The 212,918-nt window shown below is 44.3% G+C and overlaps 1 protein-coding gene across 5 annotated transcripts; it reads right to left on the bottom strand.

Annotated features, from left to right (window-relative positions):
* Positions 1-46,273: 46,273 nt before the first annotated feature.
* Positions 46,274-190,900, bottom strand: ABAT (4-aminobutyrate aminotransferase). 5 transcript variants are annotated; one of them, XM_073542807.1, is made up of 17 exons: positions 189,912-190,060; positions 182,505-182,732; positions 144,300-144,418; positions 113,881-113,978; positions 112,997-113,026; positions 112,605-112,722; positions 96,119-96,168; positions 89,735-89,815; positions 89,509-89,601; positions 88,716-88,778; positions 80,739-80,802; positions 79,830-79,978; positions 79,364-79,501; positions 78,983-79,150; positions 56,502-56,648; positions 50,315-50,426; positions 46,274-49,169 (listed from the first exon to the last, which is right to left on the bottom strand). In XM_073542807.1, the coding sequence occupies exons 3-17, from the start codon at positions 144,367-144,369 to the stop codon at positions 49,048-49,050; spliced, it is 1,503 nt and encodes a 500-aa protein (XP_073398908.1). In that variant the 5' UTR covers positions 144,370-144,418; positions 182,505-182,732; positions 189,912-190,060; the 3' UTR covers positions 46,274-49,047. The 5 variants fall into 5 exon arrangements, with proteins under 5 accessions (XP_073398908.1, XP_073398910.1, XP_073398906.1 ...); XM_073542809.1 differs by lacking the exons at positions 182,505-182,732; positions 189,912-190,060 and adding an exon at positions 190,880-190,900; XM_073542805.1 differs by lacking the exon at positions 182,505-182,732 and having other exon boundaries at positions 189,912-190,068.
* Between the last annotated feature and the right edge of the window lie 22,018 nt (positions 190,901-212,918).

Raw genomic sequence — 212,918 nt, 5'->3', positions numbered from 1 at the left:
TAACGTAGTGAGGCTATAGCCAGAGGTCAGTACATGGAGCAGCACCTTAGTTGGGAGGATAAGCAGGTAATGTCATGATATAGCCAGAGGTCGGTACACGGAGCAGCAGTGTAGTTGGGAGGATAAGCAGGCAACGTAGTCAAGATATAGCCAGAGGTCAATACACGGAGTAGCAGTGCAGTTGGGAGGGTAACGTAGTCAGGATATACCCACAGGTCCGTACACGAAGCAGCAGTAGGATCTTGAGGATAAGTAGCAGGTGGAAAGAAGCTGGACTAAAGGCTGGGAGCTTAATCTCACAAAGAAGGAAGTGCAGTGCCAGGTTTAAGTAGGGTCAATCAGGAACTCGGGGTGGAGACAATCAAATCTTGATGGAGTCAATTAGGAACCACACAGGTACTAGTATCTGATTTAGCAAGGAACTGTCCAGCGAGCTGAATAGCTCTGAGGGAAGAGCAGCCGCCTTATGCACTAGACCTGCTGGGTTCAAATCCTGACATTACGGGGTCAGACCAGCTTCGGAGACACAGCAGCAGCCTGATACAAATCTACGGTCTCTGCATTCTGCACCATAGTCCTTACTTTCCAGAACCCTGTTTTGACTGAATCGGTTTTAAAGGGTTATTCCCACAATATACCAACAACTTAGTGAGACCAGCTCACTTGATATTCATAGGTCATAATCATACCCTTCTCAAAAAATATAAATAAACCACAAACAAGTCTAAATTTATAAAGACTCAAGTAAATTTAATTACACTAAATAAAGGGAAAATCTAGAACAATGGACAAATACCATAATATATCATATCATATTGAAGGGAGATAAATACACATGGGCCATACATGAATATAATGATCATATAAATTCCATAGACCTTATAAGGTGCATAAAGTGAGCAGACTAAAAGCCTGAAATAAAGTGCACAGAAAATGTACATAAATCATAAATACCTGTGATGTATGGCTCGGTGTGCCTCCAGCTCCAACGTACGTTTCGCCTACCGTGGCTTTCTCAAGGAGTGAGGTGTTGGTGAAAAGGGGGAAATATTTATATGTAACCCAGACCAATAAGAACTATTGGTTCCCATGTGATTAAATAATTAGTGAAACCAATACAAATATTAACAAGCAAATGCCAAATATGAGCGTAGTGTCACGCTAATAAATGAATACATTAAATCCAAAAGGAAAATAAATGTCCATAGAGTAATGATCATATGCATTCCAGACTGGAGCACGCGCCATCACTGAAACCGGAACCTCTGTAAGTATAGTGCTCTTGTGTGGAACGCAAGCCACCGCCAGAAAACCGGAACCGGAAATGACGTGGCTTTAACTAAACGCTCAGAATAGAGAGCAACGCAGATATGTCTCTTCCCTCTGTAAGTATAGTGCCCTTGTGTGGAACGCAAGCCATCGCTGAAAAACAGGAACCGGAAGTGACGTGGCTTTGAATGAACGCTCTGAAAAAAAGGGGAGAGCAAAACAGAGATATCTCCTCCCCTGAAGCGGAAAGTGAAGCGTCGCCATTAATGGGCTCCACCGTGAAACGCAAACAGACTGGTGTGACTAAGGAAACCGGAAAGGAAATTAGATTTGTAAATAGACTAAATAAATGAAGCATATAACTACATATACATTTAAAATGCATTGCAAAAACATATAACGACAATGTAAAGTCGCTAGCATGTAGTTTTAAAATAGAGATGGCAATGTGTATATTATACTACATACAAAAATATCAAAAATCCAATCACTGACAAATCACATCGTATTGGGAATAAACAACTATATACAATACATCCATAATATTTTTCTTATAAAAGATATTTTACTCTTCGCCACGACAGCACCCACTTGGAGAGAGGGATCCGCCCATAGGAACAGGAAACCTACAGAGATAAAAGAGGGCGGTCCACCTCTCCCCCTCAGTTGGTTTCCTGTTCCAATGGGGAACCGCAGGATACGCTACAGTCTTACCTGGGCCAAGGAACCGCCTGTGCAGTGTCTGTGAGAACGGCAGGGGTTCCGGTCCAGAAGCAGCGACGGGGGAGTGCTGGAATCCGGCTCCCTCCTCGGCTGATATGGATGATGGGCAGAAACCCCGGTACCGGGTGGCGCCGACCGCGGTTCTTCTGTGGACAACATGACACCGGGCGGGAGGATCCATTCCGGTCCATGTGGGGGCGCAGGAACCGGAGAAAACGGGCCTCCGGCGTTCCTAAACGGCTTCAGCGTCCAGGAGGACGCACAGGCAGCGCGGCAGGAAGTGGTAAGGAGGAACTTCCGGGTTACCGGAGGTTCCTCAGCTCAGAGCGCACGCGCGACTGGGCGGCGCTGCAAGCAGAGGCGCTCCCCGCCCCCTCCAGAGAAAGGGAAAAAAAAAAAAGGGAGTAATTCAATCTACAGCGCGGATGGCTAGTCTCGGCGCTGTAGCGAGGAGCCGCAGATGGGCGCACCTGGAGGGGGAGGTACCAGGATGAAGGGGCTTATAAAAGGCCTGGGGGATGGAAATATGGCGTGCAATCATGTCTTCACCAAGGCAGGACACGCATCCCCAGGCAGGCGACGCAGCAGCAGCCAAGGACCACGCAAGGCGAGGGTCCTCGGATCGTAGCCACAGAAGCCATGCCAACAAGCCTCCTTCTCAGCCTCCTGAGCCGGTACCTACAGCTTCTCTGGGTGAGTGGACGACGCTCTGCCTATCAAGCTGATAAAATGTCTCTCTCTCTCTCTCTCCCCCTCTCCTCCGTCATGATGTCTCTATCTCAGACTAAGAGGAAGGAAAAATCAAAAAATAAAGAATGTGCCCTGTGTACACGTCCGCTACCGGACTCGTACACAAAAAGACTGTGCAAAGTATGCATAAACGAAACGGCAAAGCAGGCGTCAACATCAGCAGTAGACATAAGGGCTATAATTAGAGAAGAACTACAGGCCCTAAATCAGTCTAGCAGGCCTACTAATATCGAAACATCTAGGCCAGCAGACACCGTAGACACCGATGAGGGCGAAATAGCCTCGGATAATTCTAATGCGTCTACATCGGCATCCTCCTCAGAGGCGGAGGGCCGTTGCTGTTTCCCATTAGATCATATGGATAATTTAGTTAAATCTGTGAGGAATACAATGGGTTGCACAGATACAAAAGAGCTGCAAACGGCTCAGGAAATTATGTTTGCAGGTCTAACAGACAGAGGAAAGTTTTTCCGGTTATTCCAGCAATAAAAGCTCTGGTTAAGAAGGAGTGGGAGAGACAGGACCAGAGAGGGTATCTCCCCTCAACCTCAAAGAGAAGGTACCCCTTTAACGACGAAGACTTGTCGACATGGGTTAAAGTCCCGAGGGTAGACGCGGCAGTGGCCTCCGCCTCAAAGCAAACAATCTTACCAGTGGAGGACTCGGGCGTGCTAAAAGACCCCCTGGACCGTAAAGCGGACGCCTCATTAAAGTGGACATGGGAGGCAGCTACCGGCACGTTCAAACCGGCAATAGCTAGTACTTGCACAGCTCGTTCTATGCTGGTCTGGATCGACCAACTAGACCAGCAAATAGACCAGAAGATCTCCAGAGACAAGCTACGGGCCGCCATACCTCTAATCCGCGGTGCAGCGGCATATATAGCTGATGCTTCGGCTGATTCCTTACGTTTGGCAGCCAGAACAGCAGGGTTGGCTAATAACGCTAGACGTAGCCTATGGCTAAAAAGCTGGAGAGGGGATACCCAGTCCAAAGCAAAGCTTTGTTCCATTCCTTGCGAGGGTGAGTTCTTATTTGGGAAAGCCTTAGATGAAATCCTTATGAAGGCAAAAGAAAGGAAAAAAGGATTCCCTAACCCTCCTCTCCCATATTATAGGAGGGCGTTTAGGAGAAGACCGTTTGGCCGAGGAAGACCAGCAGAAAATCAAAACCGCTGGCCCACAAAGGAAGGAAAGGGCAAAGGTGCCATGTTTAGGGGATCCTCCTTCCGCAGAGACAGGAACTGAGGAGCCAGTCCCTCCAGTAGGGGGAAGGCTAAAAATTTTTTTTCGAGAATGGGAGAAAATTACGCTTAGCCCTTGGGTCCTGGGCATTATTAAAGAAGGGTTAAAGATAGAATTTCGTCAAATACCCCATAATTCGTTAATCATAACATCCTTCAGCTCGCCAATTCAACAGCAGGCCCTGGAGGCCGAGATTTGGAGCCTTCGGGACAAAAAAGTTTTGGTCCATGTACCTAAAAGGCAGGAAGAGAGAGGATTTTACTCCCCTCTCTTTCTGATACCTAAACCAGACGGGTCATTCCGAACGATAATCAACTTGAAGAAATTAAATTCCTTTATAATAAATCATAAATTTAAGATGGAATCCATAAGATCCACGATTAAGCTCCTCTTCCCTAATTGTATGATGGCAGGCTTGGATCTGAAGGATGCTTATTATCACATTCCCATCCATTGCAGATATCAGAAATACCTCAGAGTGGCGGTCCTCCTCGATGGCACCATACAGCATTTCCAGTTCACAGCCATGCCATTCGGCATTTCCATCGCACCACGAGTATTTACAAAGGTGATGCTGGAAGTGATGGCCTTTTTACGCCAGAAGGACACACTAATAATACCCTATCTGGATGATTTTTTGATAGTAGGGAATTCAACTCGGCAGTGTTATGAACGGGTTACTGATACAATCTTGTCCCTACAGGCCCTAGGGTGGATAATAAACTTCAAAAAGTCCAGAATCGAGCCGCAGTCTGTTCAGTCCTTCCTAGGTCTCGAGCTAGACTCCATACACCAAAAATGTCTACTGTCTCAGGTAAAAATTTCAGCAATTAAAAAGAAAGTGAGGATAGCAATAGATCGGCCACACATATCTTTAAGGGAAGCAATGTCCCTCCTGGGATCCCTTACTGCCTGCATCCCCGCAGTTCGCTGGGCCCAGTTCCACACGAGGGAACTACAACACCAAATTCTCTTAGAGGAATCCCGGGATCGGGGTAATCTGACAAAGAAAATTACGCTATCCCAGGAGGTCCTAACCTCCCTTACATCGTGGCTAAGGGATGATAACTTGGCGGGAGGAGTACCTTGGGTTATAACACCCTCCCGCATAATTATCACGGACGCTAGCCCCACAGGATGGGGAGCCCATATGGGAAATAGTTTTGCCCAAGGCCTATGGAATATAGGCGAAGATCAGGATTCGTCAAATTTAAAGGAACTAAAAGCAGTCTATCATGCTTTTTGTCATTTTCTTCCACAGTTACAAGGGGAAAACGTGAGAATCCTTTCGGACAACACCACAGTAGTTGCGTATCTGAACAGACAAGGCGGAACTCGGTCAGTCACCTTAATGTCTTCCGCAAGAAGGATTTTATCCCTAGCAGAAAAACAATTTTTGTCTCTCTCAGCCCTCCACATAAGGGGAAGAGACAATTGGGAGGCAGATTTTCTAAGTCGCCATACACTGCGACAAGGAGAGTGGTGTCTGAGGCTGGTTTCACATTAGCGCTTTTTAAGCGCACGCACGGCCGGGGGTAGCTCCGCCCCCGAGCCGGCTCTCTGCCCGGCGTGCCCGCCCCTTGCTTGTAGCGCCACCTCCTAGCGCATAGCGGCGCCTGCGATCGGCGCACCCTATCTTTAGCATAGGGTGCGCAGATCGTGCGCAGGCCGTGCGCTAGTTGCGCTTTGACCTGCGCTGCGCACTTTTGACGGTGCGCCGTGCGCGCCAAAATCAAACTTTTCGGATTTTGCCGCGCACGGCGCACCGTCAAAAGTGCGCAGCGCAGGTCAAAGCGCAACTAGCGCACGGCCTGCGCACGATCTGCGCACCCTATGCTAAAGATAGGGTGCGCCGATCGCAGGCGCCGCTGTGCGCTAGGAGGCGGCGCTACAAGCAAGGGGCGGGCACGCCGGGCAGAGAACCGGCTCGGGGGCGGAGCTACCCCCGGCCGTGCGTGCGCTTAAAAAGCGCTAATGTGAAACCAGCCTAAGCCGGGAGATATTCACACGCATCGTGACACTATGGGGTCGTCCCCAAATAGATCTCTTCGCCACCAGAGAGAACAGACAGGTGCGAAGATTCGCCTCTCTAAATATGACAGACAATCCGGAAATCCTGGATGCCCTCCAGGCCCCGTGGCAATTCAAACTGGCATATGCGTTTCCCCCAATCATACTTCTACCGCAGGTGATCAGAAAAATCAGAGCAGAGGAAGCACGAATAATCTTAGTAGCACCATTCTGGCCCAGGAGGCCTTGGTTTTCTTGCCTGCAAGCAATGTCAGTGACAGACCCGTGGGTGCTTCCCTCAACCCCCAGCCTCCTCTCACAGGGGCCATTCTTCCATCCTCAAGTGGACAATCTCCACTTGACGGCTTGGAACTTGAAAGGGAAATGTTGAGATCAAGAGGTTTCTCGGAAGGATTGGTCAATACACTCCTACAAAGTCGGAAAGTGACAACGACAAAAATTTACACCAGAGTATGGAGAAAATTCCTAGAGTTCCACGCAGAGCCGGATTTCGGAGAAATTCCGATTACAGAAATCCTAGAATTCCTACAGAAAGGGAAGGAATTAGGTTTAGCTGTTAACACACTAAAAGTACAGGTGTCGGCGCTAGGGGCCCTCTATAGTTATAACGTAGCAGGCAATAGGTGGGTAAGCAGATTCATCTCGGCCTGTGAACGGAGTGAGCCGGTGCACATACCTAGAGTCCCTCTGTGGGACTTAAATTTAGTTCTGGAGGCTCTAACACGTCCTCCCTTTGAACCTTTAGATTCAACATCCCTTAAACACCTATCCTTCAAAACAGTACTACTAGTTGCACTAACCTCAGCCAGAAGAGTTAGCGACATACAAGCCCTTTCAATAGAACCCCCCTTTCTGTTGACATTTCAGGATCAGTTAATATTAAAACCAGACCCCTCATACTTACCAAAGGTAGCAGGGAAGTTTCATAGATCACAAGAGATCCACCTCCCTTCATTTTTTAGTAACCCTTCTACTCCAGAGGAACAAAAGTTCCATACACTAGACGTTAGAAGAGCTGTATTACAATACATCGAAAGGTCTAGTAGCTGGAGAAAGAGTAGGGCTCTGTTTATTTCCTTCCAGGGCCAAAAGAAGGGACATGAAGTCACAAGGGGTACTTTGTCTCGGTGGATCAGAGACGCAATTGGGCTGGCATACTCCGAGAGCAATGAAGATCCTCCGGAGGGTATCAGAGCACATTCCGCCAGGGCCATGGCTTCCTCCTGGGCAGAAAGGGGAGACGTCGCAATCGAGTCTATATGTAAGGCGGCAACCTGGTCTACACCCTCTACCTTTTATAATCACTATAGGCTTGATTTATCATGCTCATCCGACCTAGCCTTTGGTAGAGCGGTCCTCAGCACGGTGGCCCTCCCAGGTGAAAGTCTCTGAAAGTCTCTCCAAGTGGGTGCTGTCGTGGCGAAGAGTAAAAAGCCGGATTACTTACCGGTAATGCTCTTTTAATGAGTCCACGACAGCACCCGTTCACTAACCCTCCCTAGATGTTAACATAATGTATATACACCTTCTTAGTTGTAAAGTTAATAAAATTAGAATATTGGATAATATAATGGCCTAATAATTGGCGGTCCTCCTGGTACTCTGAAATCCAACTGAGGGGGAGAGGTGGACTGCCCTCTTATCTCTGTAGGTTTCCTGTTCCTATGGGCGGATCCCTCTCTCCAAGTGGGTGCTGTCGTGGACTCATTAAAAGAGCATTACCGGTAAGTAATCCGGCTTTTCCAGGTCACCACCTGACAGCACACTTGGAGGACGTCCTTCTCATCCTCAGTGGGACAGGAAACCACGAGAGTTTAAAAGGACCCTCCCCCTACCATCCCACAGTGGTTTTCCTGTCCCACTGCGGATAGGAACGACGAGAGGAAGATCCGGCCGTTCCGCACAGAGGGTCAGGATCAGGGGGCCCAGCTTTTCCCTTCCTACCTGGAAAACTCTGCAAGCTGAAACCCGGCACAGGGTCCCTCAGCCCCTCCAGTGTAGCGCTGCTCCTGGAGAAGGGGTCGCTTCCTCCCGACGGAGGCTCTCGACCCCGGACGCCACTGCCACCACCGATGTAGGTACCGGGGCCGCCTCTACGGACTCCACGTGCCCCGCAAGCGTACCCCGGCAGAGGATCGCCGCACCTCTCCCCCTTCCCGCTGTAAGGAGCTGTAGCAGTGCCATGCCTGGGACCAAAGCGCACTACTTCCGCCCATACCAGCAGGGCGCGTGCGTCATCCAGGACAAGCGGGACTTCCGACCCGGACGTCACTTCCGGTCGTGTCACCGGGCCCGGGCGTCACTTCCGGTCGCGTCATTAAAGGCGACAGCCCGGCATTCAGGAAGTGCCGGCACCATCTCTGAGAGGGGGCAGACTCTGGGCGGTGGAGTGGATCGGCAGCGCGGCAGGAGAGACACAGACAGCGGTATGCAGGGCCCTGCGGTGTAAGAACCAGATACCACCTCCCGGCCACTTACACGTTTTGGTGTCTCCGCAGGCAGACAGCCACAAGGAACCTTATCTATCAAGGATTGAGGACCAAGCGAAGACGGAGACAGGAACGGAGAGCCAGGGTCACGTGAGTAGCCTCATATGAGGTCATGGCAGGGCCCCAGTAAGACAGACCCCACAGAACACGTACTTTATGTGTTCCAGGGGGGAACCTCCACCTCTGAAAGGAAGGAGAAGGATAAGAAGTGTCCAGTCTGCACTAAGAAGCTAAAGAACACATGGCAAAAAAATCTCTGCGACGCATGTACAAAGCGCATAATGAGGGAAGAACAGGCTACTCTCATGTCGAACATGAGGGCAATAATTAGAGAGGAAGTACAGGCCTCGGTATCCGGAGCCATGTCCCAAGCCCCGCAGGTGAACCCTCAGGCATCCAGAAAGAGGCAGAGGGAGTCGGGCACGTCTTCTGAGGACATCCTGTCTGAATCAGACGCAGAGGAGGAGGAGGAGATCAGAGAGTACCCGAAAAGGGGAAGAAAGTATCTCTTTAAATCTGGCGATACGGATGAGCTATTAGGGGCAGTCCGGCAGACTATGCAAATAGAGGAACCCCCGACAACCCTCTCAATACAAGATGAGATGTTCGGGGGGCTGCGCTCCCAGACCTCAATGGTCTTCCCAGTAAATACCCATATGCGGGCCATGATATTGGATGAATGGGAGGAAGCAGAGAAAAAATTGACTATCCCCCGAGACTTCAGGCTTCGCCTGCCGTTTGACCCAGAAGAGGTCAAGGTCTGGGAAGAGGTCCCTAAAATCGATATCCCAGTAGCGAGGGTATCAAAAAAGACAGCCATTCCATTCGAAGACTCCTCAAGTTTAAAGGAGCCCCTAGATCAGAAGGCAGACGGGCTCTTGAAGAGAGACTGGGAAAGTTCAGCGGCAGTCATAAAGACAAATATAGCCACGACATCAGTGGCACGCTCCATGCATCTATGGATAGATGATTTAGAGGAGCATTTGTCAGATAGAACTCCGAGGGAAACTATTCTAAAATCCCTTCCCTTGCTAAAATTAGCCACGAGGTTTTTGGCTGACGCCTCAGCAGAGTCCGTTAGATTTACGGCCAGTACCCAATTATTGTCCAACACAGCCAGAAGAGCTATCTGTGCTCAATTCCTTTCTCGGGAGGTAGAGTCTTCGGACCTGTGCTTGACGATATCTTAGAGAAGGCGTCAGATGAAAAAAAGGGGTTCCCTGAAGAGAAACGTAAGAGGTATCAGCCCTTTCGTAGACCCCGTTATAACCAGAGAATGGACTACAGAGGGAAGGGGAAGTCAGGTCGATGGAGCTACCCCAAAGGGGGTGAGGGTAGAAATAGGAGCAGAGATACCATCTTCTCCGGCCCAGGGTCTAGCTCCCGGAAGAAATGACGCCACCAGTGTAGGGGGCCAACTGCTCAGGTTCAGGAAAGAATGGCGAGAGGTTACCACCAGCCCCTGGGTACTGCAAGTAATTTCTCAAGGATACAAGATAGAATTCAATTCCCTACCCTCGAACAGGTTCCTAGTGACCAGCTCTCGACTCTGTCCGACCTCCCCCATGTGGTTAGATATCCAGGAGCTCCTAGAAATGGAGTTAATCATACCAGTTCCCATGCAAGAAGAGGGAAGGGGACACTACTCGAGCCTCTTCGCGATAAGAAAACCGTCGGAGGAGACCAGGACCATAATAAATCTCAAGCCCTTAAACAAGTGGGTATCATACAAATGCTTCAAGATGGAATCAATAAGATCCACGATTCCGCTCCTGGGAGAAGCGGTGGTAATGTGCACGTTAGATCTAAAAAGCACATATTACCATGTTCCCATCCACCCAGACCACCAAAAATATCTCAGGTTTGCGGTAGAAAAGGAGGGCAGGGTTCACCACTACCAGTTTCGCTGTCTCCCCTTCGGCCTAGCATCAGCCCCAAGAGTTTTCACGAAGGTAATGGTAGACGTTGTGGCCTACCTAAGAGCCCAAAACATCACGGTGGTCCCGTACTTAGACGACTTCTTGATCGTAGCAGATTCAGCAGCCCAGTTCAGAGTCGACTGTCAGTCCACGATCGCCACACTGCAAAGGTTGGGTTGGATAATAAATTGGTCAAAATCAGATCTTATACCCAAGCCCAGAATAAAATTTTTAGGGGTTATGCTGGATTCAGAAAGAAGAATGTCCTATCTTCCAGAAGAAAAGCAGACCAGCATACCAAAGAAGATCCGCCAGTTCTCAAAGAACCGGGTGTCGATTAGAGACGCAATGAGGATTCTGGGGCTGATGACTTCGTGTATCTCCTGTATCAGATGGAGTCAGTTCCACTCCCGCAGACTACAACGGGCAGTCCTAGCGTCCTGGGACAGAAGGCAAGGCTCACAAGACAAGAAGATACAATTAATTCCCCAGGTCAGAAGGTCGCTGCTGTGGTGGAACGTCCCGAGAAACCTAAAAACCGGTGTCTCATGGATTCAGTCCCCAGAGATCGTAGTAACCACGGACGCAAGTCTGTATGGCTGGGCGGGGACACATCGGAGGAGAGTACTATCAGGGGCGATGGAGTCAGGAGGACAGCAACAGGTCCTCCAACTTCAGAGAGCTACTTGCGGTCTGGAAGGTACTACTCGTTGCCTGGCCTCGGGTGAAGAACAAGCACGTCAAGATATTTTCGGACAATACCACAACAGTAGCCTTTCTCCGCCATCAGGGCGGACCGAAACACCCGGCACTACAGGGCTTAGCAGAGCAGATCTTCAGATGGGCGGATAGAGAGGTAGAGGTCCTCTCAATCTCAGCAGTACATCTGGAGGGCACCAGCAATCAGGTGGCGGACTTTCTCAGCAGAAGAATAACCGCAACGGACTGGGAACTCAACGAAGAGGTGTTCAGCAGTCTGTGCGATCGCTGGGGACAACCAGAAATAGACCTGTTTGCAGACAAGGGGAATACAAAGGTCAAAGCCTTCTACTCCGTAAACCCGGCAGGAAACCCGACAGGGATAGATGCTCTATCGCAGTCCTGGAACAGGGGCCTACTGTACTCCTTCCCGCCTCTAGCTCTCATCCCAAGGGTTCTCAGGAAGATCTACGAGGACAGAGCCAGGGTCATATTGGTGGTTCCCTATTGGCCAAGAAGAAGCTGGCTTCCTCTGCTCAGGAAGATATCACGGGAAGATCCCATTCTTCTGCCAAAAAGAGAAGACCTTCTTCACCAGGGTCCGGTCTCAGAAGCCAGAAGCCCTCAAGCTATCAGCCTGGATCCTGAGCGGCAGGTCCTAAGAACAAAGGGTCTATCGGATGAAGTTATATCCACTCTACAAGCAAGTAGGAAGCCCGTAACAGCAGCAATATATAACAAAATTTGGAAAAAAATTTGCAGCTTTTGTGGAGAGGCGACAGTCGAAACTGACCAACCCCAGATCCCGAAGATCCTTGACTTCTTACAGGCAGGGTTCAAAAAGGGCCTCAGACCCAGCACCCTGAGAGTGCAGATTGCGGCCTTAAGCGTGTTCTATGATACAACCCTATCATCTCACCCCTGGATAGCCCGGTTTTCAAGGGCTGTGCAGAGACTTAAGCTAGTCCTTAACACGCTATGTAGACAGCCATACCAGCTAGGTGTAGAAATAACTATCGGTAACCTCTCTCTGAAGACAGCGTTCTTAGTGGCTGTTACGTCAGCCAAAAGATTAGGGGAACTTCAGGCCCTATCGGTTCAGGATCCCTACTTACAAATATTCGTCGACTGGTTAGTCCTAAAACTCGACCCGGCTTTTCTCCCCAAGGTGATCTCAGACTCGAACATGAATCAGGAGGTAGTGCTCCCCTCATTTTGTCAGTTTCCTAAAAATAGCAAGGAGAAAGCTTACCATATCCTGGATGTCAGGGAAACAGTGCTCAGGTACCTGGACGCAACCAGGCCTTGGAGGCATGATAGTAATCTCTTTGTCCAGTTCAGAGACCCTAATAAGGGAAAAAGGCATCGAAATCCACAATAGCAAGGTGGATTAAATCCGTTATTAGCACAACGTATAGAGCACAGGGTCAGAGCCCCCCAGGGAGCCTTAGAGCCCACTCAGCTAGGGCCATGGCCACATCATGGGTAGAGAGGGGCGGAGCCTCGGCAGAACAAATCTGCAGAGCCGCATCTTGGGCCAGTCTCAGTACATTCTCTAAACACTATAAATTAGACATGACCTCCGCACAGGTGGCTTTTGGGAGAAAGGTACTCCACGCGGTAGTCCCACCCTAGGACCAATATTCTTTGGTACTACTCCAAGTGTGCTGTCAGGTGGTGACCTGGAAAATGGTAATTAGACCTACCGGTAATTGTGTTTCCAGGAATCCATCCTGACAGCACTATTAGTTCCCTGCCGACAAAGGCATCCATGCAATTGTGATGTAACATGTGTATGGAAAATGTTGGTTTAAATAAAATTTTTTGTTTGAATCCATCCAGAGGTGTTACTTTGTGAAATCACTGTGGGATGGTAGGGGGAGGGTCCTTTTAAACTCTCGTGGTTTCCTGTCCCACTGCGGATGAGAAGGACGTCCTCCAAGTGTGCTGTCAGGATGGATTCCTGGAAACACAATTACCGGTAGGTCTCATTACCGTTTTTTTTTAGCGATACTAACAATAAATGCTACTATATAATAAATATAGATAGACAAATATTAATAAAACCACATAAAAAATACAGTGAAACAAGTGAGGTGAGAGACATGTGCGATCGAGTGCAAAAAGTGCAAAACATATCTATAGTATAAAACAATGCATATATATAGAGAGAGAGATCCTTGATATGATAAAAATATAATAAAGTACTATAGAATATGGATAATCAGATGGATGGGGATATTCCAAGGACCAGGTACAAGCTAAAAGCAAAGAGGAAACAAAGAAAGAAAAAATTAATTTAAAATATTATAAAAACGCATTAAAAGACAACTGTTCATTGAGACCCTTAGGTGCAACCGTATCCAATCTGAAAATCTATTTGGACTCTATTTGTGCAGGACGCTTCTTAATGTCACCCCCTCTAACGCCAGGTATAACATGATCAATCCCTCGAACTTTTAGCAATGATTCATTACATTGGTGAAATAATTTAAAATGATTTGGCAGTGTTTTTAGAGAATCAATATCATTTGACATTTTGTGCTGCTCTGATGTCCAAAACATGTTCCCCCACCCTACGCCTCAATTCTCTGGACGTTAGGCCAACATATTTAAGATTACAGGGACAACTTGCACAATAGATTACTTCCGTAGTAGTACATGATATATAATGCAAAATTTTATATGTTCTATTCTCATCAGCTTTGGAGAAATCCCCAATTTCTGATGCTGAGAATAATAGGGTATATAAATGGAAGCTCCCTTCTAGACAGAATAGGATGAGGAGTGCCTCGATGACTTCATCTACGTCTATGGAATCTTCTAACTCTGGTTTTAGAAGAACTTATAATACAAGGGATCGGATGCGGAAGAATTATCCTGTACGGGTGTCCACTAGTAGAAAGAAAGGTGCTCCGGGTCCCAGTGACTTGTCCCCCAACAAGGTAATCAATTTATCTAACACTGATTTGACGGTACAACAAATGGAAGTCCTTGAGTTGGGACTTAATTTTTCACTTACTGCCAAATTTGACTCATTTTCAGCAATAGAAAACCTACATCTTTTTGCTCTGAGACTTCTCAAAAAGCTTCATCGTAGGACAAATGTTGAAGTGGATAATGATTTTAATACAGAGGAGGAAATGGAGGCATTGGAAATGCTGAATGAATTACTTTTGGAACAAGGATCTACGAAAAAAAGTAAGTTTCCTAAGGCTTTGGTCCCTAAATCTAAAAAATTTCCACCTCTAACCTTGAATGTGAATATTGATTTATTCGTTAAACTGGTTAGTTCTGATTTAAAAAAAAGTATCTACTGAGATTTTTGATTACAATTGTACTTTGGCCCAGGCAAAAGCAATAAAAGAACTTTCCACTAGAACAGATGTGGTAATTAAACCATCTGATAAAGGTGGTAATATTGTAATTTGGCCATGTACTATGTATGAGAAAGAGTCAAAACTAAAGGAACACAAAAAGCGCAATAGGGTCTTATCCGGGTTAAATGCTGGAAAAGTAATTTAGATTGTACTCACCCTTTTTAAGAGAGGTTCAAGCCTGTAGGATCAGTAATCTGCTTGCTGCACGTCCAAAGGTCAGCTCTGTGACCGCTTAAACATCAGTTTTTGGAATAAATTCTCGGACTTTTGTGCGCTGCCAGATAAATTCACCAATCCAATATTTAGGAAAAAGATTAATTCATTTATTTCCCAACGCGTTTCGAAATGTATACCATTTCTTCATCAGGGGATGACAATATATGATCAAACAGAACTGTCACAGGTTATATACAGCATGATTTCAAAAAGCGGCGCCAAAAAGGTCACATGTCATCTGGTGCAAATGTCAGGGTTCAAAGTATCACAGTTGAACTAATGCACTGATTAATCTCAATTCATTAAAAGCAATGTTTTTATTATAGGAAAAAATGAAGAAAAGAAAAAAGAGAAGAAAAGGAGACCGAAAAAAGTTTTTATATGCTAAAAAAAGGTTTTTTTAAAAAACGAACTCATGACAACTAAATGAAACTTTTTGACAAAGAAATGTATATCTTAGTGCACTGAACCACAGACAGGTCATACCTGGCGGAGAAGGGCAAAAAAAGGACTAGTGGAGAGAAGATAAAATGTTATAATAAAAAGTTATAATAAAAAGTTATAGTAAAAAAATGTTATAATAAAAACTGATGTGTATAATTTAGACAATAAAGGAGACTTACTTTTGCTTTTTAAAAATTGTATGAACCATCAATTAAAAAATATATATGTATATATGTGTCCGTGGAAACTCTCACACGTCACTTGGTTTCATTCACAAATGTTCAGACTATCAGATAGCAAGAGGGGAAAGACACTGACCATGGAGAACCCGCACAGCGTTTGATGAAGGAAACCAGGATCGCTACCCGTATTAACCCTCATACAGATGGAGAGAAGGATAATGGAGGGGAAAAGAAAAGGGAAAAAACTCATTTTTTGTACAAAAATATGAAAACGTGCATATACAATATAGCAAATATAAAGGAATAAATTAATTCATTCACATAATAGAGGTAAAATAAAAAAGACATGGAATAAAAAAGTCGCACATGAAAAAGGGGATAAAACATACCAAAATGGATAAAATTGATTTTGAATAACAGGTACATGCTTCATAAAAAATTATTAAAAGAGAAAATCACATTTATTCTATTCTAAAGAAAAACTTCTGAAATTTCGTTTAAACCAAATGGTTTAAGTGTATTTAACCTATAGATCCAAAATACTTCTTTTCTATTTAATTGCTCTAACCTGTCAGGAAAATTAACAGGAATGTGTTCAATTGGGCTAATTTTTAGTTCACTGGGATCCTTATTATGTTTTATAGTGAAATGTCTAGAAAGACCATGTTGTAAAAAACCTTTTTTGATGTTACATCTATGCGAGTTAACTCTTAAATGTAGCGGTTGGGTTGTTCTTCCAACATATTGTTTTCCGCACCCACACTCAATGAGATATATCACGAATTCAGTAGTGCAACTCAAATAATTCTTTATAGGAAAAATTTCATTGGTAATAGATGATTTTACAGATTTTACTCTATGAGTAATAATATTACAACAGAGACAGTTTCTTCTTCCACATTTATAAATCCCTTTTAAAGGTGCCTGAATTAGATTCAATGTTAATTCAGTTTTTGGTCGACTAGGGGCCACCAATCCCTTAATAGTTGGTGCCCTTCTGAATGTTATTCCTGGATTCTTAGGTAGAAATTTTTGCAATATAGGATCATTTAAAAGTATATACCAATTATCACATAAAATTTTACGTATCCTTGTGTGTTCGGCACAATATTGAGTAATAAAATTTGTCATGAATTTTTTATTATCGGGTTTAACTATTTTTTGTCCATGAATAAGGGTGTCTTGTGGTATATTGACACATCTATTGTAAGCACTTTTAATCAGATTATTGGGGTATTTTTTATCTATAAATCTATTTTTTAAAATATCAGCTTGGTCTTTAAAATCCTCAAAGCTAGAACAATTTTTTCTAATCCTCTTGAACTGATTATCTGGGATATTTCTCAGCCATTTTCCATAATGTCCACTATCAAAGGGAATGTAACTATTAATATCCACATTTTTAAAAAAGGTTTTGGTTAAAATGGTGTTATCCTTGATAAAAATAGTTATATCTAAAAAATTAATACTCTCATATTCATAAACTGAGGAAAATGATAGTCCCCAGTTATTGTTATTAATGTCATGAATAAAGTTATTGATGCTACTATCAGAGTTATCCCAGATAAAGAAAAGGTCGTCAATAAATCTCTTGTACATGATTAAATTATTGCACCACTTGGTATTAAAAATGTAAAATTCTTCAAAAACCCCCATAAAAATATTTGCATATGTAGGTGCGACCTTCGAGCCCATCGCGGTCCCGAGCTTCTGGTGGTATAAATATCCATCAAATGTAAAATAATTATTTCTCAAAATAAAATCCATGCCTTTTAATAAAAACTTCTTTTGATCTTTAGACAACCTATTGTCTTTTAATAAGATCTTGTTAAAACAGGCTAACCCCAAGTTGTGTGATATATTTGAGTATAATGAGGACACATCCATAGTGAGTAAAAGATAGCCTGATTTCCATTGTATTTGTTGTAGAAATTGGATAAGATGAGTAGAATCTCTAATGTAGCTTTTTAATAGTGGAACATTAATCACCATAATTCTATCGATGTAATGGGATAGGTTACTTGTTAAAGAACCTATCCCTGAAATAATCGGTCTCCCTGGAGGGTTTACCAAACTCTTATGAATTTTTGGTAGGTGATAAAAGAAAGGAATTCGTGAATTTTGAACAGTAAGAAATTTTAATTCCTTTTTATTAAAAATATTCGTTTTTTTACCATCCTGGATTAATATATCATAGTTTAATTTTATTCTTGGGATGATGTCAAATGAGTTTTTACTATAATATTTATCATCGGATAGTATTCTCATTGCTTCATTAAAATAATCAGATCTGTTCTGAATAACTATCCCTCCTCCTTTATCTGCTGACCGAATTATAATATCAGTATTAGTCTTCAATGCCTGTAATGCCAATTTTTCGCCCCTATTTAAATTATTTTTATAATGATATTTGTCTTTAATAGATGTAATTTCTTTAAATTTCTTTTGTACAACATCATTAAATACATTCAAAAAATGACCCTTATTTTCAATGGGATAGAAGTTAGACTTGACAGGTACATCCAAATGAAATCCAGTTTCAATAATTTCATTATTTGAGAGATCACTTTCTTTAGACATATTATCGTCTTTGGAGTTTGATGTCTGATTTGATTCTTTTAATAAGAAGTGTCGTTTTAAAGTTAATTTCCTAATAAATACTTGTAAGTCTAGGAAAAGATCAAAGTCGTTGGTTTTATGCATAGGACAGAAAGTTAAACCTTTGGAGAGAACTTTCTTCTCTTCTGTTGTGAGGAGATATGAAGATAGGTTAAAAATATTATTTTCATGATTATTTTTGTTTCTTATTTCATTTTCCCTTTCTTTTTTTCTCCCCCCTCTGCTTCCTCTAAAAGACCTTTTCTCTTTCCATTTTTTGGAGAAAAAATTTTTTTTATATCTTTGATCTGTGTGCTTTTCAGTGCTCGTGGCAAAAAAGGAACAGTGGCTGTATTATTCGTGTTGGAATTGTCAATTAAAGTCAATTCACCGTTAGTTGTATTAGATAAATCATCATCATAAATAGAGAAATCCAAAAGTGATATCGGTGTGGATTCAGGAAATTCTATAAGGGACGGTGATGCAATTTCTATCGGAGTGGGTGTAATAATTTTACTCATATCTGTATTTGGATTTATTGTGTCAATAAGGTTACTATTGGTTTTGTTTACATTTAATCGTTTCATTTGTTCCTTAATGCTCTCAAGGTGGTTAATGGCTTCAACAAGCGGTGCCGTCATTTTAGTGGTCTTAATGGGTGGTGGTTTTAAAAAAATATTTTTATCTATATCTCCATTTGTCATCACTTCAATATTAGTAACAGTTTTTTTACTCATATTTTCCATATCACATTCTTTATTACCCTTCACAGTATCTCTTTTATTATTAACAGTATCTACCGTTTTAGTAGAATTTAATACTTCTATTGGATTCACTGTTGTTTTGTTTTTAGTATTATCAATATTCTCCACTGGTATAGTGATATCCATTTCAGTAGAGACAGTCTCATTTTTATTTTTATTTTTTTCATTTTTTTCATTTTTTTCATTCATTCTCCTATAATCCTCCCTATCTCTCTGTAGTTTTTTTGATTTTTTAAGAACTGTTTCATGCTCTATTTGCATAATATGTGTTGTAACATTCGAGTTAATTTCTGGATGTTTTAGAAAAGGACTCAATTTATTGGATGTATCTAATACCTTACTTGTAGCTAGTTCTGCAAGTTTAGACCGTTTTTTGTATAAAAGTAGGATCATCCTATGCATACAATTGTTTAAATTAGTGTCCCATTGCTGCGTGAATTCTGGGTCTTTGTCAAAAGGAGAGTCAAAGACTAACCTTACTCCACGTGGACAAATGTTCTCCTCTAGATAGATTGATAAAAAGCGAGCATCCAGGCTGTAATGCAGTTCTTCCTTGATGGCTTCTTTTAAGTTCAAAAAAGTTTTTCGAAAAGTCCTAGTTTCTTCTTCACTAAATAAATTAGTGTTATCCTCTGTGTGGTTCGAGAATCCAATGTTGCCAATAGTTTGCAGGATCAGTCTTTCCCTTGAAGAAAGTCTGCTTTGAAAGTATTCCATTCTGTCTCAAAGGAACGGACCCTCTGCTGCTGCACGTTCCTATACACCGGCGGTGCTATCCAGGAACCGTCAGAGAAATTCTAAAGTGTCAAAACTAAAGGAACACAAAAAGCGCAATAGGGTCTTATCCGGGTTAAATGCTGGAAAAGTAATTTAGATTGTACTCACCCTTTTTAAGAGAGGTTCAAGCCTGTAGGATCAGTAATCTGCTTGCTGCACGTCCAAAGGTCAGCTCTGTGACCGCTTAAACATCAGTTTTTGGAATAAATTCTCGGACTTTTGTGCGCTGCCAGATAAATTCACCAATCCAATATTTAGGAAAAAGATTAATTCATTTATTTCCCAACGCGTTTCGAAATGTATACCATTTCTTCATCAGGGGATGACAATATATGATCAAACAGAACTGTCACAGGTTATATACAGCATGATTTCAAAAAGCGGCGCCAAAAAGGTCACATGTCATCTGGTGCAAATGTCAGGGTTCAAAGTATCACAGTTGAACTAATGCACTGATTAATCTCAATTCATTAAAAGCAATGTTTTTATTATAGGAAAAAATGAAGAAAAGAAAAAAGAGAAGAAAAGGAGACCGAAAAAAGTTTTTATATGCTAAAAAAAGGTTTTTTTTAAAAACGAACTCATGACAACTAAATGAAACTTTTTGACAAAGAAATGTATATCTTAGTGCACTGAACCACAGACAGGTCATACCTGGCGGAGAAGGGGAAAAAAAGGACTAGTGGAGAGAAGATAAAATGTTATAATAAAAAGTTATAATAAAAAGTTATAGTAAAAAAATGTTATAATAAAAACTGATGTGTATAATTTAGACAATAAAGGAGACTTACTTTTGCTTTTTAAAAATTGTATGAACCATCAATTAAAAAATATATATGTATATATGTGTCCGTGGAAACTCTCACACGTCACTTGGTTTCATTCACAAATGTTCAGACTATCAGATAGCAAGAGGGGAAAGACACTGACCATGGAGAACCCGCACAGCGTTTGATGAAGGAAACCAGGATCGCTACCCGTATTAACCCTCATACAGATGGAGAGAAGGATAATGGAGGGGAAAAGAAAAGGGAAAAAACTCATTTTTTGTACAAAAATATGAAAACGTGCATATACAATATAGCAAATATAAAGGAATAAATTAATTCATTCACATAATAGAGGTAAAATAAAAAAGACATGGAATAAAAAAGTCGCACATGAAAAAGGGGATAAAACATACCAAAATGGATAAAATTGATTTTGAATAACAGGTACATGCTTCATAAAAAATTATTAAAAGAGAAAATCATCACATTTATTCTATTCTAAAGAAAAACTTCTGAAATTTCGTTTAAACCAAATGGTTTAAGTGTATTTAACCTATAGATCCAAAATACTTCTTTTCTATTTAATTGCTCTAACCTGTCAGGAAAATTAACAGGAATGTGTTCAATTGGGCTAATTTTTAGTTCACTGGGATCCTTATTATGTTTTATAGTGAAATGTCTAGAAAGACCATGTTGTAAAAAACCTTTTTTGATGTTACATCTATGCGAGTTAACTCTTAAATGTAGCGGTTGGGTTGTTCTTCCAACATATTGTTTTATCCCCTTTTTCATGTGCGACTTTTTTATTCCATGTCTTTTTTATTTTACCTCTATTATGTGAATGAATTAATTTATTCCTTTATATTTGCTATATTGTATATGCACGTTTTCATATTTTTGTACAAAAAATGAGTTTTTTCCCTTTTCTTTTCCCCTCCATTATCCTTCTCTCCATCTGTATGAGGGTTAATACGGGTAGCGATCCTGGTTTCCTTCATCAAACGCTGTGCGGGTTCTCCATGGTCAGTGTCTTTCCCCTCTTGCTATCTGATAGTCTGAACATTTGTGAATGAAACCAAGTGACGTGTGAGAGTTTCCACGGACACATATATACATATATATTTTTTAATTGATGGTTCATACAATTTTTAAAAAGCAAAAGTAAGTCTCCTTTATTGTCTAAATTATACACATCAGTTTTTATTATAACATTTTTTTACTATAACTTTTTATTATAACTTTTTATTATAACATTTTATCTTCTCTCCACTAGTCCTTTTTTTCCCCTTCTCCGCCAGGTATGACCTGTCTGTGGTTCAGTGCACTAAGATATACATTTCTTTGTCAAAAAGTTTCATTTAGTTGTCATGAGTTCGTTTTTAAAAAAAACCTTTTTTTAGCATATAAAAACTTTTTTCGGTCTCCTTTTCTTCTCTTTTTTCTTTTCTTCATTTTTTCCTATAATAAAAACATTGCTTTTAATGAATTGAGATTAATCAGTGCATTAGTTCAACTGTGATACTTTGAACCCTGACATTTGCACCAGATGACATGTGACCTTTTTGGCGCCGCTTTTTGAAATCATGCTGTATATAACCTGTGACAGTTCTGTTTGATCATATATTGTCATCCCCTGATGAAGAAATGGTATACATTTCGAAACGCGTTGGGAAATAAATGAATTAATCTTTTTCCTAAATATTGGATTGGTGAATTTATCTGGCAGCGCACAAAAGTCCGAGAATTTATTCCAAAAACTGATGTTTAAGCGGTCACAGAGCTGACCTTTGGACGTGCAGCAAGCAGATTACTGATCCTACAGGCTTGAACCTCTCTTAAAAAGGGTGAGTACAATCTAAATTACTTTTCCAGCATTTAACCCGGATAAGACCCTATTGCGCTTTTTGTGTTCCTTTAGTTTTGACACTTTAGAATTTCTCTGACGGTTCCTGGATAGCACCGCCGGTGTATAGGAACGTGCAGCAGCAGAGGGTCCGTTCCTTTGAGACAGAATGGAATACTTTCAAAGCAGACTTTCTTCAAGGGAAAGACTGATCCTGCAAACTATTGGCAACATTGGATTCTCGAACCACACAGAGGATAACACTAATTTATTTAGTGAAGAAGAAACTAGGACTTTTCGAAAAACTTTTTTGAACTTAAAAGAAGCCATCAAGGAAGAACTGCATTACAGCCTGGATGCTCGCTTTTTATCAATCTATCTAGAGGAGAACATTTGTCCACGTGGAGTAAGGTTAGTCTTTGACTCTCCTTTTGACAAAGACCCAGAATTCACGCAGCAATGGGACACTAATTTAAACAATTGTATGCATAGGATGATCCTACTTTTATACAAAAAACGGTCTAAACTTGCAGAACTAGCTACAAGTAAGGTATTAGATACATCCAATAAATTGAGTCCTTTTCTAAAACATCCAGAAATTAACTCGAATGTTACAACACATATTATGCAAATAGAGCATGAAACAGTTCTTAAAAAATCAAAAAAACTACAGAGAGATAGGGAGGATTATAGGAGAATGAATGAAAAAAATGAAAAAAATGAAAAAAATAAAAATAAAAATGAGACTGTCTCTACTGAAATGGATATCACTATACCAGTGGAGAATATTGATAATACTAAAAACAAAACAACAGTGAATCCAATAGAAGTATTAAATTCTACTAAAACGGTAGATACTGTTAATAATAAAAGAGATACTGTGAAGGGTAATAAAGAATGTGATATGGAAAATATGAGTAAAAAAACTGTTACTAATATTGAAGTGATGACAAATGGAGATATAGATAAAAATATTTTTTTAAAACCACCACCCATTAAGACCACTAAAATGACGGCACCGCTTGTTGAAGCCATTAACCACCTTGAGAGCATTAAGGAACAAATGAAACGATTAAATGTAAACAAAACCAATAGTAACCTTATTGACACAATAAATCCAAATACAGATATGAGTAAAATTATTACACCCACTCCGATAGAAATTGCATCACCGTCCCTTATAGAATTTCCTGAATCCACACCGATATCACTTTTGGATTTCTCTATTTATGATGATGATTTATCTAATACAACTAACGGTGAATTGACTTTAATTGACAATTCCAACACGAATAATACAGCCACTGTTCCTTTTTTGCCACGAGCACTGAAAAGCACACAGATCAAAGATATAAAAAAAATTTTTTCTCCAAAAAATGGAAAGAGAAAAGGTCTTTTAGAGGAAGCAGAGGGGGGAGAAAAAAAGAAAGGGAAAATGAAATAAGAAACAAAAATAATCATGAAAATAATATTTTTAACCTATCTTCATATCTCCTCACAACAGAAGAGAAGAAAGTTCTCTCCAAAGGTTTAACTTTCTGTCCTATGCATAAAACCAACGACTTTGATCTTTTCCTAGACTTACAAGTATTTATTAGGAAATTAACTTTAAAACGACACTTCTTATTAAAAGAATCAAATCAGACATCAAACTCCAAAGACGATAATATGTCTAAAGAAAGTGATCTCTCAAATAATGAAATTATTGAAACTGGATTTCATTTGGATGTACCTGTCAAGTCTAACTTCTATCCCATTGAAAATAAGGGTCATTTTTTGAATGTATTTAATGATGTTGTACAAAAGAAATTTAAAGAAATTACATCTATTAAAGACAAATATCATTATAAAAATAATTTAAATAGGGGCGAAAAATTGGCATTACAGGCATTGAAGACTAATACTGATATTATAATTCGGTCAGCAGATAAAGGAGGAGGGATAGTTATTCAGAACAGATCTGATTATTTTAATGAAGCAATGAGAATACTATCCGATGATAAATATTATAGTAAAAACTCATTTGACATCATCCCAAGAATAAAATTAAACTATGATATATTAATCCAGGATGGTAAAAAAACGAATATTTTTAATAAAAAGGAATTAAAATTTCTTACTGTTCAAAATTCACGAATTCCTTTCTTTTATCACCTACCAAAAATTCATAAGAGTTTGGTAAACCCTCCAGGGAGACCGATTATTTCAGGGATAGGTTCTTTAACAAGTAACCTATCCCATTACATCGATAGAATTATGGTGATTAATGTTCCACTATTAAAAAGCTACATTAGAGATTCTACTCATCTTATCCAATTTCTACAACAAATACAATGGAAATCAGGCTATCTTTTACTCACTATGGATGTGTCCTCATTATACTCAAATATATCACACAACTTGGGGTTAGCCTGTTTTAACAAGATCTTATTAAAAGACAATAGGTTGTCTAAAGATCAAAAGAAGTTTTTATTAAAAGGCATGGATTTTATTTTGAGAAATAATTATTTTACATTTGATGGATATTTATACCACCAGAAGCTCGGGACCGCGATGGGCTCGAAGGTCGCACCTACATATGCAAATATTTTTATGGGGGTTTTTGAAGAATTTTACATTTTTAATACCAAGTGGTGCAATAATTTAATCATGTACAAGAGATTTATTGACGACCTTTTCTTTATCTGGGATAACTCTGATAGTAGCATCAATAACTTTATTCATGACATTAATAACAATAACTGGGGACTATCATTTTCCTCAGTTTATGAATATGAGAGTATTAATTTTTTAGATATAACTATTTTTATCAAGGATAACACCATTTTAACCAAAACCTTTTTTAAAAATGTGGATATTAATAGTTACATTCCCTTTGATAGTGGACATTATGGAAAATGGCTGAGAAATATCCCAGATAATCAGTTCAAGAGGATTAGAAAAAATTGTTCTAGCTTTGAGGATTTTAAAGACCAAGCTGATATTTTAAAAAATAGATTTATAGATAAAAAATACCCCAATAATCTGATTAAAAGTGCTTACAATAGATGTGTCAATATACCACAAGACACCCTTATTCATGGACAAAAAATAGTTAAACCCGATAATAAAAAATTCATGACAAATTTTATTACTCAATATTGTGCCGAACACACAAGGATACGTAAAATTTTATGTGATAATTGGTATATACTTTTAAATGATCCTATATTGCAAAAATTTCTACCTAAGAATCCAGGAATAACATTCAGAAGGGCACCAACTATTAAGGGATTGGTGGCCCCTAGTCGACCAAAAACTGAATTAACATTGAATCTAATTCAGGCACCTTTAAAAGGGATTTATAAATGTGGAAGAAGAAACTGTCTCTGTTGTAATATTATTACTCATAGAGTAAAATCTGTAAAATCATCTATTACCAATGAAATTTTTCCTATAAAGAATTATTTGAGTTGCACTACTGAATTCGTGATATATCTCATTGAGTGTGGGTGCGGAAAACAATATGTTGGAAGAACAACCCAACCGCTACATTTAAGAGTTAACTCGCATAGATGTAACATCAAAAAAGGTTTTTTACAACATGGTCTTTCTAGACATTTCACTATAAAACATAATAAGGATCCCAGTGAACTAAAAATTAGCCCAATTGAACACATTCCTGTTAATTTTCCTGACAGGTTAGAGCAATTAAATAGAAAAGAAGTATTTTGGATCTATAGGTTAAATACACTTAAACCATTTGGTTTAAACGAAATTTCAGAAGTTTTTCTTTAGAATAGAATAAATGTGATGATTTTCTCTTTTAATAATTTTTTATGAAGCATGTACCTGTTATTCAAAATCAATTTTATCCATTTTGGTATGTTTTATCCCCTTTTTCATGTGCGACTTTTTTATTCCATGTCTTTTTTATTTTACCTCTATTATGTGAATGAATTAATTTATTCCTTTATATTTGCTATATTGTATATGCACGTTTTCATATTTTTGTACAAAAAATGAGTTTTTTCCCTTTTCTTTTCCCCTCCATTATCCTTCTCTCCATCTGTATGAGGGTTAATACGGGTAGCGATCCTGGTTTCCTTCATCAAACGCTGTGCGGGTTCTCCATGGTCAGTGTCTTTCCCCTCTTGCTATCTGATAGTCTGAACATTTGTGAATGAAACCAAGTGACGTGTGAGAGTTTCCACGGACACATATATACATATATATTTTTTAATTGATGGTTCATACAATTTTTAAAAAGCAAAAGTAAGTCTCCTTTATTGTCTAAATTATACACATCAGTTTTTATTATAACATTTTTTTACTATAACTTTTTATTATAACTTTTTATTATAACATTTTATCTTCTCTCCACTAGTCCTTTTTTTCCCCTTCTCCGCCAGGTATGACCTGTCTGTGGTTCAGTGCACTAAGATATACATTTCTTTGTCAAAAAGTTTCATTTAGTTGTCATGAGTTCGTTTTTAAAAAAAACCTTTTTTTAGCATATAAAAACTTTTTTCGGTCTCCTTTTCTTCTCTTTTTTCTTTTCTTCATTTTTTCCTATAATAAAAACATTGCTTTTAATGAATTGAGATTAATCAGTGCATTAGTTCAACTGTGATACTTTGAACCCTGACATTTGCACCAGATGACATGTGACCTTTTTGGCGCCGCTTTTTGAAATCATGCTGTATATAACCTGTGACAGTTCTGTTTGATCATATATTGTCATCCCCTGATGAAGAAATGGTATACATTTCGAAACGCGTTGGGAAATAAATGAATTAATCTTTTTCCTAAATATTGGATTGGTGAATTTATCTGGCAGCGCACAAAAGTCCGAGAATTTATTCCAAAAACTGATGTATGAGAAAGAGGTATACAAATTATTAAGGGATACCAAATGCTATAGGAGACTTACTTTTAATCTCTTGAACTCTTTCTGTTCACAGTTGAAGGCTATTTTGACACAGGCGGTTGACTCCTCGGTAATTAGTCAAAAACAGATGGAATATCTGACTATTGCAACATTTTATATACTTCCAAAGGTACACAAAAATGCATCTTGTCCACCAGGCCGCCCTATTGTGGCAGGCAATAACAACATTTGTGAACCAATCTGCACACTAATTGATCATGTTCTTTATCCCTTGGTAGAAACTCTACCATCTTATTTGAAGGATACAAATGATGTTTTGCGGAAAATGGATGGTCTACAGTTGGAAGATGATATGATTTTAGTGACCTGTGACATCGAATCCCTCTACACGTGTATACGACATGAGGATGGTCTGTCTGCTGTCAAACAATTTTTGAAGATGTCCAATGAAGATGGTGAGTTCATCAAGGATCTCCTCCAGTTTGCACTCACCCATAATTTTTTTTATTTTTTTCTGATCAGTTTTTCCTACAGCTTCAGGGTACAGCTATGGGGGCGGCCTTTGCGCCCTCGTATGCAAATTTGTTCCTGGGACTGTGGGAGAGAAGAATTTTTACAACTGACTCCACACCCCTGGTGGATAGAGTGCAATATTGGGGGAGATACATTGATGATATTTTGTGTATTTGGCAGGGCTCCTTGGATGAGTTACATACATTTGAGTCATCTGAATGATAATGACCTGAATCTGCATGTGACCTATAAAGCAGGAAGATCCGATTTTGAATTCTTGGACGTTTTGTTCCAAGTTGACGAGGTCGGCTTTGTACACTCTGATGTGTTTTGCAAACCCTCTTCAACGAATAGCTCTTGCATTTTTCTTCATCTCATCAACGGAGTCTCATACGTGGTATACCTGTGGAACAATTTTTACGCATGCAACGCATCTGCTCAGAGGAAGAATTGTTTGAAAAGCAGAGTAGAGATTTGAGTGGGAGATTCAAAGAGAGAGGATATCCAAATACGTGTATTAAAAAAGGTTATTGGCATGCAAAGAAAACGGAACGTCTGGAAACACTTCATAAACGTAAATCTAATGAGCAGTCTTCAAGTAAGGTACTCTATACTCAAACCTTTAATTGTAAATGGCATGAAATTAATGCTATCTTGATAAAGCACTGGCAAGTTCTACAATTGGACCCAGTTCTTACACAATATCTACCTCCTAGGCCTGCCATCACATTTAGGAGATCAAGGAACTTCCGTGATAAACTTGTACATAGTCATTACAAGAAAAAGGAAGTTAATGTTTTTGGATCAAGAGGCCCTCAATGGGGCTGTTGTCCACGCGGATCTTGTGTAGCGTGTCCCAACATAGAGAGGTGTGGGGATTTCTCCAATGCTGATGAGAATAGAACATATAAAATTTTGCATTATATATCATGTACTACTACGGCAGTAATCTATAGTTTAAGTTGTCCCTGTAATCTTAAATATGTTGGCCTAACGTCAAGAAAATTGAGGCGTAGGGTGAGGGAACATGTTTTGGACATCAGAGCAGCACAAAATGTCTCTGATAATGATTCTCTAAAAACACTGCCAAAACATCTGAAATTATTTCACCAATGTAATGAATCATTGCTAAAAGTTCGAGGGATTGATCATGTTATACTTGGCGTTAGAGGGGGTGACATTAAGAAGCGTCCTGCACAAATAGAGTCCAAATGGATTTTCAGATTGGATACGGTTGCGCCTAAGGGTCTCAATGAACAGTTGTCTTTTAATGCGTTTTTATAATATTTTAAATTAATTTTTCCTTTCTTTGTTTCCTCTTTGCTTTTAGCTTGTACCCGGTCCTTGGAATATCCCCATCCATCTGATTATCCATATTCTATAGCACTTTATTATATTTTTAGCATATCAAGGATCTATATATATACAGTTGTGGCCAAAAGTATTGACACCCCTGCAATTCTGTCAGATAATACTCAGTTTCTTCCTGAAAATGATTGCAAACACAAATTCTTTGGTATTATCTTCATTTAATTTGTCTTAAATGAAAAAACACAGAGCATGAAGCAAAACATTGATCATTTCACACAAAACTCCAAAAATGGGCCAGACAAAAGTATTGGCACCCTCAGCCTAATACTTGGTTGCACAACCTTTAGCCTAAATAACTGCGACCAACCGCTTCCGGTAACCATCAATGAGTTTCTTACAATGCTCTGCTGGAATTTTAGACCATTCTTCTTTGGCAAACTGCTCCAGGTCCCTGATATTTGAAGGGTGCCTTCTCTAAACTGCCATTTTTAGATCTCTCCACAGGTGTTCTATGGGATTCAGGTCTGGACTCATTGCTGGCCACCTTAGAAGTCTCCAGTGCTTTCTCTCAAACCATTTTCTAGTGCTTTTTGAAGTGTATTTTGGGTCATTGTCCTGCTGGAAGACCCAATGACCTCTGAGGGAGACCCAGCTTTCTCACACTGGGCCCTATATTATGCTGCAAAATTTGTTGGTAGTCTTCTGACTTCATAATGCCATGCACATGGTCAAGCAGTCCAGTGCCAGAGGCAGCAAAGCAACCCCAAAACATCAGGGAACCTCCACCATGTTTGACTGTAGGGACCGTGTTCTTTTCTTTGAATGCCTCTTTTTTTCTCCTGTAAACTCTATGTTGATGCCTTTGCCCAAAAAGCTCTACTTTTGTCTCATCTGACCAGAGAACATTCTTCCAAAACGTTATAGACTTTTTCAGGTAAGTTTTGGCAAACTCCAGCCTGGCTTTTTTATGTCTCGGGGTAAGAAGTGGGGTCTTCCTGGGTCTCCTACCATACAGTCCCTTTTCATTCAGACGCCGACGGATAGTACGGGTTGACACTGTTGTACCCTCGGACTGCAGGGCAGCTTGAACTTGTTTGGATGTTAGTCGAGGTTCTTTATCCAACATCCGCACAATCTTGCGTTGAAATCTCTTGTCAATTTTTATTTTCCGTCCACATCTAGGGAGGTTAGCCACAGTGCCATGGGCTTTAAACTTCTTGATGACACTGCGCACGGTAGATACAGGAACATTCAGGTCTTTGAAGATGGACTTGTAGCCTTGAGATTGCTCATGCTTCCTCACAATTTAGTTTCTCAAGTCCTCAGACAGTTCTTTGGTCTTCTTTCTTTTCTCCATGCTCAATGTGGTGCACACAAGGACACAGGACAGAGGTTGAGTCAACTTTAATCCATGTCAACTGGCTGCAAGTGTGATTTAGTTATTGCCAACACCTGTTAGGTGCCACAGGTAAGTTACAGGTGCTGTTAATTACATAAATTAGAGAAGCATCACATGATTTTTCGAACAGTGCCAATACTTTTGTCCACCCTCTTTTTTATGTTTGGTGTGGAATTATATCCAATTTGGCTTTGGGACAATTCTTCTTGTGTTTTTTCATTTAAGACAAATTAAATGAAGATAATAATACCAAAGAATTTGTGTTTGCAATCATTTTCAGGAAGAAACTGAGTATTATCTGACAGAATTGCAGGGGTGTCAATACTTTTGGCCACAACTGTGTATATATATATGCATTGTTTTATACTATATTATAGATATATATTTTGCACTCGATCGCACGTGTGTCTCACCTCACTTATTTCACTGTATTTTTTATGTGGTTTTATTAATATATTTGTGTATCTATATTTATTATATAATAGAATTTATTGTTAGTATCGCTAAAAAATCTCTTTTATAAGAAAAATATTATGGATGTATTGTATATAGTTGTTTATTCCCAATACGATGTGACTTCTCAGTGATTGGATTTTTGATATTTTTGTATGTAGTATAATATACACATTGCCATCTCTATTTTAAAACCACATGCTAGTGACTTTATATTGTCGTTATATGTTTTTGCAATGCATTTTAAATGTATCTGTAGTTATATGCTTCATTTATTTAGTCTATTTACAAATCTAATTTCCTTTCCGGCTTCCTTAGTCACACCAGTCTGTTTGCGTTTCACGGTGGAGCGCATTAATGGCAACGCTCCACTTTCCGCTTCAGGGGAGGAGATATCTCGGTTTTGCTCTCCCCTTTTTTTCAGAGCGTTCATTCAAAGCCACGTCACTTCCGGTTCCTGTTTTTCAGCGATGGCTTGCGTTCCACACAAGGGCGCTATACTTACAGAGGGAAGAGACATCTCTGCGTTGCTCTCTATTCTGAGCGTTTAGTTAAAGCCACGTCATTTCCGGTTCCGGTTTTCTGGCGGTGGCTTGCGTTCCACACAAGAGCACTATACTTACAGAGGTTCCAGTTTCAGTGATGGCGCGTGCTCCAGTCTGGAACGCATATGATCATTACGCTATGGACATTTATTTTCCTTTTGGATTTAATGTATTCATTTATTAGGGTGACACTACACTCATATTTGCTTGTTAATATTTGTATTGGTTTCACTAATTATTTAATCACATGGGAACCAATAGTTCTTATTGGTCTGGGTTACATATAAATATTTCCCCCTTTTCACCACCTCACTCCTTGAGAAGGCCACGGTGGGCGAAACGTACGTTGGAGCTGGAGGCACACTGAGCCATACAGTGGGGCAAAAAAGTATTTAGTCAGTCAGCAATAGTGCAAGTTCCACCACTTAAAAAGATGAGAGGCGTCTGTAATTTACTTCATAGGTAGACCTCAACTATGGGAGACAAACTGAGAAAAAAAAATCCAGAAAATCACATTGTCTGTTTTTTTTTTCCTTTTATTTGCATGTTATGGTGGAAAATAAGTATTTGGTCAGAAACAAAATTTCATCTCAATACTTTCTGATATATCCTTTGTTGGCAATGACAGAGGTCAAACGTTTTCTGTAAGTCTTCACAAGGTTGCCACACACTGTTGTTGGTATGTTGGCCCATTCCTCCATGCAGATCTCCTCTAGAGCAGTGATGTTTTTGGCTTTTCGCTTGGCAACACGGACTTTCAACTCCCTCCAAAGGTTTTCTATAGGGTTGAGATCTGGAGACTGGCTAGGCCACTCCAGGACCTTGAAACTCTTCTTACGAAGCCACTCCTTCGTTGCCCTGGCGGTGTGCTTTGGATCATTGTCATGTTGAAAGACCCAGCCACGTTTCATCATCAATGCCCTTGCTGATGGAAGGAGGTTTGCACTCAAAATCTCACGATACATGGCCCCATTCATTCTTTCATGTACCCGGATCAGTCGTCCTGGCCCCTTTGCAGAGAAACAGCCCCAAAGCATGATGTTTCCACCACCATGCTTTACAGTAGGTATGGTGTTTGATGGATGCAACTCAGTATTCTTTTTCCTCCAAACACGACAAGTTGTGTTTCTACCAAACAGTTCCAGTTTGGTTTCATCAGACCATAGGACATTCTCTCAAAACTCCTCTGGATCATCCAAATGCTCTCTAGCAAACTTCAGACGAGCCCAGACATGTACAGGCTTAAGCAGTGGGACACGTCTGGCACTGCAGGATCTGAGTCCATGGTGGCGTAGTGTGTTACTTATGGTAGGCCTTGTTACATTGGTCCCAGCTCTCTGCAGTTCATTCACTAGGTCCCCCCCGCGTGGTTCTGGGATTTTTGCTCACCGTTCTTGTGATCATTCTGACCCCACGGGGTGGGATTTTGCGTGGAGCACCAGATCGAGGGAGATTATCAGTGGTCTTGTATGTCTTCCATTTTCTAATTATTGCTCTCACAGTTGATTTCTTCACTCCAAGCTGGTTGGCTATTGCAGATTCAGTCTTCCCAGCCTGGTGCAGGGCTACAATTTTGTTTCTGGTGTCCTTTGACAGCTCTTTGGTCTTCACCATAGTGGAGTTTGGAGTCAGACTGTTTGAGGGTGTGCACAGGTGTCTTTTTATACTGATAACAAGTTTAAACAGGTGCCATTACTACAGGTAATGAGTGGAGGAAAGAGGAGACTCTTAAAGAAGTTACAGGTCTGTGAGAGCCAGAAATCTTGATTGCTTGTTTCTGACCAAATACTTATTTTCCACCATAATATGCAAATAAAAGGAAAAAAAAAACAGACAATGTGATTTTCTGGATTTTTTTTTCTCAGTTTGTCTCCCATAGTTGAGGTCTACCTATGATGTAAATTACAGACGCCTCTCATCTTTTTAAGTGGTGGAACTTGCACTATTGCTGACTGACTAAATACTTTTTTGCCCCACTGTATATCACGGGTATTTATGATTTATGTACATTTTCTGTGCACTTTATTTCAGGCCTTTAGTCTGCTCACTTTATGCGCCTTATAATGTCTATGGAATTTATATGATCATTCTATTTATGTATGGCCCATGTGTATTTATCTCCCATCAATATATGATATATTATGGTATTTGTCCATTGTTCTGGTTTCTCCCTTTATTTATTTTGTGTAATTAAATAAATTTACTTGAGTCTTTATAAATTTAGACTTGTTTGTGGATTATTCATATTTTTTGAGAAGGGTATTATTCCCACTATGTCAATCCCATATCAGGGGACTGAAATTCTGAACTAAAGTTGTCAAATGCAATCAATTTCCATAAGTCCTCGCTACTCTGGATATCGCCCTTGAAAATACAGATGGCAGAGGCTTGTTCCTTCCTGGCTCCCTATCAATATCTTCTGTAGTTATTTGATAACAGGTCGCACATGCTCTGAATTCTGGCTATTCCGGTGGGGATCCTCTTCTTACTATACAATGAGATGGAGCATGTGTGACTGCACGGGGTGGACATGGGTACAGTACGCCAGCTCCCATCCCCTCTACCTGCGCTGCTCGTTATGTGATTGATAGACACTAGTGATGAGCGAACGTGCTCGGATAAGGTGTTATCTGAGGACACTTGGGTACTACCTGACTGTCCTCAGCGTGTTTGAATAATATGTTCCAATCCCCACGGCTGCATGTCTCGAAGCTGCATGAGTGGCGGCTGTCGAACACCCGCGAGACATGTAGGCACAGGGACTCACCAATCAGAGGTCAGCTTTCATTTTTTTAAACAGCAGTAGTAAAATGAAATCTATGTCTTGATTGGTTGCTATGTGCAATAAACACAGTGTTTTGGAGGCTGGAGAGGACACATGGGGAGATTATTTCTGCAACACATCTGGATGATTAGAAACCTTTATACAGGGTGGGGAGGTGAGAATTATATTGATATAAAATAGAAACTACGCACAGCACCATGTGTCCTGTGAGCTCTGCCCCGGGGGCCACTCGCAGATCACAGAGTGATTAGTCAAGTAGCTAACGTTATCCGTCTAAGGAGCCTGGAGAAGAAGTATGGGTTTGTGGGAAATGTAGTTTACACTGGTGAAGGCATGGTGGAGTTATCTTAGACTTTACGGAGTTTGAAAAAAAATAAATTCTGGGATAACCCCTTTAATGTTGAAAGAGGAGAACTTGCACTGAATATGAAAGGAAATGAGTCAGGCCTGAAGAAGAAACCAAGAGATCTGCGGAACCAGGGTGTTTTCACATTGTGTTTTTGCCAACATTCAGTGGTCCCTTTGCGGTCAGGTCCGAAACGCTTGCAAAAAGGAGATTTTTGTGTACTCACCGTAAAATCTCTTTCTCTTAGCCTTTAATTGGGGGACACAGAACCGTGGGTGTTATGCTGCTGTCCACTAGGAGGCGACACTATGCATAATCTGAAAAAGATTAACTTCGGCTCCTCCTCTGCAGTATACACCCCTGGACGGCGTCAGCCTTCTCCAGTTTTGTGCAAAAGCATTAGGAGGAATATACCAGAAACATAACCATGCCTGTAAGAAGGCTACCATAAATGAGCTCAAATAATATAAGAACCCAGCTCAAACAATGAGAACCCAAACGTAACAACGGCCCGCAAGGGCAACAGGGTGGGAGCTGTGTCCCCCAATTAAAGGCTAAGAGAAAGAGATTTTACGGTGAGTACACAAAAATCTCCTTTACTCTGTCGCCTTATTGGGGGACACAGAACCGTGGGACGTCCCAAAGCAGTCCCTGGGTGGGAAGCAGTGGACGAATATTGTACTGACGGTTCCCTAAATTTGGGGTACTGCCGCCTGCAGGACCCGTCTACCCAGGCTCGCATACGCTGAGGACTGGGTATGCACTCTGTAGTGTTTTGTAAATGTGTGCAGGCTAGTCCAAGTGGCTGCCTTACACACTTGATGTGCCGAGGCTTGATGCTGAATGGCCCAAGAGGCCCCTACCGCCCGCGTAGAGAGCCGTGATACCGGCCGGAAGAGCAGAATTGTTAAGGTGGTAAGCTTCTTGAATGGTGGACTTGATCCACCTAGCAAGGGTGGCGTTGAAAGCCGGTAGGCCCTTGCGAACGCCTTCTGGAAGAAGGAAAAGTGAGACTTCCGAAAGGGAGCAGTCCTAGACACGTAAATACGCAATGCCCTGACAAAGTCTAGCGTATGCAGAGCCTTCTCCACTCTATGAACGGGAACCGGGCAAAGAGATGGTAATGAGATTTTCTCATTGAGGTGGAAGGTGGACACAACCTTCGGAAGGAAGGATGGCACTGTACGGAGAACCACCATGTCCTGATGAAAAACCAGGAAGGGTTGTCTGCAGGAAAGAGCTGAAAGTTCAGACACCCTGCGTAGCGAGGTGATTGCCACCAGGAAAAACCACTTCCTGTGATAGAAAGCGGAGTGAGACCTCCTTTAGGGGTTCAAAAGGAGGTGACTGTAGTGCTGTCAAGACCAGGTTGAGGTCCCACGTCTCCGACGGATGTTTGTAGGAGGGAACCAATCGAGAAACCCCTTGGAGAAAAGTCTTCACTTGCGGCTTGTTAGCAAAATGCCTCTGAAAGAGCACTGAAAGCGCTGACACCTGGCTCTTAAGCGAACCCAGGGATAGCCCGGCGTCCAGGCCTGACTGAAGGAAACCGAGGACCTTTGGAAGAGAATAGGGGAGTGGGATGTGCCCACGAAATTCGCACCATGTGAAGAAAGCCTTCCAGGTACGATAGTAAGTTTTGGCTGAAGTTGGCTTTCGAGCCCTGATCATGGTTTTAACAACGTCCGATGAAAAAACCTGCTTGGGTCAAAAACCAGGTCTCAATGGCCACGCCATCAAATTGAGAGCCCCTGATTTCTGGTGGAAGAACAGGCCTTGTGACAGAAGTTCGGGACGTGTGGGGAGACGCCAGGGAGCCTCTGCTGTAAGTTGCACTACGTCGGCGTACCATGTACGCCTGGGCCAGTCTGGAGCGAATAGGATGGTGGGGAACACCCTCTTGTTTGATCTTCCTCAGGACTCTGGAAATCAGGGGAAGGGGTGGAAAAATGTACAGAAGCTGGAACTGGGTCCAGTCCTGAACCAGGGCATCTGCTCCGAGCGACTGCGGATCGCGCGTCCTGGCCATGAAATTGGGAACTTTGGCATTGAGATGGGATGCCATCAGAACCACGTCCGGGGTCCCCCAACGATGGCAGATCTGATGGAAAACTTCGGGATGGAGAGACCACTCCCCCGAGTCCATTCCTTGACGGCTGAGATAGTCGGCTTCCCAGTTGTCCACACCCAGAATGTGGACCGCAGAGAGTACCGACCTCGCATCCTCCGCCCAGTGTAGGATACGTGTTACTTCGTTCATCGCCTGGATGCTGCGGGTGCCGCCTTGATGGTTCACGTATGCCACCGCCGTGGCATTGTCCGACTGCACTCTGATATGAGAGTCTGCTAGCAAGTGATGGAAGGCTTTCAATGCCAGGAAGATGGCCCGAATTTCCAGGATGTTGATGGGCATGGTCACTTCCATTGGTGACCACTTGCCTTGCGCTCTGTGATGTAGGTGTACCGCGCTCCAACCCGTAAGGCTTGCGCCGGTGGTCAAAACCTTTCAGTGACCGGAGAGAAAAGGATTTTCCCATTGCAAGCGAGGTTGGCTGGAGCCACCAGTGCAGGAACCTCCTGGTTTTCGCTGATAACCGGAACTCTCTCTTGAGGGAGAACAGATTCCTGTCCCAGGACTTGAGGATGGGGTCTGAGGTGAATCTGGGCAAATGGTACCGCCTCCATTGCCGCTGCCATCCTGCCCAGTCCGCTCATGGCATACCGGAGAGATCGGGGGAAACCGCGGAGGAGAGTGTGAACTCCCAAACGGAGGGCCAGTGCCTTGTCCCTGGGGAGGATCACCAGACCCCTGGAGATGTCAAATAGCATCCCCAGGAAGGTCAGAGACTGACTTGGGGTAGTCGAGGACTTCTGTAAATTGACTAACCATCCAAGGCGACTCAGAGTGTCGATCGTGATTGAGACTTTGACCTCGCAGTCCTTGAAGGTGGGGGCCTTGATGAGGAGGTTGTCCAGGTATGGAACGACTACTATGCCTCTGGAGTGCAGAACGTCCATGGTAGCTGCCATGTCCTTTGTAAATGTTCTGGGAGCCGTGGCGAGACCAAACGGGAGGGCCACAAACTGGTAATGGTCTTGGTTGATTGCGAGTTTGAGAAATCTCTGATGGGCGAAGCAATCGGTATATGCAGGTATGCGTCCTGTATGTCTATGGAGGCGAGATATTCTCCTTCCTCCATGGACACAACGATTAACCGGAGGGATTCCATGCGAAGGTGACGAACTCGAACATACTTATTCAGTTGCTTGAGGTCTAGTATGGGTCGGACGCTGCCTCCCTTTTTGGGCACCATGAACAGGTTGGAGTAGAACCCTCGTAAGCGCTCGTCTGCTGGAACCGGTATTATGACTCCTGCTTGCAGGAGGGATGAAACCGCTTGATGGAAGGCTTGAGCTTTGAGTGGAGGTTTTGGAGGGACAGAGAGAAAAAACCTGTGCGGTGGGCTGGTAGTAAACTCGATTTTGTATCCTGAAGACACTATTTCCTTGACCCACCTGTCTTCTGTAATAGGCAGCCAGACCTGCTGAAAGAGTAGCAGTCGTCCGCCTACAAGTGGGGTGTTTTCCGGAGGGGATGAGTAATGATGAATGAAAAGTCTGAGCTTTCCCTCCCTTGGATTTTGCCTGGCTTTCCTATTAAGTCTTTTAAACGTGCGTTTTGGTTTCAGCTGAGGGAGGGAAGTACTTTTACCCCCGGTAGCATTGGATATCATTGTATCCAGCTTTTCACCGAAAGGACGGCCCCTGAAGTACGGGAGATTTGTTAGGGACTTTTTTTTTTTTTTTTTTTAAGGCCGCATCCGCCTTCCATTGTCTTAGCCAGAGAATATGCCGGATTGTGATGGCATTTGATGCTATTTCCGCTACCCCTCTTGCTGAATCCAACGCTGCATGGACCATGTAATCTGTCACTACTGCAATTTGCACCGCCTGGTCCGCCAGCTGAGGATTTGAAGCTTGGAGGCCCTGTTGTAATAGATCAGCCCAGGCCATAATGGCCTTGGCTGCCCAAACTGAAGCAAATGCAGGAGCTAAAGAGGCACCTGCCGCCTCGAAGATAGACAGGTAGAACGCATGGCTCGTTCAGTCTGCTGCGTCCTTGAGGGTTGAGCTGTCAGGCAGCGAGAGAAGCGTTTGTGCTGTCAGCCTAGAGACTGGAGGATCCACCTTAGGCGGATCTGTCCAATCCTTAGTGTCCTTCTGTGGGAAGGGGTACTTTGCTTTCAAGTATTTGCGATTGGCGTTTTCTCAGGCTGCGAAAAATGCTTAAAAAGTATTTTTTTTTTTTTTTTTTTGAAATTCCGGGTGATCAAGAAAGACCTCAGATGGTTTCTGAACACTTTCAAAGGAAATCTTGTGTTCTGGTACTTCAGGGGTTGGATCAGAAAAGTCTAGCACCCGAAGGATGGAAGAGATTATATCCTCAACTAGCGCAGCATTGCTAGAGGGACAAGGGAGCAGAGCGTTCCTTGTTTCGTTATCTGAGTTGGAGTCACATATGCCCTCTGAGTCTTGTGTGGTCTGGGATCGTTGTGGAGATCCACATTGTCTCTCTCTATCAGGGGACGGTCTCGGTGACCTGTAGCCACTGTCTCTCCCTGGAGGGGGACGACCTAGTGCTATGTGAGGACGCAGATGAACGCGACCTGTGGGTCCGCTTACGTCTCGAACTGTCGTAAGCGGCCTGTTCCTGATACCGGACGTCCCTTTGCTGGGTAACGTTCATAGTCGAGACATGACCCTGCAGAGCCTGCAGTAGTGAGGAGGTCAGGTTATCTATAGACTTTGTTATAGACTGCGACATCTGAGTCGCCCATTCTGGCGCAGTAGCGGACGCAGAAGCATTGCTGTTCTTTGGGTACAGTCCCAGCAGTGCGGGTACGTGCTGCCGCTGGGGAGAGTGGCCTTGCAGGCTGTGCAGACTGCATAAAAGCAGTCTTGCCTGGTCCTTTTTTTTTGAGCCCGACATAGTAACTATTCGCAGAGGCCCTACAGGTGTATCTACGCAGAGGAAAGGAGGAGTAGGGGAGCGTTATAGGTTACAGGAACTCACAGCTGAGTACAAAGAACCCAGCTGTGATCTTACCCCACCGGTGCTCCCCCTAGGTCCAGCGCTGATAAATCCTCTTGTGCCCCCCAGAGACTGCTGTGCTGCCTTCAGTTTCTTCAGGTGCAGCAAGATGGCCACCGGATTCTGAGGTGGAGGGGGAAGGGGGCGGAGAGCTGAAAAGGGCGCGCGGAGCTATGTAAAAGCGCGCCCTTCCTGTCTCGATCCGCCCCTTCTGTGACACTGTAGTGTCATTTTTCGTCATCCGGGGGCTGGCCGGGGGGCGGGCCGGGGGGCGGGCATAAGGCGGTGACTTCGGCTAGGCCGAAGCCGCGGCCTAAATTTGATAGCTCATGCCCAGAAGGGCTCCAGGACGGCGCAGTTGTCCGGGGGAGGGTCGGATTCCAACCAGACCCCCCCCCGGATTGAACGGTAGGCTAGCGGTGGGGACATGAGCGCCACCTGGACCCTGTGGGGGGTCCCTTTGAGGCGCTATGCAGCTGGTGCTGCCGCAGAGACAGGGGTGCCGGGAGCCCTGTCTCTGACAAGTGCCATGCCTGCCTGCACCTCCCCCGGTCCAAACAGGAGCCCGCAGCTGGGCTGGGGTCCCTGGACATGTAAGTGGCCGAATGGTGCCTGGTACAGGCCCTACCTGCGGTGTCTCGACCTAATGCCCCCAGAGGGGGATTAGGGAGGGTGCTGCTGTCACCGTCAGGGGGCTTCGTCCTACCCTCGACCTCAACCCAGAGCCCAAGGAAACTGGGGAAGGAGGGGGGGTTCTCGACTTCGAACCAGTACCCGAGGGACTGGGGAAGGAGCGACATGGGGAAGAGCCATCTCGACCTCAACCGGGTACCCCTTAATAGGGGACCGAGGAGGGAGCCATGCCGGGGGTCTCACTGGAGACCCGCTTTTCTTCATCTGTAATCCGTTGAAAAAAATTAAGGAAAAAAACGGAAGAGAAAAAAATCTTAGGTGTGCCTCCTTGCGACACTAAGCAAAAACTGGAGAAGGCTGACGCCGTCCAGGGGTGTATACTGCAGAGGAGGAGCCGAAGTTAATCTTTTTCAGATTATGCATAGTGTCGCCTCCTAGTGGACAGCAGCATAACACCCACGGTTCTGTGTCCCCCAATAAGGCAGAGTAACGGGATTCGGGCATATGCACCGATGGGGGCCATGGACTATAACGGTGTCTAAAGAGTCAGCGTGCGCTCTGAATTGCATTATTTTGAGGCTTATAGGTCTACTGGAGGCGGACACCCATCCACAGTCTACTACATCTGAGAGTGTCTCCTGTAGGCGTATATGTCCAAAAATAATAATGCACAACAGAGCACACTGACTTTGTTGGGAATATCGGCTATGGCCCTGTCTGCACGTATGCCCGAATCCCGTTTTGTGGGGCTTTTGGATGCAAGCATCGACTGAACGTGGGCAAGAACGCAATGTGAAAGGGGGCCTAAATATAATTTTTTGTCTTTCAAACTTATGGACAATTTTCAACTTTCATTGATTTTCAGTGGTGTTTTTTTTTTTTTTATATAGAAACATAAAATAAAATTGTGCTGGTGTCAGGAGAATTATCCCATCAGGTGAGATCATTGGGTTCCTTTGACAATTGTGAGGTTTATTAGGATTATGGACCAATCATGGAATAGATATTACTCAACAAAACAACCATTCTGTATAAACTACGTCCTGTTCTAAGAACTGCTACATGAAAAGCCGGGCAAACCGAAGGCCAGATGTGTGTAGCCCTACTGTCCACCTCATATCATTACAGGAGGCGGCAAGTAACCCTAGAAGCTGACTAGTACGAGTCAGCGTATGCCATAATGGGCAACATTCTACCAAAGAAGCCTGCCGTGTCCATTTCTAGAAGTCTATAGCCACAGAGAGTACGGGGTGTGTGTGAAAAGCAGGGCTGTGGAGTCGGTAAGCCAAACCTGCGACTCCGACTCCTCAATTTCCCTTACACCGACTCCACGACTCCGACTCCCACATATATTGCTTATATTTAAGTGAAAAATTTATTGTAGTACAATGTGAACATCAGACATTTAATCATTTCTATGATCCAATAATCAAGATATTTACATAGAACATAATATCTATTTATTGGAATACAACTTTAGAACACAAAAAACTGTAATAAATTGTAAATATGTAATACACTGTAAACATGTACATGTATACGGTACAGACCAAAGTGTAGACACACCTTCTCATTCAAAGAGTTTTCTTTATTTTCATGACTATGAAAATTGTAGATTCATTCTGAAGGCATCAAAACAATGAATTAACACATGTGGAATTATATAATTAAAGTGTGAAACAACTGAAAATATGTCTTATATTCTAGATTCTTCAAAGTAGCCACCTTTTGCTTTGATTACTGCTTTGCACACTCTTGGCATTCTCTTGATGAGCTTCAAGTGGTAGTCACCAGAAATGGTCTTCCAACAGTCTTGAAGGAGTTCCCAGAGATGCTTAGCACTTGTTGGCCCTTTTGCCTTCACTCTGCGGTCCAGCTCACCCCAAACCATCTCGATTGGGTTCAGGTTTGGTGACTGTGGAGGCCAGGTCATCTGGCTTAGCACTCATCACTTTCCTTCTTGGTCAAATAGCTCTTACATAGCCTGGAGATGTGTTTGAGGCCATTGTCCTGTTGAAAAATAAATGATGGTCCAACTAAACACAAACTGGATGGAATAGCATGCCGCTGCAAGATGCTGTGGTAGCCATGCTGGTTCAGTATGCCTTCAATTTTGAATAAATCCCCAACAGTGTCACCAGCAAAGCACCCCCACACCATCACACCTCCTCCTCCATGCTTCACGGTGGGAACCAGGCATGTAGAGTCCATCCGTTCACCTTTTCTGCGTCGCACAAAGACATGGTGGTTGGAACCAAAGATCTCAAATTTCGACTCATCAGACCAAAGCACAGATTTCCACTGGTCTAATGTCCATTCCTTGTGTTCTCTAGCCCAAACAAGTCTCTTCTGCTTGTTGCCTGTCCTTAGCAGTGGTTTCCCAGCAGCTATTTTACCATCAAGGCCTGCTGCACAAAGTCACCTCTTAACAGTTGTTGTAGAGATATGTCTGCTGCTAGAACTCTGTGTGGCATTGACCTGGTCTCTATTCTGAGCTGCTGTTAACCTGCGATTTCTGAGGCTGGTGACTCGGATGAACTTATTCTCCGCAGCAGAGGTGACTCTTGGTCTTCCTTTCCTGGGGCGGTCCTCATGTGAGCCAGTTTCTTTGTAGCGCTTGATGTTTTTTGCCAATGCACTTGGGGACACTTTCAAAGTTTTCCCAATTTTTCGGACTGACTAACCTTCATTTCTTAAAGTAATGATGGCCACTCGTTTTTCTTTACTCAGCTGCTTTTTTCTTGCCATAATACAAATTCTAACAGTCTATTCAGTAGGACTATCAGCTGTGTATCCACCAGACTTCTGCACAACACAACTGATGGTCCCAACCCCATTTATAAGGCAAGAAATCCCACTTATTAAACCTGACAGGGCACACCTGTGAAGTGAAAACCATTTCCGGTGACTACCTCTTGAAGCTCATCAAGAGAATGCCAAGAGTGTGCAACGCAGTAATCAAAGCAAAAGGTGGCTAATTTGAAGAACCTAGAATATAAGACATACAGTATTTTCAGTTGTTTGACACTTTTTTGTTAATTATATAATTCCACATGTGCTAATTCATAGTTTTGATGCCTTCAGAGTGAATCTACAATTTTCATAGTCATGAAAATAAAGAAAACGCTTTGATTGAGAAGGTGTGTCCAAACTTTTGGTCTGTACTGTATATATATATATATATATATATATATATATATATACACACACACTATGACTTATCTCGGTACGATAAAGCCTAGATCCTCAGGCTACATTCACACTATGGGCGTAGCCAGGATTAAACCTTGGGGGGGGGGGGAGGGGCAGAATCTTACTGTTCCGCAGAATTTCATACTGCACACCTCAGCTGCTGCAGAACCTCATACTTCACACCCCTACACTTGAAAATAAAGCCTGCACCTTAAGAAGATGTGGTGATGAATGCAGTCTATTTATTCCAACTATCAGTTGATGTTACTGAAGACGAGCAATGCCTGTCCTGGGCGTCCTTTTGGGCAGCTATGAGGTGTCCCTGACTGGTGCTAAAAAAAAGGAGAGTTAGTCTGTGTGCTATCCGGCTTTCATTCTTTTTGGTACAGATATGATTTGGATAGACAGATATGGATAAATGGATATATAGATAGAGCAGATTTCTTATCTGCTTTTGCTATTGAAAACATTATCTATGAGCTCAAAAACTTTTCAGGTGATGCGGTTTTTTAAAAAGCTGATCTGCTTTTGCAACTGAAAAACGTATCCTCAAAAAACGCAGGAAAAATGCTGTGTGTGAATGTAGCCTTAGATCAGGAATAGAACAGCCATTTATAGGACATTTCATAACTTTCCCAAATTCCTATGAAAAAATATTCAGCACATTCTGCATTGAACTACTGTACCCAATTTATTATATATTTTAGGAGTCGGAGTCAGTCTATTTTATACCGACTCCAACTCCACCAAAATGAGCACCGACTCCGACTCCACAGCCCTGGTGAAAAGGACACATGGTGTTTTTCGATATTGCACAGACTAACATTACCATCCTTGCAGCTTTTGCCACAGTAGCCTGTTCTGACCACTTCATGTTCTGGTCAATGGCTAGGAGAGGAGTAGACACTGGAGGCATCCTTAACTAGAGCCGTGATTGTAGACAATAAATTGGCTTTTAGATCTTATCCCGACACTCAGCACTGCTGCTCCACAATATGCAGCCTTGACCGCCAGTGAAATAAATGCCATAATAGATGCCATGTATGATTATCAGTACTACAGCGTCCAACACAGCCTCTGCGGATCACCAACGCTATGTAGTACTGATGGTCATCAATGTATGAGGACACAGGCATTTGGTAAATGTGAGGTTATGGCCACTTACTAAAGACTAAAGGACAAATGGACGAGTCCACAGACTTTCTCCAGCACGGAACTTCAGTTGTGTCGCTATTATTGTGTTTTATTAGTCAGTTCACCCTCAGTAATCAGTGTTTACATTTAGTGACAATAAGCAGAGGAAAATGAGCAGGCTATATCTATGTATACGTATGGCCAGACAGTAGATTGCTAATGGTAAATGTAAGCAATCATTCTATCAATCCATTGTTCTACCAGCTTAGGCCCATTGTGTGGAAGGAGATAGTAGACCCAGGGGAGCCGTCACTACAGGGGGTCTCACATGCATTCTCAGGTGATGGAATATGCTTTGTTCTGTGAGCTAAAGAATAATGTTTAAGGGGGAGGGAGAAAAGGAAACTGGGGTTGAATCAGGCAGTTGTTCGATGGGAGAGGGTCCAAGCTGGGATGCATGGATGATCCATGGAGTTTTGGAGATTGATTGTTGGCTAGAGGTATCCATGGGCTATAGTTGTGATGTCCATCGTCTGGAGGAACATTGGCTGGGACTGCACACTATACCGGCTGCAGATATCAAAAGCTGTGGGCCAACCAAAAGTTGGGAGACAGTGGGTATTGCCTGGGACGGGGCCAGTGGAACTACCGATCTCAGATTGGAAACTTGTGGACTGGGGACATTGTATGTAGGCCATTTGTTGTACAACCATGGATGTATGGAATAAAAATAGTTGCATCGTTAACCTGCCTAGGTGATTTTTATAACCCACAACCTCAGATCTTCACAGTAAAGATGACCTGCTTACTGTGCAGAGACCAATATAGAAAAGAAAAAACTGGCGTCTCCGGTAAAATCTTAGCAGCTTTATTACATTTCCATTAAAATCGGGCCACAAAGAGGACAGTGTTCTGGTGTTGATGCGTTTCGAATTTAGCAGTCTTTATCATAACATTGTTACAATTAAGACTGCTAAAGTCGAAATGCATCAAAACCAGAACACTGTCAAGTTTGTGACCCGATTTTAATGGAAATGTAATAAAGCTGCCAGGATTTTACCGGAGACGCCATTTTTTTTTCTTTCTGACTTCGGACTCATTTGCCCAGGCAGAGGTGCTTGCTGGATCTTTTGAAACTTTTCCGATGGTGGAGGTCTACAATGGTGAGCTTATCTAGCTTTCTACTCTGCAGGGTACCTTCCTCTCAATAAAATGTTTCTCCTTTCTTCTGCCGTGGGGTCCGGTGTAAAATCAAATTCATGCTTTCGACCAAATTCAGAATGGTACCAACTGGAAATGGCAAATTCAATAGAAAAAAAAAAAAAGACAGCGTCCAATGCAGGTGGAAAAAAAACATCACGGGTCCATTTATTCTGGTAAAGATGTGATATTCCGACCAGCCATAGATCTTTTTAATGCTTGAAAAAAAAACAACCTATGGCTCGTCAAAACGTCTCATCTCTGGCAGAATAAATGGAACTGTGATGTTTTTTATTTCCACATGCATTGGACTCTGTCTCTTTTTCCACTGAATTATTTCTAAGCATCTTCCCTGGAACTTTTTTGACGGTGCGTCCTTTTTGTGCCCATTTGCTCTCTGTAATTGTCCAACACTGGAGTGCTGTGAGCCACCTTCATTTTTAGAAATGGCACGTTAACTTGATCAGTCTCCCATCTTTACGAATTTCAGCTTAGAAGATTAGAGACCATACATTAACCAAGCCAGCTCTGTCCTCTGTCAAGATTCCCTAATTTCTTTTACATGTTTTTATCTCAAGTTTTGTCTGTTAAGTGTCCACAGTGTGAACGGGCTCCTACACATTCCAACTTTACCAATATGTTCCGGCTCGTTTGCTTGGTTTTACTTCCGTACTAGACAAAATAAACTTCCAACCAGGATAATAAACTTACAAATACATTTTATTTCTTACCAATTAACACACAAAGCGGTTAAATCCACAGATTTCTGGACATGAACACAGAAGTGCGGTTCGTCTTGACATGTTTGGCACTATTCATACACTGTAAACGGCTCGCTTGCTTTCAGAAAGCACCTAGTGTAATCAGTCTTGGGTCAAATTTCCTTCATATTTGGAGTACAGAAAAAACGCGGGCTCCTAAGTGTAAAAATGTTATATACATTAAAGTTATCGCCCCTCCAAAAAAAAAAAATAAAGCCTAGTAATTACTTGTGTGGAGGGTCCACATTCATTACAAGCCTTGAACATGCTACAAACACGTTAGTCATGGTCAGCAGAAGACTGGCAATCACTGGTGTCCTTACACTATTAGTATATCAAAAAAGGGGATTGTTTTAGGAAAAGCTCATTTTGGATAAATGTAGATCTGTCATCAACTGAATGGAAAGTGGCGGAGCGGTGGCCATTACCACGAGATGTGTCAAATGCAGCCATCTCGTCCACTCAGATTTATTTCTATGGGACGGGCTGCATACACAGTCTTGAGACGTATGGCTTACATTGCAGATTTTGCAAAGACAAAACACAAAATTAAGTTGATTTGTATTTGTGGCTTTTCTTGAAATGGAGATTTTAAGACATAAAAACATTCATGATCTCAGCAACTTGAATATTGTTTGCAGATGGAATAAATGTGAGATATTACATAACAGAGAAGGGGACGAATTGATGCTAAAACTCCTCATGACCGGGTGATTTTCTGATTTTTTGCTTTAGTTTTTCCTTTCCTAATAGAGGCAGATGATGGCTGAATAAGTTAACCATCATCTGCCTGGAAAGTTGCAAGCTTGGATTGAGAGTCCGCATCAAGATCGGGGAGCAAATGAAGTACTGTTACATCATATGTCGGTAAGGGGTTCTCCGGTGGAAAAAAGTTATTGTCACCCACAGAATAGATGATACTGATTGATTGGTGGGAGTCCAATCCCTGGGATGGACAAACAGGGATCTTTTATTCCCCTTAGAATGGAGTGGCAATGTGCAAGCCCAACTGCAGCTCTATTCACTCCCTATGGGTCTGCCGGAAAAAGCAACTCATAGGGAATGAATGGGGCTGTGGTCAAGTATGTGCACTGGCCCTCCATTTTAATGGGAATACAGGTATACCGCTCTGATGACTGGTGCAGGTTCCGCTGATCAATAAATTATCACCTAGCCCAAGGATAGCTGATAACTTGTTTTCACTATATGATCCCTTTAAAGGACTCTATGGGTTCATGTACCTACCAATGAGGAAATCACATTAGGGCTTTGCACTTGATACGTTAGGCAGTAATTGGGTCACTGACATTAGATTGGGGGGGGGGGGGTGTCCATGGCTACAGAGGTTGTCCCGAATGATGCATTCTCGTAGTGATAAGGGGTCCTCACCACTACTCACACAAATGGTCTCCAGCTCTGTGACTGCAATGGAGGATCAGTAGGGATAGTCAGGGCACATGGCCAGCAAATGTTAACTGGTCCATGCACGTGTGACGCTCGGTATTCCAGAGATGGGGTCAGTGGAAGCAGCAGCTTTCTGCTCTGGCTCAGTACAGAGGTTGCAGAAATGCTGCAGATTGGTTATATAAATGATGCACATTTCTGGTTGAAGAATCAACTTTTGATCTGAAGGGTTAGAAGCAGGACTAGTCCAGTGGGCGTCTCTTCACCCGAACTAGTCCTGCTGAAGATCTTTTAACCACGCCCCTCCTGGGCATGACTGACAGCCTGCATACTATACTAGTTATGGTAGGACCATTATGCAGGCTGTCAGTCATGCCCTACGTCAGGTCTAATCCGGGAGACACTGCAGGTTAAATTTCTTGATAGATTCTTCAAACACTGTAGCTTTAGTAAGTAATGAAAATAAATCAGCACCTATACTGCTATTGTAGTGATTGGGGACACTCCGGCATCTGACAGGATGGTTTTAATGGCCGTTGACATGGAGGACAAATGACAATTTTTGACATTTCATACGATGTAAAACACTGAATCTCCTGTCAATTCACCAAACTGTACAAATAAACTACACTACTATCTAGATGCATCTGTATACATGGCTCAGTGTGATCTTTGTACAAAAAAAAGTGTTCATTAGAAGAAGTATACGGCATCACCTCTAGAAATATTTCTGATATTATACCTAAAAGCTACGAAATATCTATGTACAATATCACATGCAGGAAGAGCCGTTATGTCCATAGTGGACCTCGGTTATCTTAAACATCAGGCAGTATGGCGGTATTAAGTTTGTAGACATTTATATTATCTTCTAGCTATAGACTTACAGGGAATTTCTCACAATGTGGCGACATTACGCAGGATAGGGCAGGCCCGAAAATTCCTTATTTAATTATTAATACAAGACAACACGAACACTGATCGGACATTATTTAAAGAATTAGTATTCATTTCACAGTCTGAGTGTTCCATAATTAACAATATTACTATTTCATATTCCATAACATCCCTGAACACAGCAAGGTGTACACTTACAAAAAAAAAAGTTAAATTTTCCTATGAAAATATATATTGTGGCACATTGAAACTGCTTTTTATGGAGACACTGTTTTGGCTTGAGAGCAAAAAATAACCTCCATCCATTTTTGTGCGACCTGAACTGTGCGTACATGGTAGTAGAGATTAATAGACAGAACTTATTCCGTGACATCTTCCTTCTTTTGGACTAAGGCAACAAAGCGGAATAGAAATCTACTTGAAATCTGCCAGGATGTCATTGAAGATGTTTAGGAACAAGTGTGCATGGTGCTCCTTGAAAACCAGGGTTGGTCTGAACCGAATGGACCGATCTCCACAACCTCCGAGCACAACACCTAAACAGATAAAGTAGGTCAGTATGTTCTCCATCGGTTTACATAAGGTGCACACATAACCACGGACGGAGAGAGACAACTGAGGACAGCACTCAGCCATCTCCTGCAGTCAACCCCGCCATCTCCTACAGTCAACCCCGCCATCTCCTACAGTCAACCCCGCCATCTCCTACAGTACTTTGTAGTAGAGCTGTGGTCACACACAGGCAGTAAAGCTCAATACAAACCTAACAGGAACAAGAGTTTATGACCCCTCATTCTAGTGATCATGAAGGTCCCAGCGATAACTTTATTCCCTGTTCGTGGTCTCAACCCCTTTAAAGAGGACCTGTGACCCTCCCTGTTGGAATGGCCACTGTTCTCCTGAATCTGGTGTTGGTTTTTATGTTTTCGTCTCATCACTCCTGAGATATGGCTGCCTCTTGTATGTAAATCTAATCTTTTCTGTCCAACTGGGCGTGGTGCTCAAGAAGATGCCCATAAAGAGAAATTGAGGCCTAAACCCACTTGGCCAAAATAGTACAATTTACAGGTAAGTGAGGGCCATATCTTGGGAACAGAGAGGTATTAGAGCAAAATAAAAACAATGCCACGCTCCGGAGATCAGCAACGTATACAAAGTAAAAAAACAAAAAAAAAAAAAACAAACTTATTTATGGCAAGTGATTGGTCCTCTTTAAAGGAAAATGTATCACCCCCATAAACCTGCAGATCTGGGGGTAATCCACAGGTAAATGGCATTTAAATCGTGCCTGGCTGGCTTACTGGAGCTACAAAAGGGAGAAAATTAAGTTATATTCTGACACAGGGTCTATGGGGTGAAGTTTCTCCTTGTGGAGAGCGCAAAGATGACATATGGAGACTTGTGGGCCATGCAATGCTCCACTAGGAATTTAAATATGCAAATAGTCTCTTCAAGGAAGAAAACCGGGACTATAAGAGGTAGCAATCCTAAAAAATGAATATATGACTTTCTACTAAATAAACAGAATCCTATCTGCTCCATCAGAAGGGGTCATCTGGCATCCTGCCCTAGTGCTGGACACACTTCCTACAATCCATGCTGTCGCCATCGAGTCTGCGCACCTGACTTTGGGACAAGCTGGCAAGTATTTAGCGAAAAGTCATGTACCAGGCTGCGTTACCTTTGTTTCTTGCTTGGGCTATCAACTTGGATCGAGTCTCATCATTTGGAGCATCAAACGAACAGAATGTCCCTCTGCCCCTGGCTCTGCTCACAAGATGCGGATAGCGGGACTGTAAAGACATCGACATGTCACATTACTGAGAAGGTTCACCCCAAAATATAATGGATCACAGTTCTGTACATCAAATTAATTTCATAGTAGATTAAAATGGGAAGACTACATCTTAGGTGACTATTTTGCACAAAATTAACAAGGCATGAAGGCGATATAAGAGAAGGATCATCACCATGTATACACATAGGTAGGTGGTTTCCTACAGATCACAGCACAGAGGTGACCTATAGAAAGATCACATCTTTGCTGCTTCAGAAACTTTTTCTGAACAGAAGTGGGGTATTAATGTCAATCCAACGTCTTCCCTTTCTTACGAGTTCTGTTATAACTGAGGTATACATATGTGCTGATGAAGAATAACTTTTAAAAATAGAAACAATTATGCAGCCTACAACTCAAGTATAAAGACTTCCACTATTCCGCAAACCAAAAGGGGTAGAAGCACGCAGCGTACCACCAGACTCAAAGACTTTCAATTTAGCCTATATACTGGTCTGCATAAACTTAAGCTACCATAAGTGGTTCTGTCCCTTGGTTTAATCAGTGAGGGTCTCAATTCCCTTACTGAGCAAAACTGCTGAACAGAGGATAGGACATCAAAATGTTTCAAAAGTCAGTTCCACTTTTACGATTTCACTGTATCGGTTTTGTTTCTGATTGCGCATTTCTTGGTGCTTCTGGAAGTGCCAATGTTGAGGACCATATATATAGCGGGGTGCCACGGAAACTTAGTGCAGCAGGTGAAAGATACATCATGCTTGCTTCCCTTCGAAATCGGAAGATGTCCAGCAGTGCCATCAACTCAGAACTGACAGCAAACAGTGGGACTCAGCTACACCTATCTCCTACTTGAAGAAGTCTGGACAGAAGTGGAAGAATGGCGGCCAAAAAGTCGCCTTGCCTTCCATGTGGAACCAAGGCCAAGTGACTCAATAATGCACGAAAACATAGTAATCAGATTGCAAAAAAATTCAACAGACACTCAGGACTGAGGAAAACATGGAATATTTGGCTAGAACAAAAAGTTTATTTGTATTATAGAGTCAGTCTGGGAATACATAAGGAGACAGAAGGTTTTGTAACAGCCTACATCCACGCCAGGGAGGTTGTTCCAATCATCTTGGAGGACTAAAGGTACCATCACATTTAGCGATGCACTAGCGATCCCGACATCGATACGACCCAGTCAGGATCGCTGGTGCATCGCCAAATGGACGCTAGTGAGCTGCCAAACAGGCAGATCTCACCAGCGCCATAGCAGCGGTTGGCGGTTGTTATTTACCAGTCAGACGCGGTGATGAAGACGTCCTCCCGCCCGCGTCCACGCGTTGTTCGTCGGCGCCAGCAGGAAGCGGCTGACGAGAAACGGCCCAGGGCATTCTCGCGCGATCAGCGATAACCAGCAGGGGAGCTGGTCGGAGGTAAGTATCACACATAGCGATATCGCTAGCAATATCGCTGCTGTGTCACAAAATCGGTGACGCTTTAGCGATATCGCTAGCGATCTCGCTTAGTGTGATGGGGCCCTAAATCCAGATCTTCTAAATTCCAGCTGTACCTAGTAGAATGGGTGCTTTGATGTTGTTTTGAAGACAAAGAAAGATCACACCAAATATTGATGTGATGTAGATTTCTCCTTTTATTAATTCACTTTTGATACCAATACACTATCCTTAACCCTTTTTTATATATTATTAAGCTACAAACCTGCCTGAAGCTTTTGCACAGTACTGCATATTATATATGTGTATAATTTCTATTCTCAGGTTGAAGAGGTCAATCTCTGACCATGCCAGTATGTCTATCTCCTATTCTTCGGTACTATGCCACCTTGAAATCCATCCTTCATGGCAGACAGGACGGCAGTAGATGTGCTTGTGTATTTGGCACATAAAGGGAAGCCAACCATCGGATTATAAGTCGTATATTGCAGGGCCAGAATACACAAATCAATGAGCCATTATCTGACTGCAGCGTGTTTTTGTTACAGCTCAGTGGTCTATGAAGGGTTCTGAATGGAGTAAACAGGCGCAGCGGAAGAGGCTGCACAAGGCACAATCACGGACTGCAGCAATAAATCTCAGGGACAAGAAAACTGGGTCTTAATAACAAACCAACACTGTTCTACGGCACAAACTGCAGATTGTGGATTAATTCAAGTCTAAACAGAGGAAGAACATTGGATAACATGTCTAATAACCATTAATAGCGCTAGTGGGATCATTCTTCATCATTGTACTTATCATATACATTGCAGGCATATAGCAGAAAAACAAATATATCGTGTGTGGCGGTCCAGCCTCTGTTTGCCACATGACGCGAGACTGCAGCAGTTGCGGTTGGTCATATGTTAGTATAGTGCCCCATTGTTTCAGCAAGCTGAATAAAGATAAGGTGAGGTGCCTCCAACATTTTCCTTGGCAAACCATAATTTAGCTTTCAAATTAAAGGGAATCTGTCCGTAGGATCAACCCTCCTAAGCGTCTATACGGCCATGTAGGTCATAGGAAGCTGAATAAAAGGACACCTTGATATCTATGATCCAAGGTCTTATTCCAGAGAAATCGGTGTTTTTTTTATTATATGTAAATGAGCTGTTAAGATCTATGGGCCGGACATAGATCTGCATGAGACTCCGCCTCCACAGATTATTTTAAATGAAAGGGGGTGTTACCAGCAGGGCTGTGGAGTCGGAGTCGTGGAGTCGGAGTCAGAGTTAGTTTTGGTTGGAGTCGGAGTCGGTAGAAATGTACCGACTCCAGCTTTAAAAAAAATGTATTAATATTTCATAATTGAACTTTCATATGAATTTTATAAATGTTACTCAAATATATATGTTCTATCAAACTATGAACAACAGTGATAAGCAGTTCTGCTGGAGATAGAGACATTTCTTACTTCTTGTGTGTCACTGTTCTCCACTGCCCTTATCCAATCTTATACTTGGTTAACCTCATGCTGCCCCAACCCCCCTACTTACAATGTATGAAACTGAAAGTGAAAATGTGTTGCAAATTCTTAGTAGTAAAGCTCCTCCTCTAGACTAGATCATACTAGGTGTGCGTCTTCCAAGCATCTCACAGCTGCCTGCTACTCAGAAGAGGAAGACTGTAAGAAGTATTATCCTTTCAACAAACTTTGCATCAGTTAACTGTGAGTACATGAGGAATAATAACAGTATTACTGACCACTATATCAGTTGTACGACCTGGCAATAATTTTGTACAATTGTTTTTAGGAAAAACAATTGTCATTTGGATTGTGAATGCAGAATTAAAAACCTGAGAATGTCAAAGCAGCATCACATTAAGTCAGCTGTATTTGAACATTTCACCATCACTCAAGATAGAAAACATTATGTCTGTCAGTGTATGACAAATGATCCAGACGAAAACAAATGCTGTGAAGCCAAGATGAGTGCATATTCAGGCAAAGATAAAAATGCTCCTACCAGAGCTTCTAATCTAAAGAGACATTTACAGCGCTTTCATCCAGAAGTACTGAAAGCAGTGGATGAGAAAGACTGCATCCAAACCAATGAACCAGTGCCCAGCTCTTCCAGCCAAACAAAGGAGCAGAGAACTTTGCAGCCATCAGTTGCAATATATTTTGTCAGTGACAAAGTTACTGTGACAATGACAGTAGATACATTTAAAAAACAGATCATAGAGCTTGTTGTAAAGGATATTGTGCCTATTTCATTATTTTCACGACCAGCTTTTGTGTGTCTGAATGGGGAAATGGCCCGCAAGCTTGGTGTTTCTCTGGAGAGAGAGAGTATTAGAAAATTAGTAATCGAAGAAGCTTTTAAACAAAAGGAAGAACTTAAAAAAACTCTCAAGGGACGCTTTCTGTTTCTTAAAATGGATGCCTGCACACGTCACAGAGTGAACTATTTTGCCATCAATGTCCGATTTGTTTGTGACAAAAATGAAATAGTTACCAAGACATTGGCAGTAAAAGACACCAAAGCTCATCACACCAGTGAGTTTCTCCAGGTCTTGGTGGAAAAGGTTCTGCAAGACTATGAACTTAAAAAAGAGCAAGTTCTTTCTGTCGTAACTGACAATGCTTCAAATATGATAAGTACTATTAAGCTAATGAATGAGAGTAATGATGGTGACCAGCAGCTAGAAGAACATTCTGGGTCCACAGACACAGAAATGTTTGAAATAGAGGAACACAGTATTGTAACTGAGGAGCAAACTGAAGTTGCTTCAGATGAACAGCAACATGATAGTTTAGATCTTGTTGAAACTGTGTCAATATGTTCTTTCATTCATCACATGCGCTGTGTTGTGCATATGCTACAGCTGGCTATAAGAGACAGTCTGCAAGAAGGACATGCTGCTGCACTGATTGGCAAGGTGAGAAAATTGGCTACTGTTGCCAGAACCCCTAAAGTTGACTCAATTTTGAAGAGACATGCTGGAAAAGGGGCAATTATTGATCAAGCCACATGATGGGGCAGTACTTACTTAATGATTCAGCGCTTGGTTGAACTGAAAACCTTTCTTGTAGACATGGCTAACCCTCAACTGACGCTAAATGAAAGTCAGTGGAATCAGGTGACAGAGCTGGAAAAATTGCTAGAGCACCCATTTACAGTGACTAAAAAATAACAAGCAGAGGACTTAACTCCAGGTATTTTCTTAAAGGAGTGGAAGAACCTGATGTTTCGCCTGTCCCAAAGAGGAGGGTTAATTGCAAGTGGCATTGCTACATCAATGAAACGGAGAGAGGAGCTACTATTACAAAATAACATTCTTTTGGCAGCTGTTTATGTAGACCCAATGCATCGGATTCTTCTAGATGATCAACAGCTAAGTAAAGGAAAAGAAGCTCTGTTTGAAATAGCAGTAAGGATGAAAGGGTTGCAGAATAGTCAGGAGGAACAAGAAGTATTTGGTCGTCCTGCCACATCTTCACCCTCATCATCAACTGATGAAGAATTTAATTTCGAAAAATATTTGGATCACAAGGACTGTGCAAAGCGTTCCCGCATAGAAGAAGAGTCATCCCCATCAAGGAACACAGCCAGTACATTTCAGCAGAATTTTTCATGTGCACTAAAAGAAATTGAGAAATTTGACCGTTCATCAAAAATAACAGTGCAACAAGCGATTCCTCTGTATCCTGACATTGTCAGAGATGTTGCCCGAGTGGTTACTGCTTTGCCACCAACACAAGTTAGTGTAGAGAGGTTGTTCTCTGCTCTCAAAATAATTAGATCAGATTTGAGGGCATCCATGAAGGAGGATCTGACAGAGGCAATACTTTTTCTGAGGACAAATTTATAGATTTCTTCTTATTAACTGCATAAAAGTGTTTATTGCATATTTACTTACAGTTTAGAAAAGTTTATAAAAGTTATTTGCTATATTCTAATTGTATTCTAATAAATGTAGTTTTTGCTCTAAGTGGTCTGATTACTTATATGATGGTGAGAAACTGAATAAGCACGATGTTTAATATTTTACAACAGTAAATTTGTTGTTATGAATTGGCCATTTATGAAGGAGCCGGAGTCGGAGCCAGAGTCGGAGTCGGAGCCTGATAAAATCCAGGAGTCAGAGTCGGAGTCGCAACTGTGGCTTACCGACTCCACAGCCCTGGTTACCAGTGTGAGGCGTAATGACACATTGGAGTTATACAAAGCTCATCAATATGAAAGGCTACATGGCAAAAAGTTTACCAGTCCTGTAGCCAATCTCCTGCTGATAAAAGGATTTTATCAAAACTACAGCAAGCACCCCAGTAAAGCAGGGCCTTGGGTCTCTACATAATGCTGTTCTCAGTTTAAGTGGCAAAAACGTGGTGACAGATTCTCTTTAGATAGCGATAGTCACAGGGCAACTGTGGGTGAACTGGAAATACAGGTAACTTTAGATTAGGAGATTTAAAAGGGAGTTTTTGCAAATGTTGGATAGAAGTTCATGGTAGATATTTTATACCTTCAAAAAATGGTTGTAACATAATGGACTATCGGAATAAGGAGTAATATCAAGCGATCAGATTCTACTTAAACATTCCACTTAAAATAAGAAAAATCTTTTAAAAGACTTCTCACCTGGAAATCCAGAAGTCCATCCAGAAGAACTTTTCCTGCTTGGACAGCGTTGCTTAAGAGGTCTTCACGCTTAATGACATTTAGAACCTCAGTCAGTAGGAGTGTTTTGGAGGGGTCCCCTAGCCAGGTGTTGAAAATTCGATACGGCTAATGGGATGTAAGAGACAAAATCCTGTGATTAACGGAACAGCAATCAATAAGCAATATAATATTCACACATTGAAAGCCCGGCACGAGAAGTGAGAGATAGAAAGGAGACAGGTATGACCCACTCATCTACTAATGGTCCTCAGGACCACCATGGTTCACCGCTCAAATCCACCCTGCAGTAGCCGGTTATAAAGGAGACAACACCCTATAAAATATATGAAGAACGCTCTTATATTTACAGCAAATTTCGGGGACTACACTCGCTTCTCCAAATGGGCTACAACGTTCATAAAAATCCTTGGCCAGACGGCGATACGTCTATAAATGCTGTCCATTTGCTTCAGTCTTATAACTAACTTGTGCGATAGCTTGGGGCTCTGGTGCTCGGACACCTCTGGTGGCCTCTGCTTACTAATATACAGAAGAGATCATGATTAGATGTGACGTTTCTGTTGAAATGATAGATTGTTTTATCCTTATACATACAAAAGTAATGCACAATCTAGGTAATCTTATCTGGATGTCACACGGACGTTTGCCATTATGCCGGCTGCATTTATATCCACATCCAATGCGACCATCAAACAACCTTGGCGGGAAGGAGTAAGCGCTATTTAGGCCTCTATACCAAGGAATTATTTTACTTTCACCAGCTGCAGCCATAAGATAAGAAAATCACTGAGTCCTCACAGAATGTTCAATGCCTGAATCTCTCTTCAGGCTGATTGCTTGTTTTCTTGCACAATCTTCAGCTAGGTTCACGTCACACTATTACTATACGCTCCATGTATACACTGGGAATTCTCCAGCAGTATGTCCCTTATCCTGGGCCCCATCCTGGTATATATATGTCCCTTATCCTGGGCCCCATCCTGGTATATATATATCCCTTATCCTGGGACCCCACCCTGGTGTATATATCACTTATCCTGGGACCCCACCCTGGTATATACATCGCTTATCCTGGGCCCCATCCTGGTATATATATGTCCCTTATCCTGGGCCCCATCCTGGTATATATATATATCCCTTATCCTGGGCCCCATCCTGGTATATATATATCCCTTATCCTGGGCCCCATCCTGGTATATATATATCCCTTATCCTGGGCCCCATCCTGATATATATATATCCCTTATCCTGGGCCCCATCCTGATATATAATATTATATATATATATATATATATATCTCTTATTCTGGGACCCCATCCTAGTATATATATCCCTTATCCTGGGACCCCCATCCTGGTATATATATTCCTTATCCTGGGACCCCACCCTACCATATATATAGCTTATCCTGGGACCACACCCTGGTATATACATTGCTTATCCTGGGCCCCACCCTGGTATATATATTGCTTATCCTGGGACTCCACCCTGGTATATATTGCTTATCCTGTTCCCCATCATGGTATATATATTGCTTATCCTGGGCACCACCCTGGAATATATATATATATATATATATATATATATATATATATATATATATATATATATATATATATATATATATCTCGCTTATCCTGGGACTCCACCCTGGTATACACATTGCTTATACTGGGCCCCATCTTGGTATATATATTGCTGATCCTGGGCCGCATCCTGGTAAACATGTCCCTTATCCTGGGCCCCATCCTTGTATATACACTGCTCAAAAAAATAAAGGGAACACTAAAATTCCACATCCTAGATATCTATATCGCTTATCCTGGGACTCCACCCTGGTATACACATTGCTTATACTGGGCCCCATCCTGGTATATATATTGCTTATCCTGGGCCCCATCCTGGTAAACATGTCCCTTATCCTGGGCCCCATCCTTGTATATACACTGCTCAAAAAAATAAAGGGAACACTAAAATTTCACATCCTAGATATCTCTGAATGAAATATTCCAGTTGCAAATTTTTATTCATTGCATAGTGGAATGAGTTCAGAACAAGAAAACATAATTATCAATGTAAATCAAAATGAATATCCCATGGAGGTCTGGATTTTGAATGATACTCAAAATCAAAGTACAGGCTGATCCAACTTCAGTGGAAATGCCTCATGGCAAGGAAAAGATGCTCAGTATTGTGTGTGGCCTCCACGTGCCTGTATGACCTCCCTACTGTACAACGCCTGGGCATGCTCCTGTTGAGGCCGCGAATGGTCTCCTGAGGGATCGCCTCCAAGACCTGGACTGAAGCATCTGCCAAATCCTGGACAGTCTGTGGTGCAACGTGACATTGGTGGATGGAGCGAGACATGATGCCCCAGATGTGCTCAATCGGATTCAGGTCTGTGGAACGGGTGGGCCAATCCATAGCTACAATGCCTTCATCTTGCAGGAACTGCTGACACACTCCAGCCACCTGAGGTCTGGCATTGTCCTGCATTAGGAGGAACCCAAGGTCAACCGCACCAGCATATGGTCTCACAAGGGGTCTGAGGATCTCATCTCGGTACCTAATGGCTACCTCTGGCGAACACATGGAGGGCTGTGCGGTCCTCCAAAAAAATGCCACCGCACACCATTACTAACCCACTGCCAAACTGATCAGGCTGAAGGATGTTGCAGTCAGCAGATCATTCTCCACGGTGTCTCCAGACTCTGTCACGTCTGTCACATGTGCTCAGTGTGAACCTGCTTTCATTTGTGAAGAGCACAGGGCGCCAGTGGCGAATTTGCCAATCCTGGTGTTCTGTGGCAAAAGCCAAGCATCCTGCACGGTGTTGGGCTGTGAGCACACCCCCATATGTGGACGTCGGGCCCTCAGACCATCCTCATGGAGTCGGTTTCTAACCGCTTGTGCAGACACATGCACATTTGTGGCCTGCTGGAGGTCATTTTTCAGGGCTCTGGCAGTGCTCCTCCTGTTCCTCCTTGCACAAAGGCAGAGGTAGCGGTCATGCTGCTGGGTTGTTGCCATCCTACGGCCCCCCAGTAGTCTACTGGCCTGTATCCTGGTAGCGCCTCCAGCCTCTGGACACTACGCTGACAGACACAGCAAACCTTGCCACAGCTCGCACTGATGTGCCATCCTGGATGAGCTGCACTACCTGAGCCACTTGTGTGGGTTGTAGAGTCCGTCTCATGCTACCACGAGTGTGAAAGCACAACCAACATTCAAAAGTGACCAAAACATCAGCCAGAAAGTATTGGTACTGAGATGTGGTCTGTGGTCCCTGCAGAACCACTCCTTTATTGAGGGTGTCTTGATAATTACCAATAATTTCCATCTGATGTCTATTCCATTTGCACAACAGCATGTGAAATTGATTGTCAATCAGTGTTGCTTCCTAAGTGGACAGTTTGATTTCACAGAATTTTGATTAACTTGTAGTTATATTCTGTTGTTTAAGTGTTCCCTTTATTTTTTTTAGCAGTGTATATCCCTTATCCTGGTCCCCATCCTGGTATACATGTCCCTTAATCTGGTCCCCATCCTGGTATACATGTCCCTTAATCTGGGCCCCATCCTGGTATATATATCCCTTATCCTGGAACCCATCCTGGTATATATCACCCTTATCCTGGGATCCCACCCTGGTTTATATATAGCTTATCCTGGGACCCCACCATGGTATATATATATCGCTTTTCCTGGGACCCATCCTGATATATATATATATCACCCATCCTTAGATGTCCCTTATCCTGGGCCCCATCTGGTATATAGGTCCCTTATCCTGGGCCCCATCCTGGTATATATGTCCCTTATCCTGTGACCCATCCTGGTATATATATCCCCCATCCTTATGTGTCCCTTATCCTGGGCCCCATCTTGGTATATAGGTCCCTTATCCTGGGCCCCATCCTGGTACACATAGCCCTTATCTTGAGTCCCATCTTAGTATATTCCCTGTCTTGGGGCCCATCCTGGATCATACATCCTCCACTCCATCCTGGTATATATATCCCCCATCCTGCCACCGTTCTTTAATGTATAGGAAAAAAAAAATATTCTATTTAACTTCTCATTCACCTGCCATGTGCCCCCAGTCACGTGCACGCCTCTTACTGGCCAGCAGCGTGTATTGCAGCGCACAGACCCGTCTGAGGACGCACATCCAGTTGAAGCATGCGCTGGCGGGTCCCTCACCAACACGAGCCCAGTCAAAACTGAGTTTGTTACGGTCTAACTAAGCACCCCATGTTATATATATGTGCTATTGCCTTTAGTTACAGCAGGGTATAGCTTCATTTTGTTTCTGTCTTAGGTTTTGCATGTCCCCTTCCCGTTAGACCACCTTTCTAGCAAAACCGCACCCCTTTGTTGGAATAGTTTGCAGAAATTATCCAAAACACATAATAATCAAGTGCAAGTCATGAAAATCCGTTTTCTGGCATGTAGTATAAGAAATCTACTGTCAGACAAAGCATTTTCTCACTCTCCCTTAGATTTATACCACACAGCTCACACACTCATCATTTCTAGCTTATCGTCACCTCTATATCCATTAACCTTTTCTTTTAGGTTTTTCAGTGGCCTGTTGGTACTTTATAGCCTTTCATTATTACCATCGGTGGTTAAGATGCTGGATTTACAACTTTCTGGCGATGTTGGTTTATACCATGTGGGTAACATGTTCACGATTTTACCATTTGCCATCTATACTATTTATTTTTTGATTGAGCACATTATTATTTATTTGAGACCTACAGGTATATTACAGTCATAGTTAGTGATCTTTATTTTTTGTTATTGCCATCTTTTTCATAACATTTGTAATATTTGGCTATTACCATTTATATTCATGTTCAGTCTTATTTATTGTCCTTAGGAAGTATATTTTGATCACCATCTCTATTACTATATGGAAGAGCCGATATTGTGCAAAAAAAAACCTTCGACAAATTTTTTTGCCTTTTAAATGTTTTGAATGCCCTGTCGCTCACTACAATATTTTAAAAAAATTAATCACTGATTTTTGTATGCAGGCAGTCTCATATTGAGATTTATTTTTGGCTTACTAGTGCCCTTTTGTACAATATTTCCTTGCCTTTTCACGTTTTTGGGTCTACGCCACAGAACCCCAGTTTATCAGCACTGCCGGTCTTCTCTTCCTCTTCCCTCACAGAAAGTGAAGATGCTCATGCATGTCACGTCAGTGCACATACAAAAGGGTGAAACAAAACTGACATCACAGGGAACAGTCACTGAGCTCTGAACTTGCTTGTTTAGAAACAAACTTAAAAGGAACACCCACTGAGCTCTCTACTTGCCTGTCTACAACCAACCTCACAGGGAACACCCACTGAGCTCTGTACTTGCTTGTTTAGAAACAAACTTAAAAGGAACACCCACTGAGCTCTCTACTTGCCTGTCTACAACCAACCTCACAGGGAACACCCACTGAGCATTGAACTTGCCTATCTACAACCAATCTTACAGGGAACACCCACTGAGCTCTGTACTTGCCTGTTTACAACCGACCTCACAGGGAAAACACACTGAGCTCAGAACTTGCCTATTTACAACCGACCTCACAGGGAACACCCACTGAGCTCTGAACTTGCCTATCTACAACCAACCTCACTGGGAACAACCACTGAGCTCTTAACTTGCCTATCTACAACCGACCTCACAGGGAACACCCACTGAGCTCTGTACGTGCCTTTTTACAACCGACCTCACAGGGAACACCCAGTGAGCTCTGAACATGCTTATCTACAACCGACCTCACAGGGAACACCACTGAGCTCTGAACTTGCCTATCTACAACCGACCCCAGGGAACACCCACTGAGCTCTGTACTTGCTTGTTTAGAAACAAACTTAAAAGGAACACCCACTGAGCTCTCTACTTGCCTGTCTACAACCAACCTCACAGGGAACACCCACTGAGCATTGAACTTGCCTATCTACAACCAATCTTACAGGGAACACCCACTGAGCTCTGTACTTGCCTGTTTACAACCGACCTCACAGGGAAAACACACTGAGCTCAGAACTTGCCTATTTACAACCGACCTCACAGGGAACACCCACTGAGCTCTGAACTTGCCTATCTACAACCAACCTCACAGGGAACAACCACTGAGCTCTTAACTTGCCTATCTACAACCGACCTCACAGGGAACACCCACTGAGCTCTGTACGTGCCTTTTTACAACCGACCTCACAGGGAACACCCAGTGAGCTCTGAACATGCTTATCTACAACCGACCTCACAGGGAACACCACTGAGCTCTGAACTTGCCTATCTACAACCGACCCCAGGGAACACCCACTGAGCTCTGAACTTGCTTATCTACAACCAACCTTACTGGGAACACCCACTGAGCTCTGAACTTGCTTATCTACAACCAACCTTACAGGGAACACCCACTGAGCTCTGAACTTGCCTATCTACAACCGACCTCACTGGGAACACCCACTGAGCTCTGTACGTGCCTTTTTACAACCGACCTCACAGGGAACACCCACTGAGCTCTGAACAAGCTTATCTACAACCGACCTCACAGGGAACACCACTGAGCTCTGAACTTGCTTATCTACAACCAACCTTACAGGGAACACCCACTGAGCTCTGAACTTGCCTATCTACAACCGACCTCACAGGGAACACCCACTGAGCTCTGAACTTGCCTAGCTACAACCGACCTCACAGGGAACACCCACTGAACTCTGTACGTGCCTTTTTACAACTGACCTCACAGGGAACACCCACTGAGCTCTGAACTTGCCTATCTACAATCGACCTCACAGGGAAAACCCAATGAGCTCTGAACTTGCCTATCTACAACCAACCTTACAGGGAACACCCACTGAGCTCTGAACTTGCCTAGCTACAACGGACCTCACAGGGAACACCCACTGAGCGCTGAACTTGCCTGTCTACAACCGACCTCACAGAGAACACCCACTGAGCTCTGATCTTGCCTATCTACAACCGACCTCACTGGGAACACCCACTGAGCTCTGAACTTCCGTGATGTTGGTTGTAGGCAGGCAAGTTCAGAGCTCAGTGGTTGTTCCCTGTGATGTCAGCTGTAGACAGGCAACCCCCTGTGAGCTCTGAATGTTCTTGTCTGCAAGCAGACATGTTAAGAAAAAGCAAATATATATTAAAAACAAAACAAAACATAAAAGATCAAAAAAATCTACAGGTGCACAAAGGCATATGGAGCGCCCCAAGGCCGGGGGTTACTCGGTACCGGGCCGGTCAGGCTCTTTTAAGGGGGAAAGTGTTAGGGTGGTGATGGTGACCCAGTCCGTGGCCCTGAGTGTCCAATAAAGAAGATAGAAGTTCAAATGAGGGGGAAGATGGTTGGATAAATAATTGGGAAAAGGGGAATCGTGACGCCACCCATGGTATTCGGCTAGGGTAGCCGACGCTGCTATACAGATTCTCTGGAACGGTGGTGCGGCAGCAGCCAAGATGGCGAAGCTCTCCACGGGCAGAGCTGTGTCCCAGGGCAGTTAAGATGATACTTGTGAGACGGTGACGGTGATGGTGAATGCAGTGTATGGCAGGCAAGTTGTAAATTACACCAAGGACACAGTTGGGTGCAGATTCAAGGTTTTTTTTCTCACAAGACTTGTGCACAAGATGACCCGCTTGGTACTGTGTCCGCCGAGGGAGGGGTCCGGCAAACTCACAGGTAGATCAGGAACACCTGTTCAAGACTCCTCTTTGTGTTCTCCTCTCTAGGCCGTGTCTCTGCGCTGATCTCTCCCTTCCTTTCTGCCCTGCGCCTTCACAAGCAGGGTCCCAAGCCGGCAGCCACGGATCACATCGGGTGACGTGGGTCAGGCCCCGGGGTTCTTTATCCCTACTGCTGCCTTTTTGAGGAATGTTTGTTGATTTGGCTGAGGCACTTAAAGTTACCTCAGCCTCCACTAGCTTCAGGGGCCGGCTCCCCCACTCTGGCCTGGTCCTTCCTTTCCAGGATACGGGCCCCACGGTTGGCTTTCGTACTATCCGTGCCCCTAGGACCCCTTCCTTCTACTAGGAGCTTGGTCACGATGTTTCTCTCTTCTCTGACCCTCTGTCCTCTCACGGCAATCCTGCTCTTACACTGTCCTGTCACCGACTCTCAAGTACCATCCTAACTGCCCTGGGACACAGCTCTGCCCGTGGAGAGCTTCACCATCTTGGCTGCTGCCGCACCACCGTTCTAGAGGATCTGTATAGCAGCGACGGCTACCCTAGCCGAATACCATGGGTGGCGTCACAATTCCCCTTTTCCCAATTATTTATCCCACCATCTTCCCCCTCATTTGAACTTCCATCTTCTTTATTGAACACCCAGGGCCACGAACCAGGTCACCATCACCACGTGACACTTTCCCCCTTAAAAGAACCTGACCGACCCGCTACCGAGCAACCCCCGGCCTTGGGGGCGCTCCATTTTGGCGTCACGAACAGGATCATCGAGCTCAGCAAAGCTGGGTACTTGGAGCTCGGCAAAGCTGGGTGCCTAGAGCCTAGCAAAGCTGAGTACTGTGTGCCAGAGACTAACATACTGAGTGCCAGAAACCTTAATGTATAGTGTGCCAGAAATTTACTATTTTGTGTAAAAGAGATTTTACACTATTGCTAAAAGGATTATCTGTATTGAGTAATAGTGTTTGTAAGGCTGTTAAATCATCGCCTAAAGGGCCTGTCACACTAAGCGATATCGCTAGCAATATCGCTATAACTTGTGACGTTATAGCGATATTGCTAGCGACATCGCTGTGTCTGATACTTACCTACGACCGGCTCCCCCACTGCTTATCGCTGATCGCGCGAGAACGTCCTGGACTGTTTCTCGTCGTCAGCTTCCTGCGGCGCTTCCTGTGGAGAGACGAGCGACGCGTGGAGCCGGGCAGGAGGACGCAGGATCGCCTAGTGCGACAGGTAACTAGCGACCCCCGACCCCAGCGATGTCGCTGGTGAGATCCGCCTGTGTGGCAGCTCACTAGCGACCACTTAGCGATGTACCAGCGATCCTGACTGCGTCATATCGCTGGTCGGGATCGCTGGTACATCGCTAAGTGTGACAGTACCTTAACTGTGCCATTGTTTACTGCGTCACTGTTAAGGCCCCGTCTCACTAAGCGACTTACCAGCGATCCCGACACCGATATCAAGGTGTCAGGATCGCTAGTAAGTCGCTATGTGATCACTGGTGAGCTGTCACACAGACAGCTTCACCAGCGATCAGCACAGCGATGCCGAGCGCCCGGCATCGCTGGCCATCCTGTAAAAAATAGAATCAAAATAAAAAATATAGTTATTCTCACCATCCGATGTCCCGCGCAGTCTTCCGGCCTCTCTCCACGCTCCGGTCCCAGTGATCCTTTGCATGAATGACCGCGAGATGTCACGGTCTCGCGGGATAACAAAGTCTTGCGGTCATTCGTGCAAAGGATCACTGGGACCGGAGCGTGGAGAGAGGCCGGAAGACTGCGCGGGACATCGGATGGTGAGAATAACTATATTTTTTATTTTTTTTATTATTTTTTACATCTGATCGCTGGTCTCCCGCTGTCACACACAGCGATGTGTGCTGGCCAGCGGGAGAGCAGCGACCAAAGAAATGTCCAGAGATTTCTTGCAGCGATCCCGGCAGGGGGGCCGCTCGCTGATCGCTGTCACACACAGCAATCTCGCTGGTGAGATCGCTGTTACGTCACAAAAGTTGTGACTCAGCAGCGATCTCGCTACCGAGATTGCTTAGTGAGACGGGGCCTTTACTGAGTGCTGGCTAAATAGCTGCGTCACAGGCTGTGTGGGCTTGTCAAATTACAGCCAGCAGGAGCTCACTGAGAGGAATGAGCTGCGGTGGGCAAGGCCAGACAGTGAGAGCAAGGATGATGCCCGCCCACCACCAACATCATCATGTGATGCAAAGGTGTCTGTCAGGAGGAAAGACCCACCTCCTGTATTACTTTAACCCCTTCACGACCCATGACGCCTACGTAGGCGTCATGAAAAGCAGTGCCCAAACGACCTATGACGCCTACGTAGGCGTCATGGTATAAATAGCCCCCCTGCGGGTCGGGTGACCGGGGTCACTGAAAGGTCACCCGACCCGCACACAAAGGACCCTTCAGAGTTAACACCTGGGGGTGTGGCTTAGCCCCCACGTGCCTACGATCGCTCTGATTGGCTGTTAAAAGTGAAACTGCCAATCAGAGCGATTGTAATATTTCACCAATGAAAATTGGTGAAATATTACAATCCAGCCATGGCCGATGCTGAAATAGCATCGGACATGGCTGGACACCGAGACCCGACCCCCCCCCACACCGACTGACGGCACCGATCGGCTGCCGCCACCGTCTGACGGCACCGATCGGCAGCCGCCGTCATGATCTGCCCCTCCGCCTTCCCTCCGCCCCCCCAGCCCTCCGATCGCCCCTCCGATCACCCACTCTCACCCTCCTTTGTGCCTCCGACCTCCCGCTATCCGTCCCGGTGTCCTGCCATCCAGCGTCATGGGTGCCGCCATCTTGCAAGATGGCGGGCGCATGCGCAGTGCGCCGAATCGAATCTGCAACGCTGCAGATTCATTCATTTATTTTGATCACTATGATAAACTTTCATAGTGATCAAAATAAATAAAAAGTAAATCACCGCCCCCCTTATCACCCCCATAGGTAGGGACAAATAATAAAATATATATTTTTTTTTTCCATTAGGGTTAGGTCCAGGGCTAGGGTTAGGGTTGGACTAAGGGTTAGGGTTGGACTAAGGGTTAGGGTTGGACTAAGGGTTAGGGTTGGACTAAGGGTTAGGGTTGAACTTAGGGTTAGGGTTGAACTTAGGGTTAGGGTTGAACTTAGGGTTAGGGTTGAACTTAGGGTTAGGGTTGAACTTAGGGTTAGGGTTGGGTTGGGGTTGGGATTACGGTTAGGCTTGTGGTTAGGGTTAGAGTTGGGATTTCGTTAGGGGTGTTGTTGGGATTAGGGTTGTGGTTAGGGTTATGATTAGGGTTAGGGGTGTGTTGGGGTTAGGGTTGGAGATAGAATTGAGGGGTTTCCATTGTTTAGGCACATCAGGGGCTCTCCAAACGCGACATGGAGCCACCATTTATTCCAGCCAATTTTGCGTTCAAAAAGTCAAACGGTGCTCCCTCCATTTCGAGCCCCGACGTGTGCCCAAACAGTGGTGTACCCCCACTTATGGGGTATCAGGGTACTCAGGAAAAATTGCACAACAACTTTGGGGGTCTAATTTCTCCTGTTACCCGTGGGAAAATAAAAAAATGGGGGCTAAAATAATTATTTTTGTGGAAAAAAAATATTTTTTATTTTCACGGTTCTGCGTTATAAACTTCTGTGAAGCACTTGGGGGTTCAACGTGCTCACCACACATCTAGATAAGTTCCTTGGGGGGTCTAGTTTCCAAAATGGGGTCACTTGTGGGGGGTTTCCACTGTTTAGGTACATCAGGGGCTCTGCAAACGTAACATGACGCCCACAGACCATTCCATCAAGTCGGCATTTCAAAGCGTCACTACTTCCCTTCCGAGCCCCAACGTGTGCCCAAACAGTGGTCCCCCCCATATATGGGGTACCAACGTACTCAGGACAAACTGGACAACAACTTTTGGGGTCCAATTTATCCTGTTACCCTTGTGAAAATAAAAAATAGTGGGCTAAAAATCACTTTTTGAGGAAAAAAAAAATATTTTTTTATTTTCACAGCTCTGCGTTATAAACTTCTGTGAAGCACTTGGGGGTTCAAAGTGCTGACCTCACATCTAGATTAGTTCCTTAGGTGATATAGTTTCCAAAATGGGGTCACTTGTGGGGGGTTTCCACTGTTTAGGTACATCAGGGGCTCTGCAAATGTAGCATGACGCCCACAGACCATTCCATCAAGTCTTCATTTCAAAGCGTCACTACTTCCCTTCCGAGCCCCAACGTGTGCCCAAACAGTGGTCCCCCCCACTTATGGGGTACCAGCGTACTCAGGACACACTGGACAACAACTTTTGGGGTCCAATTTATCCTGTTACCTTTGTGAAAATAAAAAATAGCAGGCTAAAAATTTATTTTTTGGGGAAAAAAAAATATTTTTATTTTAACGGATCTGCGTTATAAACTTCTGCGTAGCACCTGGGGGTTCAAAGTGCTCACTATGCATCTAGATAAGTTCCTTAGGGGGTCTAGTTTCCAAAATGGGGTCATTTGTGGGGGAGCTCCAAAGTTTACGCACACAGGGGCTCTGCAAACACAACATGGTGTCCGCTAACGATTGGAGCTAATTTTCCATTCAAAAAGTCAAATGACGCTCCTTCCCTTCTGAGCCATGCCGTGCGCTCAAACAGTGGTTTTCCCCCACATATGGGGTACCAGTGTACTCAGGACAAACTGGACAACAACTTTTGGGGTCCAATTTATCCTGTTACCCTTGGGAAAATAAAAAATAGCGGGCTAAAAAATCATTTTTGAGGAAAAAAAATTATTTTTTTATTTTCACTGCTCTGCGTTATAAACTTCTGTGAAGCACTTGGGGGTTCAAAGTGCTCACCACACATCTAGATAAGTTCCTTCGGGGGGTCTAGTTTCCAAAATGGGGTCACTTGTGGGGGAGCTCCAATGTTTAGGCACACAGGGGCTCTCCAAATGCGACATGGTGTCCGCTAACGATTGGAGCTAATTTTCCAATCAAAAAGTCACAAGGCGCTCCTTCCCTTCCGGGCCTTGCGGTGCGCCCAAACAGTGGTTTATGACCACATATGAGATATTGATGTACTCAGGAGAAATTGCCCAACAAATTTTAGGATCCATTTTATCCTGTTGCCCATGTGAAAATGAAAAAACTGAGGCCAAATAAAATTTTTGTGAAAAAAAAAGTACTTTTTTTTTTTTACAGATCAATTTGTGAAGCACCTGGGGGTTCAAAGTGCATACTATGCATCTAGATAAGTTCCTTGGAGGGTCTAGTTTCCAAAATGGGCTCACTTGTGGGGGAGCTCCAATGTTTAGGCACACAGGTACTCTTAAAACAAGACATGGCAACCGCTAAACATTCAAGCATATTTTACATTCAAAAAGTAAAATGGCGCTCCTTGCCTTCTGAGCCCTGAGCCGGTTTATGACCACATATGAGGTATCAGTGTACTCAGGAGAAATTGCCCAACAAATTTTAGGATACATTTTATCCTGTTACCCATGTGAAAATGAAAAAACTGATGCTAAAATAAAATTTTGGTTGGAAAAATTAAAATGTCCATTTTTTCATTCCATGTTGCTTTAGTTCCTGTGAAGCACCTGAAGGGTTAATAATCTTCTTGAATGTAGTTTTGAGTAGCTTGAGGGGTGCAGTTTTTAGAATGGTGACACTTTTGGGTATTTTCTGCCATTTAGACCCCTCAAAGTGACTTCAAATGTGAGGTGGTCCCTAAAAAAAATGGTTTTGTAAATTTTGTTGTAAAAATGAGAAATTGCTGGTCAACTTTTAACCCTTATAACTTCCTAACGGAAAAAAATGTTGTTTCCAAAATTGTGCTGATGTAAAGTAGACATGTGGGAAATGTTATTTATTAACTATTTTGTGTCACATAACTCTCTGGTTTAACAGAATAAAAATTCAAAATTTGAAAATTGCAAAATTTTCGCCAAATTTCCATTTTTTTCACAAATAAACACAAAAATTATCGACCTAAATTTACCACTATCATGAAGCCCAATATGTCATGAAAAAACAATCTCGGAATCGCTAGGATACGTTGAAGCGTTCCTGAGTTATTACCTCATAAAGGGACACTGGTCAGAATTGCAAAAAATGGCCAGGTCATTAAGGTCAAAATAGGCTGGGTCATGAAGGGGTTAATAGGCATAAAGAGGAGTTCATAGAGGGACTCCAGTCTAATAACCAAAGGACACAGCTGCGCATAATGGCCCTACAAAATCCTGAATTGGACTTTGCACACTGTAAGGATAGAGCCAACCGAGTGCTGCGTGAACCAAACCCTAGCAGCACAGAGCCCACTAAGCATCCTGCAATTACATACCAGCAGGAGACAGCATCCTATCCAAAGGCCTCTATTGAGATTGACAAGCCAGTCCAAGATGATGATTCTGCTGCAGACTTATGTCTCCAAATCAAGGAACTAACCAAAAGTGTGGCTGCACTCACAAAAACTGTGCAGTCCCTGCAAGTGACTCCAAAGAAGAAGATCCAGCTGGCCTCCAGTCCAGATGACGTCCCGTGGCGACAGCAGAAGAGGATCCCACCGACCAGAGGGAGAGACAGTGATCGTTACGACGTGGACGGACAGCCCATCTGTCGCCGCTGCAACAAGGTGGGACACCTAGCAAGATACTGTCATTCAAACAAGCAACCCTTGGGGCAAGGGGCCAACCCCCAGGAGTAAGATGACCAGGCCCACCAAATTGGCGAGACAAGTACGTAGGAGGACGACCAGTCCTGCCTGTCGTGATTGACGGTTTTCCGATGAACGCTTTACTGGAAACCGGCTCCCAGGTGACAACGATGCCATATGTTCTTTTTAAGCAGTACTGGGCAGATTCAGACATTACTCATAGCCCAGATAAAGACCTTGCCATTTTTGCAAGCAATGGTCAGCCCTTGCCTCAGATGGGATATAAAGAGATGACCATCAAGATTGGCCGAGTAGAATTGCAAGGTTTGATTATAGTATATATTGACAAACCTTAATGCCATCCTATGATCACTTTAGGCACTAATGTAATTGAAAATTGTCTTGGAGAAATTATTGCTTTGTTACAACAGATAGCCGAGACTGCCAGTACCAGTCAGCAGCGGGTTCTGCAAAAGGAGATCAGAGCCCTGATGCAGAGACAACAAGTAGAGCTGTCTGGTGGAGAAGTCGGCAGTGTCAGAGTAAGTGATCCTTTCCCCATTGCAGTACCTCCCAGAAGTGAAATGTTAATTTGGAGTCGGGCAGCAATAGGCCTAAGGGGTCAAGATTACCAAGCCATGGTAGAACCCATGTACTCGGATAGTAGGCCCACTATCCTGACAGCCAGAGGGGTAGTTGATGTCCGCAAGGGGAGAGTACCAATACGCATCTTAAATTGTGGGGAGAGAGAGGTGCACTTACCCCGGTATGCCACCCTTGCTAAACTGTTCACTGTCAGCAACAATGCAATAGACACTAGAACCCTTGATTCCTTCTGACAAGGTGGAAGAGAATGGTTCTGAAGGGCAGCAGGAGGATTGCTGTCAGCAACTACACGTAGGAACTGACTCTACCCCTTCGCACCAAAAGCATGGGGCTTACTGGGTGGCTCGAGAATTTGAACGGGTCTTCAACAAACATCCTCTAGACTTTGGGCAGGCAAAAGGGGTCCAACATCATATCCCCACCGGAGATCATTCACCCATTAAAGAGAGACACCGGCCTGTACCCCCAAGCACACTATCAACGTGCCAAGAGTATGTTACGGGAGATGAAGGAGGCTGGGGTAATCAGATAGTTGTAGCCCCTGGGCAGCTCCATTAGTCCTGGTTAAAAAGAAAGATGGTACTATGAGAATGTGTGTAGACTACAGGCGGATTAACAGCATTACACATAAGGACGCTTACCCATTGCCTAGAATTGAGGAATCACTAGCTGCACTGATAACTGCTATTTATTTCTCTAACTTAGATCTCACCAGTGGGTATTGGCAGGTTCCTGTGGCAGAGGCAGACAAAGAGAAGACAGCGTTTACAACACCAATGGGCCTCTGCGAGTTTAACTACATGCCGTTCGGGCTCAGCAATGCGCCAGGAACATTTCATCGGTTAATGGAATGCTGCCTTGGACATAAAAACTTTGAAACCATTCTGCTGTACCTGGACGACATCATCGTCTTCTCCAAAACCTACGAAGACCATTTGAAGCACCTGGCCGAGGTATTCGAAGCCCTGTCAAACTTTGGCCTGAAAATAAAACCGTCCAAATGTCACCTTTTGAAACCCAAGGTGCAGTACCTAGGCCATGTGGTGAGCGCGGAAGGTGTGGCACCCGATCCTGACAAAGTCACCGTTATCCGGGACTGGCAAAGACCCAGCACTATTCATGAAGTGAGCCAATTTCTTGGGTTAGTAGGCTACTATCGAAGATTTATCAAGGACTTCACCAAGATAGCAGCACCGCTGCAAGATCATCTAGTGGGCCAATCCAAGAAGGCCAAGAACAAAAATCTTCCGTTCGAGTGGAATAAAAGGATAGAAGCGTCCTTCACCAAGTTGAAACTGGCCCTCACAGGAGATGAGGTCCTGGCCTACCTTGACTATGACCAACCATTTTTACTTTACACTGACGCCAGCAACGTGGGATTGGGAGCAGTGCTTTCACAAGTGCAGAAAGGCAAAGAGAGAGTGATTGCCTATGCCAGCAGGAAGCTTCGTCCCACTGAGAGGAACCCCGACAACTACAGTTCCTTTAAACAGGAGTTCCTCGCCATAGTCTGGTAACAGAGCGCTTCAAACACTACTTGGCTTCCGCAAAGTTCACTATCTACACAGACAATAATCCGCTAACCCACCTTGAAACGGCAAAGCTCGGGGCACTTGAGCAGCGATGGATGGCCCAGCTGTCCAACTATGAGTTCACCATCAAGTACCGAGCAGGACATAAGAAAGCTAATGCAGATGCATTGTCCAGGATGCTCAATTCACAAGACGGGGAGAAGATCCAAAAGAACGCGAAGAAATCGAGTTACCAGCCTTCCACCGTCCAATTGCAGCCCAGCGCTCCCAAGGAGTGAGGAATAAGCGCTTTGTCGTACGAGAGGTAACGTTGAATCCATTACCCCATCATGAGTGGGCAGACACAAGACAGTGACCCAGCTGTTCGCCTCGTAAAGGAGTGGCTGGCACAAGCTGATGCACACCCTGGTCCAGATGACCCACAGGAAACACAGCAACTATGGAAGGAGAGTGGCAAGCTGTTTATCTACGAGGGTAAACTGTGTCGGAGGAACATCAACTCGCGCACACACGAACTGGTCTGGCAGGTGGTAGTCCCGAAGAAGGATCCGCCAATGGTCTTAGAGGCGTACCACAATGAAGCAGGACACTTCGGTTGGAAGAAGTTGGAGGTCCTACTTCGTGAAAGGTTCTACTGGGTTGGCATGAAGAGTTCCAATGAGAAGTGGTGCCGAGAATGTGGCCCATGCAACCTGCGTAGAAAAGACCGAAACAGCCAGCGAGCTCCATTACAGCCAATCATCACAAAACAGCCGCTTGAGCTGCTAGCCTTGGATTACGTGAAGTTAACTCCGAGTAGGAATGGCTACACTTATGCTTTGACCATCGTGGACCATTACTCAAGGTTCTTGGTAATCGTACCTGTTAAAGACCAAACAGCGAAGACAGCAGCCAAGGCATTTCAACTACACTTTTGTCGACCGCACGGATACCCTGAACAACTGCTCACAGACCAAGGTCCAGCCTTTGAGGCAAAAGTGTTCCAGGAGTTCTGTAACATGTACGGTTGCAAGAAAATCATAACGACGCCGTACAGACAAATGGCATGTGTGAGAAGATGAACCAGGTGGTCATTGACTTATTGAAGACCTTACCTCTGGAAGAACGAAACCAGTGGCAAGAAAAGTTGCCAGATCTGGTAGATCTATATAATCATAAACCGGTAAACTCCACAAATTTCACTCTGGCCTACTTGATGAGAGCGAGACCTGGCAAATTACCCATTGATTTGGACATGGGAGTCTTAACACCTGAGACAACATCACCAGATGCAGACTGGGATACAGAGCGGCAGCAACAATACCGCAAAGTGCAAGAATGTGTGGAGAAAAGTTTGTCCCAAGCAAGACAGAGGCAGGAAAGAAATTACAATCAACACGCCCCTGCAGTTTCCTTGACACCAGGAGAACAAGTACTCAAAAGAAAGAGACGTGTTCGCAAACTAGATGACCAGTGGGAGGCAGAGCCATACACCGTAATACCTTCAGACTTTAATAACACCAAGGTATGCCTCATCAGCAAGGATGGAGGAGAAACCTTAGAAGCAGTCTCGACAGATCATCTAAAGGTGTGCCCTGATCAATTGAAAGACAAGGAAGAAGTCCAAGATACTCCACGGCCCATAGTAGAGGTTTAAGAGAAGATGCAAACTATCCTTGGAGAATTTCCTCGGACGTGGGCACAAGTAAATCAGGCAATAGTAGTGCCAGTCCTAACCTTTCATCAGCCTACTGCACCAGATGAAGTAGAGACTCTAAATGAAATGGCTCCAGTAACAGATACCACATCTGCAGAGGAATGCGGAAATCTGTCCCCTGCTAACAGCGAATCTGACAATCTCACGGTGAGTCTAGGAGTAAAGAGAGGGCAGTCTAGAATACCAATCTTACACAAGTCTACTTATAGCGTAGTGACTAGTGCACTAACAGTAGACATCAGAGAACAGGTCAGGTCATCTGAAATACCTATACTGCGTAGATCCACTCGTAGTACAAGAGGTCAGATCCCTGCCCGTTACAGAGATTATGTAATGTAAATAAAGTAATAAGAATGTATAGTTGTAACCGTTAAGCATGAGAGCCTACAGAGACTTACTGTATGAACCTTTTTAAGTATTCGCAATAACCAGTTAAAGGACAATTGGGCCACAGGACTATGTGTGGTCAGAACTTTTAATTGTAAATAGTTACTCCAAAAAGGCCTTGAAAATAAGTTGCCGGCGTGGCCGAAAAACAGGCCCATCTACAGAGTGCCCTGTAGCCACGCCCAGGGACGACACACAAAGTGGGTTAAGGCGGTTCCCACCAACCAAACTCCAGGTACAAGCACAAAGACAATTCCTGGATAGCAGTGTAAGGTCTGGTCGCCTCAGTAGCTGTGCTATTGTTTCTTTTTCTTGTCTGGTTTTTGATCATTTTTACATTTTTAAGACTTTGTAGAGTCCAGGAGTACTGAACTTAACTGGGGGGGAATGTGACACCCCAGAGTCCGGTTGTCACAGTGACACTGCCTCCCTCTAAGAGGTGAAGTCATGCTTGGAGGCAGAAGGGGGGCCCCCATGCCAGGTAACAGATTAAATCACAATTCCTGCTGCAGGTCAGAAAAGGGAGCTGCCTTATAAATTCTGGCCAGCAGAGGGGATTGGTGAGTCAACTAGAAGTGAGCTGAGGGGTTTGTCATGGAAACGAGAGCAGCTGTGAGGAAAATGACAAAACAGATAAACGTGAGATAAAGAGATCTTTCTGGAAGATCCAGTCAGTTCAAGACTGAACTGACTGAATTCAAGTCTCCAGGTCCAGATGAATTACACCCCAGAGTACTGAAGGAGATAGCAGAAGAAATTTTTGAACCCCTCTCCATAATCTTTGAAAATTCTTGGAGAACAGGAGAAGTGCCAGAAGACTGGAGAAGAGCAAATGTTGTTCCTATCTTCAAAAAGGGGAAGAAGGTGGACCCAGGCAACTATAGGCTGGTGAGTCTGACTTCTATACCAGGAAAGATCTTTGAACAAATTATTAAACAACATGTATGTCAATACCTGGATAAGAATGAAGTGATTAAACAGAGTCAGCATGGGTTTCTAACTAATAAGTCATGTCAGACTAACTTAATTTCCTTCTATGACGGTATCACTGATTGGGTGGATCAAGGAAATGCTGTAGATATAGTATATCTTGACTTCAGCAAAGCATTTGACAAAGTCTCTCATACAATCCTTATTGAAAAAATGACTAAGTATGGAATGGACAAGGCAACTGTTAGGTGGATTCATAACTGGCTTAGTGATCGGACCCAAAGAGTGGTCGTAAATGGCTGCACATCCAGTTGGAAGAATGTCTCAAGTGGGGTACCACAGGGCTCTGTCCTGGGCCCTGTATTGTTCAACATCTTTATCAACGATTTAGATGAAGGAATTGAGGGTAAACTGATTAAATTTGCTGATGACACAAAGCTAGGAGGGATAGCTAATACTAGAGAAGAGAGAGAGAGGATTCAAAAAGATTTAAATAAACTGGAGAAGTGGGCAGCAACTAACAGGATGGTTTTTAACAGGGACAAATGCAAAGTACTACATCTGGGCAATAAAAATGAAAAAAGCATATATAGAATGGGAGGAATAGGGCTAAGTGACAGCACATGTGAAAAAGACTTGGGTATACTAATAGATCACAGACTGAATATGAGTCAACAGTGTGATGCAGCAGCAAAAAAGGCAAATGCAATTCTAGGATGTATTAACAGAAGCATACAGTCTAGATCACGTGAAGTCATTATTTCCCTCTACTCCTCTTTGGTCAGACCTCATCTGGAATATTGTGTCCAGTTTTGGGCACCACATTTTAAAAAAGACATCAACAAACTGGAGCAAGTTCAGAAAAGAGCGACCAGAATGGTGACCGGTCTGCAAACCCTGTCTTATGAGGAAAGGTTGCAGGATTTGGGAATGTTTAGTTTGCAAAAGAGAAGACTGAGAGGAGACTTAATAGCTGTCTACAAATATCTAAAGGGCTGTCACATTGTAGAAGGATCAACTTTATTCTCATTTGCACAAGGAAAGACTAGAAGCAATGGGATGAAACTGAATGGGAAGAGACACAGATTAGATATTAGAAAAAACTTTTTGACAGTTAGAGTGATCAATGAGTGGAACAGGCTGCCACGAGAAGTGGTGAGTTCTCCTTCAATGGAAGTCTTCAAACAGAGGCTGGACAGACATCTGACTGGGATGATTTAGCGAATCCTGCTTTGAGCAGGGGGTTGGACCAGATGGCCCAGGAGGTCCCTTCCAACTCTACGATTCTATGATTCTAAGACGGAGAGGCTCTGGGGAAGCTAAAAAACTGCATATAGCAGACCCCAGAGTCAAGCGCTAATAGAGAGAAAAGGGACGTCAGAGTCCTTGGTGGTCAGGAGCTGTATGTCCTGATCGCCGAATCTGAAAGTACAGGGGATTGCAAATTCGTGTGCGACATTGAGCACCTGAGGGCACGGCAACCGATAAGGAGCCCGGGGCTGACGGTGAAAAGGACGGTACCCGTGGAATAGGCTCATGCTGACAGCCGTACAGGTTAGTGAAACCATCGCGAATAGAGGGTCGCAGCTTAGTTATAAACAGCGCAGACCCACACACAAAGCGCAGAAGAAAGGTCCTAACCCCCACCTGGCAAGGTGGATCCCCTGAATGCCTCCAGGCGAGCCGGACTCATTCCATCACCTGTATGTGGTACTCCGGATTGCAACCAATTACCAATAAAAGGTAAAGAAACTGCACCTCTCTGTGTCCTCCTCTCATTTCTCTGCAGCCCAACAGTCACAGCCATCTTAATTATTAATCAAACGTCTTTGCCCTGGGACTATTGCACTACCTGTGGAGAGCCATTTTCACCTCAGCTGCGCCACATCAACAGTCTCAGGGGAACAACACCGCAGCGCTGGTCACCTCTGACCAGAATACCACAGGTGGCGTCACGCATTTAACCATCTATAAACTTAATCTTCATTTCTACCACATCTAACAACATCACCAACAACTTTTCCCCTTCCCCTTTCATCATTTTTATTTAATGGACGCCCCAGGGCCAAGGACCGGGTCGCCGCCACCGCGACACCGTCCCCCGTTGAAGTCGACGGGCCCAGTACAGAGTACCCCACGGTCCCGCATCGCGCCGCGCGCTTCACATATCTATAGTAACAGTATATGCATTTTTTCTGCTTTCCTTCTATTGTTAAGCGGGAGTCACACACAGCGATCTCGCTAGCAAGATCGCTGCTGAGTCACAACTTTTGTGACGTAACAGCGATCTCACCAGCGAGATCGCTGTGTGTGACAGCGATCAGCGAGCGGCCCCCCTGCCGGTATCGCTGATCGCTGCAAGAAACCTCTGGACATATTTTTGGTCGCTGGTCTCCCGCTGGCCAGCACGCATCGCTGCGTATGACAGGCGGGAGACCAGCGATCAGCTGTAAAAAATAGAACCAAAATAAAAAATATAGTTATTCTCACCTTCCGACGTCCTGCGCAGCATTCCCGCCTCTCTCCACGCTCCGGTCCCAGTGATCCTTTGCACGAATGACCGCGAGACTTCGCGCTCCCACGAGACCGTGACGTCTCGCGGTCATTCTTGCAAAGGAGCACTGGGACCGGAGCGTGGAGAGAGGCCGGATGGCTGCGCAGGACGTCGGAAGGTGAGAATAACAATATTTTTTATTTTGATTCTATTTTTTACAGCGATGGCAAGCGATGCCGGGCACTCGGCCTCGCTGTGCTGATCACTGGTGAAGCTGTCTGTGTGACAGCTCACTAGCGATCACATAGCGACTTACCAGCGATCCTGACACCTTGATATTGGTGTCGGTATCGCTGGTAAGTCGCTATGTGTGACTCCAGCTTTACTGGGCTTAATGAAGGATACGAAAATTAGATTACTTACTGCATCAGGCCGTAGTTCTTCCTTATGGTAAAAACCTCCTGTAATCATTTTCTTACTGAAGGAAACCACATCAGCTGGATCATCCATGCCCCAGTGTTCATGGGCCCAGAATTTACCAGTTGCGCCACCTCCTGTTTGTACTTCATCGACCAAATAAGCACATCCATGCTGGAAAACACAAAACACATTTGTGTTCAGACTTCCAACATAATACAAGAATTTAGAGGTTTTCAGAATCATTCTCATTTACGTTTTCTACTTAGTAGAAACATCGAGGTTATGGTACGTTTCCAAAGTTGACCATTTCTTCTGTTATCAAGTCACAGGATGCATCTAATGTACATGCAAACATTACATGAATTATAAAAGAGAATCTCTTACTTTTCTGGCGATTACTCTCAATTTCCTGAAAAAGTCATCAGAAGCATGATTGTCACCCCCTTCTGACTGAATTGGCTCCACAACTATCCCAGCAACCGTCTTTTTCTTTTTCCTGTATTTTACAATCAGGTCCTCCACCTAGAGATGTGAAGAAAACACCGTGCTGACATTTCCATTTGGACATTATATTTTTTTGCGGTTTCTTAGTTCTTAATAAACTCCAAAAGTTTGATATTTGAAAAAATATATACTGTTAACATACTGAGAACCTAATGTCTCCATTACAAGGCACCTGGTCTACAGCCTCTCACACTCCTAAACACTTTTTGCTATGTCTGCACTGACTACGGAAAGGAACAAAAGATTCAGAATGGATACCTTGATCCCTCCTGTAAATTGGATTTACACAGCTTTTACAACAATAAAATGGAAGAATGGAAACCCTGCCCAGATTTAGCCAAATTACCTCTTCCAAGCAGCGTGCCTCCTCTTCTTGGTTTTCCTTAACAAACTTCTCAAGTGGGTACTTTAGCCTTGGGAAGGGGGCAATCGGCCAGTCAAAGGACGGAACGTCTAACTTGTGTATCGCTTTAGAGTGCGTTGTAGCCAAGCAACCTAGAACAATGACGATAAAAGACTTTAGGAAAAACTTGCAAATGAAAAGCTAAAAGCCTCCCTAGGAGACCAGAGTATGAAAGTTTGACAAGCCAAGTGCTTGGAAGAATGAAAAAGAATGAAGAAGGGGAGTCGGTGGCCGCAGGGTAGGGACTTGCCATCTACATGCAGCCGTGGCCCACTAGTTGACTGCCACCAGTCTACACTCTTTGTTCCTACTTTTCTCTCTAAGCTGAAGGATTTTTACAAACGGCGGTGAATGTGAAACTTCTAAATCGCCATGTCCTAGCACATTTTATATAATATATATATATATATATATATATATTTTTTTTTTTTTTACACAATAGGTAGCTGTCAAACCATTGTTCTGCTGATTGTTTGGCCAGTAGCCATCTCTTCTGACTCTCGGAGAGGAATGCTCACTCCTGTGTTCTCTATGAAAGAGCCGATGCCAGACTCGTGAGGAGGATGCTTATCTTGCCAATAACAAAAGGATCGGCAGTCTGAAATCAGACATTCTGTATCCATATCTCTCTCAATATCAACTGTTGGAGTACAATCAGGAGGAACCCATACACATTAGATTCTCGGCAAAGTCCACTGATGTGTATGGGACCTTCAGAGAACAAAAAATTAGGCAGATCTAAAACAGATAGATCTCCAGAGCGTTTTCCTATCTCGTAAAACTGCTTACATTTCCAAAATGTGGCCTTAATTGTGACGCATTCACCTCAGTATATCACCCCAATGTTCTTACCCATTGTTCGTCCATGAAAACCTCCCATAAATGATAAAATGCTGTAGTCTGGACAACCTGGAGACTAAAACAAAAGAATAAAATGTTAGTAAGACGTAGATAGCAGGGGCCCCGCCAGAATATTTGAGAATCTACATCCTAGTGACCAGCAGCCATATTGTTAAAAGGAATCTGTCACCAGGTTTATGCTCAGTCTTACGGCAGCATAATATAGGGATGTTTCACCTTCTGAGCTCCTTGCTATAGTTTTGACAATAACAAAGAACTGAGAGTCTTCTCAATGAGGAGATCTGTCCAAACCCTGTCTAATAGAGTATAGACAAAAAGATGCCGATAAGATGCGTGGGCTGGATAACCAGAGATGATGAATATCAAAGAGTATGTAACAGTAGGTTATAATTGATAGAATTGGTAGAGCTACAGGAGATAACACTGTTGTAACAAAGTACAGCAAGAAGCTCAGTAACTGACACAGTGTTAGAATCAGGATTTTTTACCTGACTTTGTCCTGCTCTCAGTTGGGGCACCAAAACCCTAGTGACAGATGATTTTAAACCCCTTTCTGACATTAGATGGTATTCCAATGTTAAATCTCTGTGTATGATGCAGGCTCTACTCCTGAGCCTGCACTTACCCGGCAGATGCTGGTAGTCTTACATAGCCAGCATCGAATGCAGACAGCAGCGAGCAGAGCTGAGCTTCACCCACAGCTATTAACCTCTTAAACGCTGCCGTCAATCTCTGATAGCGGTATTGCAACGCACATAGTCCAGGAGCATGCTGTTCCCAGAGCCATTCACTCTCCACTTTGCGGTTACAAGGTGCTGATGGTTTGCAATGGCAGAGGAAGGTCTGCTGAAAGCTTCAGTGCCTGCCATGATGGGGATCCTGTGAAGATTAATTTTATTGCAGAACTGGAGTGGTGCTACTTAACCCCTTAACCCCCAAGGGTGGCTTGCACGTTCATGACCGGGCCAATTTTTACAATTCTGACCACTGTCCCTTTATGAGGTAATAACTCTGGAACGCTTCCATGGATCCTGGAGATTCTGACACTGTTTTCTCGTGACATATTGTACTTCATGCTAGTGGTAAAATTTCATTCATATAACTTGTGTTTGTGAAAAAAATGGAAATTTGGCAAAAATTTTGAAAATTTCGCAATTTTCCAACTTTGAATTTCTATGCCCTTAAATCACAGAGATATGGCACACAAAAAACTTAATAAGTAACATTTCCCACATGTTTACTTTACATAAGCACAATTTTGGAACCCAAATTTTTTTTTCTTAGGAAGTTATAAGGGTTAAAAGTTGACCAGCGATTTCTCATTTTTGCAATACCATTTTATTTTTATGGACCACATCACATTTGAAGCCACTTTGAGGGGTCTATAAGATAGAAAATACCCAAAAGTGACACCATTCTAAAAATTGCACCCCTTAAGGTGCTCAAAACCACATTCAAGAAGTTTATTAACCCTTCAGGTACTTCACAGGAATTTTTTGAATATTTTTTTAAAAAAATGAACATTTAACTTTTTTTTCACAAAAAAATACTTCAGGTTCAATTTTTTTTATTTTACCAAAGGTAACAGGAGAAGTTGGACTGCAAAAGTTATTGTGCAGTTTGTCCTGAGTACGCTGATACCTGATATGTGGGGGGGAACCACTGTTTCGGCGCATGGCAGAGCTCAGAAGGGAAGGAGCGCCGTTTGACTTTTTCAATGCAAAATTGGCTAGAATGCAGATCGGACACCATGTCACATTTGGAAAACCCCTGATGTACCAAAACAGTGGAAACCCCCCACAAACACCACCATTTTGGAAACTAGACCCCCCAAGGAACTTATCTAGATGTGTGGTGAGAACTTTGAACCCCCAAGGGCTTCACAGAAGTTTATAACGTACAGCCGTACAATTAAAAAAATCATTTTTTCCACAAAAATGATCTTTTCACCCTCAATTCTTATTTTTCCAAGGGTAACAGGACCCTAAAAGTTATTGTGCAATTTATCCTGAGTACGCTGATACCCCACATGTGGGGGTAAACCACTATTTGGGCGCATGGCAGAGCTCAGAAGGGAAGCAGCGCCATTTGACTTTTTTGGCTGGAATTGAGATTGGACACCATGTCGCGTTTGGAAAGCCCCTGATGTACCAAAACAGTGAAAACCCCCACAAATTACACCATTTTGGAAACTAGACCCCCCAAGGAACTTATCTAGATGTGTGGTGAGCACTTTGAACCCCCCAGTGCTTCACAGAAGTTTATAACGCCCGGGCGTGAAAATAAAAAAAATTGTATTTTTTCCACAAACATGATCTTTTAGTCACCAATTTTTTTATTTTCCCAAGGGTAACAGGAGAAATTAGACCACAAAAGTTGTTGTCCATTTTGTCCCGAGTACGCTGATACCCCATATGTGGGAGAAAACTACTGTATGGGCACACGTCGGGGCTCGGAAGGGAAGTAGTGACGTTTTGGAATGCAGACTTTGATGGAATGGTCTGCGGGTGTCATGTTGCTTTTGGAGAGCCCTGATGTACCTAAACAGTGGAAACTCCCCCCAAAAGTGACCCCATTTTGGAAACTAGACCCCCCACGGAACTTATCTAGATGTGTGGTGAGAACTTTGAACCCCCAAGTGCTTCACAGAAGTTTATAATGCCCGGGCGTGAAAAAAAAAAAACAAAAAAAAGCTTTTTTTTTCCACAAAAATGATATTTTTGCCCCCAATTTTTTATTTTCCTAAGGGTAACAGGAGAAATTGGACCCCAAAAGTTGTTTTGCAATTTGTCCTGAGTACGCTAATACCCTATATGTGGGGATAAAACACTGTTTGGGCGCATGGCAGAGCTTGGAAGAGAAGGAGCACCATTTGACTTTTTCAACACAGAATTGGCTGGAATTGAGATCAGACGCCATGTTGCATTTGGAGAGCCCCTGATGTGCCCAAACAGTGGAAACCCCCCCAATTCTAACTCCAACCCTATCCCCAACACACCCCTAACCCTAATCTCAGCCCTAGCCCTAACCCTAGCAGGAAAATGGAAATAAATACATTTTCTTTATTTTATTATTTTTCCCTAACTAAGGGGGTGATAACGGGGGGGGGTTTGATTTACTATTTATGGCGGTTTTTATGTTTGGCAGCTGTGGAAAGGACACCATTGTAGGCATTTACTACAGGCCGCCTGTGCAAGCCGAAGATATGGATGAACTCTTTATGCATCAGATGGCCAAGTTCTCCAAAAAATATGACATAGTTGTCATGGGAGATTTCAACTATCCAGACATTTGTTGGGAATCTCTCTCAGGCAATACTAACAGGTCAAGGAAATTCTTATCCTCTCTTGCTGACAACTTTATCTTCCAAAAGGTAGGGGAGAAAAGAAGGGGAACTGCTACCTTGGATCTAATCCTTATAAACAGGGAGGAAATGGTTGAGGAGGTAAAAGTGGCTGGGACCCTAGGAGGTAGCGACCATGCTATTTTAGAATTTTGGATTACTAGAGGCGGAAGACCTGTGAAGACTCAGACGTCAAGGTTAGATTTCACAAAGGCAGATTTTAAGGGATTCAGAAAGAGAATTGGAGGGATCCAATGGCTGGATATCCTTAAAGACAAAAATGTCCAGGAAGGATGGGAAATCTTGAAAAATGAAATTCTCAAAGCACAGTTGTTAACAATTCCGAAAAGAGGGAAGAATAGGAAGCATTTAAGGAAACCAGGATGGATGAACACAGAACTTAAGCACATGCTAAAAAGGAAGAAAAAAATGTTTATAAAATGGAAAGAGGGAGGCATATCTAAAGAAGAATATAATGCTGTCTGCAGAACCTGCAGGGCACAAATCAGATTACTAAAGCTGAAAATGAGCTGAGGCTTGCAAGAGATGTCAAAAGCAATAATAAAGGATTTTGGGGATATGTCAAAAGTAAAAGAAAAGACAAAGATGCTATAGGATTTTTACAGGATGAAAATGATGAAATGGTAAGACAGGATGTTGAGAAGGCTGAACTTTTAAATTCCTATTTTGCATCTGTTTTCTCTCAGAAAGGAAATGCAACATCAACTGTTATTCACTGTCCTATTAAGGGAATAGAAGAATCCAGGATATCTATAAACAGAAAGATAGTGAGGAAACACTTAGCTAACCTAAATGAATTCAAGTCTCCAGGTCCAGATGAATTACACCCCAGAGTACTGAAGGAGATAGCAGAAGAAATTTTTGAACCCCTTTCCATAATCTTTGAAAATTCTTGGAGAACAGGAGAAGTGCCAGAAGACTGGAGAAGAGCAAATGTTGTTCCTATCTTCAAAAAGGGGAAGAAGGTGGACCCAGAAAACTATAGGCCGGTGAGTCTGACTTCTATACCAGGAAAGATCTTTGAACAAATTATTAAACAACATGTATGTCAATACCTGGATAAGAATGAAGTGATTAAACAGAGTCAGCATGGGTTTGTAACTAATAAGTCATGTCAGACTAACTTAATTTCCTTCTATGATGGTATCACTGATTGGGTGGATCAAAGAAATGCTGTAGATATAGTATATCTTGACTTCAGCAAAGCATTTGACAAAGTCTCTCATACAATCCTTATTGAAAAAATGATTAAGTATGGAATGGACAAGGCAACTGTTAGGTGGATTCATAACTGGCTTAGTGATCGGACACAAAGAGTGGTCGTAAATGGCTGCACATCCAGTTGGAAGAATGTCTCAAGTGGGGTACCACAGGGCTCTGTCCTGGGCCCTGTATTGTTCAACATCTTTATCAATGATTTAGATGAAGGAATTGAGGGTAAACTGATTAAATTTGCTGATGACACAAAGCTAGGAGGGATAGCTAATACTAGAGAAGAGAGAGAGAGGATTCAAAAAGATTTAAATAAACTGGAGAAGTGGGCAGCAACTAACAGAATGGTTTTTAACAGGGAGAAATGCAAAGTACTACATCTGGGCAATAAAAATGAAAAAAGCATATATAGAATGGGAGGAATAGGGCTAAGTGACAGCACATGTGAAAAAGACTTGGGTATACTAATAGATCACAGACTGAATATGAGTCAATAGTGTGATGCAGCAGCAAAAAAGGCAAATGCAATTCTAGGATGTATTAACAGAAGCATACAGTCTAGATCACGTGAAGTCATTATTTCCCTCTACTCCTCTTTGGTCAGACCTCATCTGGAATATTGTGTCCAGTTTTGGGCACCACATTTTAAAAAAGACATCAACAAACTGGAGCAAGTTCAGAAAAGAGCGACCAGAATGGTGACCGGTCTGCAAACCCTGTCTTATGAGGAAAGGTTGCAGGATTTGGGAATGTTTAGTTTGCAAAAGAGAAGACTGAGAGGAGACTTAATAGCTGTCTACAAATATCTTAAGGGCTGTCACATTGTAGAAGGATCAACTTTATTCTCATTTGCACAAGGAAAGACTAGAAGCAATGGGATGAAACTGAATGGGAGGAGACACAGATTAGATATTAGAAAAAACTTTTTGACAGTTAGAGTGATCAATGAGTGGAACAGGCTGCCACGAGAAGTGGTGAGTTCTCCTTCAATGGAAGTCTTCAAACAGAGGCTGGACAGACATCTGACTGGGATGATTTAGCGAATCCTGCTTTGAGCAGGGGGTTGGACCAGATGGCCCAGGAGGTCCCTTCCAGCTCTACGATTCTATGATTCTATGATATGCTAAAAGACGCTTTTTATTGTAAAAATAGCTTTTGCCTCACCACATATTGAGAGCTATAATTTTTCCATATTTTGACCCACTGAGTCATGTGAGGTCTTATTTTTTGCGGGACGAGTTGACGCTTTTATTGGTATCATGTTCGGGCATGTGACATCTTTTGATCGCTTTTTATTCCGATTTTTGGGACGCAGAATGAACAAAAACCAGCGTTTCATGAATTTCTTTTGGGGGGGTACGGTTACACCATTCCGCGTGCGGTAAAATTAATAAAGCGGTTTTATTCTTCGGGTCAGTACGGTTATAGCGATACCTCATTTATGTCTTTTTTTTATGTTTTGGCGTTTTTATGCAATGAAAACAATTTTATATAAAAAATAATTATTTTTGCATCGCTTTATTCTGCGAGCTATAACTTTTATATTTTTTCACTGATGATGCTGTGTGGCGACTCGTTTTTTGCAGGACAAGATGACGTTTTCAGCGGTACCATGCATATTTATATGCGTCTTTTTGATCGCGTGTTATTGCACTTTTTGTTCAGCGGTATGATAATAAATCATTATTTTTTGCTTTGTTTTTTATTTTTATTTTTTAAGGGGTTCGCTAAAGGGGTTAACTAATGGGACAGTTTTATAGGGCGGGTCGTTACGGATGCGGCGATACCAAATGTGTACTTTTATTGTTTTTTTTTTATTTCCAAAAAATGAATTTATTAGGGAATGGTTTTTTTTTGTTTTTTTTTCAAATTTAGCGATTTTTTAAAAATTATTTTTACACTTTTTTTTTTTTTTTTTTTAACTTTATTACATAGTCCTAGGTGGGACATCACTGTCCTGTGACAAATCGCTGATCTGTCACATCACAGATCACTGACAGATCAGCGATCTGTCACAGGCACTGCACAAGGCTTCCTCCTTGCCTGCGCTTTGCAGGCATGAGGAAGCCAGCTGCCTGCAGGCCCCCGTCACCATCTTGGATTCGGGGACCTGCATGGACGGAGCCCCCCACAGCAGCGCTGCACATTGCGCTGCTGTGGGGGGCTCAGGGAAGCACGGAGGGAGCCCCCTCCTTGCCGATGCTTCCCTTTAACCCCCGGTACACCGCGATCGTGTTTGATCGCGGTGTGCAAGGGGTTAACGTGTCGGGGGCGGTCCGTGACCGCCCCTGACACATTGTGTCGGGTGTCAGCTGTGATCTTCAGCTGACACCCGGCCGCGATCAGCGGCGCTCACCACGTGGGCGCCGCTGATCGCTGAGACGTACTATCCCGTCCCTGGGAATTCAGTCACAGGGCACATGGACGGGATAGTATGTCATATGACAGAAAGGGGTTAATCTAAGCGTCCTGTGCTTAGTTTCATACACACCAGCTGTCATCCTGATCGTTTATTTGAACCGCTCCCGTCAGTCTCAAGCAGTCTGTGACCTGTCGGATGGCTCCAGTGTTTTCTGGGCAAGCGGGAAGCCACTACTCAATTTAAGTCTATGCTAGCCAGAATGCGGTTCTCCTAGCCTTACACTGAGAGCTTGTGACTGTTACCTCTAACTTCCCATCAGTCGGAAGTTGTAATCACAAGATGACGGCACAGGATCGGAGCAACGCCAGGAACAGCTGAAGACAGCAGCTAGTAAGTATACAACTAGGGTCAAGGAACTGTGATTAGTAGCACCACTCCAGCACTGAAATTTATTAAAAAAAAAAACACTGGAAAGGGGCTTTAAGAGGACTGGAAAATAAAGTAAAAAAAAAAATAAAAAAAAATGATATTTGTATTACATTGTTAAAAACCTATCTAAAAATTATTATATTAAAAATAAATAAAAAATAAAACATAAAAAGACCTATACAAGTTTGGTATCCTCACATTTATACTGACCTGTAGAGTGATTTCCGGTCATTTTTCCCACATAATAAACACCTTAAAAACAAAACCCAAACAATTGCGGGGAGGTGTGTGTGTGTGTTTGGGGGAGGTGTTGGCAATTTTAATACACATCTCCCATCTTTCAGTACTATGATAAAACGAACGGCATCACTGAAATCTACCACTCACCTCGAAAAAAAAAAGCAAGCCCTCATACATCTATGTTGGTGAAAAAAATAAAATAAAATTACATAATAAAAGAAAGAAAAAAAAAAAAAAAAAGATGGCTCGTGAAAACGGAGGAAAAAAGAAAAAAAGGAAGCAAAAAAACGGAAGATCGTCTTGTGAGTATTCATTTTCACTGCAGTTTTCATTTAAGATGCATTCTTTTTAGTTATTATACCTGATTCACCATGCAGGAGTCCAGCTCTTCCTTTGTTACATTGCTGTTTCCCCTTTCCTTGTTCTGAAAGACATTCAAGATAACACTTAAAAAACTGTGCGTTGTTCATAGAGAAAAATAGAAATTGTGCAGTTTATTTCTTTTAGTCTATATTTTAGAATACCTTCATTGAGGCGGTCAGGTTTTCAAATTTCCTGTTACTTTATGAATTTTTAGTGTAAATGTAATTGTAATTTATTATTGAGTCCTATGCATGTCCAGCCAGCATGTGACCGCATGTATGCAACTTGCACAGTTATGGTCATACGTCCACTCACCAAGGAATCCTGCCTGTACGCAATTTGAGGTCTCACAAGACTTGAGCCTCAAGCCTGAACAACCCCTAAAGAGTGTATTCATTCTTTCCTCTAAATCACCCTCAAACTAATATATTATAAGTATAGAAATCACATGGGCTGTACTCTGGTCTTCTACATTAAGACTGTGTGACAGTAGCTGTGTAATTATCATCTGCAACTGTGATAGGAGTTTCTGTCCTCCTATCATTATTGCCTACAGAAATGAACAACTAAAGAAGGTAATACTATATATTTATTAGATGAACTAATGTCAGGTTGAACAAACAAAATAGAATGCTACTTTAACTAGGTAATAAATAAATAGTTTGACGCAAAATAGGAAAGATTCAAAAATAATATTACTTTAGATTTTTACATGTAAATCTAAACAAATAGTGTCATTTTTCTTGAAGGAGTACTGGACCCTACATTTCTTTATGCATACTTAAACTTACCCTATACCACATGAATATTAATTTAAATGCATTTTCATTGGAGCATGATCCACAAGACATTGTCATTATTTGGCTCAATCCTTTCGGTCCAACCTATATAAAAGAAAAAAAGAGCTCATAATACCAGGCTGTATCAACAATATCATTCTCTGTATTGATTACATGCCACACACAAAAATACTAGAAATTGCACAGTAAGGACAGATAAATGCTGAAAGACACTTACAGATAACAAGGACTCCTCCAATTTCTCAGTGAAATTCTCAGGGGGCAGGATACCCAGCGCTGGTCTGTTGACGAATGTGCTCTAGGAAAAATTCCACATGTGAGCGTTTCACTGATAATGTCAGTTAAAATTGTCATGTATTCAGTGAGCATTAGTACCAGTACAGTGTGACTGTAATCACTGTGAATGAGCGATTCTCATGGGATGAAATAAGTGAAATTGCAAAGTGGTTGAGTAAAAAAAAACAAAACAAAAAAAAACCTTGCAATTTACTTTTTATTAAAAAAAAGGTCTCTCCATTCTTAAGAACAGAGGAATTTTATATTTTATTGTTGCCTACCTGCCACCGATGCAGTTTACTAACAATGGCCAGTCTCCTAGGCAAGGAGTGCAGTCCTTACAGGCATTTTTTCTATAGAGCTAGTAAACGCTACTCTAAAGCTGTGATGGTAGTGTACTTTTAGCTTTTGATGCAGCCAAATGTAGTTATGCTCTTCAAATGCTGCTGATCTGTACTGTCTATGTCTGGGTTCAGATGGCTTTACTAAGACTTGGACCAACCATACTGGAGGCGGACACCCACCTTGTAGTAGACTGCATTAGGCATAGACGGCAGAGAGGACGTTCATTCTGCTGGCGCCGTTCTAGCCTATGGCCCCGTCAATGCATACATCCAAATCCCGTTTTGATGGGTATTTGGACATAAGCCCCGATGGGAGCCACTGAACGGGTGCCGGAACGTCATGTGGAAGCACCCTAAGGTGAGTTTTACTCATCCTGGCCTATTCTGATGATTAGTATCCATAGCACTATATGAAGTCCACATTTACTGCGGAGATGACTGAATAGTTTACATGATGTGGCTATATTATACAGCATCTCAGTGTAAAATACAGAAACACAAGTCTAAAATAATAGATATTTTAATACGGTAATATGTTACTACATGTTCATACTGTAACTTATTGGTCCAAGCAACTTTGGGTATAAATGTACTGAAATACCTCCTGAGAAGTATAGAAATACAGACCCTGAACAGTGTACAGTAACTTTGTGCAGTGATTCCCATTGTCTATATTACTACAGAAAAACTAGAGCTGCAGATTTGTATCTCACTCTCCCTTCCACTCCATCACCTACTACTACATCTGACAGCAAGGAGAAAGTATAGGGCTGAGGTCATTCCAACCCTCTCCTACAGCACCCTATGACATGAATAATGTCTACAATACTGAAGCCACTAGAGAGCATACAGCACTAGGATTTTTTTCTTCTACATTAAAAACTTTACTTTACACCCTAAGGAACATATAGTAAGAGGGTTTTACAGGGAACAGCACATCAGGTTTTTACTATTGCTGCTAGCAGTATGAGACAGCGGCAGATACCCAGATTCCAGTGATTTATCACTTACTGGGCTGCTTTCTGCAGTTGTGATAAAATACACAGTTTTATCTGCTGTATATAGTGTGTAAGTGATGTGCACTACATGTATATAGTGTGCAAGTCATGTGCGTTATATGTACACTACCATTCAAAAGTTTAGGGTCACTTAGATATTTCCTTATTTTTGAAAGAAAAGCACACTTTTTTTCTAATGAAGCTAACATTAAATGATTCAGAAATACACTCTAGACATTGTTAATGTGGTAAATGACTATTCTAGCTGCAAACATTTGGTTTGTAATGTAATATCTTCATAGGTGTATAGAGGCCCATTTCCTACAACCTTCACTCCAGTGTTCTTATGGTACTTTGTGTTTGCTAACTGTGTAAGAAGGCTAACGGATGGTTAGAATACCCTTGAAAACCCTTGTGCAAGTATGTTAGCACAGCTGAAAACAGTTTGGCTGATTAGAGAAGCTATAAACCTGACCTTCCTTTGAGCTAGTTGAGAATCTGGAGCATTACATTTGTTGGTTCCATTAAACTCTCAAATTGTCCAGAAAAAAAGAACTTTCTTGTGAAACTTAACAGTCTATTCTTGTTCTTAGAAATAAAGGCTATTCCATGCGAGAAATTGCCAAGAAACTAAAGGTTTCCTACAACGGTGTGTATTACTCCCTTCAGAGGAGAGCACAAACAGGCTCTAACCAGAGTAGAAAGAGAAGTGGGAGGCCCCGCTGCACAACTGAGCAACAAGACAAGTACAATAGAGTCTGCAGTTTGAGAAATCGACGCCTCACAGGTCCCCAACTGGCAGTTTCATTAAATAGTACACGCAAAATGCCAGTGTTAAAGTCTACAGTGAAGAGGCGACTCCGGGATGCTGGCCTTCATGGCAGAGTGGCAAAGAAAAAGCCATATCTGAGACTGGCTAAGGAAAAGATTAGCATGGGCAAAAGAACACAGACATTGGACAGAGGAAGACTGGAAAAAAGTGTCATGGACAGGCGAATCCAAGTTTGAGGTATTTGGATTACACAGAAGAACATTTGTGAGGCGCAGAACAACTGTAAATATGCTGGAAGAGCGCCTGACGCCATCTGTCAAGCATGGTGGAGGTAATGTGATGGTCTGGGGTTGCTTTGGTGCTGGTAAAGTGGGAGATTTGTACAAGGTAAAAGGGATTTTGAATAAGGAAGGTTATCCATTTTGCAACGCCATGCCATATCCTGTGGACAGCGCTGGATTGGAGCCAATTTCATCCTACAACAGGACAATGACCCAAAGCACACCTCCAAATAATGCAAGAACTATTTAGGGAAGAAGCAGGCAGCTGGTATTCTATCTGTAATGGAGTGGCCAGCGCAGTCACCAGCTCTCAACCCCATTGAGCTGTTGTGGGAGCAGCTTGACCGTTTGGTACGCAAAAAGTGCCCATCAAGCCAAATCAACTTGTGGGAGGGGCTTCTGGAAGCATGGGGTGAAATTTCTCCAGATTACCTCAGCAAATTAACTGCTAGAATGCCAAAGGTCTGCAATGCTGGAATTGCTGCAAAGGGAGCATTCTGTGACGAAAGCAAAGTTGGAAGGAAAAATTATTTCAAATCTTTTTTTTCGAACCTTGTCAATGTCTGGACTAGATTATAAATTCATTTGGCAACCCATTAGATTAATAAAAGTATGAGTTTTCATGGAAAACACAAAATTGTCTGGGTGACCCCAAACTTTGAACGGTAGTGTATATAGTGTAAGTGATGTCTGCTATATGCATATAATGTATGTGATGCGTTTCTAAGCATCTAATTGAGCATTTTGAGATGCAGTGCAGTCACTGGTGGAAAATATTTATGAAAGTGTATTCTTCTGTGATGGTAAGTATTTATTTCTACATAAATTATACAATGGGTACGGAAAGAATTCAGACCCCTTTAAATTTTTCACTCTGTTTCATTGCAGTCATTTGGTAAATTCAAATAAATTCATTTTTTTTTCTCATTAATGTACACTCTGCACCCGATCTTGACTGAAAAAAACCCAGAAATTTAAAAATTTTTGCAAATTTATTAAAAAAGGAAACCTCAAATATGACAAGGTCATAAGTATTCAGACCCTTTGCTCAGACACCCATATTTAAGTCACATGCTGGTCATTTCCTTGTGATCCTCCTTGAGATGGTTCTACTTCTTCATTGGAGTCCAGCTGTGTTTAATTAAACTGATAGGACTTGATTTGTAAAGGCACACACCTGTCTATATAAGACCTCACAGCTCATGTCAGACCAAATGAGAATCATGAGGTCAAAGGAGCTGGCCAAGGAGCTCAGAGACAGAATTGTGGCAAGGCACAGATCTGGCCAAGGTTACAAAAGAATTTCTGCAGTACTCAAAGTTTCTAAAAGCACAATGGCCTCCATAATCCATAAATGGAAGAAGTTTGGGACAATCAGAAGTCTTCCTAGACCTGGCCTTCCAGCCACACTGAGCAATCGTGGGAGAAGGAGCCTTGGTGAGGGAGAGATTAAGAATCACCCCAAGATCACTGTGGCTGAGCTCCACAGATGCAGTAGGGAGAAGGGAGAAAGTTCCACCAAGTCAACTATCACTGCAGCCCTCCACCAGTCGGGCCTTTATGGCAGAGTGGCCCGACGGAAGCCTCTCCTCAGCGCAAGATATATGAAAGCCCGCATAGAGTTTGCTAAAAAACACATGAAGGACTCCCAGACTATGAGAAATAAGATTCTCTCGTCTGATGAGACGAAGATAGGACTTTTTGGTGATAATTCTAAGCGGTATGTGTGAAGAAAACCAGGCACTGCTCATCACCTGCCCAATACAACTCCAACAGTGAAACATGGTGGTGGCAGCATCATGCTATGGGGGTGTTTTTCAGCTGCAGGGACAGGACGACTGGTTGCCATTGAAGGAAACATGAATGCGGCCAAGTACAGAGATATCCTGGATGAAAACCTCTTCAGTGCTCTGGACCTCAGACTTGGCCGAAGGTTATTATTATTTTACTCATTTATTAGAGCCATTAATTCCACAGCGCTTTACGACATTGGCACTGTCCCCGATGGGGATCACAATCTAAATTCCCTATCAGTATGTCTTTGGAATGTGGGAAGAAACCGGAAAACCCGGTGGAAACGCACGCAAACACGGCGAGAACATACAAACTCTTTGCAGATGTTGTCCTTGGTGGGATTTGAACCAAGGACCCCAGCGCTGCAAGGCTCCTGTGCTAACCACTGAGCCACCGTGCTCACCTTCCAACAAGGCAATGACCTTAAGCGCACAACTAAAATAACAAAGGAGTGGCTTCAGAACAACTCTGCACCATTCTTGACTGGCCCAGCCAGAGCCCTGACCTAAACCCAATTGAGCATCTCTGGAGAGATCTGAAAATGTCTGTCCACCAACGTTCACCATCCATCCTGACGGAACTGGAGAGAATCTGCAAGGAAGAATGGCAGAGGATCCCCAAATCCAGGTGGGAAAAACTCTTGTTGCATCATTCCCAAGAAGACTCATTTCTGTACTAGCTCAAAAGGGTGCTTCTACTCAATACTGAGCAAAGGGTCTGAATACTTATGACCATGTGATATTTCAGTTTTTCTTTTAATAAATTTGCAAAGATTTCTACATTTGTTTTATTTTTTCAGTCAAGATGGGGTGCAGAGTGTACATTAATGAGAAAAAAAAATGAACTTTTCTGAATTTACCAAATGGCTGCAATGAAACAGTGAAAAATTTAAAGTGGTCTGAATACTTTCCGTACCCACTGTATATATTTAAGCTAAAGGACATTTTACATTTTTGTGTGTGGGCACTGGAGGTATTCTTTATGATCAGGTAGAGCATTTGTTTCTCCATAAGAGTGAGATCCCCCAGTCCTCTTGCTCCCTGTTACTGTGCAATCATCGGTGTTCCTGCTCTAATACACGGCTCTTTCAGTGGAGCATATATTAAAGACAAAACGGCTGCCTGGTGTGACATGAATATGGAGTTCTATTAGCGAGTATCGCCTTTGTAAGAATATTTTGCACAGCATGACAAAATGATATAAAAAGTTCTCGGTTATTAAAAACTGTATTGGAACCGTGTGCATATAATAACTGCAGGGAAGGCAAGTGCAAAATCCGACAATCAAGAAATATAATATGAGACAACTTAGGAAATATTCTACTTGTTTTTACAATTATCTCTAAACATCCTGACAAATAATTAAAAGGGAATCTTTCATTGCAAAGTTATTTATTTAAAACAGGTTTTAATATGTTTTTAGGTGGCTATCCAAACAAAAAAAAAAAAATCTTCAAAATTTTTATTTTTTTTCCCACTCTGCTCACTGTAACGTGTATAGTTTTCAAGGTCTTGCCTGTCAGCTTTACTATACAGAATCAGTCAGAGTCAGCAGAGTCATTTCATTATCATAAATGATTGGGAACATTAGTGACAGCTGTGTTGTATTGCTGGAAGCCTAGATAAGGCAGGATTGAACCATTTTACACTATACAGGCAGGCTGTGCATGTAGCGCTTTTGAAATTCCCCGGCCATGAGTGGACTACACACCATCAATTACTGACCACTGCAGAGGTCTATGAAATATTTCTGTCACTTCAGATCCATAATCGCACACATCCTGCTATAAAGAAATCTCAGTACTCGAGTGCAACTATACAATCTGTTTTCAGCTTTTAAAAATAAACCATATAAAAAAGAAATAAAAAAAACACCTATTCTGCTCTATCTTCTAAATAAAACCAAGTTAAATACATGGAATGATACCTTTAAATGCAGCTGGGTACTATTTTTAATTATTTTCTTGCCCTACATGTTATAGGATATGGTTGGATTACACTGCATCCAGTCCCATCAGATCTCATTTATGTGGCATGTGTGCTGAATATTAATACAATCAGATGATAACCTTGACAAAGAACCAAGATGATAATCATTCACTTAACACATTGTCACATAAAAGTGGTGAAGATTTACCAGGTTTTGTGGCTGTTGCATTATTTTTATTAGGGCTGGATGGTTATAACCTGAAAAATACAATACATAGAAAATTAACCACGTTAACAAATTTATATATGCATACACCCGTGCGTGAGCGTGTGCATATACACATGCTATAGGTTTCTTTCGTCCATATTCATTGTGATACACAACATTGTAACAAACAGCACAGTAACTACTTTTCACTCTTTAACCCCTTCACCCCCCCAAGGGTGGTTTGCACGTTCATGACCGGGCCAATTTTTACAATTCTGACCACTGTCCCTTTATGAGGTCATAACTCTGGAACGCTTCCATGGATCCCGGTGATTCTGACATTGTTTTCTCGTGACATATTGTACTTCATGTTAGTGGTAAAATTTCATTCAAATAACTTGCGTTTATTTGTGAAAAAAACGGAAATTTGGCAAAAATTTTGAAAATGTCGCAATTTTCCAACTTTGAATTTTTATGCCCTTAAATCACAGAGATACGGCACACAAAAAACTTGATAACTAACATTTCCCACATGTTTACTTTACATCAGCACAATTTTGGAACCAAAATTTTTTTTTGTTAGGAAGTTATAAGGGTTAAAAGTTGACCAGCGATTTCTCATTTTTACAACACCATTTTATTTTTAGGACCACATCACATTTGAAGTCAATTTGAGGGGTCTATATGATAGAAAATACCCAAAAGTGACACCGTTCTAAAAACTGCACCCCTTAAGGTGCTCAAAACCACATTCAAGAAGTTTATTAACCCTTTAGGTGCGTCACAGGAATTTTTTTTGAATATTTTAAAAAAAATGAACATCTAACTTTTTTTCACAAAAAAAATACTTCAGGTTCAATTTTTTTTATTTTACCAAGGGTAACAGGAGAAATTGGACTGCAAAAGTTATTGTGCAATTTGTCCTGAGTACGCTGATACCTGATTTGTGGGGGGGAACGACTGTTTCGGCGCATGGCAGAGCTCAGAATGGAAGGAGCGCCGTTTGACTTTTTCAATGCAAAATTGGCTGGAATTCAGATCGGACGCCATGTCACGTTTGGAGAGTCCCTGATGTACCTAAACAGTGGAAACCCCGTACAAGTGACCCCATTTTGGAAACTAGACCCCCCCAAGGAACTTATCTAGATATGTGGTGAGAACTTTGAACCCTGAAGGGCTTTACAGAAGTTTATAACGTACAGCGGTACAATTAAAAAATCATATTTTTTTCCACAAAAATGATCTTTTCACCCTCAATTCTTATTTTTCCAAGGGTAACAGCACCCTAAAAGTTATTGTGAAATTTGTCCTGAGTATGCTGATACCCCACATGTGGGGGTAAACCACTATTTGGGCGCATGGCAGAGCTCGGAAGGGAAGCAGCGCCATTTGACATTTTTGGCTGGAATTGAGATCGGACATCATGTCGCGATTGGAAAACCCCTGATGTACCAAAACAGTGGAAACCCCCCACAAATGACACCATTTTGGAAACTAGACCCCCTAGGGAACTTATCTAGATGTGTGGTGAGAACTTTGAACCCCCAAGGGCTTTACAGAAGTTTATAACATAAAGCCGTACAATTAAAAAATCATATTTTTTCCACAAAAATGATCTTTTCACCCTCAATTCTTATTTTTCCAAGGGTAACAGCACCCTAAAAGTTATTGTGCAATTTGTCCTGAGTACGCTGATACCCCACATGTGGGGGTAAACCACTATTTGGGCGCATGGCAGAGCTCGGAAGGGAAGCAGCGCCATTTGACGTTTTTGGCTGGAATTGAGATCGGACACCATGTCGCGATTGGAAAACCCCTGATGTACCTAAACAGTGGAAACCCCCCCACAAATGACACCATTTTGGAAACTAGACCCCCTAAGGAACTTATCTAGATGTGTGGTGAGCACTTTGAACCCCCAAGGGCTTCACAGAAGTTTATAATGCCAGGGCATGAAAATAAAAAAATCGTATTTTTTCCACAAACATGATCAATTAGTCCCCAATTTTTTTATTTTCCTAAGGGTAGCAGGAGAAATTGAACCCCAAAAGTTGTTGTCCAATTTGTCCTGAGTAAGCTGACACCCCATATGTGGGAGAAAACTACTGTATGGACACACGTCAGGGCTCGGAAGGGAAGTAGTGACGTTTTGGAATGCAGACATTGATGGAATGGTCTGCGGGTGTCATGTTGCCTTTGGAGAGCCCCTAATGTACCTAAACAGTGGAAACCCCCCACAAATGACCCCATTTTGGAAACGAGAACCCCTAAGGAACTTATCTAGATGTGTGGTGAGCACTTTGAACCCCCAAGGGCTTCACAGAAGTTTATAATGCCCGGGCATGAAAATAAAAAAATCGTATTTTTTCCACAAACATGATCAAATAGTCCCCAATTTTTTTATTTTCCCAAGGGTAACAGGAGAAATTGAACCCCAAAAGTTGTTGTCCAATTTGTCATGAGTACGCTGACACCCTATATGTGGGAGAAAACTACCGTATGGACACACGTCGGGGCTCGGAAGGGAAGCAGTGCCATTTTGGAATGCAGACTTTGATGGAATGGTCTGCGGGTGTCATGTGCGTTTGGAGAGCCCCTGATGTACCTAAACTATTGAAACTCCCCACAAGTGACCCCATTTTGGACACTAGACCCCCCCACGGAACTTATCTAGATGTGTGGTGAGCATTTTGAACCCCCAAGTGCTTCACAGAAGTTTAAAACGCTCGGACGTGAAAATAAAAAAATCATTTTTTTCCACAAAAATGATATTTTTGCCCCCAATTTTTTATTTTGCTAAGGGTAACAGGAGAAATTGGACCCCAAAAATTGTTTTGCAATTTGTCCTGAGTAGGCTGATACCCTACATGTGGGGGTAAAACACTGTTTGGGCACATGGCAGAGCTTGGAAGGGAAGGAGCACCATATGACTTTTTCAACTCAGAATTGGCTGGAATTGAGATCAGACGCAATGTTGCATTTGGAGAGCCCCTGATGTGCCCAAACAGTGGAAACCCCCAATTCTAACTCCAACCCGAACCCCAACACACCCCTAACCCTAATCTCAGCCCTAGCCCTAACCCTAACCCAAGCCCTAACACTAGCCCTAACCCTAACCCTAGCCCTAACCCTAATGGAAAAATGGAAATAAATACATTTTTTTAATTTTATTATTTTTCCCTAACTAAGGGGGTGATAACGGGGGGTTTGATTTACTATTTATGGCGGTTTTTATTTTTGGCAGCTGTCGCACGCTAAAAGACGCTTTTCATTGTAAAAATAGTTTTTGCATCACCACATATTGAGAGCTATAATTTTTCCGTATTTTGACACACCGAGTCATGTGAGGTCTTATTTTTTGCGGGACCAGTTGACGTTTTTATTGGTACCATTTTCGGGCACGTGACATTTTTTGATCGCTTTTTATTCCGATTTTTGGGACGCAGAATGAACAAAAACCAGCGTTTTATGTATTTCTTTTGGGGGAGTGCGTTTACACCGTTCCGCGTGCGGTAAAATTGATAAAGCGGTTTTATTCTTCGGGTCAGTACGGTTACAGCGATACCTCATTTAGGTAGTTTTTTTATGTTTTGTCGGTTTTATGCAATGATAACTATTTTATATAAAAAATAATTATTTTTGCATCGCTTTATTCTGCGAGCTATAACTTTTTTATTTTTTCGCTGATGATGCTGTGTGGCGGCTCGTTTTTTGCGGGACAAGATGACGTTTTCAGCGGTACCATGGTTATTTATATGCGTCTTTTTGATCGCGCGTTATTACACTTTTTGTTTGGCGGTATGATAATAAATCATTTTTTGCTTCGTTTTTTATTTGTATTTTTTAAGGGGTTCGCTAAAGGGGTTAACTAATGGGACAGTTTTATAGGGCGGGTCATTACGGACGCGGCGATACCTAATATGTGTACTTTTATTGTTTTGGGGGTTTTTTATTTTCAAAAAATGAAAATATTGGGGAATATTTTTTTTTTTTTTACTAATTTATTTGGCGATTTTTTTAAAATTATTTTTACACTTTTTTTTATTTTTTTTTTTACTTTATTACATAGTCCTAGGTGGGACATCACTGTCCTGTGACAGATCGCTGATCTGTCACATCACAGATCACTGTGACAGATCAGCAATCTGTCACAGGCATTGAAGACTTCCTCTTGCCTGCGCTTTGCAGGCACTGAGGAAGTCAGCTTCCTGCAGGCCCCCGAAGGCCCCCGTCGCCATCTTGGATTCGGGGGCCTGGAGGAAAGGAGCCCCCGCAGCAGCGCTGCACATTGCGCTGCCATGGGGGGCTCAGGGAAGCACGGAGGGAGCCCCCTCCCTGCCGATGCTTCCCTTTAACTCCCGGTACACCGCGATCGTGTTTGATCGCGGTGTGCAAGGGGTTAACGTGTCGGGGGCGGTCCGTGACCGCCCCTGACACATTGTGCCGGGTGTCAGCTGTGATAATCAGCTGACACCCGGCCGCGATCAGCGGCGCTCACCACGTGGGCGCCGCTGATCGCGGTAGACGTACTATCCCGTCCATGGGCATAGGGGCCCGAGTCCCATGGACGGGATAGTACGTCGGATGTCAGGAAGGGGTTAATTAGGCAGACTGACTGAGGTTTGTAGAAGAATATTCAGAATTGAGAGTCCTCAGAGGTTGATGCCTTTTAACGGCTAACTGAAAAGATGGTAACACATTGCAAGCTTTCCAGACTACTCAGGTCTCTTCATCAGGCATTGACTAATACAAAATCTGAAGAATCACATATTTATGCACAGCACAGAAAAAAAAGCAATAGATAAGACAAGTGACGTAAAGCAGAACTATCATTATGGGAGAGGGATAAACATAATTATTGGACTAGTTCATAGATAAGGAGTGAAAGTTTTATTATCCTTTGATTGGAGTCTCCTAATGTGTTGCGATGCCCCCACAAGGTCTTAGGAGCAAATTCCTAAAATTGATTTAAAAAGAAATAAATCCATGCGACACATTCATTTCTGCATTGAGCGTGTCAAAGGTCGTCATGAGCTTGCACTCCCAGACTCTTCTCTCTCTCTGAGATGTGAAGTTACCTTTCAATACCAGTAATTTCATATCTATGGTGCTGTGATCAGGCATACAAAAATGTTTTGCCACAGGTAGATCCATTCTTTTTTCTCTTATTGTGTGACGATGAGAATTCATCCTTGTTCTCAGTTTTTGCACGGTCTCCCCCACATACAGAGCCCCAGTTGGACATTTAGTCCAAATAATTAAGTACACCACATTAGTTGTGATGCAGCTGAAAGTATCTTGGATCTTGTAGTCCTGATGTGAGTTGGGGATCTTTATCTTGTCCGTGGTCATTATAAATGGACAGGTTTTACATTTTTTTCTGGTTGCAAGGAAAGGTTCCTGCAGCTGTTGGGGGGGACAGGGAGCTTCGGACAATGATGCTTCTTAGATTTGGGGGCTGCCTAAAACACAGTACTGGAGCGGTCTGGAAACATGGATGGTATTCGGGCGGCTCTTGTAATTTGGTTTTGAATTGTTCTTGGATGGTAGCCCCGATTCAAAAAGGTCTTTATCTTGTCCTTGGTCATTATAAATGGACAGGTTTAAATGGAAAGGAAAAAAATTAAAACCTGACCATTTATAATGACCACGGACAAGATAAAGATCCCCAATTCACATTAGGACTACAAGATCCCAGGTACTTTCAGCTGCATTACATCTAGTGTGGAGTACTTAATTATTTGTACTAAATGTCCAACTGGGGGTCTGTATGTGGGGGAGACAGGGCAAAAGCTTAGAACAAGGATGAATTCTCGTCACACAATGAGAAAAAAAGAATGGATCTACCTGTGGCAAAACATTTTTGTATGCCTGATCACAGCACCATACGACCCTTGACACTCTCAATGCGGGAATGAATGTGTCGCATGGATTTATGTCTTTTTACATCAATTAAGGAATTTGCTCCTAAGACCTTGTGGGGGCATCACAACACATTAGGAGACCCCAATCAAAGGACAATAAAACTTACACTCCTTATCTATGAACTGGTCCAATATTTATGTTTATCCCTCTCCCATAATGATCGTTCTGCTTCACGTCACTTGTCTTATCTATTACATTATTTCTGTGCTGTGCATAAATATGTGATTCTTCAGATGTTGTATTAGTCTATGCCTGATGAAGAGACCTGAGTAGTCTCAAAAGCTTGCAATTTGTTACCATCTTTTCAGTTACACATTAAAAGGTATCAAAGACTTAGGACTCTCAATTCTGAATATTCTTCTATCTACTGGCTAACACGGTACAAAGATATACATCTTTCCTGTATCAAAATACAGGTTTGTAGACACCTGTGATGATTGTTTCAGGACACACTTTGGATTAACATGTCCCTATGGTTAAATAATTTTCCAATTTTTCTAGGAATATCATCATTTTTATCCTTGCCATTTTCACTATTTTTTTTAATATTTTTTCTGTTGAACAGTAATCAAAATTGTAAATGTGTGTGTGTCTCTTTCTTGGTGGTGCTTCCTATAAGCCATGCGTCTTGTTGCTTACGGGGGTGGTGGCTGCAGTGAAGTGGAGACCCAGGGTCGCTGCTGGAGGAAGCAGGAGGGGGTGATGCTGCAGGCTGGGATGAGGGTCTGTTCCAATGTGCGGCACACTGCTGCAGGTGTCCGGTATTGCGGGGGGGTTTGGCGGTGCTGCTGCGGGTGTCTGATGCTGCGGGTGTCTGATGCTGCGGGGCTCTGCCGACATTTTGTGAAAAGTCAGAGCCCCCGCAGTTCCATGGTTTCCTGTGCGGTGGAATCCAGGAAAATGGCCACCGGGAGCAGCGCATGCGCAGATGGATATCTTGGCACCAAGATCTCAGGAGAGGAGATGAGATCTTGGTGCCGAGATCTCCATCTGCGCCACCCGCGGCGGCCATTTTCCCCAAGGTCCACCGCACAGGGAACCATGGAACTGTGGGGGCTCTGGCCTTTCACAAAATGTCGGCAGAGCCCCCGCAGTGGCACCGGGCATCAGCGCCGACACCCCCTCATCCCAGCCTGCAGCGGCGGTACCAGTAAGGTACAGTATATCCGCATTATAAGACGCACCCACATTTTCCCCCCAAATTTGGAGGAAAAAAGAGCATCTTATCTGAAAAATATGGTACATTCACACACATTTTTATGACTACACAACAAATGGAGTGTCCATCCTTTCCCTTCAAAACAGCTTTAACTCTTCCATGAGCACTTGCATGCAGTTTATAAAGGAAATGTTCTACAGCCAAATTGGTTCAGAGACTAAAACCGTTGAACTCAACTTATTTTGTGGTGCTCAAAACAAATATGATGCTTAAATTTGCCAATTGGCTATAATTTTCAAGATCCAGAGGAGGTTATAATTAGTCATGACGAGAGATGAGCGAATTTGATCGGGTCAGGGCTTATTTAGCATTCTATAGCGCTTACTGAATAAGCTGCAGAGGGAACCCAGCTTCCTGGATCGCTCCGGCTGATCAGCTCCACAGCTGCATGTGTCGTGGCTGTGTGACAGGCAGGACTCAAGCATGGAGAGCCTCAAAACATAAGGATCTGGGCTGTAACATGTCCTTAAAGCTTCACTTCTTACATTCGTACCTAGACTTTTTCACACTAAACCGCCTATCAGTGAGTGATGAGCACGGTGAGAGATTTCATCCAGATATTTCAGCTATGGGGAAAAAAATATCAAGGAAAATGGAATCCATCAATGCTTGCAGATAATTGTTGGACAATTGTAAGAGATGATGATCCGATGCAGGAGTACAAGAGACAAGCAAAAAAAAAAAAAAAAAAGTTGTCACTGAATGAGGACCACATTTTGTAGTGTAATTTCCGTAACTATTTTGTAGTGTTCAGACGTGGTTTAATTAAGTTAATTGTTTCCAAGTTTAATAATAAATAAATAGAGGTGTTAATGGTATTATATTATACGTACACGGAGTCTCCTGAGCAGAAATAAAACAAAGTGACATCTAGAGATTGCACACATACGGTGACAGATAATAAATCATTTTACTGAGCACTAGGCGAGGCCACTGACCGCCACCAGGCTGGATTACTGCTGCATCAGATTTCATTTACCAGGGAGAATCCATGATCATGGAGAAATTTAACCCTGTTAAGGCCAGGGCTTCAGCACTAAATGTACAGACACTTTTGAGAGATATTGTGGATATCGTAGTTAACCAGCTTTACATTTCGTTATGTCATCAAAGTAATATTTGCACCGCTTTAATGGTGTTTTAATACCCATTTTATAGAAATGCAGTCTATTTTTGTTAGTTTGTTAATAGTAAAGTATGAAAACATTTTAGTCTGTATTTTAAATACGGCACTTTACTTTGATTTCAATTGGTAATGTACTCGCCCTAGTTTGATCTGACCAACTTAAAGGGGTTGTCCAGACATAGAGTGACGGCGCTGGCAGTGGTGTGATGTATGGGATTTTCATCCTTCTTGCCACATTCCGACTAGACGTGTCTGACCTCACTTAATATACTTGAGAGGCCACGCTAGTAGGCATGTGACCGCATGCATGCAAATCACGTGCTTACAGTCACACGCCCGCTGCAGCACTGGAGAATCCTCGCAGGGCACAGTGCAATGTTTTTTTAACAGATAGCACTCGGCTCTATTGTTATGCTATGGGGCAGTGCCGACAAAAGTATAGTAGATTTGTAATATACAAATATACATTTGTATATATTGGATCTACAATATTAGGAATATTCTACATTACGACCATTGTTCGGTGTGATCAGATGAGATTAAGTTTTGCTTCCTCAAAATAGAAGTCAGCAATTGTAACTCCTAGATCCTGACTTCTGCCGCACGTTAACGGCCCCCTGAATCGTATCTTTCTGCAGCAGGCGGCCGGTTTAATCATCGAATTTGATGAATGTGTCCGAGGCCTATGTAGAGGTTTATTAGCAAGAGCATATATAGCGAATGGAAGCGAGAACGACGATGAATAATGCACCATGCAACGCCATCCGCCATCCAGAATGAGAAAACGTCGTTATTTCACCTAAATGGGTTTTCTACGCAGAAGCTTTAAAAATAAATGTTAAAAAATCTGATTAATATGAAATAAAAGAGACCGCGTAGAGTAGGTCGAGTACCGCCATGCGTTTTCCCTTCTGTGCAGATTATCAGCAGAGAAACGGGGTGCTTCCACGCCGCCTGTGTATTAGGCCGTGTACACACGTAGCGTCAATACTGCGCATTTTCAGATTTTCAGCTCCGTTTTTTACAGAGAGTATCTGCTGCGTTTATTTGCCTGAGCAAAATGGACAGAATTTAATAAAAACTCATGCCCACTGTGCATTTAAAGAAGAAGGTGGAATTGTGCGTATTTTGGTGCTTTTTGTCTCCCTCTATGGAGAGCCTGAAAAAAATAAATAAATAGCACAGTTGCGCTTTTTAAATGCAAATTAAAATCTGAAAAAAAAAAAGCATTAAAAAAAATGACGCTTCAAATTTTCAAAAAAGCATCAAATAAAAGGGGAAGAAACTAAGCAAAAACCACAATTATAAATACTGGATCTCTCGGCGTTATTTTCTGCAGCTGTCCGCACCATTACTCGCAATGACCACTTTCTCTGATTGTTGCGATTTCCTCTATATTTGATGCAGATTTCAAGCAGTGTTCTTAATAAGTTTTTCTAGTAGAGAAGGATGCAATAAAATACAAACAGCTGGCAAAAGTGTTCATGAAATCACATCCACTTTGCTGGGACACTACATAGGAACTTTGCTTTATTGTGTATTTGTGTGTGGACACCTGCAGAAAACATATGGATAAAAAGTAGCAAAAAACCACCAAACAGTAATTACGCTACATGTGAATACAGCCTTAGGCTGGTTTCACATTAGCGCATTTTCAGCGCGTGCACGGCCGGGGGTAGCTCCGCCCCTGAGCCGGCTCTCTGCCCGGCGTGCCCGCCCCTTCCTTGTAGCGCCGCCTCCTAGCGGACAGCGGCGCCTGCGATCGGCGCACCCTATCTTTAGCATAGGGTGCGCCGATCGTGCGCAGGCCGTGCGCTAGTTGCGCTTTGACCTGCGCTGCGCACTTTTGACGGTGCGCCGTGCGCGCCAAAATCAAACTTTTCGGATTTTGGCGCGCACGGCGCACCGTCAAAAGTGCGCAGCGCAGGTCAAAGCGCAACTAGCGCACGGCCTGCGCACGATCTGCGCACCCTATGCTAAAGATAGGGTGCGCCGATCGCAGGCGCCGCTGTCCGCTAGTAGGCGGCGCTACAAGCAAGGGGCGGGCACGCCAGGCAGAGAGCCGGCTCGGGGGCGGAGCTACCCCCGGCCGTGCGCGCGCTGAAAATGCGCTAATGTGAAACCAGCCTTAGTCCCCCAACACATGTCCTTATGGGGGACTAGTGAGATCCATGGTCCATGTGCCACCCGTTATCAGCTTGCTGTCCATGTGTCACATCCGTGTGCCGTCCTTGTGTCCGTGATACCCATTCCGGCAACTGGTAAAAGCACCTGGTCATGCTGATCCCAGGAGAGCTGCCTTCAGCATCAGGCACATCATTGTCACTTGGTCTCCCTGAGAGCAGCGCAAACAAGTGACAATGATGGGAGTTGTATTCAGCACATGCTGTGTAAAATAAATAATTATATTAAAAAGAATGGGTGGGCTCCTGCGTAATTTTGATAACCACCCAAGGGAAAGCCCAAGATTGGGGGCTGATGTTACTAATCTGGGAAAGGGGACAATATCCCAAAAGGTTCCCAACCGACATCAACCCTACAAATATTACCCCACTTGTCACCGCACCCTGGCAAGTGGGAAGAGTGAAGCTAAGTGCCAGATTTGGCGCATCTTATGGATGTGCCATCTCTGGCCCCTTCCTAAGCTATTAATATCAACCCTCAGCTGTCTAGCTCACCCTTTGCTGGTTTGAATTTATAAGGGGGACCCTATGTCTTTTTTTCTGTGGTCCTCCGTAAATTCACCAGTAAATTCTAATCAAACAGCTCTGCGCTGTTATTAATAGCCCGGGAACCTTATGGGATATTGCCCCTTTTTCCAGATTAATAACATCAGTCCCCAGATGTGTACTTTCCCTCTGCTGGTTATGAAAATTATGCGGGAGCCCACAACATTTTTTTTTTTTCAATTTAATTATTTTACACAGAGGTACACAGCAGGTGCTGAATACAACTCTAATTGTCACCTGGTCGCGCTGATGACAGGGAGATTATGATTCCACCAGCGGCTGTTGCAGGCATATGTCAAAGAATGGATTTACACAGACTAATGGGACTACATGGCATGAGACACCTAGTCTTGTAGTAATAAACTCCTGCAGATAAAACACTGATTGTATTGAAACAACAACACAGCCCAGTAAGTGACACATCACTAGGGTCCGGCTCTTGGCTGATATCATACCATATGAAAACAACAAACATTAGGCCCTAAATACTGCGGGGAAAAAAGAAGCAACAATTATATGAATATCCAAAAGAGAAAAGAAAAGTGAGAGCTCTTTATACCAGAACTATCTATCGCCAAAGCAATGTTATGTCCCTAAATTTACAGCGATATATTATTCATCCCCCCGTGCAGACTTCTGAAGTACATTGGAAATCAATAAATAAAATAGCAGGAAGCCACGCGGAGTTCTTACAGCGCCATCCTTATTGTCAAGTGTTTGTTGTACAAGTCTATGCAAATCAGCTCATTTTTAAAATGCCAAGCAGATGGGATATGAAGAGCTTTATTCCCATTCACCGGCTATTGACGGCGCCTTTATGTACAATATGCCAGATTTTTTTTTTATAAGGTTGCAGGATATACAGGCAAAATACACTCCTCAAATTTGAAATTGCAACACCATGAAAATAAAGAGGTGAAATTAAGGATTTCACAGGATGGACAGACATGTTCACTGCATACAGATGGTGAATAAAATGGGGAAAAAAAAAAAAAAATTTTCAAAAACATCTGCATTTATTCAGTCTTGAGTATGAGAACCACGTGCAGAACTACACGTCTTGGCTGCTATGAATGAGGTGAATAATGGTTGTTTGAGGAATGTTCTGCCGAGATGAATGCGCTTGGGGAAATCATCACGATCCGCTGTTGGCAGCTCCTTGTGCAATTGCTGACAAATGACATTCCAGATGTGCTCGAACAGAGACAAGTCTGGGGACGCTGTAGGCGATGGTAGCAACATTGGGCCTGATGATGTGGGTGTTGAAAAATGGCTCCTGAGGCTTTGGGGAACTGGCCGTACCCCTAGTTCCACCACAAAATGAATGTAATGCCGAGATGCTACTCTACCTGGAATGAAGACTAGAGGGGTCCGGCTGCTGTACACCACAATTCTGGGTGTAGAATTGGTGCGAGATTCCCTCTTTAACCCTCCTTATGGAGATGCCCATGTGGTCTCATCACCATCGAAGAATGGATCGTTGTGATCCATTCTGTACTGCAAGTGAAATGAGACAACACATAACAAGACCAAGGTGCAAAACAGTGTGCACACAAACCATCTACAGGCATTTGCTTGACATGAGTTTTGCATGCAAATGATAACTAGAGATTGGTCTGGCGACATCGTTGGCAACGCAATGAAGAGGCCAACATGAGGGAACATCAAAGTGTCTCAGGAGCACAATAACTTTGTCAATATCTCTGATCTCAGGCTGTTCCTATAGGAGGCTGGTTCTCAATCTCAGTCCTCCTGCTGCAGGTGATGACACACATTTCTGGTGCTGGCACTTAAACTCCTGGTTTTTCTTTTTGGCCTTGGAATCCTGCTCCTAAGTAAGGGATATGCTAATGATGTCATAATCTTTACTATTCATTGAGGCGCGGAAGGGAATCGGCGGCGGAGCGGATGAGAACAGGTGGGGACTGGAGGTGTCTGGAATGCTAGAATTGTGGTCTTCAAGGTGCAAATAGCAAGGAGAGCTGGAGTGGGAAAATGTGTAATTTCTATGTTCACAAGTGGCCACAGACAGGCCTCAGTTCACAAGATGGGAGCTCAATTTGATTGTATTTTTTTTTTTCTTACATATGGAAAAGTTATAATAAAGAAATTGAAAAGAGCGGATGAGTTGGGATCTCCATCTTCTGACCTGCGGCTTGTCTCTCCTCTGAAAACAGATGCGGATCGGAAGCCCCCGCATTGAGAGAATCCTTTCTCCACTTCGGATTTTGTGAGTGCATTTGCATTCTTCATAAGTCTCAATTGTATTAGCAGCTCTTGCTTCCTTTTCTGTCTTGGGCTAGGCCTAGATGATAAGGATTTGGTGCACCATGGCTAGGGCTTATTTTTAGGAGAGCAGAGCGAGACCTTATTGGAACAGGTGAACGTCTGCTTGCAAATCACTTTGTAACATAGAAGGTTGTCCAAGCATGAATCTCCTGTAAAAAGCTGCTGCCCAGCAGTCATCTCTGCAGCAAAAACCACTCACAACCGAAACCACGAGTGAAGCCGGAGATCTTCATACAGGGATTTGCATCTTGATTATTTGTATTTCTGGAACACATCCAAATTCAGCTCCTTCTTACCCGGCATACTTAACGGTTACTGAATGTGCTCCTGATGGTCAGCTCACTACCATAATGTGACATCCATGTGAAATAATCAGTTCCGCATCTCTAAATACCCTGAGCATAGGACTGGTTTTTCTAGTGTGAAAGCTTTGTTTTCCGGTTGCCAATAATTCCCAACTCTGCAAGTCTTTGAATATTGATGACTGGGAGCAGGATGCTACCATAAAATCAGTCATCTGTACATTACTTTACAGTTTGAGGAGAAAAATAATTAACCCCGACAACCATTTTTATTCTATAAGACAATGTGCACATCTCTGCCTTCCGTAAGCATTGGCGATAAGCATTGGAGAATCGGGCCATTAATGGCTTTGGCCGCTTTAGAGAAATCGTAAGGAGTGCATTGAACCAGTGAAACAAGAACTTATACAGTGGGGCAAAAAAGTATTTAGTCAGTCAGCAATAGTGCAAGTTCCACCACTTAAAAAGATGAGAGGCGTCTGTAATTTACATCATAGGTAGACCTCAACTATGGGAGACAAACTGAGAAAAAAAATCCAGAAAATCACATTGTCTGTTTTTTTTTCCTTTTATTTGCATATTATGGTGGAAAATAAGTATTTGGTCAGAAACAAAATTTCATCTCAATACTTTGTGATGTATCCTTTGTTGGCAATGACAGAGGTCAAACGTTTTCTGTAAGTCTTCACAAGGTTGCCACACACTGTTGTTGGTATGTTGGCCCATTCCTCCATGCAGATCTCCTCTAGAGCAGTGATGTTTTTGGCTTTTCGCTTGGCAACACAGACTTTCAACTCCCTCCAAAGGTTTTCTATAGGGTTGAGATCTGGAAACTGGCTAGGCCACTCCAGGACCTTGAAATGCTTCTTACGAAGCCACTCCTTTGTTGCCCTGGCGGTGTGCTTTGGATCATTGTCATGTTGAAAGACCCAGCCACGTTTCATCATCAATGCCCTTGCTGATGGAAGGAGGTTTGCACTCAAAATCTCACGATACATGGCCCCATTCATTCTTTCATGTACCCGGATCAGTCGTCCTGGCCCCTTTGCAGAGAAACAGCCCCAAAGCATGATGTTTCCACCACCATGCTTTACAGTAGGTATGGTGTTTGATGGATGCAACTCAGTATTCTTTTTCCTCCAAACACGACAAGTTGTGTTTCTACCAAACAGTTCCAGTTTGGTTTCATCAGACCATAGGACATTCTCCCAAAACTCTTCTGGATCATCCAAATGCTCTCTAGCAAACTTCAGACGGGCCCGGACATGTACAGGCTTAAGCAGTGGGACACGTCTGGCACTGCAGGATCTGAGTCCATGGTGGCGTAGTGTGTTACTTATGGTAGGCCTTGTTACATTGGTCCCAGCTCTCTGCAGTTCATTCACTAGGTCCCCCCGCGTGGTTCTGGGATTTTTGCTCACCGTTCTTGTGATCATTCTGACCCCACGGGGTGGGATTTTGCGTGGAGCACCAGATCGAGGGAGATTATCAGTGGTCTTGTATGTCTTCCATTTTCTAATTATTGCTCCCACAGTTGATTTCTTCACTCCAAGCTGGTTGGCTATTGCAGATTCTGTCTTCCCAGCCTGGTGCAGGGCTACAATTTTGTTTCTGGTGTCCTTTGACAGCTCTTTGGTCTTCACCATAGTGGAGTTTGGAGTCAGACTGTTTGAGGGTGTGCACAGGTGTCTTTTTATACTGATAACAAGTTTAAACAGGTGCCATTACTACAGGTAATGAGTGGAGGAAAGAGGAGACTCTTAAAGAAGAAGTTACAGGTCTGTGAGAGCCAGAAATCTTGATTGCTTGTTTCTGACCAAATACTTATTTTCCACCATAATATGCAAATAAAAGGAAAAAAAAACAGACAATGTGATTTTCTGGATTTTTTTTTCTCAGTTTGTCTCCCATAGTTGAGGTCTACCTATGATGTAAATTACAGACGCCTCTCATCTTTTTAAGTGGTGGAACTTGCACTATTGCTGACTGACTAAATACTTTTTTGCCCCACTGTAGGTTGTTCCCAGACATTCTGCACCGTTCCCATTTCTTCAGAAGCCATGCACCCTTATTATACCAATCATATCTTCCAACCACAGTCATAATGACGGAGTAGAGGGATTCATTTCATTGGGCCTACTGAAGACTGCAGAGTACAGCGCACAACATTCTCCGGCAGACTCATGCACAATGAATGGAGGGGAAGTCGAACATGTCCAACTACCTTGCTCTACTGAAAACTTGATCTTGGGATTATGTCCATGAAACGCTATTCCCCTAAAAAAAAATCAAGTTCTCCACTATCTACGGGAAAGGAAGTCCAACAACCATTGGATCCTCCAGTGATCAGCAAGTTACCTGAACTCTTACAGTTAGGGGAGAACTTGTTTTTTTGGGGGAAATAGTTGAGGGATGAACCCTTTTAATTTTAATCTAGAGAATCAGTTAACTTACCAAAATGGTTTTGGATGTAATAGAACATCTGATGCAGTCTTTATCAAAGATTTAAGTTTCTCTATTATTTTGTCCCATTTTCTTTTTTTACAGTAATATATGAAGAATAATTTCCATTTTCAGCACTACCGATTAAATAGGATTTCTTAGAAGGCTAATGTCATCTGTCAGCCTCTGTTACAGTCATCATCATTACTTTCCTAATCAGGTGAAAGAATGAAAATCGAGAATAACATCCTGATAATTAACGTATCTAAAGTGTCTTCTTCTAACGGCTTTGTAATGCAGAGCCGTTTTGCCATTAGGATATTAATACATTTCTTTGGCTCCCGCTGCGGGGAGTTTGCTTCTCCTCACTAAGGAATGTGCCAAGAATTGACAAATTTGAAAACATAGAATGAAAAAATAAACCAAAAAAAGGAAAATACCAGATGTCACATACCAATAGGAATGGACGATATTTGGGAATACAGATCCAGCATTCGGTTGCCATCTACATCAACAAGATAATTTCCACGACTGTCTTCATAATTGCAGAAAAAGTTCACGGCATCAGCATTCTAGGAAAATAAAATCATTATCTACATTCACATTTTATCAAGTCTACATCCAAAAGACAAAAAAGCAAGTGGAGCCCCAATCAGGTAGAAGCTGAATGCCAACTGATTCACACCAAGTATGGCAGAGGACGCCATCGGTGATAATGGATTCAATCCACAAATTATCTACTAAGGTACAAATTATAATTCAATATCTTTCATATTTATAGGTTTGAGTAAAACTTTAAATTCTGTGCATCAATGAAGTCGCAGGAGACCTTCTATTCCTACTTACCTGGATACCGTTCAACTGTTTGATGAGCTCCTAAAAATTAAGGTAAAAAACATTAGAGACTTTATAGATATGGAACCTCAGAATGTTGAAGGCAGTATGTCCTTCAGCAACTCACGGGTCTTAACCCCAGAGTATTGATTATGGGATCTCCTAATGAATTGAGTGTATAGAAGCTTAAAGGGAACGGTCAGTAGGATTTCATCCCCCAAACTATTATAAGCGCATGTAGCTCTTTCAAACCCAACTCCAACAATACCTTTACATGGCCAGTCTGTTCCTTCCTTACTGAGAAATCAGTGTTTGAATTGATATGGAAATAATACTGATGGGCTATGGTAGAGCTGATGCCTCTGTCACTCAGCTCTATTCACCGCCTCCTCCTGCTTGACCGACGGTTCCTTTATCTGAAGTCAAGCAGGAGTGTGGCCTGTTGGCTCCTAGCAGTTACCCCTCCAGAAATCAAAATTATGGCATAACTTATAGAAATGCAACACAATTCTTTGGTGGAAAATCCCTCTTATCATAAACCTTTTTTGGAGATCTGAATTAATAACAATCTGCAATATATATGGTGAATTAGCTGAGGAAGGTGACATTAACCATAGCAAATCATGATACACTTTGATGACTACAGGTTGGTGTAGCTGCCAAGGGCTTGAGAATCTCCCAGCTCTGCCTACGGTATATTTCCTTTCTAATTACTATAGATTCCTTCAGTAAACCCTTTTGTTTTTTCTAGACAAGATATACCATAATCTGCATACCATTATTCTCAGGGAGCATTGCCTGGCATATAAGACTCCCTACATCAGCTGGTGGTTTCCACGAGGAGAAACCTTGCCTCCAAGCTGCACATCATGCAAACAACCAGTCTTTTCACTTACTCTTGATCTTGGTCCTGGAACTTCGGTCTTCATTAATGGAGCTTCATACTCAAAATCAACGTTCTTTTTAGCTGCGGCCTGACTGATATACCTACAACCTGAAAAAGAACATGGGTCAGTCGTACCGGCCATCAGGATCTAGGATTCATGAAACAGGAAACTAAAACCAAACTAGAGAAAATATACTTGTTTGATGACCAGTTACCAATCGTATCGATGACAGACCTAACAAACTAGTCAATCACATCTCCTTCGGATAGATGTCAATAGTGTTCGATTTTTTTTAAGCTGAGTATTTTTGAGGAAGCCATTACTCAAGTCAGAGCTCCTAAAAAGTCATACGCTGGTGGACCTTACTATACAATATCTTACAACTATTTCTACAATTCAGTCCTGTGGAGTTGGTAAGCCAAACCTCCGATTCAGACTCAATTTCCCTGACTCCGACTCCCTCATACATGCTTCACAGGTTCATCTCAACTAAAAGCAGAGATCCTTGGATCAGGAACAAAACAGACATTTATAGGACATTTCAGAACTTTCCCAAATTCTTATGAAAACCTTTACAGCCCATCCTGCATTGTTCTGCTGCACCCAATGTATTATATATTTTAGGAGCAATACGGACTGACTCCACAGCCCTGATACAATTAGAACCAAACTAGAGAAAACACATTTCATGACCAGTCATTAATCATATCAATGCAGGATATGACTAGCTAGCTACATGTCCTCCTAATAAAAGCCAATTGTGTTGGATTTCTTTGGTTATTATCGAGGGAGTCATATCAAATTAGAGCTCCTAGAAAGTAATATACTGGAAGACTTTACTATACACTTTCTTTCTGCAGCCATTTCAACAAATGAAATAGCTAAAACTGGAAAAACATTTTTTTTTTTTTTATAATGTCCCAGTGGTTTGACCTCCAGGAGTCAATAGGATATTGGATATCTATGAACACTTTTCATAGCAATCTATGGCAGCATTTTGTAACTTGACACATAACGCCAAAGCAGGTAGGTATTCGGATATAAAAAACAAACAAACTTGACACATTAATTAACTAACAGAACACGCAACATTGAATATGAGGTTTCAAGTATCAAGCTTTAGTTTTCCGCAACAATATTTTTCGGCATCATGGTATAGGTGATGCACGGTATGCAGGGCTATGGAGTCGGAGTCGTAGAGTCAGAGCCCATTTTGGTGGAGTCGGAGTTGGAGTCGGTGTCATAGAAATTGAGGAGTTGGAATAGGAGGTTTTGCTTACCGACTCCACAGCCCCAGTATGAGGGAGTCGAAGTCAGAGTGGTGGAGTTGGAGTAGGTGTCATGGAAATTGAGGCGTCGTCGATTTGGCTTACTGACTCCACAGCCCTGATGGTGTGTTAAGCTAAATGTGCTACATTTGTAGCATGGCAGCCACAAGAAGAATGGGAGGTCTGGTTGCGTCGATGACTGTTTACGAAGCCTCTTCTGTAAATCTCCATGGCAGAACCACTCTCCATGTTCAGGCCTTGTGTTCCTCTGCAAGGTGGAAAGGTGGCTCCCACGCACACTTTCCATAATAGTATGTGGCACCATTGGGCATGTATTATAAGAGTAGATGTCATTGGGCAACCCCTTCAATACAACACTGAAGATAAAATAAAAAAAATCATCCACTATGGAAGATAGTAAATCTAAGACTTCATAATGATGGATTGGATGGATGGATGTCCTTATGTCCATCTCACAGACCAGAGGTTTACAAACAATATTAAACTAAAACTACCTAAACAGCAACACAAGGCAAAACCCAAGATGTATCCTGTGAATGATGAGAATACCAAAGAACATCATTCACACAGATCCATCCGGCACACTATGGCTAGTGATTTCATCAATAGGCCATTTTCTTGATTTTAAGCACAAGGTCGTAACGCTGAAAAGGTCACAGAGAAAAAAAAAAAAATCAAAACTATGTAATTTTAACATTTTCGAGCCCTCGTCACCAGAACTCAACAGAAGCCAGAAGAAGAAGACGGTGAACGGCAATTGTGCCAGTGATGCGGATATAATATGTGTGGAAAGGGTTAAGAGAAGGCGCTAAGAAGCGAAGCCGAATTCACTGCAGGCATCATTGTACCGCAGCCAAATGCTCCTGATGCAGAACGACACTCGTGAGCGATAATCAGGGCTGTGCAGGAGAAAACAAGACCTCCCGATAAGCAGAAAATAAAGCACCTAGAAAAAACATTGTAAAGGAAGACGGGATGTTCATATTAGGAGACGATTATTTGCCTGTGCACCCTGCATCATGTACAGCCTGGGCTTAACATAGGCCACCTCATTAGATAAACATACTGATCTCATAGCCTCAGGGCCATGAATTTGATCAAGAAGTGTCTTACACAGAATTGATATCACAAATTTTATTGAAAAAAATGTACAAAGATAAAAACAGAAAATTTGTTGGTGCCTCAAACCAGCCAAAAAATGGAGAGATCAGACAAAAAAATGGAGAAACGGCAGCTCAATACACTCAGGAAACAATTCAGGATATTCAATTTGATGTATATATATATCTATTAATATTATTGCATAACGTGTATCTGTAGAGCTGGATGGGCTCATGTTCACTAACTAAGGAGTTGTTTCACTTACATGACAGTCTGTATTTCTGGGCTGTCTGGACGCTACCATAGGCACCTTAAATATTTGCACAAGCACTTTTCTGTCCGGTATTAATGGAGCATTTGTAATTACTTAGCATTGGTTTCAGCATTTTTTGCATACACATATTTGTACTTTTCTGTGCTTATTACCCTTGATGTGTAATTTTTTGTAGTGCCCTCACTTTTTAATCATTGTGAATTTTATATTCATGGTTTTAATTATGTCCTAATAAAGATTATCACTTTTTAAGCATAGCTTTTTTCTCTTTTTGGATGATTTATCTTTGAAGCTGTTTGCTTTCTAGGCTAACTTTTTTTGAATAATTATATGGGTAGGCTTTTGTAGTTGTTATATTTAAGCTCTGCAGCCATACCATATGCGACAACATTATGACATATATACGAGTCTATTATCTGCTACTGATGGAGCATTTGTAATTATATAGGTGGGCTTTTGTAGCTGTGGAGGTATCAAAGCTCTACAGACACACTTTATGCAATAATACGGATATACATACTTTTTTGTCCGCCACTGATTGAGCATTTGTAATTATACGGGTGTGTTTTTGTAGGTGTGGAGGTAAGCTCTACAGATATACCTTATGCAATAATATTAATAGATATATATACATCAAACTGAATATCCTGAATTACTTCCTGAGTATTTTGAGCTGCCGTTTCTCCATTTTATGTCTGATCTCTCCATTTTTTGTCTGGTTTGAGGCACCAACAAATTTTCTGTTTTTAGCTTTGTACATTTTTTACAATAAAATTTGTGATATCAATTCTGCACTTCTTGATCAAATTCAAGGCCTTGAGGCTATGAGATCAGTATGTTTATTGACTCTGTGGAGTGTTACCCTTCCCCCCGTGTGTAGGGAAATGGTTTTGGGTTGTATGTTCATTCACCTCATTAGATGCAAATATACATTTACATAATGGAAAGACTGACTGACTAATCAGAATCAGTCAGGATTGTGCTCATCAAAAGAGACATTTCCAAAGGCCTTGTCAAAATAATGAAGAGAAGCGAGTCCGCAATCCCAGAGGTCTACACATCAACTGGCTACATGCTGGACCCTGGTCTGGTCCCACAAACAGAATGATGCATGGGTGTTTTTGACTTTCCCCCACCGTGATGGTTCCAGGAAGGTTTGATGCCGGATACTTGTCCAAGTAGAAGATTTGGGAGAGACATTTCATTTTTATACCATTGCATTTGGTAATTTTGCGGTTAGGCCTCTTTCACACCCGTTTGTGACCATCAGTCAAAATCCGCCAGTTTTTGAAAAAAACGGATCCGCCATTTTTTTGGCGGATCCGTTTTTTTCCCCATTGAGTTGCATTACCGGCGGATCTTGACGGATGGCCATCCGTTGGATCCGTTTTTTTGCGGGTCCGCCAAAATGTTTGCGTCCGCCAGCAAGCCTGGACGGACCCTGCAACGTTTTTTTGGCTGTAGGATCCGCATTTTACAGTGCGCATGCCCGGAGAAAGGAAGTCAGCCGGGGATTTAACCCCAAAATCCTTTCTGGCGGTGCAAAAAAAATTCTCTCTCTCTCTCCTTCCCGGACTGCGGTTCCTTTAAAATTCAGCATTCAACGGATCCGTCAAAAAAACGGTCCGGTGCCATCCGTTTGCATCAGTTACAAACGGATCCGCTTTCCGCCATTTTTGCGGATTTTAACCGATAAGAAAAAACGGAAGTGTGAAAGAGGCCTTATGTGGAAATGGTCCCTTGTTACCCATTGAGCTTATTGCAGCACGTCACTAAACTCTTTGTAACATCATACATACAGTGTAGATACATACATACCTATATACAGATAGGTAGTATGCATGTATGTAGCTATGTATGTATATATGTGTGTTGAGTTTTATATTGACTTTTTTAAATTGATGAAATAGATGTTATGCTCTAAATTCCCAATTTATGCTGTACATGTACGACACGTAATATACAAAATATAATAGACGGTATATAATATGCTACCGATGCCTAGAGGAGTGTAGAGAATCCACATCATAAGAGCAGGGTAACCATTACACTACAGGGACGTCGAATCTGATCACTTAAAAATAATTTTTGATATGTCAAAATCTTTCACGTACGCGGGTCTAGGTCCCGAGACCCCACCGATCACGGAAATGAACAGGCAGAAATGTTATGCCAGTGAGTTTCTGATTGGCTGTACTCAGATTGTACACCACTCGCTGAACTAATTCACATAAATTCTATGGGCTCCACAGCAAAAGCAAAGCAGTGATTTCAGTACTATGACATGAGACTGTTATAGACTGCCTAAGCACATGTGTTCCATCGGCGGGATAGAAGAAATCAGTATTGCTTACTTTCTGAGCATTTTTGTTGCAGTCCTTCGAAAAGTCAGAAAACCACTTAAGGCTATAAGCACATGGTGCCTGAAAAAGCTTTCCCAGGTGAAACCAGTGTTTTCCAGAAGTGGGAGTTGCTGCGGTCATGCTTGTGACAGTTCTGCCACAAGTGTCTTTTATGTGATTTCTTTTTTCCAAGTATAAATGAGCAAGTAAAAAAAAAAAAAAAAAAACGACATCAAGGTCCTCTCAATGGATTTTCTCAATTTAAACTGAGCTTCTACTAGTTGGTGCTCATCTGCTGACTCTGGAACAATTTTTTATTCTTATTCTTCCAAGCCCCTCTATTCTAAAGTTACGCCCCCTGGTAATCAAGATGCAAATTTTCCCTTTAACCAATTAGAAGTTTTATGGTATGCGTCCATGAGTGTGTGGCCATGGTTTGATTGGCCAGCATCAGAAGAGAAAACGAACCCCACAAAGAAGTTCTGGGGTACACGCCCAGTTGATGAAAGGGGAACATTTGCATGTTACCGTAGGTGGGGGGCATAAGTTTGGAATGGAGGGGAATAAAAAAAAAAAAAGACTTAAATCCTCCACTGATTTTTTTACTCCGTTTAAATGACAACACACAGAGAAAGGTTCTCTTTAACTCAATGCAGAATGTTGGACCTAAATTCAACCAAATTCAAAAGGTAGATCATTCACTTGACCTGGACCCATAGAAGCGCTGGACTAACACGGAAACGGCCATCGTCCTGTCTGTCTCCCCGCATTCCTCTGCTCCCTGCATACCCTTGTCCATGTCCTCAAGTAAGGAATAAAGGACTTTTTATCTTTTCCATTGAATTGGCAAATGCCTCCTTTCTTCCATCTCCACTTGTACATGGGCAGATATTTTTACCCCTAATTGTGAAATTTGTTCATCTGTCATGGGTATTGCCCTAAATAGTCCTCTCCAGAAATGTAGATTTATGCACACATGCCTATGGAAGAAATTTACGAGTACAGAAGCCCAAGGACAGAACAACAAAAAAAAAATCCATGATTCGCCCTAGAGCAGCAAGCCATAACCTTACTACTGAGTGGAAAGGTTGTGACATGGCATAGATCGAAGAAACGGCACAACTCGCATGACCAGGGGGTCAGTGCACCTGATTACTGAACCAGCCTAGACTGGTGCGGGAATGACACAAGTAAGTAAATCATGTAAGACGCACTGAGGTTGTCCCAGGGACAATGACCCTAATATATATTCAATATTGGATGCTCATGCAAAAATAGAGAGTCGAAAAAAATCATTTGTACAGCCCTAATCCAGAGGCCACCGAGGAAGTCCAGAGTCTTGCAAACCTCATTCTACTAGCTGACATCCCCAGGACTTATTCTCATTATATGGAGTCATGCTGGTCCTACAACCTAGAAAAGGGGCTGGAGATGTAGGTCGGAGAAGTTCAGTCCTTCAGAAGTTTTTTCTCAACACTTCTCAGTTGCCTAATATGTGCAAAAGAATTTTGCATAGGTGAGAACAATTTTATCTTATATTTAAAAATCTATAAAAAAAAAAAAAAAAATAGTGAAAATGGCCAGGACAAAAATGATGATATTCCTAGAAAAGATGGAAAATAATTTGGCCATAGGGACATGTTAAACTAAAGCGTTTCCTGAAACTATCATCACAGGTATCTACGAACTTGTAATCAGTCTGCCTATTTAAAGGGTGAAAAGTAGTTACTGTGCTGTTTGTTATCATGTTGGGTATCACAATGAACATACCTACGGTGATCTGCAGCTTAGGAGACCTACATAGATGGAGCACGGAGGTTTAGACTGCTGGTCTATCACAGGACTGAACTGTATCAGTGTCATTTTGACACGGACACAGTTCAATGTGGCGGTCGCAGGAGATCTGGTGCTCCGGGCAAGATGTTTGGAGCCAGAGCCCTAGATCTTTGAGGCTAGAGATGCCTCTGCACCTTGCTTCCTCTCCTGGCAGGGATGGTGCTGGTGCAGGATTGCTGGAGAACCTCTTTACTGAAGGTATTATCAATTCCAAAAGTAGTTAATCTGGGTAACTAAATGCTAAAACTGACCGGACATTAGGATTCTCCAGGTCATTACGAGTTCATAGACGCCAAACATGGATCTTTTTTTATCTAAGTGGTGAAATAAAATTACGAACTTTGTTACAAAAGAATTTGCGCCATTTTCCGAGACCCGTGGCGTCTCCATATTTTGTGATCTCGGGCTGAGTGAGGGCTTATTTTTTGCATACTGAGCTGACGTTTTTAATGATATCATTTTGGTGCAGATACGATCTTTTGATCGCCCGTTATTGCATTTTAATGCAATGTTGCGGCAATCTAAAAACGTACGTGATTCTGGCACTTTTACTTTTTTTTCCTAGATACGCCGTTTAGTGATCAGGTTAATCCTTTTTTATTGATAGATCGGGCAATTCTCAACGCGGCAATAACAAATAAGGGCATGTTTGATTTTTTTATCGTTTTATTTTGAATAGAGCGAAAGGGGGGTGATTTGAACTTTTATATTTTTAAATTTTTTTTTATTTTCTTTTGCCATGCTTTAATAGTCTCCATGGGAGACTAGAAGCTGCCATAAACCGATCTTCTCTGCTACATACAGGCGATGATTACATGTAGTAGAATTACTCACTTGCTATGAGCGCCGACCACCGGGTGGCACTCATAGCAAGCTGGCAGTGACGACCATAGAGGTCTCCAGGAGACCTTCGGTTGTCATGCCAACAAACTGGTGACCTGCGATCACGTGATGGGGTCACCGGTAGGCGGATTTCCGTCCGGACGACCAGAAACGCAAGTTAAATGCCACTGTCAGCGTTTGACAGCGGCATTTAACGGGTTAATAGCTGCAGGTGGATCACAATTCCACCTGCGGCTGTTAGCGGCACATGTCCCGAGAAGGTATGAGCTCTCTGCCGGAGCCCACATCAAAGGCAGGGAGTCCGACGTTGATGTACTATTACACCCGATGTCGGAAAGGGGATAAAGGGAATCTATCACCAGGTTTTTGCCACTAAATCTGAAAGCAGCATAATGTAGAGACAGAGAATCTGATTACACCAATGTGTCACTTGCAGGGCTGCTTAATGTAGTTGTGATACAATCACAGTTTTATCAGCTGGAGATTATCATTAAAGGACTAGTAAACCTGCTGCCAGGTAGTCAAGCATATTCATGACCAATCAGTGGGGTGGGAGGGGTAATACAGAGCTCAGCATTCAGAAAAGTAGGTAGATGTGCAGCAGATAAAACGGTGAGGTTATCAAAATAATAGCAAGCATATATAGAGGGGATGTGGGGTATGAACTGTGAGGCCCTCATACTAGATATATAGAGGAGCAATGAGGTCTTCATACTTTTCCCATCTACAAAGAATGGAGAGGTCTGTAATTTTTATTGTAGGTACACTATAACTGTGGGAGAGAGAATCTAAAAATAAAAAAAAACAAAATCATTGCATAATTTTTAAATAATTAAATTGCATTTTATTCCATGAAATAAGTATCTGATCACCTACCAACCAGAAAGAATTCTTGCTCTCACAGACCTGTTAAGAACTAAGAAGCCCTTCTTCTCTGCACTCATTACATGTATTAATTGCACATGTTCAAACTCGTTACCTGTATAAAAGACACCTGTCTACACATTCATTCACACTCCAACATCTCCACCATGGCCAAGACCAAAGAGCTGTCTAAGGACTCCAGGGACGATTTGTAAACGTGCACAAGGCTGGGATGGGCTACAGGACAATAGGCAAGCAGCTTGGTGAAAAGGCAGCAACTGTTTGCACAATAATTAGAAAATGGAAGAAACTCAAGATGACTGTCAATCTTCCTCAGTCTGGAGCTCCATGTAAGATCTCACCTTGAGGGGTAAGAATCATTCTGAGAAAGGCCTGGAATCAGCCCACAACTACATGGGAGGACGTGGTCAACGCATGCGCTGCTGTAGACCGTAAGGTTAATCTGACCACGCGCCCCCTCTGGCGCCACTTTGCTGGAGAATGCCGAGACATGAAGATGTGCAAGAATCGCCCGGGGAAGACCCTGCCGAAGACCCTACCCACAGTCCCGCCCCGATGCATGAAGAGGCTATTGCACCAAAACTTCTAAAAAGGTGAAACAAACATGAACCAGGTTATGGATTTTTTTCGCTACAGCTATCCATTAAATCAGTGTAACAGGGCTATTATGGCCATACCTTTACTTTAGCAGGTTAAGTCGTGGTGGCATGCTCTCTGTAAAGGGTTTTCCACGATTATCATTATTTTTGTTTTTTTATTGCATGGGCTTGGGGAAGTTAAAAATAACAAAATTAGCTATAGTGACTAGTGATGAGTACCACAGGTGCTCTAGTGACAAGTTCGAGTCCCCGCAGTGGCATGCCTCGCAACTGTTAAACACCCACAAAACATGCGGGGATTGGCAGACAAACACGGGCAATCCTCGCATGTCTTGTGGATGTCCAACAGCTGCGAAAAATGCGGCCGCGGGGACTTGAACATGTCACTAGAGAACCTGTGACACTCGGTGCATACCCGAGCACCCTCGAACAAACTAGAGTAACGAGTACTGCCCATCATTAAAACACATATGCAGCATAAGCATGTTTCCGCCACGTAAAATGCACTAAAATGCAGGTTACCACATATCTCTGTATCAATAGAGTTTTATCAAAGACAAATACAAAGCAATTTTATTTATCACATGACATACCAAAAAGAGACATAAAACAAAACAGTGTGTCAAAAACGTAATAAAAAAGCATTTAAAAAAATGCAAGTAACCTAATTTAACTAATCGCTGCAGAAAAAATGGATCATCAAAAACTCAAGACAGTCATCACGGGAATGTGGCCCAATAGAGGTTTCACACAATTTTTTTTGCAGGGGTGGGGGTGTCATCTCTAAACAATTGCTGTGTATAAAGCCATCCATATAGGGATATTTTTTCAGTCTTCATAACCCCTCATTAGTTTTGAATCTAAATCCAATTTGTTGTAAAGGGCAGTGGATTGGGACAATTACAGGATAGTAGACTAGGCGAGTCAGCATCAATTAACAGGGATATCCTACCAAAGAGTAATCACCCATCCACAAGATAGATGATAAATGGAGGAAATTGTGAACTTACCGTATTCACAAATAGATTGCATAATGTTAATGGCTGCTAATCCATGCTGCCATTACCAAGAAAGCAACTTGCACTTCATTTCTAATTATACAGTGATAATATGCTGCAGTTTGAATCCAACCCACAGTAACAATGCCCAAATAGGATAATAATTTCACCAGATTATAATATTATACCTCCAAAATTGAACTGTGTTTGCTCCCTCTATTAATCTGCCTATACCCGATATAGCAATTTCCTTGTGTGGTTCAACCATAAGTCCCAAGCAGCAGACTTGCTGTCTGGGGGTCATATTTGACAGAACTTTCCTTTATTCCCCCATATCCAATCATTCACTCGCTCGTGTCACCTGCATCGTAAAAGCCATCTCCAGAATCCAACCTTTTCTCACCTTTGAAACTGCAAAAACAAGATCTCGTATTCATTCCCGCTTGGACTACTGCAGCTCTCTTCCGATAAGTCTCCCTCTAACCAAACTTTATCCCATCCAATCCATCCTGAATGTGGCAGCCAGGGTCGGATTTCTGTTCAGACACTTCACCGATGTCTCCACCCTGTGCCAGTCATTGCACTGGTTGCCCATCCGCTACAAAATACAACACAAACGTATCACTCTCACCCACAAAGCTCTCCACAGTTCTGCACCACCCTCCCTCATCTCTACCACCTCACTTGTGCTCTCCACTCTGAAACGGATCTTAAACTAACATCCTCTATAATTTGAAACTCTCACCTCTGTCTCCAAGACCTCTCTCGTGTTGTGCCAGTTTTATGGAATGCACTACCCCTGACAATCTGGCTAATACCTAGGCCCCATTGCTTTTAAGTCCTTAGTGACCACCAATATGTCTTTTTACTGACCTGTGATATAAGAGACTAGCATCCCCTGACAGGCGACTATCCTGTAGCTGTCCGCTGTACACTATAGCTGACAAAATGCTGTGTCAGCCACAATCAGTGTTGGCACCGAATATGATCGTTTAACCCCTTAAAAGCTGCTGTTAATAGTGACTATGGCATCTAGACAGTTAACAGTGTGCTTCCTCAATTCCATCGGCACCCTGAGATCTTGATTTTGCGGTCCTGATGTTCACCATGGCAGTTTGGGGGCTTCCAATATGTAGGACCCCAAAGTCACTTCAAAACTGAACAAGTCCTTAAGGCTGGTTTCACACTAGCGTTTTATCGCGCAGCGCATCGTGTGCCATCGGGCGCATGCGCAATGTTCCCCTATCTTTAACATGGTGGTCGCAGGGTCTTGCGATTGTACACGCTCATCAGTGTTTAGTGTGCGCTGCGCATTTTACAGTTGTGCGCCCAGACGCGCCGTACGCTACATGTTGCATTTTTTGTGCCGCCTACATCATTAAAAAAAATCGCACGCGCACGTGTGCGCCCAAAAATAGCATTACAGTCTATGGGGTCGCTGACGTGCGCTTGGATGCGCGTACATCAGTGCTTTGTGCGCGCACGCGATTTGAGTAAACAATGTCTAGACACTTGTCTAAACCTCCCCCTAAACAAGCAACATTGTTTGAGAGGAGTCTAGATAAAAGGTGTCTTCAGAGCCAGACCAATACTCTACACAGACAGCCTTGAAGAGACAAGACAGCCTTGAAGAGACAAGACAGCCTTGAAGAGACAAGACAGCCTACCAACTGTGGATTCAAGCTTCAGAAGCCAAAATGTGAGTATTCTTCAAACATAATGTCTGTGTGTCCTGTACAATTTTATAATGAATTAATGTATTTTTTGTTTAAATTTCAGCATGTCTTCTTCAGGATCGGTCTATTCGACATCTCGGCAAGAACTGGCCCAAGCTGATCGTGAGGTGAAGATGCTGCTTGTTGCTGCCTTTGGGTAAGTTTAGCTGCCTCTAGAAATGTGTTTTAATTTCTTTTTTTCTTTACAGACATCGGACGACACGGCCAGTGAAGGTGAAGTGCGGGAGCAGTCTGAGCGGGAGCAGCGTAGTCAAGTTGTGGCGAGGAGACGCAATGTTAGTATACACTCACTGGCCACTTTATTAGGTACACCTGTCCAACTGTGTGTTAAGACTTAATTTCTAATCAGCCAATCACATGGCGGCAACTCAGTGCATTTAGGCATGTAGACATGGTCAAGACAATCTCCTGCAGTTCAAACCGAGCATCAGTATGGGGAAGAAAGGTGATTTGAGTGCCTTTGAACGTGGCATGATTGTTGGTGCCAGAAGGGCTGGTCTGAGAATTTCAGAAACTGCTGATCTACTGGGATTTTCACGCACAACCATCTCTAGGGTTTACAGAGAATGGTCCGAAAAAGAAAAAAAATCCAGTGAGCGGCAGTTCTGTGGCCGGAAATGCCATGTTGATGCCAGAGGTCAGAGGAGAATGGGCAGACTGGTTCGAGCTGATAGAAAGGCAACAGTGACTCAAATTGCCACCCGTTACAACCAAGGTAGGCAGAAGAGCATCTCTGAACGCACAGTGCGTCGAACTTTGAGGCAGATGGGCTACAGCAGCAGAAGACCACACTGGGTACCACTCCTCTCAGCTAAGAACAGGAAACTGAGGCTACAATTTGCACAAGCTCATCGAAATTGGACAGTAGAAGATTGGAAAAACGTTGCCTGGTCTGATGAGTCTCGATTTCTGCTGCGACATTCGGATGGTAGGGTCAGAATTTGGCGTAAACAACATGAAAGCATGGATCCATCCTGCCTTGTATCAACGGTTCAGGCTGGTGGTGGTGGTGTCATGGTGTGTGGAATTTTTTCTGGGCACTCTTTGGGCCCCTTGGTACCAATTGAGCATCGTTGCAACGCCACAGCCTACCTGAGTATTGTTGCTGACCATGTCCATCCCTTTATGACCACAATGTACCCAACATCTGATGGCTACTTTCAGCAGGATAATGCGCCATGTCATAAAGCTCGAATCATCTCAGATTGGTTTCTTGAACATGACAATGAGTTTACTGTACTCAAATGGCCTCCTCAGTCACCAGATCTCAATCCAATAGAGCATCTTTGGGATGTGGTGGAACGGGAGATTCGCATCAGGGATGTGCAGCCGACAAATCTGCGCCAACTGTGTGATGCCATCATGTCAATATGGTCCAAAATCTCTGAGGAATGCTTCCAGCACCTTGTTGAATCTCTGCCACGAAGAATTGAGGCAGTTCTGAAGGCAAAAGGGGGTCCAACCCCTTACTAGCATGGTGTACCTAATAAAGTGGCCAGTGAGTGTATAATCGGTCCTTTTTTTTTTCCTGTCTTTATTTTCATCTTTTATCTTGCTTCTTCTCGGTTTCTTTTTCTATCTTTTTTATTCTTCAAAATTACAAACATTCTAATATTTTTTTTTTTCTAGGTTCCACAATGGGATGACGAAGAAGTAGTATACATAGACAACAAGCACCTGATCCGCCTTGTTGAGGAGCGTATCCCGTTGTGAGACAGCTGTGACCAGCAGTACAAAGACACAGTGGTGACCTGGCAGTTCTGGAATGAGGTGGCCACAGCGATGATGGATGGCTGGGACAGCGCCTCTCCAACTTCAAAAGGGCGTTCAGTAAGTATAAATATGCGCTGTGATACTGCATTGATTTTTGGTCCAGATGGTGCTGGTGTGTTTGTGGCAAGATATATTCTTGCATCAAACACACCAATGCCTTGTGGAAAACAGTGATTGCTTTGTGTATTGAACTGCTGTCTTGAAGCTGCATTGATTTATGGTCCAGATGGTGCTGGTGTGTTTTTGGCAAGATATATTCTTGCATCAAACAGACCAATGCCTTGTGGAAAAAAGTGATTGCTTTTTCAAATGCTGTCTTGATCCTGTTTTCACTCTTGCTCCAGATGATACTGTTTTGGCTGCTACATACAGTGGGGCAAAAAAGTATTTAGTCAGTCAGCAATAGTGCAAGTTCCACCACTTAAAAATATGAGAGGCGTCTGTAATTTACATCATAGGTAGACCTCAACTATGGGAGACAAACTGAGAAAAAAAAATCCAGAAAATCACATTGTCTGTTTTTTTTTCATTTTATTTGCATATTATGGTGGAAAATAAGTATTTGGTCAGAAACAAGCAATCAAGATTTCTGGCTCTCACAGACCTGTAACTTCTTCTTTAAGAGGCTCCTCTGTCATCCACTCATTACCTGTAGTAATGGCACCTGTTTAAACTTGTTATCAGTATAAAAAGACACCTGTGCACACCCTCAAACAGTCTGACTCCAAACTCCACTATGGTGAAGACCAAAGAGCTGTCAAAGGACACCAGAAACAAAATTGTAGCCCTGGACCAGGCTGGGAAGACTGAATCTGCAATAGCCAACCAGCTTGGAGTGAAGAAATCAACTGTGGGAGCAATAATTAGAAAATGGAAGACATACAAGACCACTGATAATCTCCCTCGATCTGGTGCTCCACGCAAAATCCCACCCCGTGGGGTCAGAATGATCACAAGAACGGTGAGCAAAAATCCCAGAACCACGCGGGGGGACCTAGTGAATGAACTGCAGAGAGCTGGGACCAATGTAACAAGGCCTACCATAAGTAACACACTACGCCACCATGGACTCAGATCCTGCAGTGCCAGACGTGTCCCACTGCTTAAGCCTGTACATGTCCGGGCCCGTCTGAAGTTTGCTAGAGAGCATTTGGATGATCCAGAGGAGTTTTGGGAGAATGTCCTATGGTCTGATGAAACCAAACTGGAACTGTTTGGTAGAAACACAACTTGTCGTGTTTGGAGGAAAAAGAATACTGAGTTGCATCCATCAAACACCATACCTACTGTAAAGCATGGTGGTGGAAACATCATGCTTTGGGGCTGTTTCTCTGCAAAGGGGCCAGGACGACTGATCCGGGTACATGAAAGAATGAATGGGGCCATGTATTGTGAGATTTTGAGTGCAAACCTCCTTCCATCAGCAAGGGCATTGAAGATGAAACGTGGCTGGGTCTTTCAACATGACAATAATCCAAAGCACACCGCCAGGGCAACGAAGGAGTGGCTTCGTAAGAAGCATTTCAAGGTCCTGGAGTGGCCTAGCCAGTCTCCAGATCTCAACCCTATAGAAAACCTTTGGAGGGAGTTGAAAGTCCGTGTTGCCAAGCGAAAAGCCAAAAACATCACTGCTCTAGAGGAGATCTGCATGGAGGAATGGGCCAACATACCAACAACAGTGTGTGGCAACCTTGTGAAGACTTACAGAAAACGTTTGACCTCTGTCATTGCCAACAAAGGATATATCACAAAGTATTGAGATGAAATTTTGTTTCTGACCAAATACTTATTTTCCACCATAATATGCAAATAAAATGAAAAAAAAACAGACAATGTGATTTTCTGGATTTTTTTTTCTCAGTTTGTCTCCCATAGTTGAGGTCTACCTATGATGTAAATTACAGACGCCTCTCATCTTTTTAAGTGGTGGAACTTGCACTATTGCTGACTGACTAAATACTTTTTTGCCCCACTGTATATTCTAGCAGGAAACATAAGTGTCCTCAGGATCAACAGCGACTGCATTGTGTATAGAATTTTTTTGTGCTGCAGCATTGACTGTTTGCAAAGTTCTATCCGGTGTGTGTGCTGATAATTATGTTGCCTTCAGTGCATTGTCTAACGTTTTTTATTTTTTTTCCCCCCCAACAGTGAACAAAATCCGCACACGTTGGCGCTCGATGAAGGACTGCTTCAACACTGATGTTCGTGCTGAGGGACATGTTCGCAGTGGTTGAGCGGCAAGGCGCAGAAGAAAGTACCGCTATCATCGCGAGTTGGCTTTCCTGAGACCGGTCCTTGCCAGCAGAGCGTAAGTTTTTTTTTGTTGTTTTTTATTACTATGTGCTTTTCTATTCCACAGCTGATGCTTCTTGTTAATGCATGATACTAATATTTTCCCTTTCTTTCCACAGCACTTGGAGCAGCAATCTGTCCCGGAAGCGGTTCTTCATTGATCGACCTCGGACCCGTCCCAGCCATCAGACAGCCAGGAAGCATCTTGCAGGTCAGCAACACAGACAGCTGGTGACCAGGAAGCTGGTCCATCAGGTGTTCCCCTGTCCCAGGTCTCTGTCACTGGTTATGTAGGCACTACCCGCCAGCAGCAGAGGACCTCGGACAGGCCTGTCATGCCCGAGTTCATGCACTTGAGCGAGGCCTTTCAGGCCAGCCTCAAGAGTACACTGTCCGCCAGAATGGAAAGCAGTTTTTCCCTAATGGAACGTGGTTTTAACCACATGGAACACCGCTTCCACTCTGTTGACCAGCGCCTTGACCGTCTGGAGGCCGACCTCAACAGACCAGTGCACCATTTTTTCAGTAAAATTGAACAGGGCATGGCGGAACACCTTAGTCCTGAGCAACAGCTGAGTGTGTTACAGGCCTGCAACACTGCTTACTTGCAGGCTATGCAGCAGAATCGGTATGTGCAGCAGTGAGTGGTGTCATTTCCAACAGTTCCACCGCTGACTCGCTACACCTCCCTACCGACTTCTGCTGCATACTACAGCACGGCCACATGCATTTCCAGCGAAGCCGGACACCACTACACCACCCCAAGTCTGTGTGCTGCTGGACACGCCGCCGCCGCCACCACCACCACTATGTCAAGCGCTGCTCCTGTATGGAGCATCACCACCGCCACAGCACCACCAGCTTGGAGCCAAACCACCACAGAACCTGCTTGGGCCACCGACACCACCAGTCAACATCAAAACAGCACCGCCAGCACTCCTCAGCAAAACAGCACCGCCAGCACTCCTCAGCAAAACAGCACCGCCACCAATTCTCCTCCTCGTAGTCCTGCCAGAACTTCTGTTCAGATCCCAGACAGGTAGCCCCCTTCTAGGAGCACGGACACGACAACATCTCCAAGGATCACCGCCACTTCTTTGAGCACTGACCTAACTTTGTCCCCTTCTAGGAGCATCGCCACTGCCACTTCTAGGAGCACCGCCACCACAGAGCAGCAAATTGGTGACCCGCATTCCATCTTTTACAGGGCAACGCCATGGTCCACCATCACCAAGCGGTCGAGCAAAGTACGGCGGTCACGCGCTGCAAGTCGGTCCAGGCAGGATACTCCTGCACCAAAGAAAAAAACAAAAACTTTGTTCATCCATCCACCCTCTCCTCCTAATGTGTCTCAACCTGCCTCCATGTCCATTCCAGAGCTCCCTTCCCCCAGTACTTTCATCGCCCCTTCTCCTAGAACCCCTTCCTCAACCTCCAGTCGTTCCTCGTCTCTCCACACACCCAAAATATCCCAAACTTCCCCCAAACGTCATTCCTAATAAAACTTTTATTTTAGTTTTTGTGAAAAAATAAATGTGCAATTGTGCTTTCAAAATATTTGGATTGGTTACTGTGTCAATCGCCGACTACACACACTGCGCCGTACACTTAGCGTTTTTGCCACCAGATATATCCATTACTGAGACATGTTTCTTGTGTCAGTATTGGAGATATGTGTTGTCAACGAAACCAATCTACATGACTTGTCTTTTCCACAGCAGTCTCTACATTCTTGCAATATTGCACAGACTGGATCCAGCATACTTCCACAACTCTAGTCCTCAAGGGACACCAACAGATCATGTTGTATGGAATCCTTTTTTATCTTGGCTCTTGTGAAGCAGTTATCAACAGAGCTATGGATTTCATTACAACATGATCGGTTGGTGGACCTTGAGGACTGGAGTTGGGGAACCCTGCTGGATTCAGTCTGTGCAATATTACAAGAATGTAGTGACTGCTGTGGAAAAGACAAGTCAAAATTTGTCTTATACTCACACAAGAAACATCAGTAATGGAGATATCTGGTGTATTGCACACACTGAATTGAGCAGGGTTCCCCAACTCCTTTCTTCAAGGCCAACAAACAAATCATGTTTTAGGTAATTCCATTACTCTGGTGATAACAGTATCACCTGAGGGAAAAAAAAATACATCCTTAAAATATGATCTGTTGGACATTTAGGAATAGATTTTGGAAACCCTGGCATAGAGGATGGTGTTGAGTGCAAGGCATATCTATTGTTATTTTGCATTTTTTGTACCGTCCTCATTTAACTATTATCGAAAATGCAAGGAACTATAGATATACCTTGTAATTAACCACATACTCTTATTACGTGTGTTGAAGAAACTGATTGATATTCAACACAAACTGTAGAGATTATAAAGGTAATACAACTTGTGTGTATATTACCTACTCAGGAGTATTAGTGAATTCATGATGCACAAAACACAGAATCATAAATTCACTGATACACCTGGCTACTTGCTAATGGTATTGGGAGTGTAAAAACAGAGAATGCACTCAGTACAGGTATCAAAACAGTTTTTTTATTAACATACCAACAAGACAATTTTTTTTACACCATTTGCTCTTGCCAGGCCACCCGTCCTACATCTGAGTTGAAGTAGGCCGCAAATTGGTCCCTCATTTGGCCAACTTCAACAGATGACCTGAGAGGGTGCTGAGTAAATTCAGGCAATGGATTAGGAGCAACATCATCAAGATCTAAGTTCGGGTGCTCTCGAGCACTTACAAAATTATGTTGAATGACACAGGCCTTCACCACCTCATCCACTGTTTCCAGTTTCAGATTAATAGCTGTGCCAAGAATGTGCCATCTAGATACAAGTATACCAAAGACACACTCTACTGTTCTCCTGGCCCTGGTCAGCCTGTAATTAAAAATTCTTTTGTTGTGGTCCAAGTCCCGGCCTGAGTAGGGCTTGAGCAGGTTTTGGCACATCTGGAATGCTTCATCACCAACCATTACAAAGTGCTGTGGCGGAGCTTCGATGTGGGGAAGAGGCCGTGGCATGGGGAAATTGAAGTTGTTGCCATACAACCTCCTGCCCATGTCCGAGTTCTTTAAAGCCTGGGAGTCATTCCCACGGCCAAATGCCCCAATGTCCACTGCAATAAACATACAGTCTGCATCCGCAAAGGCCATCAGTACAGTAGAAAAGTACTTTTTATAGTTGTAGTACTCTGATCCAGTTCTTTTGGGCTTGATAATCTGGATGTGTTTCCCATCCACCGCTCCCAAACAGTTAGGGAAATTGCAGACAGTCCAGAATCTTTCGGCAATTTCCAACCACTTTGCTGCAGTGGGCATGGGCATGAATTCTGGACAAAGAACGTTCCTCAAAGCCCTGCAGGAGTCCGCTACAATTCCAGACAACGTGGAGATTCCAATCCGGTACTGAAAGTGCAGTGAAGAGAGGGTCTCTCCAGTAGCCAGGAATCTGTGACACAAAGAAAAAAACAAAAATTAATATGTGTTTAGGGATTTTAGTACATGCGTAAAAGTAAAAAAATAAAATTATATATCTGTAGCCTTTTGTTCAATATATGCCATAAAAAATTTACCGCAGCCTTTTGTTAACTACATGGCAGAACTATAATTCTGCCAGATTTGGAAGAGTACATGTCACAACCAATAAAATTCTGCAGGCATTGGTTTTGCAAAACTACGTACCTTAATGTGACCAGGAGCCGTTCCTCAGGAGTAATCGCACGCCGGAGCTGCGTGTCCTGTCTCCGGATGACTTCTTGTACCCGACCAAGCAAATAGTGAAAGGTTTCTTGGGTCATCCGGGTATAATCAGTAAATTTCTCCGGGTTTGCCTGGAGCTTGCTGTAGAGGGTGTGGTACGCTCCACGGCTCTCCCGGAGTTCAATAATGGGATGTATCCACATACTCCGCTGCTGCCGTCTTCACTGCCTCTCTCTCTCTCCCTCTATTCATGGCAAGCAACGGCATAAGCCTGAGCCATCCTCATGTCCAGAGCCAAGTCAAAGTAAAAAGTCTTCCAGCGCAGATCCATGTTTCTCAAGTCAAATGCAAGGAAATGTTAAGAATTCAGCTGTAAACAGCGTCTATATAAAGAATTTCCATAAGACATGCCCACTGCTGTCCCATTGGTGGAGTGTGTTGCAAGAATTTTTCAAGGATTTTTTCTCCTGTGAAGCGACACCATTGCGCATAAAAAATGCAAACGCATGAAAAACGCTTACAAATGCATAAAAACGCTGCAATTTTTTGTCGTTATGCGCACAATAATGCTACAAAAAAACGCAGCGTTTACAAGCGTTTGCATATGCTTTTGACATGCGTTTCATGTGCGCTTGATACGCTGCGCAAAAAGGCGCAAGTGTGAAACTAGCCTAAGAAAATAAGTTTTGTAAATTTTCTTGAAAAAAAAAAAAAAATGAAAAATTACTGCTACATTTTTAAAACTTCTAAAATTCTAACAAAATAAAAGAACATTTTCAAAATGGTGATGATGCAAAGCAGACAAGAGGGAAAGGTTATTTATTAATGTTATTGTTCAGCATAACTGGATTAATAGGATAACCAAAGTATGGTAATTGCAAATTTTTTTTTTTTTTTTACAGTTGTCAAATTCCTGATATTTTTATAAAAGAAAAAAATATCAACCTAAATTTACCATTATCATAAAATATGATCTGTCATGAAAAAAAAATGAACAATCTCAAAATCACTGAAATATGTTGAAGCATTACCACATAAAATGACACTGGTCAGATTTTAAAAAATTGGCCCGGTCAGTAAGGGGTTAAACATCAGTCGCCTCCTCCCTTTCATTATAATCACACACCCCTGCAGGCTTAATAGTCACCCCCACCTAAGATAATAACATCCCCCTCACAGTGAACCTCGTTGTATAAACATACAAATATTTCCCGAAAATCGATGCCATAACCCCCCCCATCACAAAAGGTACACAGCAGTACTCTGCTACGGTCACATTATACACATATAAAGCCTACTCCTAAAGTACATTTGCTCCCCTCATGCAGTAACTCATTCTTCTAAAAGTTGGGTCTTCAACATGTGCGCACAGTGTGCTACTATATCAATGTGTACTAATAATTCTGCTGGCATGCAGATTTAAAGATACAGTACCACTAAAGCACTTGGACACATGTAAATCTAAAACATTATTATGTGCCACGGGGGATTTAAAAAGGTACATACTGCTAAAACCCCCAAGGGCCCTAAGCAGTTAATGGCTCCTTCCCTGTCCCAAACACTAGGGGTGCCCTAGCTCCCCTGCTCCCCGGATTACTTCTGATGGTGAAGATGCCGAGGTCACGTGCCTTGCCTTAGTTCCTTAGCTCCAGAATCCGCCCTCAGTCTCTACCCTTCCCCCACCCAAGGAAGAGGGGAGTAGTAGTGTACCATAGTACAACAACCAGACTAAGAAGGTTATAAGAGCAGGGGTAATGAAAAATACCAAACATACAAATATACTCGCACACATACCAGAGGATGGGATTAAACCTAGCAACAGTCACACCAAATGCCTTGTCAAATACTAACCAACAACAACCTCCAGCCATGCAGCATAAGCTAGCCCTTACAATGAGTGCTAGCCAGGGCCCCCAATTATATAGGGGATGGGAATGACTAACAGTGCACAGCTGAGAGTCTTAACACTCCAGATTAACCCCTGCACTGCCAAAAGAAATTGACACAGTTTAATATGAAGATGAAATGCTTCTAATCAGTGCAGAAATAGGAGAAATCAGACACTGCGGTCTTCTGGGTCCCCTTGGTTGCTGTAACACCGTGACAGGCACCCTTTACATTAAATTACCTTGGAAAACACATTTTGATTCGCTTGTGGTAAATCACAAATTAGAATCAACGGTGATTAAATATCACAGCCCATGCAACATGAGTTAGCCAATGAATAATGACTTCAGTGTCTTAAAGAGCCACGTTGTACGCTCTTTCCTTTGTCACAACGGTGAAGACTAAGGAGCTGTCTGAGGACATCAGAACTGCTATTATTAGCAAACAAGACTTCCAAAGAGTACAAAGCAATCTTGAAAGACCTTGGTATTCCAGTTTCAACACTGCGCAATGTTATTAAGAAGTTTGTAAGCATAGTACAGTCAAGAGCCTCCCTGGACGTGAGGGAAAGAGGAAAATTGACAAGAGATGCCTTTGATGGTTGATGCAAATGGTGGAAAAAACACCACATCAAACATCCAAATACCTGAAGGCAAACCTGGAACAGTCTAGGGTTATGGTTTCAACAAGTATCATACATCACACAATAAAGTAGAGCTTTATGGGTCAAGGCCAAAACGAAGAAAGAAGAAACTAAAATCCTTCTGGGAAAATGTTCTGTGAACAGATGAAACAAAAATAGAGCTATTTGGCAAAGCAACAGTTTGTTTACAGATGGTGCAATTAAGCTTATAAGCAAAAGAACACCCTACCAACAGTTAAGCATGGAGGAGGATGCATAATGCTGTGGGGTTGCTTTGCTACCTCTGGTACTGTAGGCCTTGACCAAGTCACAAGAATCATGAAATCAGAGAATTATCAAGAGATTTTAGATCGAAATGTCCTACCCAGTGTAAGAAAACTTGGTTTGAGTCAAAAATCATGGGTCCTCCAGCAAGACAATGCCCCAAATCACACATCCAAAAGTACACAGGAATGGTTGAAAAAGAAAAAATGGACCGAAAATTGCCATGAATGAGTCCTGACCTCAATGCCATAGAAAATCTTTGGGGTGAGCTGAATTCTGCCTTTGGGAAATAGAATCCTGAAGAAGGAATCAGTGAATTCCACAACGCGTAGGATTTGCCATTGCTTTCTGGCCCCATCAGCGCCCCATAGGGCTTTCTTGCCTGTCACGTGATCTATCACGTGACTGTGACGTCACGCAAGGTCCTTCAGCTTTTTCGGACCTTGCAGGCCTGCTTTTGCAAGCGGCGGCGGGTACTCTAACAGCCTGCCAATATACACCTCCAGCTGCGCGCCAGTCACCGGCCGGGACGGCGGCATGCTAGGAGGTAGCACCCTTTAGCTCCAGTAACTTTTTATATACCTGTGTCGGGGAGTATTATTGGGAAAGGACCTGGAAATCCACCCTGCGTTCTGAAGACCTTTTTCCCTGCCTCGCCAGTTTTTAGCTTCAGTAAAGGTAATAGATTTCTTCATAAGATATCTTTATTTAACTAAGACACATTTAATTAGCGCAAGTTTCTATCAGGTTTATTTATTATTATTTTATGGGGACAACTTGAGTGGTGTGTTGTCTTATTACTTGCTGCTTTGTGTTCTGTGGGTGTACGCTTTAGCGCCATTGGTATATACATATATTTATTGGAAATAGAATCCTGCAAACATTCAAGAGCTTGAACAAACTGCAAAAGGAAGAGTGGGAGAAAACACCAGCTGAGAAGTGCCAGAAGCTTATTGATGGCTACAAGAAATGTTTGGAGGCTGTCATCAATGCCAAAGGGTGTGCAACCAAGTATTAATTAGGGGTGCCTTCTTTGAAATTGCAACATGTAAGTTGAAAAACAATGTTTTATTGTTGTATTACTTTGGACCACTAATCAAAAATTCCTGAGGATATAACTTTGTACAATATCTTCAGAAATAAATGGAAATGTAAGTCTATGAAAAAAATTTAAAAAGGTGCCAATAATGGCGAGCAGCACTGTATCTAAGTATACACACAATTAGTGATGAGCGTGCTCTGATGCTAACCGTGTGTCTTTGGGCATGCTCGAATAATACAGTATGTTCGAGTCCCCGCGACTGCAGGTCTCACAGCCACAACACATGCAGGGATTGCCTGTTTTTAGACGATCACTACACCACACACAATGTTTCATACATTCTGTATTCCAGAATAGCTGGTGAAACATTGCTCTGGATTGCAGCAGACTAGCGATGACATGGTTGTTGTTTCCCGATTTCCACCGCATTGCCCTCTTTTTCGTCACTTGTTCTGACTTGGCTTTCCCTGAATGGGATTTCCAAGGTTACCAATTTGCTATGTTTGTTCTACTGAATAAAAGCTGAACAATAGCTGCCAAGTATAAAAAAAGGCAATCCACGATTCACACTTTTCATATTTATTCATTTGATACAACAGAGGACGCCGGGAGCATTCTTCATGGTGAAGGAGATATCGAGGGTGAAATGGTTTTAGAAATACTTTCAATGTAGTCTTCTGTGATTTATCATCCCTGAGCACCAAAACTGAAGCCTTCACACAACGCCATCCTCATGCGAAAAAAAAAAACAGATTTACCTATGGAGATGGGCTTACGAGTATGTTTCCAATGGACGCCACCGGGTCGTCTCTGCCCCATCACCACTATCAGTGCAGCATAGCAAACAAATACAGAAATGTCTGCTTGTGTTATGCGCTTGGGAGACAAGTAGAACAGTGCTAAAGGGGACAGGCTGAATTTGTGGCTGTACGATGCGGTTTCTGAATGCTTGGCTGGTTACAAAGAAGAAAGAGTTCAAACACAATGTAAGAAAGTCACATATGTCTCACCAAAATCCAAGAGCGGATGCTCGGATTGGATGCAATCTTGAAAAAAAAAAAATAAATTAAAAAAAAAAAAACAAAAAAAAAAAAAAAAAACACTACTTGTAATATGAGATTACTCTACACAAAGGACTCAAAAAGCAGCTTGGAAATTTTTGTTATGTTAAAAGCTGGAAATCAGTAGGTGCCATCCAGTCACTCATCCTCCAACAACCACATGTTTGATTTTTGTTGTTGTATAGGATGCCACTTAAAAGGGCTTTTCTCGTAACCAGAGCTGTGGAGACGGTAGGCCAAACCTCTGACTCCGACTCCTCAATTTTCATGACACCGACTCCACCAAAATGGGCTCAGACTCCACCTCCACAGCCCTGCTTGTAACCCTAGTTAAAATTGTGAAGTTCTTGTAAGAACAAGCAACTCTGTAGCTTTTTACTACTTATTAAAAATCCTCTTATCAAGAACGAAGGGTAAGGTTTTTTGGGGTTTTTTTTTCAGCTCGTTGCCCAGATTACAAACCACCACTGAAGTCCATCAGCGGTGTCTGGTATTGTAGGAAAGGAGCAAAGCACAAACTATTTCCAATAGAGCCATAAGTGCTGCTTTGAAGCTGGCCAGATTACTGAATTAGGGCCCCGTCAGGTGGCCATATAAATCAGACCAAGATCAGAACGCTCTCCTGAGAAATACATACATGCAGCTGTCACGCTCGGATCGGGAAAGCCGCCAGCCAGTCTGTGTTCCGATCTCTGCCTGATATATAGGGCCGTCCCACCGCGCCCTTAGCCTAATTTCAGCACCACTACTCTTCTTTGATGCTTTCAGTATTGGGGTGTGCACAGATCAGGCTAGCAGCACAACAATGCGCTGTCCAAACTGTCAATCGGGAGCCCTACTACACAGCCAGCAAAAAGCTGGGAAGTGGTGTGCTCCTGCATGGGAAGTTGAGAAAACTTCTTAAATCTTGAAATATCTGTATATTCATCCTCGGTGAGATCCAAAATTAGAACTTTGGAGTAACAATGCTAACCACTGAGCCATGGTCCTGCTGCCTTGCCTGGCACATCCATTACAGCACTATGATTCCAGGTGATGTTGTCTAAGGTTAGTTTCACACTAGCATATGGCAGAGCTACGGAGGGATGCGGACCTCATCTTTAGCATTGGGTACAAAGGCCATGCCGATGTACGCAGATGCCTCTACATGCGTCGTTTTGACGGTGCGGCGACCTGCACCGAACGCAACGTGTTGGATTTTGTTGCGGTCGCCGCACCGTCAAACCGACACATGTGGAGGTATCCGCATACATTGGCATGGCCTGCATACTCAATGCTACAGATAGGATACGTAGGCCGCATGCCGACGTAGGTGGAGCTGACCGGAGGAGGTGCGGCAGTGGGCGGAGCTTCACGGAGGAAGTCCGCATCCCTCCGCAGCTCTGCCATACGCTAGTGTGAAACTAGCCTAAGGCAGGAGCCACGAATATAAAGCCCCCAAATTCATGTCCTTATTGAATGTCATATATTAGAAAGAATGATAAGTATATTGCTTATACATGAAATTACTTTTAAATCAGGGTTCCCCAACTCCAGTCCTCAAGGCCCACCATCAGATCACGTTTTCAGGATTTCCTTAGTATTGCTCAGGTGACAATTGCATCACCTGTGCAATACAAATGAAATCCTGAAAACGTGATCTGTTGGTGGGCCTTGAGGACTGGAGTTGGGGAACCCTGATTTAAATGAAGCGTATAATTAAAGTATAATTTACCCAGTAAAGCTCTAGAAACAAAAATGACATTTTGTTGGGTTTTATTTAGCTCAAGTGGAGGGCCAAAGAATATGGATAAGGGATCTTGTAGCATTCTGTATGGTGGCATAGAGTTAATATTATACAATAGTGGGAGGTTTGCTGCTATATCGCTATTACCGGAGGACATCTTTGTGATGTGGTATGAAAAAGAGCCTGACAACATTTCACACCCTCATAGAATTCTTAAAATACCCTATTAAAAGTCCATATCACATTGATCCACAATGCAGTGATGTGCCAGAGCCCCTAGCCACTGTGTAATGGCAGATGGGTGCACTTTGTAGTAGAACACTTGGGGGAGGGATTTATCTAAGAAAGCTTTCTGGGGTTGAAAAGTTGCAAACTTTGGCACAAGCATTTGTCGTACTAAACTGCGAACAGCCACTTCTTTTAGACTTGATGGAAGAGCAGAGCCACTGCCAGTGTAGCCGATATATTAGATTTTAATGTCTGACGTGCATTTTATTATAGCAGTCATAGATTTTAAAGAGGATTTTCTTGCTTCACTTTGTTTGTCACCTGGCTGCAGTTTCGTGAGGCCGTTCCTTCTGGTGTCTTTGATGGTCTGCGGCACTTATGTCTGATTGCCAGCGCTGCAGCCAATCAGTGAGTCCAGCGGCTCTGCCTGAGTAGACAGCATGGCCGCTATGCTTATGAATGGAGATTGGTGTTGCAGACAATACCAGACACAGGGAGCAGCGGAAACTTAGCGCTGGACATGGGGAGGGTGATTCAAACAAAAAAACCTGTTCTTTAAACACTCCACTGATTTTTGGAAACCAGAAAACCCCTTTTAATATTTGACTAACAGACAGCCTTTTTGCGCAAGACATTAAGGGGAATGCATATACTAATTGAGGCCTTCACAAAGATTGAAAGTTTTAAAAAAAAAAAAATTATATATTTGGATAGATTTTATAACCTAAACAAAGCAGCTAAAGACTTAACGGAGATCTAAATGATGGACATGGAGAAACCAGACAATCATATGGGTAACACAAGCCCACGAAGGAAGAAAGTGGTGAAACGCGCGTCAGGATGGGGGAGTGGGGCGACGCCACCCGCATCCTGTTTCACATCATCGGCTCCTCCAGTATTCCATTTTCAGGTACTTCTTACTATGGACCATTGTGTCTGGGGCACCTGTGTGTCATCATTAGGATCTACTCGTGCACCATAGATTTCCTCTTAGCGTTCGTTTACTCATACTCGGACTACCCATATATACTTTATTATGCTATTGGGCCATGCTATAGGACCTATACTCAATATACTCATCTAGTTATGTGCATATTCTGTTAGGAGCGAATATTTGATGTTAGTTTGCACGGTTATTTTTGGAGTTCTCTTCATTTTTCTTTTTTATCTCAAAATACATTATATATATTTTTTTTAGAGGTTTATCATTTGGGCTATTTCCTAGTTTATCTTATAAGAGAACCTGGATACATTATGAATTAATTAGTACTTGCCATAAATTGAGCACGTTTTTGTCCAGGGTTAGTCTCCTATAATTGTAGTAGTGTATTACCATGGATGCCATGGTGTCCCCCTGACTGGGCACACGGTTATAATTGTAATACTAGGCTTTATCCATTTTTCTAATAAAGAGTTATTGGTTTTATTTAATAGATCTCTTCATTACTCTGGATATTGATTTTATGTGTTTATAATGGGTAAGTCACAGAGCAGAAATATAGTTAATAAATCAGATCAAGCCTTCAGATATCAAAAGTCCGTGAGCCACAAAGCTACGGGGATGGGATCATACATTTTACACAACCAATTACAGACTAAACTGCGGTGGGAAAACCATAAGAAATAAACCGTTTTGGCACAGACCATAGAAAGATGGCCACCAAGGAATAGATTGCATCTCATTAGCTTATAAAGCAAATCTAGGTACAGATAGAAATCCACATTATTTCATCCCTTCCGAATCTTGAGTCCTTAGATAAGATGGAGCGGATTCTATAATGCAGCGGTCTAATGCGTCACTCTTTTCAATCATCAGGTTATTTACTACGTGCTGAAAATCTGTCAGATAAGAGATTTAAAAGAGGAAAGCACGCCCGCAGAAGACAATCCGAGGGGTGTGAGAAGTATTCTGCAACGCCATCTTAATTACAAATCTGGAATAAGTCAGTAGAGAAACTGGGAGGAAAGATTTAGTAAAAAGGGGAAAAAAAAAAAATTAACACACTGGTGTCATACACTGTGTATCATCACAAGCATAGTTATAGGGAATCTGTGTTCTTCACGGATTCTACATGGCGGCCCAAAGTCCGTATTAATAGGTCATCGGTGCTTTTATTCCAATGAGGTGTTTGACGTTCCATACTGCGCACACCAACGTCTCTCACTGAGCACACAGACGTCCCAAGCTGACGTCCCATACTGCGCACACCGACGTCCCACGCTGACGTCCCATACTGAGAACACCGACGTCCCTCACTGAGCACGCTGACGTCCCATACTGCGCACACCAACGTCCCACGCTGACGTCCCATACTGCGCACACCGACGTCCCACGCTGACGTCCCATACTGCGCACACCGACGTCCCACGCTGACGTCCCATACTGCGCACACCGACGTCCCACGCTGACGTCCCATACTGCGCACACCGACGTCCCACGCTGACGTCCCATACTGCGCACACCGACGTCCCTCACTGAGCACGCTGACGTCCCATACTGCGCACACCAACGTCCCACGCTGACGTCCCATACTGTGCACACCGACGTCCCACGCTGACGTCCCATACTGAGAACACCGACGTCCCTCACTGAGCACGCTGACGTCCCATACTGCGCACACCAACGTCCCACGCTGACGTCCCATACTGTGCACACCGACGTCCCACGCTGACGTCCCATACTGCGCACACCGACGTCCCACGCTGACGTCCCATACTGCGCACACCAACGTCCCACGCTGACGTCCCATACTGCGCACACCGACGTCCCACGCTGACGTCCCATACTGCGCACACCGACGTCCCACGCTGACGTCCCATACTGCGCACACCGACGTCCCATACTGCGCACACCGACGTCCCACGCTGACGTCCCATACTGCGCACACCAACGTCCCACGCTGACGTCCCATACTGCGCACACCGACGTCCCACGCTGACGTCCCATACTGCGCACACCGACGTCCCATACTGCGCACACCGACGTCCCACGCTGACGTCCCATACTGCGCACACCGACGTCCCACGCTGACGTCCCATACTGCGCACACCGACGTCCCACGCTGACGTCCCATACTGCGCACACCGACGTCCCACGCTGACGTCCCATACTGCGCACACCGACGTCCCACGCTGACGTCCCATACTGCGCACACCGACGTCCCACGCTGACGTCCCATACTGCGCACACCGACGTCCCATACTGCGCACACCGACGTCCCACGCTGACGTCCCATACTGCGCACACCGACGTCCCACGCTGACGTCCCATACTGAGCACACAGACGTCCCTCACCAGTGCTGAAAACCAATCACAATGAACTTTTATTCTGCAGCATTGCATATGCAATGATCAGGACTAGTCCAGTTGGTGCATTCTCTGAGACAAGCCCTGTTCGATACTGGACTGACAGCCGGCATTCAATCCCTGTTATGGGGGCCATCAATTACGTCCAGGGAGGCGTGATTAGAAGATCTGTGGAAAGCCTAGTCTGGGGAATGTAATGTCCAGCTTTGCCTCATTGCATACGTGACGATGCCAGCTCTCCTATGGAACGTCAAACACCCTCTAGGAATAAAGGAAACTGCACTTATACATCTATAGCAGAGTTCTGGAACAGTCAGGTGATTGGAAAGGTTTTCTTTAAAATAGAGTATTGGATTTGTAGAGAATAATATTTTATATGATCCCTCATTGGGGGAAAAAATCATTATTCCATTGAATGACTTCTTGATTTTATACAGTGAAGTGAAGCCATGAAAACCCATCCAGACACCGCTTTCTCACCAATCTCCTACCTGGGACCAGGAATGGAGGGTAAATAATTGCATCATTTGCCTAAAATATCAGACTCAAGTCTCTGGCAAGTAAATGTAGGATGACTTACATGGTACAAGCAGTCTGGAGTTCTGCTGCAATGCCTGGGTCATGTGTAAGCCAAGCAACATGGAAGCCATTTTGGTTCAAGAAGAAGTCAGCGACTACTTGAGCAGTGCCCAATTTTTCCTGTAAGAAAAAAAAAAACAGATTAAGAATGTAGAAATACCAGTAACAGAACTATATAGAATTCCACAGTAGATAAGATCCTGCACCAGGTACATGGACGTCACAGCATTCAGATTCAGGGACAAAATAAAATGTCAGCAAGTGACGACCGACGTGCTGATGCTTCATTACTGGTTCCTAACGTTCTCATCATGCTCCTGTCTAAATCCGTGGTTTTAAACTATGATGGAGAAGATAGATTTAGTGAATAAACAGCACACACCGCTTACCTAAAATAATTCATCAGTGTCCTGACTGAGCATGCTCATTGTTCCTTCACTGATGCCCTGCTGCAAAATCAGTGCCAACTCTGATGAAGGAGGACAACAAAAGGAGGACAACCAACGGCTAATTTCCATAATCAAGCCAGCCCTCATCTCTGCTAAGCCGAGGTGTAGACAGATAAGGGATCCAGAAGACAATAGTCAGCCACCCTCTAAAGCCGGCATGTGCACTGCAAACACTGGAAATGTTGTCCAATGTCAAGAACAAGACCAGAAGCCAAGGACGAGGATGCCAAGTGACGATGGGTACCCACAGCTGTGCAAGATCAGCAATGGTTGCAACTCATTACTTACAGATCAAGCTTGTTTTAAGCATGGGCTTATTTTTTAGGCGTGCTTACAAGCCCAATGAAGACTCGGCTCAAATTCTTACTAAAGGGCCCATTACACACAACGATCTCGCTGGCGAGATCGCTGGTTTTGTGACACATCAGCGATCTCCCCAGCGAGATCGCTGTGTGTGACATCCAGCAGCGATCGGCCCCCCCGCGGGGTATCGCTGATCGTGCTGGATCGTCCTGGCCTGTATTTTTCATCGCTGGTCTCCCGCTGGCCAGCGCGCATCGCTGCGTTTGGCAGTTGGAGCCAGCGATGAGCGACGCTGCACGCTGGTTACCAATGTAAATATCGGGTTTCTAAGAGCTGCGGGGCCCTTAGAAACCCGATGTTTACCCTAGATACTAGTGTGCACTGCAGGCAGGGCGGGCGCTGGAGGCACAGCGGCGCACAGACCGGAGTAGCTCTGCTATCTGCTACTCCAGTCTGTCAGACTGGAGTAGCAGATAGCAGAGCTACGCCGGTCTGTCTGCGCTGCTCTGCCTCCCACCCTGCCTGCAGTGCACACTAGTATCTAGGGTAAACATCGGGTTTCTAAGGGCCCCGCAGCTCTTAGAAACCCGATATTTACATTGGTAACCAGCATGCTCGCTGGTCCTGTTTGCTGGAGGGGCTGTCTATGTGACAGCTCACCAGCGATCAGCTAACAATGTCCCAGCGATCCCATCCACGTCGGATCGTTGGTGGGATCGCTGGGACATCATTATGTGTAACGGTACCCTTATCTCAATCTCTTATCTCTTGTGTTGTTTTCATCTTGAAAAAAAAAACTGCAATCATGTTCTCAGTGATGTAAGTACATTTATTCTGAAGACATACCGATATACAAGTTCTTATAACACCAAATAAAATTTTGAAAACTTGGTGGTGGAAAAAAAAAAAAAGTAGCAACATGCTACCCCTTCAATTTGGATTTCTCATGAAATCTGCTCCCAACTTGACACCGATAAGCCAAAAAGGTGCAAAAAAAAAAAAAAAGTAGGGAAGGGGGAGCTTTAAGGATCATGAGATCAGAAAACCTCAATCCCTGCTCGAAATAATGTTTTAGGAGGAGTTTTTATTTTTGTGTATTTGAAGACTAAGTTTTTGCACTGAAGAAAAAAAGAAATAAGACAGCATTTTTGGTTTTTGCACCAACTTCATGAACCCGTGGGCACCATTTTGAAGTATTCGGCATATACATCAGTGAATACTACAATACAAAAAAAGTAAAAAGGAAATTACACAAAAAAAAAGAAAATCACACATGATGAATTGAGGCCATAGATTCCTGCGACTTTAGATATCCACGCTGCATCTTTCATCCTCCAAAAACTGTGTGAACATTCCCTAAAGAGATTCTCCCCATTTATGGCATATCGGTGGGAGTCCCTTTGGAGGCCCCCTCAGTAATGCAGAGGACAGAAGCATGGGCTCTTGTGTGCAGCATGGAGGCTGCTGCTATCCTTGATGACTAGTGATGAGCGAGCGTGCTGGGATAAGGAGTTACCCGAGCATGCTCATGTGCTGACTGGGAGTCTTCGGCGTGCTCGAATAATATGTTCCAGTCCCCGCGCCTGCATGTCTCGCAGGTGTTCAACAGCCTGTTTATTAGTCAATCCTTGCATGTGTTGTGGATGTCGAACAGCGGCGAGACATCCACGGGCAGGGATTCAAACATACAGTATTATTCAAGCACGCCGTAGTCACTTGGTTAGCACACGAGCGAGCTCTAATAATACCTTATCCGAGCACGTTCGCTCATCACCAACTGCGAAGTTTTGGTCACTGGGTCTGTATCTCTGCAGTCGGGTCGTGCCGATCACAACGTCTGACTTGTCACAATGCCTTGACTCTTTAAAATTACTGTAAAAAGCCAGAAACACCTTGCACAATTTTATCGCTGTAACATTACTATTAGCTATTCAATCATCAACTACTTTACAATGAGTTATGGTTTTACTGCACCTGGCAAAATGACAAAAAGTAAGAGTTCACAAACACGACACCGAGATACCGAGGACAAAATGATAAAAGGAGTAAAAAAAAAAAACCCACAACAACCCACATTATTTTATTATCTTTATCAAAGGGCTAAAAATACCACACCCCACAGTTATCATGGAGGTCAGTGCCTCTCGCCATCAAGTATCTCTATATGTCCAAACGAGAGAAGAACTGCGGCAATGGATTGGAGAAATATCATCTGCTGCTTCTTGATAATCGGGACGTCTAAGTGATCACTCACCAGGGGAAATGATTTTTATACATTCTGAAAAAAAAATAATTGTTCGACAGCACATCATCCAGTGTGAAAAAAAAAAAAAAGTGATCTGAGAACAATGGCGACCTATGTGAACAGAATGCTCAATTACGGATCATTCTGTGGAGCATGACAGTGTGGCTGGTCTGCCTAACCCGACTATTAAAACAAGTGCAGGGTGTGCAATGTGAATATGCCCTTATCCTAGGTGACTTACTGGGTTTCTTGCAGTAGTTTTGATGAAACGGTTACATTTAGTGTAGCTCTGCTAGTCTTCTCTGTGATTAGTCTCTGCTCATGAGCTTTGGCGATCCTCGACGCCCTCCACTGATTAGCGGCTTGTGGTCTAAGCAGTGTAGGCTGAAAGCTGTCAATCAATGAGGAGCCAGGGTTAGGCTATGCTCCCACGTATGCAGAAAATTCCTGACAAAAAACCGGAGTCCTTCCCAGAAAATGCGCGTTTTTTCTGCGCGTTTTTTTCTGGAGCGTCCCCAGTCTCATAGAAAATAGTTAGAAATGCGGATTTTTCCGCGTAATTAATGAGCACGCTGCGTTTTTTACAGCGGGAAAAAAAATCCATCAATATGCACAAAAAGTGCAGAATTCATTAAAATGAATGGGATGCTTCTTTTAAGCGTTTTTGCCAGTAAAAACGCTTAAAAACCGCGAACAAAACGCTTACGTGTGCACACACCCTTAGAGAGACCACCACTGAGAGGACTAGAATAGTGAGCCCAGAAAGCCACCTCAGGGTCTGAACTAGATGTCAGGAATGTAATTTTAACTGTAAATTTAATTTTTAAGTTCTGAAATCAATAGAACAGAGAGAGATCTGATTCTTTCTCCTCCAGGACTGATCATTCACCCTCAATACATGGGTAAAATCTGTAGTCACTGAAGCCAGGCATTCCCATTACTGTGATAGGAGATGGCAGTTGGTGCTTTTTAAATTTTAAAGACGAGGTGGAGCTGGAGGCCGACACAGACATCCTGCTGCAAGTTCTCCCGAAACGACACCATTCTCCATAGAACTTTATGAGCACCAACTGTCATCTCTCTCAGAAATGAGATTTTACCCATGAATTGAGAGTAAAAGATCAGACTAGGATTAGAAAGAAGCAGATTTCTAAGATAAGATAGGTTACAAAATTTCTTATTTTCACCTGTACTATTGATTTATAGGAAAAAATCAACAGTTAACCTTTAAATACATCTTTATTAGTGATGAGCGAACGTGCATGGATAAGGCGTTATCTCAGCATGCTCAGGTGTTATCAGAGTATCTTCGGTGTGCTCGAATATTATGTTCTAGTCCCCGCGGCTGCATGTCTCCCGGCTGTTAGACAGCTGCAACACATGTGGGGGGAAATACCTAACAGACAATCCCTTGCATGTGTTGCGGCTGCCAAACAGCTGTGAAACATGCAGCTGCGGGGACTGGAACATATTTTTCGAGTACGCCAAAGTCACTCTGTTACCACCCGAGAATGCTGAGATAACACCTTATCCCAGCAGGTTCGCTCATCACTAATAACTAAGAGGTCATACTCTGTTTTTCTCTTGGGCTGTTTGATGGCAGAAGCTTGAGAAACTTCAATAATTCCCTCCCCATCTGAGAAAAACTTACAAAACTTTGACCAAACTCTCATGGTAAAACCTGACACACTGATGAATTATGGACAATCATTTTTCCCGTAAAAAACATGTGAAAGAGCCTAACTGGGCTGCTTGCTGCAGTTTTGATAAAATCCCATTTTAATCTGCTGCAGATCTAGCTGTTCTCTTTGCTGCAGTTTTGATAAAATCCCATTTTACTCTGCTGCAGATCTAGCTGTTCTCTGAATGCAGAGCTCTGTATAACCCCACCCACACCACTGATTGGCTGCTTACTGCCTGTGCACAGAAAGCAGCCAATCAGTGGTGGGGGCGGAGTTACACAGAGGCAGCAGGCTTAACAGTCCTCTGGAGCGAATACCCTACTGATAAACAGTGGTTTTCTCACAACTATAGCAAGCAGACCAGTAAGGGATACATAGCTGGAATCAGGGTCTCTATCTCTACATTATGCAGATGTCAGGTTAAGTGGTTAAAACCTGGTGACCGATCCCCTTTAAATAAAATGCAATTGTTGAAAAGCTTAGAAGAGGTTGTGTAACTGGATGTAAGATGAGCAATGACAGCAGAAGACCCGGCATTGGGCAAGAAAGTCTATTAAGATTCATCAGTACTCGGCAGGAATCCTGTAGTGCAACATTGTCTTCACGGCGGCAGCTTTCCCCCTGGCCGTTCTTAGGAGAAAACAGTCTTTTAGTATTCAGAACCAATAGTCCGTTCAAGTCTATTTAACCCGGAACAGCACAACGCTCCACAATTGTGCTGCAAGTATTGGAAAGCATTCTGGTCCGGCGTCTGTAACCTATTTAAGACGGAATATTTGAATGAGGATTAGTTTTGTTTGTCGACGGTTAAATATATTGATGGGAGAAAGCACCTCAAGGGTTAAGCTAAAAGTGACAAGGGTAAGAATAGAGAAAGCAAACAGCACAGTTAGAACGATCCGTGATCTTTTTTGCACGGCAGGTTACATTTTGGATAAGCGGCTGATAAAAGCTCAGGAGGACGTCCTAGTACAGAGAATGGGAGCACCAGGTACGAAAGACAGGGACTTTTGCAGTGACTTATGACTCATGCAGGAAAAATGTACCTTCTGTTTCTACATAGAGCTTAGAAGGATTCAGCTCGTCAGTTTTTAACGGGAATATCTGGGACTTGAAACAAAACAAAAAAAATATACTCAAGCACTAACAGGTAACTGCAACTCACCTGCCAGACACAGGCCGCTCCTTCTGGGGATTCGGCTGCCTCTACAGAACCTAGCCTTCATCTCTGCTGTCGACGGGGCGGGACTGCCGATGTTATGTCGACTGGCAGCCAGATCCCCGCTGCCTAACTGGGGCAGCCAACTGTCATTCAGAATGATCTCAGAAGTGCTGCCCAGTCGCGTCAGCAGAGGCAGCTGAATCTCTGGCAGGAGCGTCTGTGCCGGAGAAGAACGGCGCCGTGCACAAAAGGCAGGTAAGTTGCAGCTGCCCATTAGAGCTTAGGCACATGTTTTTGTTTTATTATAAAGTCCCCGAGTGTAGGGGACACTGTGGTGCGCCAGCTCACATGTCATATAGCCACTGACAGCGGCTCCGGAGAATGCGCACATGTGACATGAAGCTGGGGATGTACACTCAGTGTCAGTGCGCATGCCTGCGGAGGATATTTGCAGTGCTCACGTGTGGGATTTGCTAGGTGGATGCTGTGACGTCGGGCCAGTCATGGCAATTAATCACAATCCTGTCTGCGCGCATAATTTGAACAGGACACTGACTGATCTGTGACAAACGATAGAATGATCCACCCTTATGACTGAAGCAGAAGGTATGTGAAGGTGAGAGAATCGCCTAATGATATAGTGTTTTTCAAACACAATATTAGAAGCTTTTCGTTGCGAAAACCATGTTAGTGGTGCACATTGCACACTATATCACTAACACACTGGGGGTGACAGGTTCCCTTTAATCATGTGAGGTCAGTGTTTAATGCATGGAGACTCATCATAAACCTCAAGATCTACAGATCTATCCACAGCGGAGCTCACAGTCCGCGTTCCCATCTCAGACACATTAAATAGTAAGTCGATTACACGAGCTTCATGTTTATTATGGAGTAAGGAAAGAGATCAAACATTCAAACCAGAGACCTAAAATAAAGGGTCAGCCAAAAATAAGACCGGCACAGGAAGGAAATTAACTCCTGCCTTCTCAGCAAGATATGTTCAAAACTCGATAATAAATGATATTGACAGGTTAGAGAATAAATTAATATACTAATACGCCTCCTGTCTGTCCCAAGAACTGAGAAATAGCAAGGGACGCCCCTTGGAAGAAGCAACGGCAAAGCGCGCGCCGGGCGTCAGGTTCCCGGACAGTATTCTCCCTCTGCTGTCACTTGTGAACTGTGAAGGCGATTTATCAAGATGGCCAATTCTCGCACCGGTCGTGATGAGGGGGCGTTTTCTGGAGCAAAAGCTCCTGATTCATTAAGCCTCTTAATGAACCAAGTGAGGCGCATAGTGGTGTGCATCATCCCTGTTGAACAAAGATTTGGGGCCTAGCAAACGCTGCCGCTCATCACGAGTTTGACAGGTGGGGGGTTTGTCTCGGTGTTGTGCACGCCCGGCCCTAACACAATTTTAGAAGATGTTTGGAGTATGCTTCAAATATAAGCCCTACTCCAAAAATAATTCCTAGTTAGGGTACAGTCAAGGCCAGGGGTTATGGGGAGTGGGGTTGGGGGTGACTGGGCTTTTGTTCAGGGCTGCCCACGCTCTTAGGGGCCCCCAGTACAGTATTTCAATTCTTAGGTTAAGCCTGCTTAAGGCCCTTTGGTAACATCATGGTAACCAAAGGTCCTTTAATTGCAGGAGTCTAGAGGAAATGCAGAGGAGCCAGGCTGGTATGTACCATAGGTGCAGTGTGTGTTGTGAGGCAGTGACCGGTGTCATATGTGAGGGTCACTATGTGTCCCCCAGGATGCACTCAGCAGCATATTAGATCCGCTGGAGTGCCTTGTGCTCACAGCAGGTTGCCTGTGAGTCACAAGGTAGAATAAAAGTGAGTGTGAACTTGGTCAAGTTATGTGACCAAGGAATTGTTCAGGAAAACCTGGCATGGGCTTTTATTTTTGAAACAGACAGGTCTGTGGAGTCGGAGTTGTGGAGTCGGAGTTAGTTTTGGTTGGAGTCGGTAGAAATGTACCGACTCCAGCTTTAAAAAAAATGTATTAATATTTCAGAATTGAACTTTCATATGAATTTTATAAATGTTACTCAAATATATATGTTCTATCAAACTATGAACAACAGTGATATGCAGTTCTGCTGGAGATAGAGACATTTCTTACTTCTAGTGTGTCACTGTTCTCCACTGCCCTTATCTAATCTTATACTTGGTTAACCTCATGCTGCCCCAACCCCCCTACTTACAATGTATGAAACTGAAAGTGAAAATGTGTTGCAAATTCTTAGTAGTAAAGCTCCTCCTCTAGACTAGATCATACTAGGTGTGCGTCTTCCAAGCATCTCACAGTTGCCTGCTACTCAGAAGAGGAAGACTGTAAGAAGTATTATCCTTTCAACAAACTTTGCATCAGTTAACTGTGAGTACATGAGGAATAATAACAGTATTACTGACCACTATATCAGTTGTACGACCTGGCAATAATTTTGTACAATTGTTTTTAGGAAAAACAATTGTCATTTGGATTGTGAATGCAGAATTAAAAACCTGAGAATGTCAAAGAAGCATCACATTAAATCAGCTGTATTTGAACATTTCACCATCACTCAAGATAGAAAACATTATGTCTGTCAGTGTATGACAAATGATCCAGACGAAAACAAATGCTGTGAAGCCAAGATGAGTGCATATTCAGGCAAAGATAAAAATGCTCCTACCAGAGCTTCTAATCTAAAGAGACATTTACAGCGCTTTCATCCAGAAGTACTGAAAGCAGTGGATGAGAAAGACTGCATCCAAACCAATGAACCAGTGCCCAGCTCTTCCAGCCAAACAAAGGAGCAGAGAACTTTGCAGCCATCAGTTGCAAGATATTTTGTCAGTGACAAAGTTACTGTGACAATGACAGTAGATACATTTAAAAAACAGATCATAGAGCTTGTTGTAAAGGATAGTGTGCCTATTTCATTATTTTCACGACCAGCTTTTATGTGTCTGAATGGGGAAATGGCCCGCAAGCTTGGTGTTTCTCTGGAGAGAGAGAGTATTAGAAAATTAGTAATCGAAGAAGCTTTTAAACAAAAGGAAGAACTTAAAAAAACTCTCAAGGGACGCTTTCTGTTTCTTAAAATGGATGCCTGCACACGTCACAGAGTGAACTATTTTGCCATCAATGTCCGATTTGTTTGTGACAAAAATGAAATAGTTACCAAGACATTGGCAGTAAAAGACACCAAAGCTCATCACACCAGTGAGTTTCTCCAGGTCTTGGTGGAAAAGGTTCTGCAAGACTATGAACTTAAAAAAGAGCAAGTTCTTTCTGTCGTAACTGACAATGCTTCAAATATGATAAGTACTATTAAGCTAATGAATGAGAGTAATGATGGTGACCAGCAGCTAGAAGAACATTCTGGGTCCACAGACACAGAAATGTTTGAAATAGAGGAACACAGTATTGTAACTGAGGAGCAAACTGAAGTTGCTTCAGATGAACAGCAACATGATAGTTTAGATGATCTTGTTGAAACTGTGTCAATATGTTCTTTCATTCATCACATGCGCTGTGTTGTGCATACGCTACAGCTGGCTATAAGAGACAGTCTGCAAGAAGGACATGCTGCTGCACTGATTGGCAAGGTGAGAAAATTGGCTACTGTTGCCAGAACCCCTAAAGTTGACTCAATTTTGAAGAGACATGCTGGAAAAGGGGCAATTATTGATCAAGCCACACGATGGGGCAGTACTTACTTAATGATTCAGCGCTTGGTTGAACTGAAAACCTTTCTCGTAGACATGGCTAACCCTCAACTGACGCTAAATGAAAGTCAGTGGAATCAGGTGACTGAGCTGGAAAAATTGCTAGAGCACCCATTTACAGTGACTAAAAAATTACAAGCAGAGGACTTAACTCCAGGTATTTTCTTAAAGGAGTGGAAGAACCTGATGTTTCGCCTGTCCCAAAGAGGAGGGTTAATTGCAAGTGGCATTGCTACATCAATGAAACGGAGAGAGGAGCTACTATTACAAAATAACATTCTTTTGGCAGCTGTTTATGTAGACCCAATGCATCGGATTCTTCTAGATGATCAACAGCTAAGTAAAGGAAAAGAAGCTCTGTTTGAAATAGCAGTAAGGATGAAAGGGTTGCAGAACAGTCAGGAGGAACAAGAAGTATTTGGTCGTCCTGCCACATCTTCACCCTCATCATCAACTGATGATGAATTTAATTTCGAAAAATATTTGGATCACAAGGACCGTGCAAAGCGTTCCCGCATAGAAGAAGAGTCATCCCCATCAAGGACCACAGCCAGTACATTTCAGCACAATTTTTCATGTGCACTAAAAGAAATTGAGAAATTTGACCGTTCATCAAAAATAACAGTGCAACAAGCGATTCCTCTGTATCCTGACATTGTCAGAGATGTTGCCCGAGTGGTTACTGCTTTGCCACCAACACAAGTTAGTGTAGAGAGGTTGTTCTCTGCTCTCAAAATAATTAGATCAGATTTGAGGGCATCCATGAAGGAGGATCTGACAGAGGCAATACTTTTTCTGAGGACAAATTTATAGATTTCTTCTTATTAACTGCATAAAAGTGTTTATTGCATATTTACTTACAGTTTAGAAAAGTTTATAAAAGTTATTTGCTATATTCTAATTGTATTCTAATAAATGTAGTTTTTGCTCTAAGTGGTCTGATTACTTATATGATGGTGAGAAACTGAATAAGCACGATGTTTAATATTTTACAACAGTAAATTTGTTGTTATGAATTGGCCATTTATGAAGGAGTCGGAGTCGGAGCCTGATAAAATCCAGGAGTCGGAGTCAGAGTCGCAACTGTGGCTTACCGACTCCACAGCCCTGGAAACAGACTGCAGGAAGGTAGTGGGGCTGGTCCGTTTCCTCCAGTCCAAATCTTATAAGTGGCCCATGGCCAGAGAGTCTGTAGAAAAGGAAAAAATAACCTTAGGCCGGTTTCACATTTGCGCTTTATAGCGCAGCGACGGCCAGCACACGGCCGCCGCTAAGCCCCGCCCCCTCCCGGCTCCCTGCCAGCCCCATCCAGTCATCGCCGCCTACTAGCGCACATGGACGCTTGCAATCTGCGCACCCTATCTTTAGCATAGGGTGCGCAGATTGTGCGCTGGCCGTGTGCTAGCAGGATTTTGCCGTGTGCTGCGCACTTTTGAAGGTGCGCCGTGCGCGCCGAAATGCAACATGCTGCGTTCGGCGCACCTTCAAAAGTGCGCAGCGCACGGCAAAATCCTGCTAGCGCACGATCTGCGCACCCTATGCTAAAGATAGGGTGCGCAGATCGCAAGTGTCCATGTGCGCTAGTAGGCGGCAATGACCTGATTGGGCGGCCAGGGAGCCGGGAGGGGGCGGGGCTTAGCGGCAGCCGTGCGCAGGCCGTCGCTGCGCTATAAAGCGCAAATGTGAAACCGGCCTTACATAAGGGTTTTGGGTGTGTCAGTTTTGGGTCATGCAAGCAGACAGAGTATTTGGTCTGCAGAGCACTCCCAGTGTGAGGCAACACAGGGCCAAGCAGTGCCAAAGAGTCTGGCACCTCTGCATACACGGCAGTGCGGTCGCTCACGGCAACCAGTCCCAGACTGTTTTGTGTTTTTCCCGGCTGCGATCCGGCGGATACAGCGTGCTGAGCACTGCGTGAGTTTTGGACATTAAACACGTTTTGTTTTGAACTTGCATGGGTCACTGCCTCATCACTGCACAGCGTGGACACCGCTGCATAACAGTGTATATACACATCTGTGCAGTGTATAACATAAATACACATACGTACATACATACATGTATATACCATGTTTGTGTCAATGCACTTTTGACTGCAAAGTGTGAACTTACACACAAGGTTATTTTGCGATCCTTTCCTAGGCCCGGTCAGTGTTACATGGAAGAGGCAGAAACAATCCATTGTGATGGCAGCTGTAGGATTATATAACGCCCCCCCTACTCACATCATTATCCTAAGAATCACTACTATTCTTCTGCCTCCACAGTCACATTAGAGTCTCCTTCAGATCTCTTCTAAGGAGACGACTGTCAGCTTCATCAAAGCCATCACAGCCATTTTCACGCACACGATGTTCTTCATGTCCATCAAGAGAGAAAATAAGGGTATTGCACCATTTACCAGTCCCCATGATTACACTTTGTGTTCTGCTACGATTATACATAACATAAAACATAACATAAAAGTCTAGCTATGAATTACTGGTCCTCAGCGAAAAGTAGAACTCATCAGTGTAGTATGCACAATACACACCTAACCGCTGTAACCGAAGAATAAATACAGTATATAGATCCCAGGCCGTACGTACTCTGGGAGCCTCACATTACAGTCCAAGATCAAACCGATTTGCAGTCACTTGAATGAGCCTAAGGAGTTGCCTAAGGGTGGTAACACCATTAACCCTTTCCTGCAGTGGGCAATTACATTTTTGCACTTTTGCCTCCACCTTTTCCCGATGACATAGCAGTATGTTGTCTTGTATTCGTAGGACAAGTTGCAGCTCAAAGTGGGGCGAAATTACAAAAAAAAAAAAAAAATGCAATTCTGACTTGCATTCTTCAGATTAGTAAGATCATGACAATATTAAACTGGCGCAGGTTTTATTTCAGTGTTAAAAAATAAAGAATAAAAATAAATTTGGTCTGAGTCACCCTTTTCTGGGACCATTGATTTTTCATCTTTCTGTTGATGGAATTGTGCGAGAGCTTGTTTTTTTTGTGAAGTGAGCTGACTTTTTTAATTGATTTATGTATATACAATGTTTTGCTCACTTTAGATCAGGGCTGTGGAGTCAGTTGTGGAATCCGTGTCAGTGTCCATTTTGGTGGAGTCTGTATAAAATGGACCGGCTCCTAAAATATATAATACATTGGGTTCAGTAGTACAATGCAGGATGTGCTTTAAATGTTTTCATAAGAATTTTGGCAAAGTTATGAAATGTCCTATAAATGTCTGTTCTGTTCCTGATCTAAGGATCTGGGCTTTTTGTTGAGATGAATCTGTGCTGCACTTTATGTACATGCTCAGTAGTGACCGGTGCTGGGGAGTCGTAGTGGAGATGAATCTGTGCTGCACTTTATGTACATGCTCAGTAGTGACCGTTGCTGAGGAGTCGTAGTGGAGATGAATCTGTACTGCACTTTATGTACATGCTCAGTAATGACCGGTGCTGTGGAGTCGTAGTGGAGATGAATCTGTGCTGCGCTTTATGTACATGCTCAGTAGTGACCGGTGCTGGGGAGTCGTAGTGGAGATGAATCTGTACTGCACTTTATGTACATGCTCAGTAGTGACTGGTGCTGGGGAGTCGTAGTGGAGATGAATCTGTGCTGCACTTTATGTACATGCTCAGTAGTGACTGGTGCTGGGGAGTCGTAGTGGAGATGAATCTGTGCTGCACTTTATGTACATGCTCAGTAGTGACCGTTGCTGAGGAGTCGTAGTGGAGATGAATCTGTACTGCACTTTATGTACATGCTCAGTAGTGACCGGTGCTGGGGAGTCGTAGTGGAGATGAATCTGTACTGCACTTTATGTACATGCTCAGTAGTGACTGGTGCTGGGGAGTCGTAGTGGAGATGAATCTGTGCTGCACTTTATGTACATGCTCAGTAGTGACCGTTGCTGAGGAGTCGTAGTGGAGATGAATCTGTGCTGCACTTTATGTACATGCTCAGTAATGACCGGTGCTGTGGAGTCGTAGTGGAGATGAATCTGTGCTGCACTTTATGTACATGCTCCGTAGTGACCGGTGCTGGGGAGTCGTAGTGGAGATGAATCTGTGCTGTACTTTATGCACATGCTCAGTAGTGACCGTTGCTGAGGAGTCGTAGTGGAGATGAATCTGTGCTGCACTTTATGTACATGCTCAGTAGTGATCAGTGCTGGGGAGTCGTAGTGGAGATGAATCTGTGCTGCACTTTATGTACATGCTCAGTAGTGACCAGTGCTGGGGAGTCGTAGTGGAGATGAATCTGTGCTGCACTTTATGTACATGCTCAGTAGTGACTGGTGCTGGGGAGTAGTAGTGGAGATGAATCTGTGCTGCACTTTATGTACATGCTCAGTAGTGACCGTTGCTGAGGAGTCGTAGTGGAGATGAATCTATGCTGCACTTTATGTACATGCTCAGTAGTGACCAGTGCTGTGGAGTCGTAGTGGAGATTAATCTGTGCTGCACTTTATGTACATGCTCAGTAGTGACTGGTGCTGTGGAGTCGTAGTGGAGATGAATCTATGCTGCACTTTATGTACATGCTCAGTAGTGACCAGTGCTGTGGAGTCGTAGTGGAGATTAATCTGTGCTGCACTTTATGTACATGCTCAGTAGTGACTGGTGCTGGGGAGTCAGAGTGGAGATGAATCTGTGCTGCAATTTATGCACATGCTCAGTAGTGACCAGTGCTGGGGAGTCGTATTGGAGATGAATCTGTGCTGCACTTTATGTACATGCTCAGTAATGACCGGTGCTGTGGAGTCGTAGTGGAGATGAATCTGTGCTGCATTTTATGTACATGCTCAGTAGTGACCAGTGCTGTGGGGTCGGAGTCAGGAAAATTGAGGAGGAATCTGATATTTGGCTTACCAACTCCAAAGCCCTGCTTTTTATTGCATTTTTTATTGGGGTGAATGTAGACAAAAAAAACAGCAATTCTGGGGTTTCAATTTATTTTTCTTTGTGGCATCTACAGTATGGGTTAAAAAATACCAAATGTTTTTTGAATTTTGGGGGGGGAAATAAGGGAGAAAAGGCCAGCACGGTGACTCAGTGGTTACCATTGCAGCCTTGCAGTGCTGGGGTCCTGCGTTGAAATCCCACCAAGGACATTATCTGCAAGGAGTTTGCATGTTCTCCCTGTGTTTGCGTGGGTTTCCTCCGGGTTCTCCGCTTTCCTCCCACAAGATCCAAAGACATCCTGGTATGGAATCTAGATTGTAAGCCCCAATGGGGAGCGTTGATAATGTCTGTAAAGCGCAGTGGAATTAATGGCGTTATATAAGTGAGTACATTAAAAAAAAAAAATGGAATAATTTTTTATTTAAAAACATTTCTTCTTATACTTTTATTTAGCTTCCCTATGGAACTTGAACTTGTAATTGTCTGTTCCCTTGTTCTGTCTACAGGAATACTGTTGTGGACATTGCTGTAAGAGGTGGATTGATACAGCACGCCTACATCACTTAATTTTCTCCTGGGTGTCGCACTTTCAGTACTGAGGCCGGGCACCTTCCTAAAGCTATTAACCAGCAGAAATAACCCCTATATCTGCAGGTTAATAGCATTATCGGACCTGGCAGGTTCCCTTTAAAGGGTAACCATACTTAATTATGGTTTCAGAATAAGCAGTCTTGTGTTTATACATAAGGAATAACAAATAATATAGCTGACCATTATATGACTTGTATCATACATTTTCACCATTTTCTTCTCTGCAAGCTCTTACTAAGCAATTAGCCATCCACTCTGAGCTGAAGGGGGGAAGACTAGCAATGATATCCCCCACACACAGCACAGCACTCAGAGAAGGATTCCTGCTATGAATGGGTCACCGAGGAGGATGGCAGGAACAGGCTAAGCCACCAGAAAAGCAGAGAGGTTGGTAACTAAGCGGATTGCAGACCCCTGATCCTAACAACACAACTAGCAGTAGCCGTGGAGCGTACCTACGATGCCCTAGACGCCTCGGCACAGCCGGAGAACTAACTAAGCCTAAAGCCAGAAAGGTGAAATCTAAACTGCCCTGGAGCAGATCCCCAAAAGAATAGATAGCCCCAAACATATATTGTTGGTGAGACAAGATGAGACACAAACACAGGCAGAGAACAGAGTGAGCAAACGGTGGAGCCCAAGCTGTCTAGACAGGACAGGACAGAAAAGATACTGTCTGAAATCACACGCAAAACCCTAAAAAAATCCAACACATCTGATATACAAAAAAAACCTGAGGACACACGACCTCACCCCCGCTAGATCAGCACTCTGGTATGAACTGAGAGCAAAGCAAAAGATACTAACATAACAGGGGACTGAACAAACTGACACAAGCTGTAACATATGAGCGGGGCCCAGCTCTGCCCCCAGCAGGGAGTACGCTGAACCCTAGCAAAAAAGCAGAAAGCAAAAAAGGCAGCCCGATGCACGGAGGACTACGGGGGCGGGCAACCCGATGCACGGAGGACTACGGGGGCGGGCAACCCGATGCACGGAGGACTACGGGGGCGGGCACCCCGATGCACGGAGGACTGCGGGGGCGGGCAGCACGGAGGACTACGGGGCGAAGTATACTATATGGATGGCCATTGTAATATTTCGAAGACTTGGTGGGGCCATTATATTCCTAGGGCTATGTAGGAGCTTTTATACTTTACTGTATGGCGGGCTATGCAAACAATTATACAGTGTGTGTGTGGGGTCCATCATATGGGGTGAAGGGCTATTGGGGGTGATTTTACTGTTTGAAGGGCTAGTGGGGGCCATTATTTAGCGTGGTGAGGTTTGGGAGCCACTATACTCTATGTAGGCAAATTATACAGTACTGCATTTAGGGCTGTGTGGGAGTCAGAGTTGGGGAATCATACTGTATTGAGGTCACCATAGTTTATCAGGGGGAGTTGAGGTGAGGTACAGTAGACCATACTTTATGGATGCAAGGAGAGGGGAATCTAGGGCTTCAGGAGGAGGAAAATTACTTTGTGAATGATGCAAAGTTGTGAGATATGCTCTTCTGTAACTCCATTTTTTTTCCCCTAGTGGGGGGGGGTCTTAATTACAATTTCTGCCCCATGATTTCTATATACGCCTCTGCCATAAACATTAGCACTGAGTGAAAAGGTTCTCTTCCCTTGAACCGTATGGATGATTTTAAAAAGACAAAAAAACAAAAACACAGAATACTCGGGAGCAGAGGGAATAAAATAAGAGCAAAAAAATGCAATTTTTAATCCATTGACAGTTCTCTTTAAAAGAACCACCAATTGGCTTTGTGCAAACTGATTAAACAAGCTATTAATCTACTGACAGACAGGCCAACCTTACTTCTATGCACACAGAGCGATAGTTAATAGGACTGTTGTGTGCATGGAATATCATTTTATCGGAAGCACATGTCCTGTTTACACAAGACAGGAACAATTAATTTTTGGCTTATTAAAATCTCATCTGATTAATGTGTGCTTTGTTAGTTGGGTGAATGTTGGCCCCTCTTTCACATGCTGATCAATGAGGTCTACTTTTTGCATAAAGAACATACGGTATATTTTGGACCAAGACAAGAAAGTAGAATCTTAAAAGCTGCGTAATGACTCGATGTCAGATATTCTCATGCATTTTGAAGAAGTAATGGTTTATAAGAAGCGCTCTGCAGTCACACCCATGTGCAATCGTGTAATCTAAACTGTTCTCTGCAGCCTATGCTCCAGGCTGTAGGATCTGTGCACATTCTGTTCCATGCCAACAAGGACATGGTGTGGAAGACGGTGCCAGCCATTCCCTGGGTAATCCCTTTTGTGCTGCCTTCTAATATAAAGCAATGGAAAATCTTTTAACAACTTCACACATTCAGGAGAACAATCTGTAGTTCCCAGAATATGTAACAGATTGGAGGGGATAGCCTCGAGTATTTATAAAGCATTTAACATGTCAGCATACTCTAAAGTAAACACAGTCTGTGTATAGTACAGCGACTTGCGAAAGGCAATATCTGCCGGCTAGGAATACAGTCATTGCTTAGGGATTATTAGATAATTGAACTGCATGGTAAATGCAAAATACACTTTGGACACTTTCCAGATAAGAACTGGTAGAGTAGTCTATATACCACACCTGTATGTACAAAGCTCAAAAAATAAAGGGAACACTTAAACAACACTATGTAAATCTAAGTCAATCATAATTCTGGGAAATCAACACTGATTGGGAATCAATTTCTCCTGCTGTTGTGTTAATGGAAAGGACAACAGGTAGAAATACCGTGTTTCCCCGAAAGTAGGACCCCCCCGAAAGTAAGACAGGGTGGGGGTTACGGGGGGGTCCTTCAATGTAAGGCCTCCCCCGAATGTAAGGCAGGGTTGGGGGCCGCTGTGAAATGTAAGGCCCTTACCTTTGGGCCGCCGCTGTCCCCCATTGGGTCCCCAGGCTCCAGAGGTGTCCTCAGGTGCAGCTGGGCGGGTCCAGCGCTCATGGGGTTAACTCGCCGTGTTAACCCCGCAATCCGCCCAGCTCAACAGCTCATTGGCCGCCCCTGTTCCCCACGTCACCGCCGGCCCCCGGCTCGAGCACTGATTGGTACAGCAGCTCGGGCTGTAATTGGCCGCCCCAGCCCCACGTCACCGCTGTTTCCCTGCTGATTGGCACAGCGTTCCCTGCAGCACAGGCCTTCCGCACCCACAGCCGCACCGCAGAGGAAAACGTCCAGCATTTAAAAACCAAGTAGGGAAACATGTACTGTATAGGGTATGGGGCTGTGTGCAGTGGGATACGGCACTGTTATGGGGTGTGGGGCTGTGTGCAGTGGGATACGGCACTGTTATGGGGTGTGGGACTGTGTGCAGTGGGATACGGCACTGTTATGGGGTATAACAGCATGTTAATAAATGTTAATTTATTGGTTAAAAAGAAATTGTCATTTTTTTTCGGCTAAGACCTCCCCCGAAAGTAAGACAGGGTGGGACTTTTTGGGGTAAAATTAATGTAAGACAGGGTCTTACTTTCGGGGAAACACGGTAATAGGCAATTAGCAAGACAACCCCGATAAAACGAGTGGTTCTGCTGGGGGTGACCACAGACCATTTCTCTGTTCTCATCCTTTTTTGCTGTTTTGGTCACTTTTGCATTTTGTATCTGCTCTCACCTCAAGAGGTACAGTACAGTATTTTGAGGCAGTGTCTACTACCCACAGAAGTTGCTCAGAGAGTTCAGCTCATCCAGGATGACACATCAATGCGAGCTGTGGCAAGAAGGGTAGTTGTGTCTGTCAGCACAGTGTTCAGAGCATGTAGCAGATACAAGGAGACCAGCCAGTACACCAGGAGACGTGGAGTGAGCCATAGTATAGCAACAACCCAGCAGCAGGTCCGCTACCTCCTACCTTGTGCAAGGAGGAACAGGAGGAGCAGAGCAAGAGCCCTGCAAAATAAGCTCCAGCAGGCCACTAACATCCATGGTGTGCTCAAGCTGTGCAGGGCGATTGGCAGATTCAACATTGGTGCCCTGTGTTCTTCAAGGAGTAGAGCAGGATCACATTGACCATGTGACAGAGTCCGGAGATAAAGTGGAGAACATTCTGCTACCTGCAACATCCTCCAGAATGACCAACTTTGCAGTGGGTCAGTAATGGTGTGGGGAGGCATTTCTTTGGGTCGCACAGCCCTCCATGTGCTAGCCAGAGTTACCCTGACTGCTATTAGGTACCAGGAAAAGATCCTCAGACTCATTGTGAGACCATATGCAGGTGCAGTGGGCACAGAGTTCCTTCTGATGCATGACAATGCTAGGCCTCACGTGGCTGAAGTGTGTCAGCAGTTTCTGCAAGATGAAGGCATTGATGCTATAGACTGGCCTGCCTGTTCCCCAGACCCGAATTCAATTGAGCACATCATGTCTCGGTCCATCCACCGACACCACATTGAACCACAGACTGTCCAGGAGGGATCAGGGAGGAGATCCCTTAGGATAACATCCGAAGCCTCATCAGGAGCATGCCCATGCATTGTAGGTAAGTCATACAGGCACGTGAAGGCCACACACACTACAGAGCATAATTTCCTTGTCTTGAGGCATTTCCACTGAAGTTGGATCAGTCTGTAATTTGATTTTCCACTTTGATCTTGAGTATCATTCCAATTTCAAACCTCCATGGGATTGATATTTATTATGTTCTATTGATGCAATATTCCAGTTGCAAATCTTTATTCATTACATAGTAGAATGTGTGGTGGAACTGGACATTCAACTCATCATTAGTGCTGTCCTGTGACTTCTTGTTGCCTTCAAACTGGGAAGAGAAAAGCATTGGGACAAGATGCAACTGAAAATACAGATACAGTTGTGACCAAAATTTTGGGAGTTTCCAATGGAGGTATTACTGAATTACTGTTATATTTTATTAATACTTTTTATTTATTTTTGCTTATCTTTTTGTCTGGTGCAATCCCCATTAGGATGTGCTCCACTATTGCCAATGCCATCCAGTGCTCGTCTTGCCGCATGTATGAAATTCTTGAACAGCCGGTCGAGGGTGCATACTGCTGTGCAAGATGTGAGCACGTTGTGCATTTGGAAGCCCAGATACTGGATCTAAATGTGCAGCTGGCAACACTGAGATCCATACACAATATGGAAAGGAGTCTTCTGCTCACTGAGCAGACGCTCAATGGGATAGATGAGGGGGGGGATGCTAGGTTGGAGCTGCAGGACAATGAAGCAGCTAGCTGGGTGACAGTTAGAAGGCGGGGTAGAGGGAAGAGCACCAGGGAGGCTAGTCCTGATCTGGCACACCCCAATAAGTTCGCTAAGTTGGCAGATGAGGGGAGTGTTAGTGCAGGAGTAGCACTGCTGCTGCAAGGCATGTCCTCTGAAAGCTGGAGGAGTGTCTGCTCCAGTAAGGGGGGAAATAGGAGAGCAGGGTAGGCCAGACAGGTTCTGGTAGTGGGAGACTCTATTAGGGCAACAGATAGGGATTGTCGAACGGCGTGCTGCCTAACTGGTGCTCGAGTCCGACACATCGCTGATCGGGTTGACAGATTACTGGGAGGGGCTGGTGAGGATCCAGCAGTCATGGTGCACATTGGCACAAATGACAAAGTTAGAGGTAGGTGGAAGGTCCTTAAAGATGATTTCAGGGAATTAGGCTGTAAGCTTAAACAAGGACCTCCAAGGTGGTATTTTCGGAAATACTTCCTGGTGTAGGAAGGAGGGCTTTGGGTTCCTGCAGAACTGGGCCGACTTCTCAGTTGGCTACAGGTTCAATGCTAGGGACGGGCTGCACCTCAATGGGGAGGGTGCAGCTGTGCTGGGGGAGAAAATGGCTAGAAGGTTGGAGGAGTGTTTAAACTAGGGACGGGGGGGAGGGTATTCCTGTTATAGGAGGGGAAGACAGTGCAGATAGAGACCTGGGCACAAATAATGAAATTGGGGGTGGGGGTGGCATGGGGGGTGGGGTTAGAACAGTTAATAATTTAAGAAAGAATAGAGGTACAGAGAGATACATAAAGCGCACGTATACTAATGCCAGAAGCCTCGCCAACAAAATGGAGGAATTGGAGTTAATGTTGTTGGAACATAATTATGACATGGTGGGGATATCTGAGACATGGCTGGACGAGAGCCATGACTGGGCGGTTAATTTACAGGGCTATAGTCTGTTCAGAAATGACCGAACAAATAAGCGAGGGGGAGGCGTGTGTTTATATGTAAAATCATCCTTAAAACCCATCCTGCGTGATAATATATATGAATCAAATGAAAATGTAGCGTCCCTGTGGGTAGAGATAAGGGGAGGGGGGAAAAATAATAAATTACTGATAGGGGTTTGCTATAAGTCTCCAAAAATAATGGAAGCAACAGAGAATATCCTCATAAAGCAAATAGATGAAGCTGCGACTCAAGGAGAAGTCATTATTATGGGGGACTTCAACTACCCTGAAATACACTGGGGAACCGAAACCTGCAGTTCCAGCAAAGGTAATAGGTTTTTGACAACTATGAGAGACAATTACCTTTCACAACAGGTTCAGGACCCAACAAGAGGGGGGGCACTGCTAGACCTAATATTAACCAACAGGCCAGACTACGTATCAAATATAAGGGTTGGGGGTCACTTGGGTAATAGTGATCACAAATTAATAAGTTTTCATGTATCCTTTAATAAGATGTGTAGTAGAAGGGTTACAAGGACACTAAACTTCAGGAAGGCAAATTTCCAGCGGATGAGAGATTTACTTGGTGCAATTAACTGGGACGATATCCTGAGACATAAAAATACACAGAAAATGGGAGACGTTTATTAGCATCCTGAATAGGACCTATGCACAATATATACTGTATGGGAATAAACATGCGAGAAATAGGAGGAAACCACTATGGCTAAAGAGAGCTGTAAGGGGTGCAATAAGAGATAAAAATAAAGCATTTAGAGAATTAAAGCAAGTAGGTTGTGATGAGGCATTAACTAAATACAGAAGATTAAATAAATTCTGTAAAAAGCAAATCAAGACAGCAAAGATTGAGACAGAGAGACTCATTGCCAGAGAAAGTAAAAATAATCCCAAAATATTCTTTAACTACATAAATAGTAAGAAGCTAAAAAATGATAGTGATGGCCCCCTTAAAAATAGTCTGGGTGAAATGGTGGATGAGGAAAAAGCCAATATGCTAAATGACTTTTTTTCAACAGTATTTACACAAGAAAATCCCATGACGGATAACATGATCAGGGATAAAAATTCTCCGTTAAATATTACCTGCTTAACCCAGCAGGAAGTACGGCGGCGCCTAAAAATCACTAAAATTGACAAATCCCCGGGCCCGGATGGGATACACCCCCGAGTACTGCAGGAATTAAGCACAGTCATAGATAGACCATTATTTTTAATCCTTAAAGATTCCATAATAACAGGGTCTGTACCACAGGACTGGCGTATAGCAAATGTGGTGCCAATATTCAAAAAGGGGACAAAAACTGAACTTGGAAATTATAGGCCAGTAAGTTTAACCTCAACTGTGGGTAAAATCCTGGAGGGTTTTCTAAGAGATACTATACTGGAGTATCTGGAGAAGAATAACCTCATGACCCAATATCAACATGGGTTTACAAGGGATCGTTCCTGTCAGACTTATCAGATAAGCTTTTATGAAGAGGTAAGTTCAGGACTGGACCAAGGGAATGCAGTGGACGTGGTGTACATGGACTTTTCAAAAGCTTTTGATACGGTGCCACACAAAAGGTTGATACATAAAATGAGAACAATGGGGATAGGGGAAAATACGTGTAGGTGGGTTAAGAGCTGGCTCAGGGATAGGAAACAAAGGGTGGTTATTAATGGAGCACACTCAGACTGGGTCACGGTTAGCAGTGGGGAACCACAGGGGTCAGTTTTGGGCCCGCTTCTTTTTAACATATTTATTAATAACCTTGTAGGGGGCATAGAGAGTAGACTTTCAATATTTGCAGAGGACACAAAACTCTGCAGGGTAATCAATACAGAGGAGGACAATTTTATATTACAGGAGGATTTATGTAAACTAAAAGCTTGGGCTGATAATTGGCAAATGAGCTTTAATGGGGATAAATGTAAGGTCATGCACTTGGTTAGAACAAACAAGATGTATAATTATGTGCTAAATTTTAAAACACTGGGCAAAACTGTCACTGAAAAAGACCTGGGTCTATGTGTGGATTACAAACTCACATTTAGTGGCCAGTGTCAGGCAGCTGCTGCAAAGGCAAATAAAATAATGGGATGCATTAAAAGAGGCATAGATGCTCATGAGGAGAACATGAAATTTTACCTCTATATAAGTCACTAGTGCGACCACACTTAGAATACTGTGTACAGTTCTGGTCTCCGGTGTACAAGAAAGACATAGCTGAACTGGAGCGGGTGCAGAGAAGAGCGACCAAGGTTATTAGGGAACTAGGGGGCTTGCAATACCAAGACAGGTTATTACACTTGGGGTTATTTAGTTTGGAAAATCGAAGGCTTAGGGGTGATCTTATTACAATGTATAAATATATGAGGGGACAATACCAAGACCTTTCTAATGATCTTTTTACTCTTAGACCTGTGACGGTGACAAGGGGGCATCCTCTACGTCTGGAGGAAAGAAGGTTTAAGCATACTCACAGACGCAGATTCTTTACTGTAAGAGCAGTGAGACTATGGAACTCTCTTCCATATGATGTTGTAATGAGTGATTCCCTACTAAAATTTAAGAAGGGACTGGATGCCTTTCTTAATAAGTATAATATTAGAGGGTATATACACTAGTTTCCTTAATATTGCGTTGATCCAGGGAGCTAGTCTGATTGCCGTATGTGGAGTCGGGAAGGAATTTTTTCCCCAATGTGAAGCTTACTGTTTGCCACATGGGTTTTTTTTTGCCTTCTTCTGGATCAACATGTTAGGGCAGGTTAGGATTGCCATATGGGTTGAACTAGATGGACTTAAAGTCTTCCTTCAACCTTAATAACTATGTTATTAACACAAATTTTGGTTTTCACAAAGCTTGCTGCTTCAGTGTTTTTAGATGTTTTAGGCTAGTTTCACACTAGTGTTTTGGAGCGCAGCGACGGCCTGTGCACGGCCGCCGCTAAGCCCCCGCCCCCGCCGGTAGCTCCGCCTACCGGCACATGACGCTGCATGCGCCCTGCGTCACCTATCTTTATCACAGGGGGCGCAGGCCGTGTGCAGTATGCGTTTGGCGGCGCATGCGCCTTTTTGACGGTGCGTCGACGCAACCAAACTGCAGCAGGTTGCGTTTGGCGCAGGTCGGCGCACCGTCAAAAAGGCGCATGCGCCGCCAAACGCATACTGCGCACGGCCTGCGCCCCCTGTGATAAAGATAGGGGACGCAGGGCGCATGCAGCGTCATGCACCGGTGGGCGGAGCTACCGGCGGGGCGCGGCAGGGGGCGGGGCTTAGCAGCGGCCGTGCGCAGGCCGTCGCTGCGCTCCAAAACGCTAGTGTGAAACTAGCCTTAGTCAGACGTTTCTACGATTACTGAAGTACAGTTATAAGCATTTCATAAGTTTTTAGACCTTTACAGACAAATACAACAACTTCAAGTAAAAACTCAATATTTCCAGTGTTGACTCTTATTTTTCATGATGTTTGCCCTTCACCCTGACAGCTAGATATCAACTTCTGTGCCAAATCCTGAGTGATGGGAATGCATTCTTGGAATTTGTCACAATCTCTGTGAATTCCTTTTTCCACCCAAATTTGGAGGATGGACCAAAGGTATCAATGGGATTGAGATCTAGGGAGCTTCCTGGCCATGGATCTAAAATGTCAGTGTTTTGTTCACCAGGCCACTTAGTTGTCACTTTTGCCTCATGACACGGTCTCCATCAAGTTTGAAAAAGCAGTGTTCATCAAATTTGCTCCTGGATCGATGGAGAAAGTTGTTCTTGGAGGATGTTCAACTATGGACCAGTCTTTATTCATGGCAGCGTTCTTAGGTAAAATTGTGAGTGAGCACACTCCTTGGAAGAAAACCAACCACACACATGAATGGTCTCTTGATGTATTACTTTTGGCACTACCGAGGACTCATGGTAGTGCTCACCTTTTCTTCTCTGGACAATCAGTCTTCCAGATGTCGCAAACAGTCTGGAGGGGGCTTCATCAGAAAATATCTCTGTAGGAAGTACAGGGACTGGCTGCAGAGGACTAGAGTAGAGTAATTTTCTAAGATAGCACCCGCTTCAGACTGGTTAGGATATCTGCAAGAATGACTGTCGGTGTCTCATTCACAGAAGTGGAGATCACTCCTTATCTTTAGAGTAAATCTAGCTCTCCACTTTCATCTTCTCACTTAGATAAATTTCATAGTGCCGTGAAAATGAACTTGTTGCATCAGTACAACCTCTCTCGTTTGCAGAATTTATAATCTTGGATCCAAATCTTGAAACTGGGATCAAAAAGGAGACGAAACCAACATTTGGAAACAGCTTTGGGGCACCGGAGTCTGTAGGTTTCCATCCAAAGAGAAAAACAGTGATGAATGTGGAGAAATTCCACCTTTTAGGTCGGTAGGCTTCCAGTTTTGCCACAAGTGTCACCCACCCTTTCCATGGCCGATATGCCAGCGAGAGCTTGGCAGTAAAAAGAAATGTCCAACGTGGAACTTGGCCTTCCACAATTCAACCACTTCAGTAATCATATAGTAGGGAAGATAATACATTAACCCTTGGCACTAACTCGGCTAAGGCTCCACAGCAATGTTTGGTTACCCGCAAGTCACAATAAAAATGTGGCAACCTAATAATTTCATCTATTTATCAAAAAAACAAATGAACACCTTCATTCATGTTGAATATTTTCTGTAGCAGAATTTGGGAATCCACCTACAACTACAGATTTACAGAAAGAAAACGGTGGTCTTGGCCTACCGAGGCTTCCACAAAAGTGCAACAGGACGTTAATCTCAAGTGTTGCCCCGGCGGCCGTTAACACATGAGGACAACCTTACACGGAAACATTGAGCACGTTCGGGAAGAGGATTTTTTTTTTTTTACTATTTTTCAGCAGTTGTCACGGAAACAGAGAGATTGGTGGGTGGGAATGTAGAAAGAGCAAATCACCGTGACAGCGTTTCATTTGAGCTATTACACAGTTCCCATAGTAACCATTTGGGAAAATCTCGACGGAAATCTGTAATTACTAGGAGGATGAACTGAAGTTCCCCAGTTCAGTAATCAGCACACTGCAGTGATTCCAGCGTTACAAGATCGCCGGGAAAACAATGCCGTAACATATGAGCATCCATTTTTTTTTTTTTTTTGAAGAGTCAACTGAAAAACGCTACAAAGAATGGAGAAAAAAACACCAAAGACACTACAGAATAACACCGCTGGTGTTTTCCTGAAGCATCTTTCCCAGGGAAAATTTGTCATGTGCACGTGCATGAAAAAAAATTACCGTGAGCACATACCCTTATAAATGGAGCCTGTCCAAACCATGGCCAGTATGGAATTCAGACAGGCTCCATCATTACAGAGCGCTAGGTTACAAAAGTAGGAGCGCTTCAGAGAAAACCCGCTTGAAAACCAGTTTGGTACAGGGAGAAGAGTCGGCTGGGAGGCTCCCGTTAGCTTCTGCTCACCTAGGGTCATTGATGGCCTCATACTCAGAAGATTCTTCTTCCTGTCCACCTGGTTTTGAAACTTTTTGTCTCCAAAAACACCAAAAAGTGTTACGGAATAAAAACATAGCTCTCTTTAAAGCGTCACTCCAGCGTTCTATTTTAATTATCGCTGCAGTGGCGCTTTGAATGCAAGTCCTCTGCCCCCAGTCATATACTCGTTTTCTGGTGTCTTCACAGTTTTCTTCAGCACCACTCCGGTCCCGTGATGACATCTAGAGAGCGCAACTTTTGACTGGCAGGAACTCAGAAGCTACATCACAGGCTCTCAATAAAAGTCTATGAGAGCCAGAACGACTTGCATTGGAAAGTGACCTCCGTGCCGCTCCATGAAACACTGGAGCTGCCGACAGGTAACTTTTTCCTCTAGAGACCGATAGGAGTGACGCTGGAAAACGATGAAGACGCCGGCAGGTGAGTGTGAGACAAGGGGCAGGGGAATTACATTTAAAGAGGGGGAATAGTCAGACCACCGTGTGTCTGGCACTGAACGGGGGAGGAAATCCACTCTCAGAGCAGCCCTTGTCCTGGGCGTTTCTTGAAGCAGAAAAAGAAAAAAAATATTCTCCAGCATAGATAAGTAAAACTTCACATTTATTCCAAACTTTTCAAAATGAGGACATGTTGGCACACCAAAGAGATCCCAGGGGCAACTTGACCGACGCGTTTTTTGACTTAGTCTTTGTCAGGGGGAAGGGGAATTACTTTTAAAGCACCACTCCAGCTGTGCAATGAAAAACAATGCTGGAGTGGGGCTTTAACAAAGCACTATGGTTACAGGTTCCATTTACATAAACGGAATGTTTGAAAAATGTTAGTAATTTTTTAAAAATGTAACTAAAAGTAATAACTAAGAAAAAAGCTTTGCTGGTGGTCTAAACGGTCCAAGCCAAAAATAAAATATTACATTTTGAAAGTTGGCTTCCAGACTTTTGACTACAAGATCACCCTTATTTCCTTCATCTCTGGCAGTTCAATATCATCAGAAGGACAAATGGGCTCACATGATCGAGCTGGATGAAAGTTTTTATTGCTGAGGATTACAGCTAAACACCCGTTATGGAGAATGAAGGCTTCATGCTCGGAGATATGTGGCCGCTTCTCCCTTACAGCGCTCTGCACATGTGCCCACCAGAACATATCGGGGCTGCACCGGGTGCAGACACAGAATCAACACCACAAATCAACACCGCAGGGTTTAGATTAGTAAAAGTCTCCAGCTAATAGAAAAATTTGGACACTAACCAAAGACAGTCAACAAATCTGCCAGTGTTTATGTAGAAGATGAGAAAACTGCAAAATCACTAAACAGATTTTCCACCAGAAGTAAAAAAAAAAGTTAAAGCACAACATTGCACAAGATCTATGTTGCAGTTAAATTTTCTATATTTTACCAGCCAATGGATCTCCTTGAGATGGAATTATCACACATGGGGAAATTGAATTTTCCCCCTTACATTTAGGACCTATTCACACAATAGTCACATGGGAGTGCTGCCCCAGTGCGAGCTCCCCTTAAAATCACTGAGCCAAGTCACATGTGTGATTTTCCGCAGGGATCGTTAGGCTTGGGCAGGCGGAAAATTTTTTTAAAAGAATTTATGAGACTTGTACATTCAAGTCTACGGGTGCGTAACAAAACATGGAAGCCGTACGAAGTCTCAGTGAGCACCAGACTTTTATGGATACATTACAATTCTGTAACATAGGAAACTATAAATGGTCCTGTATACGGATTGTATGCAGACTGTTCAAGGATGACAAGTGAGAAGAAAAAAAAAAAATAGTCACTTTTCTGGATGAAAATCTGAACAGATTTTTTTTAAATGCTTGTGTGAACCTGCCCTATGCGTTACTTTGGTCCGATCTCAGTTGTTCCCATTCAAAGTCAATAAAATGGACACAGGAATGATCAAATGGAAAATCGTCTATTTTCCACCGATGAAACAGAGTGGCTTTGTCAAAAATCAGAACTTCTACATTCCTATTCAACAACATGAAATACTGATAACCTTAGGAGACTCACCAGTAGGACAGCACGTGGACAGAGGACCACGGCACAGATCACTCGGGTTCAGCAATGGAGAAGTCATTTATAGGTTGTGTCATGTCAAGAAGATAAAACATTAACTGGTAAAACATTAATATCCGAGCTACTGGATGGCCAAGGTCTGCAAATAATATACTGTACTCAAATGGTGGACCTTGAACGACTTTTACAGGATTGATCACTGCAAAAAAAAAACAACCTAGTAAGCCATAAATTCCAGAAAATCAGAGTTACCTTACAGAAGTGAAGGCACAATCTGTGCTCACTATACACCTTGTACATAGGGGAGTCCTAGAAGGTCAGTCATACGTAGAATCCTCAAGAAAGTGGAAAAAGAGTGATTTATACATATGCGAACAGAACTTTTATTTAAGACCTAGTTTTATATACTCTATTAGTACTAGCAGTGGATGGGGAGGAGGCATGACCTGAGCAGCGCTCCCTGTTGTGTGGTTAGACAGGGGTGAGACCACTGTGTGCAGCAGAGAAGGGGCAGAACAGAGACCGTGGCATGGGCAGGTACTTTTGCTCTACATGTCCCATCTATAGACTGAAGGGTCGCTTTAAACAGGACCCCCATTGATATGATCGGGACTGTGATGCTTTATTTTCCTGCGCAGGCACTTACTACATAGATCATCACTGAGCACAGGGACACTTTCATTCATTTGCTGGAATCCTTTCACAAATACTGGGGAAAAAATATTTCATACTATCTTATTCATGGCAATGAAAGAAATATAGTTTGCTGGTGAGACATCCAAACAGCAATTTTCAAGGACATTCATATTTCTTCACTATATATATATATATATATATATATATATATATATATATATATATAAAAAGATCTTGTAACTACACCAAATGCATGTACAGTGGTGAAAATAAGTATCTGATACACTGCCGATATGGCGAGTGTTCCCACCTACAAAGAATGGAGAGGTCTGTAAGTTGTATCGTCGGTGCACTTCAACTGTTAAATCTAAAAATAAAATCCACTGTTAAATGTAAAAATAAAATCCAGAAAATCACAACAGATGTCAGACTTTTCCTGTAGTTCTTCACCAGGTTTGCACACACTGCAGCAGGGATTTTGGCCCACTCCTCCATACAGATCTTCTTCAGATCTTTCAGGTTTCGGGCCTGTCACTGAGCAACATTGAGTTTCAGCTCCCTCCAAAGATTTTCTATTAGGTTCAGGTCTGGAGACTGGCTAGGCCACTCTAGGACCTTGATATGCTTCTTATGGAGATACTCGTTAGTTGTCCTGGCTTTGTGTTTCGAGTCATTGTCATGCTGGAAGACCCAGCCATGACCCATCTTCAATGTTCCTGCTGAGGGAAGGAGGTTATTGGCCAAAATCTTGCGATGACCCCAATCCATCCTCCCTTCAATATGGTGCAGTCATCCTGTCCCATTTGCAGAAGAGCACCACCAAAGTATGATGTTTCCCCCACCATGCTTCACAGTTTGGATGGAGTTCTTGAAGCTGTACTCATCCTTCTTCCTCCAAACATGGCGAGTGGAATTGATAAGAAAAAGTTCTATTTTTGGTCTCATCTGACCACATGACCTTCTCCCGTGCCTCCTCTGGATCATCCAGATGGTTATTGGCGAACTTCAAACAGGCCTGAACATGTGCTGGAGTGATCAGAGGGACCTTGCGTGCCCTACTTGATTTTAATCCATGACAGCGTAATGTTACTAATGGTAAGTAATGTCTGAGACTCTGGTCCCAGCGATCTTCAAGTTACTGACCAGGTCCTCCCGTGTAGCTCTAGGCTGATTTCTCAGACTCATCCTTACTCCACGAGGCGAGATCTTGCATGGAGCCCCAGACCGAGGAAGATTGACAGTCATCTTGTGTTTCTTCCATTTTCTAATAATTGTGTTTTGCCCCTGGTGTCCTTAGGCAGGTCTTTGGTCTTGGCCATGGTGGAGAGGTTGCAGTGTGACTGACTGAGTGTGTGGACAGGTGTCTCTTATACAGGTAACGAGTTCAAATAGGTGCAATTAATACAGATAATGAGCGCAGAGCAGGAGGGCTTCTTAAAGAAAAACTAAGAGCTGTGAGAGCCAGAATTCTTGCTAGTTAGCAGGTGATTAAATACTTATTTAATGCAATAAAATGCAAATTAATTATGTAAAAATCATACAATGTGATTTTCTGGTTATTTTTAGATTCTGTCTCTCACAGTTGACGTGTACCTACGATAAAAATCACAGACCTGTCCATTCTTTGTTGATGCGAAAACTTGCAACATCGGCAGTGTATCAAATACTTATTTTCCCACTGTATACTCCATTGTGACTGCTGTCAGCCTCCAGGTCCCACGTTACCCCTTACACTTAATTAAGGAACATGTCAGCTCAGTCTCATCCTGACTCCAATAGATGATTGACAGGACAGTTTCAGCATGTCAATCATAAAGTGGGGGCGGAGCTAGACTAACATTGGCCCTGAGAGGCAGTGGAAGTGCTCTGTCCCACCCACAGCACTTCCAGCCTTATTTGCAGAAATGTTGTTCTCTGCAACATAGCAGCTAATTTGCTTAAAAAAAAAAAAAAAAAAAAAAAAAAAAGGTACGCATTTACTTTGGTACCTATAATATACACACATGTAATCGGTTTCGGAGTGGGGTAGAATGAGCTGACAGATTCGTTTTAAGCCCTACAGGAAATTGAGAAATGCCAAGTTGTTTGGCAGGAGTCCAATCACTCGAGAGCTAAAGGTCATCTGGGGTCGTCTTTCATGGTCTAAAAAAAAAAAAAAAAAAAGTAGTGACCCAGAAGGATCGAGAGTCCAATAACATCACCCTTAACCTCCATATACTGCTGCTACATTGGAGCTCTCAGGTTGTGGGTAGAGTTGGGTAACGTGATTTATATCCATGATACGACCCTGATCGATTGCAGATGGCTCATGAAGCAAAACAAGTACAGTTCAAATAGAAGCGTCCCCTCCTCCAGCGGATATCTGGGAACCAGTCTATAAATCCCCAACTCACAGTCCAAAGATGACTGTACATGGGGTTTCTGGCTTACACAGGAGTGAACTTGCGATCGGTAGCGGTAATACGAGAAAACGTTGCGTGAATACAGTAAACAGTTGTAGATCGCGCCAGTATGCCACCGACACTGCTGGATGGCAGACGATCGTTTGGTAATCCAATGTCTAGTCTTAATGTAAGAAGGCAATATCTAGGAACACATGTTGAAAATATTAAAGGGATTGTCCTGGACTTTTTTTTTTATATATTACGGTGAGCCTGGGAACTAGCAGGCAGGTAATTTCTAACTACTTGCCGTTCTGCCTGGCGCCGGCTCAGAAAGGTCATGAACAGCTCCTTCCGGTGATTCTGCTGCTTCACGTCAACAGAACAGCTCTTCTTTTCCGCCCTGCTCTGTTGATTGACAGCTGGCTTCTTATGCAGCAGGGAGCCGGCTGTCAATCAGCATGACATCAGCAGGCACGCTCAATCAACAGAGCAGGGCGGAAGAGAAGCAGCTACTCTGTCAACATGATGTCATCAGAAGCCGCAGAATCGCCAGCAGGAGCGGTCTGTGACTGCTGTGAGCCAGCAGAGATCTGCGCTGGGCTGAACAGGCAGAAAGTTAGCTTCGCGACTACCTGCCTGTTAGTTCTTAGAACCACAGTACAAAAATAAATATAAAAAGTCCCAGATAATAAGGCTTCTAAACGATTCAACTAGTACTGAAACAGTCACGTGTACTATGAGCGCTCACACACACGAGCAACAAGTACGGTAAAGTAAGAATGCCATGACCTTGAGATCTAGGCATATGCAGAAGAGTTGCGTGCTTTCAGCATACATTTGGTCAGTAATCAGTATAATTCAGCCACAAACATTATTGCAGTCACAATTATCTCCCCCCCCCGCATTTAAAATTAATTTTATTACCAAAATCTACAAATTTTCTGCAATAAAATAATCAGTCAAGAACAATGTAAATAGCGAGACAACTAATGTAACAAGTGGCTCCTCCAAATTCATCACAAGATGCCGCATTACTCGACCCCCTAATGACAAAAGTCCACTACTAGGACAACCCCTCCGTGATCTAAATGTTCGGCCCCGGCAACATAATAAAGCCTATACTGGCCTCCCATGCCGGAGCCGTTCCAGTGGTGTCGGCGCTCACAGTCCAGGGCCTTCTATGTGTTGTGACACGTGAGCCCGGCACCCAATCAGCACTGGCTTCACTGTCTCAGCCTCCACACAAATTAACCCCTTACCAACCAGAGGCACTTTTGGTTTTGCATTTTCATTTTTCGCTCCCCTTCTTCCCAGAGCCATAACTTTTGTATTTTTATGTCAATATGGCCACGTCAGGGCTTGGTTTTTTTTGTGACGAGTTCTACTTTTGAACGACACCGTTAGTTTTACCATGTCGCATACTCGAAGACGGGAAAAAAGATTCCAAATGCAGTGAAATTGCAAAAAAAGTGCAAATCACACACATTATATTTTTTTGCTTTTTTACCATGTTCACTAAATGCTAAGACTGACCTGCCATTATGATTCTCCAGGGCATTACGAGTTCATAGAGACCAAACACGTCTAGGTTCTTTTTTATCTATGTGGTGAGAAAAAACTCCAAAGTTTGCTAAAAAAAAAAATTGCGCCATTTTCTGATACACGTAGCGTCTCCATTTTTCGTGATCTCGGGTTGGGTGAGGGCTTATTTTCTGTGCGTCAAGCTTACGTTTTAATGAAACCACTTTGGTGCAGATACTTTTGATCGCCAGTTATTGCATTTTAATGCAATGCCACAGCAAACCAAAAAAAAAAACAAAACCATAATTCTGGAGTTTTGATTTTTTTTTTTTCTTTGTACGCCGATTAGTGATCAGGTTAATCCTTTTTTTAATGAGAGATCGGGCGATTCTGAACGCGGCGAATACCAAATATGTGTATGTTTGATTTTTTTATTGTTTTATTTTGAATGGGGCGAAAGGGGGGTGATTTGAACTTTTATATTTTTTTATATTTTTAAAAACATTTTCCACTTTTGGCATGCATTTTGTAGCACGATCAGCTCTGCTACATACATGAGATTATCAGATCACCTGTATGTAGCAGAATACCTCACATGCTAAGAGCGCCAATCACCGGGCGGCGCTCATAGCAATCCGGCAGTGACAACCATATAGGTTTCCAGGAGACCTCTAGTTGTCATGCAAACCCAACAGTGACTGGCAAAACATATGACGGGGGTCACCAATGGGTGGATTTCCAGCCCTGCGGCATGTTAAATGCCGCTGTCAGAGTTTGACAGCGGCATTTAATGGGTTAATAGCCATGGGTGGATCGCAATTCCACCCACTGCTGGTCTGGGCACATGTCAGCTGTTCAAAACAGCTGACATGTGCCGGGAAATAAGTGGCCTCACCGCCGGAGCCCACATAAAAAGGGAGGGAGTCTGACGTCGGCGTACTATTACGCCCAATGTTGGAAAGGGATTACACATGAAGAGGCAGTCCGCGCTGCAGCTGATCTCTGACTTCCTTCTCATGTACAGCTTGTCTGAAAGTGCGACAGTGATGCGAGCACAAATGGAATGCCGGGGGTCACGTGTCAACACCACGAGAGCCCCAGGACCGAGAGTGCCGACACCACAGGAACAGAGACGACACGGGAGGGGAGTGTAGGCTTTTTCATTGCATCGGGGCCAAACACTTAGATTAATAGGGTGTTGTACTAATAATGGACAACTCCTTTAATACTAAGAGCCCCTTTGGCTGTTACGACCTGCTGCAAACATGCTGCATAACCAGACGCCAGCAGTATTTCATGGATAGCACTGTGATAGTTTATATGTCTGATTTTATCAGATTAAACTCACCAATATAAGTGTAAGAAAAAAATAAGCAATATATGCTATCAGCATGCTGTCTGTTTTCCACGGACTGTTTGATAGGAGAATTTTGAGACAGCAGCATCTTTTTTTTCCTCCTAGTAAAACTAACGAAGCTCTAACCAAACGCTGAGGATAAAAAGCAAACAAACCAACCAAACTCTGACCAAAAACACTGCTGAAAGTCAGACAAATAATCACATATGAGAAAAGTCACTGACGTCTGAATGAGCCCTTCAAGCGGTTGTCTGGACCAAATCTATAATTCTGGAGACACTCTATGTGACTGCAGGCTTATGAATCCCCCCTAGTGCACTGCGGGGATTCGTCGGTTTCTGAGCTGGGACCCGAGGGTACATATGCGTTATACATACTCCCGGCTAGTGGGGACGGCAGCGCACAGTGCATGCATTCAAAAGTCTGCAGTCACACAGAGTGATTGCAGTCTTAGGCCAGGTTCACACAGCGTTAACCAGCCCTATCAACGCATAGCGTTCACGGGCTGGTTAAGCGGTATAGCATAATGCGATATGCGTTATGCTATACCGCTAGCGCTGATGAATCATCAGCGCTAGCTGCGATGGAACCTCAGACGCTGCAGGCCGCGTCCGAGGCTCCGTCAGTGCTTAACGGCACATCGCGAACGCGTGCTGCTTTACGGCATACGTCGCGATGCGCCACATAATGGTGGTGTATGGCAGCATTAACGGACTGCCATAGCGCAGTGAGAACCCGGCCTTATCGATTTGGACGAGACAACCTCTTTAAGTACATACTAAACACTGAAGGTCTCAATGCCTAAAAATCTAAGATCTTCACCTTTACTGATCCAGAAACAGGAAAAGTATGCTCCAATCTGCTGAAAACTATAGAACTAATCATGAGAAATTATGGGTCTCTGTAGAGCAATCAAACAAAATTTAGGGTATGTGCACACGTTGCAGATTTTGTTGCGGATCCGCAGCAGTTCCGCAGGCATTGTACAGTACAATGCAAAGCAAAGCAATGTGATTTTTAAAGAAGCCCCCCGTATGACAGCCCACTACTCGCACCACCCTGCCTCAATAATGGGACTGGGCACATAACATTTGTTTCTCTCCGTTTTAGGTATAAGGTGATAAAAGCTCTGAATGCATTCTTTACATGGAGACTAGAATGGATGCACAAGAGGGGCCTTGCCCACCCAAAGGTTATATTGGAATCTATACAACAGCCCCGAAATATCACCATGTATCATTCAATGGATGATCTCATTTACTCTGGGTTACGGACGCCACTGTCCGGTAGCAGCCATACCCTCTGCTTAAGTAGACAGCAAAAGTTTGAAACAGTCAAAAAGCAAGATATGAACAGGGCCTAAAGCGCAGCAAATAGTCATTATTGATAGAGGGGGGTCTAACTATACATTATAAATTAATGACTGACTGCCTTATACAACATCTTCATGCCTCATCAGTGACTCAGGCTTAAAGGGAACCAGTCAGCAGGTTTTTGTTATGTAATCTAAGGACAGCATGAGGTAGGGGCTGAGAAACAGATTTCAGAGATGTGTCACTTATTAGGCTGTGTGCTGTTTACTTACACTGAATATTTTATCACTAGGAGATTATCAATGCCTAGACTAGCTCACTGTGCCAAGTGTCTGACCACGCCCCCTCTTGTGATAAGCAGCTCACTGTCTATAGACAACGTACATACAGAGCCTGGTGTGGGCGGGGTTAGATTTTTGAGCTCTGCTACATGTTACATCTAAAACCTTTGATTGTATCATGACTTCACCCAGTAAACTAACTGACACATTGCTGGAATCAGGGTCTCTTTTCCTACATTATGCTGCTTTCAGATTAGGTAGCAAAACCCTGATGACAGATTCCAATTATTCAACATCATGGAGACAAATTTTCCCCTTCTCCAAGTGTACAGGATGCCGTATACAAGGTTCCTACTGAAAAGAATTACGCACCAACTGAAACATTACACATATCGTGGATCAAGTACAAAGACATCAGTTAAGTCAGGGGTAAGGAATAGACTTTCTGTTGATGCACATTTTTATGCCATTACATTAAAAAGCCTTGAGAGTGTCTAAGGACTAATGTCTAAATGGAGCAATTGTACAGATGACAGACTCCATTATCTACGTGATCCACTTCACAAGCCCGAAGGGTTGTTCTGTTCTTGACCGAGAAGAGCAAATGCAAACCAATGTAGCTAAAAGATGCTCAGGACGTAAACCATGCTATGCCATCATAATATAGAAGGTGGGGAAATGGCCGGTCTACAAAGGGGTTTGGTGACGGATCTCGCTCTTCAGGATTTTATGGGGGCTCGTCGGTGGCTGGGCGTCTCAGGAGACCGGTAATTGCACTATATACTGCAGCACTGTATACTCAATGATCGCAGGTTCAACAAGTTTCTAATATGCTTCTCCTATGATTGTTCCACTCCTGATTTCAGCTTAGAAATACTGATGATGTGTGAACGTGGCCTTACAAGACCAAACAAAAGAGAAAGATTCAGATATCTCATCCTCAAAAAATGATAATGGGGGTGTGGTTATTATTCACTACTGGGCAGCCCATTATTAATAGCTAAAGTCGTCGGGATTGTCAAGTCACGTGACCGCTGCAGCCAATCCACTCTGATGGACTAGAGAAGACTAAGGTGTTGTCTAGTGATGAGCGAACGTGCTCCGATATCATTTATCCATGCATGCTTGGGTATTATTATTCGAGCACACCCAAGATACTCTGATATGTTCTAGTCCCTGCAGCTGCATGTCTCGCGGCTGTTTGACAGCAGCAACACATGTGGGAATTACCTGTGTGTTATACAATCCCCACATATGTTGTGGCTATCGAACAGCCGCTAATCATGCAGCCACGGAGACTTGAACATATTATTCGAGCACGCCCATGATACTCACGTTCGCCCATCACTAGTGTTGTCCAGCAGTGTACAGCCCCTTCAACTTTTTTTTTGGAGGGTCAGATGTCTGAAGCTTTCTTTCTTTATCTTCTGTTTTCTAAAAGTAAAAACAGAAAATAAGAGCCATTGGTTGTCACCCATGTTTTCGACACTGCTTCCAGTATGCTTATTTTTCCAGTTTAATAAAAAGAAGCTTCAACTAAATGGCAGAAAGCCAACCGCTGTGGATATAAAACGTCTTGCTAGTCAAGATAGATCAGTTATTCTCAGAATTTCTGGAATAAGTGAACATTTAATGTGAAAACCCTGGATTGCGTTCCAAGAATGGATCACAGAAAGTCTTCAAATATTTAAGCCTTGGAACACAAAAACAAAAAAATTCCAAGAAATAACGTTACCATTACCCCATTCTAATAGCCCCAATTGAGGCTCTCATATTTGGATGCACCGACTCACTCAATGGTTTTCCCTGTTTTTATTGAATGTGCACATTGTAGATTCAGACGGAAGGAAGCAAGATCATGAACGAACACATCAGGAAATGAGTAAAGAAAAATATGAGAAAAAACAGAATGTGTGTTCAATCTTAAGATTATTCAATGTCCCCCCCCCCCTACTCTGAAGACAGCTTTACACACTTGTGGGATTTTCTCAAGCAGCTTCATCAGGTTCCAAGAGTCTTGAAAGAGGTCCCAGAAGCGCGGAGTACTTGTTGGCTGCTTTGTCTTCACTTTGAGGTCCTGACTTATCTCAAACCATCTCAAAAGGTTTGAGGTTGGGTGATTGTGGACGCCATGTCATCTTACGATGCAGTCAATACCTCCCCTTCTTGGTCACAGCATGGAGGTGTATTTGGGGCCATTGTTCTGTTGGAACACAAATGATGACAGTTGATAAGGAAAAAAAAATCTCAAATTTTGACTCATCAGGCCAGAGCACATATTTCCACTGATCTAATGCTTAGTCATTGCATTATTTGCCCCAAACAAGTCTCCTCTTCTTGCATGTGGTCCTTTGCTGTGGTTTATTTGCAGAAATTCAACTATAATTAGGGAAGCATTTGAGGATACCTCCAAGGTTCTAGCAATTTGAATAACCTTCATGTTTTAAAATAATGACGGACTGTTTCTTCACTCATTTGGAGTAGTTCTTGCCATATCCTGGCTTAGAAAAATTGTGGAATAGGACTCAGCGTTGTATGAAACTGTGTACCAACACTGGCTCAGCAAAACTGACTTGCTGATCGCAAACCCTTTCTGAAGGCTCCAGGCTCCAAAAGTGACCTTTTGACGTGGCATAATTGTTCATTAGAAGCCATTCCAGGTGACTCTATGATGAAACTGCTAGAGAGAAAGCCAAGAATGTAAAATACCATATAATGTTTTGGGCGAGATTTAAAAAGAGGAAAAATCAGCACCGATTTCTTACCGCACCATTTCCAATGGTCCCACCATGACATATTTTGAATGGCGACAGTCAATCATTTCCAGGGAGGCATGATCAAAGGAGCGGTCAGGGGGAACAGATGCCCCACTGGATGGACACAGACAGAGGGGGGCCCCTTTTTAAGCTCAGTATATGGGCCCTTTGCAGTCCAATAGCTCACCATAACGCACAATTCCTCATGCTCTGGAGGTGGACATGGGCCTCCTTACCTCTCGGGCCCCTGCGCGGCTGCACAGGTTGCATCAATGATATGTCAGCCCCTGTCTCCTACCTCATTAGCATGTGCTGAGCAAAAGACGGCAACAATAGGAATGAACATAGCGCACCTTATCAGACCAATCAGCATGCATACCGCTACAGCAGCACCTCAGGACAGTGAGGTGCCTCCACAGGCTCTCAATAGCGGTGTTCACTTTACATATATATTTTTATTATATTTATAGTCTTAGAAATGGACTTGCACTATGCAGACCTGGCAGAGCATCCTGGGAGCACTGGGGATTGCAGATAAGGGGGCTATATAATGCCCCAGATGCAAAGACAACACAATTGTGGCCAGTGAGATGACTGCAGGAACCCTTTTAACTAACAGTGTAGGCACTGTAGTCGCTATTCATCAGGGCATCTAAGGGGCCAATTTGCCTGGATCGGAAGAACCTCTTATGCAGGAGGTTGCAGCAGGAGCACAGCCGCCCTCCACAGCCACCGCCTGCCGCGCTCCACGGCCACCGCCTGCCACGCTCCACCACGCTCCACAGACACACCGCCTGCCGCACTCCACAGACACACCGCCTGCCGCGCTCCACATCCACTGCCTGCCGCGCTCCACATCCACTGCCTGCCGCACTCCACAGACACACCGCCTGCCGCGCAGGCAGCAATCTCTCTCTTCATGAATATAATATAGTATATTCTGTCAAGATGTTAAAGCTGTGACTGGAAAGGGACGATACACTTCACAGTTTAGTCACAGCTTGGTGCCCTCCGTTTGGCAGGCGATGCCCCATTCTCTGAGGCCAGTGTTGCTATCCTCCCATATGCAAAATGGTTGCAAAATCGGCTTGAGAAGTGCATCAATAAGTCTAAGCCACCTCCCTTACCATCCTTGTTACATGGAATAGGAATAGCAGGGGTGACTTAGAGCGATTACTTCACTCCTTATGCCACTGAGGCGGCCATCTTGGAAGGAAAGGAATGCTGGCCTCAGAGAAAGAGGCATCGGGAAGCAAACAGAGGGCACTAGGATGGTGACTGTACATGTGAAGTGAATATTTCTCAGTCCCAGAGTGGAAAGTTGCTTTAAAGGGTTATTTTCAACATTTCAAATGGTATCAGCTATCCAGCCGCTGGGATCCCAACAGATCCGGCGATCAGGCTTGTGAAATGTCACAAGGGGCGTCTGCTCTATTCATTCTCTATGGCACTGCCAGAGACAGCGGTGTATAGTGGGTAGAGCTCAGAGCTGCACGAATCCACAAGTTATCACCTTGCCTGTGGTAACCTGAAATGTTGGAATGACTTTATGAGACCTGATTTAGAGAAGCATCCATGCTGCTGGCAAGCACCTGGGCAGAAGTTTCTAACCTACAGACGTTACGTCATTTGCATTACTTGTGGGCAAATTCACACGTCCGTGTATCATGGACAGATTAGGAACCACGAATCACAGACTAACAAACGTGGCAGCCAGTGACACCTGCCCAGAGGAAAGCTTCGTCTCAGCACCCAGGAATCCAATATGGTAGAATCCACAGCACAAGACAAGTAGAGCGCGACCAGAGGAGAGAGAGTTTATTTCTCTCAATACATATTAGCTACATTGCGACCCATCATTGGTCTTCATTGAGCATACATAATACAGATCGGCCGGTTTAACTAGTCATAAGCCCCAAGTGAGCTCCAAACATGCATGGAAACCCCCACATCATTACTCCATGAATCACAAGATCACGGCCCTAGTCACAAAAATAGGAGTCAGGTCTCCAGTACTCAATATATAGGAGTAACGAGGCACCATACACTGGTGGTCTCAGACGTGTGCCCCTAATAAGCGCGCACGCCAGCAGCTACTGGTCACTACTGAGCAAGTGTCCGTCAAGGATTAGCGGCCTAGAGTCACTACTGCTGGCTGACCAAGGATTTATTGTTCTTTCAGCCAGACTCAATAAAATTCATTGCATAACCACAACATATGGCAGCGAGAGCCCTAAAGAGCGTACCACAGACAGCGTCCGGACCACGATGCACGGACTGACCGCATGGACCGGCCGCGGGTCTCCTGACCTGAACACATCATATACTCCTAGGAGGATGTCAGGTTCTGGTCAGTCCTTATATTGCGCACCACATAGGTCTGAACTCACCAGTGAAGGTCAGATTCAGTGGGGGGCAATATACAGCAACACTGAGGGGACAGATTACAGACGGCAGGACATGGCGGCTGTATTTTGCTTCCTCATCGTTGCCCAGATTTACTCCTGAATCCTTCTTGTGACAGGTAAAGATCCTCCTACAATAGTCAGATGGACACATTCTAGAAGCCAAGTTCATTTTTGGATTTTTTTCGACAGTAAGTGACATAAAAAAAACAAACAGTATTTTGTTTCTCCTGGTAATAAAGGGGTATTTTGGTACTCAGATATAACAATTGTCCTGTGGGTAGGTCATCAATATGAGATCGGTGGTGATCTGAAAGCCGACACTCCCCACCAATCAGCTGTAAACAGCGTGCAGAGGCAGAACAGCACAGCGCCTCACACTGTGTAGTGGCCGTTCTGAGGTACTGCAGATCAGCTCCTATTCACTTCGGTAAAGGGGAGCTGCTCTATACAGTGCGCGGCATTGTGCGGTTTCCGATCTGTACACTTTTTACATCCGATATTCTAGGTGAAAAGTCTGCTGGGTGTAACAGTAACAAAGTGGATGTGATTGTACCAAATCTCTCCCACGCGCTGCAAAAAAATTCCACACAGAATCTAAACACAAATTGCCCTCCAGAACAGAGTCTCACGCAGATTTTGCAGCAGATTAGTCACAGATTTTCTACATTTGTTTACTCCCTGTGCTGATCAACCATAAAGTGGCTTCTACTGATGAGCGAGCATGCTCAGGTAAGGTGGTATCCGAGTGTCCTCGGCGTGCCCGATTAGTATGTTCAGTCCCCGCGGCTGCAGGTCTCTCGGCTGTTAGACAGCAGCAACACATGTGGGGATTCCTGTTTGTTAGGCAATATCCCAGATGTGTTGTGACTGTCTAACATGCAGCCGCAGGGACTGAACATACTATTCGAGCACTCACGACATACTCCAATAACACCTGAGAACGCTCATTCATCACTAGTGGCTTCAAACCGGCGCTCATTCCAAGCAAGGTTCACTAATTTTCAATAAATTGACCACTCCTCTGTGCACGCACCGAAAATACCATCCAGCAAACCATAGGGAAGCATGACCAGGCTCCGGATATGCCCCCCTGCCAAACACAACATGGCGCCAAGTTTCCAATCCCTAATTCACTGCCAAGAACTAAGTACAGATGGGTGGGGTGCTTACAGGGTCCGGCCTGGTACTGTCAGGCTCCAGAAAAGGGGGTCTCACTGCATAGAAGACAGAGAACCTGTAAAATGGCGAATGCAAGTGGGCGCCATGTACACATCATACCAGGCACCACAGACACATGGCGTTATCTAGATTTCCCGGGTGCCAGAGTATTATGGTGCTAAACTCCTGTCTTCTCACACGGTCATGGAATAAAGGATCCACAAATGTCATCACCACAGTGTACTGTGCTCTGTACACCAGTAAGCATCATCATCACCACCACACTGTACTGGGCTCTATGCACCAGTCATCATCGCCATCATCATCCTGGAATGGGTTCTTTGCACTCGTCAGATTCATTATTATCATTACACTGTACTGGGTTCTGTACCCCAGAGATCATCAAATATCTTCCAGTAAGACTGACTTCCGTGCAGTCATCACCATCACATTGGACAGGACCTGGGCTCTGTGCAGTCATCATCATCACCATCACATTGGACAGGACCTGGGCTCTGTGCAGTCATCATCATCACCATCACATTGGACAGGACCTGGGCTCTGTGCAGTCATCATCATCACCATCACATTGGACAGGACCTGGGCTCTGTGCAGTCATCATCATCACCATCACATTGGACAGGACCTGGGCTCTGTGCAGTCATCATCATCACCATCACATTGGACAGGACCTGGGCTCTGTGCAGTCATCATCATCACCATCACATTGGACAGGACCTGGGCTCTGTGCAGTCATCATCATCACCATCACATTGGACAGGACCTGGGCTCTGTGCAGTCATCATCATCACCATCACATTGGACAGGACCTGGGCTCTGTGCAGTCATCATCATCACCATCACATTGGACAGGACCTGGGCTCTGTGCAGTCATCATCATCACCATCACATTGGACAGGACCTGGGCTCTGTGCAGTCATCATCATCACCATCACATTGGACAGGACCTGGGCTCTGTGCAGTCATCATCATCACCACATTGGACAGGACCTGGGCTCTGTGCAGTCATCACCGTCACATTGGACAGGACCTGGGCTCTGTGCAGTCATCACCGTCACATTGGACAGGACCTGGGCTCTGTGCAGTCATCACCGTCACATTGGACAGGACCTGGGCTCTGTGCAGTCATCACCGTCACATTGGACAGGACCTAGGCTCTGTGCAGTCATCACCGTCACATTGGACAGGACCTGGGCCCTGTGCAGTCATCACCGTCACATTGGACAGGACCTGGGCCCTGTGCAGTCATCACCGTCACATTGGACAGGACCTGGGCCCTGTGCAGTCATCACCGTCACATTGGACAGGACCTGGGCTCTGTGCAGTCATCACCGTCACATTGGACAGGACCTGGGCCCTGTGCAGTCATCACCGTCACATTGGACAGGACCTGGGCCCTGTGCAGTCATCACCGTCACATTGGACAGGACCTGGGCCCTGTGCAGTCATCACCGTCACATTGGACAGGACCTGGGCCCTGTGCAGTCATCAACGTCACATTGGACAGGACCTGGGCTCTGTGCAGTCATCATCATTATCACATTGGACAGGACCTGGGCTCTGTGCAGTCATCATCATTATCACATTGGACAGGACCTGGGCTCTGTGACTGTCACCCCCTAAGCCTCCTCAGCACATGATTAGGTGGCCAGCCTTTTCAATAACTGGGGTCCAGACACAGTCATACACACATTAGGGGCGTATCTAGGGGGGGGCAGCCGAGGGCAGTTGCCCTGGGCGCAGCCGGCAGGGGGCGCAGTCCGGGCCGCAATGCAGTGGTCCGCAGTGTCCTCCCTGGCGGCTGCGTTCTGCTGCTCCCCATCCTGGCCTGAGAGTCGGCGGTTCTCTGTGTCAGCTGTCAAGCTGACAGCAGGCGCAGAGAAGGTGCGCGTGCCGGCTCCCAGGGAACAATTGTACTGGCGTCTGTATAGACGCCAGTACAATTGCAGCTCTGACCGCCGGGCCAGAGCGACGTCAACAGCGTGACGTCATGTGATCACGCTGCTGACGTCACTCCCTGGCACCCAGAGTGAACGCTCAGCACTGGTGGTAAGTGTGCTCCACTGTGGAGCTGAACAAACCACCGAAGATGGGGGGTGTTAATGTGTGGCGATGGGGTTAATGTATAGTGGGGTTAATGAGTGGGGATGGGGTTAATGTGTGTGGGGGGTTAATGAGTGGAGATGAGGTTAATGTAGGGATGGGGATTAATGTGTGGGGGGGTTAAAGAGTGGGGATGGGGTTAATGGATGGGGGTTAATGTGTGGGGATGGGGATTAATGAGTGGGGATGGGGTTAATGTGTGGGGGGTTAATGAGTGGAGATGAGGTTAATGTGGGGTTGGGGATTAATGTGTGGGGGGGTTAAAGAGTGGGGATGGGGTTAATGGATGGGGGTTAATGTGTGGGGGGGTTAATGAGTGGGGATGGGGTTAATGAGTGGGGATGGGGTTAATGAGTGGGGATGGGGTTAATGAGTGGGGATGGGGTTAATGAGTGGGGATGGGGTTAATGAGTGGGGATGGGGTTAATGTGTGTGGGGGGTTAATGAGTGGAGATGGGGTTAATGTGTGGGGGTTAATGAGTGGGGATGGGGTTAATGTGTGGGGGTTAATGAGTGGGGATGGGGTTAATGAGTGGGGATGGGGTTAATGAGTGGGGATGGGGTTAATATGTGGGGGTTAATGAGTGGGGATGGGGTTAATGTGTGGGGGGTTAATGAGTGGGGATGGGGTTAATGTGTGGTGGATTTGGACCGGGGGGGGCGCCGAACCAAATTTTTGCCCCGGGTGCCAGGAAGCCTAGATACGCCTCACACATCCCCATCTGCGGCATTGCTGGGATCAGTAGTGCCCTGCGCCTCACATACCTGCTCGTTGCCAAGGACAGTGCAGCTCGGCACTACACCCCGGCAGGAGCAGGCCGAGCTCTGCTCCGTGTAATCCCGCAGTCAGTGACCCCGGTGTAACGGGCTGCCCAGTGATGGGCGGGAGCCGGTGCTCGCCGCTGTCAGCACTGAGCCGCCCCGCTCCCTCCTCACCTGTCCGTGCGCTGCGGAGACTCCCGGCCCCTCCGGTCTGCAGAGCTGACAGACACCACCCGGTTACGGTAAGTGTTATCGCAGGCAGCTCTGCTCGGCGATCACCTCCTGACGTCAGGAGATCACATGACAGCGCCGGTCACATGGTCCGGGACTCACAGGGGGCTTGTGTTTTGGGGGAACAGAGCAGCGTCACTGCTGGGATTTATTAGAGGGGTCTTTCTGGGAGGGCGAGGATGGGGGTGGTAGTACCCGGGTGCATGCTCTTTAGGTGCCAGCATTGCCCATGTCTGACCCCGACACTCTGGCGGATCAGGCGAAGCAGCACTGTAATCCCCCAGACAGGGGTCAGACCCCCATCACCGGTCCTGCAGCCAGTAGGGGGCGTGCTTCCCCCAGAGGACCCCAATAATAAAATGGACATGACCAAATACACTGACCCATGTTAGGCTGTGTGCACACGCTGCGGTTTTTGCTGCGGTTCCGCCGCGGTTTTGGCCCTGCAGAACCGCAGCAGTTCCGCAGACATGGTACTTCACCATGTTAGCCTATGGGTTTTCAAAACCGCAGTGCTCACGCTGCGGTTTTTTCTGCAGCATGTCAATTATTTCTGCGGATTCTGCTGCGGTTTCACACCTTTAACATAGTAGAGGTGTGAAACCGCAGGGCAAAACCGCAGGTCACTTTAGCTGCGTTTCCGCGTGGGAAAAAACGCAGCGGAATCCGCAGCGTGTGCACATAGCCTTACAGCGGGAATGTGGCCGCAAAACTCGCCTGTGACCCGGATGATGGCGGCTTCTGCTGACACCCAGCTCTGGCTAGTGATACAGCTGAATAAAGCGCGACCTTCTGGGGTCTGTTAGGCTGTGTGCACACTCTGCGGACCCGCAGCAGTTTTAGCTGCGGTGTACAGTACCATTCAAATGAAGGACACACAGTGCATCACCCAGCTTTGCACATAGACTTGCCTCTGCACCTAGCATTCACATGGTATGTCCATCCACCCAGCTCTCCTGCTGTCTGTCTATGAAGGACACACAGTGCATCACCCAGCTTTGCACATAGACTTGCCTCTGCACCTGGCATTCACATGGTATGCCTTTCAGCTAACCCCAGCTTACCCCAGTGTTACTTATGACCTTGTTTACTCTGGCTTGATCATATACATCTGGTCCACTCTTAATTGTCTGGCCAAGATGAGCAGAGACCACTCCTCTCTGCTTCACACCTGACTGCACTTAGTTGTACATATATTGCAGAGTACAAGTCTGCATAGACTTCAGTCTGCATTGTGATTGCTATAAGTGTGTGCTAGAAGTGTGAAGATTAATTTAAGAATTAAAACCAGAATTGGAACTGAAGGGAACTGGACAGTCACTGTAAACAATGTTTCTGTTTGTTATCACTTTAACCCCAATAATCCTTCACTTTCTGCTAATTCCCCTAATCCCTACTCCTAGTAAGGAACTGTTCATCTCTTCTTCAATCCTCCCCATCCACCTCACCTCCGCCTCAAAACTGTTCCTTAACATACAATCCTCTGTCTCCAAACACAGACAGCCCCCTCATGCCCTCTCCTGCTCCCACCTGCTAACACTTTCTCTGCTCCTTCTCACTGCTGGTGATATCTCTCCAAATCCTGGTCCTCCTCACCACATTCCCACAGTCATTTCTACCTCCCATCCACGCTCTATCACAACCTTCCGTAACCTCTCCAACCTTATACCCATTCACCCAGCCCCCGCTTCCCCAGTCCCACTAACAGGAGCTCTGTGGAACGCTCGCTCTGTCTGCAACAAGCTTTCCTACATCCATGATCTTTTTGTTACTACCAAACTCTCCTTCCTCGCCATCACCGAAACCTGGCTCACCCCTTCTGACACAGCCTCTCCTGCTGCACTTTCGTATGGCGGCTTCCACCTTTCTCACACCCCCCGCCCCAGCAGCAAACATGGTGGAGGAGTTGGTTTTCTCCTGTCAGATACCTGCTCCTTCACCCCAATCCCACTGCCACCCTCTGTTACCCTCCCTTCCTTTGAGGTGCACTCTGTGCGCATCTACTCCCCCTCCAACCTCCAACTGGCTGTCATCTACCGCCCCCCAGGGCCAGCCACCACCTTCTTTGACCACTTCACCACCTGGTTACTTCATTTCCTTTCCGCGGACATCCCTACTATCATCATGGGCGACTTCAACATCCCCATTGACACTTCCCTCTCAGCTGCCACTAAACTTCTATCTCTCACTTCCTCCTTCGGCCTCACTCAATGGTCTTCTACAGCCACCCACAAAGATGGCCACACACTGGACCTCATCTTCACCCGCCTCTGCTCCCTATCTAACCTCTCTAACTCACCTCTTCCTCTCTCTGACCACAACCTGCTCACATTCTCTTCCCTCTTCACTCCATGTCTACAATCCCCACCCCACAAACTTTCACACCCTCGCAGGAATCTTAAACACCTTGACCTACACTCATTCTCCGAATCCCTCCTCCCTCTTACAGATATAAGTTCCTTACACAATGCGGATGACGCTGCCGCTCTATATAACACCACAATAGCTGTAGCTTTGGAATCCGCTGCCCCACTTACACATACCAAAACTCGCAAAATCAACAGACAGCCCTGGCACACCAGCCTGACCAAAGAGCTGAGGCGAGCTTCCAGGGCTGCTGAGCGCAGATGGAAAAGATCCCACTCCAACGAGCATTTCATCGCATTCAAACAGTCCCTCACTACTTTCAAGACCACACTCGCCACAGCTAAACAAACCTACTTCTCATCTCTCATATCCTCCCTGTCTCACAACCCTAAACAGTTATTCAACACCTTCAATTCTCTCCTCCGCCCCCCCAGCACCTCCTCCCTCCCCACTCATCTCAGCTGAAGACTTTGCCTCATTTTTCAAGCAGAAAATTGATAACATCAGGGACAGTTTTGGTCAACAACCCCCAGAGCCCTTCCTCCCGACTTCCCAGCCCTCCACCTTCAAAACCAACTTCTCCACCATTACAGAAGATCGACTCTCCACTCTACTCTCAAGATCACATCTCACCACCTGTGCACTCGACCCGATCCCATCCCACTTCATCCCAAACCTCACCACAGTCTTCATCCCAACCCTAACCCATCTCTTCAACCTATCACTAACAACTGGTGTTTTCCCCTCAAGCTTTAAACATGCCTCCATCACACCTATCCTCAAAAAGCCCTCTCTTGACCCATCCTCTGTATCTAGCTATCGCCCTATATCACTTCTCCCATACGCCTCCAAGCTACTGGAACAACACGTCTACCTTGAACTGTCCTCCCATCTCTCTTCTTGCTCCCTCTTCGACCGCTTACAATCTGGCTTCCGGTCACACCACTCCACTGAACCTGCCCTTACTAAGGTCACCAATGACCTCTTAACTGCCAAGAGCAAGCGACACTACTCTGTCCTCCTCCTCCTGGACATGTCGGCTGCCTTTGACACAGTGGACCATTCCCTATTATTACAGACCCTCTCATCCCTCGGCATCACAGACTTGGCCCTCTCCTGGATCTCATCATACCTAACAGACCGGACATTCAGCGTCTCCCACTCACACACCACCTCCTCACCTCGCCCCCTATCTGTCGGAGTCCCACAAGGTTCAGTCCTAGGGCCCCTGCTGTTCTCTATTTACACCTTTGGCCTGGGACAGCTCATAGAATCTCATGGCTTTCAGTATCATCTTTATGCTGATGACACACAGATCTACATCTCTGGACCAGATATCACCTCCCTACTAACCAGAATCCCTCAATGTCTGTCCACTATTTCATCCTTCTTCTCCACTAGATATCTGAAACTCAACATGGACAAAACAGAAGTCATCATCTTTCCCCCATCTCACGTGACCCCCCCCTACGAACCTATCAATTACAGTAAATGACTGCCCACTCTCCCCAGTCCCACAAGCTCGCTGCCTCGGAGTAATCCTTGATGCTGATCTCTCCTTCAAACCACATATCCAAACCCTTTCCACTTCCTGCCGACTTCAACTCAAAAATATTTCACGCATCCGTTCATTCCTCACCCAAGAATCTGCAAAAACCCTAGTCCATGCCCTCATCATCTCTCGCCTTGACTACTGCAACCTCATGCTCTGCGGCCTCCCCTCAAACACTCTCGCACCCCTCCAATCTATTCTAAACTCTGCTGCCCGACTAATCCACCTGTCCCCCCGCTATTCCCCAGCTTCTCCCCTCTGTCAATCCCTTCACTGGCTCCCAATTGCCCAGAGACTCCATTACAAAACCCTAACCATGACATACAAAGCCATCCACAACTTGTCTCCTCCATACATCTGTGACCTCGTCTCCCGGTACTTTCCTGCACGCAACCTCCGATCCTCACAAGATCTCCTCCTTCTTCTCCCCTCTTATCTCCTCTTCCCACAATCGTATACAAGATTTCTCTCGCGCATCACCCCTACTCTGGAACTCTCTACCACAACATATCAGACTCTCACCTACCATCGAAACCTTCAAAAAGAGCCTGAAGACCCACCTCTTCCGACAAGCCTATAACCTGCAGTAACCACCGATCGACCAAACCGCTGCACGACCAGCTCTACCCTCGCCTACTGTATTATCACCCATCCCTTGAAGATTGTGAGCCCTCGCGGGCAGGGTCCTCTCTCCTCCTGTACCAGTTATGACTTGTATTGTTTAAGATTATTGTACTTGTTTTTATGTATACCCCCCTCACATGTAAAGCGCCATGGAATAAATGGCGCTATAACAATAAATAATAATAATAATAATAATAATGGTACAAAAAAACCGCTGTGTAGACGTTGCGGAAAAATCCACGCGGATTTGCTGCGGTTTTGAAACCGCAGAAAGAATTGACATGTCAATTCTTTCTGCGGAATCCGCAGCGGGTTCCTATCTCCACCATTGTGGAGATGGTGAATCCGCAGGACCAAACCGCAGATAATCCGCAGGTCTTTTGACCTGCGGATTATCTGCGGTTTTTGCAAAATCCGTGCGGATTAATCCGCAGCGTCTGCACACAGCCTTAGGTTATGTGCACACGCTGCGGATTCTGCTGCGGTTCCGCAGCGGATTTGGCCGCTGCGGGTCCACAGCAGTTTTTGCTGCGGTGTACAGTACCATTATTCCCTATTTGTTATAAAAAACCGCAGAGCAAGCCGCAGGTCTTTTTATTGTGCACGTAGCCTTATGCTATGTGCACACACTGCGGATTCACCTGCGGGTTTTTCCGCGCGGATTCACCTGCGGTGAACAGGTGCCAAACCGCTGCAGAATCCGCAGAAAGAATTGACATGCTGCGGTTTTGAAAACCCATAGGGTTACATGGTACTGTACCATGTCTGCGGAACTGCTGCGTTTCCGCAGGGCCAAAAACGCTGAACCGCAGCGTGTGCACATAGCCTTATGCTGTGCGCACACGTTGCGGATTCTGCTGCATTTCCGCAGCGGTTTTGGCCCTGCGGAAACGCAGCAGTTCCGCAGACATGGTACAGTACCATGTAACCCTATGGGTTTTCAAAAACGCTGTGCACATGCTGCGTTTTTTTCCGCGTGGTTTTGCTGCGATTTACAAACTGCAGCATGTCAATTGTTTGGGTGGTTTCCGCAGCGGTTTCACACCTTTAACATAGTAGAGGTGTGAAACCGCAGGAAAACCGCCGGTCACTTTACCTGCAGTTTTACCTGCGGATCTGAGCAGAAAAACCCGCAGCAGAATCCGCAGCGTGTGCACATAGCCTTACTTGGTTTGGGAGCAAACACCTCATCAGTGAAAAAGAGAGAAAAAATGACAACAAGGAGGCGGACACCATAAGGTCCCGTACACATTCAGTGTTTCGTCAGTATTTTACCTCCGCATTTGTAAGAAAGACCGGGGCTGGGTGATAAATACAGAGGTGGGGACGGGTTTCTATTAGGCTATGTGCACACGTTGCGGATTCTGCTGCGTTGTACAGTACCATTGTTTGCAATGGTAAAACCAAAAACGCTGTGGACATGCTGCGGATTTGCTGCAGGTTACAACCCGCAGCATGTCAATTCTTTGTGCGGATTCCGCTGTGGTTTCACACCTTCACCATTGTAGAGGTGTGACACCGCAGGGCTAATCCGCAGGTAAACCGCAGGTATTTTGACCTGCGGATTTTTCAAAATCCGCTGCACTTCCAACTACGTGGGTATGGGCCTTAGGGTATGTTTCTGCGGTCAGGAATGGCTCAGGACTTGACGCAGGTGAAATCTGCACCTGAGGTCACTGGAAGGTCACCAGCGTTTTTGATGCGTCTGTTTACATGCGTTTTTGTAAGCTAAATAAAGATATACCATACCTCCCAACTTTTAAAGAAGGGAAAGAGGCACAAAGGCTGCGGCGCGCAGTGGCAAATTTTAGGCCATGCCTCGACCACACGCATTTCACAACTAGTCACACCCATGTCCACGCCCCAGCCGCACTCATTTAGCAGACAGAGAAAGAAAGAACAAAGAGAGAGAAAGAGAACAAAGAAAGAAAAAAACAGAGAGAGGGGAAAGAAAGAACAGAGAGAGAAAGAAAGAAGCATTAGAGAGGGAAAGAAAGAACAGAGAGAGAGAAAGAAACAGAGAGAGACAGAAAGATTCTATAAAGATACTATAGCAGCCTGGCTCCCACTGCAATGTCCACCTGAGCCTCCCTGTGCAAGAAATATCATGATCCGCTCACATGGCCGGCATCCACGATTCCAAGGCGATCCCGCTGTCCGGATGTCGGAGGAGGACATGGTGATGGATCTGAAGCTTTCCCTGAAGTGCCTCCATGGTTCCGTCACAATCTCCTCCCGAAATTACCTCATTTCCGGTCAGCTTCCAGCACATCACTTCACGTGCGAGTTTTAATGTGCTCCTCGGGGCTCTGCCATGTACTCCTGTGTCCACAGGAAAAGTTATCTCCTGGCCGGAACAGTGGGGCAGACTCTCAAAATCGGGACTGTCCCGTTGGATCCGGGACGGTTGGGAGGTATGAATGCTCCCCACCATACACCTTGCACACGCACACCTCATACACACACGGTTCCGCTTTGTATGCCTTGTACACACACGCTCCGTTCCGTAAACCTTGCACACACACAGCTCCAGTCAGTACACACATGGCTCCACTCCGTAAACCTCGTACACACACGGCTCTGCTCCTTTCCGTACAAACCCGGCTCAGCACCGTACACTTCATACACACAGGGCTCCATTTCGTACACCCCGTACACATGCGGCTCCGCTCCGTACACCCCGTACACACACACACGGCTCCGTACACTTCATACACACAGGGCTCCATTCCATACACCTCGTAAACACACGGCTCCGCTCCGTACACCAAGTACACACATGGCTCCGCTCCATACATCTTGTACACGTGGCTCTGCTCCGCACACCCCATACACACGCGACTCTGCTCCGCACACCCCATACACACACTGTTCCGCTCCGTACACCTCGTACACACACGGCTCCGCTCTGTACATCTTGTACACATCCACACACCCCATACACACACGTGTTGTGAGTTCATTCTCTGGTTCACCAGTTGTGAGTTCTCCTTCCAGACTCCCTTTGGTGGTAACAGAAGGTAGTGAGGCGGATTTGATCGGTGGAGATCTGCCACCTGGGAATGATGATGATGATTGGACTTCAGGAGTCTCAGATTGGTTTTAAGGCAGCCGACGCCCTATTCAGTTGCTGGTGATACTTCTTGCTGGTCAGGTCTTGGTTCTCAGCTCTGTTCCAGTCAGCTCAAGCTAAGTTTCTCTGTTAATGTTCACACTTGACTTTGTTGGTTTATTCAGTTTTTTGTGGTCAGCCAGTCCCGGCATGGGCTGTGTTGTATTTCCACTCTTATTTATCTGTGTTTGCCAATTTGCTTTTTGTCCCTTATTTTGCCTCTTTTTGCTCTGTCTCAGAATATTTCAGAGTACTGATATAGTGGGAGAAGTCTAGTGACTTCAGGGTTATTTTTCCTATCAGAAGTGTTGGACATTATTTTTGTAGGGTTTTTTGCAGATTGCAGATAGTGTCTTTCCTTTCCTCTCCTTTCTAGTTAGTTTGGGCCCCATCGTTTGCTCAGCCTATTTTCCTACCTGTGTTTGTGTTTTCATCTTGTTTCACCGTCAATACATGTGTGGGGGCTGTCTATTCCTTTGGGGTCTGCTCTGGGGCAGTTAGTTTTCCCTTTTCTTGCTTTAGGCTTAGTTAGTCCTCCGGCCGTGACGAGGCGTCTAGGTTCATCGTAGGCACGTTCCATGGCTACTTCTAGTTGTTGTGGTAAGATCAGGGACCTGCAATCTGCATAGTTACCAACCTCTCTGGTTTTTCTGGGCTTAGCATGATTAGGTTTTTTCCTCCTCGGTGACCCATTCATAACACACGCGGCTCCGCTCCGTACACCTTGTACACAGACGGCTCCGCTCCGTACACCTCGTACACACACGGCTCTGCTACATCCACCCTGTAAACCCCTCCTGACCCCACACATAAACTTCCCCTCATCCAGCACAATGACAACCAGCACAGCAGAGTCCTGCATACACTGAGGCCCCAGATCATGTGTCTCCTCTCCTCCTGTGACCTAATCACAGGTCCTGTGTGCACAGAGCAGCCTAGCAACGTCATTGCTGGGATTTATTTGAAGTGAGGGGCTGCGGTGGGTCTCTCTGGGAGGGCGAGGAATGGATGGGATTGGTGCATGGGGGGGCGGGAAAAGTAAATTCTTGCCTAGGACAGTGGGGCAGGCTATGAAAATGGGGACTGTCCCGCTGGATCCGGGAAAGTTGGGAGGCTTGGGATAGTTCATCAATATCTGATCGGTGGGAGTGTGACTTCTAGCACTCCCAGCGATCAGCGGTGCCATGCGCAACAGTGGCCATAACTGCCCAGTTTCGGATAACTCCGTCTATTGTACAGTGGCTGCAGCCTTGTGCTGCACCTCCACTTCCTATTCAAGTCAACAGGGGGTATATGTGCAGTATTTGGCCGCGGTTACTATCCTGCCTATGGAACACTGCTGCACAGCTACGTAACTGAGCAGTTCTTGCTGTCGCTGACATTGGTAGCAGTTGATCGGTGGAGGTTCCGAGAGTCACACCCCGACCGATCAGACATTGATGACCTCTCCTTAGAATATGTCATCAATGATAAAGTAGTGGACAACCTCTTCATGTGTTGATGTTAGGGAATCCATCTTTTCTCAGAACTCTGAGTTGTTCCTCAGTTGTTTTAGAAATATATGAGTAAACCTGTATCAGGGTATTATTAGCTGGGGGCTTCCCTACACAGTCTTACATGGTTTAGTTAGTGCTGACCAGGCCAGTCTGTGTAGGGGCACACACACTATGTGAGCATTTACTTATACATTTCCAGGAGGAATAACAGAGGAACAGCACAATGCAGTGTTATAAGAAACGCTGCTCCACAATTGTTAGGAGAGGTGAGAGGTCTTCTTTTACCCATTTACACCACATAACTGTATGTCCTGTGCTGCAGTGGCTCAGTATCGGAGCTCCCTCTAAGGCTACTTTCACACTTGCGTTAGGAGGTGTAGCGTACACTCGGCGTGAAGCTCCGCCCCTGATGCGCCTCCTCCCGTCAGCTCCGCCTATGGGCGCATGACGCTGCATTCAACCTGCGTACCCTATCTTTAGCATTGCGTACGCAGGCCGTGCGCAGGTATGCTTTTGCCGGCGCATGCGTCCTTTTGACGGTGGGCCAACCTGCGGCAAACGCAATGTGCACAGCTTCATTCATTGGATAAAGAATGTCTACAATAGAGTGTCTACAGGCAACGGTGAAGCATAGTGGAGGGTCACAGCAAGTTTGGGCCTTAATTTCTGCAAAAGAATTTGGAGATTTGTTCAGGATTAATGGTGTCCTCAAAGATGAGAAATGCAGGCAGATATTTATCCATCAGGCAATTCCATCATGGAGGCGTCTGATAGGCTTCAAATTTATTCTGTAGCAGGAGAACGACCCCAAACATACAACTAATGTCATTAAAGAGGACATGTCATGTCCCTAAACGCTATTAAACTGCAGATATGGGGTTAATCTACACGTTAATAGCATTCCAAAGCTCCCCAGCCAGGGTGCTGAAAGCACAGCTGTCAGGAGGAAATTAACTTTATTCCTTCCGGCAGCCTCCCGCTTTCAGTTATAGAGACACGACATGCACCACTGCATGACTTCAGTTGCCACTCAGAACATAGTTTGCGGTGGCTGTAAGAACACCTCGGCACTTTGACTGACAGTCGGGTGTGTACTTATGCACTTCTGACCTGGTGTCACAATATATGACTGACCCTGCGTGACGCGACCCGACGATCGGTCGGTCAGCAAAACAACTGGACAAACAAGGGAACACCAGGGACACAATTACAACGGTGGGCTCTGCGATAGGGAACAGGGAAATGGACACCACCTGCACTCTCCTGAGACTGTGCCCTGATCTCCCTGACATCCCTATACAGGTTCTTTCAACCTGTCCCTCACTTACCCTGCACCTATCCCTCACTAGGGAATTGGTAAGTGGGGACACTGATCCCACCACTGCACTAATATAACACCAAGGAAAGATAACAGACAAGGTAAGACAAACACTTAGCTTTCTCTGCTGCCAATGCTCCGAGCAGCAGAGTAAGGCACCAGATCAGCATTCAGCTGAAGCTCCACTGCACTCAGACAGCTCCTGTCTTGACCACGCTTGGTATCCAAAAGGAAGTGTATCACCAACACCAGCTGATGCCTCAAGTGACCTTCTATAGGAAGGTGGGAGTGGTCACCACCAGCACACAAAGACTAACTAAACATGTAGTATCACCAGCTGCCACCGGGGGTAAAACTGACATTAACCCCCGATGGCCTGAAAGGAAAAAAACGTTTATATCTGAGAAGCCCAAACTGACACAGATCCAAAAATGGATCGTGACAGTACCCCCCCTTACAATGAGGGGCCTCTGGACCCTCAGCACCGCACCTCACCAGAATACCACCTACAGATGCCTAGATCCACCAGAGTTCACCTCAGCAACCACCTGACTCAGGTTCATGGCAAACGTGGGCTGACGGAGGTGACAACATATGCTCCGGAGGTACCACAAGTCTCCAGAGTGCCGACCTGGGGAATGAGTTGAGTATGGGCATTACTGGGGGTAACTCCAGCTGGTAAGTCTCCAGGCCAAGGATGGCCGACACCTGATATGGCCAAATCACCTGAGAACTCCAGACCCCAGCAGCACACTTCCACTGGATGTTTTAGGTGGACACCCATACACACTCGTTCACACTCGTTCACACACAAGTCTGGACCTGAACGTTTATTGCCTTGCACACGTTTTCCACAAGATGGTGACCTCTTTAAGGAACTGTCAGCAGAGGGGTCCCCTTGTGTCCCAACACCCCCACAATTCAGAGAGGGAACCACCACTCTCCTCCGACCCCTCCTCCTACGAGGACTCCACCTCTCAGGGTTGGCTAAAGGTGAGGGTTGAGACTTGCTCCTACTCCCTGACATCACCTCTGCTGCCCCCACTGAAGAAGGAGATGGTTGTAGAATGACGGCAGAGACAGTAGCCCCTGGGCAGCAGCCCTCACACGACTGATCCCAGCTGATTACTTCCCCAGACCGCCAATCTATGACTGGGTTGTGTCTTTTTAACCAAGGGAGGCCTAAAATGATAGGTGATGGCATTCCGCCCAAGACGTAGCATGACAGGGACTCATCATGATGAGTCCCTATACGCAGATGTATATTGTCCACGACTTGGGTCAACCTCCCCTGGCTCAGTGGGATAGAGTCAATGGCCTGGACGCTTAGGGGTTTTGCTAGCGTCCTACACCTCAGGCCAAGGGTCTGGACAAAGTGAGCATCCACCAGATTGACTCCTGCTCCACTGTCCACAAGCACCGGTATACCCTCAATTACCCCACCAATCACCACCACTTCTGCTGACAAGGTACACTGAGGGGAAAAAATGGAGGAAATATTCACTCCATGGTCGCCTCCCTCCACACGACCAGGGCGACGCGGCTTCTTAGGTGGTACAGATGTTTTGGCGCAAGCTGGGCAGACCCCGATAAAATGACCAGTCTGCCCACAGCAAAAACATGCCCCCACACCATGACAAACCGCAGGCGACAGCATTTGGGAACTAGCTCCTCCCAACTGCATGAGTTCATCCGTCAGCACTGGTGTGTCCTCCTCCCTAGCAAGGACTACAGGGGGCACATTTGGTGTATGCCTCTCCAAGGCGTCTATCCACCCGGATGGCAAGGGACATAGGGGCCTCCAATGACCTGGGGGCGGCGTACTGCACCAGAGTATCCTGCAACTTTGGGGACAGACACTGCACAAAATGACTCCTAAGGGCAGGGTCATTCCTGTTAGGGACGGTGGAACGTATTAAATATAAAATAACGGAAAGTGCGTTCACCGCCCGGGGTCTACCATGCAGAAGGTGTTAACACTGCTGCTAGATAATGGCGAACACTAAATATGGCGGTATTATGGCACGCGGGTTGGACGTCACCCGGTGTGTGCTGGGCGTACTCTGTTGGCTTCAGAGACGCCTAAGCCATTAACATAAATACTGAGCCTGTTGGACTCACAGGCCTCAGAGAAGTGCACGCACGGTATGTGGTTACAGGAGCTGGACCCTAGGCAGGGGTGTAGCTAGAACTGATTGGGCCCCATAGCAAACTTTTAAACGGGGCCTCCTTTAAGACACACCCCCTTTAAGACACACACCCTTTAAGACACACCCCCTTCAAGACGCACCCTCTTACCGATAATGCATACTAGAGACACATTAAGTACATTTTTTTCCCCCGGGGCCCCGGATGCCCTACACTACACGCACCAGGCCGACGTGCCCCCAAGACAGCGTTGGCCACCCACAGCACCCACCGGAGCGCCGCAGTATTGTACTTAATTAAATTGCACTACCGGTCGCAGAGGCGTATCTAGGCTTTCTGGCACCCGGGGCAAGAATTTGGTTCGGCGCCCCCCCCCCCCAAGTACATATGCGACTTGCACAGTTAGTCATGTACCCACGAGCTGCTCTCCCTAATCCTCTCAATGTTCAGTAAAAAACTGAAAGCAGGAAGAGAATCTCGTTGTCACAGGACCATAACTATGAAAATCGCATATGAGTGAAGTGTCCATGTGATGACTACTGGAACCTGCAGAGCAGAATCCTGACATTGCAGCTTCTGAATTCTCACAACTAATGCACTGCACACATTTAGGATTTTCCCTTGCCGATATACAGTCATGTCAGCACAAGTATGTGATTTGTATACTTCTGGCCACATTCCGACTAGACGTGCCCGGCCTCGCTCTGTTCATTTTCATTGAGTGAGGCCACACACGTCTAGTCAGCATGTGACCGCATGTATGTAAATTACCGGCACGAGAGAATCTTGACAGCGTTCAGTGAGCACTGTGAGAATTCAGAAGTCTGCAGTCACATAGAATGACTGCAGACTCAGCACAAACCTGGACAACCCCTTTAATGTTCCTAACAAATAAAAACATGAGAATTAGTCAGTATCACAAATAATATTTACATCCAGGTAACTTATAGATGACATCATCTCTGGAGTCGGTCTCCTTTTCTTCTTCTTGTCCAGACCCCATGATGAGTTTTCTCATCCACAGCCATCTCTGCAGACGTCCATCTTCTCCCGTCTTCTGCAGCAAATCTCCACACGATCCCCTTAAAGATAGAAGTGTCATTATAATGCTCCCAAATAAAAATGTCTGCAATATACTGTCTCCTCACGCTATTCCCCTTCCTCCTCATACTGTCTCCTCTAACATCCCCCTGTTCACCATACTGTCTCCTCATATATTTACCCCCTCACTCTCTATACTGTCTGCTCACACATACCCCGACTCCCCATACTGTGTCTGCACACATCCCATCACCCTCACTCCCCATACTGGATCCACATACAGTAACCCGTTTGCTCCCCATACTGTCTGCACCCATCCCCCATACTGTTTCCTCATACATATTCTTCATTTTGTGTCCTCAAATCTCCCCACACACATTAAATCCCCCATCCCCACTCCAAATCCCCCATCCCTCACACACATTAAATAACCCCCCATCCCCACTCCAAATCCCTCACACACATTAAATAACCCCCATCCCCACTCCAAATCCCTCACACACATTAAATAACCCCCCATCCCCACTCCAAATCCCTCACACACATTAAATAACCCCCCATCCCCACTCCAAATCCCTCACACACATTAAATAAACCCCATCCCCACTCCAAATCCCCCCACACTTTAAATAACCCCCCATCCCCACTCAATAACCCCCATCCCTACTCCCAAATCCCCCCACACATTATGTACCCCCCACTCCAAATCCCCCCACACATTAAGTATCCCCCATCCCCACTCATTAACCCCCCACACATTAACCCCCATCCCCACTCATTAACCCCCCAGACACATTAACCCCCCACAAATTAACCCCCATCCCCTCATTAACACCCCCACAAATTAACCCCCATCCCCACTCATTAACCCCCATCCCCTCTCATTAACGCCCCCACAAGTTAACCCCCCACTCATAAACCCCCCATCCCCACTCATTAACACCCCATCCCCACACATTAACTCCCCCCACAAATTAACCCCCATCCCAGGCATCTTACCTGTCCAGACGCCAAGCATATGTAGCGGTGGGCGCTGCCATGTTGGGGGCGGGGCCAGCGCATCACACTACCCAGGAGGCTGTGCACCGGGAGTCAAGCAGTGCGCAGGTGCCCGACGCCGAGGGAGCCGAAGGCCGGGCGCGGGGACGGGCTGAGAAGCAGGAGCGCGCCGGGAGGAGCGCGCAGCGAGGAGCTGAAGCCGGGACTGGAGCCGTGATAATTGCACTACCGGGTAGCGCCGATCGGAGCCGGGGACCCGGGACCCTATATGGGATGGGCCCCAAAGCAACCGCTTTGGCTGCTACCCCGGTAGTTACGCCAGTGACCCTAGGTAGAGGGTTAGAGTCCATCTAGACCTACCGTGCGTGCAGCGTCGCAACTGCGGATGCCGAGAGGAGCTGCAGACTGCAGCGCGGCGACAGACACTGCCGCTAATCGACAATGCCCGGTAGCAGGCGCACTGTCGGACTCTAGCACTGTGGAGGATGCTGTTGTGGCTTGTAGCTTGCCACTTGCTGGCGCAGACTCTAAAGCTAAGTGTCACGGTCACGTGTGTCTGGACGCAGCGAGTACCGCAAGGCGAACCCATATGACACACGTGACCCTGGATACACCGCCTCCAGTTGGGCGAATTTAAATAATACGACGTGCAGCTGGATACACCGCCTCCAACTGGCGAATTTAGGTATTACACGTATACATACAGTAGTCTGTAAACCCCGCCTCCAGTAAGGCGAATTTAAATAATAAAGGGGGAACCTGGGTAACATTAACAATGGTGGGCCCTGCAATAGGGAATAGGAAGTGGAGACTTCCTGTACTCCCCTGGGCCAGTGTCCCTGCACTCCTACGGGCGACGCACAGGAACCTAAAAACCCTAGCTCGCCCTGAACCTCAACCCTCACTAGGGAATTGGTCGGTGTGGAAACTAATCCCACCACTGCACTAAACACACATGAGGGAAAATGACAATACAGGGGAAACACCACTTAGCTTTGCTCTGTTGCGTACGCTCCTAGCAACAGAGCCCACCACCTGTGTGCATCTTCTCCTCCACCCGGATCCATCACCATAACTGGATCCTTCACCATAGAGCAGCCTTGGAGCAGAGTCCACCACCAATTGCAGAAGTCCAGTAACAGAGTCCCAAAGATGAGTTCAGCTCCTGCCCAAAAAGTCAAGCATGCTTGAGTCCAGCTCTCAGCAACCAAGTCCCGCATGCTGAGTGCAATTCTCTCCATAGTCGTGACTCCACCACGCCATGCCAGCCCTTCTTGCAGACCACATAGCTGCCACTCTTCCCCTCTGGCTGGGCTGTGCAGGACTCATGTTCAGCTCCTTCCTCACCCAGGCTTGCTTCCCAAATGACGAACACAATATCACCAACAGTGATTGAACACACCTGGCTCTATTTTATAGAGCCCCACACCTGAATTATAATTACGTGCACATTAAACCAAAGAAACTAAAGTGCACTACCGCTCACCACCACCTGGGCAACTTAGAATGAACGACACCACGTGTAACAATTGTAATGGCCACCGGGGGCAATCACATCACTTTGGCACCAAGCCAAAGGAAAAAAAGTTCACTTTGTCCATTTACTTGTCAGATCCACCTTGGATCATGACACTAAGTCCCTATACACTCTCGTAATATCAGAGGAAGGGGATCTTAATGAGTCATTCGCAGGTTCATGCATCCATCATCATTCACACAGTAGCAACTAGAGACTATACTAGCGCATGGCCGAGCGGCCATGCGGACCTTTTATAGCTGTGCGCTTCCGGGACCTTCCAGATCTCTGAGATAGACCAATCAGGAGAAGGACCTGAGCACGTGACTCCCGATCTCCAATGGGATATCGTTTCATGAGCATGTGGGTCGCCCTCCCAGGGAAGCGGGGTACTCGGTACCGGGCCGGTGTCAGCGGGGTGTGTCACAGCAGCAGTGACCCAGTCCGTGGCCCTGGGCGCCCAAGTAATGTGGGAATTGAATGGTGGAATGTAGTTAATTGAATAGTTTGTGACGCCACCTGTGGTGTTCGGCAACTGAGATGTTAGGCCGACGCTGCATGCAGATCCTTTGGGACTGATGGTGTAGTGCAGCAAAGATGGTGAAGCTCCCCACAGGTGGAGCTGTAGTCCCAGGGCAGTGTAGATGTAGGGGTAGAGGAGAGGCACAGGCGGTGTAGGAGCTGGTGCCCAGGTGTGTTGGTACAGGGGGTATTGGCGCAGGAATAATTGGAGGACACCAGGGCTTGTAGTTCCAAAGCTTTACTCACAGTCTGTAGTACACACAGGTGCCTGCCTCCGTGCCCTCCGGGTCAGGGACTCAGTCAACCTCCAGCTCAGATGGAATGCTCCCTTCCAACACTCCGCCAACATGTGCCTTTCTGAACGTCTCCTCTTATAGCGCCTTTGGGTGAAGTACTCCTAGTACTGAGTTACACTGGAGTTCCTCCTGACAAATGTTCCCAAGAACCTTACTTGTACGGTAGACAGCTGTAGCCTGCTTCGGGGACTCCTTACTCCTGAGTCCCGGCTCACTATCCAAGTTGCTGTTGTGCCCTCAAGTCTTAGATGGGAGTAGTGCATTTACAGCTCACTACTCCACCGGTGTCTGCTGCAGGACCCTTAGTATCCATACAACCTCGGGGACCGGGCCCCAGCCTTGCGCTTAGAACTTCTAGGCAGGATTCTCTTCTAACCTACGTCCTCAGTTCCCTTTTACTCCTACGTTCCGTGCTAATCTCTCCTTCTTATGGAAGATCAGGTTTCTGTTCAAAGTCTTTCTCCTTCTTTCCTTTCCCGTGCCAGCAGACCCAGGTCACTGAGATCTGCTGCATCACCTCCTTACTCCATCCCTCTTCCAGGGATCTCCTCTCCTCACTCTCTCTCTGACGCCTTCTGACTGACTGACTGAAATTCTAAACCTTCCCACTCTTTTATGTATACTAACTCCACCCGCCTCTCGGCACGTTTCGTGTTCCAAGCAGGGAGCCACCAAAGGTGTTCTGCTACACTCCAAGCAGGTAGTCGCAATGTGGCTTTGCTGAACTACTGTGTTGTGTGGGATGCGAGTGTTGGAGCGTGGTCAGGAGCCTCCAACCTACCTGGATGGTGGGGTACCACACCTCATGAGGAGATGCAGTACCTCTGTGGCAACTGAATCCGCAGGGGCGCCACACATGCCCAGTAGCGTGATGAGGACTTAATCTCTGGAGCGATTTGCTGCAGAGCAGCCTGCATTGCTATTGCTGACCCAAAGGTGGCAGCAACAGCCAGACCCACAGAGCAGGTCTGGGAGGCCGAGACAGCTGAGCAATCTCCTCTGCGGTTGATAGACAATGGGAGACCGCAGAATGTGAGGCTCTAAATCCCTGCTGAGCCGCTGCAGGAACCCGACGCCTAACATTGCCCCCCCCTCCTAGGGCCCCCTCCCCCCTGAGCCTTCCAATCCACAAAAAAAAATTTGCCACGTTCCACCTGGTGTCCCACAGAGGCATAGGTGTTGTGAGTTCATTTTCCCCTTCATTACTGAGGCCCGAGGAACTCCCTCTTCTGGTAAAGAAAGGTAGTGAGCCTGATTGTCAAACACCTGAGGCTGATGATTGTGACCGGCTGAGTGGAGTTACGGACTGGATATAATGCTGCCGACGCCCTTCTGCCCTGCGGGTGATTTCTCTGTGGGATCCTTGGAGACCAGTCTGAATTCCTGCTCCTCCAAAGCTAACTTTGCTGCTCGGCCTTTTGCTTTTGTGCTTTGACTTTGTTTTTGCTTTGTTTTTCTGGATTTCTGCCATTCCCTGCTGGGGTGTGCTGAATTCATTTAGCTCTGTCTTCTGAAAATACCTGAGTGCTGATTCAGTTTTTGAAGCCTAGCTGCTTCAGGGCCTTTTTCATATCAGCTGGTTGGCTTATGTCTTTGATAGGGTTTTGGCAGATTGCAGACAGCAGCCTTCCTGTCCTTTCCTATCTAGGTAGTTTTGGGGCCCCGTCTTTGCTCAGTCTATCTTTCTGTCTGTGTTAGTATTTTCATCTTGCTTCACCGTCATTATATGTTGGGGGCTGCCTATTGCTTTGGGGTCTGCTCTGGGGCAGTTTAGATTTCCCCTTTCTTTCTTTCGGCCTATGTATTTCTCCGGCTGTGATCGAGGGGTCTAGGGCATCGTAGGAACCCCCCACGGCTACTGCTAGTTGTGTTGATAGGTTCAGGGGTCTGCAATCTGATAGTTGCCAACTTCTCTGGTTTTCTGGACTTAGCTTGTATTTCTGCTTTTGCCTCCTATGGTAACTCATTCATAACACATAGGCCTCAAGCTCGTCCGAAGACAAGTCTGATGTCCCGGCAGATGACTCGGAAAACCGGGACATGTGAATAGGTTTGAGAAGGGACACGTGGAAGGCGTCTGGGATGGCTAAGTCGCCAGGAGCAAAAGTTGGAGCGGGGGCCGATGTGTGTTGGCGGGCATCTTCATTCTCTCTTTAGAGGCTTGAGTAGCATGCGGGGTGAGACCCACACTGTCGCGAACCTCCATTGCCCGGTCTGCCACCGGCAAGGGATACAGTAACCCAGCCGATCTCTGCTTAGAGGAACTGCTCCGAGCACAAGAGGCGCACGCCTGAAAGAATTTTTTAGCGTCCCGTGCCCTGTGCGGCCACTAATGAGACCTTGCCAGGAGTTTTGTGGTCCGCTTGTAACCAAAGTGACCGCAGTTGAGGCGGGACAAAGGTCTTGCCCGGCGGCACTGACTCGAGGGCGACCGGAGCCCCGGTCTTTAAATTCCCAGTAGGAGACGCGGAAAGATCCGCAGGCACCTCCGCAGAGGCTACTTGGACGTTGACCCCCATGCACCTTCCCACACAGTCCTTGCTCCGTCCCAGTATTCTCCCTGAGGACCACTCCATATGAGGGGAATGGCAGCGGAGCCAGGGAACCCCAAGGAGCACCTCATCGATGCCCTCTGGCATAATGAGCAGGGACAGCGTCTCCTGGTGAGATGGTGGAATTGAGAACCTAAGGGGTACTGTTTGGTGGGTAATCTGGGATGATAAGGTCGACCCGTTGACCACCCTGATGGGCACGGGGTGTGGAAGTGGCATCAATGGAATAGCGTGCTGTTGGGCGAAGAACGAGGACATAAAGTTCCCTTCTGCCCCGGAGTCCACTGTGACCTGTACCTCCCAGGAGGAATCACTGCTATCTAACGTCCCTTGGAACGCCGGTTTGGGGGAGAAGGTCTCCATAGCGAATAGACCCCCACCCATTACCAGTGGATGCGATCGTCTTTTTGGACACTGTGGACACCTGTTAGCCGGGTGACCAAACTGTCGACACTGGTAAGAGCGTGTGGAGCTTTGTGCCGACCGCGTCTTGAGACCGACGTGGGACACCTCCATGGGCTCTGGAGGTAAACTCTCCGGCTCGGGTGGTTCTAGGGGTTCAAAGAGGTTGGGAGCCAAGCTAACCTTCTGTATTGATTGAGCACGCTCCAACCTGCGCTCAGAAAAACGGAGATCGATGCGGGTGGAAATGGCGATCAGCTCTTCTAGACTTACGGGAACCTCCCTGGTAGATGGAGCATCCTTAACATGCTCTGCCAAACTTCTCCAGAACACAGGAATGAGGGTTTAATCAGGCCATTCCAGCTCGGAAGCCAGTGTCCGGAAGCGAACGGTGTACTGGCTGACTGAGAGGGATCCCTGTGTTAACGCTAGTAGCTGGAGAGAGGTGTCGTGAGTAACCTGTGGCCCCAAAAAGACCTGCTTTAGGGATGTCAGAAACTGAGCAGTGCTCAGAACCACAGGGTCACCACGCTCCCACAGTGGCGTGGCCCACTCCAACGCCCTGCTCGACAGAAGGGAAACGATAAACTCCACCTTTGCCAGCTCTGTAGGGAATCGCGCGGCCAGTAACTCAAGCTGGATAGAGCACTGGCTCACGAAACCCCTGCAGGAGGCACTGTCACCAGAAAATTTATCGGGCAATGGGAGGCGGGATACTGTCGGCACAGGTGTGGACGTGGACAAACGCGAGACAGCCTGTGTGACTGCCTGAGCAGCAGCCTCAGTAGCCTTCGCAGCTGAGGTGGAACTCTCGAGAGTCGCCAACCTGCCCTCCAGCTGCGAATGTACTGCAATAGCTGCTGCTGGTCCGCCATTACTAGCCAGACCCTGGCGCTAGTATAATGTTAGGGACGGCGGAACGCACTAAATATAAAATAACGGAAAGTGCGTTCGCCGCCCGGGGTCCACCGTGCAGAAGGTGTTAACACTGCTGCTAGATTATGGCGAACACTAAATATGGCGGTATTATTGCACGCGGGTTGCACGTCACCCGGTGTGCGCTGGGCGTACTCTGTTGGCTTCACAGAGACGCCTAAGGCATTAACATAAATACTGAGCCTGTTGGACTCACAGGTCTCAGAGAAGTGCACGCACGGTATGTGGTCACAGGAGCTGGACCCTAGGCAGAGGGTCAGAGGCCGTCTAGACCTACCGTGCATGCGGCGTCGCAACTGCAGACGCCGAGAAGAGCTGCAGACTGCAGCGTGGCGACAGACACTGCCGCTAATCGACAATGCCCGGTAGCAGGCGCACTGTTGGACACTAGCACTGTGGAGGATGCTGTTGTGGCTTGTAGCTTGCCACTGGCTGGCGCAGACTCTAAAGCTAAGTCCCTATACACACTCGTAATATCAGAGGAAGGGGATCTTAATGAGTCATTCGCAGGTTCATGCATCCATCATCATTCACACAGTAGCAACTAGAGACTATACTAGCGCATGGCCGAGCGGCCATGCAGACCTTTTATAGCCGTGCGCTTCCGGGACCTTCCAGATCTCTGAGATGGACCTTTCAGATCAGGAGAAGGACCTGAGCACGTGCCCAGGTCTGGGCAGAGCGTCTGGGACGCAGAGACTGCTGAGCAATCTCCTCTGTGGTCGATAGACAATGGGAGACCGCAGAATATGAGGCTCTGGATCCCTGCTGAGCCGCTACAGGAACCCGACGCCTAACACATTCCTCTGTGTGTCAGTGGCCCACCTCCTGAACTCTGAGCAGTACTTCTCAGCAGGCTGGCCCCCCTGTTTGATCCTACGGAGTCGGGATTCCACCAGGGAGACGCCATCTGGATCTCCATACACCAGCACCAATGCCGCAAAAAACTCATCCACTGATCGTAGAGATGGTGAATCGACCGAAAGGGAGAAGGCCCAGGATTGGAGATCACCCTTAAGAAGGGACATAATGATTCCCACCTGTTGTTCCTCACTCCCTGTTGAATGAGGACGGAGCCTGAAGTATAACTTGTAGGCCTCCTGAAAAATCAAAAATGTATTTCTCCCTCCAGAAAACCTGTCAGGGAGAGATATCTTGGGTTCTGGTTGAGCCTGCACCTGAACCAAGGCGCCAAACCCCACCAACTGCTGCAGCTGCTGCACCACCTCTCTACGCAGCACCCTAAGCTAATCAGTGAGGGTCTGAAGCAGTTGGGCAAAGGCCTGCATTTGGGTCATGGCTCACCAGACAAAATGGGACAGTTGGTGATAATGTCACGATATGTGACTGACCCTGCGTGACGTGACCCGACGATCGGTCGGTCACCAAAACAATGGACAAACAAGGGAACAACGGGGACACAATTACAACGGTGGGCCCTGAGATAGGGAACGGGGGAAATGGACACCTCCTGCACTCTACTGAGGCCGTGTCCTGATCTCCCTGATGTCCCTATACAGGATCTTTCAACGTGTCGCTGAGCAGGATACCTTGACCCTCACTTACCCTGCACCTATCCCTCACTAGGGAATTGGTAAGTGCGGACACTGGTCCCACCGCTGCACTAATATAACACCAAGAAAAGATTAACAGACAAGGTAAGACAAACAACACTTAGCTTTCTCTGCTGCCAATGCTCCGAGCAGCAGAGTAAGGCACCAGATCAGAATTCAGCTGAAGCACCAATGCACTCAGACAGCTCCTGTCTTGACCACGGTTAGTATCCAAAAGAAGTGTATCACCAACACCAGCTGATGCCTCAGGTGACCTTATATAGGAAGGTGGGAGTGGTCACCACCAGCACACGCAGACTAACTAAACATGTAGTAACACCAGCGGCCACCGGGGGAAAAAACTGATATTAACCCCCGATGGCCTGAAAGGAAAAACGTTTATATCTGAGAAGCCCAAACTGACACAGATCCGAAAATGGATCGTGACACCTGGCTGTCAGTCGATGCCAGGGCATGGCTACAGCCACTGCTCACTATATACCGAGTAGTGCCTAA

This window comes from Dendrobates tinctorius, unplaced genomic scaffold, assembly GCF_039654945.1.
Source record: "Dendrobates tinctorius isolate UK_male_01 unplaced genomic scaffold, ASM3965494v1 ptg000129l, whole genome shotgun sequence".
NCBI classification, from domain to species: domain Eukaryota; kingdom Metazoa; phylum Chordata; class Amphibia; order Anura; family Dendrobatidae; genus Dendrobates; species Dendrobates tinctorius.
This window is presented reverse-complemented; position numbering and strand designations above follow the sequence as displayed.

Coding starts and splice junctions, on each gene's coding strand:
- ABAT (XM_073542809.1), bottom strand. CDS start 144,369: ATGGCTTCCATGTTGCTTGGCTTACACATGACCCAGGCATTGCAGCAG. Junction 112,723..112,996: donor AACAGTTGAACGGTATCCAG/GTAAGTAGGAAT, acceptor TTATTTTCCTAG/AATGCTGATGCCGTGAACTT. Junction 56,649..78,982: donor AAGAACTACGGCCTGATGCA/GTAAGTAATCTA, acceptor ACATCCCATTAG/CCGTATCGAATTTTCAACAC.